This window comes from Stegodyphus dumicola, chromosome 12, assembly GCF_044657685.1.
Source record: "Stegodyphus dumicola isolate Sdum_Otavi_A_Nest chromosome 12, ASM4465768v1".
NCBI classification, from domain to species: domain Eukaryota; kingdom Metazoa; phylum Arthropoda; class Arachnida; order Araneae; family Eresidae; genus Stegodyphus; species Stegodyphus dumicola.
In genome coordinates this window covers 51,041,272-51,329,629 of record NC_140779.1, presented here as the reverse complement: position 1 = coordinate 51,329,629, position 288,358 = coordinate 51,041,272, and the positions used below count along the sequence as shown (strand labels likewise).

The 288,358-nt window shown below is 32.4% G+C and overlaps 1 protein-coding gene and 1 long non-coding RNA gene across 2 annotated transcripts; one reads left to right on the top strand and one right to left on the bottom strand.

The window, feature by feature from the left end:
* The first annotated feature begins 98,961 nt into the window (after positions 1 to 98,961).
* On the top strand, positions 98,962 to 193,560 carry LOC118205423 (homeobox protein Hox-B4-like). Its single transcript, XM_035377715.2, has 2 exons — positions 98,962 to 99,534; positions 183,771 to 193,560. Exons 1-2 carry the CDS (start codon positions 99,093 to 99,095, stop codon positions 184,190 to 184,192), a joined length of 864 nt encoding a protein of 287 aa, XP_035233606.1. The 5' UTR covers positions 98,962 to 99,092; the 3' UTR covers positions 184,193 to 193,560.
* A 464-nt stretch (positions 193,561 to 194,024) lies between these two features.
* Positions 194,025 to 264,528, bottom strand: LOC118205434 (uncharacterized). Its single transcript, XR_004760992.2, has 3 exons — positions 264,467 to 264,528; positions 197,649 to 197,807; positions 194,025 to 194,880 (listed from the first exon to the last, which is right to left on the bottom strand). It is a non-coding gene; the product is annotated as an uncharacterized LOC118205434 (long non-coding RNA).
* Positions 264,529 to 288,358: the final 23,830 nt, after the last annotated feature.

Below are 288,358 nucleotides of genomic sequence, written 5' to 3'. Positions count from 1 at the left end.
AATTCTTAAAATTATATACATTTAAATCTAATAAAATTATATATACTGTTGTGTGAGTGCAGATTCGGAATGAATTGAATGCTCACAGAACCGATGATAACCTGATAAATTTTATTTTACCAAAGGAAATTTACAGTTCTGGAATTTTCACGAAATTAATCGTACAGCTCTTCTCAGTATCACAGAATACAATCAGTAGTTACACTTTAAGCTACTAAGAAAGTTAAACACAACGCAATGTAAAACGCATCTAAAAGGTTAAGCTCGCAATACTTTCAGTAGTTTGAAGTCAGCACTGAACTAAAAATTGAGAAGGCAGATGAGGGCTGGATACGGTTGCAGTTACATATGGACCAATTACAGTTATTCAATTACAATACCAACTGCAGTTATACAGGAACTGGACCCAAATATTCACCAAGTTTGGCGACATTTCTCAATTTCTCTTCAACTATGGTTATAAAAATTAGTCGCCAAAACCATCCCGAATTTGGCGATATCTCGCCAATTTAACGAGATAGACATTTACCTCAATGTTAAATAGGCTTGCTCCTGTAATCTTATTTTTCTATCATATATATCATTTGGAGTTAGGAAGTAAGAGGAGAGGTCCAAGCCGGTTTTCCCCATACACTGCTTTGAAGCACTGGCGATCCCTTCGTGGTGACCAAAACATTCGGTCATTTACCATTAAGGGGATCAATGGGTTTTGACACGATCGGATGTAAATATTTTGTTTACGTACTAAATATACATATAAATGTATATATTTTCCTTTTCTACAATATTTCAGAGTTCTAAGTATGTGAAAAGAATACATTTTTATGTGTTTGTGTGTATTTAATTATGGCAAAGCGCACTAGGGCTATCTGCCTAAGAGGAGGGATGCCTTCGTGGAGGACTTTCTAAGGGAAACTGGCTCGTATACACGTTACACATTGGGAAAACCACGAAAACGCCCATGCAGCCAGCCCGTTCGCAGGATTCGAACCTCGGACCGAACTACCAGTGTTCAGCGACTTTACCGCTCGGCCGCTGGTCGGCAGAATACATTTTTAAACAACATTTCATTCTGAACGGAATTAAATGCTATACTTTTCACAGAACAGTTTGCTTACTTAATTTGAATGAAATATTTTCACAAGTTTTCATTAATTACATTTAAAAAAATTAAAGTAATTCGATTTTATTCGGTTAAGGATTACAAAAATTAAGATCAAAGTTTATTGTAGTATTAATAATAAAATTATGCGTTATTTCTTTTCTATTCATAGAGCTTCTTCCTAAAATACTTTCTCAAATATGACATGACTTTTTAGCTCCTGAGGCATCTTTTAAATAGAAAAATCTCAGTTAATTTATAATTAATGCTCTATTCGATCCATTTAAAATTACAGCAACTTTTATTTTAATAGTGAAATATGTTAAATATTGCTGCTCATTTCTTTGTACGTAAAATTCTCTGAATATTTCTGAAAGGAATAAAAAAAAGGATTTTTAAAAAATCTTATTTAAAACTTGTAACTGAGTTATTATAAAATGTAAGGGAATAATTCTTTTAATTATACTTATCAGATTTTTTTACCCTTAATTTCAACACTACACATACTAAAACTTTATTTATTACTATTAATTCTTCTTTATTACTTCCTTAAGTACGCATCTCATAGAATTCGCTTTTTAACAGATTGCTTTTCAGAACGAACAATTTTTACTTAAATGGTTTTAAACGTATTTGTCAACAGGATTTCAATTTACGTTTACAATTCAATTTTAAGTTATAATCATTATAAATTTAGATACATTTAATAGATTTCTCCACAGTAACTTTCACAGGAGTTTATGAGTGAACAAATCCTTCATTTCAAATGCAAAAGACTTGAGTGCGAAACATTTAGCAATCTGATATCAATAAGAGGACTATTCATGATCGGACATCCTTTAACAGGATACACAAATGTTTTCACCTCCGTCGATTGCCCTATTTTCAAATTCTTAATAAGCTGTCTTGATGATATGGCACGTTCACATGGTCACATCATCTTAACCGCACATGGTACTTCCGCCGAATTCGCAAATGTATCCGTCTTCTGTTCCACACAATTACAAATCAAGGAAAAGTTAACTTACTGGCATATCTGTGTGTATATTTATCAATTTTGACGAGGATTGCAGCATTTGGTGGTAATTTTATTTTTTTAATAAACCCAAATAAGTAAAAAGTATAAATCCAAAGTGATTATTTTTCATTTATATAAAAGTAAAATGATAAATTTAAAGTGAGCAATTATAAATCCTCTCCTCTAAAATTTTTGAAAAGGTACATATTACAATAATATGTGAATGACAAAAAAAAAAAAAAAAATATTTTATTTAAAACATTTTGGCGTTTGGAACATAAAATAAAAATAAGGAATACTCTATCCAAGGGTATCGAAAGACGTATACAATTTTAAAAGTACCGTAAGGTATTTTTTGTTCTTTAAGCATAACATTTTTGCTAAAATCTATATTTTTGTAGGTGGGCAGCTTCAAATTTTATAAAACAAATTCATAATCAAAATCGCTATTGTTAGTTACAGAAAATTAACCAAGATGTGATTTTTGCGTAAATGTCACTAAACTATATCTTTTTCATTACAAAGTTAATCGTTATTATTTAAATTTGAAGTACTGATTCATTTTGAAATACCATTACTGTGAAACAGAGCAGCAGTGATATAAATAACCTGCAGTTATAAAGAAATTCATTTTTGGGATACGAATCGTAGCTATTGCTATTCAAATTATAGCCACTTGGTTAGCTAATAATACTCATTCATTTTGTGAATTAGTTAAAGATATTAGATTATTTTTATGGCGTACTGAATTCGTTTATGAATATCAATGCCATACTTATTTCAGTACAAATTGATAAAGATACGCACTATAAAAGAAAATATTATGTATCTTATTAATGCTATTTTACCCACTAATTAGGTTTTCGTAAAAAATAAATAAATAAATAAAAGATCTGTTTCCGGTTACGTTTCAAGTATTTTCTTTGGTTAAAAATTTTCAAGGCTCATTAAAAAAAAAAAAAAAAAAAAAAAAAAAAAAAAAAAAAACCTTTCTTCTTAAAAGAAATAAAAAAACACATTGCGAAGCATTTGGGTCGGAACTAATTATCAACTACAGAATAATTAAATCAAAATATATTTCTAGTGGCTGGAACAGAACTAATTTTGTCAGCTTAGAAGGAAATAGTGTTCAATTAAATTATATAATTTTAAGTGATCAAACTTCACTTATTGCTTCCTTTATTAACTTCCGTTAGTAATTAATGCATTTTTTACGCAAAATATTCTCGGAAACTTACCGTTCATGGATGCAATATATCTTTCAGCTAAACCGCTGTTTTTAAGTTAACTTCACTACCAGGAAAAAGTTATATTCAAAGACAGTATAATAGATAACTATTCTACTCTCAAACTAGTTTTCTCTCGAAAAAAATATGAATCGTTCATAAGAGTACATATTCTCACAAACTGATAATTTTATTAAAATATGTAGCAGAGCTCATAGAAATACTTTAGAGATATTAATTTATATTTGCTTGCTTGCTCATTTCAATAATAGATACAGTTATCAATAGGCAGAACACTAGAATTTCACTATGTCCGCCGCACTTAAATGTGCGGCGTTAGTGTGGTGGGACTGCAGTCTACTGCATTATACTCTTACTGTATGCAGCTCCGCTAGCATCAGATCGAATCGACGCTGTAGTTTATTTAAGCAGTTATTCCTATTACAGAAGAAAAAACACTCCGCTCAGTGTTTAATTCATTCTTTATGTTCATATGTATGTTAAGTGCAAGAAACTTATCAATAGATTTAGGAGCTATCTGAAAGACACTCCCATTTTTTCATTCTGAAGATACAAATATGCAACTTTTCCATCAGTTGATTACTTTTAGATATTGTTACGAAATATACAGGCGCTGTGAGAAAGCTTCCCCGCAAAGCAGTTTTAGGTTTGCCACAAAATGGCAAGGAAGGCAGGGTTGTCACATTTGGAGAAAAAATCGCCCATTTGGCGACAAAATGCGCGATATGCCATGGACGGATAGAGAACCTTCTGGAACGAATTCTTACCGGTTTAGCCCAGAATGTTCTCGAAAACAAGCCGAAAGCTATATAAACCCTGCTGGTCCGCAGTCTGTTAGTGTGCCTCGTCGAGAGGGCGAGAGACAGCCGGGAAGCGAGTGCCGAGTGAGTCATCGAATGCACCGAAAGAGTCTCGTAGTGTATCGTCGAGAGAGCGTATTGAGCTCCGGGAACGACTGAAGCAAGAGTCGGGAGCTGTGCTCTGTGTGTCGTCGAGTGCATCGCGAGTTGTAGCGTGGAGAGTCTCGATAGCACGTGGAGTTCCGAGAACGACCAAGCAGAGTCGGGAGTTGACTCTGGTGCTTTGCAGAGAAGCTGTCTCCACCATGATAGCCTGATAACCTGAAGGCTGTGTCGCGGATCGTGTCAGCGTGTTTATAGTAGTTCATCGACGACTGTAAAACGTGTTTTGGAGCTGTCCTGACAATACTGGCTAATAGAGTGTGTTTCGGTACTTCATCAAGTAGTGTCATCGTTATTTAAAATCCCTGTGTCACTCCAAATCCCTGCGAACCCCGTACGAACGTGAAGGAAGAAAATAACGTAACAACTGGTGTCAGAAAAATAAAAACGCAACAATATATTTGAAGAGCAATCGATATAAAGCATGTGATGGCACTTTTGTGTTAACAAAGACCCAGTTACCAAAGTTGGGACCAGTGTGGTAGCCAATGATGGATGGTAGCCAATGGATGGTAGCTAAAGATGGTAGCCAGAGGAAAATTTACTTTGTAGAATGACGATGATAGCCTCTTTATACCATAAATGATGGTAGTCTCTTTGAGCGGTGATGCTACTGAGCGGATTGTGGTTGATGTAAATAAAGAAAGAAAAAGAAATCTACTGGAAATTCTAGGACTTAGTAATTATCATAGACATAATTCTCAACAAAAATTCGGGGTCTTAAAAGGAATATGACATAACATACAGTATCTCGAAAAATCAGGGATTTCCTTTCTTTCATGGTTTTTAAGACAGCTGAATGCTGCCTGTTGGACCCGGACTCAACTCAGAAGATTAGACTGATTGCAAGGTTGATCTTCGGAGGTTTTGATAGGTGTAACCGAAATACAAACCTGTTTTTCTTAGAAATTCCTTTACGAAATCATCTCTTTCATTAGGCAGATAGTCCATATTCAAATAACCTAATCTAATCTCTTCATTCATCCTTTGAAGCTCAACCTCAGAATCTTTCCCAATTTGGAAAAAATTATCGAGATTTGCATTTGAATTACTCATAATTGTTTTCCTTACAGCCTTGTACGAAGTAAAGAAAGTACTGTAATAGTGAAAATCATCATATTTCAACGAAGCGATGTCATATTTCAACGAAAATATCCATTTTGACTCCTCTCAGATACATTCGACAGATGTTTTTGCATGACACCTGTACGTTCGGGCAGGATAAAGGACTTTTTTTCCCAAAATTGATTGTAAAATGGATTTAAAATGGATTCAGAAAGATTTTTTTTGTGACTTTTGTAAATAACGTACGTAGCTACGTTCGTATATAAATATATCGCATAACTCTCAGAACTTCGAAATTTTTTGTATGGGACTGCTATAATATGCAGTTGTGAACCTCTCGTTTGGTTGCAACTGACAGCGGTAAAAGTACGTTTTTTTTTTTGTTTTTTTTTTTTTTTTTTCCCGGCAGTCAGTTTGAAAATGTTACATATATATTTTTTTTCCAAGTGTTTCGAAGACATGTAAGGAAAATTCTGTTACGTTTGAGATTCGATTTTTTGGTTTTATATTTTTATATTTATAATTTTTATGTCTTAAATGAAAATTTAGTTGAATCTTTTTTACGATTTTTAATCTCAAATGAACCAGGAGAACAAACCACGTTTTCGAAACATATTAATCGACTTTTATGAAGCTTTAATTCATTTTTCCCTGATGAGTTCTGAATTGGAGTTTCAGTAAAAAGAGATTAATTCTTTTATTTTTATAATTTCTATATTTTCGCTTTCACATTTTCACTTTTCGAGTTTGTTCTACTATGAATTCTTGCTTTATTTTTTATTTATTTAGATATTGTATTAAACCCCTTATACAAGGTTGCAACTATTAATATTGCTGAGGAATTGCATTGCTTTGATTCCAATTTAATACTGACTTTAGATGCTTTATTTTCATGTATATATATATATATTCACTCTGCTATACTCATATATATGTATATACACCGACTCTGCTCAGCTTTTTTTCAGTGAGCTCAGTTTTCAGTTTCAATGAACTCAGCTTTTTTTATTTTTATATCTTGGTAAATTGTGCATTTTTTGCTTTAAAAGTGATTGAAGTACGTTGTTCTTGTGTTCCGGTTAAAGTTTTTATGCCTTTAGTTTATCTGCATGCAATAGCTGTAGTATTATCAACAATTTAAAAGTTGTTTAAGTGTTGTTAAGCTTAATGAAGTCGCCCTTTGTTTAGCCCTGAAACTCTTAATAGAATAGTGAATTGAGTCAATGTCTGCACCAATTTTAGTGTATTTTTTGCCGAGAGGGAACAAAAGTAAACTTTCAGTTTTGTGCACCGAAAAAATCTGTCTTCTTGCCCACTGGCCGAATTGCTTGATTTTGCGTAGAAACTCTAATTTTAACTGTAAAAACTGTTTTCTTAATTGTTTTTAACTGTTAAAATAAAAATCACTGTTTTTAATTCTAACAGTTAAAAACAGTTAAGAAATCTGTATTTGGTGTCTTATGTTTTTCTGTATTTCACAATTTTTAATGAAGATGTTTCGAGTTTTGTGTATTTTTGCCTTGCCGCGAAGTGAAAACTGAACTGACTGAATGAGAAATATATCTCTAATGAAATTCGGGAAATAAGTTTAAAAAAAAAGCAGCAAAAAATGTGTATTCAATTTAATAGGTCGTACGAGGAAGTCATGTGATATCGACACCAGATTTTAAAAATTTGTAATTATATGAGGTTAAATATATATAAATTCGAGTTTTATATATATAAAGGGAGAAGAAAAGAACTCTTGTTTTATATAAATACACACATACACATATATATATATATATGTATATATATATGTACACACACACACATATATATATATATATGTATATATATATATATATATATATATATATATATGTGTGTGTATATTTCGTTTTTCCTATCAAGTATTTGTATGTCATATCCATACCAAGAAATACGCGTATGCTAAGCTTGCTTTCCTATAGATTATACATTGCTATCTTCTGATAAAATTGAAATTTTGACCCAGTAATATCAGCAATGACTAATTATATGTGAGTCCGGAAATAAATAATATATAGTCTTTTAGAATCGGTATAATATATAATGCTTCAAAATTTCTTGCTTTTAGAATCGGTATAGTATATTGCCATTGAACTGTCTGAAAATGTGGGAAATTTTTAAACTGTCAGCTCATTTTAACTGATAGCAGTTGTCCACAATTCAGGATACTTAACATTGTACTGAATACAAAAGAGGTTGAAGCGAGGACATATACGTATTGAATCAAGATAACAGAAGTTCAATACCAAGAGAATTTGTGACCTGCTACTTAGCAGCAGTCGTTAGAGTAACAAACGATTGTTCTCAAATAGAGTCAACAGTCGTTAAACTAAAAATACTCGACAAGACGGCCTTAAGAAAATGCTGCAGGCTTTATCCATTGAAGTCAAATTGAGCAGGGATTTATTGAAAAATGAGAAAGAGTCGTAAAAGAACTCATCGTACAGTTCACCTTGGTGAGTTACTACCGATTCGACTTGCATTCACTGCTAGATTCCTCTTCTATTCACGTAGAACGTTCTTGAATCATAATTTAAATTTCTTACCCATCGGTGCTATATTTACACATTTGTGCACATAAAATTCTGAATCAATTTATTTTTATTTCCTTTCTAAAGTTTTCCTCCTTTAGACGCCAAATCCTTGCTGTTCATCATATGAAACCCGCAACTTTTCATTTTACACTATGTTTTATGATTCCTTAAACCCCATTTTAAAGTAATCTTAATTTTAAAGATAGAAAGAGAAAGATCTAGTTCTTAATGTATGCCATTAACTTTCGATATCTTTAGTTATTGAAAATGATGGATATTTAACAGCGAAAGAATCTTCCGCAATATGGTAACTTTCATTAAAGCATTAGCCATTTATGGCTATTTAGTATCAAATTTTTCTCATAGTGGCACATTGTGTTTGCATGAATGCATTTTTACAGTAAAAGAGAAACAGGTCATCATTTAAATAGATTTTGAGTTCAATCAATTTAATCGTAAAATTAATTATCCCACATATTTAAAAATAGTCAATAAAATTTTAAAGTAAAATATTAAGGAATATAAAAGTTTTAATTTGTAATGCCTGATATGGCAAGAAAATTCAACAGATGTCTAAAAAGTCCTATTTTAGCTACGCTAGTATTAGGAGTCAAAAATATTAAAAAGACTGGCTATTTGGAAATTCAACACAATGACTGTTTTTAAAACTTAATATCATGTTGCATGCAATCCCGACAAAATATCAGAATACAGATTTGAAGTTTCAAGTTAATAATTAACAATTTGCATCACTTATTCGTATTCTGAGACTTCAAATAACTCCCATTATAAAATGTACATAACTAGGGAACATTTTTAGAAACCAAATTGGTTTTACGAATACTTTACTCTATGTTTATAAACGCCAATAAGCTCTTGCTTCTCACTCGTAGTATAATTTTGGCATCCAATTTTACAATTTTTATACCGATGCGTTTATTTGCCAGCGCAATAAAGATAAAGATCAAAAACAAGATATTCTGCTTATAACGTCTGTAGTTCTTAGAGATTAAACACTAATTAGACATTAACACATTGAGTAAGAAATTATTTTTAAGTACGACAAAGTCCAGAGAGAGTGTGTAAAGGACCCTTTATTAAGACGGCACTGACTTGTGCTTACAAAAGCCACCAGTTTCGGCTTAATATATAACAAGTAAATTGAAGTAGAATAGAATTAAGTTGGCCTAACGGCTTTTCACAGGTTACTTAACAAGAAGGCAGTCTTTGACTCGTAAAAGACAGTGTAAACAAGCCAAATGGCTAGTAGCGCTGAACGCTACGGAAATCTAATTTCTAGTAACTCAAAGATAAAAACGTGGTCTTTAGACAGGCAAAACATGCTCTAAATTCACCATCGGAAACCTTACCTTAAATACTAACTTTTTTCTACCTCATTTGAATACACGCGTTTTTTACATTTACGTTCTGGCAAGAAAACATGAGTTGAGAGCGAGATCAGTAGAAAAGGTTGCTACAAAATGAAATTAACTGTTAAGTAACGTAAATAAATCTCCACGTGCTTATTTAGTTAATTTAACGAACAAGTTTATCAGTTTTCCAAAAATCTACTTTCGAGAAAATAAATAATGTTTTCGTTTCAATTCCCGTGCCTATATAAGAAAAGACTAAACTTCTTTTATACATCCTTTTCCTCTTTTCATCTAAATGAGTTATTTTCTGCATCAAAATGCTTGCAAAACACTCCATTAGAAACGAAAACTTACAGCAAGGTTCGAAGCAGCCGCCTGTAGTAAATAATGCATCTCCAGATCAATATAGGCCGATACATGAAAAGCCTTTTCATTGAACGAACCCGGAGCAGGAGTGCACAGAGATCAAGACGCCCATCATCCTAAAGCCAGCCTAAACCCCTTGTGTTGATCGAACTCACCACGGGCCTAAAGCCCTGTTTTTCTGAGGTGGAGAAGGCTCTTTGGATGAGGGTTTTTTCTTTCCAAGTGCTAGATCCGCAGAATCAGTGAAAAGAAAAGCTTAGAGCGCGGTTCGAAGGACTTCTTAATGATAGAGGCAGAAAAGGGATTGAATGCAATTAGAGAGCAACTATTTAATGAGGTCAAGAGGACGATAATAAGAGGATATTTGGGAGAAGTTTTTGTTTCAACTACAATTATTAAGGTAAGGGTTACATACCATACAATGATAAATAAGTAACATAAATATATATTCTGTAATTATTATGCTTTGATTTAATTAATTAATTTATTTATTCTGCTAATTAGCAAGATTTTGCAAAACTGAATCTTCGCAAAGAATTCGAATAGAATTTCTTAAAAAATTAAAAATGGTTATGAAAATTCCTTCCTCATTTTTTTGGGAGAGGGCTGGAAGTTCAATCTTTAGCAAAATCTTAGTTAAAAACATTGCTACGGAAGAACAAAATCTTGAATTATACGCTTTTGAAATATGTTTGCATCTTTTTTTTACCCGAAGATGCAATGGATAACGGGACACAGCAACAGCAAAAGAATACGTTTAAGATCACCATATGTATCAAGCAAATGATAATAAGAGTTTAGGAAGTTCTATTCTTTAGCCAAATCTAAAATTTGGAACGCTAACTTAACGAACAATGTCTAAATTCATCAACAGTAGTTTTTACCATAGTTTTAACTAGCACTTATCAAGCAGCTGTTTTGTGGTTTTGCCCATTTTTAATGCACCCGATATTAATATTTTATTCTTCTGCAATCCGAAAATTCAGATGCCTTTGTGGTTATGTAAGGATCAGCTTGGGAATGGCATCTTTTGGTCCTCATACAAGGGTAACACAGGATGTTGAATAAGTTGTTCAACATCCTGTGTTACCCTTGTATAAGGACTAAAAGAAGAATTAAAGTATTAAGTACTGACGTTTCGCAGTTTGGAGAAGCCGAATGTTTGCTCCCAACCATTAGTCTGGAATGGCCGAATTCGTCTGTCTTTTAGCTGTTTCATCACCAAAGCCTTCCGTAAGGTTCCCGAGGGGAATAGACCAAAATATCATCCACTAAAAAGCGGTGTAGACAATACGTACACTCAAGCCTTCAGAGCGATTTTGAACGCACACCTTTTGATTTCGGTGTCCGCCAATAACATCCCGGCAAAATCATCGCGGGCGAAAACGTCGCAGAGAAAACAACGCAAGGCGAAAACGTCGTGCTACAAAACATCGTGGGAGAAAACATCGCAAAGAGAAAACATCGCAGTTCTAAAACATCGTGGTACAAAATATCGTCGTCGAAAATAAAGCGGTTCAAAATCTTCGCAGTTTAAAAACATCGTCGTCGAAAATATCGCGGCAAAAAATAATGTATCAACAAATCATCGCAGGACGATAACATCGCAGACCTGCTTTTTTCAGGCTTTAATAATTGTAAATGGATATTCCCATAATGATTTGTGAGCGCGAGATGGAAAGAAAGATAATTTTTGCTTTCATATTTTTTATTAACTAATCAATTCTTGCTAAAAAAGTAAGAAGGAAACTTAATACTTAAGAATAAACTGAAGCAGAAGAAGAAATAATTTTCATTAAGAGTATTAGATTGACAAAAGTGAAGAAAATAATCTCATAATTAGCAATTTTTTATAGATAAGTTCATGCAGTTACGTAGCTTCCTTTTTCTAAACATTTTTAGATTATACTTTTAATGAAAAATTACCAGTACAAACTTTATAAAAAATGACTTATTAATGACCTTTGTTAGTTAACTATGTCAGTTTAAAATTATATTAAGTGCTATAAGTTGCCTTAATTTTCTATGCTTAAATTTCCTTCTTACTTTTTCAGCAAAAATTTATTAGTTAATAAAAGATATGAAAGTAAAGAATATCCTTCTTTCCATCTTGCGCTCACAAATCATTATGGAAATATCCATTTACAATTATTAAAGCCTGAAAAAAGAATGTCTGCGATGTTGTCGTCATGCGATGATTTGTAGATATTTTAATTTTTACTACGATATTTTCGACGATGATTTTAAACTGCGAAATTTTTGAACCGCTTTATTTTGGACGACGATATTTTGTATCACGATGTTTTAGAACTGCGATGTTTTCTCTTTGCGATGTTTTCTCCCACGATGTTTTGTATCACGACGTTTTCGCCTTGCGTTGTTTTCTCCGCGACGTTTTTGTCCGCGATGTTTTTGCCGCGATGTTTTCGGCTGTAACCTTTGATTTCAGACTTGCAGACAACTTCTGGTAACTACTGCCCCATCCACAGTCAGGAAGCTTTCCATTTGCTGAAGATTTGTATGAGAATTGAAAAATGTAATTATTTGATATGAATGTTGTGTTCCATAATTTGGGCAAACAAAAATATTGGATAAATTATAGTAATACAACATGCACATTTCTTTCCATTGGAAGCTTAGAGCTCCTTTTTTAAGATTAGATAAGGGCTTTATTAATTTTTTTGGTTTATTATTGATGTGTTGTTTATTGTCATGGTGATACTCTTATTTTCTCCTAGGTATATATTTAGTTCCTACATTACATTATTAACATAATATTAACGTTACTTTACTTACTGATTTTAGTACTATTCAAGACATTGGTAAATATCATTAAGCGGAGTATTCTAACTTTATGAAAACATGTTGAAGACATATTGAATTACGTGGAACTGCGATACCGTCGATATATTTTTCTACTGCAGAAGCTATCTCCTCTGAAAGGTTATTAATGAAATTATTATAAAGCACTATGCCGAGTAGTTTGCCCCCCTTAATACTCGTGCTATAATTTTCTTAAGGGTAAAATAAATATATCCTGCTCTTCATCTCAGATTTCCTCTCGGAGAGATTACGAAGTTGATGAGTATGGGTCTTTGTAGATAATGAGCTGTTGTGTAACTGGATACGTCACCTTTTAACGCCTTTTTTCTATAGAAAAAACATAATCGTATTTCTTCTTAAAGGCTTTAGTTTCCTCTATAGTACGTCGAACTTAATGTACTGTGCAATACTGCTTCTAGAAGCCAAAGTGCGAATCGGAGATAATGTTGTTTTCGTGAAGGTATTTGGCAAATCTTGAATGAATGTATTTTTTTATAAAGCTTACCTAGACAGCAAAGTAATCTCGATGGTATATAATTATTTACAATGCAGGATCTTTCGAAGATTTCTGAAAAATTATTACTAAAGATTTCTTTCGGGAAAGCTTGCTGTCCCAATATATGAACTTTAAATCTTTGTAAGGCAATTACTAATTTCTTTAATATATATTCAGTAGATTCATATAAGCTAAGTTTGATACTGGTTTTTTACAGAAATGTTTACCAGTTTCAGGGGTGTGGTATAAGACACATCTCTTCTCAACAGGAAGAAGATATTTTGCAATTTTGATTAAATTTACATTTGATATTAGCACTCACTTCTACCGTGCACGTTTTTCATTATGAATCCCAGTTATCAATGCTTGTACAATTGCTGCACAGATAAAAGTGCAAAATGTTTCAAATGATCTTTAAGGATCTATATTTAATACGAAAGCATGAAATGGCTTTTACGCATCGGAAAATGACTAGATATTTATGATAGGTGTCCAAAGCATTTCTTAAAAAGAAAAGAAATAGCTTTATTTTTTCAGCAATATGTTTTCTTTCTTCTAGGGAAAGGATGTAATAAGTACCAAACTGCGAAAAACAATTAACAATCAACTGTTATCATTCTTCAGCTGCAAAGATAGAAATTTCACTGTGGTTCAAGAAATGGCTGCTTTTTGTTCCTTAAAACTAAAGTAATGCATTACTAACTAAACTAAAGTATTTAGCTTATTACGAAACAGTTTGAAGTTAGCCTCCGTGGTTTAACTAGAAACATTTTCGACGCGTATAGAAGGTGCAGAGTTCGAATCTCAGACAGGGCATTGCGAATTTCTTCGATTTTCTTGCTCCGAAAAATTTTAAAAGTCTCTATAAGTGGCGCCCGAACTAAAAGGTGTTGGACTATAATTCATCACCACCAGGAGTTGTACTAGGTCCCCTAGTCTCCAGTCGCCCTTTATTAGAGGGATTACATAAGTTACTTTCTCCTTTCATTCCCCATGCCTTCGTGGTGTAACTGGAAACGCATTCAGTGCGTATTCTGAAGGTCGGGAGTTCGAACCCAGGGAAGACACTGCACATTTTTCACGTTCCTGCATCGGCGTAACGTAATAACTTTACATGGTTATCATAAACAAAGGGATGGTTCAAATCATTATAACCAGTTATTATGATTTGAAACTTTATCATAATTTCTTCTTCCCTCACCAGAATGCAAATTTAGTTCTATAGGATTTGAGCCGAGAGTTTGAATGTTTTAGGGTTGTAGCTTCTGACAGCCTCGTTTACACTTACGTACTATCACCACCTCTGCCATACTTTATTCGGCTTCAGTCGTTTTGCTAGCCGATGTCATAAGTCTCCAGTAATTACCCTAGCCAGTTTAAGCAGACTATTTTGTGTGTAACTACAAACTACGTTACTTGAATTTAAACTTTCAGTTTTATGTTATTTTAAATACCTGCAAGTGGTGGAGTTTCGTTTATAGCACAAGCAATAGCTTATGTTAATTTCAATAGTTAAAAGCGTTTTTTAACCTTGTTAAGATTTTATTATTTGAATACAGATTGGACAGGTAACTTTCTTGTTACTCTAGTACAGTCAGAAGGGCACCGAGTTAAGCTTCTGTACAAGACAGCCTACATAGTAATGGAAAATTCCCAATATATTTTGTTTTGATCAAAGGAAAGAAATGCGTTTCTTTACGAACGTCACATATATTTTGAGTTCTGGTGTTTAATATTTATGTTTCGTGTTTCTTTGAGGTAAATATTTAATCTTAAATAAAAATTAACTTAAAATTTATAACAAATGAGCTTCTAACAATTGAAAGACAAATACTGCAGTGTGTTTTCTTCAAGAAACAAAGTGCTTCGAATATTTTTATGAAATATTATATAAAGAAATCAGTAAACCAGATTCATCAGTTTAGTAATTTACAGAAATAGAACCAGTTTCAAACACAAAAATATTTAAGACTTAAATTAACCAAAAATATTTGGTTAATTTGAATCTTCTTTTTTTATGAGCTACCTTATTCCATAGCATTATAGGAGACATGGTTTGATAGAATATAAATGTTTATCCTGATTCGCGAAATTGTTAGTATAAAGACGAACACATTTTCTAATGCCTCATCTCTTATATTAATAATCGCTCACGTTAAAAATTTGAAACTAGAGTTGTTGTTATTCAATGTTTTGGAATTGATTAAAACAATCTCACTAAATTATTAATGCTGGGAAATAAAAGCTGTTTACTATTCGATAACTGCCCACCCAATGATCTTGAAATTGATATTAATATGAAAACACAATAGGACAAAAGAGTTGGACACATAGGGAAAATCCATAGTTCACGTCGTTGCATTCTTTCTAGAAAAAAAAAACCATAAAATCAGATAAGGAACGCGACATGACCATTTAATGTCTTCAGACGGTAAAAGAGGAGGGAAAAAAAGAAAAAAAAAAAAAAAAAAAAAAGAAATGAACGAACTGAAAACGGGGAAGTTTGGAGGAACCAAAAAGAAACAAAACAAAACAAACAAAAAAATATCGAACCTAATACAAAGCGGCGGCTTATGTAATGAGACGAGATACCTCTGAGCAACAAAATCGAAAGCGAAAGAAGCGCCCCCTCCGAAAAAAAAATAAAAGGTAAAATAAAAGAATAAAAGGAAAATCGAACTTGGAAAAGAGAATCGAAGCATAATAGAGATCGGAATAAGTAAAAGCTCCATTGTGTGTATGTGTATAGAGAGGGACCGAGAAGCGGCTCGATTTTAGAATGCAACAGGGGACCCTTTGGAATAAACAGGCCCCCGAAAAACTTTGACTATCAATCACGCGGTACTCCTTCGGATGCTATCCCCCATGGGCTGCTGGTCCGAATTCTGGAAGGATGTTTTCCGTTGCCCTGATTAATGGTGGTATCTAGAAGATCTAGCGAGCTAGGCTAGGCAATAACATGCGCAAGAGCCCCTTTTTCAATCTCAGGATTCTTCTTTATTTTCCTGCGTTGCTTTGTTTTATTCCTCCTTTTATGTTTTCTTATTAGGTTTAGCGCAAACCATGTAAATTTCTTTTGGAGGGAGGCATCCCTCAAGAGAAGGTTAGTGCCCGTTCTTTAGAGAAAGAATCGCTTAAATTGCTGGTAAATTTGCAGTGAAATGTTTTTCAAGTTTTCCCAATCGGTTTCCAATGAGAAAGGAATGCAAAGAAAAGGCGTTTTTCTCTTGCTATGTTTATAAAGGAAGCGTAGACGCCAATTGCAATACTAATGAGATTTCTTTCTGCAAGAGAAAATCTTCATTGTCTTTATTGCTTGGAGCATGCATGCCATGCTTTTATAAGCCGTGTGGTCTAGAAAATTGCTTTAGTGCCTTATTATTTAAAAGAAAGATAAAGCAATAACTTTATATTTAATTAATTTGCATTTTCTCTTAAACTTTTCACAATCAAATTTGCAAGGATTTTAGCTTAACTTGAACAAGAGATGTTTTAGAATGAAATAATAGATATAAAATCAAATATCTCTTATTTTCTCTTATATTTATCATAAACAGAGCCTGCTAGAATTTTATCTAAATCGTGGATTTTTATTTTAGCTTTGAAATAGTACTCATGGCCTTGGAAAAGAATTAAGACTGGTTGGAGCTAATTAACGTAAAAACTCAGTTTGTTTTGTTTTGAGTTTCAAGTTTTTAACTATATATCTGAATATAAAAATGAGAGATAATTTCTTTTGCATGTGTTCAGATTACAACGGAACAAAAATATTTTAGATCGCTGTAAAATAACTTATCACAGAAGATAAAATCTATCATTAACTTCGCAATGGAGATCATTATTAATAAAACCAACTCTCTTGATTTGATGGGCAAAGTACAACCCTTCCAGCTCCACTTAGTTCTAATGATAAAAACATTTAATACAGGTTCCAAGACGCAGAAATTTGTATAATTTGACATGACGATAACAAGGTTTGTTATTCAGTAGTATTTGGGATATCGAATTCTCTTGCTATACTCAGATCCTACAGATCCTAAAGAGATCCAGAAAGTAGTCTGCATGTTCGACATGTCTCCTAAATTTGGCCCAAATTTGCTTATTCAACAGATTGAGAAGAGAGAAATAAGTTGGTTTCTTCAAGTGTCTGATATCTTTCATTTTCTATTGCTAATCCATTAGGCGAAATCTATGTGGACCTGCATGATGATCCTCGGCCATAATAACTGGATTATTGTAAATGTGCAAGCATTAAAGGATAGTATTACTTGTTGTTGTACTACAGATGCAAATAAGTTACTTCATTCTTCTTGAGGTCGTATTACAAGTCAATTGTTGAGGTGAATTATATTATGAATGCATTCTGTAACTACTATAGTTCGCTAAACTTGAACATGAAACGTGAATTATATAAAAAGTAAATGTAGACTCATGTGTAAACTAAGAACAATACCTTTGGTCCCTATACTCAAGCCCAAACGCCTTTGAATTAAGCTGAAGAAGTTCTTCCTTAGGAAGTTGTCACATCGATATACATCGCTATCTCTGGCATATATAAAATACAGCATCACGTACTCGTTTCTATACGACATGCTAAGAGACATTTCTTCTTATATGCTGAAATGTCAACAAGGTGTTTGCTTTCTTTGTATCCATTGTGTTTTCTATTATTTGGGATAAATTATTTTTTATGTGTGGCAGGAATTTAATTATTTATTGTGGCTTTATATCTGTTAGACTTCTTACGTTCAATCATCGGTCAAGACTTCCACTCTGTAAAATCATTTTAAGTGTTCGGATATGATACTTTACGAGATAATCACCAGTACATAATTCCAAAATTTATCACTGAGTTCATCACTGGGTTAATTATTTTCATGTAACCTATAATTTACACCGCAAAATTTACTCATATGCCCTTTTAAATCCATGTTGGTTAAACCATTTTACATTGAGTGAAGCTTTAAAAGGCTTCTCTGTATACTGAAAAATTACTGTTGTGCAGTTTTAGTTTATTTCTTTTATTTGACAATATCGAAGCAAAAGGGAGATATATTTCTAAGGAAAGGGGTGGCCCGTATCCATATTACAAATGGGGAAAATCTTGGAAAGGTCTATACAGGCGGCCTGTTCGACGGGACAAGAGCACGAGTAGACTTAGCAGTGTTCAGAGGTCCTAACCACTCGCCACTGATGGGTCGGGGTACGAAAGGTAGTAACAGATTTGCAAAATATAATTCTTTTGCTTTGCACTGAACTATCACTATATAAAATCATTTCACACACCATTGACTACATCTGAGGTTGTAGAGACATTAGGTTATTTCGAAGCAGGAGACATGAAAAATGTGCAATGCCCTCGCCGATCTCGAACCTCAGATCTCTTGAATACGCGCCCAGTCTGCTGACCGTTAAACCACGAAAGCATGCTAAGAAATCGGGAGAAATACCTTATAAGGTTACCCATGTGAGGTTTCTCCTAATTGGGGGTATCTGAGGTGCTTGTAATAGCGGAATACATTCCTGCTGACACCCAACAATATCAAAGTATCAAAGTGACTTTATTTCTGCGTTTACTATTTACTGTGTTATACTTTTTTTAAGTGCTCTTTCAATGTAATTTAACCCAAATTTTCATCAGAGTTTTTAAACGAACAACGTAATATTGAGAATAATTTGCTCCAAATATTTATCTAACCCTCTAAGCATTCATTTTTACTTTGGCTTATTTTTAATTAATCATGTGTAAACTAAAACAGTACCTTTGGTTCCTATACTCAAGCGCCTTTGAATTAAGCTGAAGAAGTTCTAACTGAAGTTCTAACTAAAGCTGAAGAAGCTACATAACTTCTCAAATATCACCATCCTTGCAGCCCAGCTGAAGGTTAAGAAAGTCCATTTCAGCTGCTGCTGAGATTCTCCTAAGTATTATATTTTGATAAAATCATCCGAAATGAGAAAAAATATGTCTAATTGTTTAATAAGACAACATACGTAATAAAATTAAAAGTTTGCATACTATCAGAACGTTATATAATTAAGTCTATTTTATACTTCTCTATAAAAATTCGGTTTCCAACTAGGAAATGAAAGAAATTTGGCAGTTTGATTTTCAATACAAACCAATATTTTAGTTTCACATTATGTTTAGTAATCATATTGGTAGGTTGATTACAGCAAAGCACGCAAAGGCTATCTGCTTAAGAGGAGGGATGGTTTCATGGAGGACTGCCTGTAGGAAACACTCTCGTATACATGTCACACATTTTAAGTAATCATATAATCCCCTGTATTTCATATTGCATTACATTCAGTTACTAACTGATAGTGGAAGAGCTCAAAGGGAAGCAGTATAATACATAAATAAATACATAAATACACGCTAAATAGAAATTCATAAAATGTATAATTCAGTCTTCTTCTCTTCCTTCTTTTCTTTTAATTCAAAGAACATGGATAAAATCAAAGAATGAAGATAGTTATCCTGATCAGGATTTTAAAAAAGAAACGCATATGCTTTAGAAAGGATTAAATGTTCATACTCTAAAAGGAAATTTTAATTTCTAAGCTTCAGAAAGGTAGAACATTGCAATTAAACGAGATGCGTTATTTTATTAATCCTAGGTGAAAATATAAAATTTAGAATCAGGCTGAAGCTTAGCGTAATCATTAGTTGAAATGATCTATAAAATAAATATAAACATTTTACTAAAAATAACTCATTAATTTGGAAGAAAGTAATAATATTATCTCATTAGCCCTTTTCTTGATGTGACTAATCTCCCATTTCTATTATCAGTACAAGCCCACGAAATTCCTTGTGGGAAGGAGGCAAGATTGCGCCTGTCGTCGGAAAGAGCCTTGGGCACCATAGAGGTAACACTACGACTGCTCAGTTTCACCCAATTTTGAAGGAGAGCTCCCCGGGGGACTTGTCCGAGGGTTCCCCTTTATCTACCCCTACTAGCAGCCTCTCGAGAGAACTTTCGACTAGCTGCATAACTGGAGTGTTCCCAATCCTCACGGACTATATACATTTACAAATATCTATTACTTCTCCGGGATTCGAGTCCAGGCCCTTTACGGAAATCAGAACCACTAGCCTGTTGGGCGACCCCCCCTCACTTTCTTAAATCTTGGAAATAAAAGAAATAGGATTAAGAATACTTTAATCCTCGCAGCTTAATAGATTTATTAGGATCACCTTCAGTCAAAAAAGATCTGTGTTTTACGTCTTAAATCGGTTGATTCTTCCAACCAAAAAATAATAATTCGAGTTCCTACATTTGAATGTATTGTATTCACATCTTAGCGAAATCAGTAAACTAGTTATTCCTCCTGTGAGCAAATATAATGATCAGCGCTTATAAACAATGTTTTGACTTCGTCTGATAATTATGATTACGGAATGTCAAAAATAATAATTTCGGAGATGTAAGATGTATGAGATCTAAATGTTTAGCAATGCAGTTTCAAAAGTATAGATTACTTAGGCTGATATCATGTATCCGCTTGTTTCGGAAGAACAACTGTTTGTGCATATTGCATAAATTTGATAGAAATTTCTTTCTTCTTGAAAATTTCTTTAAATAAATTTGTTAGAAATTTCTTTCTTTCATGAAAATTCGTTTATTAAATTTGCAAAAATTCCTTGAATACAGCATTAGAAGACATTGCTTTACTGAAAACGCTAATCCTGTTTTAAGTTTCAAACTCATGTTACGATAACTATGTAATATATTAGACAAGCAAACAGTAAGCATTCAGATTAGTAGAATGCAAAGATAATAATCTGCTATTTCTATTCATTCTCTTATAAAGAAAAATATTTAAAGCAGCAGAACATAATGCTTCTTTATTCTTGTACCTCCTTTTGTTCCGTTATACTTATAGCAATTACTTTCAGTTTACGCTAAATTTTCCTTTTGTTCTTCCTTTCTCCCATATAAATTCTTACCCATCTTTGAAATAACCTTCATTTGCACCTGATGTGTAACTAAATCTTTTCGACTGACAGCCTTAAAATTCACTAATAAAACGCCTGAGTATTCATCCATCTTAAGTTAAATTTATGAAGCCCATGAATAAGACTTCTACATATGGACTATACTAAAAATGGAATATCGCATTTTGATCGAATGGGTCACATGTGTGAGGAATTTTGGGCTGTATAATTTCTCATTCCCTTGAAAAGACTAGCATGCGTTCTTTTGTTCGACTGTAAATGAAATGCACCCAGAAAAGATTCTTAAAAACCTCATTGTAGCAAAGTATAGAAATTTTATAGACGACTTTCGAAAGAGTTTGTTGTTGTAATCTTTTAAAAATTTCACTCACTGGTGATGCTATTAATCATTAAAAATTACGGATTTAAAAAATCAAACCTTTAAATGCAGGATATAAGAAAAAATCAGCAATGCCTTCACCGGGACTCGAATTCCTAAATTTCCAACAATTCTAGAACTTCGAGCTAAACGTGCTCCTAACTACATCACAAAGACATGCCGCAAGCGGGGAGAACATGCCTTACACTCTTCCCCACGCGACTATTAAGCAGGGAATTCAATCGTCAAATTCTGTCTTCAGATCCGAATTATCATTCATCACCTTTCAGTTCGAGCGCCACTGAACGGTCATTGGGTTTATTTATAGTATCAAGAAGCATGAAAAGGTACAAATCCCTTGATGGGGCTCGAATTTAGAATCTTCCTACTGCCAGCTGTATGTGCTTCAAATTACAGCACGAAGGCCCACCAGCGGCCGAGCGGTAAAACCGCTGAACACTGGTAGTTCGGTCCGGGGTTCGAGTCCCGGCGAACGGGCTGGCTGCATGGGCGTTTTCGTGGTTTTGCCCATGTGTAACGTGGATACGAACCAGTTTTCCTTAAAAAAGACCTCCACGGGTCATTCCTTCCTTTCCGTGTAGTGCCTAAAGGCAGAGCACGTAATAAGAAAAAAAAAAAAATCACGAAGGCATTCGGTGAGAAGTTAAAATATTCCTTACAACTTCGTTCATTCACCTTATAAGGTATTTCTCCCGCCGTCCCGGTGTGGTGGTCTTCACTCTGGGCGCCGTATTCCAGAGGTCCGCGGTTTGATTCCTGGCGAAGGCGTTTGCTCATTTTTCATGACTAAAAAATACCTAATGTCTCTATAGTGGCGCCCGAACTAAAAGGGGGGTGGTCTATGATGATTATCCCCACCCAGAATTTGCCGACTGGCTCTCCTAAAAGGCCCCAGTCGACTTTAAAAGGGGGAGTATATAAGTTATTTCTCCCGCCTTCCTTGGCACAAAATATTCATATTTCGGCATTGTACAATTTTTTAAAAATTTAACAAATAACGAAATCTAAATTTTAAAGCGGTCTCCCGTTTTCTATACTTATAACTGGGAAAGTTTTACACACGTTGTGAAAAAATAAAATAAGAAACTGTAAATAATCAATTTCAAAAATTACAGTTTTTGATGTCATTTTTAACTTGCATCGAGGATTCTGGTACGTAAGTTGGAATAATTCTATGAAATAAGTAAATAAGTTTAAAAGAAGTGCAGCAAAAAATGTGTGTAATTTAATAGGTCGTCATGTGAATAAAGCAGGAATGAAGTCATGTGATGTCCACATCACATTTTTTATATTCGCTGTACTATTTTTATATTTGTAACGTAAATTAATGAAGCCATTAGAATGATTTGTTTAGGGTACTTCAGTTGTAAAAATTATTATTGCTTGGGACAGTAAATCGATTCCAAATTTTTGTTTAAATTTTTTTCTCTTTTATTATTTTATCTCTTTTCTTTCTTTTTTATTCACAAAGTTTATATGAACTGTTAACATAAAAAAATACTAATTCGGTATTTGAAAACATTGGAAAATATCAAACTATTTAATTTAATTATTCTTTGTTTTGAAGCTCGGGATGGCAACGATTTGTAAAGTAATTTGAAATGGAATTGTAATTTTAAAACTTTTATTATTTTTATATATTTAAAATCGTGAATTTTTATGACTCCAATAATAAAATATATAGGATGTTATAATTCTTATTATTATGATCTAGTTATATCATTTGCATTCTTTTAACTGATTTGTTGTTAGTTTTAACATTGAAACATGAACTAGTTCTAAGGCATGAGTTGCCTACTTTAGTCATTATTTATGGTTACATTAGTTATTATTCCTACCGCTAGCAGTGACATCAGCATCTTGATTAATATGGCTCAGAAAGGCGAAAAGAAAAAAAAAAAAATGTGTGGGGCGTGGACGTGTGGCTGCAGCTGAAGATATTCCAAAACTAGTAATCAGTACTTTATTATTTAGAAAAAATGAAAGACCTTCAATAATTCATTTTATTTTAAATGTTGAAGCTCTTTTTGGGGGGGGGGGTGCGTTGCCATTTTGAACTATAAAAAAATTATTGTAACTTCGATACTAGTTGAGATTACAAAAAATCTTACAGACGTAAGAAAAGGATTACTTAAAAAAATATTCGTATGTTACAAAACGAAAACGAGTTGACATTTTAATTTTAAATCACAACAGATGTACTCAGCTGATCTACGTTTATAGGTAATGTATGAGGTATTTTCTCCGTCCTTCCAGCATGTCTTCCTAGTATAACGGTAGCACACTCGGCGAGTATTCAAGAGGTCTTGGGTTTGAGTCCCGAAGAGGACACTGCACATTTCTCGTATCTCCCGCTTTTAAAAAAGAAACCTCTAATGTCTGTACATTCATGCCCAAGGTGGTGGTCGATAATTTGTCACCACCAGGATTTGGTGATTGGTGTCACAGGTTCGTTAGATAATCATTTTAATTCAAAGCATTTTCCGATTCGTTAAAGAATCGAGCACTTGCCAATTGTTAACAAAATAGCATCAAAAGTGATTCCTAAAGATTAACGTGAATGGGATAGCTGCATGGACGTTTTCATGGTTTTCTTCAATGTGTGACTTGTATACCAGCCAGTTTCCCGAAGAAAGCCCTCCACGAAGGCATCCCATCTTTTAGGCAGTTTGAGTGTTTTGAGCGTCCCTTGAGTGTTTTGCCATAATCAAGTAAACCAAACCAAACCATCTAAAGATTAATGGAATGAATAATTGAAACATAAAACACTAAAAAATGTTTATGCTTATACCTTCTGATAAGTGATTATCAAAAATCATTGAAATCATGTTCAATCAAAAATCATGTTTTATTTTATATTTTTACAATTTAAATCAATGAAAAAAAAAAAGGTTACAAACAACAGTTATGATACAAACAATAGTAGTTAGTACATTTTGCGAATCTTGACACAAAAGTTTTAAATGTCATTTAATAATTTTGTCAGTTTCTACCCAAATGCCATTATACTTAATCTTCGAAATCTATAAATTTTATCTGATAATTCTTGTACATTATAAGATAATGCTATTGTCATTAATTTTTTAGTGTTAATATAATAACGCAGACCATCAACAGTTATTGCTTTTTATTGAAATTTTTTACTCCTTTATCTCGTTGCTTTTAAAAGTTCTTTTTTAAATTTGAGGATGATTTATCATTTTATGATCTTGAACTTCGACTGTTCTACTCAAACTGAAAACTGCGCAGAAAGGTAAAATTCAAATAAAAATAAGCCTTCAATTATTCATTAATATGCGTCCTCCTCGTGTCAAATTTACAACTAAAGTTTCGAAGTTTTTTTTAAACATTAGAGATGCTATTAGCCTCGATCCTCACATTTTTCTTCACCTTATATTTCACATAAAAAGATATTGCCACCCAATGTTATCATGATATATAATGTTAAATAAATAATATAGCGAATATAAAAATATATATATATATATATATAAACCAACACAATAGAACTCTACCTGGAATTCAGAAGAAATTCTGTTTTTAAGTATTTTGTAATTTCGCCATTGAATTTTATGTGACATAATTGCAAACAAAGTAATTATTAATTAAAAAAAGTTTTAAAAAAAGTCTGAAAGGTTTCAGATTTTAAATTACGTCCAAAGGGGCGTTTTTTTAACGTTTTGTCTTGCCTTTATTTATTAAATATCATGTTATTTGCACTTAAACCATAAAATTCAGTTCCATATCGCAAAATAATTTTAAAATGAGCTTATCTTTAGAATTACCGATACACAATTCCACGCGCTAGAGATAATTTTTTTTCCCGTAGATTGTTGCCGTTGCTCGTTTTGAAATCCTTGAGTTTGTTAATCAAAAATTCGTTAAAGTTTTACAAAATATGAAATCGATAATAAAACAAATTCCAAATTTCAAATTTGGTCTTCCACATGCCCATATTCGTAGAATTATTACATCATTCAAAATTCGATGACTCTATGTACCGTTGTTTTATCACAATGCTAGAAATATACATACATTTATGTAGATTTTTCATTAGTTAATTTCTTCAAATATAATGCAGGACATTTGGTGGCAACAATTTGAAAACCGAAACGGACATTTATAGTGATTCAACACAAAATCTCAAAACGAAAACAATAGTCAGGGACAAAGCCCCTTTGGACAAAAATAGTTGTGTTAGCAGGAGTGCCCAATAGACTGGTAAACTGTGAGCTCAGCAAGAGCATAGCAAGATCTTAACAAATCCTCTGGTGCAACGTAAAAATCATTTTTATTACTACTAGCTTTTTTCCATTTGATGATCCTGCGGTATTTGGATTTTGAAAGCACCCCTCCTATTGAGTGCCTCCGTAACGCCTATTACGGAGCCTATTTACTAACCTATTACGGAGGCCCTCCTGTTGGGGGGCCTCAGTAATAAAGAGACCACTGCTCCAGTCCTTAGTAGAGGCCAACTCCTATAAACGGCTAGAGCCCACCATTAAGGAGGGGGGAGAGTTAATGTTGGAATATATGCATAGCTTTTCAGTTTAAAGAGAATAAAGTTTACAGATTTCAAAGCCTATACTTTTGACATGAGAAGAGGACATCAGATTAAAAACTCATAAGGGCATGAGGTTCTAAATAAAATGTTTTCTTCTGGTATTATCTCCGCAAAGAATAAAGTCAGATTAGTAAAATGTTCATTATACTTAGTAAATTAAATGAAAAATATTCTGAAGTGATATTACCGAAATAATTTATCAAATTATAACGGTTTTTAGTGTTTGCTACTGAGCAATGCCTAGCGAATTTTTATCATATTTAGGAAGAAATTGCAAATATTAACTTTCTGATGATTAACGGCTCCGCATTGCATGTAAAAATACTCAATATATGCTTTTTAACTGATATCATAACGCTATTAACTATTAAGGTCTTAGCAAACTTTGCACTTAAAGATGTTGTAACGTCGCGCATTCTTTGCTGTCATAAAATGTAATCCATGTTGAAAGAGTGTTTATTGAATTATCACTAAGGTTTTTTAAAGTACTACAAAATCAGAAGAAAGGTGCATAGAACCCTTTATTAACTCAAGTTTAACAGTTGGCAACAAATCGTGCTTACAGAAGCCATCACTTTTGACTTTAATCAAAAGGTAATGGTTAAATTTAAAATTGATGAAGTTAACTATAACCTAATGGCTTCACAGTTTATCAATCGTGCAAGCTGGCTTTGACCGAAGTCAACGTAAACAAGCCTATTGGCAATAATAAATCAACGCCAAAGAAATTTATTAGTAACGTGGTCTTCAAGCAGGCAGAACACGCTTTGATTTAACCCTCCAAAACCTTTCTTTAAATACTTCCTTCTTCTTACGTAATTTGGATGTCGCACGTGCTGAAAATTTGTATTCTGGCACGGAAATGAAATGAGACTTAATAGGAAAGGTATTTTAACTTAAAATAACTAGTTAAAAAATTAAATGATACTTTACAATATGTAATTTTTTTGTATTTAATGTATTAAAGAATGGTAAATTGCTTATTAATAGAATATTTTTATATGGAAGTGCTCTAAACCTTTAAGACTTCATATTTCAATAATCCTGCCATAAGACTGAAACTGCTTTTATAACATTATATACTTTGTTTTGAGTAATTTTGTAATTATGTGTTCGTAATAAACATTTAAGGTAATAATAGCCCCTTTTTTTCATAACACCGTGTATGATGGCAGAAATTAGTAAAATATTTAACTGATTTTTTCCTGAGTGCTAACTATTTTTTTTTTAAATATCTATCTTATTAATAAAATCTTCAGGTGAAATAAAATCTTTGAATTTTTTCCCTTAGCTATTACGCCTACGTTTATCAAGAATGAAATAAAAAATCTAGAGTTATCAAGATAAGGTTGCATTAAAAAACTGATAAATTACCAATTCATAAAAAAAATTAACGAAAAACACTGTTATGGAAATTTCTTTTCAGTTTGAGAATAATAAAAAATTATCGCTGATAAATTATTGCATCGGTACCCTCGCATTAATTCACAAATTGTATCTAGGGTAACCTTTAAAGAAAATAAAAGCCGGAAATTCTGCGCGGGAAACATATTTTTAATGGACTAATAAGCAAAGATTATTCTCCTCGAGAGAGAATAAATGCCTAAACATGAACGATCATCATTATACGGAGCTTAAGAACTCCTCGTTAGAAAAGGATCACTTACGAAGGTGAGAGGAGATCAATAAAATGGAGGCAAAGCGAGCATCATTCACTTAAAGTATTCAAGACTGTCTTTTTAAATGGGTTTTTAAGAGGCTGCCGGCGAGGCAGGTTTTATTTGACACTGTGGAGTCTTAATAATTGTTGTCCCACATTTTTTCAAGCCTAAATTAAAAAGCCTTTACATTCTAACGTGCGATTATAGCAAAAGGAGACAGATGGTTGAGCACATACTGTTATTTCAGTGTTGAATTTACGCTTTGTGCGTAAAATTGTGCTTATGGGAGGATAATGTATAAGCTTTATGTAATATTTTTTGTATTATGAATGTGTCCTTAAAATTCCATAAAATTTCTCTGTGAGTATGTATTATTCTGTGAGTGTTACTCTGAATATGTACTCTGTGAATACGTAATATAGAGCGTCCAAACTCTACATATTCATTTGTGACCATTCGTACTCGTATTCTTCCACAAAATTGTTTAAATTTCATTTTTTTCTTTGTAAGTTAATCGTGGATGAAATACAAAATATGTACTATAACCAAGTTCGGAGAAAAGAAGATCCAGTTTGCTCGACGTACAGAAAAGGATGATTACGGAAATGAAATCAACAACGAAGGCAATATGCACACGTATGAAAAATTTTAAGAGTACACTAAGAAAAATACTTTGTAGAGTGCGCTAAGAAAAAGCAAGTAATGAAAAACAAACTACACAGTGAAAGACCATCAAAGGCATATTTGGATTTTTTCTACAGCAGATCTGAGGTTCCACGATGGTACACTGCATTGCCATCGTCACGATCACCGAATAGAGATGATACCTAGTAGTGCCTTCGTAGAGTGCACTAAGAACATATAGAGTCTGGATATTTTGTGCCAGAAACTTAAAGGACTTTACATTATTTTCAATGCAAAATATTCATTGAATAACTCCAATTCATTCGCTAAATGAAATTTAGTTGTGCTCAGGTTAGGTTATTTGAATGTGGCAAAGCACATGAGGGATACCTACTTGGGAAAAAGGATACCTTTGTAGAGGGTATTTTAAGAGAAATTGGTTGGTATTCAGCTCACACATGAAAAACAAAATCAACCATGCAGCAAGCCCTTTCGTTTGGGTTTGAACTACTAGTATTCAACGGTTTGAAGCACTCGGTTACTACTGGGATTAATTTAGCTGCTACTAATTATTTAATGCATCTAGGCAAATTGTACGTTCAGTTTGCCTAGATGCATTAAATAATTATTATCGCCGTATTAATTAATTATTGTATTTTATCGCCGTATTCAATCGCTGTCCAGATGTTACAGTGGTTACTGACGCTGGCCGCCGAGCTGATGGGTATAGTTTCAAATCCGGGAGAAGACATGGATGTTTCCATAAAGTCGGTGAAGCAAGATGACACTCAAAAGACAGAGAGAGTCGAAGGTCTCTTTCGAGACATTGGTGATAGAAGAAGAGCGTTTGGGAGCCATCGGACAGACCCCCCCCCCGGATATTCTACTTCAGAACTGCACAGTAACTACGGCGGGACTATACCTGTACGGCCAACAGTGAAATTCTGGTGTCCTGCCCACTTTTAGCTGTATCAGCTATATTCCATCGGTTAAGGAAGAGTTCCAATTTTTTTTCGTGGTAATCATAGCGTGTAATAATTAACAGCATACCAATGGTATCAATCATTCCTGTGAGAATGGACTGATTAAGGTCGACAAGAAAGGAAATTATATGCGTTGCCGACACAGACACTCAGTTGTTCAAATTATTTATTAATTTAACGAATTGCTGACAGGTCTTTTTGATTTAACCTTTGGTTTTTCCTATTCTTACTCAAGAATTCTTCTTAATTTTTTGGAGTTGCGTCGGAGCGGATGATACCTTACTGATTATAAAATTATTTTTTTTAAATTTAAGTTTTTGCTCATTTAAAATACTTTAATTATCTTAACATCAACTCATTTTTTCGTTATTAGCATTTTCTATAATTTTTAAAGTGTATCTAGTTTTGAAAATCGTCTAGATATAATTCAGAAAAATAACTCTGTTGAACATTCTTCAGCTGCTCCTTGAAAAAGACAAAGGAATTTTCAACGATTTGTTAGTATTTTGAAATGTTTATGTTTTTGGTTTTCTGTGTTTCCTTTTGGGGAGTTGCCAACCGTTCATAATTTAATTTTTAAAAATTTTTATCTCTTGAATAATTAATTAATTTCGCAGCATACGCAGCGTCAAGGATTCTGCGCGACTTTAATAAATATATCATCTTAATTTGGAATTTCTCAAATCTTATATATATATTCAATGATTTCCATCAGTTTTGGTTTGTAAACTTGTGTACAAAGTACTGATGTAAAGTTTAAATAAGCAATCATTATGTGATTCAGGAATGAATGAATGAATTTTTCTTTCATTCCTATATGCGGGAAGAAACAGTTTTGGTTTATGAATATTTCGGTTGATAAACAATCTTTAGAAACGAATTAATTTTGTCAATCGAAGTTTCACTGCATTCTAAATTATTTACAATCTATATTTTGATCCCTGAAAAAAAATTAAAGTCTAGCGATCTATAACTGCAAAATAGAGAGAAAAATATTAAAACTCGTATGTTAAGTACCGGACAAATTTTAAAAACTGTTGATGTGTCTTATCTCACTTGTGAGAAAGTAACATCAGAACAAGCCTACAAAATTTATCGTGTCAAGGAGTGCCAGATTGCGCCTGTCGTTGCCAAGAACCTTGAGCACCATACAGGCGACAGTACGAACTTTGCTCAGTTCCGCCCCCCCCAGTTTTGATCGAGAGTACCCCCTCAAGGGTGACGTATCTGAGGGTCTCCCACCCCTCTTTCCCTGCCATTAATCTCTTGAGAGGACTTTCGCCTCGCCGCATATTTAGAATACCCCCATACCGCACAGATACTGTACATTTGCAAACTTTCATGCCTTATGCGGGTTTCGAACCTAGGCCTTTCGGTACGGAAGTCAGCTTCGATAACCTTATCCCGCTCGGGCGGCTTTCAAAAATTAAATGGGCCCATCTAACAGCGATGTTGAAATTAGTTTTATTAGGCGATTTTTACGAAAGCAAGTAACCATACTTATTTATTTTACTAGAACGTAAAATTGCTCTTCGTTTCAGAATCTAAGTAGTACCCATATCTATTTACAACAGTAGTGAGTTCTGGTTACACTTATAAAAGTTTTCCTTTACAGTCCAAACTCAAAAATGCTTTTCTAACTGTTACTTAATGCATACATATGAAAACGAAAAGTTTCTACTTGTCATCTAAAAATATTAGTGCATTTAAGGCGCCTAAAAATATACAGTTACACGCATTCTTCTTTCTTTAATTGTTATTCAGACATCCGATAAAGAATCTTATTAATAGGGCAGTAAATTTTAATAGATTATATCCTGTCAGTTATTTTGACATAATCATAGAGCAATAAATCTGTAAGATAGTCACCAAAGTATGAACTGAATGTACTTTAATTCGAGGGCAACCGGACGGCAAGTGGCAGAAATGAGTTGGAGCTTTTATTGGATCGGAGCTTTTAGCTGATTGCCCTCAGAAAAGTAACAACTGCTTAGTTGGAAAAGCTCAGTTCATCCATAATGTATAACTTTTACATTGTCCTATGGGTTGCCATTCAGAAATGTGATTTCGGTGTTCTGTTTTGCTTATTTTGTTTTCTTAAATAAAACACGGCTTAGTGAGTAATATTTTGAGCTCAAAAGAACAAATGTGAACACAATTTTAGTTGCATGTATTTTAATAATTTGAAGCATTAAATATCTAGTTTTCGGCTTTTAGAGCTGGTAATAACCAGTTTTATTGAACTCAGTCATGATTTTTGAAATTCTATTGCCTCTCTTCCTCAGTTACCACAAAAACATGAAATTTTACAAATCTGCAATTTATGAAACTATATCATTTTAAAACAGAGGTTTTAAAATTACGTCTTCTCTCATAACCATAATAAAACCTGTAGTTAAAAGAATAGCGAAATGTTTAAAAGAGGATTAACCAGTACAGGAGAAAAAAAAATGTAATATGCATACTATGAGCGAAAATGAATTTAACCTTAAGATGCCTATTTTACGGTAATGTGATATAATAATCTTAATTTGCTGTAAAATACCATTAATTGACAACTTTCCCATGCGTTTCTTTTGTAATGATAAAAAATAATTAACTATTTCTCTTTTAAATCAACACCAGACTTATTTTAACGCGATGCTGTTTGCTATATCTCAGGCTAATCAGAAGTTTCTATTTTCTTGCAATTTTTCGTTACCTGTTTACTTAATTCTGATGTTTTTATACGCAAAATGAACTTTAGGTATATGTTAAAGAATATCTGAAGAATAAAGACAAAAATTAAAGAGAATGCATGCGATAATACTATTAACTTTAGCTTACGAACTTGTTATTCGTTAAACGTAAAAGACTATCGGACGGGTTTTCATGTCTTTTGAATTCTCTAAGCCTCGTCTACACGAGGCAACATATTTTCAAATTTCGGAATACTTTTTTCCGGCTTCTGTGACGTCTGCACTAGTTCATCTACACAAAGAAATATGTTCCTGGAGTAGCAAATGGTGCCGCCGCCTACACCACAAGTAGTAGTGACTGTGAACACGAAAGGAAACAAAGCTGCTGAGACTTAATTGCCAACAACCGATGTAATTGCGTCCAGAAATTACGGGTGATATCGACATCGGCCTATTACGGGATAATGGTCAGTGGCGTAGACTGCCGTACGGAGTGACCGCGTTCGAATCCTAGTGACGGCATGGACATGTCAAGTACTTTAACCTCTCTGACTGACATAGCAGGTCAGAGCAGATTTTCAGAAATATAGCTCTGTGTCGAATAACCGCTCTTGAGCAACAAGTTTTTAAGCCAAACTTATTGCGTCGCAGAGCATCTTGGTCGCCTCTTGTCGCCAACTTGTCGCTTCGATCGATGCCTCACGCCATCTTAAAGGTTACACAAACTGAAAACTAACAAAAACAGAACTTAGCTAACTCTCGGGTAGAAGTAAGCTTTCCAACAGATTTAAGTTAATTCAAATACATAGCATATAATAGTGGCGAATCGTAGATTAAGCTGTAGCTTCTCTGAATAATCACTCGCGAAGAATCACAGAAAGCAAACTGTACTAGGAGAACTTCAAAGCGGATCCTGTCTAGGCTGCCAGATGCTGTTTGATATACTTTGAAATTTGACATATTTATGCTTTAAACTAACTTGCGTTCTAGAGCAAGCTGACGAAATTAGAAGTATAGAAAAGCGAAAGTGATAAAATAACTGGTTGATTAAAGTATAAGAGCTTTCAGATAGTACAAAATACTCAATACGTATTTTATCCATGCTTAGCAAATGTATAAAAATAAAAACGTTTGTTTCTTTCCATAAAGGACATTTAAATATATTTTTTTCTTCCTTTTTTTCTTTATTCCGAAAATTTCTTCTGTCATAAAATTTACTTTTGCAAAGATAAAAGTTGTAAAATGTAAAGAAATAAAAGAGTTCGATAAAAGGCATAGAAGTAGGACAAAATTTGTTAAACAAATTATACACTCTTAAACAAAAACAAACAAAACAAAACAAAACAAAAAAAAAAAAAAAAAAAAAAAAAAAAAAAGACACACCACGACGCACCGAGAAGATATAAAGCAAATTAGACACAAATTGATATGCATACAGGTTTCGACGGAAAATGCAAAATTTTACATTTTGGCTGCCAATGAACGGTTGTCGCTACAACGCATCTGATCTGCGCAAGTGGCAGGATATTTAAGAGGAGAAATTACGATTCCAGGTCATAAATACGCCTCGCATACAGGTGCGCAAACGATATGCGCAGATGTCAGAATTTGAGCGAGGTCGTGTAGTTGGACTTATCGACTTATTGGTTGGTCTTATCGGCGAATAGCTCGACATTTGAGCAGGAGCGATGCCACTATTAGACGATGTTGGCAGGAATGGATGAACCATGGCCGCACACAGCATCAAGAAGAAAGCGGTAGGCCTAGAGAAACGACAGAACGGGAAGACCGAGCAATCGATAGAGCATCACTCAGGCCTCAGATGCATCATTAGCATCGATTGTACGTGCAACTAGTGCTTCAGTGACCGCAAGGACCATTCATAGACTGCTCACAGAAAGAGGTCTGAGGTCACGGCGCCCCTTGCGCCGACTACCAGTGACCTCTGTACAACGTCCAGCCCGTTTGCAGTGGTGTAGGGCTCATTCGCACTGGAATGTCACTGACTGGAGTAGAATAGTCTTTAGTTATGAGTCCCGCTTTGAACTAAGTCCCCGATGCCCAGCGAAAGCGAGTCTAGAGACGCCCCGGAAAGTGTGTGATACCAACCTGACAGTCTTGCGGCAGACAGGCCGACAATCACGAGTGATGGTCTGGAGGTGCCAGTTCATTTCTTAGTAGGACCCCCTTTGTTGTCATCCGTCGCAGCATTACAGCACAGCGGTACGTCGACGAAGTTCTAAGGCCCGTTGTGTTGCCCTTCATGTCACGCCACCATGGGCTTAATAATAATAATAATAATACCCGCCTACGCACTGCACATGTTTCTACTGCTTGCCTTATGCCTTAGTGCTTGCCGAACATTACCTTGACCAGCAAGGTCGCTGGATCTCTCTCCTATTGAGCATGTTTGGAGCATTATGGGTAGGGCCCACCAATCAGCTCGGGATGTTTACGATCTAACTCGCCAGTTGGACAGAATTTGGCACGATATCCCTCAGGAGGACATTCGCAACCTCTATCAATCGAAGCCAAGCCGAATAACTGCATGCATAAGGGAAGAGGTGGACAAACGCGTTACTGACTTTTTCACTTTATGAAGCTCTATCACTTCAATAAATCATCCAATTTTTCTCAAACTGTAATACTTTATTATTCTGTACATGTACATCACTTCTACCGATTTTCGTCCCATTAGGATAACTCCTTCTTGGTGAGTCTTTTTTTTTTTTTTTTTTTCCGTCTAAGAGTGTATTTTGTATTTAGTATTATGTTATATATAATAGATATTGATTTGTGTTTGAAATAAAAAAAACATAAAGCAAAACTTTTCAGCCCTAAACGCTAGGCATGGTCTTAAGACTGGATATTCTCCCTGGCTTCACTTGCCTACTGCTAGTTTCCAGTGTTATATTTAATTCTTAAAAAAAATGGAAATCAAATTGAGTAGTATTAGTCTTACATGAAGAATAGAATCAAAATGCCTTTCTTTTCATTTACTCATTGTTAACGATGAAACCTGTTGAAATGATCAATACTAGTTTACCATCATTATGTAGATGTAATGCAAAATTAAGACACGTTTGAGTTTACCCAAACAAGTTTCCATTCCTTAAAGTTGTTGTTTGACAGTAATTAATAACGGCAAAATGGATTTGGAATGACTTTTAATTTCAACAAATTATCGACCTACACGTTCTCATCTTCCATTTAATTCTGTGTCTAACAAGGTTATATCTCTCTCATATTCACGAAGACACAGTTTTATAATTAAACTATTTGTAAACTATTTTACTTAAGAACAGAGCATACCGAGCAAATTTGGAGTTTCGAGAGCAAAATAACAAAGTGAGCGGAGATGGGAGGGAAAAAATCAATTACTTTCCAGTTTTTAATTTTTCTCATAAAGCGAGAACCATGTCGGATAGACAATCTCGGAGATTAGAATAAAAGTTGAAAAAAAGAAAATGAAAACAAAGATGGGGGGAAGAGAAACCGGTTCCACTTAATTTACCGGGGCAAACAAGATTTCATTCTAAATTCAATTTTCTCCCGAACCCGGTAAATAGATTAAATATTTTAATCTGTTACAGAACACCGAAAGCGTGATGAAACTTCAGAGGAAAAATGGCCTGCGTCAACACGCAGCCGCCAACTTATGAAATGATGAATGGCTGTCACAACTCTTGCAATTTGAATGTTTATTGCTCATGTAGAGCAAAAAAATCCAGGCTAGACAAGCATAGGAAACGATATGAAGGTAAATTTACATACATTTGTCTGTCATCAATCATATTTGAATCCACCAACGAATCCGTTGCGGAAGGTTTATGCAGAGTCGTAGATACACTGAGCGAGCAATTTAAATCGTAGGGACATATTTTAATTATGCTACAAAAACTACAATTAATTACAGTGAGTCATTCCATCCGAAATGTAGTTCTATTTGGTTTTTAGAAGAATTCAGGTGTAGCCTGGCTATAACGTGTATTATGGTTAGCATGTTGAATTTTTTTTTTTAAATTATAATATTCCTGTAATAGTCTTCGGCTCAAGTTAGAAACAAAATGTTATAGCTTTACGGATAAATGAAAGGATGAACTCGATCGTAAATTTTCCTGACGATGAAAGAAAGAATGATCATAAATTATTTATTGACATTTACGGGCTTCCGCAAAAATCCTAGATGTAAAACATAATTGATATTTCGAACGGTAAGTTTTTTTGTCATATCAGAATAGGTGCTACATATATTTTCACTTGTGTGCTGTGCTATAATTTTCAGTTAAAAAGGAAAAAAAAAAATCTTATTTCTTCCACGTCATATCTTTTATTTGCTTTTCCGTTCGCAGGCGTAGTATCTTTAACAGAATTCCATACATGCAAATCAAAGGAATAATTCTTTCGTAGCTATTTGTAATTTGGCTGACTAAGGCTTTCTCTTAAAGGTCATGATGACAATTCATTGCGAACAGATAACTGAGGTAAAGTTTCGCAAATAATATGAAGTCTCCGAATAATTTCGAAGTTAATCAGTTGTGTATTTTTATAGCCTTATGCTTTCCCAGCAAGATATGTCTTCAGATCATACATACACAACGTACTACAGGTATACGTGAAGTGATTTTATGTACAGACTCAAAGTTACCTGAAATCCCATTTTGAATTGGCTGTAATATCTCAGAATTGCCGAAGCTCGGTGCCTTTATTTCTGTTCTTGTTATTCCATTACAAACGTGAACTGATTGTAATTTTTTTCATTTTTTTAATCGTTGTTAAGGAATTTTAATAAATATTTTTGCAATTCTTTATATTAATATATGTGATTTGAAATTTATCTTATTCTGAATTGGAATATAATTTTTGACACATGGATAAGTAGTAAATTTTTCTGCCTCAGTAAGATAGACTACTGTTGAAACTTTGTGACTCTCATAATTAAAGATCATTTTTGACAGAAGATCTTACCCTTGATTTTTGAATGCTAAGGATAAGAAATCTACTGCTGAAGCTCTCTGTATTTCTCTTGTTGAAGCTTTAATTTTCTTAATGAAATAAACCAATGAAATGTTCGGCCTGTCTGTTGAAAGTTCAACATAACTGGATTTCTTTCTGAAAAACGGTTTCGATCGAGAATCGAAAGAGAATTTCGGTCTGCGTATACCACATTTATGAAGCCAGGATGCAGCTTACAAAGTTTTATTAATTCCTAATTTAACTTCGTAGACTGATGGGTCTTACAATGCAGTAGAAATTGAGCAATGAAAAGTGCTATTTTAAGTGGTCTACCACTTTGTAAAGACTAGTTAGCAGCGTTTTTATAGACGGCCTTATGAACAGCGTATCGTACACAGCCCTATGAACGGCTTATCCTACACAGCCTTTTTTCCGAATGTTCAGGATTAAGCCTTCTTTGCCGGCTGTCTTTGCAGGCATTTCCGCATCTTCTGATACGGTACACATCTCTGCTGCAATCTGCTTTTTCCCTAGCCGATTTGTCACTGTCTTCCAGAACCACAAAATCGCAGATATAGTTGAAAATATCATGAAGATTAGCAGGGACTAAAGGTAACAAAGGCTATAAGCAAGAAAGAAAAAAAAGCCATTGGATTTACTTGAGGTCATGATGACCATAACATTAAAGCTTTATCGTATTTTGCATGCTATCACCTTAAAGAAAAATTTTGAATGAGGTACTGCTTTCGCAAGTGGTTTGTATCTTTGTGGAAAACTTTGAGTGAAATATTCTCTTACAAATAGGCTCCATGTTAATGTCTCTAGATAACATCTTGTCGAAAGCGGTATTAATCAGTTTTCAGTCAGCTGTAACTTACGCATAACGTCATCCAGTCTGACGGTGCATCGAAGCTGATTCTATCATTAATGCATAGATGTAAATATAATTTATTATTGGTTGCGCACTTTATTTGTTACCAGTTTGCGGAACGCGATTTCGCATACGTCTGAGTTATCCTAGAATTACTTCCAATTAATTTTTTCAATGCTAGAATTTTATTCATATGCAGTTCAATGGTCATTTATGAATAATGAATGCTTGCTGACATAAGCTCTGGGCAGAAGTTATCAACAATTGTAAGTATTTTTATTGATTGAAAGTAACGCCAAATAAATCGAACAGAATATAAAAGCAAGACAGCGAAGGATTTTCGGATATAAACGAAGTAGAAGTCAAAGAATTAATCGAGAAAGGACGACTGTAGAATTAGATGATCTGATAATAGCAGATGATAGTGAAAGTAGCAATAGTGAAGAAGATAAACACCTTCCATAAAATTAAACAAATTATTAATAAAGGCACAAGAACTGCCTGATTTTGCAACTGAGGATTCACACAAATGAAGAGGAAGGAAGACACTTTATGAGAGATTTGAAAAACTCTGCGCTCCTAACCGCGAAGCTTTTAAAAAGCTGTGTCAGTCATTGTTCCAAATAAAAGTTGCCAATTATTTTATAAAATGATTGCATTACGTACATATTAGCAGTGCCGCTCAGACAGTAAAGTGGTTAGCTATGCTGACTGACGTATCGAAGAGCCCGGGTTCGAACTCTGCAGAAGGCATGGATGTTTGTAAATATCTTCCGAATTTGGTCGTGTACATACATAGTGTGTTAATAACGTAACCATCGCTTTGGGCAATGGTTTTACTATAGTACAAATATTTCCAATTAAATTTACTTTGATATGGCTCTTAAATCTATTTTTTTAATATTTAACTCAAAAAGAATTATTTTCTTATCCACCACTTGCTGTTATGGCATAACCGGTTAACAAGTTCTGCTAATAAATGGAAGATCCTTGGTTCGAATTCCAGTGAGGTCATAGCTAATTTTGCTCGTTCGCTAAATTTTAAGTGTTCACAAATTTAACTTGCTTGAATTTATGATGCTGTGCATTTAAGCACGTAGCTGTTATGCTTGAAAAAGTGAGACTGAAATTCGAGCTTTTATTTCCAAACACAAAATATGCGTGAATGATAGTAAACAGCATATCACCCAATAAGCTTTATAAAAATATAATATGTCAACAGCATGCCACTCATGAATGAATTCTTCTCGGTTCACTAAATCTTTCTTAATACATCCATCTTCAGTTCCTTTATTAAACTTTAAAGTTATGCATTGAATGAGTGTTTATTTAATAATAAAATAATATTGCCTTAAATTATTTGTACTATAATTTACTTCTTACCAAAATATATTATAAGCTACGTTTTCGAAAAATCCCGTTAATTGAAAAGTTGCCTTGATTAAAATCACGTATTAATAAAAAAATAATATGACAAATCAGAAGCAGCTTTAGTGGCATATACATGTTCAGTTCATGCAACTTTCCTTTTCGCAGATTATAATTCAAAGCTAAAATGTTTTCTTGCAAGCAGATATTGAATTTTTCGTTTGATGCAGTCATTTAAATTCATTTTATTTTTTTCCGTATAACGCAAAAAAAGAGATAGTGAAGAGTTCTTCTTTGTAAAATATATAATTTGAATAGTTCTTAGACTGCTTTGCTCCTTTTTACATTGCATGCATTGCTTACAACTATGTGTGCTTGCATTCGCTTGGACACTTAACGAAAGTTTAGAAATGCATCAGCATACGTCAGTGATGCTGCATATATTAACTTTATGCTAACTACACTATTGCACAAATGCAGGATAATATTACATCTCAGAAACTTCAGACTTAAGTATTTGATTTTTTTTTTTTTTTTTTTTTTTTTTTTTTTTTTTTTATGCAAGTAGCTAACTTTAAATCCGAAACAATGAGATTCGACTTTAACGTAAATTTTAATAATCTGCACATGTTTCAGAAAATTTTTTTCGTGATTAAATTTTCGTATTGGTCTGCACAATGTTATGCATTAATTAGGATAGCAAACTAATTAATGCATAACATTATGCAATTATTAATTAGGATAGCAAACTGAAACCTGGCTTTCATAATGTTGCCTGCATTTAAGTGCCCACACATATTTGAAGGTTGCTTTTTGCACGTTAGAAAATGATCTACATAAGGTCAGGGAACCTTTATGCCAAGTCACTCTTATGAAGATTTTTTGTCTTTTTGAACGATGGCCGATTTGCATAAGAATGCGGGCACCGTTATGAAGCAGTCTTTCTACGTTCAAGACCCTAGCAGCTAATTAACTGAAATCATTAACAACTTTACGCAGAATGTGTGAATGAAAATAGAAAACCTATTCTTACATAAAATTATCATTGGGAAAGTAGCGATTAGTGACAATTTATGATAGCCGGTTCCCAAACCAAAGGTTTAACTTACATACTATATTATTAACTCATCGATTAGATTAACATTCCTAGTTTGAAACTAAATATTTTATTTACATTCTTGTGTATTTAGGTATTTAGGAATAAGGTAGACCAGCACCTCTGTTGCATCACCAATGATTGAGATATTCGTGAACCTAGCTAAATTTAAAGCTTCTGCTTCAATGTTGAAGAAAAACACCCCGGGGATGTTCCGAAGATCTCAAATCCGACTTCTCTACCATCTGTCTATAGGAAGGACTTTCAGTTCACCATGTATTTTGAGTGCCCTTTTGCCGTACAGAAGCTATAGGCTTACAGACACCCATGCCTTCTCCGGAATTCGAACCCGGCTACATCGATACGATAGGCAACGTCAGTAACCACTGTACCGGTTAGGCAGCTCATTTTTGTGGAATGCTTCCCGCTAGTATCGCCATGGACCAAATAAACTGTGGACTGGACAATAGCAATTAGCTGGAGATTAAATATGAAAAGCGGAAGTAAATATTACATGGAATTTACAAAATTTCGTTTTGCTAGCATGAGTAATCAATGTTTTGAATGAAGTATAATAATTAGCCCCTCCTCATTACAATGAAAATAAGTACCTAAATCAGCAGTTCTCACTTTATTTCAGTTTAATAACGTACTGAATAAGGCACTATTTTTTTTTTTTTTTGAATAAAAATGAACAGCTTCAAATTTTAAGTAATGATTTCTTTAATTAAAAAACAAGCATCACGACTGCTTTCAAACATTTCAGCGTTACGAGCTTTAACTTTTTATCTTAGTTCAAGAATCATATTGGTCACAGATTTCAAAAGATCTTTATTCTAATTCGTGAAAGGATAAAATGGGGGAAAAGGGAGGGAGCTTGTTAAAAGAAATCTTTCGAAATATTTCTTGAAATGTGACGTCACTTATTTTTTTATGAAATAATAATTTACTTTAACTGCAGATTTCGTCCATAATAAATAAAATGCGTTAAAAAAGTTTGATATTCTTTAAATAATAGTTGTGATGCTTAATTTTTAGCTTAAAAGGATTATTAGTCTCCAAACACGATTTTTCGTTGTTTCACTCTTCAGTCGAGTCTATTGCCATTCGGCAAAATGTAATTTTTCAAATTTAATCTTTCTATTATTGATTAATAAACAATGCATTTACAGAGAATCTTGCAAAATCGTGTTTTGAGATTAATAATCTTTTTGTACTAAAACACCCACCAAATATCACGATCAGAACTTTTGGTTTTAACCATTCTTTAGTATAATTTAATTTTTTAGGAGGAAATGCATATAGTATCAACAAAAGTAGCATAAGAATTAATAAAATTCAAAATATTCTGATTTAAAGCGATTAGTCTCATTAAAATGCAACAAATGGTCATCCTTTAAGTTAATAGAACCTGGAGTATTTCTATCTTCAGTAATGTATCAGAAACCAATCAATAATTTTGTATTTTGCAATTTTACTTTTTTAAAGTTTTCAAATTATTTTGAAAAGACATTTCTAATATTCATTTGTAAAGAAGCACATAAAATTTATCGTAACCACATAAACCACAAAAATTTGAATTTTAAACCGGCTTTTGACTGTTCCAATTTTCTTCACTTCTCCCTTTACTGAATATTTATGAACTTGCTTTAAAGGCAGAATCTAAAGTAATTCAAAATCTACATGGTTTCTTTCTGTCTTCTTTACACGCGAGGAAAAGCAAATATTTTCAGCATGGTATTCTAACAGTAATGTCGTAAAAATTCCAATCTTTCATGACAATCATTGGTGCAATGAAATTTATCTTCTACTCTATTAAAATATTCAGTATGTTAAATATGCTTCTATATTTTAGGAGGTTTCCTTTCCAGACTTGGTTTTATTGTCGTAAATTGAATTTCCTTGCTTCAAAAAATATATCGCGAGATTGATGCCGAAAAATTTCATGTACCAATAAGTTATATCTATACACTTATAAAAGTAATAAATCTACCAATGAGTTAAATCCAACCGATGTCAAGTTAAATTTCCGAATATTGATTAGAAAAAGGAATTTTTAGCTATTCCTTTTTACCTGAGGTGGAATGAAAAGTACCTTGCAATTGAATGATTACTCTTCTTTTTCAATAATTGGTTGCTGCAGCTGAAAAGACTGAATTCATTAGTGACCAGAACGCAAGCATAAGAGTTGTTGAGCTTGATCAATAAAAATAATTATCGTTGGCATCAATATATTTCTTCCAACATGTTCAATTGTTATTCATGTCAACACTGGCTCTCAGCATCAATATATTCCTATTATCGAGCTATACAGTAGTTTATATCAACACACCGATATTCAGGTAGAAGCTCTGTTGCTTGGATGAATATGGATGAATATTTAAATGACACCGATAGAAAAATTATATGCAAATATTCAGCGTCGGTTTCGTTTGCCTACTTCCATTCGTGTTTAATCAGAAGCCGACCTTAACTAGGTACCTCTCCCCTTTTAGCCTTTCTTTTCAATGAATTGTATTTATCCATTTCATACAGAGCTCCATGTCAAGATTGCGTTCTTAGCTTTTAAGTGGTAATCCGTTTTATCAGCCGGAAGTTTTTCTTGCAAAAATAATTTTGTTCTTTAAACATGGTTAAACATAACTCGTCAGTCACGGAACTGTTTTGTTAAAATAAAATAAATATGGAAACTGCTGTAATAAAGCCATTCTGAATATAAATTTTCTGGACAATGAATTTTTGTTGTTGAGAGTCTGATATGTCAAGAAAATATCCATATTTTAAATGAACATAGTAGCAAGGAATTATATTCTTCAAAATATAGCAACAAATACAACACCTCAAGTACCAAAATACAAATAATCAAGTGAGGTATCTAAGGATTAGTATTGCAGGAGAAAGATCTTTGTCTATACCTGGAAGGTAAGTTCAGACACTAAGGTAAAATATTTCATAGCCTAAGAAATAGTTCAAAGGAATACACAAAGGAAAAAGGAATTTGTGAAATTCCACCTGGGCATGTCTTGATTAGAAAAGTCAGATGGTTAAAAAATCTTTCAAACAAGCTTTCCTTGCAAATTTCTACCATGCTGTCTGGTGGCAACTTCTGGAGGCTGCTTGACGAAGTTTTTTTTTTTTTTTTTTTTTTTTTTTTTTTTTTTTTTTTAATAGCGCACGCTAGCCGTTTTTAGGCTTTCGCCACTAATAAGGCCAGAAGTGGTGGTCATTTTATTACACAGGTACCTAATAGGCGGGGGGGGGAGAAACAATTTACATCCATCCGGGATTCCAAACCGGGCCCTTCGGTATCGCAATCGACTCCCCTAACAACTGTACTGTCTGGGTGACTGCTTAAAGAAATAAAGTACAGAAGTGAAACGAAGAAGCCTTATGAATAATAATGAGCAACTGAATAGTTTGACATTTCTTGTAGATGTATTTTACGGATTTAAATGCAAGTTTCTAGGCTACATAAGACAAGGCAAAAGCAGCTACGCAAGATCATCTAATCAATAAATAGTACAAGTGTTTCCTTCTTAAGCAGAATTTCTAAAATAAATTATTATTAATTAGATTTTCAGTTCAGTGCGGGATCAACAAAGGCGCTTGGGTAGAGGCTTAAAAGTTACTCAGAAATACCTGTTAATTCTGCTGTTGTATTTTTTCACAAAAAGATTTTCGGATTTTAATGTGTTCTTTTTGGAGCTGTTGTCTGGGGTACCTTTTATATGAAGCATGTAAAATAATGACCTAAAAGGTTAATGAAAAAAGGCTTTCTTCGAAAATAACGTTTCGACGCGTTATAGAAAATACCAAACCACCAAATATACTTTCAGCAAATAGCTCAAAAACATTATTTCGATTCATGTCACCATTTGGTAGCACACTCTGCTTCGGTTTTCTAAGTCTTAAACTAAGTCAACGTCCTTTATGACAATGGAATATCGCGTAATTCTGCAATTTGCTACATCAAATATGCGCGAAGGGATCCGTTCTTTCTGGTGAAAGAAATAACTATGCCAGAGCTCATTTCAACTGACTGTTAAATTTAAGGCGAAAAATATAGTAAACAATTTTACATTACATTATTAGTATTGTGATTATTAGTATTTCAAGGTCTATTTATAATGCTCTTATTCTATTTCTGCGAAACATAGCATAAATACAGTGAATTCTCACTGTCTCGACAGTAGGATAAGTCAGCAATTTTTTTTTATTTTTTCAAGAATAGATTTGACCTATTGCAGTTTTCTATAGCCAAAATCTCATTTAATTCGAAATCGCAAAATAAGGTTATGTTTCTTTCAACTGTATCCCACATTTTCGAAAAACAGGAAATTGCTATTATTAATTTATAAAATATTGATTCAGAATTTTAGAAATATCTGACATTTTCTAATGATTTTTCTTACACAATGATACGGGCTGAAGAAGAAATCTGAAACACAATACAGTCTTTTGGAATATGCGAATCCTCCTGATAGAAGGCCCAGAACCAGAATTCATCCTCTGAGCCTTTACAGTAAACAAGTACAAAGAAGTTTTACAAATTGTAAATACAATCTTCAATTTTGACGGGTTTAAAAAGCAATTTTTGCAGTATAGGAGATAATTTATCCTCAACTTAAAAACTCATTATTAGGCAAGAGTTTGTTTAAACATATTTAAAAACCAATTATAAATAACTTGAAATGTGGTAAATTAACATTCTGTATTAATTCGATAAGTGCATTAAATATTTATAAGAAAAAATCTATTAAAAGTAAAAAAACTGTATTCTAATTCTTCAGAAATTTAAATAAAATTATTTAAAGCAATTTTCCTCCACCTCCCTACCTCAATAATTCGATATCCGCATTAATCGATACACATATCGGCTCAACGAGGTTTCACTGCTTATGAGTGTGACAATTTATAGCAGCTAATTTTATAACCAATTTTTGATGCTTTTGTTGTTATTGTGCTTTTGTTGTTAAAATGTTTAAGTGACTCTACGCATGAAAACGTTCAATAATCCTGCTGTACTGGTGCCTATATACTTGGAATTTCTATAAATCAAAAGTAAATATATTTCTAGTGCACATTGTAATGCCTGTTCTTTCTGATCATGCACAAATATAGTATGTATGTGTATATAGAAGTTTAAAAATATGTAAAGCAAAATTTTAACTTGTCACGACTGCTATTCCTTCTGATTGCCTTTGGGAACAATATTGCCTTTAGTAATCCAAGCAATTCCAGCAATTCAGGATTACTAAAGCCAATTGCCTTTAGTAATCCTGAATGGGAGCAGGAAGCTTATTCAAACTATACTCGTGTGTGCGTGGAGAAGTTACAACATAAATAAGAAGGGCTAACTTTATCCTTTATTTCTCACAGCGTACAGTCGTTCCCGCACTTTGGGATACAGAGACCAACACTTTTAGTCTAAAACGTAGAAAATAAGAAATAAACTAACTTAACTAAATAATAACTATACTTACATGCTTTACAGAGACTAGTAAAGCGATGATTGGCCTTTTGACACTACGTATGTAGTGAGCGAAATACAAAAGCTACTATACATCTTAGTATATCAGTACGAACTAAGTTCTGGCCTTAAAAAAAAAGACAGACATGAACTGACTGAAAAGCATATACGTAGCAGGGCAGCAAGAATGCTGTCTCATCTCTTGACTAAAAGCCACTTCCTAAATACCTATACAGTTTGCGATCTCATTAGCATAAACAATTCTATTCGCGATTATTGTGGCCGGAAATGAAAAATAAGAGATAAAAATAAAATAAGAGAGGATATCAAAGTTTTAAAGTAGAACGTAAGTAAAACTTATAATCCTTACAAACTTACTTAATTAAACCAACTTAATTTCAATAGTCTCTTGAATCTTCTTTTTAATTTTATTTTCCTGTTCCATTCTAAAAATAATTGCTTATATAATAAATCACTGTGCACTATATCATGTCAAAGCTGATGATGAAAGCATTTATAAAAATACATCAGCTAATATTTTAGTTACTCCTGTATTTGTTCCCTTAGCTTTTTAGCCACTATGCTCAAAATATTTTTCAAATATTCATGTAATGTCCCTTTCTCAGGGAGTTCTTCTAAACGCCTTGAGGAAGGGCCTTCTGGTGAGTTCCCCTAAACATTAAAATGGCTTCTTCCATGTACTGGTGCCTCTATACACTATACTGGTGATTGTTTTCATCTTATTAACTGATTTGCTCGTGGATTTTGGGTGCATGAGCTTTGGTTGATGAAGTAAGTATGATGAAGAATATCAAGAAAAAAGAAATATTTAATGCTTTTTGTGGTTCGGAAGATCATTGCACGAGAAAAGACAGACCGAAGGTGGCAAAGACAACGACAAGACTCACGATCGCGATGACTTAAAAGTAAATGATGACACAGACTAGTTCCAACAGCACTGAATGATTTGAGTTCCACCAGCATTGAATGATCTGAGTTCCACCAGCATTGAATGATTTGAGTTCCACCAGCATTGAATGATTGGAGTTCCACCAGCATTGAATGATTGGAGTTCCACCAGCATTGAATGATTGGAGTTCCACCAGCATTGAATGATTGAAGTTCCACCAGCATTGAATGATTGGAGTTCCACCAGCATTGAATGATTGGAGTTCCACCAGCATTGAATGATTGGAGTTCCACCAGCATTGAATGATTGGAGTTCCACCAGCATTGAATGATTTGAGATCCACCGGCATTGAATGAGGAGCAGAAGTGAAACGACAGTAAAAATAGGAGAGATTCAAGACACCAGGAGGTAGAAATGAGGATATCTTTTAATAGAATTTCTTTTAACCCACAGCACAACGGGGTTTTGCCGATTCCGGATTAGAGATTCCCCGACAGTTGAATATACTTTTTCATAGTTTTCGATGCAAATTGCAACATAATTTCACTATTCCTAGAGAAATTACCTCTATAAATTGCAGCATACTAAATCTGTTAGCAGTCGTTTTGATCTATCCGTCAAAATTAAATAAATAATATCGAAAATCGTACAGATTATATAAATTAAAATACATAACATGATTTTGTATTTCAGAAAAATAAAATTAAGCAACATTTTAAAATCACCACACTAATTATTATACGAAAGCTACAAATTTCTCAGTGTGACGGCATATAATTTCATATGTCTACTTGCTTATAAGACTGTAACAGCAGCTTTAAAAATTCGCTGTGCATACAACGAAACTTCATAATATCATGCACAGGCATAAACGAACATTTCACGGAACTTTCTTGCTTTGCGTGTTGTCTTCATCTCTATTCCCCCTCCTCTCAACACCTTCTCCTTTCCCAGTACATATCCCATAATTTTGGTGTCATCTTGAAAGACTGCGTCGGGAACAGAACTACTTACATCCATCCAAGCATCTCCTGTCAACTAAGAAAATGCTCTCCAAATATGTAAATAAATCTAAGATGTCTGACTCGACCACCAACGTTTAAAATCAAGAAAGTCTTCGTCATAGGATTCGCTATTTATAAATATGATCATAGGCAGCAATTAACGGCAACGCAAAGCCTTTCTAGTTTTCTTCGTGTCTTTCCAAAAATAAATAAATAAATAATAAATATGGCTTCTTTCAGTATATATTGTTTCTGAAAATCGTGGACTTCGCTTTCAGAGTTCACACATGGACACAGAAAAGGATCTGCAGTTCATCTTTGTATTCTGGTTAATTCCTCGATTCACGAGTTGGCTAAGGCTTAATACTTTAAAAGTCAGAAATACAGCACAAGTGTTCACAGATTGTTCGTCCATTACACCGTTTTATGTCTCACAGTCCTAAATTTGTGATTTATGTCTAGATTTTCAAAAATGTCAGAATTTTAATATTGCCGGTTAACTGAAGAATGGTTACGAGGGATTTTACCGTAGATATAGATTTTACTGGTAATAATACTACGCATTCTTATCGGAATGTATATTTCCTTTTAAATAAATAATATTAGGCTCTTTACCGGTAGTTTATTCATGATACGTTTGCTTTGTTATGTTCTTACTGTAACCGAGTCCTTGGGAAATTAAATGTATCGCAAAAATTTGCTCTCTCGATTTTCGTCAGATAAAATCCGTAAAAGAAGGGGAGGAACACGTGAGTAAATATGATAATAATTTCAAATTTTCAAGTGGAAATTTAAAATTAACCACTATAGGTTTTCATATTCTTCTCTCCTTGTCTACCTTACAATATTTTCACTGAGACAAATCATTTCCGCATATGTAGGTAAATCTAAGATACCCGATTCGGGCACCAAATGCTTAAATCCAAGATAAGCTTTCATAGGATTCGCCAGCTACGAACATGTTGCTCCTTTCTTTCGTCAAATATATTTTATTTAGAACGTCTAAAAATTCATCAAGAACAGGCGCGCTTATTGAGGCAATTTATTTGTGGTTGCTTAAAAAGGTTTTTCTAGGAAAAAAAAAAAAAAGTCTTGAGAAGAAATAAAAGAAAAGAATAGTTCTAATCTGCTATGATAGCAATTATCTCCATTTTCCCTGAAAATTTATCATATATATGTATAGTATACGTCTATTATTAAACAATATATTTGTAATTACAACACTATGTTTACTGGTGTGAAAGTAGTAATATTATCTAGAACATCTAAAACTTGACACTATTGTTAAAAAGCAAACGGGGTTAGCCAATTACTTATGGTTATTTCCCTAAGCGTAACAAGTGAACATCCGATTCGATTTTGACTTGAACCACTGTTGCCTAAAACGCATCAAGTGCTTGCTGCATCTTCAACTTTATGCTTCCCTCGACCATGTAAAGAAGGCGTGGCGTCGAAGAGGCACATGTGTTTGTTTTAAGCGTCCGCCACAAAAACCAATTTGTATATTAATGAAAAAAAAAGTAAATAGAAATCCTTTGGACGATTTTATTAAACCAGAATTCGTTACATTATTTATACGACGTTTTATTCAGTTTTTTAAGCGAACGCATTTGATTAAAAGTTGAAATGTGATGGTAGTAAGTGATGTTCTCTTTAATTAAATTTATCTTCACTTAAATTCAGCAAACGTGTGGAACATTTTCTTTGCGGAATTTGCTGATTGTTCCGGCAAAGCGATTTCATTCCGCTGAATAATAATTGAGCTGATTAATTCTTTGCATGATAAGTTTTGTTTCATACTTTTGCCGTCGTGTTATAGTTAATTCAAAGACAACAACGGAGGAGGAAATGCTGGATGTTACAATGAGCTTCATGATGAATAAATCATAAGCTACTAGCCCAAATTAAATATTTTCTGTTCGCCTAAAGCGTAAAGAGTTTCTCTAAGCGTAATTGCGTTTCAGAATTCGATTAAAATTCTTCACAAATCGAAAGATCAATTGATTTTCCGGAGAAGTAAATGACTGCTAGTTTTATATCAAAAATAGTTCTATTCCAGATATTTTTACTTAATCACGAAATACATAATTAACTACTGTACTATACTATACTTCCATACAGCGTATTTTAATTCATTAAATCTTGAAGCATGTTGATCAAATAATAGAATATTTATCGGTTTCAAAACAGACTGCAGATCTAAATATGAAAATGAATTTTAGAAAGCTGATATTTAATAACTGATTTATTAGTGACATAAACGTGAATTACCAATGAATAATACTGCCATCAAGTGCCAATGATTAAATGTTTTGTAAAAGTCGATTGCTTAATATTAAAATATCAAGAAACATGCATGGAGTTAGCGTAACCGGCTGCCTTGTTATTGAGCACAGATTCGAATTTCGGAGAAGACAAGGATGTTTAAAATTTGTCGCATTTTTATGGTATGACGGCATTTAAAAATCTGTTAAGCAGTAAGCCCCCTTTTAAGTTGAATGCTAGGAAAAGAAGCGCAGATATTTGGATTGCACCTCTTAGAGCGAAAGTTACAAAAGGCTTTGGCCAACACAGGTGAGGAGCAGTGTTATGTCCTGATACGTACAACCTGTAATTCCTCTTTAAAATATTAGTCAATGCCCAGGGGTTCGGATAATCTTAATGCTTGCCTGAACTATCATCCTGGTACTTGGTCGAGATCTGATTTTTAGTAGATACCACTGGTAGGTCGACTATACTCTCAGACAATGATAAGCTTCCTTGAGATATCTGTCGATCAAAATTCTGTCGAATGGAGCTAAGCAAAAATTCGGGAAATATTTATAAAATAGATACTGCGTAAAGATCCGATAAGGCATAGGCATAATAATAATTTATAATACATAAATTTATAACTATTTCAAAGGTATAATTATTTGACTTATAAAGTATTTCTCCCATCCTCTTAGCATGCCTTCGGGGTGTAATGATTAGCACACTATGCGTGTATTCGAGAGGTCCGTGGTTCGAGCCCCGGTGAAGGCATTGCTCATTTTTCCTGTTTCCTACTTCAAAATAACCTAATGTCTTTACAAACTCATGCAATAAAACTAGATATAATTAATCGGGAATTAAAAAGAGTTTTTTAGGTTAGTTTACTAAAAAAAATTCTATAATATACAGGTTGTTCAAGTATTATAGAACATATTTGAATAAATGTTTAGCATAAAATATTGCTTATATCTTAGAACAGTACTGCACTAAATTGTGTTATCATTTCAAAGAGAATTTACCATTTTGAAAAGAGTTACGTAGCTCTTTCCGATGAAGGTTAAGCTGTCAGAGAATTACTGAGAAATGCAAAAGAAAAGGTTTTGGAAGAACTACTTTAAATAGTTTAAATATTTTAAAACAAAAAATTTTAAATAGTAAAGTAAATTTTCGTAAAGCAGATCCCTTCTACTAAATATTAGAAATTTAATTTTAGGTAATGTTAAGAAATTTTAACCAGCACTTAAGTCGGACTCCTAATTCAGAATGATCCATAGCAAGAGCCGACTGTACACTGGCGTAGCCAGAGATTTTACCACTCTTGTCAAATACACCAACATAATCTATAAAGAGCCAAAATGAATTATTGAGAAATAAATAAAACTCTATGCTAAAATATAACTTTAATTTCAGTACTCTAAGATGCCATTTTAGTTAGCAAAATTATTAACATTACATATATTAATTTCATTAAACCAATTGTTATTCGGTTGACAATACAATACAAGGAGATTTTTTTTTAAATGGAAGATATTTATTTTTAGGCCTAAAATGTTTCTTAATTGATTTGTTTATACAAAGATTTCTTTAGCAACAAATTCTGCAGCAGTTGTGAGAAAAATTCGCAATAATTTTGATTTAGTTTATTTGATTATGGCAAAGCACTCGAAGGCTGTCTGAGGAGATTAATGCCTTCGTGGCGGACTTTCTAAAGAAAATATGTTCGTATAAACGTTACATATGAAGAAAACCACGAAAACGCTCATGCAGCCAGCCCATCGAACTACCACTCATTAGGATTTTACCGCTCAGCCGCTGCTGGCCAATTCGCAAAAGTACAGCATTTAGAACTGCGTTCTGGAGCCTGCATTTTGAATTAAACTGCAAAGTGGTCGTTCTTTCACCAGTTTACCTTCCAAAGCAGTAGCAGAAATAGATCTCTGAAGTATTTCTATCTCAGTGGGGAACTCTTCCGAGTTCATGTAATCATTTATCATAATTTTATTGAAATTCGTATTTTTAATTCAAAGTTTTGATTGAGTATGCTCAAAGACTGTAGCATTTTCTTTTAAATTTCTTTGAAATTCTATCCAGTATACATATAATTATTTTCTTCATCATTTCAGTTTCACATACGGCGAGGCGCACGAAGGTTATTTGCCTAAAGAGAGGGATGCCTTTGCGAAGTTTTAAGGGAAAATGGGCTCGCATTCCCGTTAGACATGGGAAAAATTCAACCCAAGTCAAATTACCTCTATTCAGCTCCTTAACACACAGTATATTGTCCCTTGGACACAGGTGGGACAATCTACGATTAGGAAGGCTCCATAATTCTTAGATAAACAAATTAACAGAAATTAACATCTTGAGAAGTTAAACGTGAGCTCGTATACGAGCGTGCGGTTTGATGAAGGCTGTCTTGCGAAAGACATTTATAAAGCTATAGTCACACTCAACGAAGTTGGGTGTGCCTTCCAAACATGAAAAAAATTCGATTTGTGTGCTGTCATTTAAAATGCAAAAGCTTTTTAGTATGGGTCCTTGAATTTTTTTTTTTTTTCAGAAGCGCTCTATGATGATTTTGAGTTTCGTTTACAAAGGAAAATAGAGTATATGGAATATAAGTTTCTAAAATATGAGTCCGCAAAGACTCGTATTCAGCTATGCATCACTTTTAGAGGTGGCTGTCCTTCAAAAAATGTAAACTGAAACTAGTACACATACTACACATTTCCACTTCGATTCTTCTTCAGTCTCTAGACACTTCATTCACGGATTTTTGCGAGTTTGGTATCCTAAAAATAGCTTTTGGAAAATGCAGTGCCTGGAGTTTGAAAGCCTGTAGAAAGCTTGCGTGGAAGAGTGGAAAAAAATCTAGACCACCCAGTTCTTCGCGAGAGACGGAGGAAGAATTTTTTTTACAACAAAAATAAATGTGCAGATATAAGGCTACAGTCATATACGAAAAATTCAGTAGGATCTGTTCTACAAAAATGGCTTACCCTAACTTTATACGATATCCAGATCCGTTTTCCCAAAAGTAAATTGACCTCTTTTATCCAGAAAAATCTTGCTGTTTACTTACTTCGCTGCAGAATGCAAAAGCATTATCGAAGTTATATTTTTATATAAATTTAAATTCAGTATTTCAGAGATCCCCGAATAAGAACTTGAAAAATGTATAGTTCTAACAGAAAGAGCTCGAAAAATCAATTAGTTAACTGATTAATCTGCCTGAAAGGTATTTTATAAATAACGCTTCTTGTTAAATTAAGAGATTAAGTAGCATGTGATAATTATCACTTTAAATGGCACTTACATTATTAAACATTTCAAATGTAATTAATCGTACCGCTAAACTAATAGTGAAACATGTGATCCAATTGTTTGAAAGCTTTAAATTATTGTTTCATGAAAAATTGGCATCAGAATTATGTTATTATTGTGTTATGTCACGGAACTCGCCATAATATGCAGTATAATTAATTCTACATTAGTATAAAAAGTTACTATGAAGTAATAAGCGAATAGTACTTATAAATATACAAACACAATTAAAAAAAAGTTAAAAAATTCGGTATACATTTTGATGAAATTTTCAGCTTGAATTTCAAAATTTATTTCTATAGTTCCGAGCAGTTAAAAGGCAAGTTTACAAATGTGCGATACCTCAGTTAAAATGTGAAAAAGTTAATTAATAACGCTTGCAAATAGCAATTAATTGTTTATTTAATTACCTCTAACTAAATGTTTAGGTTTGATTAAGAAAGCAGCTAAAATTGAAGTTTATGTCGTACTATTATAAGTGCCGTTTCTTTTTTTCCTCATACAAGGGAAATAACTTTCATATTCAAATGAACTTTTCTGAGCAATCAAAGGCCTTGAAGTGGAAGCAAAAAGTATTGATAATTGTTGAAACTATATACAAATCGATGTTTTTGTTTGCATTTGCAAAAATGTTTCTTCTGATATATTTCTGTCTAAGATAGATATCAAATATACTTTGATTTTGTTAAAAATCAATTGTTCAGTATGGTTAACATATGGTTCCAAGTCTCTTAAGTACTTCCAAACTCCTTCGGTTAACAAAACTAATTCTTTTAACCTCTCCTTTGAATAAATCTGGAAGGGAAATAATAAAATACAAATAAATTGGCTTAGGCATCGCTACCTAATTTAGCATTAACATTTCTGTTGATTATTAGAAATTAGATTTATTCTTCTGCAGTAGTATTATATAATACATATAGAACTATTATTGCTGTTAAGAAAGCACCAGTGAAAATATTTCAAATAATCGCAGATATTAATTTTCTTATCAGCATTCTCGATTTTTACTTTCTACATTATTTTAGATGTCATATTATTGATAGTTAATGATATTATTTTCAAATATTTGCTGATTATTTTCATTATGAAATCTACATGTACCAATTATGGTATATCTCATGATAGCGGGAAACCTAGGAATTTGGTAATTTTCAAGACTTAGCTTTATTAATTTGTTTAGTATTTCACCATGGGTAGCTTGAGAAGATTTATACGTGTTATGGTTTGTTGATTTATGACTTATCTTTAAACAAAAGTCTAATTAAGGAGTCACATAAAAACTGAGTGGTATTTTTATACATAGTGTCTTTATGCTCATAAGCGGCCGAAAAGATTTAGGTCGCAGAACCCTTGTAATTCATAGGAACCCTGTCTCATGTGAGCTAGCTGCATGGGTATTTTTTCTATGTGTAAGGTAAATACGATACATCTACCATTAGAAAATCTTCTGTTAAGCCACTCATTCCCTTAGATAGATAGTCCTCATGAGTTTGCCTTATTCGATTCAACATACAGACAATACATTTTTGTTCCTTATATGGTTGAACTTTTGACTGAAAAGCTTTAAGTCATTTACAATTAAAAGTATTACATAAGGTCTTTTCCAAGTTAAAAACAAAGTGTTTCTTGTAGATTTTTCTCTGATGTATAAACACTTGCAGTTGACCAATTCATATCAAACAATAGGTAACCCCCTCAAGGAACTACAAATTCTCCATGATACTCACCACCCCTCCATGGCAGACACTTTGAATTTACTTGGTGTCTCAACCATAAATTTACAACGGGTCATTTTTCTTGAAGACAAAGAGTGACAAGTGGGGCTCCATTCCTTGATTGCAGCCAGATCCCAAGACAATCACTCTATACTTAGTGACGAAAGGGTTGTGCTCCCTCGACCCGCCCTTTCTCCTTATCCCTAGCACAGGAATGTTAGACAGTTCCCTGCTCCCCTCTGGAGCTCCCTTGGGGATCATTCCAAACCCATCCTTTTCCTATTTTGATCACTCACTCCCCCTACAGGTGCAACTGAATTCTTGAGGAATAGTAGTAAACCGAACGGCAAGTGAAGGGACTTTTGCATACATTCCTCTCTCTTGTGGCTTAAATTTGTCTAAAACTGTCTGATGATTTCTGGCAAGGCAATGATATTTAATGGGGTAAATTGTGTGTTTGATTTCATTGGGACATGCATACTCATAAATCAATTATAGCAGTCGAAATTATAATTTGGGAGCACTTAAATTAAATGTAAAACTTTAAATTAAAATACAGATTTTCACATGTATATTCATGCGATATAAATGGAAGAGAAAGATACTACTTTTTAAGTAAACTTCGAGGCAGTTTTGATGGCATACCTCATTAATTTTTAAATTTACAGTTTCTAAATTTAAGCTTTCAAAGTAAAATAAAAGAAAGTTTCAAATGTATATTGTTTTAAGTACTTTCAATAGTTTTTAGTCTCAGAACTAGCGTTTTAATAATAGTGTAAGTTTGCAATAGCTCTGGAAGCTGAATTTAAATCCTTCAACCAAATTAGCAAGTTATCACAGCGTCTGAATTAGAATAACAAAGACTTGCAAATGTTTTTAATAAACTTTTTATTAAATCTGAATTTGTAACATAAAAGACACGACTGGTGCTACAGACGAGAATCATCATCTGTGGCGATATAAATTAAACAGTAACAATCAAAGGAATTTAAGCGATGATAACGTAGTCAAACTGCACAAACAATAACATAGGCTATAATCTGATTTATTTGCTTTTACCGCCTCGTAATTATAAAGTATCGAGAAACTGCAACAGCCGAGATAATCATCTTTAGATTGAAGCTGGCGATATTCTAACAGCGCAGCGCGAGTGCTAGAAACTCTCTCCCAGTAAGATTCAAGAACCTCCGCTTATATACTCTAAAAGCTAATTTGCATTCTTGTGAGGAATAAGAAGAATGAAGTCATAGTAAAGATCAAAATCATAATAAATAATTAATTAACATTAAGTTCGTTACAATAGTATAATAAATGAAGAATTAGTTTAAAAATGTCCATCCATCGATGCTTTTCTGTAAAATTTTAACATTAATTCCTATAACTTTGCTAAATGAAAATCTTGTTTACCTTTCCGTATTATTTATGGATGAACTACATAAAAGTAAATTTTATCTAAGATTTAAAGAACTTTAATTTCGGAAGCGGAATTTTTGCTTTCATGAAAAAAATCTTTTATCTGATAAAAGGAATTTTAACTTATAGATGCAGTGTAAATTTGCGTATGAAACTGTTATTGCGAAACGCTAAGAAGAGTGAATTAGCTACCTATGAAAAAGGGGTAGCAGCTGACAGTATTCAACTGGTTGTCTTCTGCAATCTTGGTTGTCTTCGATAATCCTATATATGTATAATTATCCAGCCAAAATGCAGAAGACAACCAGTCATCTGCATCATTGGCTGAGAATGTTCCTGTATATGAAAGTTCCTGATCTAAGGCTTCCTGGTGTTCTGGATTCTAGGTCTCTCGTGATTCATGTAGCCAAATCATTCTCTTCGACCTGCTTTTAGGTGAATCAAATGCTGTAAACGTTTTGGAAAATTTTCGAGTTCTACAGCAGTGAAAATTCTACTCTTTAAATGTACCTCAACCGCTTCATCAGTCCTGGATTTAGTCCATTAAGACTGAATAATCGTCGGGAATAATGAATGGTAACTCATTGAACTGACGAAGTTCACTCTATACTTAGTGTTGGATATACATATATCTTACTTGATTTTAAACTCTTTAAAACTGATGTGTCTAAGTTATAAGCAACCGCTTTATGGCTTTATGCTTTCTGTTTGTTAGATCTACATTTTAAACTGAACCCGTTACTAATGAGTTCCTCATCAAATAAATCTATTAATAGTTTACTTTGGGTTGACAATCTAATTAATGATGGGATATGATCTTCAATCTCCTAAAGTACTGACCGTTTGTGATATGCTCTTTTTAGCTCATAAAACCATTTAAGGTTTTCAGAACGTGCAGTAAAGAATTTAGTAAAACATTTCATATGTAATTGTGTATTCAACAGAAATTAAAATAGAGTTGTTTTGAATTGCATTGTCACAATTATATCCCTTTTCAGGAGTAGCAAGTTTAAATTGGATACAACTCATATATAGAGCTGAGCTCCAAGTCTGGATATTGAGCTGTAAGTCTGCTTAACTATTGGTATAAATTGCAAATCTTTTCACTTAAGGTCTATATAACTCCTTATTGATTGGATTTCGCCCACAACACACGTTTTTGTAAATATAAATAAATACTGCTTAAGTAAAATTCAAAGTGTTTTGTTTTGCTTTACTATTACTCATTAAGAATTAAGAGAATTTGTAACTTAAAATTTTCAGCAGCTTGCAAATCCTTTTAGGACTGTTGTACAACACAAATTTGAGTTCAGAATTTGAGATACTATATAAGGTACTTTCTTCTTCCTTGCTGCATGCCTTCGTGGCGTCACGGTAGCAAACTCGAGAAGTCCAGGTTCGAGTCCCGGCGAGGGCATTGCTTATTTTTCACGTCTCTTTCTTCGATTTTTATGTCTCCTTCTTCAAAATAACCTAATGACTCTACATCTAAATTCAGTTTAACTCAACTGAACAACGCAAACTTAGACTCTCAATAGCCAAATTCTCCTTAGAGCAGTAATTTAAGTGAACTAAGTAAATAGAAATAAACTAAGTCAACTATAGAAGGGTAAAACAGCATACCAACACCGATGGGTAGCAAGAGAACTAACCCGGAAGGCGGAAGGGCATATTGTATTGTAACTATAGTAATTATAAACGGGTTTGTAAAACTAAAACTTTACATCAACTTTTTCAAGTTGATTTCTTAATGAATTTATAATGGAATTTGACATTTTGTTGTCTGGGGCTTATTCATCATCACAGAACAGGATGGTAAATGCATTTAGTTAAATGATAAACATATTTATGCGCTTAGTTTCCCCTTTTTTCTGAACAATCTGTTAATCTTTTCTTCTTCCACTCACTCAACATGCGGTTTGCGTCTATTTTTATACTGATATTTTTGACATTTTTATTAATATTAAACCATATAGTTCAATCATGATGTCTTTTTGGTGTACGAATTAGTTGAAGTAAATTTTAATGGCACTTAAACATTTCATTTCTTCAGCTCATTTCGTCGTTTCGGGTTGTTAGTTCTTGTTACTAACCGGTAAATTAGTATTGGAATTGCATTTTAAAAATTTATTCAGTTTTTCCTACTATCCCTTCACCTAATGTCTATTCTTCTCCACGGACATATTTATTAAGTTCAAATAAAATAAAAGTTTTTCGTGCAGATCATTTCCACATTTTCCTTAATTAATTTCAGTCAATTTTTACAGCTTACTCACTTGGTCAGAGAAACTTTATCCTGATGACTTTCTTAATTAACGCTTGTCTTTCGTAAATGCTTATCCAATTATTAAAATACATTAAGTTATTATTTTGATGACTCAAATTCATTTACATATAATTTTTTAATTATTATTTATTTATTCCATATAGTCAAATATATCAAAGCACAATCAGGAGCAAATTGAAGCCCAAGTGACTCCGTAAAAAGTACTGACAGCGAATGGTCTTGAGTGAATGCACGCAAGATTTAGCAATGGGTTGGGTTTATTATATTCCATCTTCTTTTCACTTAAAAGAAGAGAGGAAATGCATGAATAGGAGAGAGGGAAGACAGACTTAAGGAAGAGAAGTAAAAAAGGCAGCAATTAGTTGACAGCTGTCTTGGTTATCGGCGTGCTGAGGCGCTAGGAATGCCACCTTGACCTCCAACCGATGCATCTTTCCAGCAATTGAGCACACGTGGAGCCCGTCTAGTCTTGCACAGGAAAGCATCTGAAATAGAAATATATCACTTTTAACAAGAAGAGTCTCAGGAACTCTATTACACTTCAAAGTGAAATAGATACTTCGTACATGCTAGATTTATTTATACAGATACGTCCATTTATTTATGTAGCGTCAAAGAGTTATATAATCATAATAGTAAGAACTTTCCCATGCGCAGTAGCAGCTTATCATATATTCCAACTAAAGATTTAAGCAGTAGATTCAAACTGTAGGCTTTCATTTAGGCTATATAATAACCAATTTGTATTTTTACCTGACAATTTTACATTGATATACTGACAATTATCATTGCTTTTAAGTGTAGATAATTACCATTATAACAGACTAAAACTGACATATATTGAGCAATATATGTCTAAGTTTTGCAAGCAAATTTTAAGCATAATGATTTAACCACATTAAAATTAAAAATAAGTTAAAGTAGCTCCTTACTTTAGGAACACGTATTTTTTTTTTCCTTTACTATTTAGTTGTATTTTATATTTCTAACGAATTCTACAAAGTATATTCGTATAGTGAAAGAGAAAGAATCAAGTCTTTCTAAAATGTTCTTTTACGCTTCTTGAGGGGAAACAATATGAGTTATACATAAATTGTTGAAAACTATTCAACAAAAACAACAATAATTACAATAAATGTAAGGTAATGTTTTCCTAAACCTCTATGTCTTTCAATTTGCAAATTCAGCGAATTCTATTATGTTTCATAAATTTTGAACCATGATTTAATTTTTCTTTTGCATCCATATTAAGAAAAGCTATTAGGAAACAAAATCAATACATCAGATTTCTAATTTACTTACAAAAATTTTTTACCTCTGTATATAGGGTGTAACAAAATTTAAGTCATAACTTTAAGGGATAATAGAACATGGTAAAAGCAGCAGTTTTCGTAATGCAGAGTGCGTTAAAACGTAAAATGTGAAAGCAGAAACATAGTACGTACGAAGAACATGAAAAACGAACAGTCCGAATTAATTATGAATATTTGCAAAAAATAATGGTTAACAAACATTAACAAAAATTGGTAACAAACGTTAAGAAAAAATTGTTGTTAACAAAAACTGTTGTAACAAGAATTGTTGATGACTTGTAGTCGGAATACATGCATCCCAATAACGGTCTCAAGACGGCTGACTCATTCGAAGAGCTTGTCGCCAGAATTACTGTCGCAACTGCTAAAGTGCGTGAAATCACGGCAGGGTCGACACCAGAACCAGTGCAACCGTCGGGACCGCAAATAGCAGCGAAATTTAAGAATGGCAATTTTTTTAACATTTAGCGAAGTACCAAGGGACAAAATGTTTAGTGTCTGTCCTGTATATCGGACATCTTCCAAACCCCCACGATGTACTTACCTTTCTTATTCTGGTCCTTCTTTCAGTATTCCTTACGTTAGATAGTCAAAAAAGGTACTTAGATATCTCAAAAAACATTCCACTAAGCTCTAGTCTTTTTTTTTTTTTTAATTCCATCGAAGAAATCCGACAAGCTGATAAGTGTCTAATCTAGTGAACTAGCTGCTCAGTCGATGGCGAAAAAAAAGAAAGTCACTTCATTTTCGTTGTGATGCATATATTGCAAATGGTGATCAGATCATAATTTGAGCAATTCTCGTAAAAATCAAACAGTATTTCTGGTAAATATCCATTATTAAAGACTTTTAATTCCCCATAATCTTAGTAATTACTGTGTTTCATATTTCACATTCCACAACGCCACGTTTACCATGTTCAATCACCCATTAAAGTAATGACCATCAAGTCTGTTACATTCGGTACAACAGACTACGCATGCCTTGGAATAGAAGCTATATAATACTCCCTGGCTGGAAGTTTTCCCAGTTTTTCCTCAGAATCAGACGTGTTGCTCTGTTCATGCTCTGTTGCTACAGGTACACCCGAAAATAGTCTGAAGTAGACCATTAAAGTTGGGTCCCATTCAGCCATCACATTTGTGACCATCAAGTCTGTTACAACCGGTATAACAGACTACGCATGTCTTTGGTACAGAAACGATATCTAATACTATCTGACTGGAAGTTTTCACAGTTTCTTTTCAGAATCAGACGTGTTACTCTGCTTATGCTCTGGTGCTATAAGTACAGTCGAAAATAATCTGAAATGGACACATTATGCCATGAATAAAGAGTAGGTTGGTAATTCTTCATTGATGTCAGTGATCAGCACACACTACTTTCAATTGTCTTCAGATACAGAAGAAAATTTTACCTTCCAGTTCCATAATACTTAATATGAACATGTAGTTCATTCCCATTCTTGGAGATGTATCCCAACAGTCGGTCGATCTCAGCCGTTCAGGGAGATGTTGCAATGTGCAGGAAAAGAGGAATCTGTTACGATCATAGAACAAAAATCTCAAGACTAGGGAAACGTGAATGGAATGCAGATTCGTATTACACTCAACAGATCACAGATTCGAAAAGAAAAAATAAATGATATTAGCTTGTTATTGAATTTACGCCTTTTTGAGTGATAAAATTTTTTTAAAAATATTTTTTATTGATATTTTTGAAATCAGAATTTACAATATGTTAGGTAAGGGAACTTGAAATTTCGGTAGATGGGATGTAACTACAGTTTCTTTCATTTACTAGGAAAAAAAAAAAAAAAATAGTGCTATTAATTTTTTAAGTTGCTTTGTTAATCATAACCCCATTCCAAGTCAATTTATAGTACGATATTTAAAGTATAATTTATTACGTTATAAAGCAAAGACTAACAGGAGGCAGAGTTAAAGGAAATGTTTATTCCAATTTGATCAGTTTTCCTCTTTCATCTTGTATATTACAAAATTTTCAGTAAATTATCAGTGATTTATAAATATATTGTTGTATTTCCAATAGTACACTCTATAATAATGCATTCAAGAAAAATTGACTGCCCTTCTTTAGTAGCTCATACAAATAATAAGAAAAAGTTCTTTTCTTAATATTATTTTCATACTTTTAGTAAGTAGATTATTAATGAGTATTCGCTCTTTGATTTGTGGCTTCTAAGTAAAAAATGGCAAAGATAATCAAGCCAAAGACTGTCGTAGATAGAATCACACAAAGTTACACATTAAAAGCAGAAAAATTACAGTTCTAAATTCATTAAAATTAAATAACTAAAAAATAAAAGTAAAACAAAAATAATAATAATAATAATAATAACAAAAAATTTGAAAGGTTTCAGACTTTAAATGAAGTTCAAAGGGGCGTTTTTCTAACATTTTGTGTGTTGCCTTATTTATTATATATCATCTTCTTTGCACTTCAAACCATAAAATTCAGTTCAAGAGCAATATCGCAAAATAATTTTAAATTAAGCATATCTTTAGAATTTCCAATGCACAGTCTCGCGTGCTGGAGATAAAAATATTTTTTTCTGCACAGCGTTGCCATTGCTCGCTTTGAAAGCCTTGAGTTTATTAATCAAAAATTCGTTAAAGTTTTACAAAGTATGAAATCGATAATAAAACAAATTTAAAATTTAAAATTTGGTCTTCGAGATGCAACATATTCGCAGTAGGATTACGTCGTCTGAAATTTGATGGCTCTATGTACCGTTGTTTTATCACAATGCGAGAAACATATATGCATTTATTCAGATTCTTCATTATTTAATTCCTTCAAATATAATACAAGGCGGTAATATTTGGTGGCAACAGTTTGAAAAGTGAAACGGACATTCAGAGTGATTCGACGCAAAATCTCAAAACGGAAACAATAGTCCCTCAGGGGCAAAGCCCCTTTGGACTAATAATACTAATAACTTTAAAAAATTCATTTACACAGATTTTACAGAAATACATCTGAAAGCTCAAGCAGACAAATATTACTTTCACGCTATTATTTTTTACCCTTTGACTGTCGTTTTATGATGCAGTCAAGTAAAATAACCACATAGCAGATTTAGCACCATAAGAGAAATTCTATTTTCTAGATGACAGTAGTAACCTTTAAATGTTTTCGAATCAAAATATGTGTTAAAGTAGTATTTTACGTGCGCAATGAGACTTTTCTTTCCCTGATGCTTTCTGATGACACAGAAAGATGCAGTCCAATTAGAAGTTTTTCTTTTGCTTTCAGTTTCCGCATGGTTCATAAGATTTGCATATGGCTCATAAGATATCATAAAAAGGGTTAACTAATAATTTCTTAGTATGATGGGTTTCGAAAGTACTTCACAAGGAAAATAAAGAGGTAACTCAGAAGAACTCATTTTCCGAGACCACAGCAACGAATGAGGTAGAACTGAGTTGAGATTCCATTGCAAAAGAAGTGTCTTGCCAGATGCATCGCTGGTAATGATTGATACGAGCTTGAGTGGAATTAAGGCCAATAACTGCTTATTAAATATCGAACCTCTTAAGGTCATGTAATATTTTGTAATATTTAATGTTCTGGCACACTAACTTTTGGGTTTTTTTACGTAATTAGTAGCAAAATCTATACCTCATAAAATTAAAATTTTAATAAATATTTATAGAAAAATACCGGTTTTAGAATGGCATATCTTAAATAAAGAGTGCAACATTTCCTACCAACCATTACAAAAAGCACTAGCGGGTAAGCCCGCCAGCTGAGCGGGCTGAAGCCCGCTTTCGTTGGCCTTTATTCGAAAGTTGGACCACTGTTCGAACTACCATCGTTCGTGTCTAAAAGAGTTCCCATGTTAAATTTCGCCGGGATTCGAAAGTTGGATCGAACTACCAGTGTTCAGAGGTTTTGCGCGGGCTGCCCCACTATATTCACGTATGCATCCACAAGATACTGCATACACGATGCACATGCGGAAAAACACGAAAACACCCATGCTGCCAGTGATGGCGCACTTATAAATGATTCTGAACAATACAAATTGATACTAATTAACACATTCAAACCGCATTGAGAAGTAAATTAAAGTCAGCACAATACTAATTAGACAGTAATTAACAAAGTGCTTAATGAATGATACTATTTGACATACTCATTGAATGACAGTAATTGCTTAATGGATAATATAATTTGATACTAATTAATGCATTTAAATAGCATTAAGTATCTAATAGTGATAACGCAGTAATTAATTGTGTAATAACACAGTAAATAACATAGTAATTAATTGCTTAAACAACGATGCTAACAAAAGCAGTGAATGATTACTTAGAATGAAAATTTTACAATTTTTTCATTTCCGCAAATAATACTTTTTACTGCGAGCAAACCTTTGATCTTAACTGTAACTGTTTTATTCACGTTTGTTTATATTTTAAGCGTGGGTTCTGACGTTATCCAGTCTCGGGAGTAGATGGAGATAAAAATGCCTTATTTCGAAGTGATTCCACTACTCGCTTTCAATTCATAAAGTTAATTAATAAAAAAATGTAATTTTTTACAAAATGTGTAATAAAAATAGCATTGCCAAACTTTAAACGCATAAGGTATTTCTCCCAATTCCTTAACGTGCCTTCATGGTGTGACGGTAGCACGCTGGGCTGGTATTCCAGAGGTCCGTGGTTCAATTCCCGGCGAAGGCGGTTGTATATTTTTCACCTTTTCTGCTTCCAGTTAACCTAATGACTCTACAAGTGGCGCCCGAACTAAAAGGGTTGTTAATGATGATTCTCCGCACCCAGGATTTGGAGACTAGGTCCCCTAAAACCTTAGTCGCCCTTTAGAAAGGGGAGTATATAAGGTATTTCTCCCACTTCCCTAGCGTGCCTTCGTGGTGTAACGATAGCACGCTGTGCCGGCATTCCAGAGGTCCGTGGTTTGATTCCCGGCGAAGGCCGGGAATCAAACCACGGACCTCTGGAACCACATATTTTTCACCTTTTCTGCTTCCAGTTAACCTAATGACTCCACAAACGTAATATTATTATTATATAAGATCATATTCTGGTGATGAAGAAAGTACGCATCTGCATGTGGCTTCATTGTATGCCTAAAAACTTTTTTTTTTTTTTTTGTTTATGTCACCAATTTAAATAAATAGCTTGTTTTGCCAACTTTTTTGTTTAAGTGTAAAACAACCGTTCAATCTTCGTCAAATTCTACTCAGAATGTGAGTGAAAAGTGTTCCTATATTTTAATGAACAGCAAAATATGCGATAATCTTTGTTGCATAATGTTAAATGTGATGAATGCTACAACAATTCCTAAGATATAATTTCAAAGGGAATGTTTGGCTATTGAACTAAGATCGAACTCATTTGCAAATTGTGTGAACATTTCAGTTCCACATTTTCTAGCCCACGTGCAAAAGAATCTAAATGTTTTGATGCAAATAAAAAACTTGTAAATTGCTAACAACCATTATAAAAAGCATTATGTATCTGGCACAGATCTAGCCCAAATAAACGTAGTTGCCACAGTGCTGTGATATACACTGGTGTGCAAAAAGTAAGGACGAAGTCGAAAAATTAGAATATCAGCTGAACGAAGAGGCAGAGCGGACAGAAAGACCAATCAGGAGATTAAGTAAGGTGATGTACGGTAGCACATACGCAGATATGCAGGTAGACTTAATGGGGGAGTGTCTGAGTAGTATAAAGCATGTTGTCGGTGTAAGATCAGTATTTCTGGCAAAGAGATTGCACGCCGTATAGCAGTTAAAATCACACCGAGTTGCTGCTTCAGCGAGAAATGGTGAATAATCAATCTGTTAGACGACATCTGGATGGTTTTACCCGAGATCGAATCATTGGGAAGTTGGAGGAAGGCCGCAGTGTGACACGTGTGGCTGCAGAGTTCGTAATTGCTCACAGCATCCTTTCACGACTTTGGAGACAATTTCAAACTACAGGAACAGCTATCCGGTGGTTTAGTAGTGGTTGTCCACGAGGAACCACACCCGCAAATGACCGGTATATTGCCTTACAGGCCAGAAGAAACAGGCGGCGGACAGCGGGAGAAATCGCTAGACACACCACACAGGCGACTGGACGACCGATATCGCGTTTTACCGTGGCCAGAAGACTGCACGGTGGTGGTCTGTTTGCAAGACGCCCTGTACGGTGTGTACCTCTAACGCTTGCCCATCGGAGAAGGCGTTCTCTGTGGTGCCGGGAACACCGGAATTGGAGAGACAAGGAATGGGGACGAGTACTCTTTACAGATGAGAGCAGATTCAGTCTGAGTAGCGATTCTCATCGCATACTCATCTGGAGAGAGCGGGGAAGCCGCAATCATCCCTCGAACATCATTGAAAGGGACAGGTATGGAGGTGGCGGTGTTCTCGTTTGGGGAGGCATCATGCTTAGTAGTCGTACAGACCTTCACATCTTCGACGCAGGTTCAGTCAACGGGACCTGTTATTGTAAAGAAATTCTTCTTCCATATGTGCGTCTTTTTAGAGGCACTATGGGTCCGCAGTTCCTTTTCATGGACGACAATGCACCATGTCATCGCACAGTAGCTGCCGAACAGCTCTTAGAGAGTGAGGATATTGAACGTATGGATTGGCCGGCACGATCTCCGGATCTCAATCCCATCGAGTATGTATGGGATTTTCTAGGCAGACACTTGGCAGCTCGTAGCTTACTACCAGTAACGATTCCGGAGCTTCGATTGGCGCTGCAAGACGAATGGACAGCAATGCCTGAACAACTCATTGACACCCTCATTCTCAGCATGGGCAGACGCTGTGAAACCTGCCTAGCAGTCAGGGGAGATCATATCCCCTATTAAAGACCGGATGTTTCTTGCTGGACACCCATCACAGGGATGTTTCAGCCTTCAGTCGCATTGCGCTCCATGCTACTTTTTCAATAAAGCTTCTTTTTATCCCTCTGATTTCTCTTTTAGTAAGTGTTGCTTACATTACTCATGTCGTTACGTATTGGGGATCTTACGGTATTAAATGTGTTGATTTGGAAAGCTTTTGTACAAAGTTATATTGAAAAAACCGTCTCGTCCTTAATTTTTGCACACCAGTGTATAAGCAAGCGAGCCAGGATTCTCCAACAAAACGGATTCATATCTCTTTGTTCCACGTCCAGTTTATTTTCTGGAGGTTCTTAGAGAGGCAGTTTGTATTCATAGTACGTTTGATGTATTTTTGATGGAACTACTGGAAACCTGCCGTTCAGTCAATACACGAGTAAAATTCTTTGTCTCTATAAACGGTTATTATGTTAAAAGTAAACTTTAAAGGCTTTCTAAGTAGTCTGCTCAAGCATCTACATCTGTTCTTTACTTAAACATTCTTATGGAGGCACTTAGAACCGCTTTTGTGACAAATCAATTTATGTCTAGCCTGAGGAAAGACTGATGCAACTCAAGAATTTTTGCCTCCAGTCAAGAGTCTTCCTCAGAAATATTCATCTGCTTTTCCCTTTTGCATTTTTAACACTTTAACTGCTCCAGCGTGACTCTATGTGCGCTGAAGATTAGAAATATACCAAGCACCGTTTCAAATATGCACCATTTATGCAGTAACCAGTTAATGCAAAGTGCTATGAGCTGCTCCATCTTTTTTTCTTGGGAGGGGGGAGGAGACCTTTTATTTTTGGCAATTTTTGCTTGTTACTTTTCCCCTAATTTCTGAGCACCAATTCACATTCATCTTCATGGCAACAGGAACTAAATAGTACACACCATCTGTACCAAGCAGTATGTACCACATTTATATTGCGTCATTTCTTCCTAAAAATAAGTTCCATTGAAACAAGATTTCGAGCATAAATTTTCTTTCATTTCATTTTAAATTTTTATCTTCCTTTTTTAAACTTTTTGTTCCCTCTTTCTTTCTCTTCTTCCTTTTTTGGGGGTGGGTGGGTGGGGATGTTTTAGACAAAATTTTAATTTCTTCATCGTTTTCTGATTTGCATATTCCTTCTTTTGAATTCTGAATTTTTCTAAGTAGTGTGTTGTTTGTCTCGGCAAAAATTCTAATTTTAATTATTTACGTATTTTGACGTCTTCTTTTTTGACAAAATTTATTGACCAAATTCAGGCAAAATTTATTGACCAATGCTTATTTTTTCACTGAATTTAGTTACCAGTCAAACAACGTTTAAGTCTTTCTGTGTTTATGCTTCAGTAATGTTTGATTTACTGGAATAATACATTTGTTATAACATTATCAAAAATACATATATTCTTGCCTGTTTTCTGTAAGTGAGTGATTGAACTCTTTAATTTCATGAAGCAAAGAAATTCATTTACGAGAGGATTTTCCTTTGATATTTTTAGAACTTTAACCGAGAATCCTTTTAAAAATCAAGTGCACTTATGGACACACATTCTAAACGATACCTTAAGGAATGATGAAATACACTCGAATGTGATCGGAGAGTGAAATATGCATAAATGATAGCAGAATTTTACCTTCTGTTTTCTAGCCCAGCTCAATTAAAAAAATTTAAATATGGAATAATATTTATTATTTATTTTCATTTTTGGCTGTCATAAAATGTTTCACGAATAAACTTTGGTATGTAATAACTGAGCAGCTGACACCTATCCTCAAAACAGTTACAGTGTATTCGCTGTGAACTTTAACCTTAATTTATAAGTATGAAACATTTATTCAGGAAAGTTTTATGAACATTCTGCCAGAACAAACTCTCTGCAGCGCAAGAGAGTCTGCGCTTCAAAATCAAGCGGTACAAACCGGCGGAAGGAACTCTTTGCTCGCAGTCAGCGACTCTCTTCTGGACTAGTCATTAACTGGAAAGAACGGGGTAGATTCCAGCACTCTTCCCTTGTATCTGACGTCCAACTCTGTTAAACCACCATTTTCTTCGAGCTGGCGTGATTCAAGTCATTCCAAGGTTCTCGTCATCTTTCATTCCCGTAGAACGGTTGGTCAACGCAACTAGTGAGAAGTGCACGGAAGGCTCGCTGATTAAATCTTCACGCGAAAGTATCTGTGGTTTGTTCTCGAATTCGGCACAGAACGCCTACATGCGTGATGAGCGTGAAATGAGGCATGGTTTGAGGGGATTTCGAAGTGAATGGATGCGGGTTTTGGAAATGTTTGGGCTATATGCGTGTTTATATGCGTAGGTGGGTGAGATGTGATAAACAGTAGTGGAGTAAACTAATAGTGTTGTTTGAAGAGTGTTCTGTTGAGATGGAATTTGTTAACTTTTAGTTGAACATTCTGGAACCACAAGCTTATTATGAACAATAGTGGAATATCAGACCTCCGAAAGCAAGACAAGAAAAAGACACCAAATGGCTTATTGAAAAAAAAATTAATTATGACAAGTAATCTATAATCCATGGGGAAAAAAATGGGAGAAATCTTAAGCTTTTGAGTGTTTTGAGAATTTTGCTTGAAATTTTCATTTGCTTAATCTCATTTCGCTACTCTAGTGGATTTTTCACCATTCGTGCTTTAGTTGCTTTCGCAGTCAATCAATGGCAATGCTTCCCAAAGCCATAGTTTTGTTTCTGTATATAAAATTAGGAAAAATCGGTTAGTACTGAAATTTATTATTTATACTTTGTTTAGTTATGTTAATTTTATCTAAAAAGCGTTGATAATTTCAATTTTTTTTCGTGTGTGTTTTCTTTTTTAATACTTTGCGCAGAGTTAAATTGCTGTGTATAACTATTACTGGTTAAATATAATGCAAAATCTTCGAGATCTCACATAAGAAAAATGTTTGGATCTTCAAAGCAAAAACAGATGATAATTCGGGATTGTGCTGGTAAATTAAGACACATGAGATGAAGTGGACGATACGGCAGAATGTGCTGAAAATGTAAAGAGAAGTCAAAAATATATTAATAGGGAAAATGATAATGATAACTTAAAACTTTAAAGACAGCTTTTATACAATATATGCTAATTAAGTGCAAAAAATGCTTGCATAATGGAAAAGAAAAGTTCCTTAAGAATTTGTCTTCATTCTTGGGTCAGAAATTTTAGCATATTTTTTTAACATAAAAATTTTTCATTCGATGATTTTCGAAAGTATAATTATTCGAAAGTATAATTAGTTATAGCATATTAATACACTACTTGTTATTTAGTAACTTATGGACCCAATAGTGGATAAATCTGGCAATTTCAGCAGCTTACAAATAAAACGCTTTCATAAAATTATTTTAAATCCCATTAGAAACTTTTTCCGTAGTTGATATAAGAGTTAGACGGTGTTTATTAATATTCAGAAAATTAATACACTTACCGAAATAACGGTGACGATATATTCTTCCTAAGTACCATTTGTGGTAAGGATAATACTGATGAAGTCAAAGTTCTTTAATTCATTCCAGAGGTAAGAAAGGTTCACAATCTTGAAATACACATAAATACTCTATTTTTGTAACTAATAGACAGCGGTAAACTATATGAATTACTAGGCACAGGCCTTTCAGAATTCTTAGGCTTAACACCTTCATATCTGCATTCTTTTTAGAACAGAAATCAAAGATGTTCTCAAGCCAGGATGCCTGAAGGGTCACTTAAATTCAAGCGAAAACAACTCATAACAGCATTAATGCTTGAAAAATATGAGTAAAATTAATTTTGGTGTCAAAAACAAAGAACAAATTATCTGCTGGCAATCAAATAGTTAGCAATCTTAATCTTGTAGTAAATTATAGCTCACGAGTATTGAATATCATCTTCAGGGTAAAAAAGATTCTAATTGAATATTTGCAATAAAACTAGGTACTTCCAGATTTATGATGGAATTACACATTGATTAATGCTTCCAGCATTGAAAGTATCGTTAAATCAAAAATTCATTTGATATTCTTAACCCAACTAGCATCACAGCCTACCTGAAACGTGCTTGAACAATAGCATATATACTACGAAACTACTACTTTATAAACTTTAATGCTTTCGGTAATACTTAAATATAATATTTGGGGTATTTACTGTTCCCACTTGCATACAAAAGTAAGCCCAAAGAATATTTGAAACAGAAAACTTAGTATGAGATAAGGAGTTGAGTAACTCAGTAAGTGGAGTTGACAGTTAGTTCTGACAAAGACAGACTAAACTAATCAATTGAAAAAGTCAAATAATGATATGGAACTTTTGCTACATTCTGAACACTTCAACAAAGAATTTCTAATCGGTGTTCAGATAGTGAGAAAAACAACAGTGTCTGATTGAAAATAGCTTTCTAAGACTAATAGCAAATGGTGTGGTGTATTTAATTATGGCAAAGCACACTAGGGCTATCTGCCTAAGGGGAGGGATGCCTTCGTGGAGGACTTTCTAACTATTAGCAAATGAATCGAGATCAAAGCAACAACGCAAATTCAAAATCATTTTTTAATTTTTTATATTTAGCACTAGTTCTAAACTATAGCTTATCTGATCTACCTGGACAGGATAAGTTTATAATGATAATTAATACTAATTAGTTACTAATTAGCCACGAAAATGGAGATTATCGAAAATTGAGTTTCGATAATTATAATGAAAACTTCTTCAAAGTTTTCTTCATAGGCAGTGCTGATACTTGAGACATTTTCAGGTAGATGCAGTAGTAGACAGCATATATCTTTGTTTCAGGCATCATTCGTAAAACAGAATACGATAAAGCAATGCAGCACAGATGTCACATATTAATAGCACTGACGAAATGTTTTCGCTGGACAGCAAATGTGAGAAATCTGCGAAGTGTACAATACTGATATTATACTATATTGAGAATAATGAAGTTGTGGTTTTGCTTTATTACTTAAATTGCTTAGGTCTGCAAATTTATTATTATTATTGGATAAAACTTATAGTTCCTTTTTTACCGTTACGTAAGTGCAAGCGTCATCGGCAATAAGTATACGACAATTATTATTTTTCAACAGACTCGTCTCAAAGGAAAACTATATATTATTAGCATGCTAGAACATCATTACATATGTACATTTCAGTCCTTCGCTTTTTTATGCATTGTTAAATCCTTTAATGAACCGTAACACTGAAATAAAACTCACAACAGTTTCTCCAAGGTTATGTTGTAATAATTTATAATCCTATTTTAATAATTAGCAGAAGATTATAATAATTAATTCTCAATATTCTATTCTGGAAGGACAAAAGCGATAAAATTAAAATTAAAAAAATGAATCTGACAAACTTTCAACTAAACTCTTTCGTATTAAAAAATGTGACGTCAAAAAGCTTTCTATTTTGGAAAAATAGTAATGAATGTTTAGGTCATTGCTCTTCAGTCTCACATTACAAATTATTATATAGATTGATGCATATTATTGATAGTAACGCTGCACGTTCCATATTTACTTGTATCAATCGTTATCAATATCGTTGCCTTTTATGTTATATATAGCATTTATATGCTATATATAACATATAAGTCTTGATTTTTATTAAAAGTATGGAAAATCAAATGCTCCAAACAGCCGAAATCATTAATTTCAGTTGGCCGATATAAATGGTTTACTTTAATACAAATGGTAAAGCTAGAAACTATATTCTGCCTGAGTTTAAGCATCAGAAAGAAGCCATACTTAAAGAAAATTGCCCCATATAAGCCTTTCGTTTCTTTTCAGCTTTCTGTTTTCTATGCCGTGTAGGTAAAAGCCATCCAAGATCCTAATCGAAAACTGAGTTTCGAATTTCACGAAGTTATAATATAAAAGTAAAGAAAGCAGAAAAACAATTTCCTCGGATCTTAAAAATAATATTTGTCGAAGTGTCTGTTCTTGCCATCTGATCGATAGGCGGCCTCTCTTTGATGAATGAAGATATTTGACGAAGGAAGGTAAAGAAAGGACAAAGGGGCAAAAACAAATTGCCCGGGAAAAACGTCCTTCTAGAATAATGGATGGCCCGGGAAACTCTGCGACGACAGATGGCTATGTTGTTCGAGACCTTTATATTAATGAAGAACTGGAGGATCAAACGGTTCCTCTTATTTTGTTTTTAAAGACGAGGAACAGAGCGCGTAGCTGAATTTTCAGCAAGATTTAGGGTAAACATTTGTTAGTGATGAGGAGCGGAAAATCTTAACTCCCTCCCAAATTGACAAATTAATGGGTGTAGTAAGACATGTTGTTTCATTAGACAAGCAGAAGCTCCAACTATTTTAAACCTGCCCCAAATGTGAGACCAGCAGTAAATGAATTATTTGTAGAACGATCTCTCTCAGTCTCGCTTGATTTAGGTTTGTTTTGCAGCATCTGATGCTTGCAAGACTTTAATCTAGCTCATATATTTTAAATCTGTACTTCTTTCCAGGAGATTTGATATCAGTAGTAAAATACTGAGAGCAATAATCAAGTTCTGTACCTGGAATTATATACATTGAATTGCTACATTTAAACATAACAGGAAAGTAATATAAAATTAGGCAGTTATGTAACACAAAATGTTGACTATACTCATTAAAATATTTGTTGCGTAAATACAACACAGCTGATAGGTTAGAGATCATTGCAATGGAATTTTTACATTTTTATATAATTAAATAAAAATATGGGGTTTGATTTTGCTAACATACTGGAATGTCTGGTTCATAAATAAAGCTCATGGGCTCAGTTCAGTAGTTTTGATATTTTGAAGAATTACGGAAAATTTTTATGTTATTACTGGAATGTAGCCTAGCCACTGGTCTTTCTACGTTTTCGTTGTCGGTTCTAAGGTGTGATTTGGCATAGGTCCAATCCTAGAGCACTGAGCTTTTGGTGTATTTTCAAGATTTTTGGATATAGTTGGCATTGAGATATCACTAGTTTTTTGAAGTTGAGGTCCAGATTGGTAGATTTCTGATGTGCACGTCACTTGTAAGAGGGCAGAAGATTAAGTAATTGTCTGCATCTCCTTTGACTCCATAGATACAATTGTCGCTGTTAGAGAGGTTTCTTTTCAGAAAATAATCTTGATATGGGCCAGGATTGAGCTACTAATTTAGGAGCTTCTGTTTTCTGTGCTAATTTGGGGGAAGAATTGGTGTGTGCGCTACGGCCACCTGGTATGGCATTATTCACTATTCTTACCATTCTTGGCTTAGATTTTTGTCTAGGACTTCTCAGAGTTGCGGTTTTGGAAGCTTAACGTTGAGGAACTCGTCTTCTTGGGAAAGTGCTGCATCTTCTGTGAGATTGTCGGCAATACTCTAGTCAACGTTGCTGCAGTGTCCTTTGATCCAAGTCATAGTTATTTCATTATTGAGATCTTTAGAGATTTGATTAATTTCAAGGGCCAGGGGACAGGGGAGAACGGTTGTTTGGATTCCGGATGAGTGGTATGGCTGCTTGGCTGACTAAGTTAATGAATGTTTTAGAGAAGTTGTTTATTAAGCAATATTTGATGGCATCTTTTTAGGAGGAGAGTTTCACTTTATCTATGCTGCTACTGAGTTGTTTATGTACCCTTCCATTTTATTTCAGTGTCAAGATATTGTTGGATCGGAAAGAATGATACACGTTCGATTTTTCCTTCTGTTTTTGATCCCTCAGTAAAGGCTTCAATTCCTTCTTTTCTTAGATTGATGTTCTTTTGAATTTTATTTTGGTAAGGATGACAGGATGCATTTTATATGGAGAAGTGTATTGTTCGTAATCGTGGCCAGAGTAGACATAATGTTCAGCTGTTTCATTTTCTGAATTGAAAAACTAAAACTGTAGAATAAATAGCCTCATCAATTTCTCGAAGATGTAGCTGCATATTTCCTGTCAATACATTCAGGGCTGCTCTGGAGGTGGTTCTAAAGCCGTGTGTTATATTTAATATGAATTGTTGCTGCATGGATGCTAGCAATCTTTCCTTCATCAATAGAGTTCACAATAGCTACATATGTGACAAACTTTGTGATGATGGTTTTGTATAAGATTTAAGTGATGTGGGGGGGGGGTTAATCCCCACTTAAATCCTTGTATCCTGCGAAGATTTTCTTCCGTTTGGTGAGTGAAAATCTTTACATCCTGGAAATGTTTTATGGAGCTGAATTTTTGGTCGGATATAATCCAAGATTTTTTAATGACCTGATGTTTTTAATTTTACTTGTTTCGATTTTTATTCAGAGTTGTTTTGTAATTTTTTAATCTCTACCTATGAATGGTCATTATTTTAGACATTGGGAGAGAGATTTCAAGTTTATGTCTCTTGTAGTGACTCTGGAATGCATTGACTAGCTCTTGGCAGTTCTGCTAGAGAATTTTTTAAACTGTTTACTAGTCAGTTGTAGCTCTTTACAGATGTACTGCTGTTTGGAAAATTTTCTACTAATTGCCTCATCTGGCGATGCTCAAATGTCCACGATGTTGTCACGAAGATGATCCAGTGTTAGGTTGAGAACGTCTCCTGTAGAAACTGCTTGGCGTTGACTGCTGTGATATAGGTTGAGAGTTAGAACCAATTTCTCTAAGCAAATCTAAAGGTTGTGCCTAACAGTTGTTTGCTGTTTGTACAATAAAATCTCCAGCGGTTGAATAATATCTTATGTATGAATATCCTGAGCTTGGCCCTATTTATTTATAAAGCGCAAGGGGAAAGAAAATCTGTGCAGGTTCTTTGCGGCACCATTTTAAAGCTTTAAAGTTGCTGAGCTCACACTCTTGTTTTCAGAGTCCACCAAGCGGTGCATGATTTTAAGCATGTCTTTATTTTCTTTTTAAGTTGGCTATGCAGTAGGGATGCAGTGAGAGGGTGATTTATAACAACGCTTGTGTATTCGAGAAAGGGACATACTTGAGAAAAAGTAATGCAGAAATGATAGTTTGCTATATTAACATCTTCAGCTTTCCAGTATGTGATATTAGACTCGTAATGAAGTGTTGACGAAGTGATATTAGGCCAGCCGCTTATTGTGGTTAAAATGTTTCAGTGTCATTTAGGATTATTAATCAGAGTTAAGAGACCATATCTGAACTCGTCAGCCCCTTGATTATCTTGGGTTGTTGGGTTCCACAGTATACAGCTGCCATTAAATCGTTTACTGCCAATGCATTAGTTTGAAGGGACATAAGCTCTAGTTAGCAGAAACTTTGACAATGGATTTTCGTTGCATTTTTTGCATTTTTATAGTGTGTATGGCTGTATGAACAAGAAGAGGGCTGGGCCTTCCTATGCAAACGGTTACCTCCGTTTGGGCTATCTCTGATAAGAAACCTGATGCATTCTGAGAAACTTGGCAGCATGTTACTAACGATGCACTGCTTCTGGAGGAGGAGGACTAAGGAAACTTAAAATCGTATTGACCTGACTGCGGTAACTTCTCAAATGAGCTCGATTAGATCCAACAATTTCATTACTGTGCCTTTGTCCCCGTCTTTTATGACAACGTCCAGAGCTTGCTGAGTGTTCTATATTATAGATTGAGCTTTTATCTCGGTTATAATGAGAGCAGTTGATACAGTGTTTTTCTTAACCACACTTAAAGTATTTGTGGTGTGAGTTTTACTGCAATTAGCGCATACTGGAACTAGCAACAAGTGCTACTTTGGTAACATATCAGAAAGTCTGATATTGCCCCAAATAGGTAGGAGCTAAGACTCAAGTAATTTCTTGTATTACGCTTTATATGTTCAAAATGATCGATGTGTAAGTCAATTATCCAGTTGGATGTGCTTTATGATCTTTGCTATGGAATTCTGGGACTTAATTGTTACGTTATTTTTACTCCGTGTAGAGTCATGTAGAGTCATTAGGTTAATTGGAAGCAGAAAAGATGAAAAATATGCAACCGCCTTCGCCGGGAATCGAACCACGGACCTCTGGAATACCGGCCCAGCGTGCTACCGTTACACCACGAAGGCACGCTAGGGAAGTGGGAGAAATACCTTATATCCGTAGTAGCTCTTTAAAAGTTTGGATAATATCCTCAGCCACTGTTGTTGATAGACTAAATACTAGAAAGCAATACATTTATACTCTTTTATGCTTTAATTCGGTACGTGCAATTTCAGTTACCCGTAGTTTACGGTGGCCTGAGAAAAAGAGTATTCAAAAAACACGAAAAATGGAAAAGAATTCTAATGTAGTAAAATAAAACTCAAACCGACCCTGTTCAGCTTCTCACTTCATTCATGGACGTAAGTATCTACATGGCCATTTTAAATTTATGTATCAAGTATAGGGGAATGAAAATGATGTGAGCATCTTTGTGTATATTCTCAGGTTAGCAGTCAGTTCTCATTTGAGCTCATATAAATATGATAACCGGGATTCGTAGCAACTCACGGCAAGACAGGAGGAAAACAAACAAAAACTGATTTTGTTACCATCAGTTTTTTAAACAATTAATTTATTACACATTAACACATTACAAGACTGAATTTTTTTCATCGTTCGTTTATCGTTTAATAAATATCATATTTACTACTTTCATACTACTGTACTTCAAAAAGTAATAAGAAGAATTTATTAAATTTGTGTAAAAAACAGTCTGAAACGTTTTTTCGGAAATTGTTACGAATTTCATCGATATCCGGGATCAATCCTTATTCCATTTCCTTCTGTTGAAAAATAAATTCACTCTTAAGGAATTAAGGATTTTTCCTTTGATGATTTCTCAAAGAAAAAAAATACGTGAAAGTAATTGAAGAAGGAATATACATTCGATATTGTTTCTCAGTATAATTTCTGCTTTATAAATGCTTAAATGTTGTAAAAAACCTTTGAAAATAGCACTTGAAATATATAGATATATGCATGCACATACACTCAGAGACAAGTTTCTAAATGGTATAACATACTTAACGAAGACAGGTAATGTATCGAAAATGAGCCACTTTCTGTTAGACCATCCGCTGCAACTAATCAGCAAATCGTAATTAAATCAAATCTATGCTGCTTATCGATTGTTTCTTAATAGTTAGAGGCATTATTGATCAAATTCCTATATCATTTCAATAATGTCAAGCAATTTAGAAAAATCATTTGGCTTGCTTCATGAGGCAAATGCATTGAAATTTTTCTGAAAACAATGTGTTCAAGTGCTTCAGGAGATTCTTTGTTAAAGCGATTCCTTAAAACATATCATTAGTGGTAATGAAAAATGGATCTATGATTTTATGTTTTTGATACATAAGCATTTTAACAAGCAAGATAGTGGTTTTCGAATAGTGGAGCATACCAGACAAGATTGACAAAGATCTAGGCAATTTTGAACGTTTTTTTCACTGTCGTAATATTGTGTATCATAAATTCCTACCAACTATTAAAACCCCCCATTATTTGGGCATTTTAAGGCATTTGTGGGAAGCAATCCGGGAAAATAGTATGTGATATAGTATACAATGAATTTTCGTATTGCCTTAATATGCTTGTAATGTATTTTGAACAGATTGATAACATTAAAGCGAAAGGGACCAGGATCCGAAAACGTAATTTTATTAATAGAATAATCCAACTTGTTTGAGTTTTGAGCTGCTTTTCTCTTGAAAAATACGGCTCAAACCTCGGATTGAGCTAATTTACCATTTGCTGCAATTTTTTGTACATAGTTACTGTGTATTATAAATGTATTTAATTTTTACAAGCATCCTTTTAAAATAGTTCGTGCGTTAAAATTTCTTAATTTTTTCTCACCCCTTTTTGATTTTGAAGACATCTCGATTTGTAATTTTTACATTTAGTTTTTACGAGTAGTAAGTAGTAAAGTAGCTTTTACTACTTTAGTATTGTTTGTTGTTGTTACATGATTTTGCATTTTTGCTAAGGAACTATAGTGTCAAATGTATTTTTTTAGGATTAGCTTTTAAACATTCCTCTTATTAAAAAAGGTTTTGCAGCTCAATGCGCAAAATTCTTGACTACTAAGATCTCTCTAATTCATGTTGTCTTGTTACTTTTATATATATATATATTCAACAAAATTATGTTTATTAGAGTACATTTTATTTACATAGCTATGTATATATGCATGTATTTAATAAAAATCAATAAAACAAAAACATCCACAAGAACTTAATTTAATACAAAATTTTTAAGTTTTTTGAAAAACAAAACATTTATTGAGGTTTTGGAAAATAATCTCCTATTTTCATTTGCATTGTCTTTTTTAGCATCATATTGTCAACAAATTGTTCGATGTAGTCCATTTTGTTATTAATTTCACTATTGAAATGTGCGTCTAAATAACTGCGCATACTTTTAATGATATTCCTCATTTCGGAAGACGTGGGAACAGGAGGTGCATTATTCATTTCATTTTCGTAGTCGGTATCTGCATCAGTGATGTGATGTTTTCTGAGCTTTGAATAAACTATAAACTGTCTTTGTCTGCCATAATTGGGGCTGTACATATATTATCATCTACTGCAACGAAATCTTCCGATGAAACAAGTAGAACAGTCCAATAATACAGGAACTTTTTCAAACATTTAATTTAAGTATCGGCTCAGTTTCAGTATCCTCTTTCTCCATTTCTTTTGGCGCTAACCAAACTCGCTGATTTTTACACACACTGCAATAATGTTATCATCATCGACTTCCAAAACCAACTGATGAGAGATGAGATGTTTTTGTGTGTCGTTCGAAGGGGGTAGAGGGTGAAAGTAGCTTAGGTAAACAAAATTGGCTCGTGTCACAGGTTATTCCAAGGGTATTTAAAAGCCAAGTTAGCCTCCTTTCTACAAAATCATGCAAAGTCACCTCTTTCATTTCACACTCCTCTTAAATATCGCCTGCGCGGCTGGTGTTTTCCTTATTTTGTTCATTCCCAGAAAGGAAATCTTTTTTGTGTTAAACAATTTTCGTTTCGTGTTAAGAGAAAAACAATGCATGAAAATACATAGTAGTTTGTCGGGACCGTTGTATTTTTTTCGTGTTAACCGATATTTCGTCTTCAGCATTTTCGCGTTAAACGCATTTCATTGTATTTTTATACTTTTGATGAAGTCGATTGCAACCAAAAAGGAAGGTGCACAATGACATGTTATAACACTCCTATATACAAAATTTCAACTTCCTGAGGCTACTCATTTTTGAGTTATGCGAGATACATACATATATACGTACGTACGTACCGACGCCACGGAAAAAACTCCCTTCTGTATCCATTATAAATAAGTTTTTTTTAATTCGTTTGGGGAAAAAGAGTCCTTTATTCTGTCCTTATGTACATACGTCAGGCAAAAACATTATTAAACTGCATTCGATAGCGGTCAAAATGGACGTTTTCTTCGAAATATGATACTCGGAATTTTTCGTGATTACAATACTTCTTTTACTTCGTACAAGGAAGTAAAAACAGAGAAAACTAAATGTACCAAACAAAGAAAATGTTGAGATATTTTTTTACATTCTTTCTGGCAACAGCACGTTTGTTGTATTTCATTGGTAAAAACGAATAGTGTTATAGTGTTTCCTTCACCGTATAAGACAGAAAAGAGTATAATACCCAGCAGTTTTTACTTAGTAAGGCTTGGGTTAAAATATAGAATGCCAAATCAGATATATTTTAGATATCACATTTTTAAAATAAAAAGTTAGAAGTGGTAAAAAGTAGAAAAAAATTTGCTTAGTTTCTCAGAAACCAGAAAATTTGTATTCTAGATAATCATTGTGTCTTTATACCATAATTCTGTATGTCTTATATACCATAATTCAATTCTTTGAATGAATTGATTATGCAAACAATTGGAGATCAAAGCATACATTTAGGCACGCCTTGATTTACAGTTTCTCGAATGAAGACTTCTCCTTGACAGTTCTTTATTAGGCAAGTTACTGTGGCTTTTAACTCGAGTAGAATAAATTGACAAAAGCAACTACTTCATTAAATTGACTGAAGATTATCGGACAATTACACCGTTTTCACCCGTTTACTTCAGGATACTTAAGATTAAATGCTAATCAATCAACAAGCGAGAAAAAAAGGCATTATTAAAAAAATTAATGGACTATTATAATTTTCCTTCACCTGAATAAACGGTTAATAAATTAAAAATCAATCCGAACTTAAATAAAATATGCAATGGAGTGGGGTTCTCATAAAAGACTAACAAATGCTGCTCACAACATCTATTTTATCACTTTCTCACATTATGATGTAAATGTTTTTGTAAACAAAGAATACAAAAATAATAATAATAATAAATAAAAATTAAAAAAAAATAAAAGCTTTCAGATTTTATATTACGCCTAAAGGGACTTTTATAAAGTTTTGTGTGTCGCATTTATATATTAAATATCATATTCTTCGGACTTAAACCATAAAATTCAATTCGACAGCAATATCACAAAATATTTAAAAAAACATATCTTTAGAATTTCCGATCTAAAGACAGGAAGTCTCGCTGGAGATAAAAATGCTTTTTTTTCCGTACAGTGTTGCCACTGCTCGCTTTGAAATCGTTTTGTTAATCATAAATTCGTTAAAGTTTTACAAAATATGAAACGGATAATAAAGCAAATTCGAAATTTAAAATCCAGGTGCCCATTTTGAGTGGAGGATTAATTTATTCAAAAATTGATGACTCTAGGTGTCGTTGGTTTTTCACAATATGAGAAACGTACATACATTCATGAAGATTCTTCATTATTTAATTTCTCTAAATACAATATAGAGCGATAATATTTTCTGGCAACAATTTAAAAAGTGATTTTGTTGTGTGCCGTTTGTAGTGAAACGCCACAAAATGCCTTTTCAAGACTAATAGCCCTTCTGGACTACTTCTTCTAAGAGAATAGTCTTTTGACCAAGCAAATAATGTAAGCCAAAATATGAGACACGCCATTAGACCTTACATTTAAATAACTGGCGCATAAGAAAACACATCCTTCTCTTAGATGCTGCTAAGAATTGACTTATAGATAGTATAGATATTATACCATTCCAAAAGATACAAAAAATCCTATACTTCCCCATTTTCAAATTTCCACTTAAATATGGAAAAAAGCACCTTTTCTCAATCTGACAGAAATCAGACCCTCAGAACGCGAACGCGCACGTGATACTGTCATACAAAACATTCATACAAATAAAATAAATACATACGTTAACTTGCATAAATAAAATTAACAAAATAAATTTTAAAATAAAGATCCGATTTGGGAAAAAAAAAAATTCAATTTCATTCCAGTTATGCATACTTTAGTCCTTATATGTAACTTTAACATCTTTCCCAACTCAACTTTAATTACATTTCCTAATAGGAAATTGCTGTATAACAATTTAATTACGAGCAAGTAGAATTAGGTATGTAATTCTGTATACAATTTAAATAGATATTATTATCATAAATTCATGTTTCTGAACTGTTTATGATTAACAATTTGTTTTTATAATTTTTTTATTTTAAAAATGAAAAATAATTCATAATACTAATCCCCTTATATTGAAGTACCGAGAATGCATGGACCAAAAACTACTAATGAAGATAAATTTACTTTCAGTTCGTTAAATATCTTTAATTCTTACATACATATTTTATTGACACATTTGCTGTTGCATTTTCTTTTTGCACCTTTAAAAAGCTCTATAATTTCTTTTTTATAATAAGCTTATTTAACACGAAAGTCTTAATGTTAGATCAGTTGTACACTGTGGAAAAAAAATGGGACAGTTTTGCTGGGCCGATTAACGAAATTCAACTTGCGTTTTACCTGCCTGACTTATGATATGTATTAGATTTATGTATAGCATTGTTCTAATGTAGGTATTTTGGCACAAAATCGAAATTTTTCTGAAATGACACGCATCAGTAGATTTTAAAAAATTAGCTCTTAAAATTTTAGCTCCTCAATGTTAATTGAATTTGATATATATTTAGAATTATCTCTTTTTTTATTAAACTTACTTGATTCTTTCTTCAAGAATTCGAAATTTAGGTTCATTCGAAATATAATTCGTCCATTTTTTTATGATTTATTTTTAAAGAATTTTTATAAATTTTTCGAAAAAATTTTGAATTATAATCTATAAAATTTTTACTATCATCTTAAGATAGATGTATTTCTAAGTATACCTGCAAAAAATGAGCGATTTTTATTCAAAATTTCCTAAGATATACGTGAATTTACATTTTGGCCCGTTTTGAAATTTGTCGTATTTATTATAAGCGATAATAACGAAAATGGGATTTACGCACTTTGTTAAAAATTATTTGAAAGAATGAACGTGACTTTTTCTCCGCTCGTCTGCATTGAAAAAAGAAAAAGAAAATAGGTTGCTTATAAATTGAGAAGTTCGCCAAGTTAATTCTTCTTGGCGAAAACTGAAAAAAATACGCCAAGATAATTTTTTTAATTTCTCCGTAAATTACGCACCAAATTTTACAAATGTAATATTTAGGCATAATTTGAGTCGTAGAATCGAAATATGGAAAACAATTGGCAGAAAAAATTTTAAAAAAATCCGATCTTGGTCAAAATACCTATGTTAGAATGATGCTATCTATGCTTTTATACATATGAGTACATCTGTATATATATACGATACATATATACATCGTATATATATACAGTGTACCTTTTTGCTAGGTAGCTTAAAACTTTTGTTGATTTTTAATTCTACGTATTTTATCTTTTTATCACCGGAGATGCTATAGTCTCGAAACTCACTTTTTGACACTATCACTTTTAGGTCCGAATCAATTTTCAAACTGCTGCCAACAAATGTTATCTCTATGCGTTATTTTTTAAAAATTAATTAAATAATGAAGGATCTGTAAGTATAGATGAATGTCCCTCTCATTGTTCTTCTACGGCACCGAATTTTTATCAAACATTGTCCTCCACCCGAACATGTGTATCTCGCAGCCCGAATTTAAAATTTCGAATTTTTTTTATTTACTTCATATTTTGTATAAATTTAATGAATTTTTCAGTAACAAACTCAGAGTTTTGAAAGCGAGAAGTAGCAACACTGTTGGAAATAAAATATTTTTATCTCCTACGCACCAGACCGTGCGTAGGAGATACTCTGGACACTGTTCACTTTGGACAGTGTAAGATAATTATTATCTTTCATTTTAATTAATAAATTCGTCTATTTGTAAGTAATGAGTTATCAATACTGGAAAAAAATATGTTTATTTCTCATGCCCTAGAATGTTGCCCTTCAGTAAAACCTAACATATTTATTTCTCAGATTTAGTCTGGATGACTACTGATTAAAAGTCTAAGCTATATAAATACAATAGAAACATTTTCTCAAAAACATTTTTCTAATTTTAATAGGTTCAGTTTATTTGACTATAGCAAACCACTCGTTATCCTCTTAGGTTATCTACCTAAGAGGATGGAAAGCTTTCAGGATACATAATATGCATAATTTCAGGATATATAATAGTTAGGTTACATGATATGCTGTAATTGCACTGATAAAAACAAACTACGTGGGAATAAAAATGAATAAGTATAAAATAAGCAAATTCAATACGAAGAATTTTTATAATTTTTTTTTTTTTTTTTTTTTTTTTTTTTTTTTTTTAAGTATGTGTATGATACTAAAGCTTTCAAGGCTTGGCATTTTCCTTGTTTGGGGATTACAGAATTGTCAATGCAAGTAATGCTAAGATTTTTTTTTAATGCAGAAACCAGTTATACGAAAGTGGAAATATGGCACCAAACTAGTGTTATTCCTACCTTTAACTTCTTTTCTGCATTGAACTGTCACTCAGCATGAAGTTGGGGTTAAAAGTATCTGACATGCGGACCAGCTTGTGGAGTCATTTTTTGTTTGTTTTATTTCTCATTTTTTAAAATATATTTTAGCATCGTATTTGAGACAAACTGAATCTCGTATTACTCTGTTGCTTCTCATAAACAATAAGTGAATGTCATAACATATGAATGGATTGAAAGAGGAAAAGCCACTTCCAGAGAATGACAGTTAACAGTAAGCCGAAAGAGATACATTTGCACTGCTATAAGGTTGTTTGATTAGCGCTTATTTTATTAACTAGGTAGAAAGGTTGCAACAAAAATGCGTTCTTTCAAAAATTTCACATTAAAATGTTCAACTATAAATTCAAGTTAATTAACTTGTAGAGAACATTAGGCGTTTTTCGAAGCAGGAGATATGAAAAATGAGCAATGCCCTCGCCGGGAATCGAGGCACGGACCTCTCGAATTCGCGTCGAGCGTGCCGACTACTACACCACGAAGGCATGCTAAGAAGGCGTGAGAAATACCTTATAAGCTGAGTCATTACATTTATTTCGGAGGTTGAAACAGAAAATTCAGCAGTGCTTTCACCGGGATGCAAACTCCTTACTACCAGTTACCAGGCATACATACTTTCAATTGCACAACAAAGGCAAGCAGATTACAAGCATGAGGTACACACATGGAGAAGTAGATGTCTACATGGGGAATTAAATAGCTGATATTAATATATTGCGCTCATTCCGTTCATTCTTGAACCGGGAACTGATCCATTATCAGTTCTAAAACTCATTAAGTTTCCTTCTAACATTCGTTAGGATGATTCGACTTTATGTCTGGTCCTTTAAGACTCAAAATGAAATAAACAATAACAGTTATTGTTCCAGTTTAATGATCGAAGTCAAAAGTCTTCCAGTTCTGTGAGGGTTTTAGATGTTAAGGACGCTATAAAATTTTAGACTTGCTAGAAATTCCGAATTTGCGTAAGTTTATAAATGCTGAAAGGGTTATCTTATCGCAGCCATTTCCTACAAATCTGTCCTAAAAGGAGAGGACGATTAAGAAAAAGCGCACTTTTTGCTCCGATCCCTAACATTTTCGTCCAGGGAGGGTGAATGAATGGTTGGTTACCCAGCCACAGGAGGGGGAAATAAGATTATCATAAGCATGACCGCGGCATGCTAAAGGGGCTTTACGAAGCCCAATGCAAATGCGCCCTAAGGAAGCCCTGTGCGAATGCTGCCAGCCGACCTCCAGCATTTGGAAAGGGGAAGGCAAGACTGTTTTCCTGAGTTCTAACCCCCTCCCTCCTCCGTATCAGTTCCACTAGATTAACTGGAAAGGAGCTACTCCGGGAATTCAAAAAGGAGAACAAACTATAAAATACCCATTACGATAAATCTCGGGATACAGCAAGTCAACTCTGATGTGACTTAATTTACAGTGTAGAAAACTGCGTTACATGAGTTTTGCTGTGGAAATTATAAAGCAGTTTGCAAGTTTTTTTCTTTCATTCATTTTTAAAACTTTTTTAAGGTAGACCAAGTGGCAGCGTCAGAACATCGATTGCCAGTGCTGCAAAAAAATATATTTTTAAGTTTAAAGTTTTTTTATTTTTACCCTGGAAATTATTATTGCGGCTCATAGGTGCAGCATTTTTTTAAACCTACTTTTTTATCCTCACATAAAAAGAGGAACTTATTAGAAATTCAGATCTATGCTTTACGCTCAAAAGGTAATCCGAAAGGGAGGGAAGCTACACACGTAAGTAAAACTGTATTTAAATAGAAAGCCTATAAACAATTCTACAGTTAAAATGTACAACATATTTCTTCTCCTTTTTGCTCAAGAAATTAGTGTATCTTGAACAATTCAAACAAAAATATTAATGAATTTGCGTTGAATAATGCCTTTCTGAAGCAACCATATTTTTTTTACTTTCGAAACGCTTAGAACTTTCCATAAATTCCATAGACACAAATTTCTTTTCTGAGTTTCCGTTGGGTGGCTAATAAAAATGTTTAGCGAGTTTCACCGAATCGAACAAACTTTTGTCGAACTCGAAAAAAGGTAGGCGAAGTAAAACTAAAATTGTAATTTACACAATACAAAAATAAGCGCTTTTAGGATTAAACGTTAAATTATATTAAAATTTAAATAACATTCGAATTATAATTGATATATCTACATCCTTTCAGATTATGTTGTTGCAAACTGATAATTTTTAAACAGAAATGATTTTTAGCAATTTTCTTTATCTCTTTTCATGCTGCATTCATCATATGTTTTGTTTCTGAATCTTCGAAGTGAATATAATGTAAAAGCAACAAGCAAATTATAACGACTTTATATATACTGAGTAAAATTGAACCTCCTGGTTATAAGGAGAGGACATCGAAATTTCTGAGCATGTAATTTCTTCAGTATGCAAATATTTCACGATGTTATAAAATATTCAAAGTAGAATAATAGCATTATTGCCAAAAAAAAAAAATTGGTTAGATGGCCACATTGATATGAACTGGCCAAAGCTATACTGGGCACATTTCACCACCCTTCTCGCTATTGAAGCATGCAGATATATTGTGTCTTCAGCTATAGTGGCTATTATGTCTTTTCGTCGTCTGTTGTTGTTGGTCTTTTGATTTAAAAAAAGATTTGTTTATATTTGAGAAGGTGGTAATGACCAGTAATGTCTTAACCTGGACATTTGAAAGCCCGTGGTAGTTTAGTGATACTTCGCAAACATTCATGGGAAATGTTTACGAATGTGGACGTAAAATATTCTGCTGAAAGGCAATTCTCCACACACCAAATATGAAGGAGCGTGTTGGTTCTAAACTCCCATTCAAATATCGACCAGCTATTAAATTCTCATCAGTATAGATCAAAGAAAATCGCCTAGCATATCTGATAGTTTCACAGACTATATCCTATTTCTATGCTCGAGATGTGTGCCTTTCGCCATGGCTGGATAGCCCCGTTTGCCACGTTGGCGCAATATGCGTATACGTCCATCATCGGAGCTGGAGCAAAAGCTGTATTCTTCTTTAATGACGATTTGACCCCATTCTGCAATCCAAATTTCTCAAAAATGACATTATTTCCAAGTCATTCAACAACGATTAATAAGCAGCGAAATAGAAGTAGCATTTACACTTCTATTTCGTCAAGATGATTGGAAATCATTTGTGGAGAGATCGGACAGGTGATGACATAAATCGCTGCTTGTCTCACCATAGAGTACAGTAGAATAATATAATATAGTCCCGTAATATTTAGTAACAACAATTAGGACTTCTCATTGAATGAGATGATCATAGTACTCAAAAGATGATCTCTGCGTTCCAATACCAATGTAACAAATGAGAGTATGAGAGTTTCGTGCAAGCTTATTGCAAGTCTGAAGTCACTAGGCTTCCAGGTTGCCTGCGAAAGCAGGTTCTAGACATTTTATTTCAAGTAACTGACCTTCACAAATTAAATAAAAATTTTATATTTAAAAGTAACTTGCTCAGCAGAGAGCATGCATGCGCAGAAGATGCAAATGGAGGTTGGCTTCCCCGAGATCGAGGTAAAAAGTGTATTTTCATTGATGCTCATATAGTACATAATTTTGGATTACGGAATACTTAATTCTATAACCCACTTATGAATTTCCCCAAATTAAATATGAAATAAAAATTTATTGTTGCAATTATTTGTTTTTGGTCTTTGCTCTCCTCATGGATAATTTTCTGAAATTTCTAACTATTAGTTCGCTATTTTCTTTTACATTGGCTGAAGAAAATGAGATACTGCTACAAAGCAGTAACGTGTTTTACTATTTATGCCAGTTTGTCAATATTTCTGGCAAGCATTTACCTGAGTAGCTCAATTTCAGTTTTGTTCAATGTATAAAGTATTTTCACCTCCTTTCTACAGGCCTTCGTGGTGTAACGGTAGCACACTCGACGCATATTCGAGAGGCACAGGCTCTGAGTCCCGGCGAGGGTCTTGCTCATTTTCACATCTCTTATTTAAAAAAAAAAAAATGACTCTACAATGGCGTCCAAACTAAAAAGGGGGTGGATGCTGCTTCTTCACCACCAGGATATGGCGCCTGGGTCCCCTAATTCCCAATCGCCCTTTAAAAGGAGGAGCATGTAAGGTATTTTCTCCCTTTCTGCATGCCTTCGTGGTGTAATGGTCGCACACTCGGAGCGTATTCGAGAGGTCCAGGGTTCGAGTCCCGGCGAGGGCATTGGACATTTTCACTTCTCTTGCTTTAAAATATCCTACAAGTGTGTACACATATTTCTATTTTAATTTGACACATGTTCAAACAAAGTCATTATCGTCGTAAATACGTTTCATAAAAAAAATTACTTTAACAATACCATGACAAATCTTGAAAGTAAGTTAATGAGATGAAATATTGAACTGAATATTGTAGAATATAAGAAAGTTTAATTTTAATCCCAATTTAATACTTTCCTAGAATACTTAACATTTATTTTTTAATAATCACTGATGTTTTACAATAGAATTAAAGGAACGAAAATTAAGTATGAAAAATTAAAAATGTATTATTATTAAGTTTAAATATTTCAATGTGGACATACTCAAGAATATAAAGGTTCTACTGGTCTGAGTTTGTGGTAGATTCTTCTAAAATACAATAAACACCTATTAAAAATCCTTTTCACTACACATTTCTCTAATCCTGCTCTTATTTTCATAGTTATGGCATTTATTAAATTTCACAGGCAGTCTTAATGAGAAACTTAAAGAGGCGTTAATGAAACTATTAAGAAACACAGAACACAGATGCAGAAATTCTTAAGCCCCTTTTAAGAACAGGGAACTTTAAAGACACTCAGCAAAGCAAAACGAAATCGTTCCCACTGTATTTAATTACATGGTCTCTTAAGTTGATTTCCTGGTTTTCTAGGGGTGTTAAATATTTTAATTCATGCATTTTTTATTATTTATCTAATATTCTTTTGACCCTCTATTGAAATAATAACAGTCCACTTATTTATTTATTCATTAATTATTTACAGCAGTTGATTATACACAGTTGCTGACTTTTCTTGGTTATTTTTTTGTTTTGTTTCGTTTTCCAGATTAATCAGGTTTTAATTTGGACAATGTTTCATATGCAGGAATTTTAATCAGTTTCGAAAATTGGATAAAATGGTAAATTTCAAAAATTCGTAATAAATAAATGTAGTAATTATTGATAATTTTTTGAAATTGCCTCAATATACATAAACAACCCGGTTGTTCGAACAGAGCTAGAGTAGATTCGGATAATGGATTTCTTTGGGTTTCGTTTTCCATATTTAAAAACCTAACTCGTTCAAGTAAAATATTTATTCTTGAATATTGCTTAATTTATTTTAACTAAAGAATTTAATTTTCAAACATGAAGCATATTTTATTTCAGCACTAAATTAATTTCATTTTTCATCAATTCGAGCAGGCAGTAAAACTAATATTCTCAATGGATGGCATTTGAAATTACGATATGAAGTTTATAATGCTCTTAGCTGTTTATTTTATTTTTAGCAAAGGTTTAAATGCTGCAATTAGGAATGATTGACATAAAAACTGAAACGCGATGAATAAAAGAAACAAATTTGGAACAAGAGGTGCGAAAATAAACGCAGTTTCATGCAAGAACGATGTTAACGAAAAATCTTCAAGCCGTTGTGCATTGTTTCAGCCGCTACAGCAAAACATCCAAGTATTTTCAACTTAAGGAAAGATTTACCTTCAGAAAGGTTTTTTTGAGAAAAACTAGTTGGCATGCATACTTTTCGTTTTGCGTAGAAAAAAACATTAAATGTGTCAAGACAGCCAGCCTGATCCCCAATATCCGGGCCGAACCACTATTCGGTAGTCTTTTTTGCTCGATTATTGATGAATGAAAAGTCTTAAGAAGCAAGAAGTGCTAGAGTAGTAGCGCTAGAGTAAGAAGTGCTAGAGTGCAAGAGTGCTAGAGAAGTGAGATTGGATTTTCGCTCGCCGCACTTACATCTTCTTTTTAAATATTTCCAGAAATTTTCAGAAATATTTGTTGAAACATGTTCCAATGATTTTACGTACTCAGTTGTTCGGATATTCTAAGTTTTATTAACTTAAAAATAACTTTAAAAAAATCGATCTCCTTATGCCTGTTATCGTTAAGTATGCAACTCAAAAAAAGTTATTCAAATTTAACACAAAATATTTCTCTCATGCTCATTATAATTAAAAGCTTAATAAAAGTCTACCTTCTTAAAAACTTTTAATAAATACTTGAAACTACTGATCTAATGTACTGCTTTTAATACTGCTGGTTTACTAGATTTTATTTAGTTAACTTATAATACATATTTATACTTTATTAGCTCAGCGTACTGAAATTTGATATGCAAACTTGGACGGAGCAGGCAATAAACTTTGCATACAGTAATAAAAATCTGAGTATGAAAAGTATATTTTTTTTGTATAACATAACAACGCTGAGCTTTAAACTTGGGAATTTTTGAATAAAAAATCGCATTAAATGACGTAAATTCCATACTTTATGGACGCATGAAGAGTAGCGCGAGAATACAGAGATCTTTGCATCTAAATGCCCATTGTCTTCTCTGAAACGTGATCCATACGTCAATATATCTCCTCCTGCCTGAGTTTACGTTTCGTGCCTTTCTGTTTGATGTGGGCCACTTGGCAGAGAGCGATGAGCGGTGGTCAATTAATCGGCCGACACGAAACTTGCATTTTCGGTTGGACGGGGACCCCCACTATCCATCATTCCTTTTCGAAGCATGGGCGGAGATAGTCTTTCTCAATATAGAGACACAACAAAGCTAGACCCCCATTCCTTCTGTCTATTCTGTTTCTACAATCCCTAGAGGACGTTCATCGAAATACAATGCATCAAAATACGTTATAGCTGTCTTGAAGGTGTAGATTCTGAGAATTTTATTGGGAATGCTGCAATTTTTTTTTTTTTTTTTTTTTCGTCAGATATAATGTGTGAGTCTGCATGTGTATCTCTCTCTATATCCTATACGTATAAAACACACACACATAAATATATATATATATATATTGAGAGAGAGAGTTAATATATGTATATATATATATATATATATATATATATATATATATATATATATATATAATATAAAAATATAAGAATATAATAAATAAATAAAAAACTCTTTTTTTAATTCAAGAAAAAATATTTTTTATATTTATTTTTATATAAAGTTTTTTTTATTTATTTATTTTTATTTATTATTTATTTATTTTTTATATAAAGTTTTTTTAGTCCAAAGGGGCTTTGTCCCTGAAGGACTATTGTTTTTGTTTTGCGATTTTGCGTTGAATCACTATAAATGTCCGTTTCACTTTTCAAACTGTTGCCATCAAATGTTAGAGTCTTGCATTATATTTTACAAAATTAAATAATGAAAAATCTGTATAATTGTATGTCTATTTCTTTCATTGTGATAAAACAAGGTACACAGAGCCATCGAATTTTGAATGACGTAATCCATCTACCAATATGGGCATGTGGTAGACCAAATTTGAAATTTGGAATTTGTTTTATTATCGATTTCATATTTTGTAAAACTTTAACGAATTTTTGAGTAACAAACTCAACGAGTTAAAAGCGAGCAATGGCAACTTTCTACGGCGGAGGAAAAAAACCTTTTTACCTCTAGCGGGCGCGGAACTTTGCATCGGAAATTTTAAAGATATGCTCATTTTTAAATTATTTTGTGACATTGCTACTGAACTGAATTTTATGGTTAAGTGCAAAGAACATGATATTTAATAAATAAAGGCAACACACAAAACGTAAAAAAAAAAAAAAAAAAAAAAAAAAAAAAAAAAAAAAAAAACCTTTGGACGTAATTTAAAATCTGAAACCTTTCTGATTTTTTTAAAACTTTATTTATTTATTTTTGTTTGTTTGTTTGTTTATTTATTTATTTGTTTTAAATGTAAAAAAAAAAATGTGGATAATTAGTTCGTTGTACATAAATTCAAAATCTCACAATTGGTAGTTTAAGGAAATTTTAGTCAAGCAGCAGATTTTATAAAATCGATTTATGAAAATTTTTCCCCCATCTATATGGAGTGTTATCGATGACGTAATTGCTTAATCTACAAATATAACAAACTCCCCTCTGAAAATGAGCAATTCTGAGAACATAAATAAATATTGGCATTACACATTTTTCTCTGAGACAGCTATCCCTCTACGACTCCAAAATCATTCTAGAAAAGAGAGTGCTTGCTTTAAAGAGAATTCAGTACATTGATTGACTATGCAGAGTTCACACTGTCTAGGTTTTCAGTGAGACGTTGTCATTTCTATTTTTATACAATTAAAAGCAATAACCAGTCTTTTCTAAGCGCAGGGCATAATAAAGGATTAAATGGAAAATTTAATATACTCTGAATATCCTCTTTTCAGTATTGGGTGAGACTATCATCAGTATTGTTTTTAATTGTTAATTGGAGTAATATTCAAGGAACACTTTTTATTTATTTATTTATTTATTTATTTTTTATTACGACTATTCAAAATAACACTCCGAATAATGATTATTGGAGGAGGTAACTCCAATAATCATTATTCTTAAACTAATAAAATAATAATATATGATTATACATAGCATAGAGTTTATACGCATGCAAATTTAAATGGCTTGTAAAGCTTGCTCTAAGAGAAACGAGACAAATAAAATTTCCATATAAATTCCTCTTAAGGAGTTTATAAAAATGTTATCAAAATGCAATAGAATTCGCATTTCAGATAAAATGAAAAATAATGAAGTAAAATTAAAGGCTTATTAAAAATAGCCTTAAAGCTCAGATTCAAATTTGAAATGTTGGTGATTTTTAATGGCATTAGAAAAAATTTACGCCTACTGTATTAAACGTAAATTAAAGGTATATTCATTTTGATCTCCATTCTTGATTTTTTTTTTCATTAATAATGTCAGTTCCTCCCTCCCATAACGGCATAAAGTTTTGAGCTTTCAAATAAATACCTATGTACGGTTAGTTGTCTTTGGATTCTGCATCTTATAAGAAATTAAGAACTCGATCTGGCTTTAGTTTTAAAATAGAAAAAGAAATTTTGGTAAGAATTAAATGCTACAGAAAACTAACAGTTTATAAACATTAACAGTTTGAAGCTAATGAATATTCCTGCGGTTTGCGGCCAAATATATATATATATATATACTCGAATAAGGCATGCGATTATAAGTAACTATCTGCATATTCAGAGTTACTATTGTACTATCATTTTCACAGGTTAGTATGTTTCATATAAGTCAGAGCAATTCACAGTTCTCTAAGAGTTTTGAAATTAGAGTTTGCTTTGAGAAATCAAATGATATTTTAAGTATCGTGTTGTATTAGTAAGAATTTAACCAAAAGTAGGCCTATGCTCTTATTTTATATTTTTTCCCCGCCTGCTTTCTTTCATTTTAATCAACAACAACATCATCAACAAATATCGATTATTTTAAGGAAGAGTGAACCAATATAGTTATTAAAATAACTTGCTCTAAATAAAGAAGAGATCCACTTATCTTTTAAATTAATAATATGCCAGTATTTACTGGCAGTAAATAATCTGCCAGTATTGTTTTCCAAAGGGAAACAATACATCTTTACCAATTCTTATATAGGAAATTGAATTTCCATAGCCTAGCTGAAAGATTCGATACTATTTGTACTTGAAGATTTCAAAAGATGAGGCCAAAAGGAACATATTTTTCGAACATTTAATGCTTTAATAGCGAATATAATCTTATGATATTTAAATGGCGTTGAAATTGGCAAAAATAAATTGGAATTTTGGTTAGTATTTATATTAATATCTTCTGCGAAGATGGAGCTGCTTATGGAGTTGTACATATCGCATTGTGCTGCAATATACCCCAGTATTCTTTTTAAACTAATATCTTCTGCATTAAGATCAGGAACTCCCCTAAACGTCTCTGCTCCACTTGATAAATCTTCCCCTGACTGCATTATCATAGAATTCTTCTTGTCATCAAATACCTTTAATTAATCATTAAATACCGCCTTTTTAAATATTTCAAGAACTTTAAGTTTTTGAAATGCTCTTTTTGTTATTTAAATTTTATTTGAAATTTTAAATACCTAAGTTGAATTTTAATTAATCCGCTTTTTATTTAAAACAGATCAAAAGAATCTCCGTTCTTTCGCTGTATTATAATACAATAAATAAACTAAAAAGGATATAACCGAAACTCCTTTCCTGTTCTTCTGTCTACTGCTTCTCTAAGCAAAATATTTTTCTAATAAGGATACGAGTCAGTTTTTCCTAGAAAATCCTCCATGAAGGCATTACTCCCCTTCGGCAGATCGTCCTCGCATGCTTTGCCCTAATCAACGAACGAAACTAATCCAGTCTTGACACAATACAAATATTTTGTGTATTTACTAATATCAGTGATTCGAAGAATTCGTTTTTGTTTAAAGCTGACTTCAGCTGGATATATTTATACATTTTAGAAGATAATACGAATGGCCTTTCCTCTTCAGGAGCAAGTTTATTGAAATCAGCACTAATCAAACACTAAAAGTTGAAACTTATTAATTAATAACTTTTTAATTATGTTGATATTATTCCACTGAGATTTAAGAAACCAATGCATTTAAAAGAATGTTTTCTTTTCTTAAGAATAAGTTTTCAGTTTGAGAAATTATTTTTATAAATTAAATAAAGCTGTAGGAATAATTAAAACAAGCTGAAAAAAGGAGCATTCTCTCTATTAATCTAAAATTTGCATTTTTATTTCATTATGAAAATGTAGACATTTTTAAATACAAAAATACCGGGCAATTAATTATGTTGTTACTTAGCTTGTATTTGAATTTCATAATTTATTCTGTTAAGAGCAGGAACCTGATAACAGAAACTAAAAATTTGCCCAGAATCTAGACACTATTTTTTGCAAATGTATAGGTTATTAAATACTGTTCGTCATGTAAGGGTTTACTAGTTATGGAATATATTATTCATTTACAGAGTATATTGTAGTGTAGATTATTTAGAAGTACGAGTGTGTTATAATATAAATTACTCAGTAGTTATGGAGTGTTTTATGCATTATTTCTTCAAAATGCTTAGCTCATAAAATACTGTTTGTACATTTGTACATACATAGAGTCGCATGTTGTTTCCAAATAGTAATGATGAGTTCTCTTTCAGCTCCATCATTTTATATAATATATATAATGAAACTTTTTAATCAGCAAACATTTGTAGATCAAACAATAGAAATTGAAGACATTTGTAATCGATACTTCTCAGCTCAAAATCCTTCCCTAAAAATAATAATGATTGTAAAGCCCTTAAAATTCATTAATGCGTTATATTTAAAAATACAGATTAAACTCAAAACTTAATTGATAAATTAGTTATCATTTCTTTAGCTTGTAGATTTTATTTATTACGTTTACTCAATATTGGGGGGGGGGAACCACAAATGAATTTAATATTGCATTATCAGACCAGGCTTGTAGCTGCTGAATCAAATTTAGAATTTCGTTAATTAATAGAATATTTAGCAAAAGTAGAATCATGTGAATTTCCAAAATATAGGTTCTTTCAAAATCTTTAAGTTCATGCAATTCCAAAGGTTTCAGAAGTTATTTGCTTTATCGGGATATATACTTTATTTATTAAACCGTAACCGAAATATACACATTAATTTGCTTTACCGTAACTTTCTGCTATATTTAGCAATTTTGCATCGAGAGAAACACATCTGGTTTTATCATTCTTATTTTCTTTAAGTAAAAAAAAAAAATATGTTATAAATAAAACTGAAAATAAAGAAAGGAAAAAAGAATTTAAATAAGACATTTCAGAATATTTTTAATTAAAATTATTCCTCTATAAATAATAGTTAATTATCATAATAATTATATATTTGTTTCGATGGATTTATTTGGCTACTTAAAATGCGATTCAGGAAAAATAAAAAATTTGGAGCTTTTTATTCCGAAGTAAATTTCTATCTGACATGCTAATTTAGAGAGTTTCAGAGTAGAAATTCCAGTGAAATCTTAGTAATTTTCATATGACTTCTGAGAATATTTCAGATACTTTTGCAGTTTAAAGGAAAGAATGCTAATATTAATTAGCACAATAAAATATTTGTGTTTAAATAGACAGCCGGGTAATTCGGACATGAAAGGGTCATTTTTGCCAACACCTTTTAAATGTGCTTCGTAGAAACAATTAGTAATTTTTTTAGTTAATATATTTTTATTTGTTTCATGAAAAATGATGAAGGTCCCCAGCTCTGCATGATATTCACTTAGTAAATAAAGAAAAATCATTATGTGAAACGCAATGCTTGAGTTCTTAGGACTTATATCATACTAGATTAATATATTAAAAGTAGTTCTTGTTTTGCAAACTGTGGCAGCACTCGATGTTGGCATCACTGAGGTTCTGTAATGTAGGTCCTGAAGTACAACCTTAAAGTTGTCAAAATCAATTTGCAGCCGCCCCCTTGTATATCTCCCGGACAACAACTTTGTTTATTGAACGACCATCGGAACGTATTGTTCGGACTTTCGATTCAATTTCACAGTTCATTAGCAAAGAACGGAATGAGCACTTCATACCACCTGGCTGAACTATATAACGAGAACCCGGATCGCCAGCGGCTTTCAGTCGGTAAGCGCGCTCGCCTTGTAATGACCATCGGTCATTCCGTTCCCTAGCGATTTACCAACGTTGAGAAGATACCGCCTCGGGACCTAATCGAGTCGCGTGCTCTGTAACTCTTTATCGGAAAAGGATTATGAGGTGTGACAACAATTTAGCGTCCGCGATCATAAAAATCTTTGTCTTTTCCTCCTTGGAGAATTTATGCACGAGGTTTCCGTAACGAACCCCACGTTTTTCTTGGAGACCTAGTTATAGAGTGTGTTTGTGCAGAGTTTTGGTTTTTAGGCTTTTATCAGGTTATCTTTCTGCTAGATAGGACATGGAAATGGTATATACTTGCATTACTTTTATATGAAGCCTAGGACTGTGGAAGAGAGTAATAACTTATCATTAATAGGTAAAATAAAATTAATCTAAGACTTACAATACAGAAAAAATCTATTAACTTTAGAAACAATAAAGTATTGTTAAATTACTTAAAAATAAAATAATTTTTTTCTTGACGAAAAAATTCATTAATTTGTTTGTGTTGAAACTCCGTGTATATGCTATCCTTTTAAATGCGGATAATAGTAGCTAATTTTTCACAGAGAAAAAAGGATGTTATGATGGTAGTTTGAGAAAACAAGTAGCTTTAAGGTTAAGTTATAAAATGTTTAAAACTATTTAATATGAACTATTTTAACGGACCTTTAATTCCGAATTACTGTGTAAAAAATAAGGAGATAATTATCTTCCTACGATAATAATCTTCTATGGTCATTCAGATTTAAAGTGATTATGATCTCTAGCTTACGTTGTATGTAATAAAAAATATTTTCAAAATTATATGACATTATATACTTTTTTCCCACGAACTTCCTTAGCAGAGGAAATTTTAAATGGGTAGACAGTTATTAACACTTTTTTTAAACTATTATTTAATTAGTTAATAACTGAGATCTGAATTTAAAGTGTTTTAAGTTTAAAAAAAAAAGAAAAGGAAATTACAAATACAAAATATTTGAACTTCATAGTAACGTATTTTTCAGTTGCGACTTGAGAGAAGAAAAGAAAAAAAAAAAAAAAAATCTTATAATTTTATACACGGATTAATTTTTTTTACCGTTAGGTCTGTTTAATAAATCCATAAATATTTCGCAAAAGGAATGGCAGTTTTAGCAATAAATTATTAAACATTACTAATTCCCACTAAAATTTTAGTTACTCATTTAAATGGGTTCTTTTTCAGTTGTAAAATATTTTAGCGTAAAAAATTCGATAAAATTTTTGGAAGGAGATTCGTATTTATATTTAAAGTTGATTTGGATGATAAACGTTCCATTTTATAGGTAGTGTATTGGCCGTCAACAGTGTTAGCTTTCTGTAGCTTCTTAAACTCCTCTCGCCTGGAGCTGAGAGAGATTACAGAAGTTTCTCTTACATCGCGATAAATAATTGCCCACCTGTTAATTTCTGGCGTCACCTTGGACTGAGCCGCCGCTCATTTAAAGCTGCCCTCCCGCAGCAAAAAGCCCATGAGTGTGGCCGTGGAAGTTTACCAAAGGCCAGTCGAGGTTTATGGGACAACTTTTAACATCTTATTCCGCCATCCGGACTCGTATTGTCGTCGGCAAAAAAGCGTGAAATCCGCAGAACACACTCTCCGAAAACCGGGTTCCGCGAGCGCCATGTTGGGGGCGTGTCGCCGAAGCATCGATCAACGTCGTCGCCTGCGCTCGGGTCAGTGGGGAGAGAGACTATTGGCGCGCGCATGTCACGTGATATGCTAATTTATCGCGGCGGGCGGAGTCACGGCAGAGTTAAACGACATCCTCCAAAGAAAAATTATTTCCATCCAATTCACCCAAAAATTAATGATCATGAGTTCGTTTTTGATGAACTCTCAGCCGTACGTGGACCCGAAATTTCCACCCAGCGAGGAGTATTCGCAAGGAAATTATATCCCGGATTACTACGGACAGCACCACCAACATTACGGTGGCTTCCACGCGGCGCCCGTGAGTTATGGCCCGGCGGAAAACGGCACTGCGGGTTTCACGAATCACGGCAGCTCTCCACACAGTTACTATCAGCACTCGTGCAGTCTCAGTCAGAACACGGTGACACCGCTAAGTGTCGACCACGTCGGGACAGACGACAGCCTTCACCATCATCCGCACAACAGGTCCTCGCCGGACAGTTCGCCACCCCCAGGTTCTCTTCACCAGAGATCCGACACTCAAAACTCGGACTGTTCGGGATCCGAAGCTCCTGTTATATACCCATGGATGAAAAAAGTCCACACCAATAACCCCGGTAAGTGAAATTCTCACTCACATCAAATGTCCATCTCTGTGCGACTAAGTCCATTTAATCCCTAGAGCCATCCCAAATTGTGTTTACACATTCGTAAAACAAACTAGAAATGATCGATAAAAAAGATCAAAATGTTCGCCAGTAGTTGTTTGCAGCAAAAGCCAATTTTTATGATAAAATAATAAGAATAATGATGATTTAGTGACGCACAGTTGATTTTATTTATTTTGCTACAGTGCAATAATATTTGAACAGGTTTGCATTTGGTGAATGTAAAGTTTTTGTAAAACAAGGATCTCCTTTTTACAAGATATGTGGATCTCCCTTTTACAAGACCCACAAACGAGCATTAAGCACAAGCATACACAAACCAAAACAAAAGTTACTACGCCGAGAAGTTTTCCTGCCATTTAACTTTTCATCACAAACTAAAAGTTAAAAAATATTTCAGACATTTCTGCATGGTGAATTAATCTAAAGTTTTTTAAAATGCTTCAGACTGGAGCACTGTAATACTTATTTGCAGTTCCTGCCAATCTTTAGTTAATACTGAAAACTAACGAAAAATTTAGAATATTTCAGCTCCCTTCTTAAGTATTAAAATATTAATGAAAATTATTATATACGTACTTAACGGACAGGTGCGATAAATATAATATGAAATTCAAAGGAAAACATTGGCAGATTTTTCGTAAAAAATATTAAGATAATAAAGTTTATTACTAACACAATGTTACTTTAATAGTAATTCTCATTTTTAGTGAAATGTAAATAAATTTTCGTTCGTGTTAATAACTTTAATATCTATAACTTTTCTTTAGAATACAAAAATTTGATATCAAACTTCGCTTCTATAGTATTCATTCAAATATTCTGTGCACTGTTTCGTTGGCCAAAATCTGTTGAAAGAATAAAGTGTTCATGACTTTCATAATCATTACTAAGATCCCATGTATGTGCAAGTGAAAAATATTCAAAAACCGAAACAATGCAAGTGTAATTGTAGTCTCTTCATTAGTTATTATTTTCATGGACTGACGATGATTAGAATAGACTAAAATACACATCTTTATGAAGTGTAATTAAACGTAGGGAGTTACGTGCTTTGCTAATGCATTTTTCGTCTTGTAGAAATCAAGAATATTAATATAGGATTATGTTAATGTCTTGTAATCGGAAATGCTCTTTCGCACGAAATACAATATATCATTGTTTCGTGACAGTAAATGCTTCTTAGGCGGTGACCGATTATAAAAGATTAGTTATACACTTTGCTTTTGCATTGCTTAACGATTAAGATGTATGTATGACACTAGGCTAAAGTCAAATAATTATAAGCTGTCTTGAGCTGCACAATGCTTATCAAATGTAAATATTTTTCAAATGAACTAGATTGCAAATTAAACCATGTGTATGAAATCAAAATATATTTATATTAATTATATGCTGATAAGGAATGATAGCATAAATTCTGAAAATCCTAAAAAAAGTGTACTGGAAAAATTACGGATTATTTTCAGATAGAAAAATACTTTTTTTTTTTTTTTAAATAGCATATTTAAAAAATTGTTTGGAATTTGGAAAGCATTTACTCTTATTTGTAAATTACGAAAAGATACAACAACTAATTTTATGTTGAGGAATGCTATACCTAAACATGAAATGAGTTGTTTAGGTATTTGTTTAGCAAAAGGGATGTTTTGTTAAATTTAATTTTATTTCACTTGACAGTTTTTTCTGCTTTTGAATTTTGAAGTAATATTTGTTTTAGCTAAAAGAATTTATTTAAAGACGAAACGTAAACAGGTGCCTAACTGAATCTTTAAAACATGTAAAAGTTTCGTCATGTCTTTCTTACCTGTGTGATGCATTTATTTATTATTTCGATAAATTAAGTTAATGACATCTATAATAATTTGAGACATATAACTTTTTTTTTTCTGTCTGTGACATGCATTTAGCTGTGTCTTCTATTTTGATATTAACATTCTCATCCTCAAAAAAGTAGAAAGTTGGAATATTAGAAGCTAAAGTTATCTTGTAATTGTATCTTTCTCTTTCTATTCTAAATCATTTTTCTCGTTATGTATGGATTTATCTGGAAACCACAGTATCTCTTAATGTAAAAAATAACTTCACTTTCTGAAGGATGTATGTTGATTGTTGAATGTTTAACTAATCAAGTATTACAGGTGAAATACTTAGACATATCATTTCGTATCAATTTTCATGTGAAGAGCACAACATGTAACTTTGCGTTAACATAAACGGGTAATAAATTACAAGTAAAATTCTCGGAAATTATCAAAAAGGAATTGAATATCGACTACTAAATTAACTAATTAAAAAGAAAATCAGCATGGTTTTGTTCATAAAATTGAATTTCTAAATAACTTAAATCATTATTATAAAAATGATTAAAATGTAGGATTTAGGCATTGCTTTAAAATACTAATGGAAAAGGAAATTATGAATTTTTTTTCTAAATATAAGTAATACAGAGGTATAATATTACCAGCTTCAGGTTAAACTACATAAATAAAAAAAAAAAACTTAAGTATTTATACTTACTTATAATATTAGCGAAATGTAAATATTTGCATATATGCGATGAAAAGGACGTAAATTGCTTGTAAATTAGCTTTACATAGCCTATCAATCATATAATGGTGATGACGTCGCTGGTAATAATTTTGTAACAAATGATTTAAATTTAATATTTTTTCCTCGTGAATTCAAAGGAAAATCCATTGAAACCTCAGCTGAATATTTGGTACTAAAATTACTGTAAACTCCACTAAAATCACTGTAAATTAAAATTTCGTACTAAAAGGAGAGATTATTACTAAGTAAATCTTTATAATTGTTTCATTTGAATAAAGAATGGTAGAAACATTAAAAAAATAATAATAAATGATGAATAGAAAAGGAAAAAGCAATTTACTGTTACACAAAGATCTTCCTTCCATAATAAATTTTGATTGCTACTCTGAAGGCTGAATACCGAAAATGAAAAATTAAATAGTTTGCTACTGATTAAAAGTGTAATTAAGACAATGCTATATGTGAAATAAACTCAATGTGTTGTTCTAAGCAGTTTACTCTTTTATATCTAATTCCTATTAAAAATTTTTTTTTCAAATTTTTAATACGCATACCTAAGCTGTTTGGAAGAATATATAAAAACTGCATATGTAAAATACATAAAAAAGAACTGACATAATGTTATAACTTCATTGGCACAGGAATATTTCATACTGCTTTCATGAGCTGTTACTAGATCATATTTAAGGTTGTCAATTTACTAAACTGAATAATTTACACTATTTGTATTATCTACAAAGCAAAAAGACTATTTTCTACTAAATTGTAATGTATAAGATTTATGCTTATTTTTTAAATTCAGTATTTTTGGTTTTCAGCTCCATTTTTTCTGTTTTTCTTTTTCTGCAAAAAAGAAATTCATAACTGCCATGTACACGTGGTACAAAATTTCAAATATTTGTTTAATCTACATTAAGTTTAAAGAAGCATTTAGAATGCTTCTTTAAACTTAATGTAGCTGAAATGTGAAACGAAAGCAAAGTACATCATAAACAGTGTTTTTAAGAATACATACTGGATTTTGTTATACTCCTTTTGCTACGTATTTCAACTTTTACTTCTTAATACTGAGATGTATCTGCGTATGCCATTTTAAATCGTTAAGCTTTAAGTTGTAGGAACACTGATCGTAAACATCGCTGTTTAATTTTAGTTTCAAAACACTTTAATAACATAAAATCAATTTTATGTGAGTTCTTTTTTCTGGCAACATATTTCATAAACAATCGCTAACAGGTATTTAAAAAGACCTTACGAATTTTTACATTACTTCAACATAGACTACTACTCAACTTCATTTTGTTACATGTTGTTGCATTTGGTACATTAGATATGAAATGTTGAGCTCTTAAGCAAAGAAATTCGTCATATAACTGAATGGGGAATCAGTTTAAATTGCCTCATGTAGAAGCAAAACTGAATTTGGTCTCAAATGTATACTAATCTGTATAATTAATATACTTCACTGAATAAATTTTTGAAACTCTGAGTAAGTCTATGAGAATTTTGAGAATGCTTAATTTAAGAAGAAAATATAGACAATATATGTTTTCAATTAATATAAACTGAAACTGCATAATCTGAAAATATGTTTAACAGAAAAAAAATTAATTTTACTTGTTTTAAGACATTGTTTAATAAAGTTAGGTAATTATTAAATATTTATTCCATAGAAAATACTTTAAAGTTTTCCGTTATCTAAAAACAGAATAATTGTTATGCGTAATAGAAACATAAAGCCCGAAAAAATATTAAAGCATGTTGAAGTCAGTTTACACTTCACGGAAATAATACGTATTATTTGAATACACTGATCCTTAAATAATTGTGTATAGTGAATAAAGAAATGTTTATGAGTTGTAAACTAATATTATTTGTAAAAAAATAATTTTTATATAAAGTTTTTAAAAGCAATTGTATTTTTCATAAGTACTGTAATGATTTTGCTGAAAATACCTCTTGTAGAATATGATCTTAACTCTAATGTTTAGTATGTCTTTGTTTTTAATACTTCAGTTCAGTTTGTGCGATTTTTCTGTATTAAATTCGTTGAGGTTGCTGCTTTCAATAACTATTCATTGCAGAGTAACATGCACAATGCTTTTTTTTTACATTTTTTATTGCAAGTAACATCTTAATCGCTGCATTCAGAGCGTTATTTTATAGCTTTTCATTGCTTGTCATTGGGAAATACGCATTATTCTCAAAGTGCGTGACTAGAAGCACTAGAAAACAATCAATTTATTTTTCACAAACAAGGCTTAATGCAAAGAAACTCATTAAGTGTTTTAAATTAAAAAGATGGGAAAAAATTGAAAGGGCATGTTTTTGTGTTATTATAGAGTGTTGTAAAAGTGCATTTATTATAGAGTTATTTTATTATTACAAAGTGTTTTAAAAGAGGATAATACCCATTTATTAAATATTCTTCATTTACCGTAGCGTTTTCTATGTATATCAGAAATGCTTCTCTATCGAAATTCATACACGTTAGATATTTCTCAGCTGTAGTAGCTGTGTATTTTATATATCTAAGAGCTAGTTACGTATTGTAAGAAATGCGAATAATCAAAACTTAAATATGATTTTTAATAATTCAACACAATACAGATGTAATTATTATCATTTCGCAATAATTACTATTTTTATATAGAAAGAAACAACAAATATTAATTAATATGATAAACACATGCAATTTCTGATGTTTTTCTCATAATAACTTTAAATAAATGAAGCAGTTTAAGACTGATTTCATGATACAAAACAAAGTAATTTGAAAACGGAAGATAATTTTTTTTTTTTTTTTTTTTTTCGGAGAGGAGGGATTCTATTGGCTATTAAAAGCTAGATTTAAAAGAATACATTAAAAAAAAATTTTTTTTTTTCTTTTTACCTTAAAATTTAGTAGTTAAAACGTTATATAAGTGCAACTACAGAAAATAAATTCTCATAAAAAATAAAACCATAAAATACTTTTCTTTTTTAATTCATTATTAAAAAGATTCCATTGGAATAAGAGAACATGACTGATGTCGAATGTAATTAAATTGAGAGTTTCAACTATTATTGAAAACTAATAAATATTACTTAGTGTAAATTTCTTTCGTTTAATCGCCCACCAGCGGCCGAGCGGTAAAGTCGCTGAACACTGGTAGTTCGGTCCGAGGTTCGAATCCCGCGAACGGGCTGGCTGCATGGGTGTTTTCGTGGTTTTCTCCATGTGCAACGTGTATACGAGCCAGTTTCCCTTAGAAAGTTCTCCACGAAGGCATCTCTCCTCTTAGGCAGATAGCCCTCGAGGCTTTGCCATAATCACACACACACCTTTCGTTTAATCTTATAAAGACCGAAATGTATCGCTATTGTTTTTTAAAACATTAATCCCTGTATAATGTTATATAAATATGTATACATAAAATATTTACAGTTAATTTTATTTTTGTTACCGTAATTGACGCAGCTTGAATAAGATAGCTAGCTTAGATCTGAAATCGAAAAATGATCCATGAATTTTATTGCCAGATATTTCCTTTGGCTGCATTCATTAACTATTCTTTAAAATAACCTACAATTAAATTCATAAATGTTTTACATTTTTACTAGTAACCTACAGATAGCAGATCATAAGTAGTAATCTGCATTGAATAACCAAATGTATCTATGTACTTTGAAATTTAATTTCATTTTGTCTTCAAATAAATTTGAGTTAGTTTTTGAATTTGTACAAATTTGCATATAACTCTTTAGAAATGTTAATGATATTAACCATTTTAAGAGAGCGTTTGCTCATTTGTTGGCGCAAATCAGAAACATATACATATAGTTCCTGTCTGATCATACTTTGAAAATGCGAGGAACTCAGAATACGCTGTTTCTTTTCACACTTTATGACTGCAATTTCAAAAATGTATCCTTACTGGTTCTCATTCAGTATGAAACCTCATAGCTCACTTCATATCGTGCAATATACGAATACTTATCCGTTAGAAAGTAAAGACACTTAAGTTTTTCTTAAAAAAAAAAAAAAAAAAAAAAAAAAAAAAAAAAAAAAAAAGATTTATTCAGTAGTTGTACTAATTAAACTAACTCTCAGTTGAATGATATTCAGAAAGATTTATTCTAGAAATGAAATATTAATATATATGAGTAAACTAAGTTTCTAGTAGAAACAGCTTACTGTTTTCTAAACAAGGAAAATTCCTACATCATAACTGTAAATAGAAATATTTAATAAACAGATTTTTTTTACAACTTAAGAGGTAAAAAAATCACGGCATATTGCAATTTTTAGAATTATTAAATAAATATTGTTGGTTCATTTCGCATTTCTGCAGCTAAAAAAGAAGGTTCTACTTTTAAACCTTCAAAACTAGTTCCGCAGATTTATTGATAATACGTTGATTTTTGTTGTTGTAACTAGTTTTGGTTTAAATATCCCTTATCATATTTTATTTAGAAATAACAGCGACAGATGTTAATATCACAAGACGTCCTCAAAAGTATTAAGAAATTTTTTTCTTTTGGTTTTGAATACACCACTCACAATTCGAGGATATAACATGTATCTTTCAAGTAAAATTTTAAACTGGCAAAGATTTTTAATTTTTTCCTTCTCTGATTCAAAATTTTTTAAATTTACTTTTCAATAATGCATATTTCGAGAATTCCAGACACACTTTAAAAATTTCAATAAATGTTAATTAAATATTTATTGAAACCTAAAGTAACTGATTTCTGTATTAACCATATTCTTAAATAATTTTTAAAACAAAATGATGTTTTAAATTAACAAAAATTTTCAATTTCAACTTCTAAAAGAGTATTTCAGAATCTTCATTTATTTAGTTTTATAGTTAATTAGTAAACATACATCCATTGAATGAGAATTGCTTATTGCTTTAAACACCATTACAGCATTTTGAATGTATTTAAGGCTAGCACACTCGTTTACCGGAAAGATATCATGAAATCTAAAACTGATTTATCTCCGTAAAAATGCATGAAATCAACTTCCTTGGGATTAGTCCTCAGTAGCCGAGAGACTAAGACCGCTGAATGCTAGTAATTCGGCCTGAGCTCGATCTCACATCCTTATTTCTCTTAGAAAGCCCTTCAAGAAAATATGCTTCCCCGCAGGTAGATAGCCCTTGTAGATAGCCCTTAATCTAACTACCCTTGAGCTGAATGAAGTTCGCAGTTTCTAAACATTTCATGCAGAAAGAGATGCTGAAATAATTCTTTTTAAAATGAAAAAAAGTTTTCAAGTATTTTGCTTATTTCCACTTACATAAACATCTTCTGGCATTTGCTAAATGTAATTTTCCATAATGTAGTTTTGCAAAAAAATTAATTTCTGACCCCAGTACCTTTACTAGAAAAGTGCAGATAGCCATGTAAATAACTCTATTAGAAAGACATTAACGACAAGGGGAGGGGGAAGAATATGCATAACGTCGTGAATTGCCAGCCTCTTGCAACATACTGGACTCTCTCAAAAAAAGTCAAAGAGGACTTAATGCAAGTCGTACTGGCCTTAATGCAAGTCGTGATAACTCTCTTTCTAAGAAAGTTTATGGCGAATTTGCCTATTTTAAATTATAGCTTTTGTTATGGGGAATTGAAAAGGCCTAAAGGGAAGCATCGAATGTGCGAGTATCTTTTGCTGAAAAAAATATCAATATTCATCGTAATATGCATATGTCGGATCCAAAGACGGTCACTGACTTCAGATAGAAGTTCCAAATGAGATGTTGGATGTTTTTTGACAGCGTCGGTATGATACAGATTGCCAGAAAACAGGTTCAGTAACCACCTGGTTTCTTAAATGTGTGTTCTCATCTGGTTTACTTTTTTATTCTTCCTGGAGACGATGATGATTTAAATTCATAGTTTCAGTGGCATAAATATAAATCTTGATTAGATTCAATCACGAGGAATGAACGGAGCAATAATACGATATTACGAAACGATAGTTTTGTTTTGAATGGTAAGCTGAATGGTATCCTGCGAGAAATAATGTGTCGGTCATCGTTAACAGTTAATAGCTTAAAACGTTATATAATAAATAATTTAAAAATGCTTATTACCTGTGTTCAAGCATTTTTTTATATGCATTAAGAATACAAGTTTAAGATAGGAAAACATAGTCGTTTTTAAACAACCGACAAAATACTTAAATAGTTTAATTACGATGCAGTAGCATAAAACTAATTTGTATCTCTAACGACGTTTAAAGCAATTAATTTCATTTACTGATAGTGCAAATAAATGCTTATTTAATCTTTGTAATGCTGTGAAATTTTGGATTGTTTTCAATACTGAGATTTTAAGATAAATTCACTTAATTTAACTTAATTAGTCTATGTAATTATCACGCCTATGTAAAATATTATATAGTAAATTTTCTTCATAATGCTAACATAACGGCCTCAAATAACGAACACCCTTTGCTGAAATTGCATTTAAAGAATTGAAACGCAAGGGATAAAGCTTCTAATCTATACGGAATCTAATGTATACATCTAACCCAGACATAGAATCTTAAAATGTGATTCATATAACGATTTAATGTAAGAAATAATTACACAATTACTAATGGAAGATTTCAGATTAAAACAATTTCCTCATTTAGCGATATATCGTTACTGAAATCAATCACCACAAATGAAAGCAACAATTATAAAAATATACATTTTTTTTAGCCCAAACGGGCGTTAATCCAGAAGCGCTATTATTCTCGAAACAGCATTTTGCGTCGAATCACTATTAAACGGTTGTATTATTTTTCAAATTATTGCCACCAAATATTATCGCCCTGAATTATATTTAAAGAAATTAATTAATGCTGAATCTGTCTGAATATATATATGTTTCTCGTATTGAGAAAAAAACAACAACAGTACTTAGAGCCATCAAATTTTGAATAACGTACTCCTCCACCCGAATATGGGCTCTTGGAAGTTAAAATTTCGAATTTGTTTTTTTAATCTATTTTATATTTTTTAAACTTTAATGAATATTGATCCAGAAATTCAACGATTTCAAAGTGAGCAGTGGCAACGCACAGTGCCGAATAAAATATTTTTATGTCCAGCGCTCGAGAGTGTCTATCGGAAATTCTAAAGATATGCTGTTTTAAATATTTTTAGCCCAAAGGGACGTTAACGCAAAGGCTCTCGAAAACGTGCATGCATGTGTAAATGAAAAAAAAGTCCTTTAGACATCATATAAAATCTGAAAGCTTTAGTTTTTTGTTAGATTTTTTTGTTTTGTTTTAAATAAAAGTTGTTATAAGTGACGTCTCGACATTCGTTTCTGTAGTTACATGTAAAGTTATATAGTAAACTTTTAAAAATTAGTTATATAGTTAACATTTTCATATACATTTCAAAAGAAATTTGTTTGGTTTAAAAGTCAGACTTATGTATTATTTAAAATGCATACTACTATTAATCACAAAATTTTTATTTACAAACATCTAGCATAACCTCTCTTTTATAGCACCAGACGTTATTCTTTTTCCTTTTGCTGTGCTATACTTTTGACATTTTCTTTATAAAACTAGTCCTTGTGTAAAAGAATTGAGCGTAGGAGGTTTTCTTACTAAGAAAGATGAATAGGAAAGGGCAAAAGTCTGGATTTTAAAATATTTATCATCTCTCTCCCTTTTACGCTGTTTTATTTCTATCCGAAAAGTAAACGTGAATGATAAGATTTTGGAATTTGAGTTTATGTTATTTAAACCATACGCCTTTTTGTATTGGTAAAAATTATTTTGGGTTCTTTTTCAAGCTCTGAAATTTTAAGTGACGAATTGAAATATCCGAAAAATCAAAGTGAGCATTAGGAACTCAGTGCATATCTATCAGCTTATCCTAGAACTGCACATTCTGAGTTGAGAATCGTTTTCATTCGGGATACATTATTAAACAATGGAATTGTTTTTAAGTGAAATTTTCATAGCATTCATTCGTTAACTTAAATCACTTTATTTATTAACATAAATCATTTGTCTTATTTCAAATTAGCCGAAAGAGTCTGGGATTTGTTAAGTAAATGGGATGCCTACAAATTTTAATTTTTTGCATTATTTTCCGCAATTTTTTCGTGTTTTTAAGGCATTAAGGCATTTTTTTTTCTTTTTTTTATTTGAAAGAACAAAACTTATTTTTTAGTATTCATTACATATGAGTAAACGGAATTCACAATTTAATGCGAGTTTCCTTCATACGTACAAACTGTATACTGAAAACTTCAAACTTTGCTTGAATTTTTCAGTATTACAAAATAGTTAAAAAAATATTAACTATTTTGTATCAGTTTATTTTAAAATTCTTGCCTATAAATTATTTTTGAAAGAATAAAGATTTAAGTTCCGTTTTATGAAGATTGAGGGACACATCTTAGCGATGGGAAGCGATACAATTTTTAGAGCAAAACATAGTGTTAATTCCCAACAATTATGGAATGAGTATAAGCATAGCATATTTTATGATATATTCTACAAAGTTACTAAATCCTAAATATGTCAATGTTTTTTAATAGGGTAAAGAATGATACAAAATTTTACAAACTTACCGCATACCATTATTGTACACTGCAACATTAAAACTATTGAAAGAGTCTAGTTAAATATGTGTTTAAAAGATTAGTTAGGTTTTGAAATGCTATAACATGACTCGAAATTCCTAGTAGTATATCAGTCCCCCCCCAATGCAGATTGTGAACAGTTACAGTGAAAACCAGTCCATTAATCTATACAAGGCTAGATGTGGTGGTCTCTTTAGCATAAAGGCACCTAATAGGTGGACCACCATCGCCCCTATGAAGGGACGGACAGTTACAACCCTGCCTTCTCCGGGATTCGAACCCAGGCCCTTAGGTATCGCAGTCAGGCTTCTCTGACTACTATACCGTCTGGGCGGCTTATCAGATGTAGGTTTGCTTATACAGTATTGGAATTTTAATTTCATAATAGCTACTTCTATGTTAAGATAAAAGATTAAAATATATTAATAGTTATTTAAGTTTAATATATTATCCTTAAAGAACTTCAGTTTATTTAGTTATTTATTTATTTATTTATTTTTTTTTTTTTTTTTTTTTTTTTTTTAGTCCAAAGGATCAATTTGCCCTGAAGGACTATTAATTTCATTTTTGTATTTTGCGTTGAAAACTACTATAAACGGCGAATCATTTTTCAAATTGTTGCCACCAAATATTATCACCCAGTACTATATTTAAAGAAATTAAATAATGAAGAATCTGCATGAATGTAGGTGTGTTTGTCGCATTGTGATAAAACAACGGTACCTAGAATCATCAAAATTTGAATAACTTAATCTTCCATGGAATATGGGAATGTAGAAGCCCTAACTTGAATTTGAAACTTGTTTTATTATCGATTTCATATTTTGTAACACTTCAACGAATTTTTGATTAAAAAACTTAACGATTTCAAAGCGAGCAATAGCAACACTGTACGAAAAAAAAAAAAAAAAAAAAAAAAAAAAAAGTACCTTTTCTTCTCCAGCGCGCGAGACTGTATCAGAAGTTCTAAAGATATGCTCCTTTTAAAATTATTTTGCGATATTGCTGTTGAACTGAATTTTATAGTTTGAGTGCGAAGAACGTGATATTTAATAAATAAATATAACACACAAAACGTAAAATAAACGCCATTTTGGACGTAATTTAGAATCTGAAACCTTTCGGACTTTTTTAAAATTTTTTTATTTATTTAATTTTAGTTAATTATGTAAACCATTTAACGTAAGGCCAAAAAAAGTTCTTCCGTAAAGTACACTTTTTAATCATACACACGTTAAGTTTGTTTCGAAGGCTATATTAAATTTTACTGAAATCTGCAAAACGAAATTATTTTTAAATTTTCATTCGCATAGAATTTTCGATTAAAAAAGTAATTGTAAAACAGAAAACAGTTTAAAAATAGTTCTTAATTGCGAATTTAATAAAAACATATTTTAATTTAATTTTTAAATGGTTATATATCTAACTTAACATGTGTGATCCTTTAAACTTGTTTAAAATATATATGATTCTAGGATTATGACTTGTAGAAATCTGTTATCCTCACAGGAGTTACAAATTCTTCTTTAGTTTCAGAAACTCTAATCTTTTTTCTATAGGCTCCATACTACCTGAAAGTGAAAATGAAAAAGGGAATGAAAAAAAATAGTCGGCGGTTATATCTGATTCTCCAAAGGTCGCGTGTCCATAAATATCTGATATGATATCGATCAAAGTACAGTTGAAGAGTGGATTTAAGCATAGCGCCAACACTCACTACATTGAAAGGGGGAATCAATAACACCACGTGACAAACATGACTCATCCCCATCAGCTCGAGCGCGCCCAACTTCAACTAGATCCTTCTTCGCATTCAATGTACTTTCGAAAAGCTCTCTATAAGCTTTTTATTAAATCAATGGTCTGAAAGATGTAACGCTAACAATGGAACATCATGTCGTGTATGGATTCTTGCATTTTTCAAATGTTTTCGATATTTTTTCTTTTGTATTCCCAAAAAAGATTTTAGACGATTTTCTTAGAATTTAACGTTTAGCAGGCTTAAGTTCTTTTCCATGACGTATAATACTCTGTTTTATTTCGACGCACGCTCTTTACTCCAGAATTTAAGTAACATTAGAATGTTATAAATGTATAGATGTTTTTATTTTTGAAATTTTATGTAAACTTTTTGTTCTCTAGTTTATATTTGCTAATCCTTTCGGGATATTTACGATGGTAGTTATAAACTGATCAAAATACATTCATATGGAATTAAATGTTAGTTGAATTTACACTTATGAAAGATCAGTTAATAAATAAAAAAGTGTATAGAAGAACAATAAAAAATCTAATAGTTAGGCATTATTAAAAAAACATTTGATTTACAAAATAAAAATATGTTTTAAGTGATCCAAAAAGTGATAAAGTTAGCAACTGTAGATATTTTAATTTTTTTATCTCTTTGGATATTAAAAGATAATGAGAATTTTCCAATATTGCTTACCTAAGCAATGGGTATAATCTGTGAATATATAATCTAATACATTTCAAATATTTTTTAATGATCGAGCATGAAAAATTCTAGAATGACGTAAAATTAATCGCTAATAAAAGCGTTTAATTAAGATGTAAACTTCCGAAGAGGTGCTGTGGAATCTGTGGAAAATTGGTTCAATATCAATTGAATTCATACAAAAATTTTTAACTAGCAACTGAAAACAACTACATTTTTTTTTCATTCCCTTTTTCATTTTCACTTTCAGGTAGTATGGAGCCTATAGAAAAAAAGATTAGAGTTTCTGAAACTAAAGAAGAATTTGTAACTCCTGTGAGGATACAAGACATAATCCTAGAATCATATATATTTTAAACAACTTTTAAAGGATCACACAGTTCAGTTCAGTTTCAGATGCACAGTTCAGTTCTGTCCCCTTTAGTTGACTTCAAAACTTGATTTTTAGATCCACATTAAAAATGCTTCCAAAGTAAATTGCAGGGTTTCTCTTATTTTACGTAACAAATTATTTTAAGTTTTGTACTTTTCCTGAATTTCTCATTTTCCCCTTGCATTTCCTCGCCAGAATCCAAATTTAATGATAAAGTGAGTATAAAGTCAGACGAATCTTGTAGTTTATTCAGAGCGTGATTTCGCTAGCCATCGCAGGTTGCTAGTTTGTCCTTGCGCTGCCTTGTGGCCATTTAATAAGTACATCGCCGAGTAGGTTGTTGAATCAGTCTAGTTAGCCTTAAATTAAATTTTTATTCCAGCACTACTCCTTACCTTTGAATTTATTTGTGAACTATTCTTAAGTTCCACCGCAAGTCATCGTTTTTTTTTTTTTTTTTTTTTTTTTTTTTTTTTTTTTTTGCAAGCATGAAGTGCGTGCTTTTGTATTAAGAATTTGGCGATTAATAAAGGGTTATTTTACCCTTCTTTTGTGCTGGTTCTCTTTTACGCCTGTGCGAGAATATGTCAGGTTCCCTTGTAATATCATTTTAACTGTACGTTAGCTCAGAAAATAAGATCTTACAAAGTAAGTGACAACTGGAGCAGCACATGACTGCTGACAGCAGGTTTGCTCCAACCTCTTTTCTGTGAAATAAGTTATTCACACTCACGTAGGAAAAATTTAAAAAAAGAGACGTTTTAAAGACCATAAATAATAATAAAAAAAAAAAAAAATCTGAAAAGTTTCAGATTTTAAATTACGTCCAAAGGGGCGTTTTTTTTTTAATGTTTTGTGTGTTACCTTTATTTATTAAATATCTTCTTCGTGCTTAAACCATAAATTTCAGTTCAATAGCAATGTCGCAAAATAATTTTAAAATGAGCCTATCTTTAGAATTTCCGATGTACAGTTCCGCGCGCTGGATACAAAAAGTCCCCCCCCCGTAGAGTGTTGCCATTGCTCGCTTTCAAATCGTTGTTGAGTTTGTTATTCAAAAATTCGTTAAAGTTTTACAAAATATGAAGTCGATAATAAAACAAATTCCAAATTTCAAATTTGGTCTTCCACATGCCCATATTCGCAGTAGGATTATTACGTCATTCAAAATTCGACGGCTCTATGTACCGTTGTTTTATCACAATGCGAGAAATATGCATACATTTATGCAGATTTTTCCTTATTTGATTTCTTCAAATATAATGCAGGACTCTAACATTTGGTGGCAACAGTTTGAAAAGTGGAACGGACATTTATAGTGATTCAACGCAAAATCGCAAAACGAAAACAATAGTCCTTCAGGGACAAAGCTCCTTTTTACTAATTAAATTTTAAAATCATATTTCATAGGTATATTTTAAATTTTACAAACTATCAGTTTACTTATAAAACATTAAAAAACTCAAGGAAAGCTTTGAAAGCAGTTAGATGTACATTAATTTTACCTCAGTGCTGATAAATTTAAATTGCAAACTTCAGTTGATCTTTTATGAAATATATAAGCAGGCTTATACTATTGTTCTTTGCTGCCCTATGAAATTAATTATACAGTATGATGCAATAGCTATTTTGTCGTAAAGTATGAGTGCTCAGTATAAATATTTTTCACTGTGAAATGTTAATGCACTAAGTAAAATTAATATTTAGAAAGTTTTATTTGAATTCTGTAAATCATATATGTTGTTTTTGAGAAAATCTAACACGATATTTTGAAAATAAATTTTTCTTTGATAATTATTATATTAGCTGCTTTCTGCTTGAAATCGTCTAAGTTATAACAATCTAAATATCGCCATTATAATGTAACTATATCAAAAGGATGTCTTAACTTTTAAATGATTTTAATTCCTCCCTAAATTTGATGCTACCTAAGAATTTTCTTCTTAACTTTTATGAGTAATTCACTAATTTATTTTACAGAGAATAATGCTGGTTAAAAACTTTTCTAATTAGCTGCCTAGTGCATCCCCCCCCCCCGAAAAAAGGTATTAGAAATAAATTGTCTTGTCAGAATGAATTTAATGCTTTAAATTCGACGTTTCGGCTATATAACAAAATGTGCTTTTTAGACAGTTTTTGGCAACAATATGGTTTCTTTTAGAAATACTTAGAATTTAGAAATTGCAAGCAAAGTTTAAAATTTTCTTCATTTATAAAAATATTACCATAAAAATTATTTAATGTTGGGGAAATCATCGACATCAAGGCATCTACGATTTGGAAATAGCTTTGGTAACTTCAAGGAGAACAAATTAAGGATAAAAAATTTCACTTTTACGAGTTAAAACATACTTTCTTATGAAATGAGTTTTAGGAATGGTTATCTATAATCTGGAATCTATAATACTGTCTGTTCCTGAGAATTATGCTCGGTTCTTCAATGCACTTTCTCGGTGTATTGTTAATTGGTTGCTCCCTCTTTCAATGTTCCTCTTTGCAAATGTTTTATGCTGGCAATTTTCCTCATACGTGTATCGTTCCAACGACATTTAGGGTTTTAAATGCGTTGATCATTCTGTGCAAGAAAAAAGTGGGTGCTGCCTTTAAACAATTTCTCTGTAATCGTAATCGTGAGAGCTCTATTACTTTAAATCATTGCAATTTCGAAAGCATTTCTTCAAATAACAATATTTAAATTTTAATTTTGATTGGTTGAGCGGATAGGCTGCTAGGGGGTTCATATAGGTAGGAAGTTTTTTTTTTAATTACCATTCTGTATATACCTTTCATGTAGCACAAATTTATGTTATTTTGACACTTCTTGTCAGTTTCTTCTTGGGGTGATATTTTTGTAAAACAGGAAAGGGTATAACTTCCTTCAGAGCATAAAGATTATCAAGATGAAAATACTTGAAATACAGAGTCTCAAAAATTTTAAACAATCATAATAGTTATTAGCAATTTGCAAGATTATACAGCATTTTTAGAATTAAGTAAAACTTATTCTGAATTTACTTGTAGTTTTAGATAAATACTCCTACTCATTTCGAAATAATCTGATGCAAGTCTCTCTTTTTTAGGAATCAAATATACTCCTCTCCCAGCATTTAGTGTTTCATTTGAGCAAAACTGAAGCCGCTGTCAAAAATGATGTGATACTGGCTTCTAACTCAAATCGTTTATTGTACTAGGCTTTATGACCTTTCTAATGTTGCCAAACGAGGTATTCTATTTCTTTAGCTGTAATTTTACTTTCAAAATTTCTCTTTTCTTTGGACATTGGTTTTAGATATCATTAACAGAACACCGAGACGTAGCTTAGTAAGTAGTAAAGAAGTAATTTTAGCATTTTGAAAGCTGAAATAAATTTTTGAAAGATTCCGGTTTTGAACAAATTTTGCTTCTCTGAGTTTTCCATCCAGGCCACGGCTCAATGAAATTATTTCCCGAAAATAAATTTCCTAGTATTAAATTATATTTACAGGTATCACTTAATTTTTTATTTTAATTTTATTACCATATTTCCCTTTTGTTTATTTCTTTATGATTCCTTTTTTATAATTTTTATAAGATTTTCCCCCAAAATTTAGGTAATTAACAAAAGTTGACATAATTAATTCATTTATTTAATTTCAGGCTTTCTTATTTAGCTATTTTGCATTTAACCCTCAGCAACCCAGCATATGCCAAAAAGAACTATGAACTATGAAAGTAATGAAAGAATATTATTCTAAAACTCGGAATGAGTTTTACTAAAAGAAAATTGTCTCACCAAGTATTTCCTTGAAGGACTTTTCTCCTACCCATTAAAATAGTAATAATAAATACTAATATTTAATAGTTAATAAAATTAATAAGCACATGCAGTAGTAATAATAAAATATTTAATAATAATAATATGTAATAATAATAACATAATGAAAAAATTAAAAATCATAATTGTGTTTCTTAATCTTCAGTCCGATATGTATTTAAACTTTAAATTGAAATTTTTCTTATTTATGTTATTTAAAGTACCACAATAAATGCAGATTTAACTCTGCAAATTAATACCGGTAGTTATAAACATAGAAATTAGTCTTTAATTTCGAAAAAAACTTTAGTTCTTTTACTTAATAACAAGGTTAGTCATATGAATAATCCGAGCCCACCAGCGGCCGAGCGGTAAAGTCGCTGAACACTGGTAGGTCGGTCTTCAAATCCCGCGAACGGGCTGGCTGCATGGGCGTTTTCTTGGTTTTCCCCATGTATAACGTGTATGCGAGCCAATTCCCCTTAGAAAGTCCTCCACGAAGGCATCCCTTTCCTTAGGCAGAGAGCCCTCGAGGCTTTGCTATAATCACACACACATTTAATTAATCCTGTTTTAATTATTAGTGTTTCATAACAATTACATTTTGCATTAAAATCCAAAGAACTGGATAAGTTTACTTCACTTTCTGCAAAAACACCTCCTTCTTTCCGAAAAAAATTCGTCACCCATGAAACAGTACTGTAGCACTAAAGATACAGTACACCTTACGCTTTAGACTCTGGTTTTTCCTCTGATATGCTTGCTTTAACTATATAATCTACTTAAAGACTGGCGTATTGTATTGTTACTTCCTTTTTCAGAGGAAGAGGATGAATTTACATTAATAGGTTTATGTTTTTATTATAAGAGATTATATTATCTGCTAATATGTCAGTCCTCGAAGTTCATGTTTAAGGGATCGCCGAGTTCCCCTTTCCCCTGCCCTGCTCGTAAGTGTTTGAGATTACTCCAAACCGTACTTAATACTTGCACTTAAGGTAACAAATTAGAAATGCATTAGAGAAGAGGTGGTAATAATTCTTTCTGGATTCATCTTTTTGTAAGCAGGGCTCCTGATCTTTTTCACCTCATTATGCAGCTCATTTTTCTCACAAAAACTTGTTTACTAGGAAATAATAGGCATTTTTAATCTGCAGGATATTCGCGCTGGGTGACAGATAATTTTTCAACTTCTTCCTTTCCCGCCAACTCCTGGAACCGGCGTCAGCCACGCGGAAACAAGTCTTTTTCACTTTCATGTTCCTCGGTTTCATACTCAGTGGCTGATGCTCCTTTGATCAATATTCCCCTCGGTAAACCCCGTAGCGAATGCAGTTGGAGAACGTGCGAATAACAGCAACGGCAGACGTGAGTGGACTCGCCAAGTGGACTTGGGCTGAGAGCTCATCCGGTTTGAATTTGTACTCTTCACCAATAGCGCGCGCGCACCCGAGAAGAGGGCACGCACTCGCTGCGTTTCAATATGATCAGCAATTAGTCTTCTGGAATAATGTAATTAAAACTAAAAGATTCTATCTGCTTTTGGATTAAAAGTTTTATTGATTGAATTCTGTGGAATATTTTTGGCAACGGTTGAGGTGGCCCATTGTTTGCCTTCATTTTGTTCTTTAATCATATTAATTACTTCCTTGGCAGACCTTCGGAAAAGGATGTTTAGTGAAATGAGCAATCAAAGATGAATGGATGCAATCCTGTAATTACTTAACAGTATGAGATTCTTAAATGTGGTACATGAATTCAATTTCGCAACCAAGTTTCTTACAAATAGGATGCTTGAATTTTTATAGACAAAGGCGGAGCATCAGCAATTTGTAATGTAACGATGCATTTCGTTCTAAGCATAATATGTGCCTAAAAAAGTCAGATGAGTTTGATTTAATGTTCAGTTTCAATAAAATTGCTGGTTCTGTTTGAAAAACAATCCATTTGAAGCTCGTGCATTTTAACATGCAAACTAACATAAACAGTGTCAAAAATACAAATATATACCTAAGTTCGCAAACATACCATTTCTTAAATAGCTTTTATAAGAGGTTAAGTAGCGTTATGAAATTCATTAGGAGGATTTTTTTTTAGCCCAAAGGAGCATTAGCTTAGGAGGTTTATTACTCTCGAAATGTGATTTTGCGTTAAATCACAGTAAAAGGTTGAATCACTTTTCAAACTGTTACCACTAAATGTTATCTCCTGTATTATTTAAAAAAAAATTAAATAAAGGAGAATATGCATGAATGTAAGTATGTTTTTCGCGTTGTGAAAAAACTGAATAACGTAATCCTCCACCCAAAAGATGGGGACTTGGAAGTCCGAATTTATTTTATTGTCTATTTCGCCTTTTGTAAAACTTTAACAAATTTTTGATTAACAAACACAACGATTTTAAAGCGAACAATAGCAACACTGAACGGGGGGGGAGGAATATTTTTATCTCCAGCATGCGAGACTGTCTAATGGAAATTCTAAAGATATGCCGCTTTTGAATATTTTGTGATATTGCTGTTGAATTTTTATGTGGTTTAAGTGCGAAGAACATGATATTTAATAAAAAAAAAAAAGGTAATACACAAAACGTTAAACAAACGCCTCTTTGAGCGTAATATGAAATCTGAAAGCTTTCAGATTTTCTTGTTTATATACATATATATTTAAGAAACATTTGGGCGCTCTTTTCTTGCTTCATGAAGACACAGTGGATTTAATGGCTATCTATGATAATCAGTGTATAAAACTTAATAAGCATAAAAATGCCTTTTTATTTTGAATCAAATGACTATTATTTATTAAATAAGGTTACTAATAGTAACTAGGAAATAGACGAAAATTCATTATTTTTCAAAAAGGCTGCTTCTAATTATTTAATTTTGTTATTAAATTGATAATATTATGATAAATATAATAATATTTTACGATAGAATTTAATAATAGCAGATACCAAGTAAATGAGTTTAGAAATTAAAATTGTATTCGAGTCTTTTAGAAAGAGTAATGAATTTTTATTTTAATTTATTTTTTAAGGAAACCAAAGTCTTGTTCCATAAAATAAACATAGCATACCATAAAATAAACATAGATATCTTTTATGTGGCTTCACTGTACAAACATTTATGTAAGATACGTGTATCCTTAGAACATATTTTTACTCGCTTCGAATATATTTTGAAAAGAAAAGTATAGTATTGTTCGGATTTATTTTTAGATAAAGAAAATGGCTTCCATTAAAAAAAGTACAAATATTTTACTTTCAAGTTCTTATCACATCTTGCCTATTCACCTATAATTCTTTTTATTTATTTATTTTTGAAAGTAGTGCTATTAATTAACAAATTTTTAAAATGAACTTGATAAATTTTAAAGTTTACTTCCGAGTAATAGTTTAAAATCCTTTTTAATCATACCCTTTTTTTTAGTATCATTTATAAATCATGTAAGTTTTACATGGCAATCTGAAAAATAAAATTAATAGCAAATAGAACTCAAACTGTAATAGTTTCAAATAATGCAATTTAGTGTTTGAATTTATAAAAGCACCATTATAGCATACATGAGATAATGACACTCACAGCTCAAAAACAATTTTAAGGTAGCTTTAAATTAAATGTTGTTACATATATACAAATAAATTTTAAATATCTATCAAATTACAAATTCAGTAAGCCTGATGTTACGGTTAAGTTTCCCGGTGAAAGATATTACTATATTAATGATATTTATAGTTTAAAAAAGCGTTCTTTAGATGATAGATTCAGTAATTTCAATTATCTGAATCTCAGACTAACCACTTTTTCGAACTTAATTGTTAGTTCGAAAGAATGTTCATTCGCATCCGATAAGAAATTTTTCGAATAGTTGCTTGGACAAGATTTTGAGAACTGAAAATAAATTGTATATGTTGAAAGTTCTACGAAATTTTATTTTAGTGCGTTGAATAATTAATTTAATTTTTGATTTTTAAGAATTCTTGGAAGGAATTTTCTTGCTTTTGAAAATTTAGTTATTTATTTGTAAGAACTCTCGTTAAAATAATACTTGCCTTCCACATCCTTGTATTATTTCGTGATTATTTTTTGGATTTGGATCTTATTCTAGACTTGTTTCTTTTACTCAGACTGCCTTAATTTTTTAGCTATTCTGAAAGTTATCTAAAAATAAATCCTGTAAAGTTACCATTCCAAATTATAGAGCCAGAATGCGAAAGAAGTTAAAATTATCATTCACTTAAAAAAATGTGAAAAGGTTCAGCAGATATGGGTATTTGTTAATGGTATTTCCCTCCAAAAGTTTTCTCTTACTTTGCAAGGAGGGGAGAAAATTATCTTAAAACAAGAGAAAATGCTCAGCGATTGAAATGAACAATGTGAGGTTCAAGAATAAACCCTTCCTTCATTTGAAAATGTCTTTTACTTCTATTTTTTAATAAGAAAATAAATTATTTTAAGAAATGGATTATCTGCATTCGCCTCAGTTCGAATAATCCATACTACTGGTTCTCAACTTTTTTTTTTTTTTTTCATGCACACCTTTCACCACTGCTAAACGATAATTCCTCCTCTCTCCTTCCAAATCGTAAAATAGATATACATTTATTTAAATTTAGATTATTTTTAACGTGTTTTAGAAACTAAGCTAGAAAATCTACAGAACATATCGATGTATTTCAAATGGTTTGGTTTGGTTTATTTAATTACGGCAAAGCACACTAGGCTATCTGCCTAACGGGAGGGATGCCTTCGTGGAGGACTTTCTAAGGGAAACTGGCTCATATACACATTACACATGGGGAGAAAACCACGAAAACGCCCATACAGCCAGCCCGTTGACAAATTCCAAATGAATAAGAGTAATTTTTTTATTCATGAACTGAAACTAAGTAATTAATAGTTAAATAAAAGGCTGACCCCATTCTCCTCTTGAAACTGTAATATTCTCCCAGAAGGGAAATTTTCCGGTTATTGAGAATCCCTGATTTACACCCTGCCGTATTTTTGCCTGAATTCCTCTTATGAAAACAAATAATTCATATCTTTATGAAACTATATCGAGGTATATAAGAAAAAATTGAGAAAAATACTAAATAGAATTAATAACAATTCTTTCACTTTTGAAAATTTTAGTAAGAGATAAGAAATAGTTTTTTTCCTCTCACCAATACAAATGTATAGTTAAACCAGAAACTTTTGGAATTATGTTATTTTTCAGGAAGATTAAATATATTTAGGTACGTAATGATCTAAAAGTAAACAGAAAAGTTCACTTAAAGAAGTTACCTTGTTATTAATAATATACTACGAAATAATTATTGGGAAACTACTGCTTTTAAAAGCATGAATTCCTCATACTGTGTTTCTTATTTTTTTAAAAAATTCTAATGACAGAAACACGCTTTTTCTAGCTTTATAAGAATGTCACGATATTCTCATAAAGAATGAAAGACTAAATTTCTAAAATGCATTTTCCTGATGAAAAACATAATGCGTTCAACAACGAGTAGGCTAGACTCGCTGACTTCATTTCCCATGTTCGAATATTTTTTTTTTTTTCACTTCTTCCTTTTTTTTTTTTTCTTTTTTGCAAACTGGAATGACTGGTAAGAGCAAAACAGGAATGAATAAAATATTTATGTCGTCTTCAAGGTCGTCTACGCCTTGCTTCCCATTCAGTTACTCAATAGCTTAGAGCTCAAGTAACACAAAACTTGCTGATGAGCAATTTTCTAAAGGCCTACGGTTTGTTTGTTGAGTATTAATGACATGTTAAGACGATTAAATAATTCTGTTTTGATAAGCTCGTAACAAATAAAAAGTATTGAAGTGAATAACTTCATCACAAAAGGGCAAATTTTGTCCTTGTGACGGTAAGTAAATTTCTGACGCGAATAGGAAATAACTGAGATTGTAAACTATGATGCTCATATATGTTTAGTTAAGGATACATGCATACATACATACACACATATATCAATATATAAATATGTGTGTGTAGAGAGAGAGATACTTAAAATTCTTAAGAGTATCAAAAGCGTCTGCTTTAAGAAACTTAAAAAAAAAAAAAAAAAAAAAGTTAAATATTTAAAACAGAATTCTATTTGTTTTTATTAGAATTAATCAGAATTAGCAAATTATCATAAAATAATTAAAGTAGCTATGTATTATACTCGCATTGGAAAGTTTGAAAAGAAATTCAAATTTTCAATATAATTATTTTTTTGAAAAAAAAAAAAAAAAAAAAGAAATAAAGAAAAAAAAAAGAAACCGAAGAATTTGTAAATGTTATTAAATATCAAAAATTCTAAGTGAAAAGATCTAAAATAAGCTTTTAGGTGAAGTTATGAAATTTACTAGGTACGTATTTTTCATCTAAAGAATAGACTTTATAGTTAGACATGGATTATAAAAGTACGTTATGATAATGGTTAGTGACTCTGACTTCCATGCCGAAGTTCTTGTGTTCGATTCTAGGAGAAGCCATAGATCTCTGCAAATGTATAGTGTCTGTGCGGCATAAGGGCACTATAAATATGCGGCGAGACGAAAGTCCTCTCGAGAGGTCACTGGTAGGTGAAGAGGGTGGGAAACCCTCGGACACGCTCCCCTTTGTGCTGACTATTGTCAGACATGTGAGACTGGTAACAAGAACAACATATCGAAATAGTTTGTAGACTTAGAGAAATAAGGTATTGTATATTAATCACATAATTTATTTTTGAGTTTCCTTATTTTAAGGTCTGTTCTTAGCATAGCAAATTTAACAAAAAAAAAAGGGGGGGAACATAGTCTACAAAACTGTAAAGAAATTTAGAACGATAATCAGGCAGAATGAAAGCCGGAATACAAAATATAAAAGAAAATTATTTCCTAAATTAATTACTAAGACGCTTTATTTTAATTTTATCAAAGAAGGCTGCTGCGTTCAGAAGTTCAGTTATGCAGTTCTAACTGGAGTTTTACTTTTTTAAATTTAGATGCAATTGTCCCTCAAAATTAATATTTACAAATTGTTTCAAATATTTAGAGTATTAAAATTTCACACTTGTTAGATAAATATCAAATGGTTTTTATGGTCAAAGTAGATCTCATATTATTATAGGATTTCAACTGTTAATGAAACTACAGTAATATTTCCTTTAAAACTACGTTCGGAATTTCATTCAACCTTTGAAAATTAAATTAAAACATCAAGAATCACTTTTTGTTTATCGTTCTATTCGGTTCTATGGTAACATATGTATTAAAAGAATTTTCATTTAATTGTAGGAGGCCAACCAGCGGCCGAGTGGTAAAGTCGCTGAACACTGGAATTCGATTCGCGGTTCGAATTTCGCGAACGGGCTGGCTGCATGGGCGTTTTCGTGACTTTCCCCATGTGTAACGTGTATACGAGCCAGTTTCCCTTAGAAAGTCCTCCACGAAGGCATCCTCCCTTTAGGCAGATAGCCCCTTGCCATAATCACATACACACACATACACATTTAATTGTAGGCTAGCGATAGAAAAATATCTATCTCTCAGATTGTATTTTTACTCTCAATTTGCTTTTAAGCTTATTTAAAACCATCTTGATTTTTTTTTGTATTATTTTACGCTTAACAATCTGAATTTTTTAAGTAAAAAATTCTTGTGTACTTGAAATTTTGCTGTTGCTATTACCTTTTGATAAGCGACTATTTCTTTACCTTTGTTTATCTGTCTTTGGTAAATGATTATTTAAGATAAAATAACGCGCCGAACAAGTATTAATTTAGAAGTCAAAAAACAAAAAATCAGCGTTAGATTTGCAAATTTTCACAGTGCAGAGAAAATTTGCAAACATAATGCTGATTTTTAATGTTTGACTTCTAAATTAATAAATGATTATTTGTTAGCAATTTTAGCTAATTTCCCCCATGGAAATATAAATATTTGGAATATAAATAAAACTTAATAAATTATTTTCTAATAGAGTTTAATTAACAAAACATTTAGTATTTTCAAACAAATTCGACAATAGTGTTAATACTATACGTATTATGTGTATGTATACATGTGTATTATTTTCTAAATATTAACAGAAAAATATTTAAGTTTAAAGAGTTGTGTAATAAAAGCTAATCATAAGACTAAGAAATATATGTTCACGTAAATAATTTTAATAAAATTAAGGAAAAAATTATCTTTTCAAATAAGAAGAATGATCTCCTTCTAACTCATATTTGACAGCAGTAGCCGTGTGTCATGGATTTTCGTACACTGGGAATTGTGCATCGAAATATGTTCCTTATAAATGGTATTTTATGAAAGATTTAAAATTACTTCTCTTTGACGTTCAAAGCCCATAACTATCTGATGGAACTTAAAGTCAAAAGTCTGGAATTCAGCACATGTATTAAGTACTGTTTTTAACATTTCTTGCATTATTAGGTCCTTTTTCGATACTCTAAGGGAAAGAAATCTCTATCAGAATGTGATGTTCGTAAACAGGAGTTGTGGGTTAAAAGTCTTCTGTATAATATTTTGTGTTTAGCTTAAACCGTTTGTTGATAACTGAGATGTCTTTAACATAGGCGTGACGAGAAAGGCACTCATCCATCACTATACCATTATAAACTCGACAATATCGCGACTGTAAATATGATTTTTCAAGATCGCAGATATGATAGCAACTTTCTTTTGCTTTCCAGATTAAGCAGTGTGTGCAGACTGATTATAGATAAGCAATGACTTTATCATAAAAAAAGAATTTATCTTTTTTTCAAGCATTATAGTCTTATTTTGGTAAAATTAATTTTGAAAGATTTTCTTGGGAAGTTTAGTTGGTCATTCACTGTGAATCTCTCTAACAAGTTTTGAAAGATATGACCACATGATTAATTTTTAGTAATATAAACATAGTATCATTAAAGACTTTGCGTTTAGGGCAACATCTGACATTCAGTCTTTCTGAGAGTTGCTTAAGAAAGCGAGAAACTCTTTTGCTATTTAATAGCGGAATATTCTTTATGAACTCCAGAATTCAGCTTCATGTTAATGGCGATTTCAGCAAAAAAAAAAAAAAAAAAAAAAAAAAAGACACTAAATATTACATTTCAAATGTCTTTGAACTTTTTTCCCCAGAAGTGCCTCTGTCTCTTTTTTAGCTCAAAAGAGGCGTTAGTTCGAATGGAACATTAGTCTCGAAATGGCATTTTACGCTAAATCACTACAAACGGCGTATTGCTTTTCAAATCGTTGCCGCCAAATGATATCGCCTTGTATTATATTTAAATTAAGTAATAAAGAATGTGTATGAATTTATGCATGTTTCGCGCACTGGGAAAAAAAAACAATGGTACTAGAGCAGTGTTTCCCAACCTTTTTGTGCCATGCTCCACCTAATCCTCTCTAAAATTCTTAAGCTCCCCCTAGCATATACATAATTTTTAATATTTAAAAAATTGAAATGTTCACAAAAGAAACTTGAATGATAGCTTTTAGGAAGAAATGACTACGAAATTTTCTGAGCAAACACAGTAAGTGAACTTTCAAAACATGGAAAACTGAAATTCAAGAACAAACTCATTTTAGTGAAAGTTTTTTTTTAATATTATGTTAAGTATAAGTAACTTTTATTATTTAAATTTAGCTAGTTCCTTGGCTTGATACTTGCTGCAAAGAAATTTTATGTCAGGTTCCAATTTAGATAACTTGAGTATCAAGTCTCCCGGTTTCATTATACCCAACCGATTTCTTTCTTTTTTTCTTTCTTTCTTTTTTTTTTTTTTTTTTTTTTTTTCAGCAAATCATTTATGGCACTAAATCCGCATTCAGCAAAATATGAAGATAGAAACGGTCTCAATAGTTCTTTTCCAAATAAATCTCAATAGTCTCAATAGTTCTTTCCATGTTGCATTTGGATATCTGATTCTGGTTTCTTCATAAAGCTATGTCATAGCTCCTTTTATATTAAATAAAGTTTTAATTGACTCATCATTTTGCATTTCTGCGAGTTCTTCTTTTTACTGCATATTTGAAATATCAGCCAAATTCACTAGCATTGGCTGCATCATCCAAGTTGAGAAATTAATTTGTTTTAAGTTACAAAATCTTAAATCAGCCGAGAAAATTTTCAGATGATCGCCAATAACAAGTATAGCGGTATCAATAACAAGTATAGCGGTAGTCGCGTCACATTTTTGGAGCCAATGAAACTTTTCAAAATTTTTTTGGTAAATAGTATATGCCTGACATAATTCAACAAAGATAATGAAACCAAATATCTTCCTTTTGCATCGACATAAGTTTCATTTGCTCCTTGAAGTTGTTTATTTGATATATTTAATTTTTCGGCTAAATAACTCCCAATATAATAAGATATTGGCTAAATAACTCACAATTGCCTTTTTATCATCCGTTAATGGATTTTTCATTTCAGGTTTGTCGCTTAAAAAATAACTAAGGGTATCAAATAGTTCCATAAATCTTTCCAAGCAGTTCCCTTTCGACAGCCTTCTTACTTCAGTATGAAGTACAAGTCTCATATAGTCTTCATTTTGTTTTTCATAAAATAACTTGAAAATATGTTCACATTTGGTCCTAGCTTTAATAGCATTGATACACTTTATAATTTTAGTACTTCATTTAGAACAGGTGAATTGTTTTTAGCTACCAGGTTTTTTTTTTCTATGAATAACACAATGCACAAGAAGCATTTCTGGATTCACATCTTTTATCAATTTTAAGCAACCCTTTCTCTTATTCCGTTCTTTATTTTATTTTTCAGCCATCATATTAGGAGCACCATCTGCAGTACAAGATGTATTATATTTTTTATTGGCATACTTTTTATATCTAAGTAATTTTTTAGCTTACTATAATTATCTTTGGAGGTAATGGTGCTTTCTAATGATTTACAGAAGAACATTTCTTCGGCAAAATCCCCTTTATGAATACATCTTACATAAGTTACAAGTACGGCTTCACTGTCTCTCAAAGTTGGTTCATCCATTTGCACCGAAAAGTTTCTTGTTTTCAGCTTTTCAACAAGTTGTTTTCAATATCCTCACTCATTTCCTCTTTCTTCTGCAAACAGTATTGTTATTTAGTGACATAGCTTTAACGTCTTTGTCATCTTTTTCTAGAACAATTTTAAATGCTGATATTGATGGTTTGATTAAATTCTCCGCTAAAGTACGGCTTTCCCCAGATTAAGGCATGAGTAATGAAATTTGATGAATAGCCTCAAAAGTACGATTAACAGTTGCATTATGAGCAGTAAATAGAGACTTTAATATTACTCTTTTTTCAAAAATTTTCCTTAAAGTGGGAAAATAATTCAAATCTGAATTAATATCAGAATATGTTTCGCTTTCAAATGTGCCTCAAGACGACCTAGTTTCATTGATTCGTTGGTCAAGCGTTTATTGGCATAAAAGACAGAAGTTGACGGTTTATGCACCGGATATGAAACCAAATTTTAAATATGCCTCCGAATACCGACGAACTTTTTTTCTTGCTTGCACCCCTCATTTCATTAAGGGCTGAAAGAAATAAGTATAAGATCAATATAAAAAAAGCTGAAAGCAGCTGCTGTTGCCATTCAAGGAAAGAATAATATACCGGTTGCCATTTCTACAGTAAAAAATAAAATAAAATCGTTGGCTGAAATGTGCGAGAAACGTCTGGAAAGCATAATGTGTCAGTTATTTAAATGCCTTTTAAAAGCATTTAAATGTCCATGTCTACGGCGAGAATTCTTTATAAAATATTTAAAATGCACTGCAATTTAAAAACATTTTTACGTATACATCACTTACATTTTTTTTTTTATTTTGGGTAATAAAAAATGAAATTTCGAAAAATTTTGACCATGAAGCATATTTAGAAATTTGAGCTTCCTTTGTTCCCTTAAACTCTGGACGAGTCCATTTTCGAAGTGCCCCCTTAACAGTCGCATTGCCCCCTTGTGGGGCGTGGGCCTCACGTTGGGAAACACTGTACTAGAGCCACTAAATTTTGAATAACGTAGTCCTTTACTCGAACATGGGCACCTGGGAACATGAATTTTGAATTTCCAATTTGTTTTATTATCTACTTTGTAAAACTTTAAAGAATTTTTGATTAATAAACTCAACGATTTCAAAGGAAGCAGTAGCAACACTGAACGGGGGGGGGGAACATTTTTATTTCCAGCACACGAGACTGTCTATCAGAAATTCTAAAGATATGCTGTTTTTAAATATTTTATAAATATTTTGTAATTTTGCTGTTGAATCGAATTTTATGCGGCGTACGCGCCAAGAATACGGGATTTAAAAAATAAAGTAAATACACGAAACATTAATAATAAAAAGTAAAAAAAAATAAATAAAAGGTTTGTGAAGCAATGTTTGTAACAAAACTGAACATTGATATGATAAACTGAGAAAAGACTGAAAAAAAAAAAAAAAAAAAAAAAAAAAAGGAAAGAAAGAAAATTGCATGCTTACTTAACGCAGCATCAGGAATGCTAAATGGATGCTGCTATGTTGATTTTAAATATTTTGTAATTTTTTAGTTGAATTGTGCATGGAGTAAATGCGAGAAAAATAATAATGAAGCTAAAATGACGAAAACAATGGGTTAGTAGTTGTGAGTGTAACAACAAACTGGTAGACTATGAACTCAGCGACAGAAAAAAAAAAAAAAAAAAAACTTAACAGCCCTTTTGGGCGACCGCTGAAATTTGAAACCTTTCATATTTTTTATTTATATAATTTTTAGTTGACTGTACTGTTGAGTTTTATTGGTTGTTCCTGGTAGTTTGCTTGAATATTCTACATTTATCAGGAGAGTATAATTATTATTGCTAAATGATGTTGGCATTGATGGTGATTTTTAAACAGTTTAATAATTTCTTAAACATCAAAACACGTTAGATTTTTTTAGTGTTTAATTTACTTGATTTATATTTTATCAAAATCTATTTCCAGGCTTCCGGAACTGGCTTCCTCCCCCCCAAACAAAGGAGGCTTCTTTTTATTGATATAAAGAAAGTTTTGTAAATAACGGTAACTAATAACTAAATCATAACAATAATACGCAATTACAAAAAAAAAAAAAAAAAAATCTGAAATGTTTCAGATTTTAAATTACGTCCAAAGGGGCGTTTTTTAACATTTTGTGTGTTACCTTTCTTTATTAAATATCATGTTCCTCGCACTTAAACCATAAGATCCAGTGCAACAGCAATGTCGCAAAATAGTTTTAAAACGAGCATATCTTTAGAATTTCCGATACAGAGACTCACGCGCTGGAGATAAAAATGTTTTTCTGCACAACGTTGCCATTGCTCGCTTTGAAATCCTTGAGTTTGTTAATCAAAAATTCGTCAAAGTTTTAAAAAATAGGAAATCGATCATAAAACAAATTTCAAATTTCAAATTTGGTCTTCCACATGCTCATATTCGTTGGAGGATTACGTTATTCAAAATTCGATGACTCTATGTACCGTTATTTTATGACAATGTGAGAAATATACATACATTTACGCAGATTTTCATTATTTAATTTCTTCAAATATAATGCAGGACTCTAACATTTTATGGCAACAGTTTGAAAAGTGAACCGACATTTATGAGTCCGACGCAAAATGCCAAAACGAAACTAATAGTCCTTCGGGATTCAAATCCCTTTGGACTAAAAAAAAAAGTAAATAAATAAACAAAATGGCGTTTTAAAAGAGTTAACGTTTTACTCTGGAAAAAAACACATAAATTTTATTTTATTTTCCTAGATGTCGTTTCGGCATTTTTTAGGTTTTTATTTAGGGGAAAATATAGGGACCGCCCAGAGGGAATAACCTCAGGAGACAAAAAACTGTGATTATACTACTGCTTATAGATTAAGGAGTATGTATTAGGATCTTGAAATACATCAAGTTACTAGACCATCACCAAAAAGACTAGATTACCTAGCTACAATATCATCAAGGATAGACCTTTTCTTAATTAAAGCTTTTCGAGAAGCTAACATGTTTGCTTGAGAGAGATATTTATTGTAACGAAAATTACTTATTTTCCGTATAATTTTATTGAAGTTTGCTTTTAACCCAAAACGAAACAAAAATCTGTCTCTGTTTCGGTGCCTGGATGTTCATTTCGGACAACTAACTAAATACTTTTTAATGAATAAGCGAAAGGGAAAGGAGAAGGTCTACTTAGTAGAAATCTAAAAATAATACTTGGCATACCAATATTTAACAGACCAACAACTATTTCTTTGAAGCTTAATTGTTATAGAAAGGCAAAGAGCAGACGAGCCTCCAGACGTAAACAGAATTGGACCACGTGCTTTCCTTATGCAACCGACCGTAACCGTAACTCCGTTATAAATGACTCTTTCTGTGTCGTGGTGGACTCCATGAACATGCATCACGACCACTAGTTGCGATAAATCAGAAGAAATTGTCGCGTATCGTTCCGTAGTTCTTCTCAAGGTTCTCGCGCCATTCAGAAACTCCCGCCCTTCCCCTTTATTCTATTTGCGAATTTATCTTGCTGGGTAATTTGTTCCTGAAAATTCGAGCCGACGTGCTTTTTTGTCGCAGAAGCGTAATTTGCTCCATTTTTAGTTTGGTGTTTCCAAAAGTTTCCAAAAGAATTTTTCTGTCTGTCTAAATGATTGATCTCTGGTATTTCCTCGTCAAAATAGACAAACTGATTTAGTTCCGGGGCTTATGTTTTTTTACTTTTGACTACGAACTTCTTAAAAGATCATTTATGATTTGTCGTTTGATGAAGTCGTGATTTAATTTTTTTAAGACAGCATAGCTTAGAAACAAAATTTGTTGTGAGCCTATTTTACTAATAAAATTACTATTCAAAAAATCGCTTTTTTAAGCTATGAATGATTTACAAATCTAGATCTACATGCATACAATAAATTCTTTTTCTAAATAAAACGTTCTGAAATATTTATAAATGATGTATACTTTTGTACAGAGAGCCTTTGAGCTTAAAAGAAAAATATTTTATCATTGTTCCTTTTGAATTCCACATATGGTATGAAAATCTAATGCAAATTTTAATATAAATATTATGTTTTTAATTGTAAAGCTGCAGCCAAATTGATTGCAACTTTACTAAATCTTAAATAAATAAATTTTGCTTAAATACATCGTTAACTACTAAATAAATTATGCTTACTGTTTCATTTTACTGTGTAATTTACTAAAATGCATAATTACATGTAATGGTTAACACGCATAATTACACGTAATGGTCAATACGTATAATTACGTAATCGTAATAACACGTTAATATTATTGAAGCTTATTTTAATTATTTTATTTACTAATCATAATGATGAAGAATAGTTTTAACAAACTATTAAGTTTTGAAACGACTATTAAATATTCTACCTCAGTGAATTTCACTGCTATTCAGAAGCACATATGAAAATTTTAGGTGCAAAGTAGAAGCTTTTATTTTATAACGATCTTTACTTATTTAACGTCATAGTCCCTATTTCTACTTTTTAAAACACTGTAATTTTACTTTTTAATCATCTGGTGTTTTTCACTGCATTTACATCGCAATGAGCTTCATTGTTACTTCATAACTTCTTAGTAGCATATATGAAAATTTCAGATAAATATTTCAGGCTTTTATTTTATAATGACATTTCCTTGTTTAGTTCTCCATATTACTTTTTCTCAAACACAATAAATTTTCAGTTCGATATTTTGCTTTTTTAAATTGCTTAATTAATGTTGAAAAGCCTAATTTAGTTTTAAATCTCATATTGAAATTACTGTCTCTTAAGATTTTTAATTCTCCTATTTTCACAATATACTGTTTTGCAGTCTCTGGAATTCGTTAAAACTCAGGCATGGAAACTATAACATAAATAATAATAATTAATAATTAATAATCCTTTAGAAGCACAGAAGCAATCATTACATTTTTGAAATAAAGCAAGTCATTTTACCAGAAGTTTTGAATTTCGTTCGTTCATATATTAGAACTAACACTAAGCCCCTGCTCAATAATTCTGTCAAAATAATTTCATAATTGTTGTAGAGACATTAGGTTATTTTGGAAGCGGGAACCGTTAAAAACGAGCAGTGCCCTCGCTGGGATTCGAACCTCGCATCCCTTAAATACACGCTGAGTGTGCTGACCACTACAGCACGAAGGTATGCTAAGAAAGCGGGAGAAATATCTTTTATACTTCTCCTTTTAAAGGGCGATTGGGGATTAAGGGACCCAATCTCCAAATCCTGGAGATGGAGAATCCTCATCCACCACCTTTTTTAGTTCGGGCGCCACTGTAGAGACATTAGGTTATTTTGAAAGCGGGAATCGTGAAAAATAAGCAATGCCTTCGCCGTGACTCGAACCAGGGAGCTCTCTAATACGCGTCGAGTGTGCTGACCACTACACCACGAAGGCATGCTGAGAAGGAGGGAGAAATATCTTATATTGTGACAGAAACAATTAAATGCGTTTTGAATGAATTCAGTGCATTAATTCATTGAATTACGATCGTGATTCTAATCTAAACTTCCCTCGATAAACATTCATGTATTCAGAAAAACGAGAAATATGGAATTCATAATCTTAATGGTCTTATCCAGTTCTATTTTTAGTCAGACATCTCCTAAAACATTAAGGAAACTGTATCTTTGAATGATTATATTTCGCATTGGTTAATTTCAATTCGGTTTACTCTTTTATGTTTTTATAATGTTTTAAATTCTAATAATCATAAAAATAACAAAATAACACAGCATTTCTAAATCAAAAAAGTCGAATCAGCTTGTATCCCACAGGTGGTAAGGAAAAAAAAAATCAATCCAGAACTTATTTGCTTATGTTACGTATATAAAAAATTGCACTTTTAATCATTGCGTTCGTCTAATATATTCCACAGGGTATATAAGCATTGCACGTAAAATTTTGCTTGCTTAATTTTTTATTTATTTATTTATTTATTAGCACAAGGGGGGCAATTTGCCAAGAAGGGCTATTAATTTCTTTTTGGCATTTTGCGTCGTCCACTATAAAACGGCGTTTCATTTTTCAAATTGTTAGAGCCCTGCATTATATTTAAAGGACTTAAATAACGAAGAATCTGCATGAATATATGTATGCTTCTCGCATTTTGAAAAAACAGCGATACCTAGAGATATCAAATTTTAATAACAAAGTCCTCCACTCCAATATGGGCAGCTGGAAGCCCAAATTTGGTATTTGGAATTTGTGTTAATATCTATTTCGTATTTTGTAAAACGAATTTTTGATTAATAAACTCAGCGATTTCAAAGCGAGCAATGGCAACACTGTACGAAAAAGAAAAAGCCTTTTTCAGCCCGCGCGACTGTGTATCGGAAGATATGCTGCTTTTAAATATTTTGTGACACTGCTACTGAATTTAATTTTATACTTTAAGTACGAATAACATGATATTTAATAAATAAAGGTAACACACTAAACGTTAAAAAAAGTCCCTTTGGGCGTAGTATAAAATCGGAAAGCCTTCAGTTTTTTACTATTTTTTTTTTTCCCTCCTCACAACTGTTTTCAACAGAGGTGGTTTTTAAAAATGATAATGAAGTTTTAATCATTTTAAAATCATTCAAATTCTCCATTATTCTCGATAATGGAGAATTTGATAGAAAATGGCGAAAGCAATTTTGTTTAAACGTTATACAGAGTTTTTGCGCTGTATCTTTATTCATTTATTAAGCCAAAAAATATTACTGTCACAAATCATCAGAATAAAGCAAAATAACCCTGAAAAATGTAAAAAGAAGAAAATGTGTGAATAATAACAGTGATAGGAGATGATGTCACAGAATTTAAGAAATGATTTTATTCACAACAATGGTTAGTTTAATTGCATATAATTTGCAATGCGTAATCACTATTAAATAATAAGTTACAATGGCTTGCTAAATCGTAAACGTAAATTAAGTGTACATCTAACAGTATACGTACAGTGTAAGTAAGCTTCTCTTTCCCATTGATTTCTATCGAAATGAAAGAGTAATATGAACAAAAACGTTAATAGTATTCTGTTAAATATCATACGTATATTTTAAATAAATATATATTTTCAATAAATACAAATATTTCTTTTTTTCTGTGTTTATTTTTAATTGCTTTCGGATTAACGTGCATGTCTGCCCCGGTATTTTCCTCGTTAATAAGTCTACTGTTACACACGCACATATAATATATATATATATATATATATATATATATATATATATATACGGAAAATGCACATATATATGTGGGAAGATACAGGCAACAAAAGAAAAAGGACATTTTCTAAGAAATATGTCATGGTCAGAGTATAACAAGTTTCGAACTTTCCGACACTTAGTTATCCTTTTATGTTTTTCTTTGAGAAAAGCGCAATAAAACATAAAATGACAAATATTTGAACGAATGTAGGTGAGAAACTGCTGAAATGAACAATTGTTTATAGCAGCAAAACTCGGAAATTCAGAAAAACCAATAAAGAATAGCTTAAAATGGGATCAGTGTCATACATTATGATATTTTCTCTCTGTCTTCAATACGTATGTATATCTATCTATCGATATATGTATACAAATATAAGTTTTAGTTCAAAAAGAAAGCTAAGATTAAAATAATTTAATTTATAAAACTCAGATTTATTAAACTCTTGATTATTTGCAGAAATAACTGTGTGTGAAGTACCTGCTGCTAATTTAGCTAATAATAGTAAGTTTTAACAAAAAATTAAAATTTAAGTCAACTAAACTGAAAGAGAATAACATTTAGCTACTAATTATTCAGTAAACCACGGTTTAATTCATCAAGACGTATTAGCTTTTTCTCATTAGAACTTTCAATAATTAGAGAATACTAATTAACTTTTCTCGCCTTCCAGACTATTTCAGAGAATATTTATTTAATTATAAAATATTAAATAAATATGTCATAACTTCAAAAATATTTCGTTTAAAACAATTTAAAGCGTTTCGTTTAAGCGTTTTAAATATTTCGTTAAAAGGTTTACAACATCTAAGTAATTAAAATATGAGGTTTTTAACTTTTTGCATTAATCATTAGCTTTATATTTTTTGTCAGCATAATAAAAGTTGTTCATCTTTTGTCATTCACTAATTCATTTAAGCCCAAAATTACACGTGTTGATATTGACAGCAGAAAACATTAAAAGATGTAACTGGCGAAAGGTTTACAAACGAAATTCTGGAGAAATTGGCTTGGCTTTAACTATAGTTCAAGGACGATAAAAGCTATTGCTCTGTAATATTTTATAGGAAACAACACTTACCAGCAAAAATTAGCTAGTCATTAAAATATTTAATTTCGAATAATTTAAAAAAACTAAATATTCAATTACATTTTTTTTAAAGGAGATAACATTACAAAAGATTTCTTAAAACTACCTGCTGCAAGTTTTAAGATGGAAAGATTTGATAAAAAGAACTGCGAAAACGTCAAGTAGATTTCCAGGCACAAATGTTTAAAAATATGTGCAAATTTTTCAAAATTATCAACTCCTTTTACTTTATCTCAAAGTATCAACGAAATTATTCAAATGGATTAAATGATGATTATAATGCAATATGGTGATTATTTGCCTTCATGGTTATTGATCGTCTAACTTAATTTTCCTCAGATCTGCTGATAAAACACTGGTCTGTCCTTACTAAAATGCCTGGTAATAAAAATCACAAAAATTAAGGTTTTACAGGCAAGCCTTCCTATTATCGATTCATTTATGATGTATAATATTATGATTTGATTCGATAATAATAGATTGATTTATATTAATTCTCAAGTTACATCGGAGGTGATGTGCTTACTGAAAAATAAAATAAAATTCGAAGGAACGCCTAGTTTATAATTGATAAGGAAAACCGAAGTGTGCAATTAATAATTTGATGAATGCTTTTGCTAGTAAAACAATACGAGACAAGTTTGACATGCAAGAAATGACTAACGCAAAGCAAATTATCTTGTCAGTTCTTATTATAAAATATGCAGCGATGAAGGATAAGGTAATTTTTGAGCTGAGGAAGTTTGGAAACATAAATAAATACCTCACTCACATATTTGTAAAACCGGCTCCAAGTTAAAAACAAACTAGGATTTGATGTTACGTAAAGAAGGATCATATGTAATATTTTAACTAACAAACAATAATTACCCTTTTAATGTTAAGTATTTTTACTACCTCTTCTTTTATTCTATATATTTATGGTTCTTTAAATTTACTGAAATACCATACATGCATGTCAGATACGCACACAGTGACTGATATTTCCGTATAACTCATTAATCCGCTCCAGATACTTAAGATATACCAAACGAACTTTTCTTATAATGAATCAATGGAAAATTATTAATCCACTCTTATAAAAAATATTATTATTAGTTCAAAAGAGCAATTTGCCCAGAAAAACTATTAATTTCATTTTGGCATTTTGCGTTGATTCACTATAAATGTCGGTTCTCTTTTCAAATTGTTGCCACCAAATATTATCGCCCTGCATTAGATTTAAAGAGATTAAATAATGAAGAATCTGCATAAATGTATGTATGTTTCTCGCATTGTGATAAAACAACGGTACCTAGAGCCATGAAATTTTGAATAACGAAATCTTCCATAGAATATGGGCATATGGAAGCCCTAATTTGGAATTTGTTTTATTATCTGTTTCATATTTTGTCAGACATTTAAAAATTTTTGATTATCAAACTCAACGATTTCAAAGCAAAGAATGGCAACACTGTACGGGAGAAAAAACCTTTTTAACTCCAGCCCGCGAGACAGTATATCGGAAATTCTAAAGATATGCTCATTTTCAAATTGTTTTGCGATATTGCTGTTGAACTGAATTTCACGTTTTAAGTGCGAAGAACATGACATTTATTAAGTAAAAGTAACACCCAAAACGTTAAACGCTCCTTTAGACGTAATGTAAAATCTGAAAGTTTTCAAATTTTTAAAATTTATTATTATTATTATTATTACTCTTATTATGTTATTTAAGTATAAAGTACAGATGCAGTGACGAAATATATACTGGACATAAATGAAGCACTCCCGCAGAATACTATATATGTCTTGTTTTGCTGTCCCGATCCAAAGCAATTTTTCAACATGCTGTAATGTCTCTGACCTTTGTTTGGTAACCGATTTATCCCTTTCTCAAGGCTAGCGGATTTAATAGCATCTTTGATTCTTACAGTCGTAGATGCCATGGTACTCGGCATACGGCATATAATAGTCAAGTCCCGGAAACGCATGCCGTCCATGTACATTTTATCAATACCTTTCAATACTTCCATGGTAATTTTAACAATTGTTTCCATTGCTTGACTCTTGTCATTAACTTTCCTGAAACTCATTGTTGATGAATTTACCAAAAAATTTACTCGAGGAAGCACAAAATAACATAAGAATTCGCAATTATAGCATGGGTTGTTTATTGAATAGTAGCAACAGGCGTACTAACGTTCATGGGTAATAGTAGTATTATCTCGAAAAATATTAACAATTGTAATGTGTTCACTAGTGATTCATCGGGGTGTACTCCAACTGCGCTAAGGAAAATCCCCCCCGGGTCGAGCTATAGTCCAACTGCGCCAATCAAAATTTCTTCCCCCTGCTGCCTACAGGGTTACAGTTTAACTTTTCGAAGCCAATTGTAGTCAAGAGAAAAATTAAACATATCACAAGAACAAGTAAAAAATATCTAATAATCAGGTTAATTATTTGAAAAACAGTAATAAATGCGAGAGCTAACAAAGAAAATAAAGGGTATTGATGAACATACATATTAGCATTACAAACATCTTTCATTTGTTATAATAATATCATAAATTAAATAATTATAAAGCATACAAATTATATTTTTAATAATAGTCAAGATGTCTGAACTAGACCGGAAAATTTAATAGAGTTCACTAGCGTGCAAAAAATTATTCCATATCAAAGTGTGCTAAAGTGTGGTAAAAATATTTTTTGTTAATTAAAGTAATCATGTAAATGTTTGCAATCATGTAATGTGAACTCGATTCATATTCCAAACAATGCCGTATACTAAACAAAAAGTTCCGCATTTAAACAGGACGTATACTAAATTTTAAAGCGAACATATCCCGAGGCAGCACTCATTATATACATAAAAAAAATATAAATCTGAAAGGTTTCAGATTTTAACAATGGTCCAAAAGGTTTTGTTAAGGCTTTTTACGCTCCCACTCAGCTCGCGGTCTACCAGTCTGCTGTTATACACACTCCTACTAGCACCCCCTTTTTGGACATTTTAGCTTTATTATTTGATGTCACTTTCTTCGCACTTAATAGACAATTTTCGATAGATAATTTCCCCCGCGAGAGATAATAATGTTTTAAATCCGTACAGTGTTGCCACAGCTCGTTTTCAAATTCTTGAGTTTGTTAAAAATTTATTCAAGTTTTACAGAATATGAAATATAAAATTCGAAATTCAAAATTGGACTTCCAGGTGCCCATGTTCGGGTGGAGGACTACATTATTCAAAATTTGGTGGCTCTATGTGCCATTTTTTCACAATGCGAGAAATATGCATATATTCATGCAGTTTCATCATTATTTAATATCTTTAAATATAATACAGAGCGGCAATATTTGGTGGTAATAATCTGAAAAGTGATATGCAATTTATAGTGATTCAACGCAAAATGCCGTTTCGAGATTAATATCCCATTCCGATCTAACGTTCCTTTTGGTCTAAAAATGAAACATTTTTTGTTATTTTTGTGTATCTGTATCTCTCTCTTTATATATATATATATATATATATATATAAAGGGGCAAGAAATTTATTCTTTTATATATATATATTTCTTTATTCTTCATGGTTGGCAACTCTAGAAGACAAAGGAAAAAGAGAAAAACCAAAAATCCAGTATCAAAAATCATGGCAGAGGCAACAAATTGATGAATAATTTGTTGCATTATAGTCATGTAAAATTTCGTCTCTTCTTGGAGGATCAGAGCACAATTTAACAAAATCAAATGCTTTCTGAATTTAATTTTGGAGGAATTAAAAGAAATTGGATAACTTTTTGGAACATTTTTAAGGCCAATATTAAAAATTAAAACTGAAAAGCATTTAAAAATAAATCTGCTCCAAAGCGGCTAGAAGAAACAATGCCAAAATGTAATTACAAAATCCCAAAACGGGTAACTCAGAAAAAGCTATTGACATTCAAAATAAAAAAAAATCATCCTATCACTTAATTATCAAAAAATATAAAGAAAATATAAAGATTGAGAAATAAATTTCTTGCTTTTAAATTTTTCTGTTTGTTCAAATGAGCATTAATAATTTGGAAAACAAATAAAAGATTTTATGGCATGTCGAATAGCAATGCTGTAAAACCTGAATATCTGTTTATGTGGCGTGGAATATAAACTACAGATGTTCTGTATCGAGAAATGAATAACATCACCTGCCAAGTGGTGAATAATAAATGCATTGATATTGAATGTACTACAATGTTAGGTAATGGCTAATAAAACTGGAAAACTTTCATTATATATGTTTTTAACATGGAAGCGAAATTGGAAAAAAAAATGCATGTATTGCCTGGGTATTATTTGTCTATTTTTTCTTGTCTCGTACAAGATATATAAAAGAATATATGTTCGCTGCAATGAATTCTTTCTATGCAATACTTGATCACAGTGGAAGAATTCATAAGATCACCCAATTTAATAAAGCTATAAGGTATTTTCTCTCTCCTTCCAGCATGCTTTCGTGGTGTAACGTAGCACACTCGGCGCGTATTCGAAAAGTGCAGGTTGGAGTCCCAACGAGGACACTGCACATTTTTCACATCTCCATCGTCAAAAATCCTTATGACTTTGCAAATGGCGCCCGAATTAAAAGGTGGTGGACAATAATTCGTCACCATCAGAGTTCTATGGTTGGATCTCCTAATCTCTAGTTGCTCTTTAAAAGTGTGAGTATATAAGATATTTTCTCCCTCCTTCCTTCGTGGTGTAACGGCAGTAGATTGGAGCGTATTCGAGAAGTCCAGCTTCTAGTGCCGCCGAGGGCATTGCACACTTTTCATACCTCCAGCATCCTAATGACTCTACAAAGCTTTGCATGAAAATTCAAATGGTTACTGAAATCAATTCTTATTTTAATGTTACTTTAGAAATAAGACTGAATTAATCTAAATGAAAACTGAAAACTTTGCCATTGAAATATGTGCACATTTTCAACATTCGCAAATTATTATAGATGATATTTATAGCTTTCACAGAACTATGGTGTTGCCTAACTTACTTGAAAAAAAAAAAAAAAAAAAACTCTGAGAAGCTTATTTTTGAAAAATTTACGTTCGTTTTGTAAAACTGTAAAACTTACCCTGCGATGTTAAAATTAGCAAATAAAGAGTTTGTTAACATCCTCAGCAAATATGCATGCTGCAAAACATTAATTACGAAATTTTTGTACATTTGTTTTATTAATTTGAAACCCAACCCTTATTTTATGTCATTCTGAAAAGCAATTAATCAGATATTTACAACTATTAATATCAAATAATATATGCTGGGTAGGAATATTTATGAATGGATTAACGCTTTCACGCAAACCTAATGCACAATAATAATCATTCGGAAGGTAGAAGTGATTAATATTCAGTTAACAGCCGCAGGCAAATAAAATTATAGCTTCGTTAATAGTATAGTTTGGTATCATCAATATCAAGAGGCTAAAGAGATGCATTTTTGTTCTTTGGGATTTTCAACAACCAGAATAGTAAGTCGTCATTGATACATGGTGCTTCATTCTGGGGGAAGAACACCTGCCGGTAAGAAGTGCACGCCAAAGAAAGCTGCTGCACACAAATTCAGCTGCAAGCCAGGCTTATTATTACTGGATTGAGAAGAACCTAAGCTTAAATTTGCATGCATACCAAAAAGATTGTCTCACGAAACTGGATGGAGTCTCAAAGCCTTCCGGAAATGATTTCTAATGAAACCGCATGGAAGGGAAATGGGAAATTAAACGTTGAGGCATCAGGAGAAACCACATGCTATTTTTCTGTTTATATCTTTGTCGATAAAATTTCATGTTGATGCCTGTTATCTGAACAGTGATTTAATGAAACTTTTGATGTTTTGAGGTAGTGTTTTCCCAAAGTGTACGTTCCTATTTATCAGACGCGGGGAGGAGAATTTCTGATGCTTCGAAGAAGATTTTAAAGTACCAGTTTCTTACTGTATGATTATGCAAATTTGCAGTTAACTACAAATTAATTGTGATAATCAATAACTCCTTAATAGTGTTCATTAATTACCTTTATCGGGTCGTGCAAGGAGATCTAGTGATTAGTGGAAGCTGTTTGCTAAGCCGGCCTTCGGTGGCTAAGGCTTGATTGTTTTTATGGGTATCTTTTTGTTTGTTTTGTTTCGTTAGAGTATTTTCAGTCTATCATTGAATGTGCACCTTTTCCTTTTTTATTTATTTAGTACGTGCTTCGCCATTTTGCCGTGTAATGAAAAGAAGGAATACCCCGAGTAGTACTTTTTAAGGGGAACTGTCTTGTATCTACTTTACACGTACGTGGGGAAAAACACGAAAACACCTATTCAAGACCGTTCGTCGGGACTGAAACCCAGACCAAATACCAGTGTTTAGTGGTTTTTACCGCTTTGCCGCTGGTGGTTGAGGTGTGCCTTGGGCAACATTGCCGGTAATTAGAGGAGAGACATCACACATAGAAATGCTTGCAAAGGAAAATTCTTCAATGTAATTTTTGCGTTTTGTCATAGAATTCTGATTCAGACCCACGACTGGGTGAAAATTGAAAAATCCGCAATTTTTTGGTGGAAAGGAGAGAAAAAATAAAGCGTCTTTCTTTGAGTGTAAAATATGGCAGTTAATTGTTCGAGGCAAATTCGTTGTCCAAGACAGAGAGATGCGCAGTTGCGTTGTAAGAGATCAACGGGTTTGGTCACTACTGAAGAACTACTCCAGAGCCTCTAGCTTTACAAAATACATATCGTCTGACCACTCGATTAATTATATATATATATATATATATATATATATATATATATATACATAATCTCAAAACAATCTTAAATAAACAATATTAACATCCCGTCCTCCTTCAGAGTAACTATCTGTACGTGAATCGCGATAAATCCCAACTATATGCATGAAGGTAGCAAATTAATGCCCGTGAATAGTGAGATTCAAACGTTTGGAAAATAGTACGTTAAGATCACGAGGCAAAATATAATAAACCTAGAAATTTGGCAGCTTAACTAAGACTACATTAAGAAGAAGGAATGAAATGTAATTGCTGATTACCATAGTGAGTAATTTAGTGATACGATATCAGAATGAAAGGGCGTTCTAAACTCTGCAACACCACGAACGCGAAAGAAAGGAAACACCCTTTGTTATCAGTGCCGGTGGTTGAACCAAAGCATATAATTTAGGTAATTTGTCATGCTTAAGAGAATATTTCAATTAAGAACTCCTGTTTCGTCTGAGCGTAGAGAAATAAGCTTTTCATTAAGTCGTTATTTGATATAAAAATTATTTTATGTTTTATATTTCATTCTATTATATATTTAGGTTTTGTGCCTAAAGCCATGCATATTTAGGTAATGATCAGGGTTTAATAAATATACAATGAAAGCATTTCTCATTCAGATACTTTCAAATATTTAAATTTAATAAAATTGTAGAGCGATTAGACATTTATCGAAGCAGAATAAAAAATATGCGAAACTCTCGTCCGGATTTAACTCCAGATCTCCGGACTGCTACCCGGACGTGCTTCCAATTACACCATGAAAGTTCGAAAGTTTCGGTAGGAAAAGAAAAATACTCTTACAAAACAAGCATTAAAATATTATATATATATATATATATATATATGATGTACCAGCTTTTGTCCAGAATAAATAGATTGGTGAAGAAATATAGATGTAGTCGTAGCTTAAATTATCAGACGATAAGTTTAAAAAACAGGATTCATTTATTATTGGTCAGGAGAAATAGCAGTTACAAAAATCATATTTCCGGAGTAAATAAAAAAGAATTACTAATAACTTTTTGTATGAAGTTTACTGCATCGTTACATTAAAGAAAAGACCCCGATATTCCTTTGCGAGTCCTTTTATAGCCTCTGGAAAGGCGGAGCTTCCAAGAAATGACGTCAGCCTCGTCAGCCATTCCAGTTCGCTTTAAATATCTCCAGAACATTCTATAACTGTACGTGTAGAAAAAGGCGGGAAAAACAACTTGACTACGGGGCTGTGGATTTAATTCCACGTACTTTCAAATAAGAGACCGTCGCTATTAAAAAATGAAAAGAACATACAGTTAGAATTTTAAGTGTATTCTTGACTATGGAATTTTATTATTACATATATATATTCATAATTTAGTAAATAAGTTTTCAAATATCTGAAGCAGGGGAAAATACTTTCAAATGCAATATAGCAGTACTGGTAAGTCTTGTTTGCTTTTAAATGAACATTAACATAGATTATAAAATGATCGCATTATTATAACATTAGCTTCCAGTTCCTTATTTGGTCTGTCAATGTCGCCGAATGCTGGCGTTAGGTTCTTGGCGGCAGAAGGAACAGGTAACGTGAATGTTTTTTAGTTCCTCTATATGCAACAAAAATGCAAAACGAAATTCTCCCACAACCATTCTCAAAGCGGACAGGTAGTAATCATACAGCTGTATTATGAGGAACTTTAAATCTCATTTGTATCTAATTATCTGCATTAATTATCATATTTAAATCATTAAATAATTTTCAAAACTTTTCGTAAAAAATATATTTAAAATTTTCCATAACTCTAGAAACAAATGAATTTTGTTAAATTAATTTCAACTGCCTATTTTTAATGCAACTCTTTATTTAAAATTTATTTTATAAAGTACTATATCAATTTGATTTTTAAAATGTAAATTACAATTAAAGAAATATGCAAAGTGAATGACAGAAAAATTTACATACAGAAGCAGAATCGTTTATAATCAGACAACTAAATGCAAATTAGAAGGCCTTGAAGTTATACGGTCACTGAAGAACACGAAGGAAAGTTCGGAAAAACATCGAAGTTACGCCTCAAACATTAGAATTTTCAGAGCAAAAAACTTGCGTAATTAACCTATGCCTTCGCCGGGATTCGAGCCACAGATTTTCAAATGCTAGCTAGACATGCTACAGACACTATAATAGCATGCGCAGGAAGATGCGATGATTACTTATTCCGCTCTCCAAAATGTTTATATTTGAACGTCCTTCGTACATATAATACATATAATGAGAAGGAATTAATTGATTTAAAATAAGAATGCGAACCTTAAATATCCATGCACTGTAATTATTCTTATAGAATTTCAATGAAGGATGCAACTTACAATAGATGTTGAGCCAAGATGGCCAGCTGGGTGGCTAAAGCCGCGAAATACTAGAAGTTTGGTTCTGTTTCTCATTCCAACTGTTAAATTTTCAACGTATGAGCTGCATGTGAATTTTCGAATATTTCCTTGTGTGTAACTTAAATACAGATCAGATTTCTTTAAGAAGTCATTCTCGTTTGACAATCCTACGTAATCGAATAAGGCAATCCAATCTCATAAACTAAGGCATCAAACTACTTTTCACCAATCTTTTACATAAGAAACCATATTTTTCTCGAGACGAATTTTTAAGCGCGCGTTAAAATTGTAGGCTTAGTAACATTTCTAGGTCAATTTCTGAAGCAAAAATTTGGACAACGGAAAAAACAGTAACAATCTCATCATTTATGACTGAAATTTTTAGATCATTGCAGATAAATAAAGATTCGGATTTATCAGGACATGACATTTTTTTAAAATTTTTATTAATCTTGTAGATTTTTACAGGCTTGCAGAATTCAACTTTTTGTAAAATGCATGCCTATTGCATAACAAATTAATTTATTATAGAATACACACAGTGACATTATGTCATTTATTACAGTAATATGACACAATCAGTGCATTATTTCTTTAATGACAGCTCAATCTCATTGTTTCAGCAGTTCAGACACTCCTAATTTTATGCAATTTAAAAATATGAAATGTACTTTCTTTTCTTTACTTCTTTATGTTCAGTTATTCAATCACTATTTAATGACCCTTAAAACACAAAAGCTTATGAATCCTTGGATCAAAAACAGGCCTTCCAGATGGTATAGTGATTAGGGAAGGTAAACCGCTGAGTTGGCTTCCGACCCAGGTATAGATATATCCATGCAGAATTGGTTACCAACTCGGCGGGAGTCAACCACTAGCTACCAGGCCGCAGCCCCGGCTGAGCAGACGACATTTATAAAATGCAAAAAAGAGATATACATATGCATACAAGGCACTTGAAGAAGAATACAACAATGTACAAAAAAATATATACATGTGCATACAAGGCACTTGAAGAAGAGTACAATCAAAATATATGTATATACACATAAATACAAACTCATATACAGATATATAGTACACACTTACATAAATAGGTATTCCGAAACAAATAAAAGTATACATACTCTCACTCATATTGATATATACACCCATACATATACGTTATCATGATAGTTAAAGTTTACAAGAAGCGTGCCACTGAGGTACGCGTGATCCTTAATATAAATTAGGTACCATAAATAAAAGATATAAATATGTACAGATACATTACAGCATTCAGATACAGTACGAACTTTATGTATGAGAACCTGACACAGCATAAATACAAAATTACATATTGAACATACATATCACATACTATGTTGCTGACATATTGAACTAGCTTATATAGACTTTTATGACTACTATATTCCAGTGTCAGAAGAGTAATTGCTAGTACAGTAGTCAATTATTTTTTTCAGTTTCCGCTGGGCAACTCTGTTACTTTGTAGATTCTGGAACCAGTTTGGCCAGTTAGGAGAACCTACTGCTATACCGAAGAGTCCGGGTTCGAATCCCGGAGAAGGCCTGAATGTTTGTAAATGTACAGTGTCTTTGCGGCATGGGGGCACTCTAAATACGTGGCAAGCCGAAAATCCTCTCAAGGAGTTCGTGGTAGGGAAAGAGGGGTTGTGATACCCTCGCACCTGTCCCCCCCCGAGTGCTCTACATCAAAATCGGGACGGAATTGAGCGAAATCTTAGTGCCACCTGTATGGTGCTCAAGGCAAACGACTGGCGCAATCTTACTCTCCTTACCCCGATGAATTTCGTCGGCTTGCTCTGGTGTTACTGTCAGACAAGTGAGATAAGTCACAACAACAACTACACCATATGAAACAGATTTGCTCTGAATTTCTAATTTTGTTTCACCATTTATGACAAAGCACGAGAAGGAAATGTGCCTAATAAGGAAAATATTTTCGTGGAGAAAAGCTGTGAAAGAAAATGGCTCTTATTCGAATGAATCTAGGAATCACGAAAATCTAGAATGACACTATAAAAATCTGATGTGTGAATGCGATAAAACCAGCTAAAACAATTCGAACGATGCAAGAGTTTAGTAAAAGCTATATTCGAAATTAGAAAAAGTTAAAAACTTTACGTCAAAATTAAGAAAGCTATGTTATTATTAAGATTATTTAAGACATCGGTATTAAATATAATATTTTAAATTAATTAATTTAATTATCGGTATTAAATATATAATCACGTGAAAGAAAAATACTAATAAACTGTATTATTTACGTTATCATTCCTATATTATTTAATTACATTATTTATTTGGCTTATGTGCGTTACTAAAAATAAAATTAGAAAATACTCCGTAGAATTTTATTTCATATTTTTTCTTAGTACCCAAAAGTGATTTTAAACAAAAGACCTGCCAACAATATGTAATCTAGAACCGTCATATTTCCTGTAAAAAAAGTAAAGACGCAAATACAGAGTGAAAGCAGAAGTTGCAGATAACAAAATGCGATAATTAGCAGTAGAAGAAAAATAATAAAGTAGGGAAAAAATTCATTTGTTACACAGAACAAAACCGTAATCATTTTTGCATATTTTTCTCTAAGTTTGGGGAATGAATTATTTTAAGCTTTGTGTTTGTTACTGAGATGTTTGGCACATATTTTTATTGATGGGGTATTTTGTAGTAAATAAAATGATATCAAACCCATCCTCGCCTTAAAAACAAAAGTATCTACATTATTTTGACGACTCAACATTCCATAATTACATATCATTATACAATAATAAAAAATAAGCAACTTTTTCCCTAAATTGTAAAATAATTTTAAAAAGTATCTTCATTAGAAATTAGTGTTTAACACCGTTCCTGCTTGCCTGTAGTTTCAAAATGTAGTCAAAGTTGAGTCAGCAGTAATAATTGTAAGGAAATATATTTTTTGAACATTTTGAAAGCATCATCACAAAAGAAGAAAGCATGAAAAGGATCTGAAGACTGCAAGATCCTTTTGCACATGAGCAAATTACGTTTACGAAATATGAAAAATTTATGTAACACTTTCTGCAAAAAATATATATATTCTGTAAAAATTAAATAATAAAAAAAAACAATTACAAGGAAGCTTAATCAATGAAGGGGCAAAAACGAAACAAGAAACAATATCGAAGTTAATCACATGCATACGCACACACAGAAAAATAAATAAATAAATAAATTTAGGATGTCTATTTCTTTTTCTCATTAAATGAGATGATTAGTGATTCTTTTCTGTAAGCTCGAGCTAATCCTTATCTTTCGACTGGCTTTTCGGTTGAACCCTAAGGATAAAAGTCTTAATGCCTGATGTAGGTTATAATTTACTTATGTTAGAACTACTTAAAATTAAATGAAAATGATGCTATGAACAGTAACATTTATATTTCAGAAAGAAATGTATCACCTTTTTACTTCTGTAATTTTAATCTGCATTTTCCCCAGTCATGTCGAAGGTTGTTTCTACTACATATATAAACTACAGGTATATAAATTACTAGATTACCAGCTGATCAGTTTTCTAAATAAAGGTAACTGAGCATTTTATTGGTTTACGAGATCGCGGCAGAGCCTCAAGGATTACCTAAGGGAAGAAATATCTTCGTGGAGAACGTTCTAAGGAAACTGACTCGTATATACGTTACATATGGGGAAATCTACGAAAACGTCTATGCAGCCAGCTCGTTCGGGGGATTCGAACCTCGGACCGAACTACCAGTTTTAATAACTTTACCGCTCAGCCACTGGTGAAAAATGAGCACTTTAAATCTGATTATATATATATATATATAATTATATATTATTATAAGCAAAGTTGTAAGAACAATACAAAAAAGACCAATTTTGGTCAAAATTTTTTTGCACAATGTGCTGCAAAATTTATATATATATATATTTAAAGAACAGATTTGGGACACATAAACCATCATTACAAATTTACCGCACACCGAAAATTTTTAACAATGCAATGAAACTGTGTTCTTGGAGAAGTTAAAATATAGTCCACTTTTTAGGATTTTTTTTTTTTTTTTTTTTTTTTTTGTAATTTCAAAATATTTATTTAAAAAATATTAATGTCTATTTGTAATACTATTAAAAGCTTTCATTTTTTAATGTAAAGATTAATAAAATTATACATTTTGTAGCAGCAACACACCCTGTTTATGAGGCTGTAACACAACTCAGAAAATCACTGAGACTCAGAAACTCAGAAACTCAGAAAATCATCGTAGAACCGTGTTTATAGGCAGATTAAGTCTAGGATTGTCTCCTGTAAAATAAAATATTTATAATAATGGCAAAGTAGAATTTTTTAAACGGCAGTCACGCCTCATAAAATTTTTACATGGTCTGGAAACTTTCCATCCAGATCGAAGGGTATGAGTTCTTTGAAATTCAAATAGAAACTAAGAGAAGATAGTTAAAATTTCATCAATAACCCAATAGGTATTCGCTCATTTACAAATTGAATTAATAGATTGGCTTATTTAATTTAGGCAAAGCTTACGCATCGTAATTTGGATGCATTTTAGTTTTGAACCGAGGAATCTTGAGATGAAATCTGAGGGTATCCCATTACCTTTTCCCTTTTGCTAATCAGCGAGAGATCTTTGGAATCTACAGAATATAAGCGTGTTTATTCCGTCTAACTACTCTCACAAGCACCAAGGCTTCATCTGTGGCTTCTTCGTAAAGGACTGCGTAAACTAATGCTTAAAGGACTGTTCTCTTTCCTTACCGCACGGCTTTGTAGTATAATTGAAAGGACGTCCTGTTCGCAACCAAGAGGTTTGGGCTCGAATCCCGGTGACGACTCTGCTGAGTTTTCTTCTTTCTTGCTTTAGAAAATAAGCTTGTTGATTCTACAACTTATCATTCAAGATGACTATTTACAAACTTAAAGTGTAGAGACATTAGGTATTTTTTGGAAAGCAGGAGAGATGAAAAATAAGCAATGCCGCGCCGGGACTCGAACCACGGACCTCTCGAATACGCATCGAGCATGGTGACTGCTACGCCACGAAGGCATGCCAAGAAGGCGGGAGAAATACCTTATAAAATTATTGAATCCTTTTCCAGTTGGAGCAGAAATTTATAGCTATCTTTTAATAAATATAAGCAGTTATGAAATAAAAATTTTGTGTAAGGGGAACAAATATTTATTCTCTTTTGTGAAGCTGATTAAGACTAAACATTTCAATATTTGTACAATGAAATTTGATTCATGCACACTTATGTTCACTAGAGTGACTGGTGTTGTAAAATTTTGAAGTATGTTTATATATATACATAGATATATATATAACACAATAAATTCTGTAGAATTATCAAACTTTATTCGTCGACTACATTCATTTAAATTAATTTAAATTCGCATTTTCAACTCTCTAAAAGAATTAATACTCTATGAATGAAATTTTATTGGTCTACACGTTAACAAATTCCCTTCTTTACTTAATTTTTAGATTCTCTGTTATGAAATTACTGCCTAAAATAGAATATTATAAATGAATTTGAAAATAATTAAAACATTTGTTTCAGAATTTATTAGGATAAAATTAAACAGGAGCTTGGTTAGCTGTCTAAAAATATTTATTTAGTTAGTTAGTTAAAATTTGTAAAACGCATAAAAAGTAGTTATTGAATCATAACAAAATATGTAAAACTCATAAAAGGTGTTTACTGAATCATAGTTAAAATTTGTAAATGAAACTATGAAGCAAACGTTTATGACAATAGTAATTAAGTGACAAAGTACTTTGCCATTTAAGCTGCTACTTTTCATCAAGTTAGGAGTTAATTTTGGTTTGATGTTTCTTCGAATCAAGTCATTTAAAAAATTTTCAATGTTAAGCAAAGTAAACGTTTTTGATCGATTGACGTTTCTGATATTGTTTATCATTATATTTTTCTTTTCCATCTCCATACTGTAACATAGCATTAAAACTTAGCTATTAATTACACTTGTTTTCTTAACATGAAAGGCCCACCAGCACCTGAGCGGTTAAGCCGCTAAACACTGGTAGTTGGATCCGAGGCTCGAATCACTCGAGCGGGCTGGCTGCATGGGTGTTTTCATGGTTTTCCCGATGTGTAACGTATATGCAAGCTATTTTCACTTAGAAAGTCATCCACGAAGGCATCCCTTCTTTTAGACAGATAGCCCTCGAGAACTCTGCCGTAATCAAATACACCAAAAAATCCTTAACATGAATTCTCGACTTAAATTTTGGTTGCTCTACTAGGCTATGTCTTTGCTAGCAACAAAAAACTAGCGAAATTTAGCTATCATTGCTTTTGCGGTCACAGGATTTCGAATATATTTTGTACTAATATTTATGTTAGTACATTAATGTTTTAATGTACTAATGCTTTTATACTAACATATTTTCTAATTTATTTCTAATGTATATATGAATTTTCTATGTACAACCCAACAAATTACTTCAATGGACTAACTCGGTTTCTAATACAGCGACTTCTAGCTCTAAGGACTAAGCAAATTCAAAATTTTTCATTTTAGCCAAATCGGAATACAGCTGGACGTCTCAGAAAATAACTTTCTGGTGAATTACCACAACGGTCTCTAAATTGCACATTCGTTCACGGTTTGAAACTCAAACTAAACTGTATTTTGACGATAGCTGAGAGAAGGAATAGGAGTTAACATAAAGTAATTAACATAAAAGTAATGTGCTAACTAAAACAAGCATATCTTACAATACAGAAATTCTCATCGAATGAATTTATTTTATTACAGGCGAAACTTTATAATGTATGTTCATTAAATAGAAGTGCAGCATTTTCTCACTATAAAGCTTAATTCTGTCAAAAATAATCCACTATTATTAATTTAAATTATCCAATTATATTAGTAATTAGATTATGTGAAAAAAAAACTGATGCCTCTTATCTGCGCAATGAAATCGGAGGAAAATGGAATTGTTACGCGGTTTTTCTTTACGGCAACTGTTTAGTAATAATTACCTAGCATAAAAATTTTTTTATTACTTACTAATTAAGAATTCAAAATTGAAAAAAAAAAAAAAAAAAAAAAAAAAAAAAAAAGAAAAGAAAACTCGATGTAGAAACTTATTTGCAGCAATATGTTTCATCTTATAGTTCGAACTTTTCGTTTATAACTTTCACTTAAAATCTTTCCCGGTTAATGCATTTAAAAAATGTGTGTGTAATTTTTTATACTCTTAATGTTTCCAAAATCAGCAACTGAAAAAATATTTTTGTACGAATCATTTCCTTCTTGATTTTTTCTTTTCATCTAAAGGTTTGCTTCATTTTTGCAGTCTTTTAATCATAAACTCTTTCTAAAACTTGAATTTTGGCAGAATTCCTTATAATTTTTGCTACAGATTATCCTCATACGTCTCTTCGTTCTCTTTAATACCATTCAGCATAATATTGTAAAAATTAATATGTTGAGTATAATTTTGTTAAAAATTATTATTCATACTTTGACTGGAGAGATCGTTAGATTTTTTTAGGTCAGAAAACATGAAAAATACACTATGCTCTCGTTGGGATTTGAACTAGGCGTCGGTTAGTTGGACATGCTAAACATTTACATAATGACATTACGCACGGAGGGAATGCGATGATTGAAAAACCCTCTCTAGAAGGACTGGGAGAATGCATGATGCCCAGTTGTTCAAATCCAATTATTGATGAATTATCGTTCACCTCATTTTAATTCTGGTATCAATGTGGAGAACTCCTTTTAAAAGTATTTTTCTGAACAAAAAAAAGGGAGAAATCAGTCTTATCTTCAACGGGATTTGAACTCCGGATCTTCCAGTTGGTTTCTGAATGTGCTAAGCACTTACGCATGGAAAGTACACTCAGCAGAAGTGCGACAATTCCTTATAGACTACCTAATGCCATTTGAAGGTTGGCTAATACTCAGAGTAAACTCTTTTAGTGATAAACAGCTTTATATAAGTGTTTGATTTATTTCTGAAGTTTTCTTTCATTCCGTCGAATCACAATTTAACCGGTTGCTTCTGAACCTCATGTATTCCATGAACAAAGTTTAAAAAAATCTTCCTCTTGAGATACCGAATTAATATACAGTAAGGGCTAGATTGTCCCAGTTCTTTGGCTCAGATCCTTCTTTACCAGGAAGTACAAAGGTCAATAAAAAGTTGCTTTGGCTGCGTTTATAAAAAGGGCTTATGGCTGCGTTGTGTCAATAAAAAGGGCTTATGGCTGCGTTTCTGAATTTTGAATTGAGATTACACGCACCTTTGGTGTCCTATTTGGTGGAAGTTTTGCAGCAAACTGTTTCCACTTTCCTGGTACAACTTAAATAACTAAGTTTAGAATGTTTTCTACAAAATGACAAATTTTGGAGGAGGAACTAATCCAGATCTTAATTTGTTTATTTGCGCTATAATCAAGCATAATAATACATATTCTTTTCACTTATGAAGCATTGGAATGGGAAGTCTTAGGGCATCGATCGAATCAAGATATCGCTCAGAACCTTCTAATAAATTATGCCATCAAATGCTGCATCAACGATTAGAAGCAACATGCTCTTTGAACTTGGAAATCTTTTGAAAACTGGACACGTTTTCACGCTTCTTCTAATTCTGAGTATAATGTACTTCAATTTAATGCGCTGACGATGAGCATTAACTTTTGGTTTTAAGAATTAACTCATTTTTGCTCAAGCATGTGCTCTTTTTTACTCTAAAATTCTTTATTAGATGATAGAAAATAAAGCTGTAGTGTTCATTTTGTCTCTCAATTCATGATAGTCAAATCCTATTTTTTCACTATTCGTTTTATTATTTCTCGAGGTTCACCTATAATGCGTATTAATGTAGCGTTGAATAAAAATAGTGTTTAAAATAAACATCAGTAGCGTTTAATTACCATCAGTACCGTTATTAAATGTTTGATTAGAAGAAAATAATGTAATGATTTTTAAAAGTGCTGTTAAATCTACAGATGAAAAATTCCACAAAATACAGAATAAATTCGATTAAGTGCTCTTGGAATCCTCAACCGCTTGAATAAATAAAAAGAAAACCCTCTTCATTCAAATTTTTCCTTAAGAATCTAAGATTAATAATTTCTTTTAGCCAGTAGAAGTACTTTATACTGCTACGTAAGAAAATAGAATTCCACTTGTTAATTAGTTAATTATATTTTTTCTAATTGGTTTTAATTGCTTGCACAAAACAATTTCGCTTTCGAGAAGGCATTGCTATCTTTTTAACAAAATAAAATTTCCTATTCTTTTGCCATTATTACTCTTAATCGTAGAATCAAAATAAAATTACTTCTATTTTCTTTTTACGCATTCGTCAGTGTAGTTATTATCTACATTGCAGCATTGTTTTAAATAAAATTTGCTTTAAAAACTAAATGCAATGCATAATTGCATCCAGAAATATTTAAGCTGAAATAATATTTGATTCAGCATTCATAAAGTAAAGTACTAATATAAAAAATAAAGGAAATACGATTTTTTTTACTTCCTTGTACGAAGTAAAAAGGAAGTATTGTAATCGCGAAAAGTTTCACTCAGCATATTTCAACGAAAATATCCATTTTGACCGCTATCGAATGCAATTCAACGATGTTTTTGCGTGATATCTGTAAGTAAGGACAGAAAAAAGGACTCTTTTCCCCGAAAAAAACTATAAGCTTTAAAATTAATTCTGAAGAAAATTTTTCGTGGCGTCTGTACGAACGTATGTACGTACGTGCGTACGTACGTATCTCGCATAACTCAAAAACGAGTAGCCTCAGAACGTTGAAATTTTGTATATAAGACTACTATAACAAGTAGATGTGCACCTCGTATTTTGGTTGCAATCGGCCGCACCAAACGTATATAAATATATTTATATATATATCCCCTCTGTTACTCGGCTCAGTGATCTCAGTTGCTTTACTCTTATATGTTTGTAAACTGCACATTTTTTGCTTAAAAAATGATTGAATTATGTTGTTTTTATCTTCCAGTTAAGGTTTTTATGCCTTTAGTAAATCTGTATGCAATATTTTTAGAATTATTAATAATTTTAAAGTTGTTTAAATGCCGCTAAGCCTTTTTTTATGGCGGCCATTGATTGTTTACATTTGAAACAGCAGGATAGCGGATTTGTTGCCATTCTAGAGAAACTTAGCTTCACAACAACAAAGATAACGCCTTCATTTATTATTGCCAATTAAATCATGCTTAATCCTTTCTGGAATTTTTTCGAGGAAATCAGTGTTTAAGATTTACTTCGTAATTTTTAATACAGGTATTTTGAGTTTTTATGTATTTTTGCCTTCTCGCGAAGTGAGAACTGAATTACTTGAACGAATACTCAATCGTCTGTGAAAAACTGTTTCTTTTTTGTTTTATTTGCTTAATTTCTTTTATACATCATTCTAGCTTTATTGAATAGAACATGTGGCAACGATTATATAATTCTATTCTTTAAATGATATAAATTTTGTGCATTATGAGTTATAGTATGAACGAAATATAATACTGTTAAGTGAATCTAGCGCGAGAATGTCGCTATGGTAAACAAATACTAGAGTGAATTTTAAAGAATGCATTTATTCTATTGTGGTTTATGCGCTGTTGGCGAAGTAGATTTAATTCAATCTAATAAGTTTAAATGAAATGAAAAAAAAAAAAATGCGTATAATTTAATATTCCGTACAAGGAAGTCATGTGGTGTACACATCAGATTTTTTCTTACAACACTAGCTCAAAACTGTTTTCTACAGAACTTTGCTTATTGTGGTCAGTGTCAAATCAAAAGTGTTATTCTTTATCTGTTATAGTAGTGCTCTTGTTTCTAAAGCAAGAATTGCAATAAACAGCTTTTTAATGTCGATCATGCTACTTCAGTCTTTTATAACTTAAATAACAAAAGATATGTATTACTTATTTTGGAAAATTTTACCAAAAATTGTTTTAATTCAATTTAAATTTGATTTAGAATAACTCGCCGATTAATGATTATTGGAGGTGCTTAGTTGCTAAGGTATTGGAGGTGCTAAGGTACAAAACTCAGCATAATATTTATAAATTTGCAGGATTAGTTTCAAAGATTCAATTCAATTCATTTGATAATGAACGAGGATACATGGCTTTTACTAATGATTAGCAGATGTTTTCTGATCAATAACTAGAGTTTGCACGTACCTACATGCAAATACGTAGCATTATTATATTAGTCTAACTCTAATACATGTTTTAATTGCATACATTGTGAAAATCTGCGTATATATGAATCAGAAATAATTAACTAGAGTATAATTAGCGGTTGAGCTTAATGGGATTCGTGCGAGTCCTTTGTTAAAATTTTCTCTAATTTTTAGACACTTGTTCTTTTTGTTTGTTTGTTTATTTATTCCAAAAAAAGCACGTGTCTTGCATTGATATAATCACACTTACTTCCGTTTGTCTCCTCCTGAGATCCTCCTATGATCCTTATAACTTTCGTTTTAAATTCGACCAAACGAGTTATACATTATTTAAAATTTGTGTAAAATTTGGAAATGTAGTTGCTGTTTGTTAAATATATTGTTGGGCATTAGATTCTTTAATATCAAGACGATGAAAGGAAGTCCGATTGTTTGATTTTTCATTAATATTTATTTTTTTTAGTTTTCCATAAATGGGGAAACTTCAAGAGAGTTAAAATCTGACATAAAACCTTTGTTTGAAAAATCATCGCTCTACCTTAGCAGCTTCTACAAGATTAATTCACACAAAAGAAGAAGACAGTAACATATGATAGTTTCTGGAATAAAACGTACAATGTATTTAAATTTAACAGTTATTTTCCCTCCTTTCTAGAATATTCTGTGATTTAATTTTTTTAATTATAAAGTTTTCTTATGAATTTCAAAAATTTTGTTTTACGAGCAATTATACATATTTACCATTTTTGAAAAAAATTAACATCTGGTTAAAAATGATATCTGAAATATATTTCAAACAAAATGTTAGTTCAATTGCTCATTTTTCTTTAATTCTCAAATTTTTAAATGGAATTAGCTTTACTACTACTATCAGCTAATGCTTGACAAGCAAGTTTTCTTTTTACCTCCATTCTTCACTTCATATTTCTTTTTCTTTTACAATTTTTAGTTCTTTTTAAAAATTATTTATTTTGTACTTTTTGGAATTGGTACTTTAATTACTTTGTTGACTGCAAATTGAAATTCCTAGTTTTGGCTAAATTTTCACTTTTGATAGGATTATTCATTAATTTCATTATTAATTAAGGTGCAGGATTCTAAAAATAGGCCTACTTTCCATTTTATTTATGTTATTACATATATATGTATATATATGGGGGATAAAACTACACCGTAGTTGTAATGAGTATTCTGTACAACTATACCAGTCTAATGGGTATATACAGTCATTAAGTTATTTTGAACCAGGAGACGTAAAAAGTGTGCAGTGCTCTCGCGGTTACGGCCGAAAACATCGCGGCAAAAACATCGCGAACGAAAACGTCGCGGAGAAAACAACGCAAGGCGAAAACGTCGTGCTACAAAACATCGTGGGAGAAAACATCGCAAAGAGAAAACATCGCAGTCCTAAAACATCGTGGTACAAAATATCGTCGTCGAAAATAAAGCGGTTCAAAAACTTCGCAATTTAAAAACATCGTCGTCGAAAATATCGTGGTAAAAAATAAAGTATCTACAAATCATCGCATGACGATAACATCGCAGACATGCTTTTTTCATACATGCTTTTCGCAAACATGCGTTAATAACTGTAAATGGATATTCCCATAATGAATTGTGCGCGCAAAATGGAAAGAACTATAATTTTTACTTTCACATTTTTTTATTAACTAATAATTTTTTTCTGATAAAGTAAGAAGGAAACTTAAGCATAGCAAATTAATGCCACTTATAGCAATTAATAGAATTTTAAACCGACATAGTTAACTAACAAAGGCCATTAATAAATCATTTTTTATAAAGTTTGTACTGGTAATTTTTCATGAAAAGTATAATCTATAAGTTGCATTTAATTTTCTATGCTTAAGTTTCCTTCTTACTTTTTCAGAAAAAATTTATTAGTTAATAAAAAATGTGAAAGTAAAAATTATCCTTCTTTACATTTTGCGCTCACAAATCTTTATGGGAATATTCATTTACAGTTATTAAAGCATGTATGGAAAAAGCGTGTCTGCGATGTTATCGTCATGCGATGATTTGTAGCTACTTTATTTTTTACCACGATATTTTTGACGACGATGTTTTTAAACTGCGAAGTTTTTGAACCGCTTTATTTTCGACGACGATGTTTTGTACCACGATGTTTTAGGACTGCGATGTTTTCTCCCACGATGTTTTCGCCTTGCGTTGTTTTCTCCGCGACATTTTCGTCCGCGATGTTTTTGCCGCGATGTTATCGGCGGACACCGCTCTCGCTGGGACTCGAACTCTGAACATCCTCGAATACGCGTCGAGTAAGCTTCCAGTTTCATTCGAAGGCATGTGGAAAGGAGGGAGTAAATACCTTATATGTTCCTTCTTTTTTTTTTTAAAAAAAAAAAAAAAAAAAAAAAAAAAGCCGACTGGGTATTAGGGAGCCCCAATACCAAATCCTAGTGGCAATGAATTATCATCAACCGTCTTCCACCGTTTTTTAGTTCGTGTGCCAATTGTAGAGTCATTAGGTTTTTTTGAAGTAAAAGACGTGCCCTCGCCGTGACTCGAACGTTGGATCTCTCGAATATGGGTCGAGACACTTCCAATTACACCTCGAAGGCAAAAGGGAGAAAATACCTTCTGAGTGTACCGTAGTCGTATTGAGTAGTACGTACAAATTTACTGGAGCCGTAATGAGTTGTGAACAAAAGTATGTTTTCTTGGTGAAAATATCAAGTATCATATATCTTTCTAGTGAAAATTATTTGATGGGTGTTGCTCTGCAGCGAAAAAGTTTGGGATGTTTCTACCTCTATATACAATACATACGGAATATAAATATTTCTAGCATATTAAGTATAAATTAAGTATGTTCTGTATAAAACCGAGGAAAATTACCGTTTAAATGTGTACAGGTAACGACTCAGCTGAGTAACAGCGTAACATTCGTATGTGAATTTAAAATATTTCGTTAAAAATGCAGAACTGTGATGCAAATGAAATTGAGCAACTTCAACTATGGCAACAATTTCAGTGCATCCAACTTTTCCCCCTCGGAAAAGCATTTTCTCGGGCGTTGATTTTGTTTTCTTCTTTTGAATCTCCGCCAATTTTTGCGTTTCTGGGATGCACGCACCTGCCTCGCTGAAAACTAAAGAGCAAAGTTCATTTTTTTCTCACGAAACCGCCGAATTTTCTCTGCCTTGCATTTTCGCTGCACAGAAGAATGAAAGAGAAAATATTTCAAAAACGTTAAAACCTATTTTAGAAAGATTGCTTAAATAATAATTACAGTGGGATGATCGTATATCAAAACAAAGTTCGTTTCTTTTTTTTTTTTTTTTTTTTTTTTTTTAACATGGGCTTAATTATTTTTAAAAATTCAACCAAACACCTGTTTTATTTAAAATCCCTCTGTGTTTTGCTTGAGAAGAAACAATGGTAATTCTACTGCTACGGACTCGCGTTTTTTGTTAATTTTTTTAGGACGAATTTTATTCCCGTAATTAAATTACTAGGGCTTTGAAGCCGCTTGTGTTATTGAAACAACTGTTAGAAGGTAAGCCTTTTAGTCTAATAAAGTTAAATTTTGCAATGTAACGTGGAACATGAATAAATTTCTCAACAAGGAACAAATTTTTTAGGCAAGAACTTTCAGGATCTTTAAAACATTTTGCTTATGAAATTTGCAGTGAAAACCTTTTGACTAGTATTTAATCAATGCTAAATATTTTGGTTACATAGTAAAATAAGGGAATTGATGTAGGATAATTAATGCAGGAACTGTTAATTAATTTTTTGTATAATTTGCAAATGTTAAAGTCGAATAATAGCTTGATTATGAAATATACTAAAAAAAATTTGAAATCAGTATTCTTTCCGTATATGAATAAATATATAAATAGCGTTTAAATTCTTTTTTATATGCGTAATAATTATAATTCTTATATATATGCTTAATATATATAAATCTTTATATTCTTTATAATATACAAGTATTTAACTTATGCTCGAATCTAACCATATGCGGAATACCACGTGTCAAATCTGTTGTTAACTGTAGCATACTTGCAGCACAGTTGAAATGAAATTCAAATATAACCTGGTGGTAAATATAACTTTGCTATTTGCATAATAATATAATAACATCAAAGAAATGGGATATGTATAGCAAGTGATGATTTTCTTTGTCAGTTATGTTTTAAAACAAGTTTTAGTGTTTCAAAATTTAGTTAAAATTTCAAATTAATATGAAAACAAAAAAAAAAGAACTGCATTGTTGCAAAAATTAAATTTTTGCCTAAATTTCCTTTTAGCTACAAATACTCACAGTTACTTCTTTTCTTCTTAATTAAATCTTTAAAGTTATTCAGCTTCCTGAATTATGATTGCCTTGTCCTATAAAAGTGATGCTTTTCACTTAAGCCAGGCATCTTGAACGGAATGAGTACTGAAGTGCATGAAAAGGATGTCTGCTTATTCTTTCCTTCGTTACGCAGTTAATCTGAAATGACTGTAATGATGTGTGAATTATAAAGGGTCTGTCTTCAAACAAACCTTTAACATGAGCGAAAGTGCAATTTTTATAATGTAAGATAATAAACGTATGAAATGTATGTAGTTTGTCCCAAAACTTTAATCATGTGGATCAATATTATATTATCATGGGAATAAAAATGAAACTAGACGTGATACATCAAGCAAAACTTAGCAGATCTTAATACTATGACTGATAGTTTGCTTCAAGAGATACCGCGGGATTCAAAAAACGAACGAAATGAGTCTCTAAAACAGTAGAAATTTAACATGGCTGTTAATGGCAATTTTCGTTTAATGGATGGCACCCATATTCTGTTACAAGTAATACACTGCACTTGAAATTTCAATTGAAAACAAGGGGCTGTTAGTTTTAAAAACCCCTTTGGTGTAAGATGGAAATGAATATTTTTTAAGCAGAAAGAATTTTTACGTTTGAGTGTTACTTCGCAAAAGCAAAAACTTGATTGCGATGCTATAGTTCTCATCCTCTTTTAGCAATTTCAGCATTTATTCCTGATTTCGTTTATTTTGTCCATACTTAGAACAGATATGCGGCCATTCATTCATTGGTGATTCTAGCTTCTGGAAATCAGGTTACCAAATGAAAAATCATAGTCATGTCAGTTTCACAAATATTTGCGAAGGTCTCTTTAAACGCTTCAGCAACTTTTTCATTAAAAGTTAGTTGCGAAGTAATGCTCAATCACAAAAATTTATTTACCCTGGGAAAAACTCTTTTCCATCTCGTACCAAACAAACGGTTTTTAAAGCTAACAGAATAAACTTGCAACTGAAATTACAAGTGACAGATTACTTGTAACACTGTGGGTCATCTACTAGAAAGTTTGGTGTGCACGACTTTTGGATCACCTTGTACTTAACTAACAATGAAAAGATTTTGATATAATACACATATGAGAGCTTAACTAACACATATTCAAAGTATCTAAATTATCATTAAATTTTAAAGCTTTATGAATAGTGTTATATCAACAAAACATTTGATAGGTATTACTCGTGTTTAATTCTCTGTTACTATTAAAGTGTGGTAAACACATACTCCAAAATAGTAATTAATCTGAACGCAGTTAACAAATACAAATAGCATTAGGTTTGTGTTATAAGCTGTGAGAATGGCTACATTTTTTTAGGTAGCAGGAGATTCTTAAATACTTAACAATTATTCAAAATGACTGAATTGTAAACTAACCAGCTGGAGATCAGGAGATTTGCAGCAACTTATTAAAAATATTAAACTTTTTCACACAATGGTTATATCGTATTCTCTCGCCTTCCTAACGTGCCTTCGTGGTGTAGTGGTTCTGCACGCTGGGCCGGTATTCCAGAGGTCCGCGGTTCGATTACCGGTGAAGGCGATTGCTACTTTTATCACCTCTCCGGCTTTTCCAATTAACCTAATGACTCTACATGTTTTATATAAAAAAGAGATTTCTGATTTTTCATTCTCGTTTTAATTTTCATAGTTCATTATTAATTTACAATAAACTTTTTGACACTTAAGCGATTCCCTATGCGACCGGAACTTATTAATTAACAATGGCTTCATTCAGTGTATTATTTTGATGATCTGTTGGTAATTATGAATAGGAATTAATTTATTCTGTTGGTGATTATCAACAGGAGTTACTTTATTCCATTCTTTAATGATATTACGAACGTGCACTATAGATAATACTTTTTATCGAATTTCTCGTTTTCTTCAAATTGTTTTCACTATTTTTAATTTTTAAAAAAGATGATGCAAATAAGAATTCATGTCGCCACTAGATAGTTACTGAAAACTGCGCTATAGCAAAATTAAAGAAAGATGGAATAAATTAATTTGGAATTGGTATGCTTATTAAATATTAATTTAGGGTCTTTTCGTAATTTAAAGAAATGTCAATTGGGTATTACTTAATCACTGTAGTAAAATTATTAAGATGAGAATTTAAAATAATGTAACATTTTAAATGGAATTCATACTTTAAAGAACTTGTATGAGTAAATGTGTCCTTTCCATTTAAGCTGCCCTATTTAAAAAGGTAGTGCTGTAAGATTTAAACATGACCTTTAAATTAATGCTATAGAATTTACACCAGCTATAAAATAACTATTTGAAAAGTCAAATTTTTTAGTCAATTTAGTGTGCCAGCAGCTTATATTAATAAGCTATTTGAAAAGAACAAAACATTTGAAGGAACCTGCAGATGTATTTAAATTTTTAAAATAAATACACATAAGAAATTTTCAAGAGACTGAAATCATATTATTTGAAAAAAAAAAAAAAAAAAAAAACTATTAAAAATGGCGAAATAATTTGACATTGCGCAAAATTATCCATTAATCGCATACGCATATATTTGAAAAATCATCTATCAAAATCGATTACTGAAAACAAAATATCAAAATAAATGTCCTTTATAACATTCAGATATTTTTTTATTGAAGGGCTTAAGTAATGGCTACTTAAGAAAGGAAATTTTTACAATCAGGTAAGTATCTAAAAAAAAAAAAAAAATATGTACTAGGCTTTAGCTCGTTTTGATACATTGTTAGTTCAGAAGGTGTTACTTTTAAACAGGGTACTAGTTAATAATAATTATAATATTAATTCCTAACTTGATAGACTAATTTAGGACTTTGCTCACCAGCGGTCGAGGGGTAAAGTCCCTGGACACTGATAGTTCGGTATGAGGTTCGAATCCCACGAACGGGCTAACTGCATGGGCGTTTTCGTGGTTTTTCCCATGTGTAACGTGTTAATACGAACTAGTTTCCCTTAGAAAGTCCTCCTCGAAGGCAACACTCCCTTGCTGCAGTGTTTTAGGGCGGAACCCGTATATTTTAATAATAATAATAATTTAAGACTTTGACCTAACCACCCAAGTGCAACGTTACTTGCCAGGTCATAGAGATTTCAGGTTTTAGAGAATCTCTCTCTATAATTTCACATATGATCAAATTATTCATTGCTGTATTACTTAAGGAACCGCAGCAACATCTTGCAGAACAGAAGGAACAGTATTCATTAACATGTGTGTTATTATTTAAATAACAGTAGACATTTTAGAAAATAATACTTAATTTTGTGCATTTCTGTTTCTGCTTTTATGCTTTTTTACAGTCCTCATAGTACATTAAAAAAATCTTTCGAATCTGATTTTTTACTTATGGAACCTTCAGAAGAATTCCATGGAATACTAGGATACCGTAGAATGAAATCTGAAGACAATGCTTTAGAATAATAGCTGCAGTTTAGATAGATGTTAAAGTGACAGTTTTCTTTTAAATAAATCTATACATATATATATATATATTTCAAATTATGATGATTATATTGTTCCCCTCTGAATGCTGTTACGTTGATTATGAAGAAAATCGATTACTGAACTTAGCCTCGTTTAAAACGTCAACTAGTAGTCTTTTGCTGAACACACAACCTTTTCCAAACTCTCGCTCTGACAAAACTATTGTTTCTGCAAGTTACGATGATTATCTGTTCTCTCTGAGCTGCGCTAAGCTTATTAAGAAGCAAATTGATTACTAAACTAATAATCATGTTGTAATGTGAACCAATGGTCTTTACTAGTTAATAGTTTTGTTAAAACTTAAACAAATAGTCTAGCTAAAACTTTCGCTATAACAACATTACTGTTTCTCAAAACTATGATGATTATCATGTTCTCTCTGAATTGCGTTATATGGATTATGGAATAATTTGATTCTTCAAGCTTGAACCAATAATCTTTGCTGAATTAATAGTTTTCTTTAACCCGAACCAGTAGTCTCACCTAAGCTAATAATATTGTTTAAACCTGAATTAATAGTAAAGCTTTCGTTTTAACAAGACAAATAGTTTTTTCAATCCATGCTGATTATTGCATTCTCTTCGAAGTGGGTTGTACTGATTACGAAACAAATCAATCACTGAAATGATAGTCTTGTTAAAATATGAAACAATAATAATCTTTACTGAACTAGTCTTGCTGAAACTGGAATTCTTGCTAAAAGTCTCGCTTTGACAAAGCTTTTGTTTCTCCAAACAAAGATGATTACAGTTTTCTCTCTGAACTTCGCATGTTGACTGAGGAGCAGAATCTCTAGAATAATAATCATCTTAGTTTAAGGTAGCGGAAGTCTTGTTAAAAGAGCTAAAATAAGTTTTCCCTGAAACTTGATCCAAACATGAATGAAACGTGGGAGGTAATAAATAAATCTTAAACTAACCCAAAGCTAAGGAGTGTGACAGTGTACCTAAAATAGTGAAACTCGATGCATCGCGGGGCACGGCCCAGGACCCTTTTCCTCAGATGTAAACAAGCTCACGCCGCGGAAGAGCACGTGCTCTCCTTTAACGGTCGCCCCGTCGTAATAAATGACTCGTTTTGTCACCGGGCCGCGACGCTCTTCCCCGCCGCATACATTACGAGCCTCGGCCGCGATAAATCAAAAAACCGCTCGCCTCGCAAATGGTTCGCGACGCTCGGCGCCCTCCAAAGGCTTAATAACCACGCGCTCAAAGGGGATTTAAAAGAAGAAAAAAAAAGTTACCAGGAAAAGGTAATTGCTTTATTAATTGTGACCTCTATCGTGAGGTTAAGTACGTACCGTTACGAGCTGATAACCGATATAGGTAATTGTTTTCTTCGTGATGTATGGCTAAGAAGAGTCTGTTGTTAGTTTGACGCAGGCTGTTGTTTTATTCCGACTTTTTAATGAGACAGGATTTGAGGGTGGAATGCTTTAAGTGCTTTTTCCTTTAAAAAAAATAAATAATTTAGTACTTTTCGTAGTCATTATTTGGAGAGTACTTGTTCCCTTGTATTAGTGAATTATACTTTCCGTTTTCAATGCTATTTAACTTCGCTAATGAACTTGTATCCTTGTTTTTCAGTGGAGCATAATTTGAAATGGAGCTTGAAGTTTGTTATTTAGACTGTTAATACATATCCAACTGCAAATTTGCTGTAGACTATGTGTGCAAAGTTCATGTTATAAAACAATATTTGAAATTTATGCCTCTTATCATTAGGCGGAATGGAACTTTGTTTGAGATTTCTGGCGTTTTGCTTAATGAGTAATTAATTACATTTTAAGTTAAAACGATTCTTATACAGTTTTATTAAATATTTCTGTGGTTTTGCTCAGTCAAGAATTAATTATTCTTTAAGCTAAGAGTTGTTTAAAGTATTAATTATTGCTTAAATTAAGCATCGAGTTTGATTAATTTAAATCGAATGTTAAACAAAATACTTAAAAAAAGTTAGAATTTTTAATGTTAGAAAAACTTTAAGATATATTTTACGTCATTTTAATCATTTAATTTCGAAGATATGCCCATATAAGACGTGAATCAAATAATCGGTACATTATTTTAATTGTATTTCCTTCTTTTATGAGTTCTGCCTAGTTAGATAAATACACTGCTGCTATCTCTCTCTCTCTCTTTTTTTTTCTCAAGCGGCCTAACATGTGCAGCTTAATTTATCTGTCGAGAGTAGTCCAAATCCATAGGTTAGCCGCCTCATCATCGAGAACGTTGTACGTTCGCCAAGAAGCACCATAAAAAGCGACCAAAGTACACCTGCGAAAAAAGGGAAGCTAAGTCGATCACATTATAGACAACCTCCCCCAGAGTGCACGGATCTAAGAGTCTCCTCCCTTTTCCCTCTACCATTCACCTCTCGAATAGCTTGACAGTATTTTAAGTGCCCCCACGCACAAAGATACTATACATTTACAAGCATCTATACTTCTCTGGAATTCTAACGCATGCCCAAAGCTATGCCAACTAGCTTATCTGCCATCATGCCAATTGCACTGAAATTATATATATATATATATAAAGGATATAATAGGATGGTAAATAAGACAATTTTCCTTTCAGTATTGAAGTTGACTTCAGCTTGATGTTAAGTTGATTAATTATAAGTGAAAAATGTGCGATAGCTGTTATTTATAGCTTTAACTAGCATTATGGAGACATTAGGTATTCTTTGGAAGCAGGAGTGATGAAAATCGAGCAACGCCCTTGCCGGAAATCGACCCACAGACCTTTGAAATATGCGCCCAGCGTGCAGACCACTACACTACGAAGGCATGTTAAGAAGGCGTGAGAAATACCTTATAGCATGTATAAATAAATTAATGCTATTTAAGTAACAAAAGGTGAAATGTAAATACATGGATTAGAATTTCCAATGCACTTCAGTTTAATAATGAATTTAATGGAACTGTAATATAATTTTAAGTACTAATTCCCACAACAATTTCTCTAACTCTATGCCTTATCTGAATTTAAAGTTTTTGAAAGTAAAGTAATATCAAACTTGCACTGATTTAAAATTAAATAAATTTACGATTTAATTTTAGAGAGCAATTTCAAGCTGGTATTGCTTTCTTTATATGTACAAATGAAATTAATATAGATTACAAATTGATAGGTCATTGTATTCATGAATTGTACTGGTAATTTGATAAAGCTCTGTATTGTACGATCAGTTAATAAATATACGGTATAGTATATCTGTTTTACATTAGAGATAATTTATTAGGCTCATCACAAAGCTTTTTGAATTTTTTTATCAGAATTCTGAGCTTTTATTTTTTTAGTTCTCTTTTGTGTTATTTAATTTTATTGTGATATAAGTTTGGAAATAAAAAACTACTTAGTATTAAATTTAATGTACGTTGCAAACATTTTAGGAAAACAGCTTTTCTCTTTTGATTTTATAAAAGCAATAAGTGATTGATTAATTTTTGAAGCTGTACCTATACGTAAATGATGTTCTTTACAAACATTAAAGAGCAGACGACTTACAAGTAAAATAAAATTTCAGAACATTTAGTTGCAAGAAGCATCTTTTGTTAAGTTAAATATTAATGTCACTGCTGTATAAGGAAAATCAAACTCAGCATACTCTTTTATCTTTGATTCTTTAATTCTGATCTATTTAACGGGAAAACTACAGTGAGCCGAATAGTTTGAGTACTAGTTTTGTCCTAGGACGACCAGGTACCTCCTTACGTTCCGAAATTTTCTTGTAAAAGTTAATGATTCGTGAAGAATTTTTTTTATTTAAAATATTAACTAGAACATAAAGTTGTTAATGCTCTGTTTAGAGCTCGCAAAGTTCTTTTCTAAAAAATTCTTCAAATCATTCCTTCTAACTCATTGACCTGAAGCTTCTGTGAACATGATGCTTAATTTAAACGAGACCATCAATAACGACTTCTTTCGTAATGTAGTATTAACACAATGTAAACCTGTATTGTTAGAAACTAGTTTTTATCATTAACTTAGTTTAATCTAGTGTCTCTAAATTCTGAAAAATGGGCTTCAGAAACTCGACGCCTGAAGGAATAACATTGCATTTTATTGCTTTTACGATTACAAAAATTATCTCCATTAAAACTGCCAAGGAATTGCTGTTTTATTAAAATAATAATAAATGATATTGCTTTTGTTGTTTATGAAGCCACAGCAACTGCTTTTAATTTTTTGGTTCTTTTATTTTTTTACGCGTAGATTCTTCTTTACTATTCTAGTTGATATTTTACACAATAGTATCTCAGTTGGAGGCTGTTATTTTATTTAATTTTTTCTTTTATTTTATAAAAACACTCAAACCTCTAATCGGGATCACTAATAGTGATATCTGAAGTACAATTAAAATAAGTCCATTGTACATCCTCAACAGTCATAGTCTGTAAAATAATCCCTCCATAGAAAACCCAAATCACCTGAAGTTGTGAATGGTTAGTGGCAATTTTTATTCACAGAAAGTCTGAAAAAAAATTAATTCGAGGATCATTTTAAATTTTGAATTACCTGCTCACTCTAATTTTTATACAACGTCTCTCATTAAATTCCCCAAATTATATGTGAATACATTAGTAATTTTGGTTTATTTTAAACGAAAAATGATATTAAAGCATCTGCTCATCATAAATATTTATTACTTTAACTATTTTAACATGATTGATGATAACATGATCAATTTATTATGATTGATGATTTCGATGATAACATGATCGATTTACCATGATTGATGATGGAATAGTTAATTTATAGCTAAGTACTCCTCTTATAGTATTTGTCTGAAGGAATACTTTGCGTTAAATCTTCCGTCTTTATCTACAGCTGCTAATATTTTTAAGGATGCTAACTTAGTTTAGTTACATCAGCGGAAAGTGTACTTCAATTACAAATTATTGAACTAATATAAATACTCCTGAATCCAGTTAGAGTATTCAGTATATTTCTTGCTTTCAGTTTCTCCCTTGTTACAAGTACTCTCAATTATTCCGGCTGAAGCCGGGGAAACAGGTCACGGATTATTGAAAATCAGTAATCCAAACTATCAATTTTCAAGCATATTTTATGAGTTTATTTCTTACAGAAATAAGTAATTTTACTTTGCTTTTGAGAACGTCTAAATATTTGTTGAATTCTACTGAGTATTTTTCGAAGCGCTATTTTATCATTGTATTCTTATCTCATTTGATCGACTAAGTTGTTGAGTTTGAACAACTGTTTTGGGATTGCTGTCTTAGGACTAATGTCAGTATCTTCTGATGTATTTTCGGTATCACTGGCTGACTCTTCTGCTGTTGTGATATTTGAAACGAAAAATCCGCATCACTCATTGCATTGAAAGTCCGATCGAGCCGAGTGGCTATCGAAACATTCCCCGATGATTTCCCGATCGATGTTTACAAACCAATGCGTACAGAACAAAAAGGGGAAAAAATGATCAACCGAAAAGACGCCTTTGACTATGTACATGTAGAACATACTGTACGAAAGAATCATTGAAACTAAACCTAAAGACGCTATTCAGCAATTTTTACAGCATGCTTGGACTAGTGCGTGTTGTTTTTTGAAGGGATCACTGAAACTAAACCTAAAGACGCTATTCAGCAGTTTTTACAGCGTGCTTGGACTAGTGCGCGTTTGATTTTACACAGTTTCAGCATAGCACTGGATGTGAGTGTGGGTACCACCTTTGATGGATAGTCCTCAAACTGGATAATCGAGAGTACATTGTGTACATTTTTGAATTTTCCATGCGTTTTGAGTTATCAAAACTATATAAAACCAATAGCAATATATGATAATTTTATTATGCTTTATATTTTAAAGTAAGAATGGAAAATGAAATAGTTATTTTACATTTTTCATTTTTAAGTAACCAAATCACCACAATTAGCACACCAAATTCATGATTTATTTTGTACAGCTTTTAAATGCATTTCAAAATATATATTAATGTCTTACTGGTATTTTTCACACCAGCAAATCTCATTAAGAATGCTCAAATAAATATCATCGACAATAAAATCCACTGAAAAATAATTTCCAAGAATCCTTATACATGCGAGATCGTACATTCAGAGCGATTCTTAGCCCTGTAGGGACTTAATTACGATTAAGAAAAGCAATCTGAAATTATAAACATTGTAATCAGCATAATTAATAAGATTTAATGAGATCGAACTATTCTAATTACTATTTTATCACTTTCCTGAGTAGAAAAAAAAATTGGCTTGCATTGTTAATTATACAGTCTAGTAAAATTTAAGTTCGTGAAAACTTTTTAAAAATTATATTAAATTCATCTATTTTTGGATGTTGCATGTTTAACAACATAAGATTACTATGCTTTTATTCATTTATTTATTACATTTTCTTCAATTTATTTATTGTAATTTGTATAAATATTTTCTTGATGGGCTTCTACACTTGTAAGCCTATAGTGAACTAATTATTATTATACATTTTAATAGAAAAAACTTTAAATAAGTTAGAAATACTTTACATAAGCAGTAAATACTATGTATATTAAATACCTGACATAAACAAAGTAAACTCAAATCATATTCACATTGGAATAATGAACTGATAAAAATAAATTTTTTGTAAATGCAAAATGCTACGGCAAAAATGGCTAGTAAAAGAGAGCTCTTCCGAGCTAATCAAGTGTGTAAAAAACAAATCTCTTACAAAAATTATTGTAATAGAAAATTTTATGAAATAATAAAGGCAAATGGATTTTACATCTCCCGGTAACAACATCTTTATCAGGAGGTTGATGAAGCTAGAGAAATAAAATAAAATAAAATGTCTCTTTCTGAACTGACAAATGCACATACACGCATATACATATATATATAAAAAGATTAAAAAGATAGATAGATATAGATATGAAATAAATCTTAAATTAGGAAAATATAAATTTAGTTTAAATTAAATTAATATGTGCAAGGCATCTTACAAAAATTCCAAGAAATTAAACAGAATATAAAAATGAAGGGAAACAAAAATTGAAAAATCAATATATAGAACAATTTAAATTAAATAAATTTTAATGGAGTGCGTTATACATAACAAGCTATGCAAAATAAATAAAAAAGATATATAAAACATTTATTGCATTATAATATGTTTACATTATCAGGTAAATTTAGTAACGACATTCTTTAGGGCATTCTATTTATACTTTTGCAATTTCATTTGTGAGGGAAAATTATTTAGAGCAATGTATTAATACTTTTGCCATTTCATTTTGTGGTAAAAAAGTGTTTACATCTAGCATTTTTTCCCGACAACAATACCTTCGTTCAGCTTGGCTTCTGATAGTAGAGGAAGCTTTTTAAAGAGGTACTAGAAGTAATTGGCGTTTTTGTGAATTACTATAACAGACTGCCTTCAGAAGTCTTTTCTTAAGTTTCATATGAAGTAGTGGCAAGGAAATTTTTTATTAATTCCTTACAAGTTTTGGGGAAAAATATTTTTTCTGTCAAGTTGAAGAAATTTTTTGATTGCCAGTGCTCTCACGCTGATTGCTCACAGTTTTGCTCTACTGTTCGCTTCACGTACGAAGTAGACAACCTGTCCTCTGCTGATTGAGAAGTGTAAAATAAATCTTAAAATCTTCATGAATACTATATTCACTAATGTCGCATTATACATATAGGAAGACATGTTTGAGATTTTCATTATTTCCGCCGAGCTATCCAAAATGGTAAACTGCCAGAAGTTTACTTGTAGCCTTCCCAAAGGCACAGCATTATAATTTTTTAGAAAAGTGGATCAAAAATTAAAAAATCTTTAAAAATTAGTAATTTATAATAAAACTCAGTAAGAAACTATTTAACCATTGTTTATGTATTCAGGCTTGTTTATCAATATTTCTTTATAATTATGTTGAACTGAAAGTTGCACTTGTATAATTGTGGCGGGATACATTTTTCTAAACAATAGAAATGTATCTGTTAGCTTAATTATTTAACAAACAAAGAACGAAATAAAATGTCATATTTAAAAAGTTTACTTTGAAAGCGAGAGCTTTGTTACCAGAGAAAAGAACAGCATATTTATTTTAACATTAGCCACTAGGCAATGTTGGCTCTCATATATTAGAAAATTGTTTTGCGCGTACTATTCTAGAACAGAAAAGATCCAAAGTTACAAGGACATGAAATGAATATAATATGAAATTTTAAGGCCATTTTCGAATTTTTTTTTAAATAAGATTATTAGTAAAGCTTTTTAATCGTAGTGTTACATACGCTATCTCCCCCTCGAATTGCATAAATCTACAGAAAATTAAATTTTCTGCTAGAATAGTAATGAAACTGTTAAAAATGAATATATGTAAGTAACATTTTAAATGTGCAATACTTTCTGACACTTCAGCATAAAATTTTTTGAAGAAAGAATAATGTGCTAAACTGCAGATTTGCGTGTACGATGCTCACGCTATTTCCCGCAGTCATTTCCTATTTCGCAAACTGCTTGTTAAACCAAAAATGTTTGTGGAACGAAATAGGGCAGTAGTTACCTTTCCAGCGACTGACCAGACAAACATAATTTTACCATTGTAAAATTGAAAGTGATAAAATCTCCCAATTACAAATATCTTTGCAAAATTTTAGGATATAATTTCGTCAATTTATCATGGAGAATCCGCTAAACGGAAATTAATAACAGTGATTCCGTGGCAACATGACTCGATTCCTTTTTCAAAACATTCTTTGTTGAAGAAAAGAAATTTAAATGCCATTTCCGTCTGATTTTTAAGCTTTATAGTATTGAATCAAAGACTGAAAAATGGAAAGGAAAACTTTTAATTGGAATCACAAGCAGTGAACCTTTTAAAGCAAATTCTAACTAGTGATGAAAGTCAATGCTTGCTTATTAATAAAAAAAAAAAAAAAATAAAAATAAAAAAAAAAAAAAAAAAAATCACCAGCCACCAAAGCGGGATAGTGGTTAGCGCGCTGACTGCCATACCAAACAACCCGGGTTCGAATCCCAGAGAAGGCATGGATATTTATAAATGCATAGTGCCGGTGCCACATGGGCGCACTCTAAATATGCGGCGAGCCAACGTCCTTTCGATAGGTTTTGGTAGGGAAAGAGGGGTGGGAGATTTTCGGATCTGTCCTTCCGGGGTGCTGTCCATCAAAACTGGGAGCGTAACTGAGTAACAGTGGCGTAGCTAGTATGGGGCAAACGGGAACACCTGTCCCGGTCACAGCATCCAGGGGATGCCAAATTGATGTTACGAAATTTTAGAATGAAAAGATTTCCATTCTTGGCACACAAAAAGGAGTGCAAAATCTTCAGTTGTCCCCGGCCGCTGAAAACCTTAGTTACGGCTCTGCTGAGTAAAGTCGTACTGCCACCTGTATTGAGCTCAAGGTTCTTGTCTACAACAGGCGCACACCTTGCCACGATCAACTGCGTGGACTTGTTCTGATGTTACTGTCAAACAAGTGAGATGTGTCACAACACACAACAACAACAAATAATTACCTATATAAGCAAAAATTTGCCTTGGCCACAGAAATTTCTTTTTCATATGTCTCGTCAGAAGTCGCCGATAGTCATCTTTGATTAGTAGGAAATGTAATTAAACGGAATTTTTAGGTTGTTCTACAAGCCACCATGACCACTGTAGGGGTTAGCAGCGCTGGCTGCTGTATCTTTGGGCTCGGATTCGAATCCTGGAAAAGGTTTGGTTATTTCTAAGTGTATAGTGGCTGAGTGGAATGGGGACACTTAAAATACTGATGAGCCGGAAGTGTTTTTTCGAAAAGTTTGATGGCAAAGAAACACAAGTAAGAGAAGTACAGCTTGTACAGTGGGGAATACACTTCTAAAACCATTTGTGATGTTCGGGTGTCCCCCACCCCACTTCTTTTTGTTATGCTATTCTGCAAAAGAGTAATAAATCAATTTCTAGAAACTACAGCGTGCTAAAATGAGAAAGCCTCGAGCAGTTATTGGCTTTTATTTTGTAGGCCCTACCAGTGGCCGACTGGTTAAGACCGTTGAATACTGTAAGTTCAATCTGGTTTGGATTCGATCCTAGGCAAACGGGCTGGTTGCATAGTTGGTTTTCGTGGTTTTCCCCATAAGTATAGTGAATACAAGCAAGTTTCCCACAGAAAGATCCTCCAAGAAGCCATCTCTTCTTTTTAGCAGATTCCATCGTTGTTTCGGTATATTCAGAATTATCTAATATAACCATAACCTTGTCGCAGATAATGATTTTGCGTATAGTTAGCCTATGCAAAGGTCAACCGTTGAACATAGTAGCTCGAACAGAGTAAGCGGTTCAAGTAGATTCAAATCCAGACCAGCTGCAGCGGCATTTCTGTGGATTTTCCTAGTTTAATATGAGTCAGTTCACCTTGGAAGATCTTCCAGGGAGGCTCCCTTTCTCTTAAGTAAATAACACTAATGTTCGTTATCATAAACTTAATAAACGCAAATTCACAGTGCAGCTTCACTAAGCTGTTACCTATAAAGCGCTGCAATTATTCTTAATCAATCTTCTTAATCTTTGGACTTGACATTTGTGAATTAATTTTTTCTCCCAGAAAAAAAAAAAAAAAAAAAAATCTTGCAGCATTTTAAAAGCCCAGTTAACATTTGTTTAAAAGCTTCTCGCCATTTTAAAGGCTTCTGAAGCATATTCTTTCTAATATAGTATGTTTTTTCAAAATCTCTGTTAAGTTGTTTTTATATGTTACTACTGCAATATAGTCAAAAATACTAATAAATATCATTCAGTTTTAGTTGAAATACATAAAGATGAAATTTGGTAAATATAACAGTAGGCTTTACGCATCAAGAATGAAGAATAATCTTGTAAATTATTCCTCACATTTCAAAGACTATTGAAATTGTTATGATGTTATTTTTTAATATAGACCTATGGTGAGCACCTAAGACTCTCTCCATAAATATACGTTAACATATTAATGTAAACGCTGTTTCGATTTTCATTGTCTACCTCTTAATTATTGAGTTTATGATCTTAAGAAATCCAAGGGTTTTAGCTTATAATAACCTTGTTACAAATCTGTGCATATATGTACTTGCTTATTCTTATCATAACCATAAATTCAATATCTTTATCTGCAGTGTAATTGGTTACAGGTGCTACAATCATACGCATAAAGCATGAAGGAAATGCTTAAATTGAATATGCTCTATTTGCAGTTACAAAGATAAAGATGTCAAACACAGGATTAAAATTGACAGGATATTACTTTTATCTTGTATCTTTTAATAATGTTTAAGAGAAGTGAAATGGAAAACTTCAGCATTCTATTACGAGTATGAGTAATAAAGAGTTCTTAAAGCATTCTTTCTGCAGTGCAGAGTTTTTTCTTTTCCACCACTAGCCAAAATACATATTTATTTTCGTATCCTTTACTCATTCTTCTCTTTTCACTTCCCCTAACATTAAACAATTTTTTAGAGGATTATTATATCCTTCTTACCATGTTATAGATCGATGGCTTTCAAAGTATGTGTATCAAAAATTAAATAATAATAATAAAAAAATATAAAATATAAACGACTAACATGTGTGCTGAATGTATTGTACAAGAGCCCAAAACGTTTGAGAATTAAACTATAATGTCATTATAAATAAATAAAAATATAAATAAAAAATGTCAGTATATTGAGTCATCAGAAGTAAAATGTTTATTACACTGTATACGCCGATCTGTTATTATTTGATTTCAAAACCAAATAATGAATTATTAATTAAAATTCATATGTACATTAAGAAAACTGACGTTCACAACTTTAAAGAGTGGCAAAACATTGCAAAAGTAACAATTTTGTAATGTGAGGCGGAATGTGAAATTAAAACGCGAAAGCGTAGCAGATACGAAGAAAATGGAGGACGAAAAATCGTTTATTTACAAAAGAAATAATGATATTTACATGGAATAAAGTACTAGAAACTATAATACATGCAAAGATGACGGGTCTCGTTTACCAGACTCAGCTTGACTGTCTTAAAGACTTTGTCACCAGGACGAGAGCCGCTGTCAGCAGAAGGACGTCACATGTCAGGAAGCTGTACCTAACTGTTTCTGAACTGTACATTGTTACCGTAACTGTAGAAGAGACATCTCACGTTGGACCAGTGAGTTTGTAGTAGTTAAATACATGAGAATTAATTGTCAAATTCTGTTTTTTCATGAAAATTTTACAGCCAATTTATACCCAATGGAAAATTTTGTTGTATAATTTTATTTGTGAAACAATTTAAATTACAGTGATGCACAGAAAGATTTTAGTATCTAAGTAATTCAATTGAGAAAGCCTACAAATACATGTTAGATACTCTACAATACGTCAGAAAAAAATAATTCTTCTTTTCTCTTTTTGCGGAACAGCACTTGACTGCAAATTTTGCAGTTGAAGCCCAGTAGTCCATTTTAGCAACTACTTCTATAGTTACTACACATATATGCACTTATTAATTCGCTACCCGGCATCTTCTAAAGTGTACGCCAATCATTTCGTCGTCGTTATGCTGCATGTATTGCAGTTGGTGGTTGTTTGTTTGAACAGTTCTTGTAAATGTGAAACATTATTTCTTGTAACAATCCATGACTAAAACTACTTTCGTTCTCCACGTTCTTTGTATTTACTGTGTTTTCGCATTCATATTTGACATTTAACGGCACTCTGTGTTAACTTGCATTTGTTCCTTTAAGAATGTAACCATCAGTTCAGTTATTCTGTTCCTGTATATAAACCGAGTTTGCGAATTATTTAAACATGATGATGAAACTTTAAGGAAGGATCTCGTTTATATTTACGAGCACAAATGGCAAAATCTGAAAATTTTATGACTTTAAAAACCAAATAAATAAAAAATTTTTTTAAAAAATCTGAAAGCTTTAAACAGCTTTAAAAAAACATCTGAAAGCAGATTTTATATCATGTTCAAAAGCGTGTTTTCTTAACATTTTGTGCGTTACTTTTATTTATTAAATAACATGTTCTTCGCACTTAAATGAAATACGATTCAACTGCAATATAACAAAATAATTAAAAACAGCATATCCTTATAATTTGCGACAGATAATCTCGCGCGGTAAAGATCTAAAAATGATTTTTTTTTTTTTTTTTTTTTTTTTTTCGTACAGTCTTGCCATTGCTCGCTTTGAAATCGTTGAGCTTGTTAATCAAAAATTCGTTAAAGTTTTACAAAATAGAAAATAGGTAATAAAACAAAATCGAAATCCAAAATTAGGGTGTTCAGGTGCCCATGTTCGGGTGGAGGATTGCATTATTCAAAATGTGATGGCTCTAGGTACCGTCGTTTTGTCACAATGCGAGAAACATACATACATTCAGGCAGGTTCTTCGTTATTTAATTTCTTTACATATAATATAGGGCGATAATATTATTTAGTGGGAACAGTATAAGACATGATTCAGCGTTTACAGCGAAACGCCACAATATGCCCTTTTGAGACTAATAGCGTTTGAAAGTAATAGCCTTAATTGAACAAGTCAGGATCTTTCGTAAATGGTGTTTAATCTCTTTACCGTGTTTTTATTATATATTATTTTAATACTTCTTTTAATGATTCGAAAACAATAATAGTGATTTTCAAATCAGTATCAAAATTAATTAGAATTATTTTATATAAAAAATTAGGGAGCTCGAAAGCAATCTGATAATCATGATAAACAAGTGCACACTACAATGCTATATAAGTGTCTGGTAACCTAATTTATCACAGCATTCGGGCTTAGGCTTTCCGTTTTAGGTCCCCAAAAAGAGTCTTACAACTCTTCCTAACTGTTATTTCAGTTACTTTTTTTTTTTTTTTTTTTTTTTTTCCTGTGTGACATTTGTACAGTGTATAGCTCAACAGTTCATAATACGGCTCTTTTAGGGATCACTCCTGCTTTTGTTTTTTAACACTAGCAACAATTTAAATTTAGTGGAATTAAAAATTTAATAAGTTATTGGCCCAAAAGAGGGTGTTAGTCTCGAAATAGGATTTTGCGCCGAATCTCTATAAATGCATTATTTTACCTTTGATTCGAGTCTGTTGCCATTTGACAAAATATAAGATATTAATGTTTCAAATTCAATCGCTTTGGTTTAGCTAAGCAATTTGAAAGCAACATGTGCGGTTCTTAAGCATATTATTTTCTTATTTTTGAATTGGATTGATTTAAATAATAAAAAATGCCTTTAACTGATGATCTATCTAATTAAAAATAATTAATTTTTCATAGAATGGCATTATTTTTTTAATATTTATTATTATTTCGCCTGCTTCACCTCTCAATGGGCATTACAGGTCAGTCATGTTATTCTGATCGTTGCTACAGCAACCTATTTTGGTTGTTTATCTTTTCAACCTTATTATAGATAAACAGATTTAATAATAGTTATTACTTTTGTTGGGTGCTCCAACTTACAATTTTTTGGGGATGTTAGTATAAAATTAGCAAAAAGGGTTAGTTAGTTTAGAGATATTTACATATATCCATACCTTTACATTTCGTCAGGTGCCTAGACCTGGTTATCTGCTATGATTATGTTTCCCTTAGAATAGACATACTGTATAATAATTCTGACGCCTCGCTGTCCGTAGTAATCCTGAAGAAGATCTTTGAGACTATGTGATACTGGAGCATAATTTTTTATTATCCAATCCATACTTTGCAAGTCTTTAACGAGTACTCGATTAACAAACTCAGCAACCTGAAAGCGAGCAGTGGCAGCACTGTACGAAATAAAACATTCTTGTTTCAAGCTAACGAGGTCTATCGGAAATTCTAAAGATATGCTATTTTTAAATATTTTGTGATTTTGCTTTTGAACTGAATTTTATGTGGCTTATGAGCACGAAGAACATGGTATTTAATTAAAAAAAAATGAAAAAATAAGTTTTGTAAGCCATCTTACTAAGAGAACTGAACATTGACATTATAAACTAAGAAAAATACCAACTGCATAGGGAAATCTAAACATATGCTGCTTTTAAAATTTTTGTAATTTTCTGCTGAATTATATATCGCGTAACTGCGAAGAAAACGGTGCATAACAATAAATCTAAAAAGACAGAAAGATAAATGAGTTAATAGAAGTGAATGTAACGGCAGGCTGGGTTAACTGTGAGCTCAGAGAGACCGCAAACGATCTTAACAAACCCTTTTTAGGCGACCGTTAAAATCTGAAACCTTTATGATTTTTTTTAAAGTAATTTAATGGAATCATTTTCATTTCTGTATTCTTGTTATTTGCATCTAGTTTTTCATATTTAAAAACATCATTTCAGTTAAGTCATCTATGAAACAAATAGCTAAATAAAAGTGGTAGCTCGCATGTTACATCAGTAGCCTAATTTTTGTAATGGAAACCAGTGTGAGTGAGCATTGGGGGTGCCTGGAAAATTTTTGCATCAAGGACTGCTTCTTGTGTTAATCGAGACCCTGTACCCCTTTACAGAAATAAAACATTTATTGAAAGCAGAAGTATGTGGATGTATTATTTGGGAGGGATGACCGAAAATTCAAAAATATCTATGTTATATTTTAATAACTTTATGGCATTATTTAAAAAAATGAATGCTTCTTGTAAGTATAACATAAGCATGCAACTATATAGACATCTATACCCTTCAATGCACTTTATGCATGGTTAGAAAGCATATTTCCGTCAAAACTTCGTAAATCTGAAAAATTTTTGTTTTTTATTTTGAGTGCATTTGTAATACCGTTGTAGAGAAAATAAAAATTAATTCAAGAGCTTTCTGAGCTTCGAACACGACTTCCTTTCTCCTCTTCTGCCATTAAAATCAGTGTTTGTGACGAAGCAATTCGTCCGAAAACCACGTGATGTCAGCGGTCTTTTGATACTGTCAAAGGCATTGGTGCAAGAGATAAATGTGACCTATCTCCTCTACAATTCTCCGGACAGCTGTAAAGCTGTCAGCGAGCTCAAGACCTCCAGTTACTTTAATTTACTGAACTTCAAATGGAAGCGTGTGTTGCTTTGCTTCGTCAAATCATCTGGAGGATAATGGAAACATTTCATCCGTTGCAGATCTTAGATTTAAATTTTATCTCTGATATTCATGACAAGTGAAATGATTAATTAACAATATGATTGATGAATAAATGATTAACTGTGTATTAGATTAAAAGTGTTTGTAACTTGTGAAGCGAACTGTTTTCAGAGAGAAATCGTTGCTATGGTAAAGGGAAAAAAATTTTTAATGCGATCAAATTAAATTTTTTAATTAAAGAAAAAAATTGTTGTTAAAGGAGATTATATTCTTAGTCAAATTTAGATTCTTTTATCAAGCTTTGTTAAATCTGATAAAAATTTGGAGCGGCATTTATCTGCAGTATGCTGAGGATAGATATTCATATCCCACGAATGTTAGAATATTCAAAAATTCGAAATTTCTAATCATTGCGCGTTTTTTTTTTTTTTTTTATTCAAATCTTTCTTGAATCTTAACATAAAAACTCATTAATACTTTAATTAAAAAATTTTGAAACGAGTGTTTCGTTGACTTCCAATAAAATAATTGCATAATAACTACGCAATAATAATTATAGAATAACTACTCAATAATAATTTTTATCACAATTTTTTCACAATTTTAATTATTAAAAAAAATCTGATGCTAAAAAAAGGAATTATTTTTAGTCCAGAGGGATAATTTGCCCAGAAGGATTGTTGCATGATTTTTAATGCCCGTTTTCTCCCTTATTAGTTCCTACAAAAATATATCAAATTAAGTTTTGAAATTTATTTTCAAATCTGTTTTTAAATGATAGTTCTCCTCTGCATTGTCAGAATTTAACTTACTCCATTAATTTTACTAAAATTTGTTGAAATTTGTATAAAAAGAAATGAGAAAAAATGTTAGTGATTTCAGATTTCCAGCTGGTAAGAGCGGGAAAGTTTAAGACAGTTAAGTTAGAATCGTGCGTTTTAAACTTTGAGTGAAAGGTAATTTGCATTTTGTTTATATTTCTGATGTTATCGGACTGATTAATGTGTTTCTTTTTCCAGTTACTCAAGTTACTTAGTAAATTTCAGTTTTTCCTTCTCTTGAAATTTACGCTCAAACTATATAAATATCACTTTTTTTGTATGTAACCGCCGTAAAAATGTACATTTAAATGAAGATGAGATGAATATTACTGTTTTACTTATTTATTCCTTTCTAATAGGTGATGAGTAATAAAGGGTAATGGCCTAATAATGGTAATGGTAATGGTCTTTAATAATGGTAATAGAAATTGTCTTTCTAGTAGGTAATGGTCTAATAGGTAATTTGTTCCTTTCTAATAGGTAATTTCTAACAGCTCTTTTTCCTTAAGAAATTTATTTTGAGATACTTTTGTAAGCATTTCAAAAACGAAAAGTCGTACTGTCAATTCGTTTAAGGAGCTTCCGATATTTTCTTATATATATAACAAATTTGCTATTGTAGTTAAATGGAGAATATCATGCTGTTATTATATTGTATACTATTTTTTTAATATTACAATATTGTTGTTATACTGAATAATATAATTCTTTTATTATGATGATTGTTTTATTCTTACGAAAATAAACTAAAATTATAATAGTTCGCTATTATCTTGTTTTTTATTGAGTATAAATTTAAATTAGGTATTGCACATATGGCTCAAAACCTGAAGTTCAGAATTTTGCTTGAAATAAGATTGGCATCTAATTGGCAAATAAACACATCAATGTAAAATGTAAAATTTGCATTACCATCCAGGAAAAAAAAAAGCAACTTTACATTAGCATGGATATAAATACAATTTTATCAATTTTTTTGAGGATATCAATCTGACATAAGTTCTTTCTCCTCAAGAGTAGAATGTTTTGACGGAAATTTTTAACCTGTTTATAAGCTACAAATGCGTTCATTGTAAGTAGTTTTAAATGCTCTTACATACATTTTGATACAAATTATCTGATTAATGAAACTTATAAGGCAATTCACTTGTTTTTCAACCATGAGAGTTAAGGAAAACTGTTTGCTTTGAGTTAATTTTATGTTAAAAATCAATGATTTTATCTGTTTTTTCGGATTGTTTCTTAAAGTTTATACAGCAACGTACAGAATAGTTCCAACTTGTTTCTGCCTGTACTATTTGCAGCCAAATTTCCTTTGAAATTCTTTCACTGTTATACTAACGATACAACTGCTTGGTTAATATATATTGTATTGAAATTATGACGGATAAGAAGTAATTGTATAAAAGTTAAAAAAAAAAATGTTTTTAAAGCAGTTTAAAAACTGCATTAAAAAAACAAAAGTTGTTTTTTAATGCATTAAAACTTAAAAAACAACTTTATAACAATTATAATGCTTTTGCAAGCATTATGATTGTTATTCTTTTAGTGTAATTGTAACTATAATTACATACAATATTTATGATTGTTTCCTTAAAATGTTGAAATTTTTAAATGTAAATAATTAAGGTTACTGGATATATATAATTTACACAATAGACATTAAACAATTCCACTTATAAGAAATTACTATTACTTCAGCGTAAGAACATAAGAATTCCAAGTGCAGTATATATAAATAACCTAAAGAATTGAATTCGAAGGATTTAAATAATATTTGCTGAAGTCTATTATGCTCGCAATATATAGAAGTTGTGGTAGAGGCAGGAATGTGTTTGTTTCAAGAATTAAAAGATAAAAATCATACAATAAATCTTTTAGTATCAGACTCACATCTAAACTTCCACGCATGAATGAATGCAAGTCCTTTCAGCGAGTTGTATTCTCTCCTGATTCAGTTCTGAAAAGATGCTATTCATTTGATTCAGTTTCTTCTATTTCACGTTTGCAATTACTATTCGTTCTGCCTGATAATCATATTTGTCTTTCTTTGCTTTCAGTGAATGGAAACTTCCCAGGTATCGAACCGAAACGACAGAGGACTGCTTACACAAGGCATCAGATTCTGGAACTTGAGAAGGAGTTCCACTTCAATCGTTACTTGACGAGGCGGAGGCGCATTGAGATCGCCCACTCCCTCTGCCTCTCCGAAAGACAAATAAAAATCTGGTTTCAGAATCGGCGCATGAAGTGGAAAAAAGACAACAAACTTCCCAATACGAAAAACGTTAAGAAAAAGCAACAGCCAAATACCAACAGCGCAAGCAATGCTAACAATAGTAACAGTAGCAATACCAGCAGCAACAGGCCTCAACAGCCAGCACTCGTCCCTCTCCAAGGCAGAGGTCTTCACACACCCCATATGCCGCCATGCAGCACGCCTATTGAACCCAAAGATGAATATGGCCTCACAGAGCTGTGATACGCTCTTCGCATGCCAAACTCTACCACTGTATATTGACACTTTTGCAATATGGACAATGCAGTAGACTTTAAAAAGTTACTGTAAAGTTTATCACACCAAGCACCTCAAGAAGGAAGGCACTTTTCGAGATGCTGCTAGCGTATTCAACGCAGCACACCTATTACGATTCACTAATGGCAATAAGCAATACATTGCAAGGATGACTACTTGTAGAACTTTGCAATGCATACCATCATAAATATCACCATTAGAAAAATTCCATTTGCAGCATTTCGGGCAACATTCTCCATTGTCCCTTCCTTCCATGTTTCATACGTGCTAGTTGTACCAGAGAACACTTTCTGACATAGAACAACGCCAAATCACTTGAAATAATCGTCCCACTGCTTGCCACGTTGAATGTGAATAGAAATGCTTCTGTTCACCTAATCTACGAATGTTACCTGGACACAAAGAAATAGTGGAACAAAGTTGCAGGTAAAGAATAGGTGAACAATATAAGGTGTTTAAACTTGTGATATAAATAAGAAAATCATGGTTTTTGATTTTGAATTAAGCGTATATGACTCCTTACGCATTCTTCTGCTGTTTAGTGCCATGTTGTTTAAGGAAACTCGTAACTGAAGTTATGGCGAAATTGTCAATACTATGCTTGAAAAATTTTTCCTGATTGCACAGTCTAAATATCATATTTTATACATTTTGTAACTCAAATCATAATGATTAATTAGCCTACAGTTACTGAATCCTCATTAATGACGAAAATGTAAAAGTTAAATTTAACATTTTATCAGGATTAATTATCATTTAATATTATATTTAAGTAATGCTTAGTGGATAATAACAATTTAAGCCAATTTTATTTTTACATACAATTTTCATCACTATTTATACAATTTATCATCTGCATAACAATTCATACAACTTCTCACAAAAATTTATCAAGCATTTATATACTGAAGATAATTTGTATTTATAATAACAAATATGAAATGGAATGTATGAAACAAAATTTTACTCTGTCATTATACCAAATCACAAGTACGGTTTGACATGAAAACTTCCTTAATTTTTTAACATTTACATCAGTATAAGGTAAAATAAATCTAATATTTACGTAAAAAAAGGGAAAAATATGTATCTGCCTTTGATTCTTGATACTGAAAAATATAGAAATCTTAAATAGAAATGTAAATTTCTGCTTTTGAATGAAACTTTGAGCAAATTTCAGCCTTTTTGAGCATATTATTTTGCATATGAATTAAAATTAACGACTTAAAACATCAACAGCTTAAAAATGTTTATGAATTTAGAAATGCATATTATTGTATTCAATTAAATATTTAATTTTTTTTAAATATTCAAAATTTTAAAAGTTTGTTTTGAAAACGAGATCAATTAAAGAATTTTTTTAGTTCATAATATCGTTTGCTCTCTAATTATAGTAAATGAAACTTTGTTAATAAAAATAATTTAAAGTTATAAACTAATATTACATCTTGAAATCAAGATTTTAATTCCATGTTTTATTTAAACAAATAAAAATAATTCCATTTACTGAATTTCAATATTTTAATATCGCGGTAGTTATAGTTTTTTTCAAGTACTTTGGGCCTTATTTTAACTCTCAGTTTCTTGTATGTAAAATATATTCACAAGCAGGCTTTTGCCATTCATGATACTTGAAACTGAAATTAAAATTAATATCAAATAACACTTACTTCATAAAGTAGGAGTTAATCTTTTAAAAGAATAAGAGTTTAATTAGAATTTTCTAGTGAAAAAAAAATTATTTTATGAGAATGAATTAAATTAGGTTCAAAATCTGAATTAATCTAATCCTAATTCATTAGGATTAGATTAAAGATTAAAGATTTTATATTATTATTTAATAGATTAAAGATTTTATATTTCAAAATGTTTTATTAAATTGAACTGTTATTAAATCTTTGATTCATTTTGAGGGAATTCAGACTTTGAAACGAATTAACACTTTAAAAATATGTAATAGATTTTATATTAAGATTGTGCTTATGACTTATTGTTTTTATACATATAAATCATTCATATTTTTTACCTATAAGTGTCTAATTTGATATTTTAACCATCTCATATTTCTTGTAATTTAAAATATTTTTCAAACACACGTGATGTTGGCAGTTACTGTTAAACTTCATTTGATTCATTTGATTTTAATTAATCTTTCATTTATGTTTTAAATGAATTTTCACCTTTTCTTTAGAAAAGATGCTGTAGTTTTAAGAAAGCTTTTTTACCAAAAATAGTATAGGTAATTAAAAAAAAGAAAAAGAAATAACAGCAAAAAAATGCTTATATACATATAAAAGCCTTTTGGTTTCATGTTCTAAATTTTGTAATGAAGTTCAGTGCTTTAAAAAAAAAAAATTGTGTTCCCGGTTTTCTATCTTATGTGCATGTTTCTCTCTACCAGATACAATAACTATATAAAAATTATGTAATTTCTATGATTGATATTGGCTTCAGTAATAAGATACATAAAAGAATTCATAAATGGTTCTTGATTTAATCATATTTTTATGGGTATCATTTACTATTAAGATAAAATTACTTGTGAATAAAAAAGAGAATAAGTAATTATCAATAAGTAATTTCTTAAATGATTAAAGAGACTAAAAAAATATATTTTACATTGCATATTTAAAAAGTTCTCATCCCTCCCCAAAAAAAATCCGAGAAACACATAAAATTGGTTAAGTTTTTAACTGTGTGAGAGATGCGTAATTACATTTCTGCTGGAAGAGATGTTTTTCAAGGGGGGGGGCTTAGCCTAAAAATGAGCACTTTTGACATTTGATCCACTGCAATAACAATGAGGACATATTTCTTGAATACTGGTATACTACTTCATGAGTTATACTTTAACCATTTTTATATAAATGAAGCTGCCACCATCACTAACGAGGGGAAAAATACATCAGAGGAGATGATATTTTTTAAATTACATTCATGCATTATCAGCATTTTAATGAGTGAATGCAGAAACAATTCAGCGAAAAAAGTGATCACTCTCTCTCGTACTTTTCAGAAATGTCCATAAATTTAAAATTAATGTAATGAAGGGATATTTTGTTTAACGATCAAAGAAATGCCAGTAACTAATTTATCGAGCAAACAAAGCATTTCAGTTCCTTTTGATATACTGTGTTTATCGAAAACAATGGAGCGCTCACATGAGAACTTAATGAGACTCAAGTGGCATAAGCTGAACTTCGTTGCAAGGCAACCAGGCCTTGCAACTTCATGCACACTGGTATAAAAATTTTGTCTAAGTGTATGAATTTGATTGATGCCAACTTGATAGAAGAATCAACCAGTCACAGTGAAGCAAACATGAGCATCAGCTGATGATTTTGTTCAGTTGCCCATCCCCGCATGCGCAGTTTTACATTCTTCGACAAGATACGGCTTAAATCCTTTTCCTTGCTCAACAGGTGTGAACGACTTTTAAGCCTTCAGTCTATAACAATAATGATGGTAAAACATCGTGTGAACGCTCCCAAAAACCTTCTTTTTTTGCTAAGTTTTTGTGCTAAAATTTAGTAGGGTTTAACTAACGGATTTGTTGATAAATGAGATTACAGAATAAAAGAAAGGAGTTTAAACGGTACTATATAGAATAATTACATTGTTTAATGCAAAATAAATTATACAATTAATAGCCGTATGTATAAACTGCTTAACTAACTTTAATTATATTAGCTACGTCTGACAAAGCAATTTCAATCTAGATCTGTATCTGGTAAATTGATAAATAAGAAAATCAGTAGCAAAACGTCATTAAATTATCTTTGGTTCTCCTTTAAGAGAGCTGTTATTTCAAGAGAATTTTGGAGATAAAAAAAAATTAGATTATCTTTCTCAAAATTACTTCAGAACAAAATAAAATATGTATCTACATTTTTGTTTCTTTAAATTCATTCTAAAATGTAAGGAGGATCGTATATTCGAAGTGGTCTTTTTTCAAGTAAATATGGTACTAACTTTGAATTAAAATTTCTAATTAAAATTTGCAATTTATTCACTAAATGTCAATAATTAATTTTCCTTTGCTAAAGCATAATTTTAGAATTAAGTTAATCTAGTTCTTGGTTTATATTAAAGTGAAATTTGCTCGAAGTTACGAAACAAAATCAATATTAGAGTTGAAAGAACTATAATTTTGGAAACAATAAAATGAATCGATAACACTGGAATCTACTCTCATAATGTTTTTTTTTAATTGAGACAACTCATACTTTTTTATAGTGCATCAATTCATGACATAAAAAGTACTGTTTTTGAATAAATATGAGGTACTTTATTTTTTACTAAAAATCTTCCGCATTTTTTGCACATGCGTCTAGCAATTGCATTAGCAGGGTATAAAGAAGCCATCTTCCTTCCATCAAAAAATAATTGCTGTTCTTTAGTGATTCCCAGTGATCCACAAAACCGAATTACTCCTGATATAACGTCCATGAACCATGTCCAGAACTAACTTATCAGCATCGTCTCCGAATTTCTTTTTTGAATTTTGCAATCAGATTGTTAATAACCATTGAAGAAGAAGAAACTGACTGGCACTGACTGTATATGTTTATGTATTTAGCTTAGCGGCATTAGAAGTGTATCTAAAAAATGTGTACAGTGTATGTATTTATTTAATAAATAGCACATGCCGCTGCTGTATAGTGATTGTACAGTTATATATTTATGGAGCATTCTCTGTACATTTATGAATTCATTTGCAATTAATGAATTATGGAGCAATTGTGAGACATTCCCAGTGATGTGTTTTCGTAAATAAAATATGTGTAGTGTCTGGATTTAAGGAAAGGGACACCGTATTGCCCCCTCATTTAGGCATTTTAGCAAGAATTAGATATCACGTTTCTCACCGAAGTTTGAGTAGATACAACTCAGGGTGATATAACTGAATACGATGCGTGATGTTGTGTATGAGACAGAATGCAGACAGCATTTGCTTAAATTATAAAAATATATTCTTATTTTCGAAAGCCATGTTTGAAATTTGATAAATCGAAAATTTTGCCTGATTAAAAAGAAGCAGTGCAATAGAAATATTCATCAAATAAACTGTAAAACGTAATAAAACAATCACATTATTAATAGTCCCTATATTTCAAGTTTCATGTCAGCAGAATTAAAAAAGCTAATGTGGAAACTATTAAATTTACGGCCTATTAAATTATACACTTTTTTTTTTTTGGCTGCACTTCATTTAAATTTATTACCTCAAATTAGTCCAACGTAATTATCTGAGCTCTCGAGGCAAGTTGAAAATGACATCAAAAATTGCAAATTTTGAAATTAAATATCCCCTTCAATTTTTATTATACGGGTTTCACACTTCTTATAATTTTATTTTTTCCTAACAAGTATAAAATTTTTTCCAAACATTAGTATAGGAGGCGGGAGATCGCTTTAAAAGATAGATTTCATTATTTGTCGAAATTTATTATTTTTTTTTAATTTGACATTGCAAAACATGAATATTTTTTTCATTTAAAGTATTTGTGTAATTGGATGTATATGAATACGGCCAACGAATACGACCATATATATATATATATATATATATATATATATATATATATATGCTTGGTACTGTCGGTTTGCAATAAAAAAGAAAAGTGCACAACTTAATGTTACACTAATCCCCTATACAAAATTTCAACGTTCTACGGCTAATCATTTTCGAGTTATACGAGATACATACATACATAAGAACTAAACTTGTACATTAAATGCATATGTGAATGATTTAAACTATTTTAAAACATTTTTATGATATCCGCTAAACATCATAGAAACATACTCAAATTGATTTTAAAGTTTAATATTTTTAATATGCTTTTTTTCACGAACTACCCAAAACAATTACAATGATTGAATAAAAGCGAAATACAGCTTTCTAGCCACAACTTCAGACACAATTTATCATTGTCTTATCATTGTTATTAAAAATATTACTTGATTTCGAATTTTTCTAATAACGATGAAAATGCTATTTAGTTACAAAGGTAAAACAGTCCAAAATTTAACTGTTAATTCAATTTGATATATATATATTTTGATTGAAATTTTCATTGATTATCTAATTACTTTTACAGAGCGTTACATCGAGAAGTTGATGCCGCAAAGCAGGAATATTTTTTTATGCCAGCAAAGTCTGCAATGTCATTTTCAAAATGTATCTGGAATTAACGTCATGCATATAAATATTCATAGTATTTAAATATAAAAAGAAATTTTGTGAATTTTGAGAATTTCAACACTAAAGAAATGAACTTCTCAGTTTAATTAAATCAAGAAATAGAATATAATTTTAACCTTCTCTTATCTACTAATATTGATGTGGCTCTGTACGCTCTGCCTACTAATGAAAATTTCAGTTTCAATTATACATTATCATTGCCATTTATGTATAATGTTGTAGGGCTCTCATAAATTAAAGTTTGTTTCACGGGTATTACACAGCATTGTGACTTTGAACGTCTGTTTTAATAGCTTAGAAATTAAATTTCAACCCAAAGAAAATAACGTGTCTTTTATGTACTTTAATGCGAGTCTTTTTTCAAGTAAATATGGTACTAACTTTGAATTAAAATTTCTAATTAAAATTTGTAATTTATTCACTAAATGTCAATAATTAATTTTCCTTTGCTAAAGCATAATTTTAGAATTAAGTTAATCTAGTTCTTGGTTTATATTAAAGTGAAATTTGCTTGAAGTTACGAAACAAAATCAATATTAGAGTTGAAAGAATATAATTTTAGGAATTGAATTGGGAAAGAAAAGAATTGAATGCCGCAAAGCAGGCTAGCAATATTCGAACTCCATACAGGTTATTTTAAATTAATTAATTCTCTTTAACCGCTATCGTATATAAAAAAGGTGCTACAATCTTTAGATGGATTTCGTTGTCCAGCAATGTTAAACGTATTTTTGTCAAAATAACTTCGGATATTGAATTTTACAACACTTTTCGCACTTATTTCTAAACGTTTTCGGAACTTTCCTACCGAGCATTATTTTTGAATAATTGTTCTTTTGCTGCTTATAAAAACTTCATTTTCTGCAAAAAATATATACTGATAGTAAAAATATTTTGTTGATCTAAGCTGTAGTACGGATATTATAACTGACACTTTTGTAGTTGTTGTTACTTAACTATCTGAGAGTAACATCAGAACAAATCCAAGAAATTCATCGCGGCAATTCAGAAAAGAGTGCAAAATTGCACTTGTCGTTGGCAAGAGCCTTGAGCACAATGCAGGTGACAGTGTGACTTTGCTCAGTTCCGCCCCCCCCCCAGTTTTGATGGAGAGCACCCAGGAAGGACGGATCCGAGGATCTCCCACTCCTCTTCCCCTACCATTAACCTTTCGAGAGGACTTTCGGCTTGAGGTATATTTAGAGTGATTCCATACCGCAAAGGCACTATACGTTTACAATCATCCATACCTTCTCCAGGATTCAAAATCGAGCTCTTCGGCACAGCAGTCAAAGTCACTGACCACTATCCAAGTTGGGTGATATAACTAACACTTTCAAATCTTTAATGAAAAGATATGAATATTTTTTGTCATTTATCTTGCTGAAAAATTTCATGTTGTCTCATAAATCCTACATATATTCAGCATCAGTAAGTTATACTCATTTACATATTTAACTGTTAAAAATAGGATTTCTTTTAAATCTATTATGGATAAGTCTATGAAGAGCTTTCGTCCAGTGGGATTGTCTTGGTGCTCAAGTAGTGCGTAGGCACAAAAATACGCAAATTCATTTCTTTCAGGAAAAAGAAGTTTAAAATTAAATGTCTCTGGAATTCCCTTTATTCTTAATGTCAATATTTAAGATTATACTTTGAAAAACTCGTGTGGCGAATATAATCATTTTAGTCAAAGTAATCGGACATAGTGTATATCAGAAATAAGAAATGCAGACAAACTGACATCTGACACAGGATAGCAGCGTCACTAAAAAAATTTATAATTGACCAAAGAATATGTAAAGCAATATTAAAAATTCTTTCGAAATTTCTGTTACGAAAACATTGATAATCAGTGTTTTAAATCATTGTAATATGTCCAAATGCAGCACTTACATTACATATTTATAAATCAACATACAAAAGCTTTGTTTAATTTAAATGTATTGAAAATTATTTTACTTTAATCATCACTAAAGTACTTCAGATTTCAGTAATAAAAGTATATTGTAATGCAATATTATACACATCAACGTAATGCTTATAAACATATCAGAATTTTTAGAATTACGCATTAAAAATAGATTTTGTTAACTGCACAATGCCATTTTTGCTATCACATGCGCACTATTTATAAATTTCTTAATTCAGATTTTGATTTTCCTTGCATTGTTATTATTCTGAAATAACTTTTCATAAGTTTCGGGGCATTATTTTAGGCTACAATTGTTTCACTTTTTAACATAATAGAATTAGGATCAATGTACTTTAAAAACAACTTTCGAAAATTGGCATCACATACTAAACTTCCAGCCTGTTTATATTTTACTTTATTCAAATCTTTATTATCCCATTATTCTTTATTGTAAAGTTATTATTTTGACATAATTTTTCAACTTGGTCAGGGCATTATTTTAGGCCAGTTAACAATAACAATTTTACTGTACCCAAAATTTCCCAAATTAAAACCTATAGAGCAGAATACTTGCTAGATATTAAATAACATTCATCTTTTATTAATTATTAATATGTTAAAGATAAGCTATGAAAATCAAATGGAGGTTATTTAACTGAGAGTTAAATTTTCATGTATATATTAAAGGCGACAATCTTCTGCCTTCTATTCCTGCATCCTTCCAGTAATATTCTCGTATCTTCTGATTTAATACTACCGTACGTATTCTGTATAATCAAAATAATGTTAATTTTCAATCTTGCCCATGATACTGACACAGATCGGGACACATTTTTCACGTAACTAAGCATATTGTTTGACTACCTTTTTGTTTTTTATTTCAAATTGCGATATAATTCTTAACAGATATTCTACCATGTAGAATTTTTATCAAGAAGCACAATCAGTTTGAGCTGCTTCCAGTTTGTAATGCTATCTGCATTCTGTCTCATGATCCCCTTTAATATGGAATATAACTTAAGACAGTTTAGTAGGCCTATATTTGTGTGAGAGAACATTTCCTATGAATATCATTTTGCCAGTTGCAGTCAATGTGTTGTAAAATGTATTATTTTGTGATTTAATTTATTAGATCAAAATTATAAATTGTATCATGTTTTGTATTTGTATAAAATATGGATGAGAAATTTTCTTTGTTCGTTTTCTTTTTCGATTTCTGAATCAAACAGTAACGAAACAAAAACATGTACAGAATCCGTAAAATGTATGTATTTAACAGACTAAAACAGAACATGTACATATGATGAGTAAGAAAATTTTGCTGATAAGAAGATTTTAATAAAATAATGTGTAAAAGATTACTTAAGACACTTTTCTTTATTTTTCTACATTCTCCAAATCTTTGTGTTGTAATATACAAATGAAACTTGCATGCAGAATTTTCAAAAATACTGATCAATGAAGCATCTTTAGAATGATTGATTATAGACATGGAGCTCCAAATTTGATAATATGAATGAAATCAAATAGGCCTAAATGTTCATATACATAGAACATTGCCCATAATATTATTAAAGTTTTAAAGATCACATGAAAATGCTGATTAGTATTACTAGGGGTTATGAAAGTTACTTAAATGAACAAAGAAATAGTTCTGAATTAGAGATCATATAATACTTTCAAACAATCTGCCCTTCAAATTTAGGCTAATAATAATAACAAAGAAACTAATTTATTTATTTATTTATTTTTATTGCAAAGGCACTTGATTATACATCATTGGCCCACATGCATCAAAGATGCATGAGATTGGAGCATGCAAAAAATACAAAAATAGAAATACAAAAAAGACAAAACGGTAATTAACCTCATTACAATAACAATAACTACATCAAACGATAACAACAACTACTAGGAAATGGTATAACAAGTGACTGTATTAAGCATTAATAATAATAATAATAATAACAAATTAGTCTCTGGATGTCAATTGTGTCAACACCTTAACCCGTCAATATCGACAGCATAGGTTTTCTTTCTTCAAAGAGGACATGTTAGCAAATTATCTCTGTCGATCTCAAAATTCTGGTTGCACAAAGTACACGAGAGACTGTCATATATAGTAATACGGCGCAGATGTTTAGCGAGAGAATCATGTCCGGTCTTCAAATAAAACGCCGAAACTGCGATGGATCTGGGAGAGTCTGGGATATTACAAATCAAATCCCTTCACTTCTTAATTTCTTCTAACTTAAACATTTTTTCTTCAGGGTGTTTGTCACTATTCTTTTCGTTCATATAAATGGTATTATGTTATTATTTGATTTCAAAATTTCAGTTCCTTTTTTACCTAGTTTACCAGCCCACTCATTACCAGTTATTCAAACGTGACCCAGGATCCACTGTACGTCAACAGTCATCCCTTTTGAGGCTAGAAGATGAAGAGTTCTTTTACAAAATTCAGCAGCGTTTTTGATTCCGCGATATTATATGCAGAAATTGTTCGAATGGCTGAAAGAGAGTCAGAAAAAATAACAGTATTTGAAATCAAAATAAATTAGAATTCGGAATAAAATAGAATTTTATCATAATCATTTTAAATAAATTTCAGAACAATCAAATTGTTTAAAATGATGTTCGTAACAGAGCTTACAAATTTATTGAAAAAGGATAACAAGTACATTTTAAAAGAAATTACAAACTGTAAAATATTAAAAAAAGATAAAGCGATACGATTTAGACAAATTATACATAGAGAGACTGAAAAGTACAGCTGTGCGATCAGAAACTTCGTTTAATATTCTTTTCAAGATATTTCTCAATTCTTCAATAATTGTCAAAAATTTCTCCTTTATTTAACAACTGTAGCAGCAAACATTATAGCTAGATAAATTCAACACCAACAATTCATGTATTTAATACTATGATTTTATATTATAAAATGTTAAAAAAAGAATATTTCAATGAAAGTGTAGTTTCACTTTGTATTGGACACTATATCACCAAAGAAAGGGTCAGTGCACTAAGAGGAAGGGGCACCCAGACTTGACTTGCTCCAGGTTGCCTCACACGGTTAATCGCTGCAAGCTCTAGAGGCGTTTCAAGAAGGCATAGGCCCCAGGTCAACTCAGGGGGACAGTTTCAATTTCACAAAGTCTGGGTTTTGTAACGCAAAGATAATGGTGGATTACAACGAATCCACCGGAAAAACATAGAACGCATGTTAAACATCAAACGTTCCCCAGTGTTACCAAAAAGAGCTAAACACCAAGGACAACTTTCGAAATCTAATCATGTACCGTCCCCATAACTAAGAAACAGACACGACTGTACCAATACGGCCCCTGTCGAGCTTGAACCTGCCACCGAATAAACGATGGTTCTAGTCACTGTGAAGACTGTTAATTTTTCCTCATAAGTCCAGTCTGTATAGGTACTGACCTAGACGGAACGCCGGGATCAAGCCCGGGGGGAAGCAGAGAAAGGGAGAATCACTTTCGTTGGTGATATCTAATTTCAATGATTCTTCTCTCCCTCTCCGGAAGAAAAATGGGTCTTCTTATAAGCAAGGTCATTTTGATTTCGGGTCAGTGCAGGATTTATATATGTCCCACTTCTAACTATATTCCCCTAACATTTTTCGCCGGTTTTGTTCTTTTTAATTTGATCTGAATTCCTGCAAACTACATTTGCAAAAATCATATGCTTTTACATTTCATAAAACATGCTAAGGTGAGGTCTAATATAGCTTTAAAAATTGTAATTATTTATAGCTAGGTTAAACAAGATGTGGGCTTGCAAAATGTGAGCTAAAAAAAAAGAGGCAAGATCAACTCGCTTTACTCATGCTTTAGTAGTATGAGTAAAAAAAGAAGGTTCATTATATGAGGGATATAACTTCGAATTTGATCTTCTAAGCTACACACTATCTCTTCGTATTCCTCCAAATATACTTCGTAAAACCATCCTCCCCAAAATGCTCAACATATCCTCATTCGTGAGCGTCACGGTCCAAGTTTCACATGCATAAAACAGTGAAAGTAAAACCTTTGTTTTCTTTGAATTACGCTTGATTTCATTTATTTTCGTATAAGATTGAAACACCTATTGGCTGCAGTGTTTCTCTTGTGTATTTCTGTAGTAATATTGTTTCTGCTTCTATTTATTTTCAGGTTTCTAAAATAATAGAGAAGGGATAGTTAGTTAAAATGCTGACTAATGTTTCAAGACTTGACTAACTTTGAAACAACTATTTTATTTAAATCGTCACCACAATGCACTACTATTTTACATTAGCTAAACATAAATATTTTGTACCTTAACCTTACATGATATTTTTATTTTTCCATACACTGTTTGAAAACGGAACTGAAACACTACAATTAAAATTATTATATTACTTTTAGTGTGCTGCTTCAATTTAATTGGAAATGTTCACTAGGTTATAGTTTCCCAATCATTTTCAGCTCAGTCCTGCATTTTCAATGTTTATTTTATTCAATATTCTCTTCAAATGTTTTCAGGGCCCTCAAGGCGAGGTTTACTTGCATTTGGCTCCCAATACAGAATGTTTCGACGTCCACAAAATGGCAGAAATGGGGTAAAAATGTTTTGACCTCCTACCCTATAATCCAAAAGTAGCTAAATCATGACAAAAACGTTTCACAAAATGTGGTGTTTGGTGTTCCCAAAAATTCTTAATTATATTTTTTCGGTGAAGCACTCTTGGCAGTAGCCCTACCTAAAGCCCTGATAAAGCCTCTACTGTATCCTCCTCTACTGCTGCAACAACGATACATTAAAGGTCTTTTGAATCTATCTACGGGTACCGAATGAAAAGCATAAACAGAGTGAGTACATTTTTCATCTACTTTACATTAAATTATTAATTAAAATTATCTCACTGTACGTCAGTAGAATAGTAACGTATAAAGATTCTTCAGGTTCAGCTTACAAAATGAACTTGCAAAATATGAACAAATTGTATCGCAGACTGCACAGCACTTTATAGAGAAAGAACATTCTACTTAGGCGTACTACAGATAAATAATTGTGGTCATGCTTTAATAGATTGATTTGTAAATTTCAATCAGTAGAAAGAGATAAATGGAACTACATGCAATTTGTACCAATAAATGGTATAACAGGCCAGGAAGGAGTAATTTTGTATAATTCTTGTAAAGATGCATAGTTGTAATAGTTGTACAATCAAGTGAACATTTAAACTTCCCCACCTCAAGGCTTGTGTAGGCAACCAAATATTCTAAGCATGTTCTTACTCTCTACTTGTTTCCTAATGCCTTCTTCCTACTCCTCGGACAAGTAATGCTTCCCTATATCTCTTCAGGGTACACAGGTAGGCAGTGACCTCTTGTTGGTAAACTATGCACTAGACAAAATCATAATTTCCATTCGTCAGCTAAGCATAAAGACAGTCTCTGAAAGATAAAACAATAATTTTGCAAAAAAGTTATTTTAACTGAAATTTTTAATTCATTATTTCAGAAAACAAAAAAATAGCTATGATTTTAAGCTTATCCTTTTCATCACGGCACCATGATTATTATCATCGACCCCATAGAATAGCAAAAAGAAACCCAAATAAAACTTTCTGAAGTTTGAAGAATTCAGCCTGTAATCTTTAATTTGAGCAGACTAGTTACGCTTTAGGTATTAGTCTTCATCAGTTAAATGCAGTCACTGGGAGTTTTTACTTTCAAAAACTTATTGGCAGCATACTGCTGTCTTCTTTAAACTATTTCTTAAACTATTCTTATTATTATTTCTATACTTAAACTATTCTTATTATTATTTCTATACTTAAACTATTCTTATTATTATTTCGATTATTTTTTAAACTAAGGATACAATATTAAGAGGGTTGGAAATATATTTTTAGAGATCTCGAAAAAAAAGGCAATTAAATTCCTCTATTTTGTTTTGTTAACCTATTCCAGGCGATTTCCTAAAGAGCTAGTTCTATTTCCCTTACAAACATCGTAAGCTCAGTCAGCAAATTTTTCCAATAAAAAATAAATTAATGCTATCTACAAAATAAAACCAAGAAAAAAAAAAGAATCTGCGATAAGGTTTTTGGATTCAAGAAATTCGTTCCAACTTAATATATCCTCTGAGAATGAACACCATTCGCATGACATCGTGACCAACTTTTTGTCCGAAAATCACTCATCACAGTTGACAGCTCCCTTCGTCTTGCCCACTGGCGCAAATCGCCCAAGCAGCAGACTTATTTCCTTAGGAATAGATAAATACGCTATGCTCTGAAGAATCAATCTTTACCTTGTTTTAAAGCAAATGGATGAATGCGCTTGGAACCAATTAAAGAAATCAGCTTTTCAATTGCTTCCTTTCATCTCTAAAGCAGTCAAGCATGTTTTAGATTTGCTTATTAAACTGATAGGAAAAGGATTTTATGGATATCAGATTTCTTACATTACACATGATATACTAAAATATTTAAAATAAGGAAAAACCTCATTTCTATTTAAAAGTTGCACCATAATAAGGTTGCTGTTTTGCCTTATTCTGAGTTTCGCATTGGAGTTTCTTTTCAATCCCAAAATAATGTTAAATATTTCGGGCAAATATTCTGCCATCTAGGTTGTTGTTAGCTTACATTGTACACCTTCCTTACGAGAACGGGCCTTTATTACCAAGAATATAAAATTTAATACTGTTTAAATTATTGCAAGAACAGAATTCAGCACATTCTAGAAATGCTTGTTTTAATACTAAGACTTTAAACGCTGATTAAATGATTGGTCTGGTTTGGTTTATTAAGGCAAAGCACACAAGGGCTAACTGCCTAAAGTTCGGTTTGGTTTATTTAATTACGGCAAAGCCTCGAAGGCTATCTGCCTAAGGAGAGGGATGCCTCTGTGGAGGACTTCTTAAGGCAAACTCTCTCGTATATACGTTATACATGAGGAAAACCGTGGAAACGCTCATGCAGCCAGTTAGTTGGCGTGAATTCGAACCTCGGACCGAACTACCAGCGTTCAGCGACTTTGCCGTTTGACTGCTGGTGAGCCACCGATCATATGAGCAGAAGAACACAATTCAGTTGTAGAGACATTAGGTATTTTTTTGGAAGCAGGCAAGATGAAAAATTTGCAACGCCTTCGCAGGGAATCGAACCGCGGTCCTCTGGAATACGCGCCCAGCTTGCAGACCAGCACACCACGAATGCATGCCAAGAAGGTGGGGGGAAATACTTTATATACTACCCCTTTTAAAGGGCGACTGGGGTTTTTAGGGGATACAATCGCCAAATCCTGGGTGAGGAAAATCATTATCCATCACCCTTTTAGTTCGAGGGCCACTGTAGGTTTTGCTTAGGAAGCCGGCAAGATGAAAAATATGCAACGCCTTCGCGGGGAATAGAACCGCGGAATTCTGGAATACGCGCCTAGCGTGCAGACCACTACACAATGAAGGCACGTTAAGAAGGCGGGAAAAGTACCTTATGATGTATGTTCTTAAATGATTGGTACAATTAGTTCAGCTTCTCATACTTTAGAATACTGTTAACTTATAGGTTATATTTCTTGTTAAGTAGACCTTTTTAAATTCTAAGAATATAAAATTTAATACTGATTTATGAACGACGAGAATGGCATTTAATATTATCTTAAAGAGTTAAGACAGATTTCCTGCAGACTAATTGCATAAAATTTTCTATTAACTTGTTTTATAGCTTTCTTGAGAGGATGATCTTTAATACTAAATATTTAAAATTTATTAATAATTAAAAGTGTGTAATAAAAGCATTCAGCATATTCTTAAACAATCAGGACACATTTCAAGCAGATTATTCAAATGTTAGAATTTTTGTTATCATGCATAATATCTGTACTGTAAGGGAGAGTTTTAATACCAAGAATATAAAATTTAAAAGAGATTAAATGTGCACAGGATTAATATTCAGTATATTCTTAAATAACTGGGACAGTTTCCTATAGATTAGAGTATTCACTTGCACAGAAACTGTTTTGTGAGAGAGATCCTTTGAGAATAAATTTAATACTGCTTACATGAGCACAAAAACATGTTCTTTGTTTTAGAAATAATAGTCATCATACTCATCTCAAACTGGTAGCTTCAGAAATGCTAAAGAAAATGTTTTAGTTACTATTATGTAAGCATAATAACTGCAAGTAACGGTTGTAAATTTAAATTGAAATATAAACTTTAAATTGAAATATAGAGAAACTTTTGTTATCAATTTATCATGGTATCATCATCGTGACTGATAAGAGAATATACCGACAGTAGAAACTTCTGTCACTCCCATAACTACATTTGAGCAGTATATAACGAAGATATAAGCATGTCCCATAGTACGATTGAATATCAATATTAGAATTGAAAACTGGTCATGTTATAACGTGACCAGTTTTCTATATATGCTCCATTTTATTATATATGCTCCAATATATGCTCCATTCAACATACGCTCCATTCATATATGCTCGATTTTATTTCGTACAATAGTGCAAAAAGAGAACTTTTAAGTTTCGAACATTGGTACATGATTTTTTCAATGTTGGAGCATATATTACAAACAATTCTAAAATCTAACCTAATAGCTTACATTTTGCCGAATGACAACGAGTGAAAAGTGAAACAACTTAAAATCGTGTTTCAAGACTAATAACCCTTTAAAAATGTCATGAAATAAGAATTTTTGACATGATTTTTATCTACATAATTTAATTATACTGTAGAGATATTAGGTTAATTGGAAAAGCCGGAGAGATGAAAAATGAGCAACCGGCTTTGCGTGAATCGAACCACGGACCTCTGGAATACCGGCCCAGCGTGCAGAACCACTACACCACGAAGGCACGCTAGCAAGACGGGAAAAATACCTTATAATACAATGCAATAATGTATTCTCTAAAATAATATTTTATATTTTTATTTTAAGCCAGTGATAAACAATCATGTTTTATTGTGTAATATCCATTTTTAATTTCTATTTATTGTATTATGCCTCGAAGGAGATACATAGTTTTCAGTTAATGTGCAAAATACAGCCTTAAAATTAAAATCCGCCACTGGTAAACGTTGTAGAGCTCAAAACATAAAAATTTTCCATGCATCCTCGCGCACAGCCAGATTTTCAAAGAGTTGTCATAGATTTGAGTACATGGATTCACTTTCTGTGTAAATGTTTGAGACCAGTTGAAGATTAGATTTGCTTGCACAATATGCATATATGAATTATTCTTCAGTGTCTCTAGACTAAATAGAAACCTGTTTATTTTAAATTCATTAGAAAATATGAGTGAGCATTTTCTGCGTCGTATTGTTATTATCTTTTGCCTTGCATGTATTGTTAGCTGACTTGTTAGATTTATTAAAAAACCCAGATTTCTTTTAATTGGGAACTTTCTTGAAGTCGTTTCAATCGCTAATGCATTCATTCTAATTTCAGTTCTGAATTTTTTCTGATACTAAACTTCCTTAAAATTCTTTAGATTGACAATCTCTCTAAAAAACAATTCATCTTGCAGATAATGTCTGTGCAATTCCCATTGGTTAAAAACTGAGATTCATTCAAAAAATTTTTTACAAGATTTATTTCAGTTTATTTACATTAGTTCCTGTTATTCTTGTAGAGGCATTAGGTTATTCTGAAGCAAGAGATGTGAAAAATGAGAAATGCCCTCGCCGAGGCACGAACCATAGACCTCTCGAATACGCGCCTAGTGTGCTGACCACTACACCACGAAGTCATACTAAGAAGGCGGGAAAAATACCTTATATTCTTTCAGCTAATTTCAGTATCAACTTTTATATTGTCATTTAAATGGCACCTGTCTATTTATTACTCATCCGTCTGAATAAAACATACTGAAAGCTCTTGTGATGAAATCTCCTGAAACGGAATTCTTTGGAAGTGATCAGCATTTCTTGGCATGTAGAAAATTTTTATAGGATTTTTTAAATCGAGAAACGCGATAAGTAACTAAGTCTCGTCGAGATTCGAACCGTGGATTTACCAGTTTCTAGCTGGATGTGCTACTAGTTACACAACTAACGCCTTGTTGTTGTGTATTGTGACTTATCTCACTTCTCTGACAGTAACATCAAAACAAGCTCACGAAGTACATCGTGGTAAGGAGAGCAAGATTACTCCTATCGTTGGCAAGAGCCTTTAGCAACATACAAGAGACATTAAATATGCACATTAAATATGGCTAGTGAACATTACTCCTCTAACGACGACAACTAAGATGACTAGTTCAGTAGAACAGCAAAGTTGTCTGGATCTGTGAACAGTTATTTAGCTGAAATAGAGGCAAATAGTTCCTTAGATTGATAAATGTAATAAAATTTTTGATGCAATAAAATTACGTAACTTTGAAATATGTTTCTGTGTGCAGACTTTAGTCATGAGCACATAATACGTTTCGTCTGCCAACCATTCACCCTGAAACTAAATCAAAATTTAAAGTTGATTTTATTTTGTCGTCGCTGGTGATTTGAACTTAAAAAATAATGCAGTACATAACTTGACTACAGCTATTGGCTTAAACTTTAAAATCAGTTAGTTGGATACAATATCAGTGACCCTACGCGAAGCTGAGTAGGACAAACTGAACTGTACTGTGTTCAACACTTATATTTCCTTCGCACCTAAGCTTGAATTTCGTCCTGCGAGCAGAAAGACTTGGCGTGTGCAATACAAGGTATCTGTCTACTTTGTTTTTCTGTCTGATTCAAGAAGGTTAGAATAGCCGGGAAGCCAAAGAGGTTAGAATTTAGACTGATTAGAAACTTCCACTCTAATAGGAAGGCAAACTGCGGTGGGAATACAGAAGATTTATTATAAGTCCTCCTGATTACGATTCTTCCTTTAAGTTTAAAATACGTTGCTTGCCATAAAATATGTATAAACCTCTGGGCTGAGGGAATATGGGACGAAATGAGGTGTAAAGGTCAGAATCAACTTCAGTCTTAACCGTTAGTAAAATGTGTTGAATGTAAATTCAGATGTATTCTTCCTAAAACAAAGCGAATTTTATTCTCTCTGTAGAAAATCAACTCCCATCTAGCTAGGGAGTTGAGGGTGGAATGGAATGATATCCACGGTTAATTGACGATCATGGTTAATGCGAACGTAATCACAGAAACATGAGAAAAGTGAAGTAACCGATATTGTAATTTACGTAAAATGTACCATTACAAGTTTACCTGTATTCATGCACTTTAATGTGATTTAAATATATAAATTAAACCAGTATTCAAAACAAAAAGTAGACAATGTAAGTAACATCATTAGAAATGATGAAACTAAGTGGCACTGAATAACAAGTCACAAGAGAGTGTGGAATTTTACTTGATCTGGAACCAATAACAATATCAGGCGTAAAGTCGTAAAGCGAATCATCGCTAGACCTGAAGTAACTACAAGTCTTGATTATAATCATCTTTTTTATTAGACAGGAATTGGAATATAAAAGCAATTTCTTGCGCTAACAATATCAGCCACAACTCGTAGTAAAACAACTATACAGAAACAGTAAAATTTAAAGTTAAAATTGTAACAGTAGTAAAAGAACTACATAATTTTAATCTTACTCAAAGCTGACTCAGTCATTTTATCTGGCCGTCAAAATCAATTTGCCGGCAGCGAACAACCCGCAGCCGAAACATTACACCTATCAAAGCTGGCAGGAACTGAACGTAGCGTGCTCTCGAAAACACGCTCTTCCTTAAAATCCAGAAATCTCAGTTTAAATACTAGGTATCTCATTTAAATTTTGGTGAAGAAAACGGAAAGAAGTTATAGTAAAGATCCAAATCATAAAAAACTGGTTAATTTAAATAATAACCCTACGAGAATTTGAACTATGTCACTGATTTCAAAATTGCTTCAAAAAGGACTTGGACAAACAAAACTTCCAAACATATCTCTTGTTCACGAATTTTTTACCTTTTTTGTATTTTCCATCGAAAATTTTTTTAACTTTGATTGTTTTGATAATAATTTATTTATTGCTCCCCAATAAACAAACTTTTTTTTAGATAGATCAGAGTTAATTGGGAATTGACTGTATTAACCGATTGAAGATACATTTTACGACTGCTATTTGATAAAGAAATTAATTTCTAAGATGCAAGTGAGTGAGACCTGGACATTCATGTGCAGAGTTCTCTATTTGCTGAACGTGAACATAAGCTGTTTTCGTAAAGTTAGGTGGTTGTTTCCAATTCTCACGCAATCTTTTATAGGAAATGAACATGCGAAGCATGAATGATGATACGGTAACTTCTATAGTATAAAATTAAACGGTAACTTCTATAGTATAAAATGATAAGGTAACTTCTATAGTATAAAATTAAAACTTATCTTCCAACCTAACTGTTAACCACTAAATATATAAGGAAAAACTCAACTAACTAACTAGAGTTTGGTGGCGTATGAGTCTGTTAGGCGCACTTATTGTCTTAGCACAGGAAGAATGTTTGAACGGCCATCTTATTAAAGCTTCAGATTTAATAATTTTCAGAGCTCTTGCTACAAATCAATCTATTTTATTCGCGAGATTACGCTGACAGACAATTTAATGCAAAATGTAATGTAATTAAAATTTAAGCAATTTAACGCCGTAAATCCACAACGCAGAACCTTAACAAGTTTTAGCTCAGACTTTGTACAAGCAAAAGGCTAACTCAGTCTCCAAAGTGATTCTCAGAGGTGGACAAGGAAATAATACGAAGGTCAGCGTCGCTGCCAAAGCTCTCTCTCTAACTTTCAAAAGCTGTATTGTTACATACACACAGCTAATTTGCACCCTGGTGGAAGTAGAAATAATAGTACAGATAAAATAGTAAGATAATGGGGTAATTAACATTATGAGTAAACTAACTGGTCTAACGAATCATCGCCCTGTGCAACTGTTTAAATGTTAACATAATACACAACTCCAAATTTAAAATCAAGAAGCTATTTATTAGCCAAATTTGGTGATTTTTGAAACTAAAAATGATAAAAAATTAAATTGTTTCTTTTTGTTACATAGCAAGCAAGATGAGATTGGTTGATGTTTTCCAGTTATTTAACAACAATATCCTAGTTTCAGAACTAAACATTTTGAATCTTGAATATTGAATTGAAATATAGCAGAGTCATCTGCCATGATTCAGCTATATTTCAATTCATAAATCAACTTGCCAAGTACAGCAATGTTAAAACTATGTTACTTTAAAATAGTCACTTCAAGATCGTAATGATTCTCACGTCATTTGTGTTCGTAATGCGGTTACCACCTCACAAACAGGAGTAGGGATTTTAACAAGTTAGTATACTCGGCCATCTTCCGCAGCAATCATTAGCATGGTTTTAAAGCATGCTAATAATTTGAAGCATGCTAAGGCAAAAGAAGTGCTTCTTTTAAGGTAGCAGAAAAGAAATGCCTCTTTTAAGGTAGCAGTTAGAAAGTGTTAAGGTAGCAGTTAGAAGTGCCTCTTTTAACTGCTCATACACAGCTAGAACGTTGTTTAACTTATTACGGCAGCAGCTTGGCGCAGATCCAGAAGCTAACTGATGAGTTAACCTGCTTTTAAACTACGGTGCGTGCCATTAAAATTGCATAAACTATCCGGTGAGAGCAAGTTTTGTGGAAACGTTTAGAAAGACAGGACAGATTTTAATTAAAAATCTAACTGCTAATAATGTTTGGGAATAATTTGAATTCAAGTAATTAATCCTGTAAGTATAATATTTCGGTATCATATAAAAGATTAAAAGGAACATAGATCATGTGCATTACTTGTATTAAAGATGGGGGGGGAGAGAGAGAAAGAAAAAAGAAATGAATTATAAACTTGCAAAAACGGAGCAGAAGGCAATGATCTTGCGAGGTGCAACGTTTTCTTAAGTTACTAAATTGCAAATGGATAAAAATGTAGTTTTCCTAAATAAGAATTTAAAGAAAGATTATAAGCTTCTTTCTTATATTACTCGTTTTTCCTTGGAACTTTGCAACGTAAGTCAGAAATACAATTTACCCGCAACAGAACATATTGAAGATATATCCTTCAAATTTCATTTCAGGCCTTGTTCTTATTTTACATATTTAACACGTCAAATATCTTTGATAAAATTAATTTCTGCGTCGATCATTTGTCACGTTTTTCATCAAGAATTCAGTCGGCCGCGAGCTCATTTATTAACTGCATAAATTTTCAGTAGCGAAAACCTTCGTCCACTCTTGAATTACTCAATTACACCGATTATATCGTAAATGATTGTCTTTCTCTTGATACAATTCATCTTTTCCTTTGACAGTGCGAACGGCTCCCGATTTACACGCCACGCACTGATCCCTTCGCGCCGTTGGTGATAAACAAACAGCGTTTCAACGCCCTGATATCTCTGCTCGTGATGAATGAATACAAATCACTGCGAATAATAAATTACATTTTGCCGTGCGTAGCCTTGACCTATTAGTGCAGCAGTGCGTAGCATCGGTGATTGTTTGTTTCAATTTCTCGGTCAGTTTCATCTACACACCCGATACATAATTTTATTTACTGATAAATATTCCACCCCCCATTCCTGTGTCTCAGAAATTTGCATTAACTTCTTGACGGCTGGAAATGATTGAATAATAATTTAGCACATACCTTGGATTCTGAGAATCCCCCTCCCTTTAAGCCCATTTTATTATGACAAGTATCAGGAATGCTTTAGCAAGACCATTTAAACGGTATTTATTATTCATTTATTTTATTAAAATTACATATATTAGGAACGACTATGCGCGATCATTTAAATAATTTCCTACTCCATATTTAATCGTTTATTCTTTCCTTGACAAACTACTCAGTACTTTTTTCATTAAATTTTATGACTTTCGGAAATTCAAAAGTTTAAATACACTTATCTGATTAGATATTTCGTTTGCACTCTTACGGTATTCAAGGAAAGGCATAATAGTCTTCCAAATAGTGTTTTGGTGTATTATGGGAAGCATGAGAGGGCTATCTGCCTACGGGAAGGGATGTTCTCGTTTAGGACTTGTCCACATTACACATGCGGGAAAAGCACGAAAAATACCAGTGTTCAGAGGCCTCACCGCTCTGAAGCTGATGGCATTTGCGATTGATTTGCTTCATATGAAGCTATAGCATGGTTATTATTCGTTTATTTAACTAAAATGACTAGAGTGGGGACTATATAAGGTAATTTAATTAATCTGAAAGGTATTTCTCCAGCCTTCTTAGCGTGCCATCGTGGTGTAGTGGTCTGCACGCTAGGCACGTATTTCCGGAAATCGGTGGTTCGATTCCTGGCGAAGGTTTTGCTCATTTTTCAGGTCTCCTGCTTCCAAAAAAAATCCTAATGGCTCTACAAATCATTTAATTACTCAGCTTATTTCTAATAGAAGTCTGGGATTATTTACAGCTTCCCGAATTTTAGAAACTTAAGTTCTAACTGAAATTTAAAAAACTGTTGTATCAGCTTCGTGCACCCAAAGCAATAGGTAAAGTGAACCTAATGATAGTAAAGAAAGTTTACTTGAAGTTATGTGCACGAAAATTTGCCTGGTGTTCAGATCTTGGTAATTATATACTGATATATTGCACTTAAGAAGTACCTACCATAATAAAAATGCTGTACGTATACTACATTCTCTTTAACATTATTCTGTGTATCCAGTAATCAAAAGTTTGCCGTGAAATTTTGTATATTTTTGTGTCAAAATATTTATATATATTTTATATAAAACTACAAATAATGGCATATATTATTTGAAACCATAACAACTATTCACTTTCTTAGGTTAAAAATGGGTATTCTTTGCTTTTTTCTTGAATATTAAACGGTTTATAAGGGGTTAAATGTTAATGATGCTTAACTTGAGGGACATCCATTTATCTCCCGAACCTATTACCGAAAGAAATGACTGAAAGCAAAAGAACTATTTTTAGCATGTCTTCAAAATGATCACAACTTTTTAATATTCAGTTCCATCGATCGCTTTTGGGCTTTCTTGCCCCTCTGCACTGCAGTTTTTAAGCACATTCTCGGAATACCTTTTCAGCTGAATTGAGTAAAAGGAAAATCGGGTGGGCAGAAAAACACAGAACGGAAAACCATGAGAAGGGGGTGAGGCAAAAAAATTGTGGTCATGTGGAGCTTTTCTCTGTATCTGACTGCGGCTTCGCGGTTCAGCTTCGAACGAGCCGAGAGAGATTAAATTTGAAATCCACGTTGAGCCCAGCCAGGCACTTCGGAAGTCGATCCAAAAGGCAGTCATCTCGCTGATGCAGTCTGGGGCCCATCCACAAACTGCAGCCCCCTTTGAAAATGGACCATTAAGTACCAATGACGAGTTGATGATGCGAAATGCTGAAATATGAGCTACTTTTTAATACTATAAGTTATTTATTTAGTGAAAGTGATTAGTGATTCTGATTGCCGTTCCGAAGAGCCCAGCCTCGAATCTCAGGAAAGGCATGGATGTCATTTGTCCGTCCCTTCACAGGAGGCAATGGTGGACCACCTATTATAAGCCTTCGTAAAGAGACCACTGCTTCTGCCCTTAGTAGTGGCCAACGTCGATAAACGGTTAGGACCCGCGATTGGGGGGGGGAGGAATTGAGAATGAATAATTAATTGGAGTACTTGTAAAATGTTACGCGCGTCATGCTACAGTTCACACACGAATTTCTTGAAAACACCTGAAACGCACTGAATATGTTTACTTTCCCTATGGAAAATACTTTGCTTAAAATCACTGCTAGCGTTTTGCATTAACAGAAGAATAAAATAAAGGGACTTCACTAGGCATCGAGAAATCATTGCCAACCACGCGATATATAGCAACTTTGAATTTATAAGAACTTATTGTTTTTCAGTCACATTAAATCAATACTTCTTGATCATATTTTGAATATCATCAAAGTTTTAATAAGGTCAAAGTTGTTCCCGAACTGAAGATTCCATACACCGTTTCTATACACAAAAGGATCTATAAATCATTTCCATACATTGAGGGTTCCATATATCATTTCCAAATTTGTTATTATTTACAAATTCTAATAGAGATAAGCCGTGAATCTAGAGAAAGATTCAAGATTCAGAAACTCGGATTTTCGGGCTTTTTTCAACATTTAAATCCTTTCGATCCAAAGCTGAAATAATGTCGAATGTTTTAATTCAAAATATTGGAGAGTATAATTTTACTGACGGCTAACAGAAGCATTTTTATAGAAAGGAATACAACTGATGTAATTTCAGCAACACATGAATCACAAATTTTACCTCATAACTGTCTTTTTAACGCCATATTCTTAATTTTTCCGAGAGAAATTTAGCTTTCCATTTTGAGCATTTACTTATGCTTACTTTTGAAAATATCCTTTCCTTCTATACTTCTTTCAGTTTAAAATGGCTTCAGAATATAGCCGAATTCTAACCGAAAATAACATAACTCTTATTTGAATACTTTTTATATGATTATGTTAAAAAAGAATTGAAATTTAAGAATTTGAATTTTGCACACCACTTATCGAATTTCATTTGTAGCTTATTAATAGAAATGAATATACTTTTAAAAACAATCATCTTAAATGTGTTTTTCATTAAACGCAGAATTAAATTTAATTTAAAATATTTAACCTTACATGCAAGTTTATTTTTAACTTCTCATTATAATCTTTATTATAAACGATTTAAGAGATTCGAAAACTTTTCAGGTTTCTTGTTCTAGAAAATTTAAGTATGCGATTCTCTTCTAAATTTTAGTGTCTCTTGTCTTTATAATTCTTAAATGTGTTTGCATAAAAATAAATGGAACAAAATAATCACAGTTTAGTTACTAGGAGATCGCTTTAAGATGTTAGGGATTATAGCCCTAATTATTGCAATACTTTTATCGAATTACATGTTTATTACTTGGAATTAAGTGAGCGAATGAAGAGATAGTCCTATTTAATGAAGAGCTCTCCTTTACCCAGGAGAGAAAATATCTGCGTCCGACTCTGCCGAATGTTTTTGTAAACTGTTTGTTTATCAGAAGCAAAATCAATCTGATTTTCAAATATGTTATCAATCACATCAAAGGAATATATTAAAGTGGAAAAATTAATTATTGTACCAGTATTATGCGCTTCTTTAATTAATTATGATCAATCTGGGAGTCTTTTAATCATTTTAATTTTAATTTTATTTTTATCTCATTTCATCTAAAAGTACCGAGCAGATACAATTGCAGGAATTAGTATATTATATACACTGAACGTGAAAAGGAATCTGCTTTACCTTAGCATAACAAATTTCAGATTCATTTCACTCGAATACAGGTAGTTCGACAAGGTTGGAATTCCAGCAAAAGGCATAGTTCATGAGCGTTTTCGTGGGTTTGTTTTTTTTTTTCGCATGTAACGTGAATACTAATCATTTTCCCTCAAAATCTCCTCCATGAAGACATCCCTCTTTTTTAGCAGATAGCCATAATGTACTCTACAACAATTCAACAATTCTAATCCACTCACGCTGGAAGGGGGAAAAAATGGAAACTCATTTAAGGAATTATTTGGAATAAAAGCTTACTGTACCATACATCATTATACAAGCCTTGAAAGCTGCAAAGCAATTTGAGTCTGGCAAAAATTTTATACTAACCAGAGCTAATAATAATTCTCTGTAAAACTTGTACTAAGTTGATGCTTTTCGCTTATTTAATAATTTGTTACATCTCCTTTAAAAGAACATTTTGTATGCTTAATAAATGTTTAAAAAGCTAAAGGAAGATAATATAGCCGAAGGTATAAACATAAGAAGGTATAAACATTAGATAAAGTAGTCAGTTATCACACTGCTTGCTTTATCTTGTTTTCATTCGTTGGCCCTCTTATATATTTACCATTAAAAATTAAATCGTATTAAGTTTCTTCAGTTATAATTTGATAAGGCAAGCTAAAAACCAAGATTCTGGTCTCTATCAAGACTTAAGTTGCAAGAATACCACTAAATCAGAATTGAATAACCGAGTGTTCTAAAGCCACATCACAGGTCAAATATTTTGCCAACAACGTCGCTTATCGTCTTGGTTCCTAGTCGTAAAGTTTAATAATATTGGAACAAATATGTCCCATACACACTATCTGTCTCTCGAGATTTGCGGTATCTGTGGAAGCATCATCATCCATCAAATTTCAAAATAACTCGACGATCTTGAGTCTGACGTCCTCACCCCTTCCGCCCGTTTAATACCAGCTGTTCCTAACCATCCGCCGAGGAACTTACCGATATTAAATTACAATTCAATCAATATTCTTCCACCTCTACCTCCTCTTCTTGTGGAGGAGGAAGATAGACTGGAACCTGAGCTCTTCTCCTAATCGAACTTCTGCCACCTCTTTAGGCTGCATTTAAAAGACAGGCGAGGCTCTAATGGACATATCAGATCGTGCAGGACACCCCCTCGCTCCATCTGACGAGGTGTAATTTATGATTTACATATTCCTTCACGTCCCCAGCCTTTTTTCCCCTTCTCTGCCAAGGATAGCACGCCTCCGTTCTGTGTTCGAATTTGAGCAACGTTGCAGATGACATTGATCTATGAGATAATAAACTTCTATTGAAAACGTAGTTGTCGAAGCGTATTGTATATTCCGATAAACCCTTTATGGGCCCCTATTTTGGTTTGAGAATGCATTTGAAAGAAATTTTGTTTATGATAGACATAAATTTTTCACTTACCTTACATCTGGTACCGTACATCATAAATGCTTGAGCGATATTCGAAGAAAATCCTCTTAAACCTTCCTAACAACACAAAATGCTGAATAGTTTATAGAAGATATGGTTAAAAATTCTGAAATGTAGTGGTTTGCGAGTACAATAAAAATTTCAAATGAAAGAGAAAAGCACCAATGTAAAATGTTTAAAAAAATTAAGGCTTAAAAAAAGGAAAAATTCGTGATTTTCTAATATTGTGGTTTCTGAATACACAAAAAATTCACATGGAAGAGAAAGAAATATGATAATGCAAAATTTAAAAGAAAGTAGGGTTAAAAAGAAAAAAAAAGAAGAGAACATTATTGTAGCTTAGATTTTAACTAAAACTCTTTCGATTTTAAGGGTGATCAGATACGTGGCCCTCTTCATCAAAGGAAAAAAATAAAATAAAATAAAAAAATAATAATAATAACGAAGTTTTTGCTCCTGAAGAAAAGAATTATGACAGTATCATTTTTTTTCCTTTCTCCTGAAGAAGAGGAACATCTAATCAACTTCGATAACGATAGAATTTTATTCAAAATCGCTCCAAACTAAAACTGCTGATTTGTCCACTTTAAGCAGAACATTTATTTATATGCAGTGTTTATTTTATTAAATGTTTTTCTTCAGACAGTTTGAAACTTAGTGCTTAATAAATTTCGCAAATCCCTGGATTCAACAAAATTCCAATTCTAGTGGAAGAATATAAAAGATCTGTGCTTCGAATACTTTAACAGTTAATGATAAAAGCAAAACCAAGTCTTCAGGCATTTAAAAATTAATGAATAAATAAAAATAAAAATGTAAAAACCAACCCAAAAAATTCTGTAAGATTTCAGATTTTATAGTACGCCCAAAGGGAAGTTTTCTAACGTTTTATTAGTTATCTTTATTTAATTGTTTATGTGTTACTTTTATTTAATTTGTTATTTTGTGTGTTAACTTTATTTAATTGTGTTACTTTTATTTTTAATTTTTTAATTTTATGTTTTACTTTTATTTATATCATATTCTTTGCACTTAAACCACAAAATTCAATTGAAGAGGAATATCACAAAACATTTGGAAAGAGCATACCTTTAGAATTTCCGATACACACTCTCGCGCTGGCGATAAAAAATATTTTTTTTTTATTCCTTACAGTTTTGCCACTGCTGGCTTTGAAATTATTGAGCTTGTAGGGTTTATATTTATTTTAACTAACATTAATTTAGTTTAAGTAACATTAACATTAATTTAAGTTTAAGCTATCTTTCCTGTCAAGCCTTTACTTTTCCCTAGAATTGCCAATGCCAGAGTATGTAAATTGTAGTAGAACGCGCAGTATATTCAAATTTTAGTAGAAGTAAGTTGAGTTTAAATAGAAGGGAAACAAGATTGTATGTGTCCTTCTTGAATCGCTAAAGTGAAGGTTGCTAGGTAGAAATTTAAGAACCGCGCGTTTCGGCCTGTGTGTCTATCTCGGCAGTTCACTGAATATTTCAACTGCTTAATCAGTAAGCTTGCTGAATCTCAGCTGTATCTTAGAATGCGGTTAAGTTAGTTACGATTTTAGAGCCTCGTAAGTAGTGATCTAGTTGTTTATTGATCCTGTCATTAATTTTTAGTTTCACAGTTCTGTTTTTGTTAAACCGCCGGGTCGGCGTAGTTTGTGAGCGTCAAGTGAACGCAGCTGTTATTTCTAAAGTGGAATAAAAAGGGATTTAAACCCTTCTTACGAGTTTGTGTAATTTACAGTTCATAGCAGTCACTACCATAGTTGCTGAAAAGTTGGGGCCTCGCAACACTATAAGCTTGTTAATGAAAAATTCATAAAGTTTTGCGAAATATGGAATAGTTAATAAAACAAATTCCAAATTTTGGCTTCCGGATGCCCATATTCGTGTGGAGGATTACGTTATTCAAAATTTGATATCTCTAAATTCCTTAGTTTTTTTCACAATGAGAGAAACATACATACATTAAAGAAATTTTCTTTATTTAATTTATTTAATTTCTTTAAATATAATGCAGGGCTCTAATATTTTTTAGGCAACAAGTTGAAAAGGGAAACTCTGTTTTGTTTCATAGAGGATGACGCAAAATGCCAGAATGAGATTAATAGTCCTTCTGGGCAAAATGCCCATTTGGGTTAAAAAAACATCTATGAAATGCGTCGTGAAATATTTGTGAGTCACTTTATTTCTTTTCCGTAGAGCAAAATATTTCAACTGATATTAATTACTAATTAAAGAAACAAGTACGATAGAGAATGCATATTCTTTTCTACTTATCGGTACCCTAAAATAAACTCTTGTATACAATGTTAAAAAAAGTATATTTACAAAGGTTTTCCTTCCTAGTAGAAAGTCTCCCTCGAAGTCAACCTTTCATTTAGGCAAACAAACAGCCTCCTGTGCTTTGCCATAATTGAGTAAACAAACAATAATCAAAAGTAAAGTTATATTTAAATTCATTAAGTATATTTTCGGGAAAACACACGTTCCTCTAATTTGCTAATTTATGAACTATATCTTCCTCTAATAGTTTGAATTAAAAAAACAAAAAAACAAAAAAAATGGGAAATCCCTGAACATAAATTTCAGGTTCCGTATATGTGGTTATTTTCAGAGCAAGTTAAAACTGGTGTAACATTTTTTTTCTTCCTGAGAATCGTTTCCCATCACCTCATCCTTCCTCTAACCTCGTATCTTCCCCGAAGACTTGTTTTGCTCAGGAACCAGTGTCTGTCTATCCATACACTGCTCACCTTATCCTTGCTCGCCATCGATGCTGGCGCGCTCGAGCTATGACAAATCGTAGTCCAACAAAGGGTAAGAACCTGGTATCATTCTCTAAGGGAGCTCCGATAGCTGGGGGGTTATTCTGTTTTCAGAGACCCCTCTACCCCCAAGGGGTTGGGAAGGCCGAGGTATGGGTGAAAGATTTATGATCCTTAGAGATTTATGGTCGCATTGACAGCAGGACCCATAACTGGTCCCAGCTGGGCACTGGTCAACACTCAGGAAACAACGCTCAGTTTCATGATTCTGAGCCCTCTCCTGCAGCCATTTAAGACCAGTAATAATTATTTTGATTTGCTTATGGAAATTAGATACTTTAGTTTCAATTTTCAACTGAAAGTAATATCAAATGATTTTGTTTTGATGATTGCTCCTATTAAAATGAATTATTTAACTAAACATTTATTTAATTATAAAATTGATAAAACTTAAAAGATTATTTTATTTTAAAATTATAAAATCAGTTTTAATTGTTTTTATATTTATGTTAGGAATCAATCCTTAATTGATCTGATTCTTGTTTATAATATCTGAATACAGAGACAAATAGTTTTTTTTTTTATTTCATGTTTAGTATTTTTAATTTTTGACAGTAACAATTAAAACTGTGTGCCCAGTCATTTATTAAATTTTAAGATTTTTTTACTTTCTTCAGCATACGTAAAGGAATGAAGCTGCAATAATTTCGTTTTAAATAATTTTTGGGCTAAGAATTATGAAGCGATAGTTCTTTTTTGATTCTAAATGAAAACGAAATAACTGCATATATATTGAGAAATATCTGACAACCTCTTTCAAGAAATACTAAATTGTGCCCCCTGAAATTAATTAAATTTTACTCTGCACTTATTTAATGACTTCTGCTTTGTATTCAGAATATTAAACTATTATTTACCAAGTATTCTTTTAAATTTATTCTATTCTAGAATATAAAATTTCACAATTTAAAAATTTTAAACTGAAACCAATCTACATCGGACATTTATTAAATAGATAATTATATGATTATCAATAATAATCTTAATAGTATTTGAGCACATTTTTGATTCAAAAAGACATATAAACACTGTTCTTTTTGTAAAACTTCCCACTTTTCTTAGCAATTCATGAAATAAGTTTACATATAAAATTGCATATTTTTTCTTTTAATTTTCTAGCCGTTAATTATTAACTATTAATAATTATTTTTTGCATATTTATGTGTAATGTAAATTTTTTCTTGTTTCCGAGTGAAAAACAGCTTTGTGGGAAATTATGAGACAATTTTTTATGTCTCTTCTTATTTCGGGGGTCCATGTCCCAAACTTCTTACGCTTACACAGTAACCAGGATCTGAATACTTCTAGTATGTAAATGCTACAAAAATTTATTCATTTACTGTACGTTAGAAATGTAAGCATTTGTAAGCTCTACCATATATAGATACTGCGAATCAAAGAATTTCTGTAATACTGGCTAGTATAAAATATTTTATCTCTTAAGTTAGAGAGAGAGTACTAACAATGTATTACTTCATTTGAGGAAACGTAGCATGATTATACCAATATAAGGAAATTGTAATTTTTATGTTAAAAAAATTTACTATTTCCACAATGTGGAGGAAAAGAAAGAATGAAATCTTTTTTTGTTCCTTTATAGACTTTTTTAAAATCAATTTGTATAATGAATATCAGGTCTGCTACGATAATCAAAAATTACTCATGAAACAATCAAATAAAATATATTAGTTTCTTCATATTTTGCTGCTAGCCACAATTACATTTAACGAGGCTACTCCAGGTCATGCTGCATGCTGATCGCTGCTCTGTCCATATATCTTTCAGTCGTATAACAACAGGCAGTTCCTTTCAGCAACCACAAAGGACACGAGAGACCTCAATGAGGGTCAAATTTGGCAAGTAGGAGTGATAATATTGATGGAGTGTGGAATGGCTATTCTCTGGACACTAATTTCGAGTCCTGCTGCCATTTGGGTTATGCCTTCCATTGTACTCCCAGAATAGCATTCAGCTTTTTGCCTCCTCCTGTGGGGTGCTGGAGATATAAAAATAGTCCTACTGTGCCTCGGAGGAGCTGAAGCTGTTGAGATGAAGTACCTATCAAATTAGGGAATTAGGTGCTAATTTAACTGACTTTCTCGTTGATTTAAGAGTTGTTAACTAAATGGTATTTTAGCTCAATTTATTCTGCATCAAGCATCCTTCGTTTGTGGTTGAACAGTTCACATAAATACACAGCTACTATTCTGCATTAGGCAAAAACCTGTGTATTGGGTACTAAATGTTTGAAAATATTTATAAGTGCTTTTTGTTGCCTTTGAAATGGTATTTGTTCTCATAGCTCTGAATTGAATAAATGTTTTTAATGAGATTTGAAACTTCCTGTGTTTTAAATGTGTACAAATGAAACCTTTTATATATTCTATAAAGAACAGCAAAATAATGGAAATGTTTGGGTTCGTATTATTTGTACGAGTATCAAACAAATTTTATATTGATTTACAAGCATACTGGCGTACATTTTAATAGTGCTTGGCTTAATAGAAGAAGTTATATATATTCTTAAGTAATACTAATATCAACAAAGCACATACAAATATCTTTTATCATTGCTCCAGATTGTATCACTATTAACATTATTTCACCTGTTCGTAGTTATACTCGTACATGAGCATCCGCAGGTAGCGGTTAATGGAACATTTGTCCCATTTACCTTGTGTAAAATGGGATACCAAATGTGTTTTTTAGAAGCTTATCTAATATAGTATGCATAGAAAATGTGTTTCTATACTGATGAAATTCTATAATCAGGTTGTGAACCCTCCAAAATCAAATAATTAAATAAAAACGTATTAACATAGCTATTAATTTCTATTTTTATTGCCATCCTAGGAAATGTTTTGCGAATTAGTGAATTCTTGTTTTGCTATACAGTTTTTTTCGCATATGAGATGCAATAGTAATTGAAAAATGAAAGAGAAACATAATCAAATGATAAGAAGCAATGCTAGCTAAGCAGATACAAAGAGCTGCATAAAAAATTACAGTTATTTAAATGAATAGAAAAAAATATAGTAATGTGGACAGCACATTACCTCCTGCTAATTCTATATTTTAAACAACAAGGACCTTTAACCTTTTAAGCAAAGTATCACTTGAGGTTGATACTTTATAAATAAAATATAAGTTGTTATTCAAATAAATAGAAAGGTCTATAATACGAAGTTTTGGATTATATTGTATTGGATATTATGTGTCGAAACTGGTTTTTCTAAATTTATATCAACATAAACAAGAGTTTGTTCATTATTTCTTTTTATTAAAACTGCATTTTATTGGGCAGTTGAATAACATATAACATAACTGGTTTCTAATTAAAGAAAATTGAGTGCTTATAATATGAACACTTAATTTAAATAAGTACTTAATATAATTGTTTCTACGTATATATATCATGTGTTGTATACAAGACATTAAGTGTTTTATGTTTATAATTTAGGCATTTCTGAAGTTCATTGAAACGAAATCTTATTCTATGTTATTAGCCCAAAAGAGCATAGCTCTTAGAAGGGCTATCAGTGTCAAAATGGCGTTCTATGGCGTTTCACTGTAAATGGCGAATCACTTTTTAAATTGTTGCCACCAAATATTATCGTTCAATATTATATTTAAAGAAATTAAATAATGAAGAATCTGCATGAATGTATGCATGTTTCTCACATTGCGAAAAAATAACGATACCTAGAGTCCTCCAATTTTGAATAACGTAATCCTCCACCCAAATATGGGCACCTGGACGCCTGAATTTTAAATTCAAATTTGTTTTAATATCTATTTCATATTTTGTAAAATTTAACGAATTTTTTATTAACAAATTCAACAATTCCAATGTGAACAATGGCAACACTGTACAGAGAAAAACATTTTTATATCCAGCGCGTGAAACTGTGCCCCGGAGTTTCTAAAGATATGCTGTTTTTAAATATTTTGTGATGTTGCTGTTAAATTGAAATGGTTTAAGTTCGAAGAGCATGATATTTAATAACAAAACTAACTCACAAAACGTTAAAAAAAAAAAAAACTCACTTTTGGGCGTAATGTGAAGTCTGAAAGCCTTCAGATCGTTCATTTATTTCAATCAGATCGTTATCACTTGTTTCAAACTTCACTTCTCTGCATATAGAAGCAATATGAATATAAAAATTCCAGCTTACTATTCTTCAGATCGTATAAAAAATTGTTCGTCTTTTTATGGTACTGCTTCACATGAAAATGGTGAAATACTTTGAAACTAATGTCAAGAAATTATATTTTCCTCTATCAATAAAACAGTGCTTTTCTAAGATCTTTCATAGTGCTCGCTTGCCTAATTGACAGCAGAGACGCATTAATCAAGAAAGCTGCAAAATGGCAATAAATTTTCTGAGTGGTTAGAAAACACGCCAAAAGACAAATGGAAGTAAATAAATTAGCAGCGAGTTCACAACTCATTGATTACGACGTAACTCTTTGCTAATTTATTTACTTCCTACTTAAGAGCCTTTTTCTTTCTGTTTTCGATTTTCTAATGAGACAAATTTCCCTTTTGTCGTATATGCTACAAATGTTAACTAAATATAATATTAAAAAATACGCTTCATGAGTGATACAGAGAGCAATAATAGCGAGGCGAATTTGTATGACTATTTTTGCGAATTGCAGATAATTATTTTATATTTGGGGAATGTTTATTTCGCTGATGATAACAAATAAATCTGTAGTGTTCAGATAGTTTCCTATTTGTTTTTAAATTTTAGCATTAAGTATTTAAATTATTTGGTAATTATTCTAGTATAAAGCATTCTAGTTTTAATGTTAAAGTTTTCCCTTGTGTAAACAGTAGCAATACCACCTTCTTATGGTTAAAGATATGGACTTGTTAAAATGCGATTTTTTTTTTTCATATTAAGCCAGGAAATTTTAAACTTCCGAAATAGCAAGATAAAGAAAGTTTTTTTTTTTTTTTTTTCCTTTAAACTATGCTCAAAATAGTCATCAATGTCTGTCGCTATTGAGAAAAAGTACAGATACCGAACATTTCATTTTTTAAACATAAAAATTTGCTTTAAAATATAATAACTAAATAATAAACACCGCAATAAAGAAAATTTGTACCTATACAATACAAGATACCAAAATACCGTCTAGCGTTATAACATTGCCATAATTTGACTGGCTTTAATGAAAGCGTCAGTTAAACAATCAGGTCGAAAATTTGCATATATTAAGTTATTTGTATTATTACTCCATGAAATTACTCGAAACTTCTAGCTTTAGCCTCGCGAGATTCTAGATAAAATTATAAATAAAAAAAAGTAAAATCTGAAAGCCTTCAGATTTTATATTACGCCCAAACGGGCGTTTTCTTCACTTACACACACATACACATTTCGAGAAGATTTGGGCTAAAAATAATTAAAAACACCCTATCTTAAGAATTTTCAATAGATTTTGGCTTATAGTGTTTGGTGATTACGGCAAAGCCTCGAGGGCTATCTGCCTAAGGAAAAAGATGCCTACGTGGAGGACTTTCTAAGGGAACCTGGCTCGTATATACGTTACACGTAGGGAAAACCACGAAAACGTCTATGCAGCCAGCCCGTTCGCGGAATTCGAGCATTTTCAATAGAGAGTCTCAACGTACTGGAGATAAAAGTGTTTTATTCCTTACAGTGTTGCTGCTGCTCGCTTTGAAACTGTTGAGTTTTTTAATAAAAAATTCGTTTAAGTTTTACAAAATGTGAAATAGACAATAAAACAAATTCCAAATTCGCACTTCCAGCTGCCCATGTTCGGGTGGAAGACTTTGTTATTGAAAATTTGGTGACTCTAGGTACCGTTGTTTTTTCACAATGCAGGAAACATATATATATTCAAGCAGATTCTTCATTATTTAGTTTCTTTGAATGCAATACAGGGCGACAATATTTGGCGGCAGCAATTTGAAACGTGATACATCGCATTTAAATGATTCAACGCAAAATGCCGTTTAGAGACTAATATCTCTTTTGGTCTAATGACCTTTGGGTTGAAAACTGAAAGAATTGCTTTAAAAAGAGTTGCCTGGCAAAAGAGGGAAGATTTCTTGGTTTCCTATCTATGTAAGTCTACTTGGCCCAGAAGGGAAATTTTCGTGGAAGATCGTCTAAGGGAAAATTGGTTAAATTGCTAATTATCTTAAAGAATTTACAAAGCATAAAACTATGAAAACTCCATGCATCTAACCTACATGGATTTACCAGAGTTTAACAGCTCTAACCAGTTATATGTAAAACGTAGTAATAGTGTTTGCATCCAACAATGATGTTTAGCATATGCTGAGCAGTGCAGGATTTACGTATAAGCTACACAAGCTATAGCTTAAGCCCCCGTTTTCTTGGGGGGTCCCCAAAAAACCCTCTAGGTATCCAAAAATCGTATTTGGCACTGACATATAATATATGGACTTATAAAGGGCCCCTATCGCAAATAGCTTAGGGCCTTATCAATTCGAAATGCTACCCTGAAGCTGAGTAGTGACTGCTAACATGAAACCAAATGTGTAAGTTTGCCTTCCTCGAAAATTTCAAATATATGTACGTGTCTTCTCTCACTTCGCGCGGATGCAATATCGATCCATCCAGTTCACTCCGGGCAGCGTTCTTGAGGATGAGACGGTTAATAACCACGAATTCCCGATGAATTCTTTCGAGTAAGCGTCCGATTATAAGACAAAGCAAATAAATAAATAATCGTTGTAATTTTTTTTTTTAATTTTGTGCAATTTTCATAAAAAAGAAGTTAGATTAAAACATTCTTTTTTACAAAATATTATTTTAAGTATCTGATATGATAAATTTTTAAATCGTTCTAAAATACCCTTTTTAAATGTTCTTTTAAAAAAATATTGTTTACTACTGGTTAATCAAGGTGACTGAAAAAGGCGGATTATAAGGAACTTCATGTTTCGCGGATAATAATCAGTTTCCTTTAGATAGTCCTCGGTGAACGTGAACCTCTATATGCAAATAATCTTCGCATGCTTTTCCATACTTAATTAACCAACTAACGATTCTATTTTAAAATATATACATCTAAGCTTAACCGGAATTAATTCTTAACTGATGTGTTTCAAGATTTTTTGTGAAAATGTGAAAGTAGGAGAAAGTGTTTCCATGATTCGCATATTTTTTGTTTTGTTTGTTTGTTTCTTTTTAATGCGGATTTTTTTTCTTACCCCCATTAACAAAACTTTTAAGTAACAGGATAACAGGAAACACTCAGTAATCTTAACAATTCATTTACCTTTAAAATATCCTTACCTTGCCTTAAATATCCTTACCATATAAAATAATTTAGGTAAAATTTTTCAAATTATTACAGGTTCTAAAGATGGCAATGAATATTTTCATTTTTTTTCTATTTTAGTTATAACATGAAATCACATTTAATGACATTCAAAACATGTATGTTGGATTTACTATACCGCGTAAGGGTTAGAAAAATTTTGGCTTTTACTAGCTGATAACAGAAAAAAAGCTTAGCAGCTTAACTATTGTGTTTAGGGAAATAAAACCTTGTTTTTCGGAACACAAAGACATTATACTACGAATGTCTTTCCTTTGCTTTATCTCTTTGAACTTTATTGTTCTGCTTTGAAAGGATACTTAATTTTCTCACTTGGAATTCTTAGAGTCAAAGACAAAAATCTAGAAGTCTAACTTTGAGAAAAAATGAGATAGGATCTCAAGCCTTTTCGGCAAGGCTCGGGGCTGTGGCGACTTCGTTCTTTCCAAGAAACCAGTTTCGAAAACGGAAATTCTTAGGTTATATTCCAACAGCCATGCCTTTTGCAAAGAGGTCACGTCAATGCTAGAGGATATGTATCTCAGCTATACTGGCACAGACGTGATTGCTTCCAAAACATCGACCACTGAGACGTAAATACCGTAAATTACCCCGTGTTCGAAGTAACATAATTTACGGCACTGTTGTTCTGACACCGCTGAAGGAGCTGCAGCCAGGGTCAAAACAGTCCACTGATTTCTCATTACACTTTGCTCTGGGGCATTTCGGTTAATCTATAATTAGAGGGGGGAGGATTGGTCCGGAGAGGGTTATTTACAGCGTGTTCCATTGATTAATACCAAAGGTTGACCACCCATCTCATGTCATAAATTAGGCAGAATAAAAGGGTTTCGTTTCTCTTCCGGAGGAGAGGCCCCACAGTGGCAAAGAAAAAGGGTTGTCTTTTGACTTCTGTACTAGAAAGGGTTAAATATAGGCACGCCAAGGAATCCGTCGGGTTAGCCTCTGGCATGAAGTGTCTTAAATTTGCCTGCGGAGCTGTTTCTCAGGTATCCTGCATCAGAATTGAGTGGGACACGAGCAACCAAGTTCAAAGGTTATCAACTCTGTGATATGGTCGAAGAAGTAGGAAAGTCTTTTGTTTTACTTAATACTTGTCATTATCTTCTAATCGTGTTGGCCATAAATTTAAATAGAGAAAAATTAGCTGATAACAGAAAAAAAGCTATTAATAGTTTTTCATTAATTAATTACCATAAATAGTTTTTCCCGGTGCAAAATATGCAGTTTTAATTTTTTTAGGAATATTTCCAAGCACATTATTAAATTATGTACAGTCATATCACTTCCTCAATGGCTGGTTTGTTGGTTTATTCTATTATGGCGAAACACTCGAGAGTTATCTGCGTAAAGGGAAGGACGATTTCGTCGAGAACATTCTAAGGTAAACAGGCTCGTATACAAGTTACACATCGAGAAAACTACGAAAACGCCCATGCAACAAGGATTCGAACCTCGGACGGAACTACCACTGTTCAGCAACTTTACCGCTCAGCTGATGGTGGTCCTCTTCCTCGCTAGATTTTAAAAATTACTTGTCTACTTCGGGGTAAATGTTATTACTTAATGAATAAATTAACAGTTACATGTTTATTATGAGTTTACTATTACATATTAATCTGAATAAAAATTCCAAGTTTTTAGAGGACTGATTCTTCATGCAAATTAAAAAAAAAAAATGCTTCTCATTTTTCTCTGAAGTAAAATAATGCTTCTATAATTTACTTCCCTAGAAAAAACATAAGTGATAAAAAATAAAAACTAAAGAAACATAAATGATATTATATAGAAATAAAGCCTCATAACACTTAGCTGTGAGTAAGAATGAGCTAGTGAAGAGGGAAAGTTTTCAAAAAAGTCCGACAGTTCATTTTCTTCTCACGAGAGGGCATGGAGGCTTTGGATTATTGTAGAGACAGGTATTTTTTGGAAGCAGGCAAGATGAAAAATGAGCCATCGCCTTCTCTGGGAATCGAACCACGGACCTCTGGAATACGGACCCCAGCGTGCAGAACCACTACACCACGAAGGCACGCTAGGAAGGCGGGAGAAATACCTTATAGTATGACATTTAATGTCATTTGTTAAACATGGAACATTGATCCGGTATACAGGTGCTTTCTGCATAAAATCGTTTTCTATGAATGATAACTGCGTGACTTTAGTCGTTACTAGAATGATGAAAACTTTGGTTGCATTTAAAGCCATTACACAGTTGAAAAGTTAGAATGTGGTGTACGATTTCATCACCTGGTATTACTAGGACATATTTTTTCCAAGACAATAGAGGAAACGCCACAACTGCTAATGCAGGCCGCTACACACACACATGATCAGAGCATTTTTGACGCAAACGCTCCCTAGGTTTTTGGAAATTAATTTTTCCAGAAGGATGGAGCTACAATTCATACTGCTCGTGTATCCGTGACTGCTTTAAGAGAACTCTTCTCATATCCAAACAAAGCAACATTTTGTGGCCTTAGAGGTCTCCGGATTTGTCCGCATGTGACTTCCTTCTCTGGGGTTTTATGAAGAGAAAGGTGTATATTGATAGATCGTAAAAGATACCGGAATTAAATTGCAAGGATTCAACCACGCCTGTTTAAGGAGTGATAGAAAATTTTCGGTCAAGATTAGAAGAATATATACAGAGAAATGGGTCTAACTGGAACGGTGTTATTTTAAAAAAAGTAAATATCATACATTATTCAACTCAAATTTGTAAATAAATTTCTGACAATAGACGTTTCATAAAAAAACTGGATTCTTTTAAAATGTCCCACTTCACTGTACAACCCTGTACAAACAACTGTAACAAAAACTGACAGAATCTGAAAATGGCTACACTTTTTATTCTTACAGAAGCTAAAAAAAGCAGCAACGATTTTTGTTTTTTATTAGGTAACTTATTATTTTATTTAAACTCTTGTTATTTTGTTTAAATTTCAGTACACAGGGAATCTGTTAATGTTGATAATTTCCTTCTTAAAATATTACATAATTTCTAATATAGAATTAATTAAATCAGCAAACAAATGATTGACATTTGACAAAGAAAAACATACCTAGAATTAAATGTGCTGTGTAACTTTTGAAATGTGAACAATGTCAAATAAAAACTAAAGTCTCATACATTTATCTATATGCGTTTATATCTAGATAAGCAATTAGCTTTTTGTTAGCTATTTAGCAAAACATTTGACAGAATCTGATAACGATTGCATTTTTACTGCTAGACGTATTACAAGCTGAAAAATAGGTAAGGATTTTATTTTGTTTATTAGAAAACTTTTTTGTTGTTTTGTTCAAACTTCCATGAACATCAGTCTATTCCTGACTTTATATTATTATTAAAATTTTACAGTTTTCAAGGTAGAAGTTATTAAATCATTTTATTACATCTGGCAAAGATTTCTGCTCAGTAAAAAAATCATAAAAAAGGGAGAGGGAAGTGAGTGGAGTCAAGTGTCTGGGTTTGAGAATAACCCAGTTACACGAGAATTCCTATTCATATTAGCCGCGCTGTCGTATGTATTATGGATGATAATTCATAATGGATGTCAAACTCTTTCGTGACAGTTCAGAGGATCGAAGTACAGCTGTGTCAAGCTACATGTACCTCGACCAAGAAGAAGAGGCATCTCAGGTACATTCAGGTGTCCCCCAGGAGTGGGAGTTCCCACGAAACAAGGAGTGGAGGGAGGTTCTCGAGGGTGCCGTTGACTGGGCGTCTGAATCCAATCCACTATCATTAATAACAAGTGACCCACATGGCCAGCGGACCCGTGCGACAATGGGTCACGTTTCTTTGCTCGTTTTTCACCCAGGCCTCTGCAAAAGACCCCTACAGGTCAATATGCACCATTGGTTATAATGCTTGGAGAAAATGAATAGAAAGTGTTGTGCCCTTGAATCAAGGCCGTGTTGGAATTCAGAAGACCATTGTTTCTCCTTCTCATTAGAGCGGCAGACTTTTTACAGACGAAAACAATCGTTTCTGTTCAAAAACTCTTGTTATCTGTAGTCGTTGACATCAGTAAAAATGTACACTGTGAGATCATTGCGAAATGTAATACTACATATGTGTGTGTGGTGTATACATATACAATACAAATTAAAAAGTAAATAGTAAATTTTAGATTTATAATTCACTACAACAGCATAAAAAACGAACACAGCAGTAAACAGATACATTGCAAAAAATGAGGAAAGTGATATGTGAACATAGAAAAATAGGTGTTGATGCCCCAAGAAATATAAAGAACCAAAGCCTACTTCTGAGCTAACCAATGCATAATTCAGTAAAGCTGAGACTTTTAATTAAAAACTTTAAAAAATTTAGAGAAACTTATGTTAAATTGTACAGCAGTACTTAACACCAACAGGCTATGAATGTGATTAAGACAATACTTGGTAAAAATGCTGAAGCAAACTGTTGAATATGCGTAAACTCGGGTAGAAATGTGAACTCTGTTTGAAGAATAAATGATTAATAAATCATCAAAAAATATGCAAAAGCTCTCAGAAAAGGTTAATAATCTGAAGAGTTGACAGCATACAGGTATAGGCCTGAAAATACTAGCTCTTAAGCAAATAAAAAAGTGAAAATTTTTGTCATGACAGTAATCTATTATCATAAAAATATGAACGATAATTATGAATATAAAGTAACCAAGTAAATTTTTTTTTTGAAATTTATTAAAAACCAGCCAATTTGGAAATATATATATATATCTAATAATATAATGCAAAATGACGCTTAACTAAAAACAATTCAAATCGTGCATAATGCTGCGAAATAAATGTGAAAGAAGAAAAAAAGTTGAATTTCAACCTATTCGACAGTGCCTAGCTAAAAGGAAAAAAAAATATTATGAAATGCGGATATTAATCCTGAATTAAGTAAAATTGCAGCTTAAATAAAACAAGTAAAATATTTCAAAATTGGTAATTTTTGTAGGTTTTTTTTTAGCCCAAAGCAGCATTAGCATAGAAGTGTTATTAGTCTCAAAACGGGATTTTGCTTTGAATCACTGTAAACGTCAGAATCACTTTAAAGATTGTTGCCCCCAAACATTATCACGCTGTATTATATTTAAAGAGATTAAATAATGAAAAATTTGCATGAATCTATGCATCTTTTATGCATCGTGAAAAAACAATGGTACCTAGAACCATCAAATTTTGAATAACGTAATCCTCCACCTGGATATGGACACCTGGAAGCCAGAATTTTGGATTTCGAATTTGTTTTACTATGTATTTCATATTTTGTAAAAACTTTAACGCGTTTTATTATTAACAAACCAAACGATTCCAGAGCGGACAATGACAACACTGTACGGAAGAAAAGATCAGAAATTCTAAAAATAGGCTGTTTTTAAATTTTAAATTACATTAGCCCAAATGCTCCCAAAACTTGTATGTGTATGTAAATGAAAAAATATTTATTTTTGGGAGTAATATAAAATCTAAAACCTTTCAGACTTTTTTTTTTTTTTTTTTTTTTTTTTTTTTGTAAAGGAGCAACCAAGGGAATTATCAGCGGATATGAATTTCTAAAATGAGCAAAAAGTGAATTTTTTGAATAAACGATTACGGAAAAAAGTAATTTGCTTTTTCGAATTTTCGTAAGTTTTACAGTGCTTTATTAAATTGTAATTTTTTTTGTAATTTGTAAAAATACATCTCTTTGTTTCTGACAGCTTTTGGACAGGTTACATCTTGATCAAAACTTTAATTTAAATTTGTTTTGCTCACATTTAACTGTATGCTTTTATAATTTGATTTCCTTGAAATTAACACTCATTTTATTCCACTTTTATTTATAAAATCCAGTGTTTGCTTACTTTGCAGTTCATCCAGATATAATTCATAAACGCGGCCACTGTTGTTAATTCTCCCAATTACAACAACTTTAAAAACAAATAACAACCTGCCCCTTTTTAAAGTATTTAATTTGTTTTGTCTACACTACATTTTTACATTTAATTCCAGGATTTATCTTCCCATGTTCATTAGATTTACTTCTCTTTTTGTTAGATAATCGTCGATAAGATTAAAATTCAAATTGTTCTCTCATACATATAAGAGAACAAATTATGATGAAATGAACAAATTATGATAATATATGATGAAAACAAACTTAGAAGCAATGATGAGCAGAATTTTGATGGTATAGAAGTGTTGATCCATAATGAATAGGAAACTGGAAGCAAAGGCAGATTAAATTTTAATTTTTTATTTCAGCAAACATGCTGCCACCACAATCAAGATGGCACATTAATGTTACCTATACCGAGAATTTTTACATTTTAGATAAATTTGCAGTAAGCAGGAGCAGACAGATAGCAGTCCAGCCAGGCCAAAGCGTAGGAAGCAAGTGAGTTATGTTCACGGTGAAATCTTAATTCAGACTTAGTTTTGGTTCTCAATGCATTTTGATTGGATAGTTAATATTGCTATAAAATTATTATTGGCTGTTTTAGTTCCATTTTAATCACCAGAATTATGCAAGAGTCATATGACCTGGATTAATCTAGAAATAACCCAGTACAGAGAGAGGTTACAATTTTTAGAACTGAGAAGAGAAATTTACGTTACTAATTTAATCCTTTATATGTTCTTTGATTTTCTTACACACACACACATATATAAACATAATATTTAAAAATGAATGCAAAATTTATGTGGGAGAAATTTTAACAAAAAAATTAGAATACGCGCTTCGTATCATTTTAGCTAAATATGATTCTATTCAGCAGAATATCAGAGGGAAAAAACTGCAACAATTCCACACAACTAAATTTTACTTATTTAGAAAATGATTATCATTTATTGAGAAAGATAAACGCAATAAAAATATACTTAAAAATCAATAGTAGCGGCAAAGTGCTGACATATGCTCACAGAAATTGCAGAAGTTGAATATGTCTGCCGAATATTCAACTTAGTATGTAGAATATTCGTCTTAGAAAGCATTAAGCAAGAACCGAAAAACTCTTTGAAATACATTTATTAGGTAAACTTGGCTTTTATTTAATATTTTGCATAAAATGTATTATAAAATACAAAAATCGGAAGTTAAGAAAATATTTAATTATTTATTAGAATTATGTCCGTCAATATCGGTATAATTTTAATTCATTGAACTCTACTTTTGACCGTTTCATAATTGAATTGAAACTGCTAATTTTTCAATCAGTGACTTTTATTACTAGGTTGCCTATTAACTACCGACATCTGATCATGAGTGAGGTACTATTTACTGAACAGTGAATCTTATAACTGAAATTAAATTTACATTTTGAATTGCAGCAGTTTGAATTAATCAAAAATCAAACTTCATATTCGATTCTCTATTCCTCTTTGAAAGAGCCACTTTTCTGTGAAGGTAATGCATTTTTTTTAAAGCAGAAACTTGAAATTATGTAGTCAGTTTATGTTCGAAAACAATCTCAAGTTAATAGTTACTCACGACAGTTCTAAATTAAGCACATTTTCTTGAAATCTATTTACCTAGAAAGCTTATCTTACTAAATATTACAGAAAATATTTTTAGTTAAAAGTGATTATATTTTTCTTTTTACAGTTGTTCTAAATGTTCTCATAGTGTTCCATAAATTTACAAAGCCTCAACTGCAGTTAAGTTAATAATTGTTAAAGAATGCAAATAAAAGCTGGTGTTTTTTATGAAACATAATTTTCACATTTTTAAAAGAAATGGATAGTTATTAACAATTAGCTTATTAGGATAACAAGGACTTTTAAGAATATCAAGGACTTATAACGACTCAGTCTTCACCACTGAGTGCTCCTGAGGTATAAGTGGATAGCACATCGAATTAGTAATTGAAAAATCTGTGATTTGAATCCCCAGGAAACATAGATGATTTTTTTTTTCAAATGTTACTTACCCTCGTAAAACTTAATACATACTTCAGTGGATTCCAAACTAAACTGTGATGGACGATAAATCGTTCCCTTCTGAATTTGCTTGATTTGGTCTCGTGTGTCTCGCCATTTAAAGGAGGAAAAATCGCTCTCATCATATGAATTTTGTGGTATAAGTGATCCATATGAATTTTATGGTATCTCATCCATATGAATTTTGTGGTATAAGTGATCCATATGAATTTTATGGTATCTCATCCATATGAATTTTGTGCCAAGTCCAATCAGCCATTGAAAGATTCGTGGTTTCATAATTGATTTTTCAAGTTTGCAATGTCAATATAAGCTTTGTAAGGAACATAGACATTTCGAAGTTCATAAAGTCATTAATCCGTCAACAGAAATTTCCCACTTTCACACATAGGGGGTTGCAGAATATGAAGTATACCTCGGGGAACGGTAATTTCGTCGCATTAGAATTGTCACTTTTGTTTTACTAATTTTGGCTTCTGAACCTCAGTTTCTACCTATCACGTCAACTTTTAAGCTACATACTCTCTCTTTATCTCAAAAGTTGTGTAAAACATGCATATAAAGGAACATAAAGGAGAAACTTACCAAATATACTGTTTACAAAGAATGGTTTTGTTCAAACAAATGCTTCATATAGTTACTGTAAGTTAAATTTCGTTCATACAAATAGTATTCTGCACTTATGGGTTTTTCTGGACTGTTTACTTATGAATATTTTCGGTCGATGTTCCAACAAGAGTCAGTCATCCTACGTATAGTCCATCTACCTTGGTACTGTACCTCCATAACCTTCAAATCTTGGTGGAATCGTTCATGCTGCTCATCACTGATAGCACATGTGATTTTTCGAAAAATTATCAAGTTGGGTATGTCAAAAATGCAATTTTATATTCATGTTGCAATCAAACATTTTGAAGCTCTCCAAAAGTTTCTAGACAATTTTGCTGCAATTCCCTGCTCGTGTATTTCCAAGAAAGTATTTGACAATGTTTCTGAATGCCAACCAAGCATTCTTTTGAAATTCTGTCATTATTCCGACGAAATGTTCATCTTTAAGACGCTGCCGAATTTGTGAACAATCAAGCCCACCTGCCTTTATCTTTTCAAATTACAGGCTAGGAAATGCCCAAATGAGATGCTTGGAACACTCTCCTTCAGCTGGCAAAGCTTTAACAAATTGTTTCAGGAGACCTAGTTTTATATGCAGAGGTGGAAATACAAGGTTCTTTCTGCCGCCAACTGAAGTAGAATGTTTGGATCACCAGTTTTCAAGTCAGATCTTGGTATATCCGCGTTGCTGGCTAAGGAGGAAGCAGAGACTTTTAAGGTTAACACAGATGATCTATTGGTGCATGTGATATTACAACACATTAACACAATCTTTATGTTTTCATATGCTTCACATAAACAACTGAATGGCCTATCGATACTGCATCAAATAAATTTCCATTGTGGGGGAGGACACACTTCAAGCTATACCCTTAGAACTATCGATGAACAATCGCCACTGAGTTGCGTTATAGATTTAAATTCCCAACTCTTATATTAAACCATGTACGTTATGGCAATACACAAATCCATCATCAATTGAAAATTGCAGAAACGCACTTTTTTAGAGCTGTGGTACTTCCTGTCATCCACCCTCGATGCGACGGAGAGTGATCCCATTCACATATTATGTAGAGAAAAAACTTGACGTGGGAGAAGAAAACTAATCACAGTTTTGTAATCCACTTGCCTATTTAACTTTAAAATGGCTCAAAAATCGAAATTAACAGAAATTGTAAGGCAAATTGTAATTCCTCAGTGATATTAATAAAATCATACTATAAGCGAACAAGAGCTTTTTGTATTGTTCTCTGTGCCAAGCAGATGCCAAAGAAACTGTTTTTTTAATAAACGTTGCAACAAATAAAATCAAGGTAAACTGAATGTTTTCCTTATATTTTTAAGTTTCATTTTATGCAAAATAGCTGTTGAATAGCTTTTAACCTTCATGGAAAACAATGATGAAAAAAGAAAAATGATAATAATGCAGAAAGTACTTGAAATTCTGTTACAGTATCTAAAATATTTCTTTATAGAAATTAAAAAAAACCACCCGGCAGATTGCTAAACTGATGACACAGAGCTACTGTTGCCGTCGGCAGAGCGGTTAATCAAATTTAAAAGCAATAAACAGGACATAAAAGAAAAATGACACTCGAAAACATAGGTATTACTCTAATCATTGACGCATTTGCTGATTACTATTCTACGTGATAAATAAAATAAATAAAAAACGAATTATTTGATTACTATATTAGGAATCATGGGTGCATAAATGACACCTTTCTATTCATTGACAACCTCAAATAAAAATGCTTAAGAATATTTCCCAGGTCTTTTCATACCGTCTGACGTGCTAGCGTGGTGCAAGCGAAAGAAGAGGGAAAGTGGACAAAAAAGGCGCGTCTTTCGTGCTGAAAACCATTAGCATCTCCGAAAGACAGATGCGACAGCCATCATTATACAGAGACGCGCTGCACAATGCTATCGGATCATCGGACCTGTTAAGCAACGGTTCAACCAAGCGACCGAACAAATGAAATAACATGAACGCTGATGTCGCATTTCCATGTACCTCTATAATTCACTTGACTAATGACGAGAGTCAAGGAAGCCAAATGAAAGTTAGCCACACTGGTCTGTCTCGATGCTGCTGTATATGTAATCACAGGGAGTACGGCGGAAAAGTTCACGCAACGGAATTGGTTGCATGTGTAAATTATTAAGAAGCCTTTAAACTCCACATTGTTATAAGACGTGTGATTTTTTTTTAGAAGTAATGATGTTAATCTATTTAGGAGATATAGGAATGCAAATTTTGCCTAGTGTTGGGATGAAATTGCGATATTAGGGGAAAGGAAACATATAATTATATTTATGGAATGGCAAAAACCAATCTTTATTAACTACTGGTCGTACTGCTACGATCATTGTTAGGTTACAGGTTATAAAGAAAAAAATGTTCTCATATATGCGCCTAAGGCTCTAATATTATCATTTACTACAGACAGTTGAAAATGAAATTTTGAATTACAAATTGCTGCTCCGAAGTCATATCTTGTTTTATATTTTAAAATTAAAAACTATTACATTTCGAAATTCACAAGTTCTATTTCAGCTCAGTTTAGTTCGTGATAACTACATTCTACGTGATAAACAAAATATGTATGATATACAACAAGATATGTTGCATATCAGTTCTCCACTTATTTATATGTAACGCTTGTGTTAATGAATCCGTTACCTTATTACTTGAACTAAACTATCACTTCTACTTTCCGTCAGCTCTTACCAGGCTGTAAATGTTTACAATAAAAGAGTTCTTGAAAGCTAGAGAGAACTTTCGCAGTTAGAGAAAGTCTTTTTGGCGATTAGAGAAAAAAAAAACTTTGGCAATTAGAGACTTTTGAAAGTTAGAGAGAATTTTGGCTGACCATTATGAAATTCCCTCGCCTAACTCTGAGAATTACGTTAACCGGGTTTTCCCTTCGCCAGCGTAGTTACTCTCGGGATTAGTTAGAATTAAGCCAACGCTTATTAGGCGATTATATTGTGAATCTCCGGACTTAATTTACTTTTCAAGTTGCAATGGAATGTAATTATAAAATTGCAATTAACTATTAATGGCACCATTTTATGTTAGTTCGAACATATGTAACATTGAACATTAGTCAGTTGAATATAAATTAAATTAGTTGAGCATTAAGCTGCGGAGGTAACCATAAGTCATGCATATATTGAATCGAAGGTTTTAAATAAAAAGGTTTGTTTAAATCGTCTCCTGTGCCACAGTTAATTTGCTCTAATTTGCTCTTGCAAGTAGTTATTGTTGCGTGCGTACGGGTTCGTAATAGATTAAATGCACAAGTGCACCTTTATGGTTAATAAAATTTATGCTCATCACAACAAATGTAACAAAACGCTGGAATTATCCTCAGAGATATACTTACAATATCACAATATCATGCAATATAATCAGTAGCTATATTTTAAACTACTGAAACGTATCACAATATCATGCAATATAATCAGTAGCTATATTTTAAACTACTAAAACGTATCACAATATCATGCAATATAATCAGTAGCTATATTTTAAACTACTAAAACGTATCACAATATCATGCAATATAATCAGTAGCTATATTTTAAACTACTAAAACGTATCACAATATCATGCAATATAATCAATAGCTATATTTTAAACTACTAAAACGTATCACAATATCATGCAATATAATCAGTAGCTATATTTTAAACTACTAAAACGTTACATAAAACGCAACCCACAGCGTAGAGAAAGCTAATCTGATGAACAATAATAGCAGCATAGTAAATAAAAACAATTCTGTAAACAACTGAGATGTCTTTCTCCGGCTTTTTAAAGGTTTTTAATCAGGCACGAAAATGTTCTGGTAATTTCCGTTTTCTCGAGATTTCTGGAAAGTAAAAGTGTAGAATTACGAGATACCTATTTATTAAATGTTAAATGCGTCTGCTCCTGTATTTTTAATTTTCCAACGTAGCGTTCTCTTAAAATACGTCTCGTGCTGCATTGCGCGGGGATATAAAACAATTTTAATTATAATTCCACTAAAAAAAGCTAACTAAATACATAATCCGTAACATTATTATGTGGTTGAATTTGATGCTTTCTAATTATTATACTTTAGTGGTAAATTTGATACATTCTAATTGCTATATTTTACCTGCTAAGCAAAATTTTTAATAAATATAAAAAAATTTAAAAATATGTGTATTTTGAACAATATTGTGAACTTTCTATGCGTGACTATGAATATTTTTGTTGCTATTTTTCAAGATCTTCATAAGATAGTTCAGTGTATTGCATTAGTTGTTTAAATATTTGAGCATTTTATAAAAGCTCCTTTCCCCATCTTTTCTTTTTAAAAAGCGCAGCTCTAACGCGCTTAATCTTTTCTCAGATCAAAAACTCAGTTTTAAAAACTACAAAAAAATTTTGTAAACTATATAAATTAGATAATATTTGGTACTTTTCCGTTTTGCCGGCGCAGGCGATAAAGTCGCCAGTAATGGTACAACTGATGCCAAACAGGATATCCTCGCTGGTAACCTTTTACGCCTCATTTTCAAAACAAGTAGCAGCCATTTCTTATTAGATTGATTGTTTCTTTCAATACTGGCCTACACTGGTGTGCAAAAATTAAGGACGAGACGGTTTTTTCAATATAACTTTGTACAAAAGCTTTCCAAATCAACACATTTAATACCGTAAGATCCCCAGTACTTAAGGACATGAGTAATGTAAGCATCACTTACTAAAAGAGAAATCAGAGGGATAAAAAGAAGCTTTATTGAAAAAGTAGCATGGAGCGCAATGCGACTGAAGGCCGAAACATCCCTGTGATGGGTGTCCAGCAAGAAACATCCGGTCTTTAATAGGGGATATGATCTCTCCTGACTGCTAGGCAGGTTTCACAGCGTCTGCCCATGCTGAGAATGAGGGTGTCAATGAGTTGTTGAGGCACTGCTGCCCATTCGTCTTGCAGCGCCAATCGAAGCTCCGGAATCGTTACTGGTGCTAAGGTACGAGCTGCCAAGCGTCTGCCTAGAAAATCCCATACATGCTCGATGGGATTGAGATCCGGAGATCGTACCGGCCAATCCATACGTTCAGTATCCTCACTCTCTAAGAGCTGTTCGGCAGCTACTGTGCGATGACATGGTGCATTGTCGTCCATGAAAAGGAACTGCGGACCCATAGCGCTTCTAAAAAGACGCTCATATGGAAGAAGAATCTCGTTGCAATAACGGGTCCCGTTGACTGAACCTGCGTCGAAGATGTGAAGGTCTTGTACGACTACCAAGCATGATGCCTCCCCAAAAGAGAACACCGCCACCTCCATACCTGTCCCTTTCAATGATGTTCGAGGGATGATTGCGGCTTCCCCGCTCTCTCCAGATGAGTATGTGATGAGAATCGCTACTCAGACTGAATCTGCTCTCATCTATAAAGAGTACTCGTCCCCATTCATTGTCTCTCCAATTCCGGTGTTCCCGGCACCACAGAGAACGCCTTCTCCGATGGGCAGGCGTTAGAGGTACACACCGTACAGGGCGTCGTGCAAACAGACCTCCACCGTGCAGTCTTCTGGCCACGGTAAAACGCGATATCGGTCGTCCAGTTGCCTGTGTCGTGTGTCTAGCGATTTCTCCTGCTGTCTGCCGCCTGTTTCTTCTGGCCTGTAAGGCAATATACCGGTCATTTGCGGGTGTGGTTCCTCGTGGACAACCACTACTAAACCACCGGATAGCTGTTCCTGTAGTTTGAAATTGTCTTCAAAGTCGTGAAACGATGCTGTGAGCAATTCCGAACTCTGCAGCCACACTTGTCACACTGCGGCCTTCCTCCAACTTCCCAATGATTCGACCTAGGTTAAAAGCATCCAGATGTCGTCTAACAGATTGATTATTCGCCATTTCTCGCTGAGGCAGCAAATCTGTGTGATTTTAACTGCTATATACTGGTGTGCAATCTCTTTGCCAGAAATACTGATCTTACACCGACAACATGCTTTATACTACTCAGACACTCCTCCATTACGTCTACCTGCATATCTGCGCATGTGCTACCGTACATATCTCCTGATTGGTCTTTCTGTCCGCTCTGCCTCTTCGTTCAGCTGATATGCTAATTTTTCGATTTCGTCCTTAATTTTTGCGCAACAGTGTACAATCACATAGAATTTTTACCAGATAGTTCAATTTTATGCCCTAAGGCCATTCGGGGTAATTAAGTCAATTAGGATACCACTCACCCAAAGGCAAAAATATAGAAAAAGCAAAGTCAAGGGTTAAATTCATCAATTCTATTAAGAATGCACTAGCGAAGTAAAGCACGGCGGTTTTACATAATTTCTGAGTAAGCTATTCGTACGAATTGAAGTAATTCTTGCATTTAAACTTATATTCCAAATTAAGATTTAACTTCAAATTAATGTAGATAATTACTGAGAGAATTAGATTTTTGTAACGTAGTTTACGTGAGATGAGATCGCTCGGGTCACGTGATATGAACCGGCGAATCGGGATGTTGTACCATGAAAGCATGGTAAATTCTTAAATTAATGTCATTTTACAAATTTATTGTCTTTATTTATTGGCTTTTTACAAAATTTTAAACGATAGTAAAATGTTTATGCCTTCAAAATAAAAAATTATTAGAACTAAAATTTGTTAAAATTTTTTATGTGTATACTGTATGTTGTCTCCAATAAAGTCTGCTTGGCGAAATTTGCGCCGGCGAAGCGGAAAATACCTAATATTTAAAAAAGACCAATAACGCAATATTAACTAACAATTTAATAATTAACTGAGACTAAAAGTATAATATCTAAATAAGATTATCAAGTGTAATCTTTAAAGAGCACGTCTTATTGTTTTCAATAGATGGCAAAAATTCGGATAAAAGTAAAAAACGTTTAATTGTCAATTTAGAGCAAATTCACGTATAGAATTATGCGATAATTTAAGTTTAGCAAATCTTTTCTTTCTTTTTATAAATATCTAACAAATGATAATTAATGACGGTTGGTTTTTATTCAAGAATCTAAAAATAAAAAAGGAAGATATTATTTCCCTATTTCTTCTTCAATTCAATCCTAATTGCTACAATCTAGAGTTTTTAGTTGTAAAATTTATAAAATTTGATTTCAGAACTTAAAGATAACACGGCGTGAGACAAACTAGTTAACTTGCGACAGCACTTGCCACATAACATATGATCTGTCATTGTCACTGATGCTAAAGTTTGGCAGCAGCCTCGGGTACTACTAGGAGTGATTCGACTTATGTTTTGCGGAATGTGCGTTATCACTGACAGTGACAACTTAGATATTGGCAAGAAACATTTTCTGTGGATTGATTTTGACAACTGGAATGTTAGACAGTGAAATTAGCTGAAGATAACAGTTGCAATTTTAAGGACCTCGTGAAACAAAATAGATAAAGGAAGCAAACAACTGTTTCTGAAATCATTCTTTCTTCAAACATTTTATTTCCATGGATCCAATAATATATTTCAATTCCAAGAAACTTTTTAAGCTAGAATTAACATGGAATACAGGAAATAATACTTTTGATTCAACAATTAAGTTTGCCGTCAGTTCCTGCTTCGGAACTGAATGAAAGTTAGAAATAGTATGCTTGATACTAAAATAACGTGCCTTAAAAATTACAGTTATTATGAGGAGAATTCTACTTCTTATGTACCATTTTATATTATGCTCTGCTTCATGAAATATTTATCAAATATAATATTTATTCTTTGGCTTGCATAATAAGTTTTCCTGCTTTTTGATATTCAACTGATATGATGTCCTATCTCACTCGTTAAAGAAAATAGAAAACTTATTTTACATACACATCTGATTATGTTATTTTCCAAACATACTATCAGTGAATATATTTCTTCGACTTCCGTCACTAATTAAGAAAAGAAAAGTTTTAGTCATTCAAGGAAAGACAGATATTCTTAGACTCAAATTTTATTAAATAAATTAGGATCTTGCAAAAGTGATCTTGCAGGAGTCTTATATTGTCAGCATTTGTTCATCAAGCCATCTTGAAAATTATAGAATTCTAACCTTCTGTAGAATTCTATGATTTTACTGAACACGAAGCTGGGCTTCTATGTTTTTTTTTTTTCTTGCTGATTTTTTAAGCAGTTTTAATTTTCTATTTCGAACACGAAGCTGAGTTCTATTTTGAGCTTCGTGTTCAAAATAGAAATTAAAACTGCTTAAAAAAATCTCAGAATGATGAACTTGAAGGTATTTTTAAAAGTAACTTCTGAGTGAACAACTTTGTCTCATTTGTCCTGCTACAGAATAAGTAGCAGAATATTTTTCAATTTATATTTTCACATCTAAATTATCTTTTAGAAACACATTCCCTTGTTTCACATTTCTGGGATTTAACTTATTTCCGAAGAAAATCATGAAATTTCATTTTCACTAAGGTTTTACGGGATCCATATCAGGGGGAAAGCTTTTGTTATAAATAAAATAATGCACTTATCCTGTGCAGTTGCACAAGTCAGCTGATGTCGAATGGTTAGTAAAGTAGCTATAATGCCGAAAAGCCTGCATTCGATTCCCGGGTAAGGGTAGAATGCTCATGAGTATCCTGGTATGAATGAACAGCAGAAACTCGAAACGAAGTTCTATCATACGACTAGTTCTATCTTATGACTATTAGAGGAAGAGAATATAAGATTCATGACTATCCTCTGCCAAGAATGCTTTAATTGAAGTTATTTTGCAGAAAGTAGGAGCTGTAGCAGGAGAAAGTAGGAGCTGTAGCAGCTGTTTTACTGTAGCAGGAGCTGTTTTATGTTAAATTATAGTATGAGTAGGTTGCTAGCCGTTTGCTTTAACTAACTTACTCACCTATATTTCATTATTTTATGAAGCACACCTTTAATTTTGTTATTGCCAAGATTTCATATTTTCTTCTTTCGAAGGATTTTAAATATAAATCGAAGGATTTTAAACGTAAAGGAAAATGTAATTGTAATTTCTTTTAAAATTCAGTACACAATTGAATGTTTGATCGATTATCGATAATTTTGTCCAAATACCTTGTATGTTCCTAGTCTTTATTGCGTTCTTCTGATTATTTTCAGTAGAGTAATATTTACGTTTTATTTAAATTAAGCGGAATTCCATTTAAATAGATATAGTCATGAAATAAATTGTACTGTACAAATTAAAATTATAATTTGTAATTTATATTATATTAATATAATGAGAATTGTTTTACTAATTAACATTAAATTGCAAAAAATTAATAAAAGTAATATAAGTTTATGTGTAAATTAAATTAATAGTAAATAATAAAACAAAAAATAGTTAAATACTATAATATTAAATAAAAACATTAAATACGTTTTTCTTATGATTATGATACTAAATAAAAATATTGCAATATTAAATAGTAATGTATAATAATAATATGTAATATAGATTATAATTAAAATATTAAAAATTACTGTATATTAAAAATTTATAATATTAAATTATAATTCATAATTATTATTGTTAATTATTAAATTATATAAATATTAAGTTACGTAAGTATACGTAATTGTGAAAATATGCAATTAAAACCTGAAGCCTTTTCTATTCTCTAACATCATCGTTTTATGATAATGAAATACTGTGATGTGTTAGCAGCAGATATTATTCTAATGATTATATTAATGAGATAACATTCTTTAAATCCAAAGCTTTAAAATATTAATCATTAAAAAGTATTTTGAAATTGAGAAATGTATAAGTTAATGCATTCTCTAAAAATTAAAAACCACGTACCACAAAATATCACATAGGGCTTATAGAAGTAAGTATGAAATACAATATAGGAAAATAAAAAGTAAAGAAACAAATTTAAAAAAAATTATGAAGTATTTCAATAATTTACGATTAATTTACAAAAATAACCAAAGGCACTTCTGTCGGAAATAAAGTGATGAAAATCAGGAGGCCAGTTAATATTTTTAAGTACCGTTATTAAGATCTTTCTTTCACTGTCAAATTTGAAACACAGAAGAAGCACATGTTCAACATTTCCTCGTCACTGACACTGCACAGACGCTGCAATCACAAAATGCCTCTGGATCCAACTTAAATCTGCTCCAGATAATTTATAAAGTTTCCATGGCCAGTAAGTAATTGAGTCATTTTATAACTTGTAGAAAAATTATTACATGGCAATCACATTTTGATGGAAGGGAAAACCTCTGAGTTAAGCTCCCTTTATTTGAACTAGTGTATTCATAAATTCACAACTCAACAATGCTTTCATTTATGACGTTCTTATAAAAGAATATAAAGATGTTGACAAATATGTCAATTTTGCGCTTCATTGCAATCTTTGCAAAGATATAAGATATTTCCCCAGTCTTCTTTGCATGCCTTCGTGGTGTAACGGCCACCACACTCGGCGCGTAATCGTAAGGTCCTAGATTTGAGTCCCGACAACGGCATTGCTCATTTTTCACGTCTCTCAGCATCAAAAAATAACTTAATGTCTCTAAAAGGAAATCGGACAATCATTCCTAACAATACTTGTAGATACACGAACAAGTGTAAAAGCAACCAAAATGTTTTTATCTTTTAGGTTTTGAAGCTTCTTTGAATCTTAGATTATGTTAGTAGAAAAAGAAATACATTTTAGGGTTTGAAAAGATGAAAGGGAATCGGTACAAACGAGATATTCCGAAACAGCTTTATTTTGTTCAGTGATGTTCAGTTAATGTACTGAAATAGAAAACAGGAAATATGTGATAATATCAAATGTATTTAAAACAAGGAAAGTACAGTATTGGAATTTTGAAAGACATGGAAGAAACTTTCTTTCTGTCTAGGTAGGAAATCAGAAGCAAATAAGATTGAAATAAGCAAGATTAGAGAGTAGAAAAAAATAATTGATGAGACTATCAACTATTTTGAACATTATTTTCAAATAATGATGAAATTATTAAACTTATAAAATAATTAAACACTTTACTCGACAACTTTTTTACTTTACTGAGGCAACTTCTATGCTAAATATTTTCGAAGCTCAGATGTTTTTATCAAAAATCGTAATAATTCAAAAATCAAACATTCCAGTTCACACAATATCTGTTTTCCCTCACCCATCCTTTGAATGTTTTTTTTTTTTTTTTTTTTTTTTTTTTTTTTTTTTTTTTATTATTATTATTATTATACACTGCGGCTGTCTCAGCATACCCCTACGCAGCGCAAAGCCGTGACGAATTACTCTCAGTATATCGGCAGTCCCTCCTGTCCTTCAGTCCATTCCCTGGGGCCCCGTAACACGCCAATTCGCTCCGGTCTCTTCTTTTCCAACAGACTATCTTTACCCCTCTATCTCTGTGTTCCCCATCAAAATATGAAGAACTTCAAAAAAATAGAGAGAGACTGGTGGTGGAGGAAGAGGAAAAACACTTCGGGGCTTTACGCTCTAAAAGTGCCAGAAAAAAGATTTCTCACGCCGGTAGGCGGAGAGAAAAAAAATACTAACTCCCCCGAGTTTAGTCCGCGGTTTCGTAACAGGGGTGGGTCTAAATATTACTTTTGGGAAATCTTTGGCTGAGGTCTCAAGGACGATTCTGTTGTTGTATTATAAGGAAGATTCATGTACAACATTTGTGAAGTGGCTCAACATTTTCAAATATATTTTAGTGAAGTTTTATGAGGTTTTTTTTTTTTTCTTAAGAGCTTATACCTCATAACTGTAAATTCATTATGACTATGAGGGTAGAAGAAATATATGAAAGATCATAAATTAAAAAGGGATATAAAAATGTTAAAAATGAATGCATATTTTGCACAAAATTCTTTAAATGCTTTTCAATGGGGAATTTCAATATCTTCAAAACGAAAGCAAGATTTGTATGCAAGAACTGAAGATGAGATAGCTTGAATTTACAGAATAAACATTGCTTAGAATAGACATGCCTAGGATCGACACGGTATAAAATCAACAATGCGTAGGATCGGCATTGTACAGGATCGACATTTCGTAGATTCGTTACTCAGTAACGTTCGATACCGCGTAGAATCGGCCATTTATACTAGTTACCGACTTACGACCAACACGAAAAAAAAACAAAAAAAAAAAAAAAAAAAAAAAAAAAAAAACAATTAATATTAATATAATAACTAGTAAGAGTATTAATGGACATTTGTCACATGCAGAGAATCGTTATAGTGAACAGAGTCGATACTGAAGTAGGACCGACCTACTGTAAGATCGATACCAGCATGCAATTATAATTGACATAATACAGACAATGGCTCATGATCAAGACAGAAACTAACATTTTCTTTTAAGATTGATAAAACTAACAGTGGCCCAAGGTCAAGATTCATGTAACTGATAATGGTCCATGATCAAGAGAGAAAGAAATTTATTAAATTATAATTTTTAGTACACGTTTGTCAGATTAACACCGGCATAAATTCAAAAACCGTTTTGAATTACCATGTCGATCTTGTTGCGGCAGAGAATTTGCCAATCCTAATTTGCATTTCGAATGGGGATAGCACAGAAACGAAAATCTCCCCTTCAAATCCTCAGTCAAAGTTTTAAATATTTTAGGCAATATATCTGTGTATGAACAAAAATATTATATTGACAAAAATATTTGATAGTATTTTTCTCAATATATACCTATAGAGATTAAAATGTATGAATACAATTCAAAAGGGACTTAATAATTAAATTATTAAATCCTCTTGAATTGTATATAATTACATATTTTGCATTTGCTTCGTCTTGATTGTTCAGTTTTTTACAGCTGAATTAACCCCACATTCAAAACTGGCAAATGACTGATTACATTAAAATTCTTATAAAACTTGTTTTGCAGTAAGTTAAAATAAAAATTAGATATTCTATGAGAAAGATAATTCACACGTCATTCAACTGAGTTATTTGTGCTGCAAATTTTGCTATGAAGCTTAAGGTGGAAAAAAAAATTAACTATCTAATCTAAAATTTGATTACGTTTTTCTTTCTTTCTGTTTTTGTAATTTTGTTTGCGCTTTTTTTTATCATTTAATCCTATTTGAAAATATCATTAAGCTCTGAATCATGGAGAGACACTAAGTAAGTATTAACAACTATCAAATTAAAATTGTTTTAACATTTTTACATATTGTTTTCTACCCTTCAAGTTTTCTTCAGCTTTATAAGTATTTTTTTTTAAACAGAAAGTTTTGTTTGTATTTACATGGGCATCATAAGCTGCCATAAGTATGGAGTATTACATATATTCGAGTGTATTACATATACAATCGAAAACACTATATCTAGCAAATTATTTCTAATTAAATTGATCCGATTTTTTCACATAATTTAATTTATGTCTATTTTTGTTTCAACTTATATTTTTAATTGTAATATATGAAAAAAAATACCGGGAAGTGAACAGTGTGATTTAATTGCAATCCAGAAATGAAGAATCCAAATCAACAATGTAAAAGAATGAAATGGGAATAGTTAGTAAGAGTGAAGTTAGTAATTTTAATTCAAAAAAAAAAAAAAAAAAAAAAAAAAAAAAAAAAAAAAACGTGGAAAGGAAAAGCAGTTGTATTACTAATTCTTAAAACGTTTATCTAAGCGGATTCGATTTCTGCTCAGTGAGAAAAAGAAAGATCACCAGATGACCTCCATATAACCTCCAGCAATACGTTCCCAACTCAAATGGCTAATCATATAAACACTGAAATCAATTATGTGTGATTTGTTTCCTGAATATGAGTGAAAATTATCGAAATCAAGTCAAGTAGATGATTTGTTACATATATAAAAAATGAGGAAGATAAATAGAAACCGATGATAATATTTTCAATATAATAAATGATTAATTACATAGCATTTATACCTGATCAGGTTTTAAATGGTTTCTTAAAATTTTATAGTAGAAATTTTTGTGGCATTTCTGCGGGCCATTTCAAATAAAATTTTCTTAGAACTTGAACCCCTTTTTGAAACTACTTCATGGAATATACACTGCTGGCCACCCAAATTGCAACACCAAGAAAGACAAGAGATACCACAAAGTTTATTTAGTAAATAACATGTTGATTTAGTAGATAACAAGTATCAAATGATTAAGTTTATAGACTTCTGTGAACTGTGGTTCCTTCCAGAATCAGTAGCCAGAGTAGCCGCCATTGCTGGAGATCACCGCTGCCACATGCCTCGGCATTGATTCAAAGAGACTTTGAATGAGTTCTTGGGGTAAAGCAGACCAAGCAGCTTCCACACGTTGCCACAAGTTGATATGGTGTGGCAGCATGGGATATAATCTGAGTCAATCGTTCAACAACCATGGACCACTTGTTTTCTATCAGCGAAAGATCCGGAGAGGGAAGCAATTCAATCTGGCGATTGACGGAGAAGCCTTGGACAATGCGTGCCACGTGTGGTCGCGCATTATCCTGTTGAAATATGGCTGTGGGCAGGCCCTGAAGGTAAGGAAGGACAACTGGCTCCAACAGATCGGATATGTAGCGCTGGCTGTTTAAAGTACCGGCAATGCGCATTAGAGGAGTGCGAGAGTGATATCCAATACCGCCCCATACCATAATACCCGGTGCAGGATCAGTGTGACGATGCTTAACGCAGCTGTTCAGCATCCTCTCCCCACGGTGTCTCCAGACTTGAATCCCATCCTCGTGGTGTTGTAGACAGAAGCGTGACTCGTCAGTAAAGACAGTTTCATTCCATTCTGCCGTCCACATCCTTCTTTCATCGCACATTGCCGGCAGAGACGTCTGTGGTTCTGCGTCAAGGGTAGACGAAGCAATGGACGTCTTGCGGACAGACCACTCTGCTGTAAACTGCGTCGCAGGGTACGCGCAGACACTGGATGATGCGTTACAGACTGAATGTGCTGTGCTATGGTTTGTGATGTGACTGAGCGATCCGTGACTGCCATGCGCACATCATCACGTAAAGTGGTGCACTGAGGAGGATGCGATCGAACACGTCGATCCGTCGTACCCTCTTGCATCCAACGGTCACATATCCGCATTATAGTTGTTTGGTTTCGTCCAACACGACACTCGATTTCCCTGAAAGATAACACACTCTCGGTAGGCCACTACCCTTCCTCTATCGAACTCGGATACTTGATCAAACAATGATCGCTGTTTACTACTAGGCATAATTGATCGTTTTCTTGAAAAAACCACAAGAAAAACACAATTGCCGAATTTGAAATCGTCGAAAACTCCAAGCCTTAAATAGCGCATTGAAGTGGCGCCACAGGCGCGCGTGATGTGCGTCTGAGCTGAAATTCTAATCATTTGCATATCTCACCTCCGCTAATGCATGTTGTAAATTTCATGTTATTTGCATGCTTCCTTCAGGGTGTTGCATTTACGGTTGCCAGCTGAGCATTTATATCTCTCATCACGAAGAAAAGAAAAAGAGCACTAACGAGTTGATTGTGGTTCGTGTGTGGCAATATAAGAGCTTAAAATTAAATTAAAAAGAATATTAATGCTTCGAAATAATCAAAGCCTTTTAAAAAATCCCTTACTTTGTTCACAGTAACATGATTAAAGAATCTTTTACTCAGACATACTAATAACATTATACAGACTTTTAATTTCAATGAAATAAAAGCAAAAGTCAACTTGCACTAATAATATTAACAGAATATCTTACAATGAACCGTATGATGAAAATTACGATATGTTCTGTATTAGAATGTTTCTTCTGTCAAATGGCTGAGTACTTGCTCGAAGGCATTGTCAGGAATGGCCAAACCCACTGGTCAACTTATTATCGCCGAGAGCATTACTCAGGGTACACCATAGGAGGCTTGGCCGATACTGTACTCGCAAGAAGGGAGGAGGACACACACACCTGGCTAAGCATGCAATAGACGAATTCTCATTCGTGGTTTCCGGCTAATAGTCAGCGTCCCGCTAATTCATTATTTCCTGGCGCAGCTAGTATCCTGTTAGATACCAAACTAGTAGTTACGCAATATAGCCTGATGTTCTACAACATATGACAGGAAAAATAAAGAAAGTATAAAAATTAAGTAACATTAAATGTTGATTATCTTCTAACTGGATGTATTTTCTTTCAGCAGCAAATTTCTGCTTATTTATTCACCTTAAATTATATGCTTTCGTTTTTTAGATATTTACAACATTTTAAAATATTCAAGTTTATTGCCATGACTAATCTATTGCGTTACGTGTGCCGTAAATTGCTGCTTTTAGACTCCGATCGATAAAATAGTACTTCGAGGTTATTTACAGCAAAGTTTTTAGCTCCGTTCCCTTTTATGTTATCGCTGCATATATCACGCATTAAATGAATCAATGAAAAATGGATGAATGCACGCATACAAGGTTTATTTTTAAGAACAGAAATTACACCGTTTTGGAAAAATTAACATTCATAGCTTAAAATTTCTAAAAAAAAATTTCAATTTAATTTTTTCAAGTGCGTTTTTGATTTTGTTTAAAGATAGTGAGGAATAAAATGATGAAAGTATGATTTTCATCTTTTATTTAATTCTCTTTTTAAGATACCAAATTATAACCAAGTTTTAATCCTCAAAATAGTTTATCAGGTTTACAAAGCAGGGATATTTTCTTTAAAGATTTTAACATTATTTGTCCGAAAAGATTTGCAGTTAATGTGAGCAATCATTCGGGAAATTTATTTAAAATTTAATAACATGATATTATTTTCTTCCTTTGGCAATATAAGTGCAACCTAATGTTCCTTCAAATAATATTTTCGATGCAAGATTATGATATCTTGTATTAGTATTCAAATTAGCTGTATTAGCTGCTTTAATTTCTTTTTTTTTTATGCTGAATTTTAAAAGGGTAATGAAAATATCATACCAAAAACAATTACATCTGAAACTCGATTTTCTTCGTTAATTTTTACCTCTATTGGTTTTCTTAATTACGTAGTTGTTCCCACTGTTTAGCAAGGTTCATTCGCAGTCACAGATCAGTTATTGATCATTAAAAGTTTGAATTAAGAAGTTGAACGGTTGTTCTTTCGGTCTAAATTAAGAGACTCTTCGAAATATCTAAGGAATTAGCTAAAATTCAGGCTAAAACAACTCTCCGGGTAGAAAATAAAAGTCGCCCAACCGGTATAGTGGTTAGCGTCACTGATTGTAGTGCCAAAGGGCTCGGGCTCGAATCCCGGAGAAGGCATGGACGTTTGTAAATGTATAGTGTCGGTACGGGTTGACGGCACTGTAAATATGCGGCGAGCCGAAAGTCGTCTAGTTTGATTTAGTGCAAGGGGAGAGGGGTGGGAGACCCTCGGACCCGTCTCCCACCCCCGGGGTGCGCTCCATCAAAATTAGGGGCGGAACTGAGCTAAATCGCACTGTCACCTGTAAGGTGCCCAAGGCTGTTACCAACGACAGGCGTATATTGAGCGCTCCTTGCACGAGGAATTTCGTGGGCTTAGACTAACTATAGGTCAGACAAGTGAGCATTAGCAACGCCAACAACAAGGAAAGCTGGAATGATAACTGCTTGCATAATAATTAAAGCGATCGGGCAAAGACAAAATGATCAAGTATACTCTGAAATCATATTTGAATTCTGAACTTAAAACATTAATGGAATAAGAATGAAAAAAGCTGAATAAAATTTTGCAAGCTAGAAGAATGACATTAGTAGTGGAAATGGTTTAACGTTGAGAAAATCAATAATAATTATATAAAATAACATTTTACCGTTAAATTAATAAACAGAAATATATCATATTATTTACAAGAAAATTCTTAAATACTGTAGATTAAACGTACTCTTAATTGATCCGAATATCCTAAGAAAAGAAAAAAAAAATAGATTAAAACTTTGCTTAAAAAATCATGATCTGAGCAACTTGTGCTCCCAATTAAATCCATTAGTTTTGTTAGCGTTAAATTGGCAATGAAAATAACCTGAAAGGAAAGAAATGAGCAGTACTCCTAGTATTTTAATTATACTGTTGCCTTTAATACTGAGCTAATCAAGTACATTATACTAAATATTGGCTTATAAGTTACCAGAATTGTGTAATAACTATGAATTTTAAACATGCCTAATATCCACACGCTTGAGCTGTTGTTGTTATTGTGACTTATCTCACTTGTCTAACAGTAACAGCAGAACAAGCCCACGAAATTCTTCGTGGCAAGAAGAGCAAGATTGCGCCTACCATTGGCAAGAGCTTTGAGCACCATACCGGTGACACTACGACTTCGCTCAGTTCAGCGCCCAATTTTGAAGGAGAACACCCCAGGGAAAGACGGGTCTGAGGGTCTCCACCCCTCTTCCTCTACCACCAACCTCTCGAGAGGACTTTCGAATCACCGCATGAGAGACCCCATGCCGCATAGACACTATACATTTACAAACTCCCATGTCTTCACCGGGATTCAAATTCGGGCCTTTCTGTATCGGGCTGCTCTAACCACTATTCCTTCTGAGCGGCATTGATTTGTTTCAGATATTTAAATCTCTTAATGTCGGTCTTGTATTTTAGATTATTCAGCTCACTAGCAGAACGTAAATTAAGATATATTAATATTCATTCTGCATAATTGTATTTTAGGTTACTAAAATACATGTCTTATATTTTAGGTTATACAGCTCACAAACGGAATGTAAATTAAGATATATTAATATTCATTTTGCATAATTAAACTCAATGTTATGAAATTTCACTTAAAATTTCTTTATATTTAATTATTTCAGAATATATTTAATTCAAATTACACAGTATATCCTTTCAACGGCGACTGGACCCAAAGGTCTTCGAATGATTCAGTCTGAAACCTTGATTATTGAGTTGCTAGAACTCAGACAAACATTTCCTATTTTTTTTTCTTTCTTTCCAGTGAGGTCTTTTTTCAGTAGTTTGAAAAACAATTATTGGATAACAAAAATTTCCATTTTAGATTTTAACAATCTGACAGTTAAACTTACATTAAAATTATCAATGTTAGCTATTATGATGCAATAATAGTGTTTATCACTACTTAATCAGGAGAATTAGTTTAACGAATATACTAATGTTTCCTAATAACGAATATACTGTTATTAGGAAACAAATGACTATTATCAGCTATCAGAAAACTAATAATGCAGAGGAGTTAAGACCATTGTTATTAAACTATACCATTGATATTAAAATGAAGGATACAATTGTTATTAAATTATGAAATTTACCATCTCTAAACATACAGCAGCAAACGATTCCAGAACTCAGAACAATCATCATTGCCGAAGTTATGAAGTACGACGAGGTTTTGAAATGTGCCCCCATTTTCCGGCAGTAAATTAATACATATGAAAATTCAGGTTACTATTAGAAAATTGTTCGGAATGCATTCTAAACATTTCAAATAATACGTATTTAAATATGCTGTACCTACAAATCTGGGAGTATAATATATAATGATAATTAAAGCTTGTAATTTGGGCTTCTCGGATCCCTTGCGTTTATGTACATGTGATAAAGAGAGTAAACATACCTGCATTATGTCATAGAATTCATGTAAAATCTTTTTAAATATAATATATTGCGTGAAAATAGTATTACCAGTGCCGTTGATTTTTTAATCTTCAGACATCGTTAATATGATTCTATATCCGCTTGGCTCTTCAGATTAATTTTTAGCCATAGCTATTTGCAGAACATGCATTACATATAAGATTATTGAAAAAATTTAATTTTCTGTTAAGAAAATAGAACTTTTAAATAGCTTGATTATTTGCTATGATTTATTAAATGGTGATTTGTTATTTTGATTATCTGATATTTTGGGCAAATGATTTGATACTTTGCTTTATTTCAAGAACACCCTTAGTAAGAAGCATACTAAATAAAGAATAGAACAGTTATTGCCTTTCATGTTAGCTAGTAAAATGAAAATAAAACTATATTAATCGAATTAAACTATTTTTTCCCTTCAGAAATAAACCCATATTTCATCGTGCAAACAGATTAGAGTATATTTATATGGTGAGAAATCTGGTTCTGAATTTGAATTCTGAAATTCTGAAATATTAGATTAGGGTATCAGCGAAAAGCATCGCGGCAAATACATCGTAGGTGAAAACGCCGTGGAAAAAACAACGCAAGGTGAAAACATCATTGTTCATAACATCATGGAAGAAAAGAAAGCAAGGAGAAAACATCACAATTCTAAAACATCGAGGTAGAAAACATCGCCATCGAAAAACGATTAATAAACTTCGCAGTTTAAAAACATCGTTGTTGAAAATATCGTGGCAAAAAAATTAAGCACCCGTAAATCATAGCATGACGATAACATCGCTGACATACTTTTTCAGTCATTGAAAACTCGTATATTTGCATAATGATTAGTGATCGCAAGAGTGAGGATTATTTTTACTTTTGTATTTCATATTTTTGAATTAACTAATAAATTTTTGCTCAAAATAGTTAGGAGCAAATTTAAAAATTCAAAAACTGAAAATGAGTAGAAAAATAATGCTAGGTATAGTAGTTGACAGAATTTTAAACCTATATAGTTAAAGAATAAAGGTCATTAATTAATTAATGTCTTTTATAAAGTTTTGCTGGTAATTTTTCATGAAAAACATAGTCTAAGAAAGCACAGAAAAAAGAAAATGAGTAACTGCATGAGATTACCTCTATTAAAATTGTTTAATTAATTATCAAATTATAAAATTCTGTTAACCTCTATAAGTAGCATTAATTTGCTGCTCATTTTCAGTTTTTGAATGCTGAAATTTCCGTCTTAATTTTTCAGCAAAAAATTGTTAGTTAATTCAAAATATAAAAGTAAATATTTTCCTCAATCCTTCTTGCGCTCACAAATCTTTATGCGAATATGCATTTACAACTTTTAAAGCTTGAAACACGCATGCTTGCGATGTTATCGTCATGCGATGATTTGTAGGTGCTTTATTTTTTACCACGATTTATTGACGAAGATGTTTTTAAAATGCAAATTAAGTTTTTGAATCTCTTTATTTCCAACAACGATGTTTTATGCTATATTTTAGAACAGCGATGTTTTCCTTTTGTTTTCTTTTCTATCACACTGTTTTGTACGACGATATTTCGCCTTGCTTTGTTTTCTCCGCAGCGTTTTCTTCATTGTTTCTGCCTCAGTGTTTTCACCTGTAATCTAGATTAGCAAAGAAATGGATAGTTTCTAGATGAGCATTTTACGGAAGCAAACCGTCGGCTTTTATTTGAGCCTTTATCATATAGTATATGGTGGAATAAATTCAGGTTAAAAATCGTTATTAAAAATACTTGAAAAATATTTGTATTATATTAATTACTACGGTCATAAGTGTTAATAGCAAAAAATTTAAGAGTTTACCACGAAGTTTCCACATGGGATCCATACCTCATAGCACTTTTATAAATCAGGTGTGTGTATGACATTATCATAGTCGCATGTGTAATCATCTTGAGTCAGATGACGTAATTTACCTTTATGTTAGCATCGAAAAGAGAGCTAATAAAATTTATGTGCACTATATAAAAGCTAAAAAAAAGAAAAAGAAAACAGAAAAAAATTGTCTCCTCATTTGACTAGTATCTTTCTAATAACCATTACCGTATTTAATAGAAAAAGCAAAATGAGTCGTGGAATTTGGAGACAAAATATAATAATAGCTACCATTGAAATTGAAATGCCCTGCTGTACCTACTTTTGTTGTCGAGTATTTTACCGTTATCTGGAATAGTGGTAAGCAACTGCCATACTGTTGGACCTGACTTCAAAACCGAAGAAGGTATTTATGCTTGTAAATGTGTACTGTCTTAATGGCATGGGGCACTTAAAAGTCTGTCAAAATGGAAGTCCCCTTAAAAAGTTGGTAGTTGGGGAAGAGGGATAGGAGATTCTATAATCTGCTCACCTAGGGAGTTCCCCATCCAAACAGGGTCCTTTTCACTTCTTGCGGTTATAATTCAATTGTTCCTTGGGAGCACCCTGTGTAACATTCTCGTCGGTGGGACAGTTAAATGACATCAATCTGGACATTGCCGACGAATGCTTAATTAACAGTGTCCTGCAGCTGAGAAAAAGTGAAACAGTTTTACTTTCATTAATTTGAGTCATAATCTAACAATAATAATATCTATATCGATATACTAGATCAAATATATATAATAAGTTTGCTTCAAATGCTGATTACTAGTGCCTCTAATTTTGAGTTGAGTAGCATTTATTAGCTTTAGATAGCCTAGTAGTATTTGGAGAGAAGTGATTTATTCACATTCCCAGTGTCTGGTACCTTGAAGATAAATTTAACTGTTTGCAGATAAAGTTAAGTTTTTTTCACATTCAGATTTCCCCCCCCCCTTTTGTGAGTTTCAGCAGAACAATTCTTAAAATATTCTTCATTATTTTAAGTTAGAAACTATTCGAAAAACTAAATGAAAAGATTATGTAAAAGAGATTACTCAACTTTACTTTGAGCAGTTCGAGAAAAACATTATAAAGAAGAAAAATTTTAAGTACACCGGCCTTTTGTTCCGTCACTGAGAAATAAACTTCCAGTGTAGATTCTTCATGTCATCATCTTCTCTTTCTTAATTTTCTCCTCTCTTTTATTTTTCCCCTTTTACAGTAATTTGAGTACCTTGAAGCAATTAAAAGATTAACCAGGCGACCTGTCAGTGTTTTTCTTCTTCATGGGTAGAAAGCGTGAGTTTTGGCAACGACCCCAGAGGAGCTGCCTCTTAGAAGTGCAAAGTAAAGTCAACATTCCTTCTCTAAATGCACACAGTGGCATCCTCTTTCTTTTAGAGGCAAAAGGAAGAAAGAGAAGACCAAGGAAAAAAAAGTCGGGAGCAAAATTCATTGTTGATGATGATGGATGGTCTCTTGGACTGGCATTTGTACTTAGGCCCTCATCCTCTCCCGATCTGTTGGGTTACCAGAGTAGAACGTCGCCAAATCTTCGCCAATCTTATGGAAGACAAGAGCAGAATATTGCAAACTCGAGATATTTAAGAAGATAAACCTCTTTTTCAGTGACATATCTAGAAGAGAACGAGCTAACATATCTTTCTGGCGTATGAAGCAGGGAAGAAGAACGTTCACTAACATTGGATGAGAAATATTTGCCAATGATGACTTGTGTCCAAGGAACAGAAAGCTAAATTATTTATAGCTACCTTTAAGCCCCACGTACACATTGCGAAACAATTAATGGATCAAAATTTTATTTCGATATCTTTTCATTAAATTTTAAGAAATTCGTTAAAAATCAATCTTTCTAGCATTAGGGAAAACAAGATTAAGGATTTAGTTACTACATATTAAATGTAAATTGAGTTAGATGAAAAATCATTTGCCAGAAATGGTATCAAGTGACAAATGCATTCCAGATCTTTATCCCAGTGATTGTTTCACATGCTATAATAAACGCAGTTTGAAAATATATCCTAAATTCGACTGGATACCTAAAACAAAAACAGTGGCTAATTTCATCAAGGTTATCAAATTACACACATTAAAAAATTGTAATTCTTTTGCTTAGAATATGAGTGTATTGGCCGCTAGATCTGAAAAAATCTTGCAACTGTTATTACAATTAATCTATTTCTAATTCTTAAAATTAATCTTATTTTTTTAAATTAGTCTGTTTTGAACCAATGAAAGCTTATTTGATTCAGTTGTTTCTAATATTTTTAAGTTTCTGTTAAAAATGATTGATTATTTGAAATTCTCAGGCTGATAGGTAGGGTATAGAACTAAAAATTGAAAAGACTAAGCTTATTCTACAGTATAAATCTGTAGTATCTGTGATATTTTGATGGTTGTAAGTAATTATCGATATCAGTGAAAATTTTAGGACAACTTTGCATTTAAAATTTGATGTTCTGTAGACGAAATTTGGCAAACATTTATACTGGCCTAAGATAATTACTTCTCCTTCGATTGGGGAGAGGGGGAAAATTCTACTAGCTTAGTTTCGAAACAAGAGCAGACGGTTGATAGACGAGAACATCTACGTTGTACTGTATCACTGTCTACATCATTATAAACTTCTTATAATCGATTTCTGTTTCCTCTTCTTTCCTAATATCGATTCGGAACATAATCTTCGGTATTCTTGCGTTATTAATATACGTGGCTTTTGCGTTAAATTTATGAAATCTTGCGTGGCATGTATTTCTAATCTTTATTCCTCATAATGTTAACAAGACTACGTCATTCATTTTTCGCAGATTAACACTGGCATAGGATATCTTTGTAAATCTTAATCTTTTATTAATCTATATACTACTCTACTATAGAGCATCTTTCGCTTTAAGCTAAGATTTTATAAAAAGATTGAGAAGCTATTGGATAAAATATTTTATTTTTCCCATTTCATAATTATCAAGTAATTTTTAGCATTACGAACATTTCTGCATAATTTTGCGTTTTTTAACTATTAAATAATTTGGACTATTACGACCACTGTTTTTTTAACTTTCGTAATGCTGAAAATTTAAATTAATTTTGGCTATAGCGCATGTAGATGCTATTACTCTGTATCTCGAGATCATAAAAGAATTAAATATCTAATTCGCCATTTCTTCTTATCTTAAATGTTGGCTTTCAGTATTGGTAAATGTTAATTAGGCATTTGCTTGCTTAGACAGTAATGTTCAAAACAGAGCTTATTAAACTCTGTCTGTGGTTCCTTTCCGCCCGGGAGTTATAAGTGAAGATCTGTGCATTTTTCCAAAGGAAAATTTAATTTCGTATTTAATATTTTTATGAAAAAGGTAATAGAAATAATATTCAAGTTAATTGTTACAGGTCTAGCAAGATGTACATTATATGAAAGAGATCCTTGAACTCAAGAACCATTGATCTACAATACAACTGCTTCTTGCTGATATTCCCTACAAGTCTTTTCTTGATGAATATTGCTGTCCCAACTTAAATCCAAAAAATAATACTTTTCTTTAGGATAAACGAAAATCTGTGCATTATTACAGCATTCTTTAACTAAATTTTTTTCGAAAAATCTCTCAAAAATGATTTCAAAGTACGTAAGATATAGCGCCAAAAGGGGGATATATTCTCCAGTTTTGCTGTCTAGAAAGCTCTCATTTTCTTTCCATAGTAGAGGAGATGATTCGAGATGAGGATGACCGGAGATTTAATGCGTCCCCACCTTACAGCCCAGACATGTCACTGGCTGTCATCCTTGTGTCCACTCACATAACGTCCACTCATTGCCAAATGAAGTTGCTCGTGACGAAACAAAAAGAAGACAACACTCCAGGGAGCGGGATTCGATTTTCTGCATGGAACGATATAGATCAGCTTCCCCCGGGAACTTCCTTTTCTTTGCGAAGAAAAATTTCGATACTTTTGCTTATTTTATATTACGTGAGATGTATTTATAGTATGGGAGAAAGAAACCAGATTTCTGCAAAGGTAAAAGTTAAGTAAGCCTCTTAAATGTGGAAATGTGCCTTACGATATACTGTCTAAAAAATGACACATATATAATCACGTTAATAACTAGAAAAATTCAAATAATCCATTAAAAACATTGAGTTTCAAATATAATGATTAAAAAGTTATTTTATAGTACTGAGGTACCATTGATGATTCGATGTAAGCCTACGGCAATAAATAGTGGCAGACAAGAAAGGTCAGTAGACCGGAGGCTTAGGCTCTTTCCAACGCTGCCATCACTTACTTACAGATGCGCGAGAGAGAAGCCACAAAGGAAATAGTAGTTTCTGAGCAGTTTCTAAGAGTCAGTGACGTCACACAAGAGCAAATCTTGTTATTGTATAGTGACTTTGCGAATAAAAATTTTTATTGCACTCAGAATTATATGTGTAATATGGAAACACATACTACTTGTACCACTGTTATCAAAATGTGTCAAAAGCAGGCTATTGTGTGGCTACTTTTTTTCCCTGAATCTCTATATGATTTTTTTGTCTGTGGTTAAGTAATATTTTCAGTTGGGAGAGGTAATGAGGAGCTTCAGATCTTAAACCACAATATCTTTCTTATGTGCTTCTAGTTTGCAACGTGTGATTAAGACCGACAAGTCTTGGTAATCTCTACAATTTGAACATCATAATGCATTATGATACGTACTTTATGGTCGTAAAGCAGAAGATAGATTTCGTTAAATTGGAAACTTGACCTTACTATTCCCATTGAGCGAATTTTTTCATCTTCGGTCTTCTGAAAAAAACATCGTTTCTTATTGTGTGAAGAAATAAAAGAGCGCAACGTGATTTTAATGCAGTAAATAATAGATCTTTTTTAGATGGCACCTTTTTCTAATCCAGTTGCTCAATGAGAGAGATTCTATTACAGTTTGTTATAATTTCTTCAGAATGGAGTAAATCTACGGATTGATTTAGTTTGGAAGCATTTTAGTCATCTCTAACATATAAATACATTCAATTACTTATTTTAATAAATTTCTCTAGCTTTCTCTTCCCTCTCCCATTTTATTTCATTTTCTTATGAATGCTTTAGTAACATAAGTATCTATGACAAAGTATCGTATACTCAACCTTACTGATATACCATGATAACTCGCTAGGCTGAAGAATTTTGTTCTTCACATTTGTGCTTCTTTTAAATTACTTTAAAGTGTGTTACAGTAAATCGATTGATTGAAGATTTCTGTTCTTCATATTTGTTTTCCTCATAACTGCTCAATTTTATGCCTACCTGGTATTATAAGAACCGATAAATCATGCTGTTATGGCAATTTCGCTTGTGTGATATCAGAGTAATCGAACGAGATTCATTCTGGAAAGGAGACAAGATTGTGCCTTTTGTTGGCAAGAATCTTGGGACCTATACAGGTGACAGTATGACTTTGCTCATTCGCCCCCCCTAATTTTGATGGAGAGTACCTCGAGGGTTTCCGACTCCTTTTCCTCTACCACCAACCTCTTGTCTTTCAAGGCTTTTCGACTTGTCACATAGTCTAGAGTGCACCCATGCCTCACAGATACTAAAAATTTACAACCATTCACGCCTTCTTCGGAAATCGAGCCCGAGCTCTTCGTTGAGTCACTAACTGTTATCCGGTTGGGGGGCGCTGACCATTCATAGCCAAGCAAACTTCAGCTGACATTCGGTGGACGATTTTGCGGAATCAGCTGCAGCTTTACCATCCCTGACTGGTTACTACTTAAATCCTATTCCACAGGAAAAAAGAGGCTTAATGATTTTCTGTGACTTAAGCCTATGACAATAATAAAAACTAGACCATCGTGTGAACGCTTGGTTCACATATCCAATTAGCAGTTTCACGATCCTAGGATCGAATCTCGATGATAACAGCACAGATGATTTTTCCTGTTTTTCTGTCTGAAGAAACGAATAGTCTCTATAGTTGAACACAAAGTGTAATTTGGTAGTCGGTTGCTTATTATCACCTGTATTCTGTCTACGGGAACCTAAGCCTCTCCCCAGTGACTCTTAAAGGAATAAGAATGTAAATACTGCATTTTCAGTATATGCTCTCATGGTGTAAACGGTTAGCATGTTTAGTTAGTAATTGGAAGATCCGTGGTTCAAATAGAGACAAGGGAACAGATGATTTTCTAAATCTCTTGATCCAAAAAAAACTAATAGCATCTACAATATATTTAAAATAGTGTAAAACGTATAAACTCAGAATACATGTTCATCTTACAGTAAGCGGATGACATTTTGTGACACTGATTACGTTTTTGCCATTTTATTGCACATACTTTTTTTAGCTTTAGAAACTGTGAGCAAAAGAAAACGACCACGAGAGCTCTGTCCTATTTCTTTTCAAGACATGGCCATGGTCATCAAGTCCAGTATTCGGTTTGCAACTTTTTGTTTCTTATGAAATCCTGCTGCGTTGCAAATCTCAGACAGAGTTTATATTTTGGCCTTCTCCATAAACTATGTAATTTGCTTTAAAAGTGTGAAAAGTTTCCGCGACAATGAAGTTGAATAGAAAAAATAATACTTAGTTTTGCTTTCTCTTGTGGCGCCCAGTAATGATGCATTCAAGGACAGATCTTTGCTCATCAGCCGCCTCACTAGCTGCGGTAAAAGCGTGTTGCGAAGTAGAAGAGGGGGATATTTTGAATGATAAATGGAGAAACGAAAGTCATTAAGTCCCACAGCTATGGACTCGTCCCTTATTTTTGGCTGTTATTACTCTCTCCGCACTCTCCCCATGTTTTAATATTTTTCTTTGCAAAATTTCACTTCTCTTCAATTATTTTATTTAAAATTATAATAAAATGTACTCGGCTGTGAATTCCAATTTAATGGTACGGAATTAAAGTTATTAAGTTTCTAGGTTGGAGGGGGGCCCTTTTTACCATCTTTTTTATCTATTTACTTTTTTTTATTTGAACTCTGTTAGGTTGATTTGTGGTTTTGGAAAGCTTCAGGGATGCATTCATTTGTTGATTGGCTTTGGGAGGCGTCTTGAAGAGTATGCTCTTTAATTATGTTTAAAAAAAAACTTGATGTTTTAAAAAGAAAGAAAAATCCATAAGAAAAAATTTAAATTTCATTAACCTCCTGCTCTCTAAATTCATCAAGAGTTTATTCGCATTTAAGTTCCTTCAGAATTTGCATTTATTTAGGTATGATCGTTTTATTATTAATCATAATAATTAAAATACTTTTCTTTTAATTTATGAAACAAAGAGTGGAAAAATCTTAGATGTTTACCTCAACCCCTTTAAATATCAAGGAAGATTCATTTTACTACAGGTAATACACAGTTAGCCAATTTTGAACGCACAAATGTTGCTGGAGAAGTGCTTCTAGTTGAGAGAGAAGTAAATGTGCTAAAGAGGTAATTTAAGTGCATGACTATCATAAGTAATATACCGTATTTCCTCGAAAGTAAGCTCATGTATAAAATTTGTTTGGGTCTTATAAATCGGTAGTTTTATAAGGTATTTTCTCCCTCCTTCCAGCATGCCTTCGCGATATAACGGTAGCACACTCGGCGAGTATTTGAAAGGTTCAGGCTCGAATCCCGGCGAGGGCAATGCGCATTTTCCATGTCTCCTGCTTCGAAATAACCTAATGATTCTACAGTGTCGCCCAAACTAAAAGGTGGTGAAAGATAATTCGTTTCCACTAGGATTTGGTGCTTGGATCCCTTAATCCTTAGTCGCTGTTTAAAAGAGAGGGTGTGTAAGGTGATGTGAGGTGCCCGACTCCCTTGTCAGTACGTCGCTCTATGGTCTTTCTGTGGACTGAGCCACAGCAAGTCAGAAACAACAACAGCTCCAACAAAATAAAACAAAAATAATTAGAAAACATAACAAAAGCGAAATCATAAGATACAACCAGTAGGTTCTAGTATATAGACCTCTGGTTTCTTTTTATTTCACGTACCGACAAAAGTAAGCAGAGGGAAAGAGAATAAAGCAAAGCGTTAGGAATTAAACTAAAATAATAGAAAAGCACTCAAAATACTAGCAGCCACATGCAAACTTATATATTATGCCTATTTTTTTTCTAAATTACGGCAAGTGTTTGACCAATTCTTGCCATAATTTTATATGTAATTCTTTTCATTATTACGCCATTGTAATTCAATGCTTTAAAGTTTTTGTCTTCTTCTTCTGTATCTCTAGTGATAACACACTCTTCAACAAAATGACGAGCATCTCCAATCCCATTGCATAAGTTACCATTATAATTTTTTTGAAGCCCAAACCTATTAAAATAATAGGGAAATCTTCCATGGCCACTTATAATTCGATTGACATCTCTGCTTGCTTGAGAGTGGTTTTGTATTTCTTTTAATTTTAAAATCGGAGTATATAAGGTTTTCTCTCGCTCCTTCCAGCATATGCCTTCGTGGTGTAACTTTAGCACATTCGACATGTAGCCGAGAGGTCTAGGTTCAAGTCTCCGAGGCCACTGCGCATTTTCTACATTTGCTACTTTAAAAAAAAAAAAAACCGATTGACTCCACAATCTGATAACTTAAATTTCAGAATTCACAAGCTCAGTGGCGCAACAGTCCTAGTGGGCCAAGGCCGACAGCGCCCCGAAATCTGCTTTCTTGACCGACGGCCCCGGGGTGCGTAAGCATATGCCCTGAACAAGTGGCCAACTGGGTCGCAGGACCCCCCAGTGTTTAGTTCCCAAGCGAACTTCGTATTCGTTTTATCGACCCAAGGGATGGAAATCAAGGGATGAAAGGCTGAGTCGACCTTATCCAGCCCGGGGATCGAACCCTGGAACTGTGGTGCTGCTGCGTGATGCGCTAGCCACTGCGCCAACGGGCCACTATATATTTGCTTTATATATTTATACCCGATTTCAAGCTAACCTAGTATTATACATTCCGATCTCCTGAGAAAAATAATGTTCAGTCATCTACCGTATTTTATCACGAAAAATAACTTACAGCGATAAATATTTTAGCACTTACAAAAAGTTATGGCGCAATGGATCTCGATTGTTATTTTGAATTGGTGTAAAGTTACTGTGTTTAGATTTCAAATGGTAGAGAAGCATATACTTTTCTTATTACAACAGGATTTAAACGAATATTCAGTAACAAAACTAATAATGCACTTACAGTGTTTATTCAAAGTTCATAACAAGACGGATGAACTCAAGAAAAGTCGTGTTATTTCATAACCTATAGTTTGACTTCCAAACAGAGGTTATGAGGGTCGTGTGCTTCCCCGAGGGTTACAACAAGTAGCAATTACGTCTAGAAAATACAATGCAATGAAAGCAATGCATAAAAAGAAAACCGAAGAATCAGAGTAAGGATATCCTAGTATTAACTTGCTGGCACAGGAAAAATTTTCAAACAATGAAAACATTTATTCTGCAAGTAGACATCTGAAGGCACAATTTGGATTGAAAGAAAAGAAAGATTCAGCTGAGATATTCTTTTGTATTCCTTTTAACAGATGGTGCTAACATTCTAGGATTATATAATTCTACTAAAGTTGTTTCTTATTCAAATTTCGCAGAAAATCCTCATCAGTTTTCTTTAATATAACTTCCGGATTTCTGGCGAACAGCATTTTAAAAGGCACGCATAGTTCTGCATATCGGTAAATCGTATATTAATATCTTTGCCAAACATGCTTATAAAATGCAAACTGTAAATGCAAGATAGCTAACATTTACTTTTTTCTTATTATTTTTTTCTTTTTTTTAGAACTTCTTATTTTGAAAAATAAGTACCTTTTGTGAAATGAAAATTCAAATTTTGAGTAACAATTTCAAGTTAACTGACATATATTTCTATTTCTATTGATTTTTACGGTATATTTTTTCATGAAAAATATAGCAACAGAAATTTGGCACCTATTAACTGGTGTGCTATATGTAGCATTAATTTTTGCTAATTTAATTTGAATGCTTATTTATCCTTCTTCCTTTTCAGCAAACATGTATGGGTAAATATTTATTAATTAATACAAACTACTAAAAATAAAGAGGGAATTATTGATTATTGCTTTATGTATACACTCATCACTACATGAAAATTCACCAAAATTTCTTACATTCAGAAAATGCAATATCAAAATGCAATCATGCGATGATTTGCGTGTGCTTTATTTTCCATTCCTGTTTTTTGTATGACGATGTCTTAAAACTGCGAAGGTTTCGCATCATTTTTTTTTTTTCCTAGAGCAAGGTTTCATACCACAATGTTTTAAAACTGTTATGTTTTCTCCTTGCTTTCTTTTCTCTCACATTGTTTTGTTTGAAGATATTTTACATTTGCGTGGTTTTCTCCGCAATATTGTCCGCAATTCTCTCCGTTCTCTGAATGATGAATGATATATATAAGTATTGTTTGATATAAATCAGTGAAAATTATATTTCTGATAATATAAGCTTATATTAGGTGGGATAAGAGAACAAAAATTTTATATTCCAGAAACTTGAGTCAAATAATTTTTCTCAAATTATTTAATGATTTATCTATTTTAGTAAAATTGCCTTCCTTCTATACTTCATAAATAAGCAGTAAAAAAATTGTGAATTAAACTATATTAAAAGTTTTTGTTTACGAAAAAATTAAGTTAAAAAAACCTTCAAAAATATTATTTATTGAAATTTTTGAAGTTACTTATAATGACAAGAATTTTATCAAGACATTTGTTGTTCAGCTCACTATAAAGCTCTATTTCTGAAGACTCAGTTTTATTCTTAGGTCTGCTGGAATGCATAATAGTTTCTGAACCGTATATAGTTGTAAAACAAATTCGCATGAATGCAAATATTTTCTGGAAAGGAAAGAATATGGGTTATAAAAGCACTAAACAGCAATTACCTAAGACTGGTTTTGTTTATTTGGTTATGGTAAAGCCCACTAGGGCTGTCTGCTAAAGGTAAAGAATGCCTTCGTGGAGGACTTTCTGAGAGATATTGCTCATATACATGTTTCGCATGCAGAAAACCCCGAAATGCCCTGCATGTCCATGCAGCCAGCCCGTTCATCGGAATCGGAATCCCAGACCGAACCATCAGTGTTCATCGACTTTATCGCTGGTGGGCCGCAGTTACTTCAGAGATTGCTAGTATTCTCGAAACATAAAAACGGAAAAATCGTTGTCCTGTCTTAGAGAACTGAAACATGAAATTTCGAATTTTGTAGTTGGATATGCCAACCGCTACAGCTCAAAAAGACATGAAATAAAGGTTTTTAATCTTGACATTTCCTTTACCTGAAGGTGTTTGAGACAGGTTGTGGATAAGTTATTGTCAAACTCATTTTAGTTCAAGCGTGGCTGCAGAAACATTTGGACTTTGTTTTTCGCAGGGAAAACGGGAAAAATCAAAATGTGCCCGTTTAGAGCTGAAGTGCAGATTTTCTGGTTTGCTAACTAAATGCGCTAACCACTACACCACAAAGATACTTCAAAAAAATGGCATTAATTCTCTCCTATTCAGTTTTAAATTAAATTACAACACTAAAAACGTGGAAATGGAGAAGGTGTTATTTAAAATTTGGTAGTGTAGTGGAGACTCTGGAAACAACACATAATGCTATATCCAAACTCCACACTCTCCAAAAACTAAATTACCTGTTGAATGTTTAAGAGTTTTTACGCTAGCAACTGGGCAACTTATTAAGCTCAAGCTTATGAAAGTTCGATAAAATTAAAATTTACCTAGAAATCTTTAAGCAAACTACAAATAATCCATTTAGTAGTACAGAAATTTGTAGGTAAGTTTGTAAGGAATTTTCTTCTCTCTTACTGCGTGTCTTTGTGGTGTAAATGGAAGCAGGTTCGGCTCGGATTGGAAGTTTCTGAGTTCAAATCCCGGAGACTGTTGTAAAATACTGTTGATTTCTCTTATTGCCTGCTCCAAAATATACCTAATCGTTCTACAAATTCAGTGCCACTTGATTGCATAATGCTTGAGAAGAAGACACATCATATTAAGTTAAGATCATAAAGGCGAACATCTGGTGCTCCACGTTGTTACTACTGACGAAAACTGATACGTAATACACAAGATCAATACACAAGCAAGAAGAATCTCAGAGATCGAATGCAGTACATAGAAGAATGCATTATTTTATGCATAAAAATACATTGCACCAACCCATGTAAAATCACATGAAAAGGAGCAACAAATGTATGCTTACCCAAAAAGTGGCTTGTTTCAGACACTTATAATATGTTCTACTAAAAGCCGAATACCTGAAAAAAGAAAATGTGAAATTAGTAATGCATCTATGTACAGACATCTATAATCTTTCTACAAACAGAAATAGAGTTCATTTATAGATAAAGAATAGATGTTAAAGGTAATGAACCTAAAATTCCATTTTTCTTTAAAAGTGTCATGTTCTTAAACATGAAAAAAGTTTGAAGATATTCATCCTGAGTGCTCTTTAGTTTTACAGGAGATTCCTGATTAATCAGGCTAATACTGCAGACGAAGCATGTGGTTAAGCCCAAATCACGAGTAATTCGAATGCATGCGAAAACACAAAGGAAGGAGAAATAATCCACGTTATAAGCAAAGGAAAAACACTGCAAATATTTTCTGGAAAGGAAAGAATATGGGTTATAAAAGCACTAAACAGCAATTACCTAAGACTGGTTTTGTTTATTTGGTTATGGTAAAGCCCACTAGGGCTGTCTGCTAAAGGTAAAGAATGCCTTCGTGGAGGACTTTCTGAGAGATATTGCTCATATACATGTTTCGCATGCAGAAAACCCCGAAATGCCCTGCATGTCCATGCAGCCAGCCCGTTCATCGGAATCGGAATCCCAGACCGAACCATCAGTGTTCATCGACTTTATCGCTGGTGGGCCGCAGTTACTTCAGAGATTGCTAGTATTCTCGAAACATAAAAACGGAAAAATCGTTGTCCTGTCTTAGAGAACTGAAACATGAAATTTCGAATTTTGTAGTTGGATATGCCAACCGCTACAGCTCAAAGAGACATGAAATAAAGGTTTTTAATCTTGACATTTCCTTTACCTGAAGGTGTTTGAGACAGGTTGTGGATAAGTTATTGTCAAACTCATTTTAGTTCAAGCGTGGCTGCAGAAACATTTGGACTTTGTTTTTCGCAGGGAAAACGGGAAAAATCAAAATGTGCCCGTTTAGAGCTGAAGTGCAGATTTTCTGGTTTGCTAACTAAATGCGCTAACCACTACACCACAAAGATACTTCAAAAAAATGGCATTAATTCTCTCCTATTCAGTTTTAAATTAAATTACAACACTAAAAACGTGGAAATGGAGAAGGTGTTATTTAAAATTTGGTAGTGTAGTGGAGACTCTGGAAACAACACATAATGCTATATCCAAACTCCACACTCTCCAAAAACTAAATTACCTGTTGAATGTTTAAGAGTTTTTACGCTAGCAACTGGGCAACTTATTAAGCTCAAGCTTATGAAAGTTCGATAAAATTAAAATTTACCTAGAAATCTTTAAGCAAACTACAAATAATCCATTTAGTAGTACAGAAATTTGTAGGTAAGTTTGTAAGGAATTTTCTTCTCTCTTACTGCGTGTCTTTGTGGTGTAAATGGAAGCAGGTTCGGCTCGGATTGGAAGTTTCTGAGTTCAAATCCCGGAGACTGTTGTAAAATACTGTTGATTTCTCTTATTGCCTGCTCCAAAATATACCTAATCGTTCTACAAATTCAGTGCCACTTGATTGCATAATGCTTGAGAAGAAGACACATCATATTAAGTTAAGATCATAAAGGCGAACATCTGGTGCTCCACGTTGTTACTACTGACGAAAACTGATACGTAATACACAAGATCAATACACAAGCAAGAAGAATCTCAGAGATCGAATGCAGTACATAGAAGAATGCATTATTTTATGCATAAAAATACATTGCACCAACCCATGTAAAATCACATGAAAAGGAGCAACAAATGTATGCTTACCCAAAAAGTGGCTTGTTTCAGACACTTATAATATGTTCTACTAAAAGCCGAATACCTGAAAAAAGAAAATGTGAAATTAGTAATGCATCTATGTACAGACATCTATAATCTTTCTACAAACAGAAATAGAGTTCATTTATAGATAAAGAATAGATGTTAAAGGTAATGAACCTAAAATTCCATTTTTCTTTAAAAGTGTCATGTTCTTAAACATGAAAAAAGTTTGAAGATATTCATCCTGAGTGCTCTTTAGTTTTACAGGAGATTCCTGATTAATCAGGCTAATACTGCAGACGAAGCATGTGGTTAAGCCCAAATCACGAGTAATTCGAATGCATGCGAAAACACAAAGGAAGGAGAAATAATCCACGTTATAAGCAAAGGAAAAACACTGCAAATATTTTCTGGAAAGGAAAGAATATGGGTTATAAAAGCACTAAACAGCAATTACCTAAGACTGGTTTTGTTTATTTGGTTATGGTAAAGCCCACTAGGGCTGTCTGCTAAAGGTAAAGAATGCCTTCGTGGAGGACTTTCTGAGAGATATTGCTCATATACATGTTTCGCATGCAGAAAACCCCGAAATGCCCTGCATGTCCATGCAGCCAGCCCGTTCATCGGAATCGGAATCCCAGACCGAACCATCAGTGTTCATCGACTTTATCGCTGGTGGGCCGCAGTTACTTCAGAGATTGCTAGTATTCTCGAAACATAAAAACGGAAAAATCGTTGTCCTGTCTTAGAGAACTGAAACATGAAATTTCGAATTTTGTAGTTGGATATGCCAACCGCTACAGCTCAAAAAGACATGAAATAAAGGTTTTTAATCTTGACATTTCCTTTACCTGAAGGTGTTTGAGACAGGTTGTGGATAAGTTATTGTCAAACTCATTTTAGTTCAAGCGTGGCTGCAGAAACATTTGGACTTTGTTTTTCGCAGGGAAAACGGGAAAAATCAAAATGTGCCCGTTTAGAGCTGAAGTGCAGATTTTCTGGTTTGCTAACTAAATGCGCTAACCACTACACCACAAAGATACTTCAAAAAAATGGCATTAATTCTCTCCTATTCAGTTTTAAATTAAATTACAACACTAAAAACGTGGAAATGGAGAAGGTGTTATTTAAAATTTGGTAGTGTAGTGGAGACTCTGGAAACAACACATAATGCTATATCCAAACTCCACACTCTCCAAAAACTAAATTACCTGTTGAATGTTTAAGAGTTTTTACGCTAGCAACTGGGCAACTTATTAAGCTCAAGCTTATGAAAGTTCGATAAAATTAAAATTTACCTAGAAATCTTTAAGCAAACTACAAATAATCCATTTAGTAGTACAGAAATTTGTAGGTAAGTTTGTAAGGAATTTTCTTCTCTCTTACTGCGTGTCTTTGTGGTGTAAATGGAAGCAGGTTCGGCTCGGATTGGAAGTTTCTGAGTTCAAATCCCGGAGACTGTTGTAAAATACTGTTGATTTCTCTTATTGCCTGCTCCAAAATATACCTAATCGTTCTACAAATTCAGTGCCACTTGATTGCATAATGCTTGAGAAGAAGACACATCATATTAAGTTAAGATCATAAAGGCGAACATCTGGTGCTCCACGTTGTTACTACTGACGAAAACTGATACGTAATACACAAGATCAATACACAAGCAAGAAGAATCTCAGAGATCGAATGCAGTACATAGAAGAATGCATTATTTTATGCATAAAAATACATTGCACCAACCCATGTAAAATCACATGAAAAGGAGCAACAAATGTATGCTTACCCAAAAAGTGGCTTGTTTCAGACACTTATAATATGTTCTACTAAAAGCCGAATACCTGAAAAAAGAAAATGTGAAATTAGTAATGCATCTATGTACAGACATCTATAATCTTTCTACAAACAGAAATAGAGTTCATTTATAGATAAAGAATAGATGTTAAAGGTAATGAACCTAAAATTCCATTTTTCTTTAAAAGTGTCATGTTCTTAAACATGAAAAAAGTTTGAAGATATTCATCCTGAGTGCTCTTTAGTTTTACAGGAGATTCCTGATTAATCAGGCTAATACTGCAGACGAAGCATGTGGTTAAGCCCAAATCACGAGTAATTCGAATGCATGCGAAAACACAAAGGAAGGAGAAATAATCCACGTTATAAGCAAAGGAAAAACACTGCAAATATTTTCTGGAAAGGAAAGAATATGGGTTATAAAAGCACTAAACAGCAATTACCTAAGACTGGTTTTGTTTATTTGGTTATGGTAAAGCCCACTAGGGCTGTCTGCTAAAGGTAAAGAATGCCTTCGTGGAGGACTTTCTGAGAGATATTGCTCATATACATGTTTCGCATGCAGAAAACCCCGAAATGCCCTGCATGTCCATGCAGCCAGCCCGTTCATCGGAATCGGAATCCCAGACCGAACCATCAGTGTTCATCGACTTTATCGCTGGTGGGCCGCAGTTACTTCAGAGATTGCTAGTATTCTCGAAACATAAAAACGGAAAAATCGTTGTCCTGTCTTAGAGAACTGAAACATGAAATTTCGAATTTTGTAGTTGGATATGCCAACCGCTACAGCTCAAAAAGACATGAAATAAAGGTTTTTAATCTTGACATTTCCTTTACCTGAAGGTGTTTGAGACAGGTTGTGGATAAGTTATTGTCAAACTCATTTTAGTTCAAGCGTGGCTGCAGAAACATTTGGACTTTGTTTTTCGCAGGGAAAACGGGAAAAATCAAAATGTGCCCGTTTAGAGCTGAAGTGCAGATTTTCTGGTTTGCTAACTAAATGCGCTAACCACTACACCACAAAGATACTTCAAAAAAATGGCATTAATTCTCTCCTATTCAGTTTTAAATTAAATTACAACACTAAAAACGTGGAAATGGAGAAGGTGTTATTTAAAATTTGGTAGTGTAGTGGAGACTCTGGAAACAACACATAATGCTATATCCAAACTCCACACTCTCCAAAAACTAAATTACCTGTTGAATGTTTAAGAGTTTTTACGCTAGCAACTGGGCAACTTATTAAGCTCAAGCTTATGAAAGTTCGATAAAATTAAAATTTACCTAGAAATCTTTAAGCAAACTACAAATAATCCATTTAGTAGTACAGAAATTTGTAGGTAAGTTTGTAAGGAATTTTCTTCTCTCTTACTGCGTGTCTTTGTGGTGTAAATGGAAGCAGGTTCGGCTCGGATTGGAAGTTTCTGAGTTCAAATCCCGGAGACTGTTGTAAAATACTGTTGATTTCTCTTATTGCCTGCTCCAAAATATACCTAATCGTTCTACAAATTCAGTGCCACTTGATTGCATAATGCTTGAGAAGAAGACACATCATATTAAGTTAAGATCATAAAGGCGAACATCTGGTGCTCCACGTTGTTACTACTGACGAAAACTGATACGTAATACACAAGATCAATACACAAGCAAGAAGAATCTCAGAGATCGAATGCAGTACATAGAAGAATGCATTATTTTATGCATAAAAATACATTGCACCAACCCATGTAAAATCACATGAAAAGGAGCAACAAATGTATGCTTACCCAAAAAGTGGCTTGTTTCAGACACTTATAATATGTTCTACTAAAAGCCGAATACCTGAAAAAAGAAAATGTGAAATTAGTAATGCATCTATGTACAGACATCTATAATCTTTCTACAAACAGAAATAGAGTTCATTTATAGATAAAGAATAGATGTTAAAGGTAATGAACCTAAAATTCCATTTTTCTTTAAAAGTGTCATGTTCTTAAACATGAAAAAAGTTTGAAGATATTCATCCTGAGTGCTCTTTAGTTTTACAGGAGATTCCTGATTAATCAGGCTAATACTGCAGACGAAGCATGTGGTTAAGCCCAAATCACGAGTAATTCGAATGCATGCGAAAACACAAAGGAAGGAGAAATAATCCACGTTATAAGCAAAGGAAAAACACTGTTAACAAATTACTTAGAAGAAGTTCATTTAGTTATGTAAGTTAAATTAGTATTCAAAACAGAGAGAATGATGTTTTTATTCCTGTTATTCTTGCATTTCGATAAGAATCGATCTGAAGTAAGAAATTAATGGCAGTAAACTTAATTCAATTTTATGATTTAGCAGTTTATTTTTAACGGGTGATTTAGCAGTGTTCGTAAATTTCAGATTATAAACAATTAATTTACCTACTGGTGTGTATAAAGAATTCCTAAATACTGTGACATCATCTGTTATCACTCTTGCTATCCCATGCACCTTTTTCTCCTTTTTGCATTTCCCATAAAAATTTTGTTTCATTCTGATATGTTGTGATAGTAATTTTTTTATTGCTCAGCGATAACCGAACTTTTTCTTTTTAAATACAAGGACCGGTTATTCCGCATCAATGTTAATCCAACCCTGGTTGAATGGGAGTCGAGTATAAAAATGTATTGTTTGTATAAAAATACATACATTAACTTTGAAGATTATATCCTTATGTGAAAACATCTTTATCTTTTTTATGTAAGTTGTAAAGATGAGGAAAAGTCTGCAATAAAAACTATTGTTTATTAGTAACTGATAAACGTAAACCTTAAAAGTATAAAAGTAAAATCTTTTCAGGGTTTTGCCTGACATTTTTCCAGAAGATCTTCTAAGCAAAAATGAGTAAATCCCTCCTGTCTCCCCCCAAAAAGGCATAGTCATAACAAAACTAAAGTATGCATTGTAATTTTAAGCTTGGCAACTTCCATCTGCACGGTACAAACTGCATCTGTACAAACAAGAAAGTGCAAAAGTGTTAGAAAACGGCATTATTAAATATGAGTTATTTAAACCGGGTAAAAAATCAAGCTCCTAGTGTTATCGAGAGAAAGAGCGAGTTTGCATCATGTAATTTTTATTTTTGAGTTCTTGAAATCTAGAATTTTAAAAATTCGTCCTTTTCCCATATATGTTCCGTCAAAAAAAATATACAGGGTGTATCAGTACAGCGTTGACAAACTTTCAGGAGATACAGAATACACCTAGAAGATGGGAAATCACACAGGAATGTATGGTCGGAAACGCTTTCCTGACGCAGTAGTGACGACACAAAAAGCAAAAAAAGGAAAGACTCAAGCAGTGAGACAAACTATGTTTTATTATGTTTAGTACAGCAGAAAACTACAAATAAGAACAAAAACAAACAACGGTCGTCATTAAGGTGTTCGAAATTATGACCCCGGACCGTGATGCAAGCCTCACATCTCCGCATGTAAGATCTGCCTCACGAATGGAAGATGCATGATGCGCGGTTCCTGCATCACGGTCCGGGTCGTAATTTCGAACACATTCTTTGATGATGATCGTTGTCTCTTTATGTTGTTTTTTACTTTGTTTTTGTTGTACTCAGAATAGTAAACATGTTTACTCATCCCGTTCGTGCTCTTTCTTTCCTGACTTTTGTGCCGTCACCATCGCGCCAGGAAAGCGTTTCCGACCATGCATTCCTGGGTGATTCCCCATCGTCTAGAGATGTACTCTTTCTCTCCTGAAAGTTTGTCAATGCTGTACTGATACACTCTGTATACAAAATTTAACAAAAGAAAGTTTTTTACTGTGTGTTAGCACCGATTTTAATTATAGGTTAATGTTTATTCATACATATCATAGGTTAGGTTTAATACAATCTATCTATACGTGTATCTGTACAATTACTTAATGTGCTCAGTGTGTTGTGTGTGTGGTGGTTATTAGCGGCCAGACACATAGCATAACAGTGAGCGATTGCTTGAACAACATTGGTTAGTGTGTCAACGGAAACTGCTGCACATGCCGCTGTAATGTCTTGAACTAAAAACCTTCAACAAAACCCACTACTTTCGCTACATGAAGTCAATCAAGGTAACTCAAGGAATCTGATTCATTATCACATGTCGTACGCCACAGTACAGTCATAAGAGTGCTGACATGTGTTGAGCAACACTGTACTACATATTGTGAAGATAATTCAATTAAACTTCTAAACCAATTCGCAGATATTATCTGTTAAAGTGTATACATATTTTTCTGATGGACTTCATTGATTGACAGCTAGCTAATTTGTGTAGTTGTCCCTAAATCTACCAAAAAGTGTTTTACCGAAAATTAGGTCAACTGATATTTCTTCATAGAGAATCATGGGCTGTAACAAAAAAGTTTCAATATTAAAATTTTGTGAATTGGGTTTAATAAGTTAAATATGCTAATAAATAATTCGAAAACTGAAAATGAATATATGTTTGTTAGTTTCCTATATTGGATAAGGTTTTAATACTATATTTCGTAGTAAAATATCAACATAATGCCTCTAAAATTTTTCAACTTTAAAACTTTTAAACTGCTTGTCTTTAAAACTGAAGAGACTACACACACTTATCTTTACTTGGACCAATTTATACGAAATATCTCGCGTATATCACTAAAGAAAGCATTCACTCTGTGCAATTATAGAATTTGGGAAGTATTTGTCACTCACGCATTAACTATACATACAATAGTTTATTTTGCAGTTGAAGACTTAAATGATGTAGCGTGTTTGAAATGGACTTCAGAGAAGTTTAAAGTTAGTTATTATAAATATAACCAGCTGTTATGGAGCAAATTGTGAATTAAGTATGCGGTTTTACTACCATTGAGGCCTTTGATCTTTTTGGTGGTCTCTAGGTTACCATAATTCTGGAGAAAGGAAACATTTATATGCTTTAATTATTAAGGTACTTTTCCATTTTGCCGGCGCAAGGAATAAAGTCGCCAAAAATGGTACAACCGATGCCAACTTCAATTCCTCGCTAGTAACCTTTTACGAATCATTTTCAAAACACGTCGCAGGCATTTCTTATCAGATTGATTGTTTCTTTCAATACTGGCATACAATTACATATAAGTTTAACCAGATAGTTCAATTTTATGCCTTTATGTAATTAAGTCAATTAGGAAGCAATCACACCGCTCACCCTAAGGCAAAAAGGCAAAGTCAAGGGTTAAATTCTTCAATTCTAATAAGAATGCACTAGCGAAGTAAAGCACTGCGGTTTCACATAATTTCCGAGTAAGCTATTCGTACGAATTGAAATAATTCTTGCATTTAAATTTGTAATCTGAATTAAGATTTAACTTGAAATTAATGTAGATAATTACTGAGAAAATTAGATTTTTATATCGTATTTTACGTGAGATGAAATCACTTGGGGTCACGTGATATGAAACGGAAAATCAGGATGTAGTACCATGAAAGCGTAGTATATTCTTAAATTAATGTCTTTACAAATTTATTGTCTTTTATTTATTGTCTTTTTACAAAATTTTAAACGATATTAAAATGTTTATGCCTTCAAAATAAAAATTTCTTAGAACTAACATATGTTAACATTTTTTATGTGTATACTGTGTATTGTCGCCAATAAAGTCTTGGCGAGATTTGCGCCGGCGAAACGGAAAAGTACCATTATTAAATATCCACCATCATAATTTCAGTAAAATCATAAGCTTTCTTAGTTTTCACGTGTGCGTGTCGCTTCTAATTTAAATCTTCATACATACCGCTATTCGTTAAAAATTTAACATGCTTAAAATGTGCTATAAGTGTTTTTTAATGGATATGAGTGGTTTTAATGAAAGAATGAGTAACTTAAGTATTTAATATTCTTTTCATGTTACTTAAATTCGTGAATATTTCTGAGATTTCAATTTGATGTTTGAGAAAATGAGAATTTTTAATTATGGTTTATATTAAGCACAGTATAATTTTAACTTGAATTACAGATTAAGAACTATAATTTTTCTAAGCATATCCTCTTCATTAGTGTTTTTATTTGGTGCCTAAAATATATCCTATGCTTCAAAAATCTGAAATGAAAATTCTAATAAATGGAATCATTCACTCTTTAGGAAGTGTTTAGCAATTTGTTTTTATTTCCAAAATTACTGTATGGAATAATATGACAAAAACATTTTTATATTGCTCGAATAATACCCATTGCATAAAAAAATTATACGATTATAAATTACCTTCATCCTTTCTGTACATTTACTCTACAGTTTCACTTACAATGAGCAACAATTAAATTGCAATACCAGGCAAGAAAGACACTAGATATACGGAATTCACAAAATCGACAGGCATGCTAAATATTTGAAATTAACAAGATCGACAGGAATACTAGATATTTGAAATTAACTAGATCGACAGGCATGCAAATTTCCAAAAATTGGAAACCAACAGTTGAATTATTTAGATTCATTTAGTACGGAACATAACCGCCATGGGAGGGACTGCATGTTTTGCTACGCTATAAACATTTAACTAACTGCTGTTCCGTTTGCAGTTACCGATCATAATGTCCCATACGAGCTGAATGAGAGCCAAGTCTGGAAATTCGACAGACCAAGATGAAGCGTCAAGCCCAAGCAAGCAATGCTTAGTAGCACGAGCAATATAAAGCTTAGTCGTGAAAAGATTGAAAAACAGCTCCTAAAAACCTGGAAAGTTGAGCTTCAGTTTACAAGGAAAGAAACTAGTGGACAGGCACTACACCGAAAGGAAGGGATGGTCCATGGAGGACTTTAAAAAAAACTGGCTTGTATCCACGTACCACATAAGAAAAACCACGAAAAGGCACATGCAACCAGCCCGTTCGCCGAGACTCGAATCCCGGACAGACTACCGGTGTACAGATGCTTATACCGCTCGGCCGCTGGTGGGCAGCTAAAGAAGAATGTGCTCCATTCTTGTTTCTGCTGCCTCTCGTATGTACACTATGCTAGTGAGAGAGGGTGCAGCCCATTTTTGACTCAAAATTAAATTTATGTTATTTAATATTTGTTATGGTTGGACACCATAGTAAATATAAATTGAATTTATGTTCACTGCCCCTGGCCACTGGACTGGGTGGTGTCACTGGTCACGGGCCATAACTCGTGGTCAGTAGCAGATTCAAACTCGTGATCAGTAGCAGATTGACAGCGCGTGAGAGCGGTAGCTTGATGTTAATGGAATACGAATTACTGATAGTGTGTCTCGTAGCGAACTGTCGTACAAGTGTCTTCTGAATAATTTGAGTAGAGAAGTTCAAGTTGAAACAAGCTTACAGCTCTGGATTCCCGAAGGAATATTAGGTATCACCCGGCCTTACTAATTGTTAAGCCCTCTACCATTAATTTCTCCTACCATCAACTTCTCGATAGGACTTTCGGCTGGGCGTGCATTTTGAGTGCCCCCTTGTAGCACAGACACTATAGATTTACAAATATATATATATATACCTCCGTCGGGATTCGAAATCACGCTCATCGGTATGGCAGTCAGCGTCTCTACACCGACTGAAAACGATATGTGCAGACGCTGAGGAATTTAATGTGCTTAGTATGTGAATTTCAGTTTCACTCGCTGTAGAGTAAGGATAAGGCAATGTAACAAAAATTTTCAAGATGTACAAGAAATTCTTGAAACCGCTACTACTGTTGGGATTATAAACTGGAAAGATATTCAGAGTTCGGTGAAGAACGAATCGGTAAATCCAGGCATAATTCATTATCTGATACAAAGGGGAAGGAAAAAGCTTGGTAAAAGCAACAAGAAGAAAAAAAAAAAAAAAAAAAGAGAGATAATGATAGGTATTTTTTTATTTACTTTTCTTCCTTTTTTAAGTAAAGTAATATTAATAAAAACATAAAATGCATTTTCTTGAAGCTAATTTGTGTACATAATTTATTCATTCAGATATTTTAAAATATTATCATCTCACTTTTACGAAGCATTCGCTCGCTTTGTTTATTTATTCTTTACTGGGAAATGTAATAAAAGTGTTGTAACTATCTGAATGCATTGCGAATTATGATCTGTTTTTAATAACAATATTGCAAACTTCCATGAAAATCCGAGAAATATTTTTTTTTTTTTTTTTTCTTTTCTAAAATTTGATTTGCTAAATTATATTTTAAATATTTGTACAGCTTTTAGATACTTGGTGCAGGACTCAAAGTTTTCCGTGCACCATTTGCGAAAAATTTCCATAAATTTCTATAACAACTTTGTAAAATTATATGTTTTGTAAACTATATGTTTCAAGTACTAATAATCTTGAAAATAAATCTAAAAATTTGATTAAAGTGTTTCTATTCCGCGCTTTTAAAAAAAAATTAAATAAAAAGATTCGAATGGAAACAGATATTTTATGTACTTTTCTCATACACAGCGCGGGATTTATATACAAGCTGCACAAGCTGTAACTTAGGATCCCCACTTTCTTGGGGGCCCAAAAAAAATTAAAATATAGAATAACAGACTTATAAAGGGCCCCATACCTCAAATAGCTTAGGATCTTATCTAGTTTAAACCCGGCTCGCACAACTTATCTCATCACTTATTTCATTTACTCTTTGACAGAGTTTATGTTCTAAATTCTGTCTTGTTACTTTTGCTAGTCTAAATATTAACCCTTTGTTGCAAACAAATAATCTAGAGAAGTTAAACGAAAATGTTTGTATTTTTTCTACTTAAAATAACCTTAGTAATAATTAAAAAATTAATTTTATTCAAATTTCGTTTTAAATATAATTGCTACAGTTTGTTCACTACAGTGGACAGCATGCATATACGTACATGCATATAAATCTCTTTCCAAGGATTTACGGTCATTGCATTTGAAATCATTTCCTGCCTTGTTTGCAGTGATCATTACCATCTTTTAAATGGTAAATCTACAACTGACATGTACATACAGATCCCCAAAACACCTTCATTTCGTCGATTGTGATTGAATTCATTTTGCTGCGATTTCGTAACCTGTACCTATTGGATTCAAATGTGAAATGTTCTAGAAATTCCTTACCAAATATAAACATTTCCAGTGGTGTTTTGGATTGATAAGCAGTACATTTGGGTTTCAATTCACTCTTTTCGGTAGTTCTTTATCTACCCACTCCACAATTTTCTCAAACTGACATTTAAAAGAAAATGTCTAAAATTACTAATTATGAATAAAAAATGGCAGTATAAGAAAATGTCAGCAATATTATATAACGTTTACTACGAGAAATTGTACTAACTTTCAAACAGAAGTAGCAGCCATTTTCCAAATAGCAATGCTTTATTTAGTGATGCTATACAGCCATCTATGATTGACAGTTGAAAGTTCTAATAATATAGAATGAATAAACACAGGAAGGGAATCTGTTAAAGCATTTACAGAAGAATAAACAAATTTAAACTTTTGTCTACTAGAGTGGACGTGATGCAACAAAGGGTTAATTTCATTATACAGTGAATGTACTCAAAATTTTAATTACTTCTCAAATTCATATTTATTTCAAATAATGCCAGTATATCTTTAAAACTGTAAGAAAGGCATTGCAAAGGCTACCTGTTTAGAACATGCTAATGCAGAAAATTAATGCCAGCTAAAGTATTTTTACCTAAATAATATTTTAGTTTGAGACACAAAAACACCATTTTCAAGGTTTTTCTTGTTTAGGAGGACATATATTATTTTACTAGTCTAAGCAGGTTTCAGCTAATAGTTAAAATGTTATGTTAATATATATTGTTGTACTAAAGTTCTCATTTGCAGACATGTTCAGAATTTAATTCATCTCAGATTTTTTGCTTTTTCGAAAAATTTCGTCTTTCCAACGGATTCCCAGAATGCTGTGTAAATTTTCTTCTGGTACCCTTCCAGCAGATAATTACAGTAATTACCACTAATGGGAGAAAATTGTGACGACTGCCAGTTCGATAAGATTCCGAAGAGAACCGTGTGAGGGGACCGATACAATTATATTTAAAAAAATAATAAAATCAGGTACAGTAATTAATGATGATTTAATATTAATGCGTTTCAGGGTTTTGAAATATGTTAGCGCCAGCAAATCAAAGATTTTACAGAACGAGGTCCAAGAAATGGATAAAAAAATTCCTTTTTTTTCTATATCTTTACCGCTTTCACTTTTCTGAGTTCTTTAGTAATTACAAGAAAACATATTTTCTTATATATTTTTTTTTTCATTTTCTCTTCTGGCGGATTCCTGTTTTTTGTAATTACATTTTTTCCTCTTTCTATTTGATCAATAATTCGGCTAATGGACGCTTTTTCCACATCATCTTTTTACTCCCTTTTTCTAATTACATAAGTTCTAAAAGAATCGGAGAAAAAGCTATAGTAGAGGTCAGTTTTAAAAAATCCATACAAAGGCGAGGGACTTTTTTTCTTTCTTTCCTTTTTCCCCCTCCTTCACGTTCTATGTATTGTCTTTGTCTTGCATATCGTACAATTATAATTTTTTTACTCGATGATAAATAGGCCTTAGTGACGGTTCACAATGTGCGTTGATTGTTTTTTACATTAAGCTTTGAATTAGGAATAAATTCCCGCCCCCCTTCTCCGTCTTGTACTTGCATGAAAAATCGATTTAATTACTCGAGAGTAACTGATTGTAATATATTACAATAACTGAGATTGAAGTAGGGTATTCTTATACATGGCGTTGGGTGTTTGCGGCGGTAATTACTCAAAATAAACCTGAAAGGTTTACAATCCATAGAGACACAAAACAGTCTTTTGCGATCAATAAATGTTCATTTCCTAATTTATAAATGAATTTTTCTGATTTAATCACACTCTTTTCCACATTTAAGAAAACTTAAATAATTGCCACATTTATCTTTTAAACTTGTGTGTATCCCTCTGTATACATAATCATTTTCAAAGTGAACTTACAAGGTGGAAAGAAAATTAATATAAAACTAATGTCAAAAATAAAGGTAAACCTAAATATCCTTATCTCCGTGAAGTTGGTGAAACAGTGAATTACATTTATTGAATGGGAATTTTTTTTTTTTTTTTTTTTTGACGAATCCAAAGCAAATTAATTAACCTACTAGGAATTGTGCAAAGTGCTATCTTATTGCACTAAAAAAGAATAATGGTTATAAAATCCTGAAAAAATATACCAATACCAGAAAAATAAACAAAGAAGAACAATTCAATTAAATCTGAGTAACGTTACCAAGATACAAATATACCAAGATTATCTGAGTAACGTTTATAAAGAGGAGGATATATCAGACTCAATTACGATCCTCTGTCCGCTTGAAAAACCTTGCGTTTCTGTATTCAAAATTAGCCGATGAATTATTTTAAAGTTTTTTAATTATAACAGTTCATCTCAAAATTTTGAAGTCATCCTCGACGCAAGGAAAAATTCAATGTCAAATGAAGTAAAAGAATAAAATTAGACTTTTTCACTGAATTTAAAATGGAAATAAAAAGATAGCAAAAATATCCCAAGAACATGAATTTAAAACCTACCCAGAAGACGAAATAGAAATCCAGTATAATTATAATTTTAAATAAAAAAATGTTTTGTGATAATATATATATATATATATATATATATACAGGGTGTCCATAATTATCCTTGAAATTTGCGAGCAGTCTGTAGCAAAAACTATACAACTGAATTGCATCAAAATTGGGTAACGGTAGAATAAAATCATGGGAATTTTATCGAGGGAAAAAAATGAGTTTCAAAAGCCATCACTAGATGGCGGTGTGCAATATAAACTATTGGCATATGCAAATGTCATAACCATAGTAATCCTGTGCGAGTACAGCAACCCTATAAAGATGCGAGAGGCGAACCGCAGTCATACTCGTAGGCAAGATTAGTATTTTCCAAGTTATTAGAATCTGATCTTTTGATAATCAGAAAGAAAATCTGCGAGGTACATAATATATGCTACTAAAAATATTTCTTTATTAATCCCATTAATGGCAGCATAAAGAATTCTCAGTAAAATTACATTCGTAAAATATGTCATAAATTTAAGGACTGTTCCAGAGTCATCCCTCCATTTTGAATATCATTGGTTTCTTAAACGTTTTGAAAGATATTGAATTACTGGATAATAAATAGCATCCCACTAAGTAAATACAAAAACAGAAAATTAATGTATGCGGCACAAAAGTCTGCTACAAAACAAATAAAATAAAAGTAAACACATATGACAATAAAATTATAGAAAAATGTAACGCCTTGGGGAAATAAAAAATGTCGGTTTTTAATGTTTACAAGGAATGTTCTTTTCCACTTTCTACGCACATATCATAAATAACAACGCAACTTCATGTCCTCCTCAGGAAGCTGGTTAGTTAGATAGAGTTAGAAGGGTGAGGGTAAGTTGCTTTTTTTCACCAAAGTTATTATTTTCAAAGCACTGATTTTGAAGGAGACGAATTCTCCGTCTAGTAGCCCTTCGAGACGTGTTCCATAAGCTTTTCATAGAATTCAGATGAAAATATTTTTCTAGTTAATTTACTCGTTCAAAATATTTAGCTTCAAAATATTGATCATGATTACTCTACATGGTCAAGTGTCATCATTCATTGGGAAAAATTTAGAACTTATGCGGGCAGATTTAGATCAGTAAAACTTTTGCAAAAAGTACGTCCACATTGAGTATTCCTCTACGTACCATAGAATTTCTGGTAGAGTAACAGTCTTGTTTCCTAAAGCCTTTCAGATATTATACTTCGATATCGATATAGAGAGAACAAACCCATTGCTGTATACTTCATCTCTGTTTCCTAGATCAGTCCAATCAATCAGATGTAAGATCAGAGAAACTTCTGACTTCCTAGTGGCAGTTTCGGAACCTTTAGATAATTTTCCAAACAGACAGACTATCTTGAAACGTTCATTCATTTTAACACTTCTATTATCTGCGCTATACTTAAATAGCTGAAGGTTTTTGGCCTTAAGGCTTTTTCTGATTATTTCCCTCCCCCTCCCCCCCGCCTAAAAAAATTGGACTCAGCGTATTAGAAATAAAATCATTTTTGTGTAAATGCATGCAAAAAAAAATTATTCACAACCACTCAAAATATGCTTTTAAGGAAGCAATGCATACAGAGAAAAAATATGTAACCTACCAATTAAATAATAAGATTGATTTTGTTATGGACGAGTTATAATCCACTTTCTTTAGTTCTTTTGAAATGACCAACCTTCAGTTATTATCTGGCAGCAAAGCAATATGGCGCCATTTAGATAGTGAAAAGACGTTATAACAAAAGCATCACTGAGAACAGAAAATGCTAAGTTTAGTTTAAAATTTGGTAAAATGTGCTACTGGGGCACTTTGGCGTATGAGCCTGGTGTTACTCAGAAGGTGATTTGCCAGATTTTAATGCAGATCTCTGGCAAAGAAAAGTTTGCTTCCCAATTTGTTCCACATTTTGAATACGATAAACAAACGTATGCTCAATGTATAAAAGCTTGTCAGAAAAACTGAAGTTTCTGAAAATCTCTTGCAATAGAGGATGATGCATGATTTCATTATAATCCCGCTACTGAATGCTAAAGTTTTGAAAGAAATTCACCTAAAAGGGGGAAGAGTAATCTTCAAATGCGAAGAAAGTATATTCGCATATTTTAAGGGGACAGTGGACGATGATTTTAGTAAAAATCGACCAAAAATTGAGAAATAAAAATTTTATATGATAATATTCTTCGATTTTAACTCTATCGTCTACAAAAAACCGCTTTTATGTAAAATTATTTTTAAAGAAGTTATAAGCGTTTGAATACGCTTGTTTATCTTTTCTTGTGACATTTAAATGTCAATAAAGAGGTAAACAAACATTTGAGAAACATTATTTTAATTTCCGCGACACTATTTTTACTGTTAGTAAGATATAAAGGTGTAAGGTTATAAAGACTGCTATTTATGCAAGTTCGTTTTACGGATGAGTTACTCAGACATTATAAATACCCAACATATGTCATATCATTTTTTTTGAAAATGTATCATTGCTAAAAATATGAAACCTAAATCTCATTAAATGATGAAAACCAAATCAACAGTAAATGTTTTATCCAAAATATTGCCAGTGTATCAATGACTAGCCAGTAATCAGCTTTTAGCATGATCCATATCTGAAAAAATACAAAACACTCACATAGCGACATTTAGAAAAACTGCCCGAAGGAAACATTTGTATTGAAAACAGACTCGAAATAGTTGTTATCACAGCAATTAGTGACTTCAATTTTGAGTGTTTAAATACTTTAGGTATGGAACATAAAGATATCAATATCTATAAAAAACTATGTAAGGTAGGTAAACACAATGAAAATGCAAAGGAAGAAGGTGAAACATATGGTGCAGGACGATTTTAAAGTTATTCATAGTTTTAAAAAAAAGTATTTGGATGAATTTACTGAAAGTGTTCGAGAAAATTTCTAAAATAATATTTAGTATTTCCTACCATTCTACGATTTTATTAGTGAAAACATTATTTATAATACGTAAAATAATGTTAAAATATTTTATATTAGATAAAATCATATATTAGGACATGCTACGAAGTAAATATTATAGGTAAGCGTAAAAATATTCTTAAAATGTATTTTTCTCATAATGTGATTTTCGTGATTATTACATCTTCAAAATGCTCCAAGCGCTTTATTTTATGTTTAAAATGACTGTAATTTGTAATTTAGATTTCCATTTATACATGTAAGAGAAATTAGTATGCATTTTTGAATGCGAATTCATTAAGGGAATAAAAGTCCAATTAAAGTGTATTAAAGTGGGAAATTTTGTCCGTGAAAGAAATATTAATTAAAAACTAACATTTTATGCAATTCAATAATTGATACTAAGTTGTGTTTGCAATGCATTTTTAATAAAAATTAAAGCAAAAATAACAAGAAACAGAAAAAAATTAAGTCGCATGGAGCATTTTGAAAAAATTTAAAGGATTCAAAAGAAATTTGAAAAAAATTAAATTGCAATGATCCAGAAATTTTTTTTCAAAGATATTTGATGTAATTATAGTAAAATATACATGCATGCAAAATTTCATAATTCTATGACAATAATTTTAAAAAAGTATTTGAACGTCCACTGTCCCCTTAACGAAACCAAAAGAATTATTCACCGTAGGTCTTTCTGAGATTTCAATGTCATTTGAGTATTAATTCTCCATAATTATCCTCCTGCGAATATTTTCTATCTTCAGAACTGGAATTATCATTCTAAAGGCGCTTCTGTGATGACTATCGGTGATGACTGTAACGGCTGTAACGTTATAGTCTTCTGTGATGACTATAACGGCTGTAACAACGAATCTTCAGGCAATACAACAAGAAGATATATACTAGTCGTTCAAGGAAGGCTATGTAAGATTATGCTTCTAAGTATACTGATGAAGAAGAGATGTACTTGAATATGAAGCAAAAAAAGTCCTTTTATTCCTTTTATTCTTTGCTTTATAAAAGTAAAGTAATGTTCTTATCCTTTGCTAATATTTTTTTCACAAATTTATCCTCGTTATTTAAGTATCAGATTGATTTTTAGCAACAATAAACTATTTCCGTTAATGACAGGTAATGACCGCATAAAGCTAAATTATTGTATTGGATTTAAACTGTAGAGGAAATTTTTTATCTAAGCCCATTTTTTTAAAAATTGTTTGTTTATGAAAACGGTTTACTTTTTTAAGGAAATTTATTTATACTCCCTCCCCTGCGTAAAATTTTCTAAAAAATAATCTTAAGCGTTAAAAATAATTTTGGTTTTGAGAGCTGTAAAATAGTTTCCAAGGAAAAATAAACAGAACAGTTTAATTTACTTCATTATTTTATTTTATTAGCCCAAAGGGGAAATTTGCCCAGAAAGGCTATTAATTTTCTTTTGGCATTTTGCGTTGATTCACTATAAACGGCGAATCACCTTTTTAAATTGTTGCCACCAAATATTAGAGTCCTGCATTATATTTAAAGAAATTAAATAATGAAGAATCTGCACAAATGTATGCATGTGTTATCACATTGTGATAAAACAACGGTACCTAGAGTTATCAAATTTTGAATAACGTTCGTCTCCACCAGAATAGGGGCATCTGGAAGCCCAAATTTGGAATTTGGAAATTGTTTTATTATCTATTTCATATTTTGTAAAGCATTTGGTTTTTTTTATTAAGAAACTCAACGATTTCAAAGCAAGCAATGGCAACACTGTACGGGAAAAAAAAAAAATATTTTCAGCGCGCGAGACTGCGTATCGGAAATTCTAAAGATATCATCATTTTAAATATTTTGCGATACTGATGTTGAATTGAATTTTATGGTTTAAGTGCGAAGAACATACTATTTAATAAATAAAGTTAACACACAAAACGTTAAAATAACGCTCCTTTGGGGGTAATATAAAATTTGAAAGTTGTCAGATTTTTCATTATTTTACTTTATTTTCAAATATGCATAATGTCAAATGCATTATATGTATGGTATCAAGTACGTGGGTTGAAAAATGCGTTTTTGTGACAATATCACGAAATAATTTATACATTTCCTCACATTTTGGTGCTCTGAAATTTGGGTTTGAGAATAATATACTATCCTATCATGTAAAATATATTACGATATTTATTAAGAGTTTTATGTTATTATTAGGTGTTTTAATTTTTGCTTTATATAATCATTTATTATTACAAATACTCATCTTAAAAATAAAATTTCTCGCGAAAGAAATGCATTTGATACATGCCTATTCATATGTTCTAAGTATTTAAAAACAGCCTTTAGAAAATTAATTTCTTGTTAACATTTGTTATTAAGAATTTCAATACTCACTTCGTAAGTATCCTACATTTCTCTGTTCTGTGCATTTATAAAATAGTGTTAATTTAAAAATGGTACGCGCATTACTTTAATTAATCTATCATTCATAAATTTCTGTCAGACCTTTTTCTGTATTTCAGTTTCGTAAAGAATACAAATTATGCTTTTGAAAATGAGTAATCCCTCACTAAAACTACCGTGGGTGTTACTAAAGATGATGGATGGATTAAGATCCTAGAGTGAACGAATTAGACTTGACGACAGCACTAATGACAGGGTTAAACACATGTGACAGGTGATACGTCTTGCATCCTGCCGCTTTTTAATCAAAGAAAACGATTACCATTTGACAGGGAAAACGGATTTCTCCCTTTTGAACCAACTGTTGCCATTTCCGACAGCAAGATTTTAAAGAATGCACATTCCTTGTTCTCAGATGTTTAGAGTAACTCGTAAACACTTCAATATACATGCTTCAAGCGAATATATTGACAGGAGCAATTTAATCATTTTCTTCAACTTTTACTCAGTGATTGTTATAGCTGATCATTGTTGGGCTTATATTGTTACAGTTGATGAAAGATTTCAACTTCTTTAAAGGAAAACAGAAGACATTTTGATTTCAAAATTGGTGAAAATTTCACATTGATTCAAATCCATGCAAAATTGCATGTTATTTCAAAATTAGGAATATAAAGATTCTGATAAATTACGAAATTTAATATTTTTAAATTATATAAATTGTAATGATTTTAGCTGTAACAAAATTAAAATTATGCTTGATTTCAAAACCCTAGCCACTATCAAGCGAAAATTTTAAAAAAATTGGTGTGTACACCGAATAAATTCCTTGTACGGAATATTAAATTATACGCATTTTCTCCTGCATTTCATTTAAACTCATTTCCTCGAATTTCATTAGAGATGTATTTCTCTTTCAATTAGTTCAGTCCTTACTTCGTGACAATACAAAAAGGCATAAAACCTCAAAATATCTTTATTAAACATTGAAAATTATAAAACACCAAATACAGTTAAAAGAATTTAAAGAACAATTTTTACAATTAAAATTAAATTTTCTGTGCAAAAATAAGCAATTTGGCCAGCAGGCAAAAAGGCAAATGTAACCGCGTCCTTTGGAAATGAAAGTCTCCACATAATTTTCCACTCTCAGTTTTCGGATTATAAGATACGTAGAAAAAAGGTGTAAATACTCGAAGAAATACGCTATTAATTAAAGTTGGTAAACTTTTAAGAATACGGAAGGCTATAATGTGTGGACCTGTCACTGAGGAATTGAAGAAATCTTATCGATAATTACCCCGGAGCTTAAATTTGAAAGAATGATTAAGGGACCAAAGATTAATTATGACTTATTTATTTATTGCTTCTGTTATAATATAAGATATATGCTTTTTAAAAAGAAATTTTAGTGGTTTCTTATTACCTCTGATGTATATTAAATCACGCTGACAAAGATTATTGTAAATTTTTTAAGAATAAATAGCCTATTAAAGGATTGCACAAAGATTTTTATTAATTGTAACAAATACTTTGGAAGTTAAATTTATAGAAAACTTGGGCAATTTTGCAATCAACCGAAAGGGGAAAAGGGATGACGAAGAGATTATCATGATTGCGTTTAATGGAAGAACGCTCTTTATAATGGAAAGAAGAACCTCCATATTATAGAAATGTTTAATAGATGATTTGCTTTCGACTAATTATATTAATAAAAAGGCTTATAATATGGCTTCAAAACTGAAGCTATAAATATGGATTAAAGACTTCGAAAGTGCTGCAGAATATTAGAAACACAATTACCCTATTATATCCACCCCAATAATACACTCACAAGAAATAATTTACTATTCTCCATTGAATTAAATTTCTTACTAAAAGACTAGTGATTGCATATAATAATAAGCTGATTCAGTCACATTAATATTCAATTACCAAAAGCATACAGATTTAAAAAAATATTTTTTAGACATAACCTCTACTTTAATTTGTTTTAGTTATTATTTCTCTTTTGACTTCACTTAATCATCCTCCCTGCTTCGAAACACAATGAAATAAGAAAAGTATTGGTAATCTATTACTCCAGGCGGAGGTATCCATGAAACTCGTGATAGCCGTTGCCATCTGGGGTGCTTAGGTATCAGCCGGTGAGTTTATACAATTGCCTACCGTTTATTAATTTTCCTTTTTGTGCCAGCTCTGTGATGTGGATTAGGTAGTCGTTTTTTAAATGGAAAAATTACCACCTCCATCTATGGGCCCCATTCTGTAGCTTTTTATTATTATGGCACAAATGCCACTGGAATATAATAAGCGATAAATCGTGTTCTGAAGACTCGTAATTGGGTATTTCTTGCAGCTGGTCGCGATTCCGGGTGTTCCAGAACTGATAATTTGCAGGTATCGACTGATTTGACGATTGTTCCTCTCAAACCCCAATCAAATTCTCTTCATATATTATATTCCACAAGGGTGGTGCGCAGAAATTGCCGACTTCTGAGATTTTTACAAACGTGCTTTACGCACACTTAGGTCAACTTACTATTACCTTGTCTGCGAGTTAGTTTTCTAACTCCAGCTACTTTGATGGTAATTGCGATAGCTGAAGCTCCAGGCAATGGATAGCAAAATGCCATTTGATTATAGTTATGAGATGAATTATGGTTACTACAGGTAAGCTCTCTTTATTTCTTTTCTTTCTACGTCCAAAATAAAGTCTATGAAAAGATTGGAACCTGTATTCGTTAAAAGAAATTTTCCTGGGGGTTTGCCGTGACTAATAAGCCTTGTCTTCTAGCTTGCTGTGTGCTCTAATTTACACGCGATCTACTAATTAGAGAGGATGAGATATCATTAGTATTTCTGTTCGGAACCTGGCGTGGAGAAGCTACTGTTAGATATAAATGGGACTTTAATAGAGATAAAACTACAGAAACTGCAAGTGGAAGAAATAATTTTCACATATAAATTCCAGATGCATTCCGTGGTTTGGAATAAAAGTTCCACCCCGTCATCGTTGGAATAGAATAATATGCTCTTTAAGATAGAGTTAACTGATCAAATTATCTAAAGAAATTGGCCTTCAAGCCAGTCGTAGTTTAGGAGTTTGTTGAATAAGAAGGGCCGATAGATTATAAACTGCTGGATACTGTTAAGTCGTTCCGGTTACTGGTAGTTCGTCTCAGATTCGAGCTCAGAGGAAAGGGCTGTCTACAAGGTTGTTTTTTCTCATGTATAACGTAAATACAAGCTGTTTTCTTAGCAAGTCCTCCAAGAAGTCATCCTTTCCTCTCAGCAGATAGCCCTCGTCTGCATTGCCCTATTCAATAACCGAACCTTGATTCAAAAATTGTCTACTTTTACATCAAGATTGCCAGATTTTAATTATTCATAAAAAATTTTCTGTAGGCGGAATTCCCAAAATCAGTGTAAACAGAATTCACATTAAAAAAAAAAAAAAATGCTTACTGTGTTGTATCTAATGG

Bases quoted from the DNA above. Each gene is read 5' to 3' on its own strand.
- LOC118205423 (XM_035377715.2), top strand. From the start codon at position 99,093: ATGATCATGAGTTCGTTTTTGATGAACTCTCAGCCGTACGTGGACCCG. The intron at 99,535-183,770 runs GTAAGTGAAATT...CTTTGCTTTCAG, and splicing joins AGTCCACACCAATAACCCCG to TGAATGGAAACTTCCCAGGT.